At 46.3% G+C, this 267,792-nt stretch overlaps 1 protein-coding gene across 2 annotated transcripts; it reads right to left on the bottom strand.

The window, feature by feature from the left end:
• Positions 1 to 24,261: 24,261 nt before the first annotated feature.
• On the bottom strand, positions 24,262 to 217,917 carry PRRG4 (proline rich and Gla domain 4). 2 transcript variants are annotated; one of them, XM_075325596.1, is made up of 6 exons: positions 217,661 to 217,917; positions 161,226 to 161,332; positions 84,269 to 84,432; positions 81,805 to 81,847; positions 73,389 to 73,521; positions 24,262 to 24,956 (listed from the first exon to the last, which is right to left on the bottom strand). In XM_075325596.1, the coding sequence occupies exons 1-6, from the start codon at positions 217,699 to 217,701 to the stop codon at positions 24,725 to 24,727; spliced, it is 720 nt and encodes a 239-aa protein (XP_075181711.1). In that variant the 5' UTR covers positions 217,702 to 217,917; the 3' UTR covers positions 24,262 to 24,724. The 2 variants fall into 2 exon arrangements, with proteins under 2 accessions (XP_075181711.1, XP_075181712.1); XM_075325597.1 differs by lacking the exon at positions 161,226 to 161,332.
• Between the last annotated feature and the right edge of the window lie 49,875 nt (positions 217,918 to 267,792).

Raw genomic sequence — 267,792 nt, 5'->3', positions numbered from 1 at the left:
AGTGACCTGAGCTAACATCAATGGGTCAGCCCAGGTCACTGTAGGGCATGACAAGTGCTGCTGTCAGTGAGGTACAGTACATTACCTGCGCTGATCTCCTGCACTGCTGACAGCACCTGTCACTGCGTTCAATGACATTCACAGCCAAGTATCGCGAGCGGCCCGTGACATCACCGCTAGTCACAGTCTCGGGTCGGAAGCGAGAGAAGGTGATGTGACAAGCGGCGGCCATGGAGGACAGTGACAGCGCTGAGGTCGGGAGGGTGGGACTTCATCACCACAGGTAAGCCGAGCGGGGCCATGTGTGCGGAGTGCCAGGTGGGCGGAGCCTAGCGGGGTAATGTGTGCAGAGTGCCAGGTGGGCGGAGCCTAGCGGGACCATGTGTGCAGAGTGACAGGTGGGCGGAGCCTAGCGGGGTAATGTGTGCAGAGTGCCAGGTGGGCGGAGCCTAGCGGGGTAATGTGTGCAGAGTGCCAGGTGGGCGGAGCCTAGTGGGGTAATGTGTGCAGAGTGCCAGGTGGGCGGAGCCTAGCGGGACCATGTGTGCAGAGTGCCAGATGGGCGGAGCCTAGCGGGGCCATGTGTGCAGAGTGCCAGGTGGGCGGAGCCTAGCGGGGTAATGTGTGCAGAGTGCCAGGTGGGCGGAGCCTAGCGGGACCATGTGTGCAGAGTGACAGGTGGGCGGAGCCTAGCGGGGTAATGTGTGCAGAGTGCCAGGTGGGCGGAGCCTAGCGGGGTAATGTGTGCAGAGTGCCAGGTGGGCGGAGCCTAGTGGGGTAATGTGTGCAGAGTGCCAGGTGGGCGGAGCCTAGCGGGACCATGTGTGCAGAGTGCCAGATGGGCGGAGCCTAGCGGGGCCATGTGTGCAGAGTGCCAGGTGGGCGGAGCCTAGCGGGGCCATGTGTGCAGAGTGCCAGGTGGGCGGAGCCTAGCGGGGCCATGTGTGCAGAGTGCCAGGTGGGCGGAGCCTAGCGGGGCCATGTGTGCCGAGTGCGAGGTGGGCGTTGCCTAGCGGGGTAATGTGTGCAGAGTGCCAGGTGGGCGGGCTTAGCGGGACCATGTGTGCAGAGTGCAGTTGGGCGGGGCCATGTGTGCGGGCGGCGGAGTGCGCAGTGGGTGGAACCTAGCGGGGTCATGTGTGCGGGTGGCGGAGTGCAAAGTGGATGGAGCCTAGCGGGGCCATGTGGAGCTGAGGACGTCAGTGTCGTGGACTGCATGGCTGGGGACAGGTGAGTGTGAGTGTGTGTGTGTGTGTACATGCCGCGTGCAGGAGGGGGGCGGAGCGAGCTGAGCGGCATGCTGCACACGTAACTAGGATAAATATCGGGTTACTAACCAAAGCGCTTTGCTTGGATACCCGATGTTTATCTTGGTTACCAGCTTACCGCAGGCTGCCAGCGATGGCTCCCTGCACACTGTAGCTGTAAAAAGCCACGCTTTTGCTGCTAGAACCGTTCTCGAACGTAACTCGAACTATCGAGCTTTAGCAAAAAGCTCGAGTTCTAGTTCAATCTAGAACACCCCCCAAAATCACTCGAACTGCGAACTGGAGAACCGCGAACCGTGCTCAACTTTAGTTGTGATGCCACCTGTGGTATGCGACCAGGTATTTATCCGCCGCTGCAGGAATCCTCACTGGGGCTGGTGTTAATGCAGCTGAGATTTTGTCGCTCCCCACAGGCGATGGGGATGGCAGTCCCTGGGAGCGCCGAAGCGTGGGGCGATGGCGTCGGTAATCATAGTCTCAGTCAGCAGCTATAGTTCCAGGTTTCTTTACTCACTGATTGCATGCTGCACCCCGGGTACTGATCTCTGCCTTCACGGGCTCCGGTCAATCCCAGGCGAATCGGAAAGCCACCACCGGTGTTTGAGAGAGAGTGTGCTTTCTACAGGGTGTCCCCGTTAGAAGTGAGGAACCCGGGCTGATCTCCCGCTCCAAGCCTCAGGTCCCGTGAAGAAGAAGAGTCCTAAGTGGTTTGTGTTGACAGAACTGTGGTCCCGACTAGACTGATGTTTGTGTGATGGTTGCACCTACCTCTACCCCAAGTGGCACCCGACCCCCAGATGGCTGTCCTGATGACTGGAAAGTCCCATGTCTCCTGATGGCCACCCCCGTCTGCCCCAAGCCAACTCCCCGGAAGAAGGCACCTAACTGTATGTAAGATGAAATGTGACAAATCCGATAGTTAACCCCCTCCTCACCTGAGATGGGTACCGCACCTTAAATGAGGCGCAGTACCATCTGGCTACCGTAGCCTCAGGTGCCGCCCCTGCAGCGCTCGGATCCGGGGGTAGTGATTACTTGTGGCTCAAGGGTCTCCGGACCCGGGGGCTAGGGGCCGCACTCAAATGGAAAGGGGGTATTTACAGGGGATAGGTATATAGTTCATGACGCCACCCGTGCTTTACGGTAATTGGGAGTACCGCGGCAGCCGTTGGGAGTACCCGGGGTGTTGGAGTGGAGCAGCAAGATGATGTTACACTCCACGGGTAGGGGAAGGCCTCAGGACTCTGGATGGTGCTATGGGATGCAGGGGGGCGCAGGCTCGCTGGTTTCAGGGGTCAATCGGGTACTCACTCAGCAATAAAGCAGATGCTGACAACAGGCTAAACCAAGTCTCTGACTGCTGCTGCCTCTCGTGAGGAGCTCGTCCGGGTCCCGTCCCCTGGAGCATTGCCTGGTGGTCCGTGACCTGCCTCCTGGCACAGAATTTAGAGTGTCCTTTGTGGCCCATCAGCTTGGAGCTTTCTGGGCCCCGCTCCCCACTGTGGCTTAGTGAAGGAGCCTGCTCTCAGGGGCTCACGCTTAGGATTTCAGTGGGCCGCTTGTTTGGAAAGCCCTATCCCCCTCATTGCGCTAGTGTTCCCGATCTCTGAGCTGGATGGGACCAGTCCATATAAGCCCTGTCCTCCGCAGGTTAATTGCCGTGTCGCCTGAAGCTTCTCCCCGACCCAGTGTCCGTGTACCCCGTCGTGCCTTCGGTCCCGGACCGGTGATTAGGCCCAGGCTACTGACCGTCCTCCAAGAAAAGTCCCAGACACCTAGCCTGAATCCCCTGCGACCGGGGGTCCGATTTCTCTAGGTCCAGACCACCGTCTGTGACCTAGTCTGCTTCTCTCCTGGGAGCTACAACTCCCAGCTTCCTAAGAGCTCCTCCCAGCTCGAGGGCTACCACTGAACTGACTTGACACCTCACACCTCCCTGCCTGACCCCTAGGTGGGCGGCCCTATTCCTGCTCAAGCAGCCCACTGGTGTGCTCGACAGGTGTGGTGCAAAGTGTATCTAGGATTTGTGAACGCTGGTGGAGGCAGTAGTGCAGGATGGAGACCCAGAACCATGGGGGGTTGAAGCCTGCACTGAAGGGAAAGAGCGTGCAGTACCCTGTGACAACCTGAATAGTCCATTGGCGTCACATTCCCCCTTGGTTAAACGTAGCTCGTCCCTGAGCTACAGGACATCCAGAGGTTTATTTTGTAACTGAAAAAGAGGAAAATAACATTTTTATTAACACTTTCCATCCCTCACAGGGGAGGCACATTACTTAAATGTTTCAACTATAAAAACTCTTAAGGGTACTTTACACGCTGCGACATCGCTACCGATATATCGTTGGGGTTACGTCGTTAGTGACGCACATCTGGCGCCGGTAGCGACATCGCAGCGTGTAACACTAATGAGCAACGATCAACGATCTCAAAATCGTTCCAAAACAGTGATCGTTGACACGTCGTTCATTTCTTTAATATCGCTGAAGGGGGTCACTTTCGTACTTACTCAGTCCATAAAGCTGACACCGACAACTGGATAAACCAAAGTTCTGGATACCGCTGCCGCTGAGGGGAGCTAGTTCGGGTCCCATCCCCAATGGTGCTGCCTGGTGATCCGTGACCTGCCTCCTGGCAATAAGTTTACTTCTCTGTTGGTCCCGGTAGTATGGAACTAGTCGGGTCCCACTCCCCAGTATGGCTAACTGTGGGAGCTTGCTCTCAGGGTTCACGCTTGGGATTTTCTGAACCGTTTTAGTGGAAAGTCCTATCCCCCTCGTTGCGCTAGTACCCCGATTTTGGAGCGGGTGGAGAGTGGATCTTGAAGGCTCCGTTTTCGTCGGGTAAATTGTCAGGTTGCATGAAGCTACTCCCTGACCTAGGGTCCACGTTCCCCGTCGTGCCCTGGTCCCAGCCCGGTGATGGTGCAAGGCTGCCAGCTGTCCTCCTCGACAGTTCTGTGCCCCTTGCCACAATCCCCTGTGACTGGGAGTCCAGCTCCTCTAGGCCCAGACCACTGTCTGCTACCTAGACAGTTCCTAGGAGCCCTGTTCCTAACCTCCTCTCTCCTTCACTTCCAAACTACTTCTCCCTGACACTCCTGACCTCCTGACCTCCCCTAACCAACCCCAAGTGGTGACCCTATTCCACTCAGGCCGTCCACTGGTGTGTTTGGTGGGTGTGGTGCAGAGTGTACCTAGGATTTTATTAGCTGTTGTAGGCAACACCATATAGTTGGGGACCCATAACCAAGAAGGATGTGGATATTGCATGGGAGGGCAGATTGTACAATCTGTGACGACCTGATAGTCCAGGGGCGTCACATTTCCCCTTGGTTAAACAGGACATCAGAGGTTTTATTTATTTTTTTTTTTTCAAAACTGCAAAAGTGGAAAAAGGAACATTTTTATTTACAAGATACTTCCCACATTAGGGAGGCTGGGTACTTGAACGTTACATAATTCAGAGTTCATCATTCCAACGATGGAACGCTACCGGTTTAGCTAGTAGCAGAGGCTCAACCTGCTCCGTTGCAGCCTCTTCCTGCAACAGTCCAGTCCCAATGTCCCGGATCCCATTAACCTGCCACCCAAACAACCTGACCCGCTGCATACCTATTGTGGGTCCGGGACCAGGTTAAGGTCCCGGGTGTTGTAATAGACGACTCTATTAACAGTTAGTTAACAGAATTGTCCCAACTTTAAATCAAGGAGCATCACTCCACTTAAACAGCTTTAAACCTTATCTCATGATTATAGGATCCACGGTGGTGCAGACAATGCTGTGCAGATAACCACCACAGTCCGAATGAGCGTCATGGACCTGCATATCCACATGGGAGTTTTAAATAGCCCACATTATTCAGGACAGCTGAGGGCAATCAGAGCACCCGCTCGTCGCCGTCAGAGTCCCGAATGCGCATGCCCGATGTGGCGCGTGCAGTGCGCACGCGCTGAACGGAAGCCCATAAGGATCACATCTAATAGTGAAGGGCGACCGCTACCGCGCCTGCGCTAGGTCTCCACAAGTGCGGCGCCCAAACCAATAAGGGAGAACACATGCCGTGATGAAGAAAATGTAGGCACGCATGCGCAGTGCCATGTGAATGGGACTTAGATATATTCCTTATTTAAGATAGTCCAACGCAACCGCTGGTAAAGATCGCTAAAAAACCAGCGGTTTAAGATTAAATACATAGACGCCGCACTGATAGAGGCCTCTTCCCCAAAACACTGGGTACACATGTAAAGATAAGATATATATATATATATATAGTCAAGGGCAGTGCAACAAAGATATCATATAATGTATAAGGGTCCCGGCAGGAAACATAGATAATACTTGGAAATACAGCATATATAGACAACATATCCGTTCCATATTCCCAATAACAGATCCCTTATAGGCAAGTAGAGTATGATTAAAAGATAAAAATAGAATTGATATCCATCAATATGGATAAACCCCCTAAAGAAAAGGGGGATATTCTTCCAGATATGGCATAATGGATTTTCCAAAACAATTTTTTAAACCCTATTCAAGCTAAGTGGAGAGGAAACAGTTAAATGAAAGCTGTTCATTCAGCCCCCCCCCCGGGGTAAGGGAGCCCAATTTAAATATCCACCCTGACTCTTTCTGCTACAATAACCTATCAAAGTCTCCACCCCTAGGGCTAGGTTTAACCAGTTCTAGTACAGAGAAACGAATATGAGTTGCATCACCACAATGAATCGTGTTGATGTGACGGGAAATTGGTGTGTCCCGTCTATTCCGAATATCAGAAAGGTGTTCCCCCACCCTCCTCCGGAGTTCTCTCAGGGTCTTGCCAACGTAGTCCATAGGACATGTGCAAGATGCCCTATAGTCAACTCCGGAGGTCCTACAATTACTGAAATCGCGTAAGAAGAATGTTTTTCCCGTAGCCACGCTCGTGACCCCCTTACATTTTTCCATTGATCCACAGTACTTGCAACTACTCTCTAACGGCCTGGGTTTTATTCCTTCAAACCGTTTTGACTGTTTCGGCTGGGTTAAAGACCTGGAGTTATTCGGCAGAAAGCTGAGGTGGAAGCTCTTTTTTGAGCATAATACCCAGGAGCAGTGTAGGGCCTTGGGCATTCAAGAAGAGGACTATGAATGCTTCCAGTCCCTCACTGGTCTCCTTAAGGATGGTGCTAGGGGAAGGGGTGACGGTCCCTTCACCGATTTGAAGAGGCCGAGCAAAAAATCTCCACCAATCCACAACTGCACAAGTGTTGACATCTTTTTAAAGCTTGTGCAGGATGACCTTCTGAAAATTCCACAATCATCCTTTGGCCTGGGCTCCAACCTTACTAAGGGGGAAATCTCGACACTTGACCGGTTATCAAAAAATGATAACCTTATTATCAAACAGTCCGATAAGGGCGGTAACCTTGTGGTCTTAAGCCATTCGAAGTACCTCGATATGTGCCATTCTCTACTTAAGGATAGGGAGACTTACGAAAGGCTACCTAAGGATCCAACGAAGGCCTATGTTGATATTCTCCTCCCCATACTTGATCAAGCTAGACAATTTGACTTGATTTCAGAAAACGAATATGAGTTTCTAGTACCACGATGCCCAGTGATCCCCGTATTCTACGCACTCCCAAAGGTTCACAAGGGCCTAGAGCCCCTGAAGGGCAGGCCCATTGTGGCAGGGATCAGCTCTTTATCCCAAAATGTTGTTATATATGTGGATAAAGTCCTATGCCCTTTTGTTACCTCCCTCCCGTCTTATGTCCGGGACACCCCCCATCTACTACAAATCCTTGAGGACGTTAGTGTGAGTCCTGAAACTATCTTGGCCTCCATCGACGTCGAGGCACTCTTCAGCTCGATCCCCCACGATCTGGGAATACAGGCGGTCATTTTTTTCTAAAGACAAGAGCTGTTGAGTGTGCCAGGCACAGTAATTTCATTGAAGAATTGCTGTCCTTTACACTACATCACAACTATTTTTTGATACCAAGTACTTCCACCAACTCAGGGGTACAGCTATGGGGAGCCCTTGTGCCCCCAGCTATGCAAACTTATTCCTGGGTTGGTGGGAGAAAACGGTAGTTTTTGGGGGGGAGGATGGGGAATCTCATCAATGTATCAGACTTTGGGTCCGATACATTGATGACATCCTCATCCTCTGGACAGGGTCCATTTTTGAGTTTGAACAATTTGTTGGGGGCCTAAATAATAATACTTTGGGGCTTAGATTTACCCACACTTGTGACCGTGACTCTATTACTTTTTTGGACCTGGTAATATTAAAAGATGGGAAAGGTAAGATCCACACTCTTACACATCGCAAACCGACGGCGACTAATTCCCTTTTGAAATGGGATAGCCACCATCCTCTTCCTCTTAGAAGGGGCATCCCTAAGGGGCAGTTTCTGCGTATACGCAGAAATTGCTCCAGAGAGGATGACTTTAGGAGACAGGCATCAGATCTTTTTGATTGATTCCTAGACCGTGGTTATCCTAGACGGATTCTACAGCAGTCCTATGCCTATGCTAAAAGTACCAAAAGGCATACTCTTATGACTCCTAGGATAGGTGAGAACAACTCTAACATCACACGTATTATTGGTACATATGACATACAGTCCGATAGAGTCTTCTCGGTGATTAAAAAACACTGGGGGATTCTAAAGGGCTGACCCCGACCTGTCTAAACATATTACAAAATCTCCTTGTATTACTTACAGGCGGGGACGATCCCTGGGTGATAGACTCACACATAGCATGTATCAGGCACCTAGACCAGAAGGAACTTGGCTAGATAGACGAATTTGTGGTATGTTTCGATGTGGTAGTTGCAAGTACTGTGGATCAATGGAACAATGTAAGGGGGTCACGAGCGCGGCTACGGGAAAACCATTCTTCTTACACAATTTCAGTAATTGTAGGACCTCCGGAGTTGTCTAAAGGGCATCTTGCACGTGTCCTATGGACTACGTTGGCAAGACCCTGAGAGAACTCCGGAGGAGGGTGGGGGAACACCTTTCTGATATTCGGAATAGACGGGACACACCAATTTCCCGTCACATCAACACGATTCATCGTGGTGATGCAACTCATATTCGTTTCTCTGTACTAGAACTGGTTAAACCTAGCCCTAGGGGTGGAGACTTTGATAGGCTATTGTTGCAGAAAGAGTCAGCGTGGATATTTAAATTGGGCTCCCTTACCCCGGGGGGGGGGGGGGGGCTGAATGAACAGCTTTCATTTAACTGTTTCCTCCCCACTTAGCTTGAATAGGGTTTAAAAAATTGTTTTGGAAAATCCATTATGCCATATCTGGAAGAATATCCCCCTTTTCTTTAGGGGGTTTATCCATATTGATGGATATCATTTCTATTTTTATCTTTTAATCATACTCTACTTGCCTATAAGGGATCTGTTATTGGGAATATGGAACGGATATGTTGTCTATATATACTGTATTTCCAAGTATTATCTATGTTTCCTGCTGGGACCCTTATACATTATATGATATCTTTGTTGCACTGCCCTTGACTATATATATATTATCTTTACATGTGTACCCAGTGTTTTGGGGAAGAGGCCTCTATCAGTGCGGCGCCTATGTATTTAATCTTAAACCGCTGTTTTTTTAGCGATCTTTACCAGCGGTTGTGTTGGACTATCTTAAATAAGGAATATATCTAAGTCCCATTCACATGGCACTGCGCATGCGTGCCTACATTTTCTTCATCACGGCATGTGTTCTCCCTTATTGGTTTGGGCGCCGCACTTGTGGAGACCTAGCGCAGGCGCAGTAGCGGTCGCCCTTCAGTATTAGATGTGATCCTTATGGGCTTCCGTTCAGCGCGTGCGCACTGCACGCGCCACATCGGGCATTCGCATTCGGGACTCTGACGGCGACGAGCGGGTGCTCTGATTGCCCTCAGCTGTCCTGAATAATGTGGGCTATTTAAAACTCCCATGTGGATATGCAGGTCCATGACGCTCATTCGGACTGTGGTGGTTATCTGCCCAGCATTGTCTGCACCACCGTGGATCCCTGTATCTGACGCCATGGACCTGCATATCTGACATTTACATCGCTCTGGGCAAGTACTATGTATTTTATCTTTTCCTTGTTTTCTATTCTCATGCCATTGTGGTATTGTTCCAACACTCTGTACTCTGCACGTATCTCCATTTGTTGTTGATACAATGTATTTACCTCTTAGCCTCCTGATGAACCATACTCTCTGTGTGGGGAAACGCGTCGAGGTGGATTTCCTGAGGTGGAGTTCTCTTTTTGCTATCATGAAGGCCGATGATTCACCCTTGTTATAAAGGACATCTGAAGAGCAACAGCATATAACTGCTTGGACTTATATGGACTGTCATGCCCCTCATTTATGGTGCTGGAAAGAATTACTAGCTACAGCCTATAAGTTAAGTCCTATGCTCCAACACTATCATCTGTCTGTGAACCCTTGATATCCTCGTATATTTAATCTGTCAATTGACAATATTTGTATGTACATGACCTATATGGCCATACTTGTGTTTTACACTGTGGTGTGATTTTTTTATCATAATAAAATTTGTAAATTTGGAAATATCTGTATACCTTGCTAACAAGAGGGAACCTCCCAGCAGCCAAAGCATAACTGACATTCACAACAGTACCCCCCCTTTGAGGAGGGATCACCGAACCCTCACCAACGCCGCCGGGTCGCTCGGGATGAGCATGATGGAAGGCGCGAACCAACCTGTCCGCATGAATGTCAGAAGCCACAACCCAAGAGTTATCCTCCTGCCCATAACCCTTCCATTTCACAAGGTACTGAAGCTGACGGCTACTGTGACGGGAATCCAGAATTTTTTCAACCTCATACTCCAGATCCCCTTGTACCAAAACAGGCTCAGGAGGCGCGGCTGCAGGAACTGTTGGCTCCACATGTTTCTTCAACAAGGATTAATGGAAGACATTGTGAATATTAAATAACACAGGCAGAGTCAAACGGAAAGATACAGGGTTAATAATCTCCGAAATCTTATAAGGTCCAATAAATCTGTGCTTAAATTTAGGAGATGGAACTCTCATAGGAATATTTTTAGAGGACAACCACACCATGTCCCCCACTTTAAACCGAGGAACAACAGTCCGACGCCAGTTGGCAAACTTTTGGGCAGTTTCTTGGGACTGAAACAATTTATCCACTACCTGCCCCCAAATCTGCTGCATTCTGTTTACCACCGAATCCACCCCTGGACAGTCTGACGCCTCCAGCTGCGCTGAGGGGAACCTGTGGTGATACCCAAAATTGCAGAAAAAGGGGGACACCAATGTGGTAGAGCTAGCTCTATTGTTAAGGGCAAATTCAGCCAAAGGCAAAAACGAAACCCAGTCATCCTGATCCGCAGAAACAAACACCGTAAATAGGTCTCCAGGGTCTGGTTAGCCCGTTCAGTCTGACCGTTGGTCTGAGGATGAAACGCCGAGGAGAAAGACAGCTGAACACCCAATTTGGAGCAAAAAAGCCTCCAAAATCTGGATACAAACTGCACCCCTCTGTCAGAAACAATCTTTTCGGGAATACCATGCAAACGAACAACATGTTGGAAAAACAAATGCACCAACTCTGAAGAAGACGGCAACTTAGAGAGGGGAACCAAATGGACCATCTTGGAGAATCTATCACAGATCACTCAAATCACAGTCATTTTCTGAGAGACGGGAAGCTCTGAAATAAAATCCATAGAGATGTGCGTCCAAGGTTTCTTAGGTACCGGCAAAGGCAACAATAGTCCACTAGAACGTGAACAACAGGGCTTGGACCTAGAACAAACTCCACACGACTGCACAAAACGACGGACATCCCGGGACAGGGAAGGCCACCAAAAAGAGCGTCTCACAAGATCCCGAGTACCAAAAATGCCAGGACGACCCGCCAAAAAAGAAAAATGAACCTCAGAGACAACTCGGTTTCTCCATTGGTAAGGGACAAACAGTTTCCCTGTAGGACATCTCTCAGGTTTACCCCCTGAAATTCCGCCAGTGCCAACCGCAGATCAGGTGAAATGGCCGAGAAAACTACACCATACTATCATTCAAGATAGTAGACGGCTCGACAACCTCCAGAGAGTCAGCACAGAAACTCCTGGAAACGGCATCGGCCTTAACATTTTTGGTGCCCGGTAAAAAAGAGACCACAAAATTAAACCGGGTAAAAAACAAAGCCCACCTGGTCTGCCGAGGATTCAACCTCTTGGCCGATTCCAGATATGTAAGATTCTTATGGTCCGTAAGCACCACAACTTGATGTCTAGCCCCCTCCAACCAATGCCTCCACTCTTCAAATGCCCACTTCATAGCCAATAACTCCTGATTCCCCACATCATAATTCTGTTCAGAAGGAGCAAACTTCTGAGAGAAAAAGCCACAGGGCTTAAGTTTACCCGAAGTAGCGTCTCATTGAGACAGAACAGCTCCAGCTCCGATCTCTGAGGCATCGAACTCAACTTGAAATGGGAGAGACACATCAAGTTGCTGCATGACTGGGGCAGAGGTGAACCGCCTTTTAAGCTCCTGGAAGGTCATAATTGCCTCTGGAGTCCAATGCTCAGCATCAGCACCCTTCTTTGTCAAATCTGTCAGAGGTTTGATAATGGCAGAAAAATTGGCGATAAATTTACAGTAAAAATTAGCAAACCCCAAAAACTGCTGCAGGGATTTCAGAGAAGTCGGTTGCACCCAGTCGTAAATAGCCTGAACCTTAACCGGGTCCATTTCGATAGCGAAGGGAGACAAGATGAAGCCCAAAAAGGAAATCCTTTGCACCCCAATGAGGCACTTTGACCCCTTAACGTACAGTGCATGATCCTTAAGTATCTGAAAAACAGCCCGTACTTGTCCAACATGAGAGTCCCAATCATCAGAAAATATCAAGATGTCATCCAAATACACAATCAAAAATTTACCAATATGGTCCCAAATATTCTCATTCATGAAGGCCTGGAAGACGAAGGGTGCATTAGTGAGCCCAAAAGGCATCACTAGGTACTCAAAATGCCCCTCAGGAGTGTTAAAAGCCGTCTTCCATTCATCACTTTCCTTAATACGGATGAGATTATACGCACCCTTGAGATCCAGTTTCGTAAACCATTTGGTGCCTTTCACTCTAGAGAAAAGATCAGACATCAGAGGCAAAGGGTACTGATATTTGACCGTAATTTTATTAAGAAGATGGTAATCAATACAAGGCCTCAACGACCCGTCTTTCTTATCAACAAAGAAAAAGCCAGCACCCAAAGGAGAAGATGAGGGCCGAATGTGCCCCTTCTCCAATGATTCCCTGATGTATGACCGCATGGCATCATGTTCAGGCACAGACAAGTTGAAAATCCGCCCCTTGGGAAATTTACAACCCGGCACCAGCTCAATGGCACAGTCACAATCCCAGTGTGGGGGCAGAGAATCAGATTCCTGGACATCAAATACATCACGAAAATCAGACAAAAAGGCCGGAACATCACCTGCCTGAGCAGACGTGGACGACACGGAAAGGTCCTGATGCAAACCTTGACAACCCCAACTAGCTACCGACAAGGATCTCCAGTTAAGAACTGGATTATGAGTCTGCAACCACGGAAATCCCAGTACCAAGGTATCCTGTAGATTATGCAATACTAAAAATGTACAAGTTTCCTGATGCGCTGGTGCAACTCTCATAGGCACCTGGGTCCAAAATTGGGGTTTATTTTCTGCCAAAGGGGGAGCATCAATGCCCCTAAAAGGAATAGGAGTTTGCAAAGGAACCATGGAAAAACCACAATCCCTAGCAAACCCAAAATCCATCAAATTGAGCGCTGCCCCTGAATCCACAAAGGCCAATGCAGAAAAGGAAGACAACGAGCAAATCAATGTGACAGACAAAAGAAACTTTGGTTGCAAAGAACCCACAGTAACAGAAGTAGCCAATCTCCTTTCACGTTTAGGGCAGACAGAGATGTTATGAGAAGAGTCTCCACAATAGAAGCACAGTCTGTTTTTCCGTCTGAACCCCTGCCGACTAGCATTAGAAAGGACCCTATCACACTCCATAGGCTCCAAAGGCTGTTCCACAGGCACAAAACCAGCAGGTATCTTCCTGCGCTCACGTAACCGCCTATCAATCTGAATGGCCAAGGTCATAGAGGCATCAAGACCAGAAGGGACGAGAAATCCCACCATTACATCCTTCACAGTATCAGCAATACCCTTCCGAAAAAGAGCCGCAAGCGCATCATCATTCCATTTGGTAAGGACCGCCCACTTTCGAAATTTCTGACAAAACGTTTCTGCAGAATCCAAACCCTGAGTTAAGGACAACAAGACCTTTTCTGCTTGGTCCACAACATTGGGTTCGTCATATAATAAACCCAAGGCCTGAAAAAAGGAGTCCACATCCCTGAGAATTGGATCATCAGACGCTAAAGAGAAGGCCCAGTCCTGAGGATCACCACGCAGTAAGGAGATGACAATCTTAACCTGCTGATTACTTAGGGCGCAGGTCAAAAAATAATTTACAATTATTTTTGAAGCTCAAAAATCTCGACCTATCTCCCGCAGAAAATTCGGGAACGGGAATCTTAGGCTCTGCAAGGGGAGTCTGTGCAAGATAAGACTCTATACGACGAACCTTAGCATCAAGATGAGCAACACGCTCACCCAATTCATCCCTGCTAGAAAAGAGAATCTTCCACGGAACCCAAAGAAGAAGAGGAAAAACACCACAAAAAAAAATTTCAGCAGACTCTTTTTTTCCTTTTTTTTTTTTCCTTCTTAAGAGTACCCTTTAAATTTGAAGGCCGGATGTACTGTTATGATCCGGAACCATGGAAGACCACCAAAAATCATTGGCAAAAGGTGACAAGAGCATTGGCAACTAATCTGACCACCATCCCCTTACTAACCATCAACACTAGAAGTAGCCAAGGGGTGAACTAACATCCTATGCACCGCGAACCCAGCCGGAGAACTAGCTATCCTAAAGGAAGGAAAGATGAATAACTCTCTGCCTCAGAAAATAGACAAAGAATAGCAAGCCCCCCACATTCAAAGACTGCGGTGATATAGGAAAACACAATACACAGATAGATGATAGGATTAGCAAAAGGTGAGGCCCCCACTGACTAAAATAGGAAAGGACAGGAAAGGGGCTGATGGTGGCCAGAGAAAAACCCTGCAAAATTCCAAATTCCTGATAGTACAAAAAGGCCCTCAGATCACACGATCTGCTCTCCGACCTATACCAGGCGCTCTTGTCATACCAATCAACAGAAAACAAGAATCATTACAAAGTCAAAAAAGCCACAAACACATGGACATAAAGGAGCTATACTCCAAACATAACTGCAGGGAGTTTCCTAGCTAAGCAAGCTGAAAGGGAAGATCCCTGCATGTACATAAACTGAAAACAACCACAGCAAATGACTAACTCAGATAAGAGTAAAAGAACCAAACAACAAATAAAGAGCAAGCACTTATCTGAGGTAGATGTGGTGTGAAGCAGAATGAAGCAGGCTGGTGAACAAAGAACAACCGGCATAGCCTGCTATCAGACCAGGATTTAAATAAGCAGAGAGTTAGCAATGGAAACGCCCATTGCTCAACACACCTGGTCAATGTCCAAACCATTCCTGACCACAAGAGGGAGCCTCCCAGCAGCCAAAGCATAACTGACATTCACAACACACATACATGCATACATGCTTACATACATAGACAAACATATATACAAAGACAGACAAATGCATGCAGACAGGCACACAGACACATGTGTACAAATGCACACAGACGTGAACACTCATGCAGACAAGCACACACACTCATACATACATAAACACACGCATGAACACACAAAGACATGCACACAGACACGCATATGCAGACCTAGAGATGCGCACATACTCACATATACGCTTATATACGTAGACACACAGACAAATGTACAGACATGCTGACACACACACAAACAGGCACACGTACACATAGGCAGGCACACATATATGCACACATGCAGAAAAATTTACATACATGCAGACAGGTGCACGTTGACACACATGCACATATTCACATAGACATGCACATGAACACAGACATACACACATACATAATCATGCAAACAGACGCACGCACACAGACATGCACAAGAACGCAGCCAGTCACTTGCACGCACACGGATACAGACAAACATAAGTAGACATGCAGAAGGGCAAACACATGCAAAGACACGAACACATATGTAGACACAGGCACAAGCCTGCACACACTGTATGTGGTGTGTGTATGTGGAGTGTATGCGGTGTATATGTATGTTGACACACAAACGTAGGCACATACATGCACACAATACAGACAGGCACATGCACAGACAGGCACAAATACATAAACACAAAGGCATACACATACACACATGTACATACTCATTCATACAAAAAAGTCAAAAACAGACAAATATACACACACACTCATAAATATATATATATATATATATATATACACACACACACATGCACATACTGTACACTCATACATACATATGCACACTCATATATACATATATATACATATATATATATATATACACACACACACACATACTGTATATACACACACTCAAATATATTATATACATATATACCGTATTTTTCGCTTTATAAGACACACCTGATTATAAGACGCACCCCCAAATTTGGTGAAGGAAAAGAGAAGTTTTTTGTTTAATGTTAAATGGGGTTCATCTTATAATGCCAGTGTCCGTCTAACAAATCATATAGGGTATATGTCCCTCATAGCCCCCATCCTAAAATTAGCCCCCCTTAATCTGGATATGGCCCCCTTATATTGAATATAGCCCCCTTGTGCTGGGACACGTCCCCCTGTGCTGCCCATGGCCCCTATAGATGGCACACCTCCCCTGTGTTAGCTATGGCCCCCATGTGTGCTGCCCATGGCCACTATAGATGGCACATCTCCCCTGTGTTAGATATGCCCCCCATGTGTGCTGCCCATGGCCCCTATAGATGGCACACCTCCCCTGTGTTAGATATGGCCCCCATGTGTGCTGCCCATGGCCACTATAGGTGGCACATCTCCCCTGTGTTAGATATGCCCCCCATGTGTGCTGCCCATGGTCACTATAGAAGGCACACCTCCCCTGTGTTAGATATGGCCTCCATGTGTGCTGCCCATGGCCACTATAGATGGCACATCTCCCCTGTGTTAGATATGGCCCCCATGTGTGCTGCCCATGGCCACTATAGATGGCAAACCTCCCCTGTGTTAGCTATGCCCCCCATGTGTGCTGCCCATAGCCACTATAGATGGCACACCTCCCCTGTGTTAGATATGGCCCCCATGTGTGCTGCCCATGGCCACAATAGATGGCACATCTCCCCTGTGTTAGATATGGCCCCCATGTGTGCTTCCCATGGCCACTATAGATGGCACATCTCCCCTGTGTTAGATATTCCCCCCATGCTGCTGCCCATAATAAAATAAAACACTTTCCTTACCTTCTCAGCGCTGGCTGTAATCCCTGTGTCTCCCTCCTCGCAGTTGAGCTCCGAGTCCTCCCTCCTCCACTTCCTAGTTCTTGCTGCAGGTCATGTGATCGGCATGGCAGAGTGATATCATCTCTGCGAGCCTTATCACAGACAGCAGCAGCAGGAGACCGGAGATCAGTGCTGGAGGTAAGTAAAGCTTTTTTATTTTACTATGGGCAGCAGCACGGGGGCCATATCTAACACAGGGGGGATCATGTGCGATCAAAGGAGGGCGCAGGCAGATAAAATATGCACTGCTGCCCCAGCCCCTCAGCGTGATACAGTTTCAGTACCACGCTGCTGATGGACAGCGGCTGTGCATATTATATGAGCGGGAGCAGGAGATCAAACGCTGCCGCCTGCAGCTGTCACCTGCCCCCAGCAGCGCTCCAGAGCGGACCCTGCAGTATATATATATATATATATATATATATACACCCCCCCGTATATTCGGTTTATAAGACACACCCCCTACTTTCCCCCAAAATTTGGAGGAACAAAAGTGCGTCTTATAAAGCGAAAAATACTGTGTATATATACAGTATATATATATATGTATATATATATATATATACACTCATATATAATATACATACAGTACAGAACAAACGTTTGGACACACCTTCTCATTCAAAGAGTTTTCTTTATTTTCATGACTCTGAAAATTGTAGATTCACATTGAAGGCATCAAAACTATGAAATCACACATGTGGAAGGAAATACTTTACAAAAAATTGGGAAACAACTGAAAATATGTCTTATATTCTAGGTTCTTCAAAGTAGCCACCTTTTGCTTTCATTACTGCTTTGCACATGTGTCGCCCCGGCGTCAGCAGCCGTGCTGCTCGGATCCGGATCCGCGAGGGCTCGGAAGGGCTCCAGACCCGGGGGTCGTGTGGCTCCTCAAATAAAAGGGGGTTATGTACAGGGGATGGTGTGGAAAGTTTGTGACGCCACCCGTGGTGTGTGGTAAGGTGGAGTACCACCGCTGCGGCTGGGAGTACCCAGTGGTGATGGTGTAGGCAGCCAGATATTTAACCCCTCCACGGGTAGGAAGGATGCCCCGGGACTCGGTGGTGGTGACAGGGACGTGCTGTTGGGACGGTAAGGGTGACTTGCGTACTCACTCAGTCCAATAACGCTGACAGACAACTGTAGTAAACCAAAGTTCTGGACACCGCTGCCGCTGAGGGGGAGCATGCCTGGGTCCCGTTTCTGTTGGTGTTGCCTGTTAGTCTGTGACCTTTTCCATGGCACCTTATCAGTCTGAAATTAATCGGGCCCCGCTCCCCAGTATGGATAACTGAGGGAGCTTGCTCTCAGCGTTCACGGTTGGGATTTTCTGGACTGTGTAGTGGAAAGTCCTGTCCCCTCGTTGCGCTAGTACCCCAATTTTGGAGTGGGTGGAGAACGGATCTTGAAGGCTCCGTCCTCGTCGGGTAAATTGTCAGGATGCCTGAAGCTACTTCCTAACCTAGGGTCCACGTACCCCGTCGTGCCCTGGCCCCTGCTCGATGATGGCACAAGGCCACCGGCTGTCCTCTTCGACAGTCCATGCCCCTTGTCACGATTCCCTGCGACCGGGGTCCAGCTCCTACCAGGCCCAGACCAACGTCTGCTACCTAGTAGCACCAAGGAGCCCAGCTCCTGACCTCCTCTCACTTTCACCTCCAACTTCAACTGACTTTTGTGACCTCTCCTCTTGAGAGTCACTGCTCAACTGACTGTCTCCTGACACTCCGGACCCCCCCCCTTAACCAACCCCCCAAGTGGGCGATCCTATTCCACTCAGGCCATCCACTGGTGTGTCTGGTGGGTGTGGTGCAGAGTGTTCCTAGGATTTTCATTAGCTGTTCTTGGCAACACCAAAGGTTAGGGACCCATAACCAAGGAGGAGGTGGATATTGCACAGAAGGGCATATTGCACAATACCCTGTGACGACCTGAGGCCAGGGCGTCACACACACTCTTGGCATTCTCTTGATGAGCTTCAAGAGGTAGTCACCGGAAATGGTTTTCACTTCACAGGTGTGCCCTGTCAGGTTTAATAAGTGGGATTTCTTGCCTTATAAATGGGGTTGGGACCATCAGTTGTGTTGTGCAGAAGTCTGGTGGATACACAGCTGATAGTCCTACTGAATAGACTGTTAGAATTTGTATTATGGCAAGAAAAAAAGCAGCTAAGTAAAGAAAAACAAGTGGCCATCATTACTTTAAGAAATGAAGGTCAGTCAGTCCGAAAAATTGTGAAGACTTTGAAAGTGTCCCCAAGTGCAGTTGCAAAAACCATCAAACGCTACAAAGAAATTGGCTCACATGAGGACCGCCCCAGGAAAGGAAGACCAAGAGTCCCCTCTGCTGCTGAGGATAAGCTTATCCGAGTCACCAGCCTCAAAAATCACAGGTTAACAGCAGCTCAGATTAGAGACCAGGTCAATGCCACACAGAGTTCTAGCAGCAGACACATCTCTAGAACAACTGTTAAGAGGAGACTTTGTGCGGCAGGCCTACATGGTAAAATAGCTGCTAGAAAACCACTGCTAAGGATAGGCAACAAGCAGAAGAGACTTGTTTGGGCTAAAGCACACAAGGAATGGACATTAGACCAGTGGAAATTTGTACTTTGGTCTGATGAGTCCAAATTTGAGATCTTTGGATCCAACCACCGTGTCTTTGTGCGACGCAGAACAGGTAAACGCATGGACTCTACATGCCTGGTTCCCACCGGGGAACATGGAGGAGGAGGTGTGATGGTGTGAGGGTGCTTTGCTGGTGACGCTGTTGGGGATTTATTCAAAATTGAAGGCATACTGAACCAGCATGGCTACAACAGCATCTTGCAGCAGCATCCGGTTGGCATTTAGTTGGACCATCATTTATTTTTCAACAGGACAATGACCCCAAACACACCTCCAGGCTGTGTAAGGGCTTGTTGACTAAGAAGGAGAGTGATGGGGTGCTACGCCAGATGACCTGGCCTCCATAGTCATCAGACCTGAACCCAATCGAGATGGTTTGGGGTGAGCTGGACCGCAGAGTGAAGGCAAAAGGGCCAGCAAGTGCTAAGCAAGCATCTCTGAGAACTCCTTCAAGACTGTTGGAAGACCATTTCCGGTGACTACCTCTTGAAGCTTATCAAGAGAATGCCAAGAGTGTGCAAAGCAGTAATCAAAGCAAAAGGTGGCCACTTTGGAGATCCTAGAATATAAGACATATTTTCAGTTGTTTCACACTTTTTTGTTAAGTATTTCGTTCCACATGTGTTAATTCATAGTTTTGATGTCTTCAATGTGAATCTACAATTTTCAGACTCATGAAAATAAAGTAAACTCTTTGAATGAGAAGGTGTGTCCAAACTTTTGGTCTGTACTGTATATAGAGCGGTTTTGCAGGCATTTTTTTAACTGTGTATAGTGGGACTTTGAGGACATTATAATGTGTATAGGGGGCTTTTAGGGCCATTGTACGATGTATAAGGGAGCTGTAGGGACATCATAATATATGTAGGGGTGCCGTGGGCCTATCATACTTTGTATATAGGAGCAATGGGACACTATAATGTGTATATGGGAGATGTAGGGACAGTATACTGTGTATGAGGGAGCTGTGGATGCTATCATATTGTATACAAGGAAGTTGAAGGAATTTTCTAATGTATATGGGCATTCATGGGGACATTATATTGTAGGAGGCCTGTGGGGGCATAATATTGTACATAGAGAAGCTTTACGGATATTATACTGTGTAAATGGGAGCTCTGAGGGCATTATTCGATGTATAGGGGAGCTGTGGAGGTCATCACACTGTATATAGGGAGTTGTATGGGCATCATACTTGTAGGGGAACAGTGGGACAAAATATTATATATAGGGAAACTATACATGGAAATACTTGGGATATTATTACTTTATGTGGGAGGCCTCAGATATCATTATCACTGTCCATGGGGTATTGAAGGGATATCATTAAATATTTAGTTGACACTTAAGAAACATTATTGTTAACGGGGCACTCAGAGTATTGAGGGTCAAAGGTGCAGGGAGAATTACTTTCTAGGAGAAACATGTGGGCATTGTTTTATAGGGCACTTGCACAGTGCATTAAGATTTTGTACTGGAAAATTTTAGCAGGTGGGCACAAAGGAGACATTTTAGTTTGTAAGGGGCACAGAGGTGGGAATTATTTATGCAGTACTAAGAGAAGTACTGTTATTGTGCCACACGGCAGGTACACTAATATTGTACAAAGAAAAGAGAAAGGAATTTGTCTCAGGATGAGGAGTTTGTGTAGGTTGGTAATAGATGGGGATGAAGCTGGAAATGTGAGAAGTCAAATATGTCCTAGTTGTAAACTCTACTGATGAGTAGTGGTTTGAGAGGTTGTTACGTCTGTCTGGGACTGATGGGAAAGAGGAGAAAAAGTTAATAACTCCATCAGAAAGAACATCAGCTGTAAGTCACTATATGTCTATATATAACTGTATTGTAATATCTTATCCCCTTCACCAGCCTAGCTTCCCCCCCATCCCCCTGCCCAGCAATTTTCTGTTTTAATCTTGTCCTCCCCTTCTTCCAAAAGCCATTCCTTTTTGACTATTCCCTCAATATTGCCATACGAGGTCTTGTTTTTTGCGGTACAAGTTTTACTTTTGATTCAAACCATTAGTTTTACCATATTGTGTACTGATCAATGGGAAAAAATTCCAAGTGTGGTGAAATTGCCAAAAAAGTGCAATATGCACAATTGTTTTTTTGTATTTAGCATGTTGTCACGCTCCCCGGTCCCTGTGGCACGCTCCCCGGTCCCCGTGTCGCGCTCCCCGATCCCCGTGGCATGCTCCCCGGTTCCCGTGGCATGCTCCCCGGTTCCCGATGGTGCTCTCCGCTCACCACTCCTGTTCCCGGTCCTCCTGTTCCCTCGCCGGTGTCCCCCATGCGTCCCCGCTCCAGGCGCCCCTCTGCATCGCAGGATACTCTGCCCCGCACTCCTGCTTCTTCGGCGCCGCTTTCTTCCCTGGTCTCAGGCCTCGCGCATGCGAGTTAGGGCGCGCGCGTGGTCATTGACCCTCTCTTAAAAGGCCAGCGTCCAGAAACAGGATATTGGCTTGCAGGTACAGGGTAGAAGAGGATTCTCCTTCCAGGTGGGTGGGGCCTGTTCTACGTGTTTAGTAAGCTAGGAGTTCAGGTCCCCTTTTGCCTTGTCCAGTATTAACCCTTGTCTGTCTCGCAGAGCCCGTCCTGCCACGCCATCCGGTCCTAACCACGACTGCTGCTTAGCTCCTGTCGGGGGCTGTCGGCTGAGGACTCCACCATCTTCTTCAGTCCGACCCCGGCTCCGATCCCCAGCTCCATGTGGTGACCTCCGTCCTCTCGTCCAGCTGGATCCGGTTCCACCTGTCATCTCCACCCGGCACCCTTGTTATCAGGACTACCATCTGGAACCTTGTGACCTCAGGGACATCTTCCTTCCTCTTTCCGGAATGGACTATGCCTGTACAGCTAGTGCTTCGGCTACCGTGCATCAAGGCCCTCTGGCGGGTTGACCGGACAGTCCCTGTATAGGGGTTAGCTCCGGGTTGCTCTGCTGGAGGAGTCCGGTGCACGGCCCAGAGTTTCCACCACCAGGACCTTACACATGTGCACTATATGGTAAAACTGATCTGGCATTATGATTCCACAGGTTACCACAAGTTTGTAGATGCCTAAAATGTACGATTTTACTTTTATTTAGGTGGTGAAAAAAAATTCTGAAATTTAACCAAAAAAAGAATTGCGCTTTTGTCACTATTTTTCGGGATCTGGGGCTCAGTGGCAGCTTATTTTGTGAGTCTCTCTGTCTGTCTCTGTATCAGTCTCTCTGTTTGTCTCTCTATCTCTGTCTGTCTCTCCCTATCTCTGTGTCTGTCTGTCTCTATCTCTCTGTGTCTGTCTGTCTCTATCTCTGTGTCTGTCTGTCTCTATCTTTTTCACCCATCTGTTGCATTCCAGGTCTGTCTCTTTCCCCGTCTGTCTCTTTCCCCATCTGTGTCTTTCCTGTCTGTTTTTTTCCCATCTGTCTCTCTCTGTCTGTCTCTCTCCGTCTAGCTCTTTCCCCCCTCTGTCTCTGTCTCTTTCCCTGTCTTTGTCTCTTTCCCTGTCTTTGTCTCTTTCCCTGTATGCCTGCCTCTGTCTGTCTCTTTGACTGTCTCTGTCTCTCACTGTCTTTCCCTTTCTGTCAGTCTCTGTCTGTCTCTTTCCCTGTCTTCTCTTACTCTGTCTGTGCTTATGTCTGTCTGTCTCTTTCTGTCTCTCTCTAGCCGTCTCCCCACCGACATCTTGTTACCTCAAACATAAGCTTCTTATACTAACAATTTATTTTGTTCCTATAGCAACCAATCACAGCTACTATTAATAAGCTGTAGCTCCTATCTCCATTGACTTTAATGGAGGCAGGTTTTTTGAAGAGTAACTGTAAAGCACGGGGTTAAATTTTCCTGTCAAAACATAGTCTATGACATTCCCTGAGTCACATGAGGCGTCTGTGCAAAAGTTGGTGATTGTAAATGCGACGGTACGGATTCCTTTAGCGGACATACACACATACACACATACATAGATACATACTGTACCTACACACATACATACACTCAGCTTTATATATTAGATTAGGGTGCTTCATAGCTGTAAACATGGTTACCTAGGGCTCACTCAAATGTTTGGTCCCCTGTGCTGAACGCCTACCTATGCCTCTGTATTTATGTAAAAATTATGCCCTTCTTGCTTCTCACCTTATCTGCTCACAAATGCAGACACCAGCAGAATATCATAGGTATATATAATATCAATGGAAAAAACTGTGAGAACTGCTGCATTAACTAACCTTGGCCAAATACCGATATATTTGTTAATACATTTTTTTTAAAGCTGAAGCTCCATTTTCTCATACAGATCTGCAAATCTTCTGCATGTTCTGTACAAAGATATAAACTATAAAACACCAACTGCCTGCATTAGAGAGAGAACCAATAAGCAGCTTTATGACCTTCCAAACCAAGGAAAAGCTGCTGTAGTGGTAGGGAAGGTCAGAGAGCTGCTGTAGTGATCCCCGAGGAAGTCCGTGCACTGCAGTCCAGATATCACAAATTGGATGACTTTGAAAAGCGTAGACAATAAAACTGCAATTCATCTACATCATCTTTGTATCTCTTCTGTCAATCCATTGGCAGTATGGAAGAACAGCAAATCAATTCTTTCTTTGTATTGCTTTGGGCGGCTCCTGGAACCCAAGGATCTGCAGCAGCTGATATTCTATCCTACCAAACTTGCATTGTGTTTTTACACAAATTGGCCAGGTGAGCACATCCTTCTATATTCAACACATGGCTACCTGGATAAGACCCTATAACAATATAATAATTATTATTTAATGTTGTGTAATGATACAGTAATACTTCACAGGCAGGATCATTTATTTGCCGAGTTCTCTGCTTATTAAACAAAACATAAAAAGTACATGTGTATAAATATGTCCATAAGCATCTGTGTAAAACTCTCCTGGTCATGAAGCCAATACTCTGACAAGAGTCACGTAGATCTTGAATGTCTTCACGTTCCTGTTTATGCTCAGACTCTCTCAAGAAACCTTTTTATCATCTGAGTCTATAAAAAAAGGTCCAGAATCTATCAAGATATTCCCACACTTCCATTCTATTTTATTTTTAGGCCATCTTTTCAGAAATTCCTCCAGAATGTAGACTTTGAGACCATACAATAGAACCATTGTTGATGATGCCCTCTCCACTGTGACCCTTTACTCTTCCTTGTAGGATATTGAATCAGATATTTACTTATGTTCATCCTTTACTTCTTTTATAGTTACAGCTGTATCTCCAACAAAATAATGTCTCTATGCAATCAAAAAACTTGTGAAGCAGGAATTGAAAAGGACTTTCTATAGATTTTTGCGTCGATCTCAGTCCCAGGATAAGGTGGTGGTGGGACATCATGAACAGCGTCCATTGCCACAGCTTGCGCATAGGATGGAGGTCCATTCTCTTCTGAAGGTGATAAAGTATTCTGTAATGGAACCAACTCTTGTGTCCTGGATCGGATGGATGTAGATCTCAACTCATGGTCTTCTTCTGAACTATAAGTGACATAAAGCATATACCCAGTTAAGCACAAGTAGGTATTCATTCCTATCTCATATGCATTCAAATTAATTAAACATCTAGGCATAATTGACATATATAAGAATATTTATGTGGTGTCAAAGAGAAAATGATAACGAAGCAGAACTACCTATGTGTGTGTGTGGCACAACTTTTGACATATAGTTTTAGCCATTTTGTCCATCTGTCTACACAAGGGTACATTGCTAAGCAGGGGAAGGATCTGGTTTATGGAGAAAACGTGACATCATGTGCCAAAATATAAGCACAGAAATGATGATCACTGCAACCAGTAAGTGCTCAGCTGCTCTGTGATTCTAGTGAGTATGACTGGCTACAGTAGCCACAAGGACTGGCGAGGACGGCCAGAGTCTATTCTGGATTAGTTGGTTAAAAAGTTAAGTTTTATTTTATAGGTTCTTTGAAGCAATTACTGCTGTAGTTTTTTCAAGTAGTTGGAGAAGCCCTTTAACTAAAGCTTGTTATTTATGGCCACAAGCTTACATACTGTTGGTGAGACATCAATCTGGCCACAAAACCTCAAATGTGCCACTTTTTATCTTTACTTAAGTCAATGGGTGATAATACCATAAGAATTCCATAGGCATCGTCATAAAATGCTCTGTACATGGCTCATTTATGGATTCTGCGAATGTGGGGTTTTAACGTCTGGTCCTCAGTAACGTAAACATCTGGTTCCAATAGTAAGGGGTACTTTGCAAGTTGCGACATCGCAGGTGCGATGTCGGTGGGGTCATATCGAAAGTGACGCACATCCGGCGTCACTGTCGACATCGCAGTATGTGAATCCTTTTACATACGATTAACAAGCGCAAAAGCGTCGTTATCGTATGATCGGTGTAGAGTCCGACATTTCCATAAGTGCATGTGAAGCTGCCGTAGCGATAATGTTCGCTACGGCAGCAATCACAAGCTATCGCAGCTGCGACGGGGCGGGGACTATCGCGCTCGACATCGCAGCATCGGCTTGCGATGTCATAGTGTGCAAAGTACCCCTAAGACATAGCAGCAGCCAAAATCATGCAAAAATGTGATATGTCTTTTGTGGAAAACTTTATGTAGTCTATATTTTTTGGCTACCATTCTCTTCCAGCAGTTCATCGTTACTATGCTGCCTGACAAGAACCATTACCCATAAGTCTTCAGAATTACCATGTCATATTCTCTTCTCGTACTGATCTCTGAGGAAGGTTATTTGTCTGTGTGCAGTGGTCTTCACCTAAACTATTGCCAGAAAAAAGGCGTAGTCAGACGGCTGTACAACTTCTCCGAGGATCGCATCACAATGCTTGGAGTAGCCGGTGACTCTCCTAACCCGAGCGTGACAGGTGCATAGAAGCACATGCTGTCACACTGGGGTCAGGAGAGCCACCAACCAGTCCGAAAATTACAATGCAATCTTTGGATGACTCATACGGCTTTGTGACTGTGCCATTAATCTGTGCCTCAGGCCACACGCTGCACAGACTGGAATAGCGCACCAGGGATCGGGGCTAGGTCAGTAGTTTTTCTTTTGTTTACATTAGTCAGTACTTTTAGGAGCTATGTGGACTTCAAATTATGTGTTGGGAGCTATGGGACCCTTGAGATTAAGACATACTTGCTAACCATGATTGATAGCCTTCCAGCAGCCATCCCTATTTTACAGGATGCACCACAACTCCACATCCCTTTCACAAGATTGTTATTGCCTAGTATGGTGAGGACACAAGCAACAAACATACAGATAAAAAGCAGCAGAAAAAACACAGCAGTTATGAACGGGTTAGTCTGCTTTCACACTATGTTTTTTTTAACATGCGTCATGAACTTTTTTTTAACGCAAAAACGGATCCAGTGCAAATGCGTTTTCATTTCAATGCATTTGCAATGGACTCGCGTCAACATGCGTTCACATGCGTTTGTGTGCGTTATAGTGAGGATCCAGCGACTTGCAGTTTTTTAACTTCTTTCAAAAACGCTACTTGTAGCTTTTTTGAGCTGCATCCAAATACTGCAAATCGCTGGATCCTGACTAAACAGCACGCAAACGCAAGTGAACGCTGGCATGCTGATAGACAGGATCCTGCTTGCTCTACTGAGTATGCCCAGAAACCAGCCTGGCGTGATCAGTCTCTCTCCCCCTCCCTCTCTCCCCCTCCCTCTATCCCTCCCTCCCCCTCCCTCTTCTTCTCTACCCCTCCCTCTCTCCCCCTCCCTCTCCTTCTCTCCCCCTCCCTCCCTCCCTCTCTCCTCTCTCTCTCTCCCCCGCCTGAGAGCGGCGGACGCTTGTAAGCAAGGTAAATATCGGGTAACCAAGCAAAGCGCTTCTTAGTTACCCGATGTTTACCTTGGTTACGTGTGCAGGGAGCCGGCTCCTAGCAGCTGCGGACGCTCGTAACCAAGGTAAATATCGGGTATTCAAGCAAAGCACTTCACTTAGTTACCCGATGTTTACCTTGGTTACAGCTTACCGCAGCTGTCAGATGCCGGCTCCCAGTCTCACGTTCAGTTCCCCTCACTCCCGATCACATGACTCCAATGCCCGCCCATAAATTTCAAGTGACAGGATCCTGCAAAATAACACATGCGTTTGCATGCATTTTTCTTTGCAAAAACAGAATCCGCATTGGCAGCAAAAAAACGTTCATGACGCATGCTAAAAAAACGTAGTTTGAAAGCAGCCTTAAGCGTTATATTTTTATTCCATTTTTAAGGGTTCATTGGCAGTTAATGGCAGCATCTTAAAGGCAGTTTTTATACCAAGATTTTCCACAGGCATTTCCTTCTTTACAGAACCTGGTTCTTCAGCTACGGCCACCAAGGAGTGATTTATGCTTTCCTTCCTGACCCAATCATTAAGCATGATTGCTGGTCTGATTACTCGGCTCTTTAACAACGGAAGGACTCCTTCTGACTGGGCTACCGCTGTGCTAGTGACCCGCAGGCCACCTGTCTGTAACACTTACAGCTGCTGGCCTAAGGCCCTGTGTGCACACTGTGGTTTTTGCTGCGGATTTGCTGTGGTTTCTGCGGCAGAAAATGTGCGTTTTTTGTTCTTAACCTTGCTGCAGTCCTTCCCCAGCAAAACCTATGGGAAATAAAATGCTGTGCGCACACTGCGTTTTTTTACTTCTAAGTTTTGCTGCAGAATTTCTGCAGCAAAAAGAATGAGCATGTCACTTCTTTTCCACAGATACCTGCAGTTTTTGCCATAGAAATGATAAAGAAAAACGCATGTACGAACCCGCGAAAAAAACGCGGGTGCGTTATTACCACGGTTTTTGCTGTGGGTGCGGTATTTTGCCAGAGAGTGCGAATTTTTCTTAAGAAAAAGTTATTTACCTGTGCGCACAGGGCCTAAGAAAGAGACGCTCTCTTCCTTTTCTCTCTCTTTACTGGAATTACGCTTATTAGCTGAGGGGACTCACAATCCACTTCAGTCTCCTTTAGGCTGGAAACACACCTATGCGAGTAAAATCGGTCCAATTGGGCTGAAAAAAACTCGGCTGATTTTAGTTCACGTTTGGTCCGAGTGCAACGCAAGTGCGATGCTTTTTCTGAATAAATTAATGATTTTACTAGCGTGTGTAATGCGTGTGTAATGCGTGTGTAATGCGTATTTTTTACTATGTCATCTGCCATTCAGCTCTGCTACATGGCCGCTGACACCAGACACAGATAGCCATGTAGCAGAGCTGAATGGCAGATGACAGCAGACACAGACAGAGCCGCACGATCAGAATGAACTCGGGTGAACTTCACCTGTCTTCATTGTCATGCTGCGGCTCTGTCTGTGCCACGTCCTGATTAGCGGTCACCTGTGAAGGGCTCACCGGTGACCGCTAATCCCCTGAGTGACTGAAGTTAGCAGCCCTCTCTCTGTCGGTCCGTCACTATCTCTGTCCCTCTCTCACAGTCTGTCGGTCATTTTCCCCTCCTCTCTCATACTCATCGTTCCCCGATCCCCGGCGCGGCGCTGCACGGCATTCACACTGCTCCGGCGGCTTTTACTATTTTGAAAAAGCCGGCCGCTCATTAAACAATCTCGTATTCCCTGCTTTCCCCGCCCACAGGTGCCTATGATTGGTTGCAGTGAGACACGCCCCCACGCTGAGTGACAGGTGTCTCACTGCACCCAATCACAGCAGCCGGTGGGCGTGTCTATACTGTGCAGTGAAATAAATAATTAAAAAAAAAACGGTGTGCGGTCCCCCAAATTTTAATACCAGCCAGATAAAGCCATACGGCTGAAGGCTGGTATTCTCAGGATGGGGAGCTCCACGTTATGGGGAGCCCCCCAGCCTAACAATATCAGTCAGCAGCCGCACAGAATTGCCGCATACATTAGATGCGACAGTTCTGGGACTGTACCCGGCTCTTCCTGATTTGCCCTGGTGCGTTGGCAAATCAGGGTAATAAGGAGTTAATGGAAGCCCATATAGAGCACGGGGCAAGCAAACAGAGCACGGGGAAAACATGGGAGCACGGGGGAAACAAACAGAGCACGAGGGAAACATGGGAGCACGGGGGAAACAAACAGAGCACGGGGGAAACATGGGAGCACGGGGCAAGCAAACAGAGCACGGGGCAAACATGGGAGCACGGGGGAAACAAACAGAGCACAGGGGAAACAAACAGAGCACGGGGCAAACATACAGAGCATGGGGCAAACATACAGAGCATGGGGCAAACATACAGAGCACGGGGCAAACATACAGAGCACGGGGCAAGCATACAGAGGACGGGGAAAGCATACATAGGACGGGGCAAGCAAACAGAGCACGGGGCAAACAGAGCACGGGGCAAGCAAACAGAGCATGGGGCAAACAGAGCATGGGGAAACAGAGCATGGGGCAAACAGAGCATGGGGCAAGCAAACAGAGCGCGGGGCAAGCAAACAGAGCATGGGGCAAGCAAACAGAGCATGGGGTAAGCAAACAGAGCATGGGGCAAGCAAACAGAGCACAGGGCATACATGGCTGCAAGGATGGGGGAAACATGCAAAGATGGAGAGAAACGTGCAAAGATGGGGGAAACGTGCAAAGATGGGGTAAACATGGCTGCAAGGATGGCGGTAAACATGGCTGCAATGATCGGGGGAAACATGGCTGCAAGGATCGGGGGAAACATGACTGCAAGGATAGGGGGAAACATGGCAGCAAGGATGGGGGGAAACATGCCAGGATGGGGTACATTTAGCAGGAAGGGGAACATGCCAGTAAGGGGTACATTTACCAGGATGGGGGATACATTTACCAGGATGGGGATACATGAACATGCCAGGATGAGGACAAATGCCCGGATGGGGAACATTTAGCAGGAAGGGTGACATTTATCAGGATGGGGTACATTTACCAGGAAAGGGGACATTTACCAGGATAAGGGAACATGCCTGGATGAAGTACATTTACCAGGATGGGGTAATTTAACAGCATGGGGGAACATGCCAGGATGGGATACATTTACAATGATGGGGTACATTTACCAGGATAGGGTACATTTAGCAGAGTGGAGGACATTTACCAGGATGGGGCCATGATGGGGACAAATTTACCAGAATGTAGGAAATATATATCCGGATGGGGGACATATTTACCAGGAAGTGGCCAGGAAGGGGGACAGAACTACACAATGAAAGGGGAGGGGAGCAACTTGCACATCTTTATGAGATTTCAGGATGTTCAGACTTTGAAATGTAGATGTGGATTACAGGGTGATATCTGATTGCATTTCAGGCTAAACTCTCTGTCTAATATGCTGCAATTTTTTTCCAGAGGGATCAATCCAACTGCTGTGTCTGGAAAGGGCAGGGGCTCAGCTTCACTGTGTGGTAAGCATTAGCGTGATGCCCCCTGCTGAAGAGAAGACTGCAAAGGTAAGGTTACAATCAATTATTTACATAATAGGATTGGTTGGCACTTCGGAAAAAAAAATGGGTTTAGGGCTACAGTTTGGGCACTCGGCCTGTAAAAGGTTCGCCATGACTGCTCTATACTGTCTCCCCACACTATTCCCCTTAGTAGTTTTCTCACACATTTCCCCCTTCCTCATACTGTCTCCTCACACATCACTCCCTGCTCCTCATGCGGTTTCTGCAACAATTTCCCCTGACCTTGCTCCTCAAGCTGTTCACCCCGTTGCTCCATAAACTGTGTCCATACCCATTCTGCCCCCCCCGTTGGTCAATATACTGTCTATCCACACATCACCTCCCACTTCCCATGCTGTTTCTGCACCAACTTCGCACCACCATATTGACTGTTTCCACAAATCCCCACCCCATCCATCTAGTACAATAACTCTTCGGTGTCTTCAGCTCGATTGGAGTACTTACCACCCTAAGGAACGATCTTCGACCCATGACTTAGGAGGCAAACCCAGCTTTCTAACACTGGGCACTATATTACAACCCAATATGCTTTGGTAATCTTCAGATTTCATGATGGCTTGCACACAGTCAAGGCACCCAGTGCTAGAGGCAGCAGAACAACCCCAAAACATTTTTACACATCCACCATATTTGACAGTAGGTACTGTATCCTTTTCTTTGTAGGCTTCATTCCATTTTCGGTAAACAGTAGAATAATGTGCTTTACCAAAAGCTCTATCTTTGTCTCATCTGTCCACAGACACTTTCCCAGAAGGATTTTGGCTTATTCACGTACATTATGGCATACTTCAGTCTAGTTATTTATGTCTTTCTGTCAGTAGTGGGGTCCTCCTTGGTCTCCAGCCATTTTGTTTAATTTCCTTCAAAAGTTAACGAATAGTTCACGCTCACAATGATGAGCCCTGAGCCTGCAGTACAGCTTGAATTTATTTGGAACTTGATTGGGGCTGCTTATCCACTTTGGTTCTAAAGTCCTCAGAAAGTTCTTTTCTCCTTCTGTTCTCCATTATTAGTGTGGTACAAACAGACACACAATGCAAAGATTGGGTCAACTTCACCTCTTTTTATCTGGTTTCAGGTATGATTTTCATATTGCCCACACCTGTTACTTGCCACAGAAGAGTTTGAATGAGCATCACATGCTTGAAAAAAAAATTGTTTACCCTCAATTTTGGAAAAGTGCCAACAATTTTTTATAGCCCATTTTGAGGGAGAAATTATGTTAAGTTATGTTAAATTTGCTTTTATTCCTCTGGGGTTTTTTGTGTTGATCCAATACACACAAAGGAAATAACCATGTGCCTAACAAAACGTAAAATTGCAATCATTTTCTGGGAGAAATACTTCATTTTCTGGAACAATTTCAAGGGTTCCTACACTTTCAGCTGTGACTGTATATACCAGGATGGGGGACATATATACCAGGAAGAGAACATATATACCAGGATGGGGACATATATACCAAGGTGAGGGACATGTATGCCAAAATGGGCCCAGAATTAGGGCATATATACCAGGATGGGGACATATATATGAGGATGGGGACATTTATACCTGGATGAGGACATATATTCCAGGATGGGGACATATTTACCAGGAAGGAGATCAGGATGCGGGACATTACTACTTAATGAAGTGGAAAGGGTGGCAACTTGTATGGCTTTAAAGGATTTAGTACTCTAGAAGGGTTCATGCATCTGACCAACATGCGGGGAGGGGGCCCAGGTCCAAATTTTGCACCAGGGCCCATCAGACTTTAGATACAACACTGGACAGTATGGTGACTTGACGATTAGTGCCATGCAGTACTGGGGTCCCGTGTTCTAACCTAATCAAGGACATCTGCATAGCATTTGTATGTTCTTCTCATGCTTCCACAAGTAATTCCACAAGTAATTAGTAGTTACCTGAATTATAATCTGGTTTCATTTCAGAAAAAAATAACCCACATTGTCAGGTTACATGGCTTGATATCATATTGGTGCATGTATTCAACTCCTTTACGACCAATGACGTATGGGTACATCACTTGGTCAAGTCCCTTTGTTGATGTCGGCTAACACCCTGAGCCCACATCTTTCCCCGCACATGACGGCTGATCTGATCAGCTGCGTAACGGGTAAAAATGCCAAAATTAAGTTTGCCGCAACATTGTAATAAAATTTAATAGCAGACGGTCAAAACATCACATCTACAGTAAAATTGTATAGTTAAAAATTTCAGCTCAAGATGCAAAAAATTGGCCATCAAACAACCACGGATCCTGACACTTGAGAACACTATGGGTCTTGAAAACTGTCAACAAAAGCGCAATTCTTTTTTTTTCACAAATTGCTGATTTTTTTTCACCACTTAGATAAAAGTAAAACTATACATGTTTGGTGTCTACAAACTCATACTGACCTGAGGAATCATATTACCAGGTCAGTTTTACCATATAGTGAACATGGTAAAAAAACAAAACAAAACAAAAGTTCCACTTTTTTGACTATTTCACCACAGTTGAAATTTTTTTCCTGTTTTCCAGTACAATCTGTTTTAGAACGAATGGTATCATTCAAAAGAACAACTTGTGCCGCAAAAAACAAGCCCTCAGTTGGCTATATTGACACAAAAATAAAGAAGTTATGGCTCTTGGGAGGAGAGGAAAAAATGAAAACGAAAAACAGAAACTCGCCCTGGGGTGAATGGGTTAAAAAGAACATTTAGAGAGTGAAACTGCATTGGGGCTAGCCACTAATTGATATTGTAGGTTTTGACTATATCTTTACAGTACTGAAGAATATATTGACATCATATAAGCAAAAGAAACAAAATAGGTCCATATGGTATGACTGGCCGATGTATGAAGCGGGGTTTAGGGGATGTCAGCAAGCATTACTTGTCATGAACACACCGCTCAGAACTAATAGAGCCTGTAAATAATTGTACGTATTTGTTAGAACCAGAGTCATTGGTTTATATATGGGCTACATAAATAATTGATGACATGGAAGCAATATGCTGGCAGCATATATTGGGGGATTTTATTAGCATATATAGCAAAAAATGCTGCAAATCTACCTGTTCTCTAAATGCTGAGCTCTGTAAAACCACACCCACACCACCCACTGATTGGCAGCTTTCTCTGTACAATGTGCATAGGCAGAAAGCAGCCAATCAGTATTGGGAGTGTGGTTGTACAGAGTTCATTTACATGAAGGACTAACCTGGCAGCAGGATTACTAGTCTTCTGGTGAGAATCTCTTTCTGATAAAACAGTGATTTTATCACAACTATATCAAGCAGCCCAGTAAGGCTAGGTTCACATTTCCGTCAATTTGTATCAGTCACAATCCGCGGCTCTGGTAAACAACGGAATACGTTTGGCGGATTCCGTTGTTCCCATATACTTGTATTAGCGGCGGATTATGACTGATGACGCTGCGTTTCATCCTCCACCCGACTGATCAGTCATTGAACGACTGACCGCCGGGTGGCAGGAACACAGCATGTAGCGTTTTTTGAGCAGCGGAATCCTTTTGATTTCGCTGCGCATGCTCTCTCTCGGCGGCCAAACGATCAGCTGATCGTTCGGCCGCCGCCTTCTGTGAGCGATCAGCTGATCACCCGGCGGCCGGCTAATGAGAGCGATCAGCTGATCACCCGGGCGGCCGGCTAATGAGAGCGATCAGCTGATCACCCAGCGGCCTGCTAATGAGAGCGATCAGCTGATCACCCAGCAGCCAGCTAATGAGAGCGATCAGCTGATCGCTCTCATTAGCCGGCCGCCGGGTGATCATCTGTTCGCTCTCAAAAGCCGGCGGACGACTATTGTGAAAAATCAGCTGATCGCTCTTGTGACGCCCTGGCAAAACCAGGTAGTCACACATTAGGCCCCCACACAACACCATCCACCACAGAGTTACATACAGCCGACCTGAAACCCTAGTCACCCCCTCAGGGCAAGACAGGCACACCAGAGGGCGGCACCAGGCGGTTAGGGAACGCCCACCTAGGGGTCTAGACAGCCCGGGGCAGGAAAACAAGCAGTTCAAGTCTAGTAGATGAAGTTGTAGTTCAAGTTGAGAGGAGTGGAGGCTGGGGCTAGGTGTAGCTCCAGCAGAGAAGTAGCTCAAGTTGAACGGTGCCGGGGTTGGAGCCCTGGTACCTTGGCTAGGTGGCAGATGGTGGTCTCCGTCGGCAGGCGACGGGAAGATGGCAGCCGGAGATCCGAGGTGGACCGGGACAGGGTTGGAGCCCGCCGGTACCGACACCAGAGACCCGACCCGGAAACTGTGCACAGAGGGGGTACTCAGACCATGAAGCCAGGACCGAAAACAACGGCCTAGCTAATCAACCGATTGAGGGCAGGATTATAGGTCCTGTCCCAACCAAAGTCCCAAAAGCAGACAACCACCCACAGAGAGGGATAGGGCAATCGCCAGGGCCCATGGATCCCACGGGTCAGCGTCAGCGGGCACGGCTCCTCGGGTACACAACACGCCGGGAGCGGACTCCTGTGTTCCATACCGGGAAGTCCAACACAAGCAAACACAGTGCAGAGGAAAAAGACGGCGACCACCAGCCCGGGTGGGGGACCAGAGTACAACCGGCCGCAGCGGCTGGCCACCAGCACCTTGGTTTACCAAATGATTCGTGTGATTCATTTAATTGTGAGTAACCAAACATCCCCTGGTACGTCCGGGCGCGCAAGCCCCTGCCATCGCCATACCCTGCACAGAGACACTGGGTCCCGGGGCAACCATCCCTACCCACGGAGGGGTTAACATCCAGCTGCCACTACATCTCCCCCGGGTGTCCCACAACAGCAACGGTGGTGTCCCACCTCACCACACACCGTGGGTGGCGTCACAAACTGAATACGGCCAAGGCCGTACAACTACATCCCCCCTTTTCATTTGGCGTGTCCGCGTGACCCCGGGTCCGGATGATCCCTCGAGCCACACAGTGGGTCCGGATCCGAGCAGCCCGGCTGCTACAGGCATGGAGGTGGCACACCCCCATTAGCTGGCCGCCGGAAGATCATCTGTTCGCTTTCAAAAGCCGGCGGCTGGCTATTGTAAACGATCAGCTGATCGTTCTCTCTGTCTCTTGTTTTATAACGGAATCCACTTTCTCTTCCAATACTTGTCATCCGTTGTACAACGCATCAGTCACAAGCGTTAAGCAACGCATGTGACTGATGCAAAACAACGGAAATGTGAACCTAGCCTCAGTGACACATCACTGGAATCAGCATCTCTGCCCCCACATTATGCTGCTCTCAGATTAGGTTAGAAAAACCTGGTGACAGATTCTCTGTAAGGAAACAGTTGTCCTTAAGATACCAAGAAAAATAGTAGCGGAAAATATTAGATTTTTAGTGAGAAGTCCCAGGCCTGTAATTACAGAGGGATAATTGCACCCTTTATATGTTTTTCCAGGCAGGCAGAGCTATTATTTTTCTGTAATTACATGGTCTTGAATTGTCTTACTGCAGGAAAGACATCGGGAACGTCTTTGGTGAACTTCAGACATCTGGGTGTTATGTCTCTTGAAAACATGAAAATGGGACTCGATGCTCCACACATTTGACAGTTGCATGCATTTGTATATAAACTGAATGTCCCATTAAAGACTCACCAGGTTACTGCTATGTTTTCTGGGAAGAAAAGATTATAACATACTGTAGTTTGTCCACTAGGGGAGGTAAAGATCTCTCAGTATACACTAGTCCAGTCATGGTGAACCTTTTACAGGCCGAGTGCCCAAACTGTAGCCCTAAACCCATTTTTTTTTCCGAAGTGCCAACCAATCCTATAATGTAAATAATTGATTTTAATCCTATCTTTGCAGTCTTCTCTTCTCTTCAGCAGGGGGCATCACGCGCATGCATGCTCACCACACATTGAAGCTGAGCCCTTTCCAGGCACAGCAGTTGGATTGATCTTTCTGGAAAAAATTGCAGCATATTAGACAGAGATTTTAGCCTGGAATGCAATCAGATGTCACCCTGTAATCCACATCTACATTTCAAAGTCTGAACATCTTGAAATTCCATAAAGACGTACGAGTTGCTCCCCTCCCCTTTCATTGTGTAGTTATGTCCCCCTTCCTGGGCCACTTCTTGGTAAACATGTCCCCCATCCTGATATATATTTCCTACATTCTGGTATATTCGTCCCCATCATGGCCCCATCCTGGTAAATATACCTCATCCTGGTAAATGTCCTCCATCCTGGTAAATGTACCCCCTTCTGGCATGTTCCCCCATGTTGGTAAATGTACCCCATCCTGACATATTGCCCATCCTTGTAAATGTTCCCCCATCCCGGCATGTACCCCATTCCTGGTAAATGTCCTCCATCCTGGTAAATGTTTCCAATCCTGGTTAATGTACCCCCATCCAGGTAAATGTCCCCCTTCCTAGCATGTACCCCCATCCTGGTAAATGTCCACCTTCCTGGCATGTTCCCCTTCCTGGTAAATGTTCCCCTTCCTGGTAAATGTACCCTATCATGGCATGTTTTCCCCATCCTGACATGCATGTTTCCTCCATCCTGGCATGTATGTTTTCCCCATCCTGGCATGTATGTTTCCTCCATCCTGGTATGTATGTTTTCCCCATCCTGGCATGTATGTTTCCTCCATCTTGGCATGTATGTTTTCCCCATCCTGCCATGCATGTTTCCTCCATCTTGGCATGTATGTTTTCCCCATCCTGGCATGCATTGTTCCCCATTCTGGCATGTTTGTTTACCCATGCTGGCATGTATGCTTCCTCCTTCCTGGCATGTATGTTTTCTCCATCCTGGCATGCATGTTTCCTCAATCCTGGCATGCATGTTTCCTCCATCCTGGCATGCATGTTTCCTCCATCCAGGCATGCATGTTTCCTCCATCCTGGCATGCATGTTTTCCCCATGCTGTCATGCATGTTTCCTTCATCCTGGCATGCATGTTTCCTACATCCTGGCATGCATGTTTTCCCTATGCTGGTATGTATGTTCCCCCCCATGCTGACATGTATGTTCCCCCCCATGCTGGCATGTATGTTTTCTTCTCCCATGCTGGCATGTATGTTCCCCCCCATGCTTGAATGTGTGTTCCCCCCCATGCTGGCATGTGTGTTCCCCCCCCCCCCATGCTGGCATGTGTGTTCCTCCCCACCCCATGCTGGCATCTGTGTTCCCCCCCCCCCATGCTGGCATGTGTGTTTCCCCCCCCCCCATGCTGGCACTGGCCCCCTCATCCCCACCTTGGCAAAGCCGCACACAAGTTACATATATATAAAAAAAAAAAAAAAAGCAACACACAACTCACCTTTCTGCACACACTCCCCCGCTATGCACCGCTGAGTCCTCAGTTCCCACGCGGCCAGAAGACGTCAGTACGCCGGAGCCGCATACTGACGCTCCTCCGTCACCTAGGAAACAGACCTGCAGCCTGGGGGAGGAGGAGTGTCAGAGCAAGGAGAAATGTCTCCTCTGCTCCAACACAGCTTTGAACTGTTGGCAGCACCGCGCCAGCAGTGCAAAGTGGCAGGATTAGGCAACAGCACGCATGCCAGCAGAGTGGGCTCTGCGTGCCCCTGGTGGCACGCATGCCATAGGTTCGCCATCACTGCACTAGTCATACATCACTGTCACACCTTTGTCATTATGTAACTCTACTCATAAAATAGCTACACAAATATCGTTTGTATCTCTTCTGTGGTTTAGCGATATACCCCTGCTTGCTGCAACATGCAAACCTCATTAAGAAGCTCAGTTCCTGGCAACTACCCAAAAATACCTTCAAATTAAATTCTGGCCTTTATACATACATAGAAGTAATAGATAAAGAGACGTAGGCTCGCCTTATGGAATAATGAGATTGGTTCTAATTAAAGAGAACTTGTCAGAACTTTTAACCTCACCCACTAAAAAAAAATATTAATGTGACTGTGTAGCCCTTTTAACAGTCACATTTAACTATTAGGCTAAATTTCAAAATCTGATTTGATGCTCATTGGGGAAGATATGCAAATAAACTCTTTACTGGAAGGAAGCTAAACCATCCCAGTAGTGCCTACTTAGAATTCTCCTAATTTCTGACCTCTAAAAAAACCATGCACAAAGTATAGAATATCCATGCTACCAGCCATATTCCGACTAGAAAAGTGAATTGAGCATGGCTCAACATATCTAGCTGGAATACGGCTGGGAGTATACATGTCATATACTTTTATACACATAAATTTGCCCAATCAATATTATATTCCCCACATTAGTGGTGAAGCTTCAAATTAATAATTGTACATCAGGTTTGAAAAAGGTATATCAAACCAATAAAGCTACAGAAATAAATCAATATTAAAATTTTATTTTTTATTAAACAGTATTTATATTAAAAATTGTAAAAATTCATGTAAGATAATACCACATTATAACAACCAGAAACATGGACAAGAAGTATAAAGCATGGTGGTTTAAAGTAACAGTGATCCATAACATCAGGCAAAATACAACATTCAAATAAATAAACAAAAACCATGCAAAGTGCTTAGTGCTTGTATTAATAAATAGAATGTAATATATATGTATAAATTTATAATAAATATGGTGCTGATAACTTTCAGAATCCCAACTAGTAAATAATAAAGTGAATAGTGCTTGTAAGTATCAGCAGCATAAGTTGTCAGATCGCTGCAGCATAATGCAGAGAAAGTGCTAAGTGCCGTGTTAGGATCACTGACAGTCACCACATCAGTTAGATAGAAAGGTATGCCGATAATCTAGCTCAGCCCTAATAGTAATTAAATGACCCAGTCACATATAGTTACATGAATATGGCAGAAGCAAAGAAAGGCATATACCTATATAAGATTACTGCAGTCCACGTCCCGTCACCCCAACATGTTTCGCCACTGCCTCTTCGGGAGGCGCCTCTGACTGATGTGGTGACTGTCAGTGATCCTAACACGGCACTTAGCACTTTCTCTGCATTATGCTGCAGCGATCTGACAACTTATGCTGCTGTTACTTACAAACAGTATTCACTTTATAATTTATTAGTTGCGATTCTGAAAGTTATCAGCACCATATTTATTATATAGGTATATGCCCTTCTTTGCTTCTGCCATATTCATGTAACTATATATGACTGGGTCATTTAATTACTATCAGGGCTGAGCTAGATTATCGGCATACCTTTCTATTTAACTGATTTAGTGACTGTCAGTAATCCTAACACGGCACTTAGCACTTTCTCTGCATTATGCTGCAGTGATCTGACAACTTATCCTGCTGATACTTACAAGCACTATTCACTTTATAATTTACTAGTTGTGATTCTGAAAGTTGATTGTCAGTGATCCTAACTAGAGTTGAGCGCGGTTCGTGGTTCGTGGTTCTCCAGTTCTAGGCTCGAGTGATTTTGGGGCATGTTCTAGATCGAACTAGAACTCGAGCTTTTTGCAAAAGCTCGATAGTTCTAGAAACGTTCGAGAACGGTTCTAGCAGCCAAAAAACAGCTAAATCTTAGCTTGGTTTCTGCTGTAATAGTGTAAGTCACTCTGTGAATCAAACTATTATCACATTTCAGTGTATAGTGTGCGTGAACAGCGCCTTCAGATCACTGCTGTTTGTATAATGGCGATCGCCATTTTTTTTTTTTTTTTTCTTGTCTTCCTTCCCTAAGCGCGCGCGTCTTGTGGGGCTGGCCAGCATGTCAGCCAATCACAGACACACACACACCTAAGTGGACTTTGAGGCAGAGAAGCAACGGCATGTGTGATAGGATCTGCATGTCACATGTCCCTGCATTATAAAACCGGACATTTTCTTCACGATCGCCATTATCTGCCTTCTGCGTCTTTGGTGTCAGACATCACTGTCGCAGCTCCGTCCTCCTGAGTCCTATAGCCGATACAGCTGTATGCGCTGCATACACAGCGTTAGACAGCTTAGGGAGAGCACTTTCTAGCAGTCCTTTTAAGGGCTCGTACCGGCAGGGTCAGAGAGCCATAGGTGACAGGTCCTGCAAACAGCAACAGCGTCTGTGTAGCCCAGGTCAGGGATTTCCTCCCTGCATTTCACCATTAGGAGGGAATAGAAAGGCAGGCTTCCATTCCTCTACCCACAGCACCACAATCCTGCCACTGTACCCTCTTGTCCTCTGCACACTCCAACTCATTCTAAGTAAGCCATTATACTAGCAAACACTCAGTGTACCTAGTGGCATCCTATCTGTGGCTATTGGACTTTGCTATAGTCCCACTAGTGCAAAGACATTTGCAGAGCACATCTGCCTGCATTGCACACTCCAAGTTTTTTAAACTAAGCAATTTTACTAGCAAACACTCAGTGTACCTAGTGGCATCCTATACGTGGCTATTGGACTTTGCTATAGTCCCACTAGTGCAAAGACATTAGCAGAGCACATCTGCCTGCATTGCACACTCCAAGTTTTTTAAACTCAGCCATTATACTAGCAAACACTCAGTGTACCTAGTGGCATCCTATACGTGGCTATTGGACTTTGCTATAGTCCCACTAGGGCCAAGACATTTGCAGAGCGCATCTGCCTGCGTTGCACACTCCAACAAATTATAACGAAGCCATTATACTAGCAAACACTCAGTGTACCTAGTGGCATCCTATACGTGGCTATTGGACTTTGCTATAGTCCCACTAGTGCCAAGACATTTGCAGCACGTCTGCCTGCGTTGCACACTCCAACGAATTATAACTAAGCCATTATACTAGCACACACTCAGTGTACCTAGTGGCATCCTATACGTGGCTATTGGACTTTGCTATAGTCCCACTAGTGCAAAGACATTAGCAGAGCACATCTGCCTGCATTGCACACTCCAAGTTTTTTAAACTCAGCCATTATACTAGCAAACACACAGTGTACCTAGTGGCATCCTATACGTGGCTATTGGACTTTGCTATAGTCCCACTAGGGCCAAGACATTTGCAGAGCGCATCTGCCTGCGTTGCACACTCCAACTAATTATAACGAAGCCATTATACTAGCAAACACTCAGTGTACCTAGTGGCATCCTATACGTGGCTATTGGACTTTGCTATAGTCCCACTTGTGCCAAGACATTTGCAGAGCGCATCTGCCTGCGTTGCACACTCCAACAAATTATAACGAAGCCATTATACTAGCAAACACTCAGTGTACCTAGTGGCATCCTATACGTGGCTATTGGACTTTGCTATAGTCCCACTAGTGCCAAGACATTTGCAGAGCGCATCTGCCTGCGTTGCACACTCCAACTAATTATAACGAAGCCATTATACTAGCACACACTCAGTGTACCTAGTGGCATCCTATACGTGGCTATTGGACTTTGCTATAGTCCCACTAGTGCAAAGACATTTGCAGAGCACATCTGCCTGCATTGCACACTCCAACTTTTTTAAACTAAGCAATTATACTAGCAAACACTCAGTGTACCTAGTGGCATCCTATACGTGGCTATTGGACTTTGCTATAGTCCCACTAGTGCAAAGACATTAGCAGAGCACATCTGCCTGCATTGCACACTCCAAGTTTTTTAAACTCAGCCATTATACTAGCAAACACTCAGTGTACCTAGTGGCATCCTATACGTGGCTATTGGACTTTGCTATAGTCCCACTAGTGCCCAGACATTTGCAGAGCGCATCTGCCTGCGTTGCACACTCCAACAAATTATAACGAAGCCATTATACTAGCAAACACTCAGTGTACCTAGTGGCATCCTATACGTGGCTATTGGACTTTGCTATAGTCCCACTAGTGCCAAGACATTTGCAGAGCGCATCTGCCTGCGTTGCACACTCCAACTCATTATAACTAAGCCATTATACTAGCAAACACTCAGTGTACCTAGTGGCATCCTATACGTGGCTATTGGACTTTGCTATAGTCCCACTAGTGCCAAGACATTTGCAGAGCGCATCTGCCTGCGTTGCACACTCCAACTCATTATAACTAAGCCATTATACTAGCAAACACTCAGTGTACCTAGTGGCATCCTATACGTGGCTATTGGACTTTGCTATAGTCCCACTAGGGCCAAGACATTTGCAGAGCGCATCTGCCTGCGTTGCACACTCCAACTAATTATAACGAAGCCATTATACTAGCAAACACTCAGTGTACCTAGTGGCATCCTATACGTGGCTATTGGACTTTGCTATAGTCCCACTAGTGCCAAGACATTTGCAGAGCGCATCTGCCTGCGTTGCACACTCCAACTAATTATAACGAAGCCATTATACTAGCACACACTCAGTGTACCTAGTGGCATCCTATACGTGGCTATTGGACTTTGCTATAGTCCCACTAGTGCCAAGACATTTGCAGAGCACATCTGCCTGCATTGCACACTCCAAGTTTTTTAAACTCAGCCATTATACTAGCAAACAGTCAGTGTACCTAGTGGCATCCTAAACGTGGCTATTGTACTTTTGTCAATTCACAGTATTGGAACGTTATTTGCAGCACGTCTGCCTGCATTGCACACTCTAACTTTTTTAAACTCAGCCATTATACTAGCAAACAGTCAGTGTACCTAGTGGCATCCTAAACGTGGCTATTGTACTTTTGTCAATTCACAGTATTGGAACGTTATTTGCAGCACGTCTGCCTGCATTGCACACTCTAACTTTTTTAAACTCAGCCATTATACTAGCAAACACTCACTCTACCTAGTGGCATCCTAAACGTGGCTATTGTACTTTTGTCAATTCACAGTATTGGAACGTTATTTGCAGCACGTCTGCCTGCATTGCACACTCTATCTTTTTTAAACTCATCCATTATACTAGCAAACACACAGTGTACCTAGTGGCATCCTATACGTGGCTATTGGACTTTGCTATAGTCCCACTAGTGCCAAGACATTTGCAGAGCGCATCTGCCTGCGTTGCACACTCCAACTAATTATAACGAAGCCATTATACTAGCACACACTCAGTGTACCTAGTGGCATCCTATACGTGGCTATTGGACTTTGCTATAGTCCCACTAGTGCAAAGACATTTGCATAGCACGTCTGCCTGCATTGCACACTACAACTTTTTTAAACTAAGCAATTTTACTAGCAAACACTCACTGTACCTAGTTGTATCCTAAACGTGGCTATTGTACTTTTGTCAATTCACACTACTGCAAATCTATGTGCAGCACCTCTGCATGACAACCTCGTGCTCTGTTTTTAATAAGCTATAATGATAGCACAAAATACTGCCATTTTGTGGCATCATAGAACTGGCTGTTGTATTCCATTAGTGCCCCACTGGTGACAAGCTATTTCTAGCACCTCTACATCACACCCTCATGCACATTTTGCTACGCTAATGTTATAGCAAACTCATGGAATTCATTGCTGCATTTCATAATTCGGAGGGATAGAAAGTCAGGCTTCCTTTAGCTTTTCCTTCTGTTCATAGACAGCATCTCCAAGACAAATTTCCCCTCCACGTCTAAGTGTGGAGAGGCAGCTAGTGCGCATGCGTGTGCCGATGTACCCCAGCTGCAGCATAATTACAGTGTTTCGCCTAGTGAGTATGCTCAGCCTGACTGTGCCATTCCTGACGCTAAGTTTTCATTTCGGGATACAGCGCATGCTCCCACACTAAGTGTGAAAAGCCTCTTTGCACAGGTGCTTGCATTCCGTGCCGGGTCTAAGTCCTGTTTTGGGCATAGACACCATGCTAAAGCTGATAGTCTTTTTTCAGAGACTGTATTTCATGCTACTGAGCATGCTCAGGCACTTCCTGCATCAGAGACTAGGTCCGGTAATGAACTCTTTGGCCCTGGCCCTGATGTGGGGGTCCCATATAGACCACAGGGCATCAGGTGTCCTCCCAAATGGCTTGCAGAGGCCCACACCTATGACTTGTCACCGCATTATTGATGCTCAGACGATGACTGGTGAGGTGTTTGGGTCATGGCAGCCATGAGGTCATCATTGAAGTTGCGTTTCCAAATAGGACGCTAGTTATGCCACTCATGACGTGTCACTCTACTTTTGTCTCCAGGAGGTGCATTGTGGTTCACCCTGGTTTGGGGCGGACCCAGGTTATAAAAGGGGCTGGAGCCAACAAGGAGGTGCGCAGTCTTCTATTATGCTCCGAAAGAGCACACCTCCATGTGTTGAACCCATTGCGGCTTTAGGCCAGAGGTAGGCAGGGATCGGGTGGTGGATGCAGGCCACCACCACAGTTGGTAACGCAGAACGGTTAAGACCAGCTCCTGTCCTAACAGTCCTGCTTGTGCAGCCCAGTGGCATTAACAGGCCTGCTGCTGCTGATGCGCCTGCTGTCCACAGGTGTGGCCCCTACGCACACGGTCAGCGTACTCAATGGCCCCTGTGTTGTTAACAGGGAGTTCCTGGGCTGGGTGGGCATGTGGACCCTGTGACGCTAACAGGGCTCACAGTCTCCAGATCCGAATGGCGTCTAACTCGGTTCAGGCTACTATTAGTTTCATAGCCACACAGCTCTGTATCCTCCACCAAACCTTCAAGTTGCCAACCTCTCCTTTTCCAACTGGGAGCACGGTGGACACTGACTGCTGATGGGGATATATACCTTTCTCTTTCTTTTCTTATTAATTTTCGTTATATAGCGGTCACAGATTATATACCACTTTATCCAAATCTGCCAGTCCCACTGTAACAGATGTTGTTTCTTCAGCAAATGTTACAGTTGCTTAACCACCAAATCCACGGACCAAAACTTTTTTCCCCTTTCCAACACACCTGTTCCCCTTTCCAACAGCATCTGTCCTTTTTCAACTCATTTTGGGATATGACCAAAAGTGCAACTGTGCAGGGACACCGTACTCAACGCCATCTCAGCACAGCAGCCATCCCTCGGTCCCTCCGATGTGGACAAGTAAAAGACCATTTCCTCCTATCCATGACAAAGCGTTGAGATTCACTCTGTGCAGCACTGGTGTTTAGTGGACAAGTAGATCTAAGATTGCGTACCACATTCTGCAGATACTCCTGTATACGTGCGTCTATTTTTATGGCAGGAATTAGTTCGCCAAATTTTGTCTTGTACCGGGGATCTAACAGTGTGGCAACCCAGTATTCAGGATTAGTTCAAATTCATACAATCCGAGGGTCATGTAGGTAGTGCAGCAAGAAGGCGCTCATGTGTCTTGTGCATCCAGGAGGACCAAGTCCTTGGTGTGTTGGTGGCAGAGAGGTGAGAATCGTGCATCCTTCCTCTGCCCTCTACCCACAACCTCGCACAACCGAAATGTGAGCAAGCTCTCACTCATCTGCTGAGTCTTCCATGCCCATCGCCAGTTCGTCCTCCATTTCTTCATGGGCTCCTGCACTTTCATCAACACTTTTTGCTGATACTATGCGCCCTTGTTAATCCCTCTCCCTCACCATGAATGCCGCATAGGTGCCGCTGACCATCTGGACCTCGTAGATCTTGTTATCCCTTCCGCATATGACTCCTCCTGTACTTCCTCCCCTTCCTCTTGTCCCAACACCTGACTCAGAATAATAATTACAGTGTGCTCCATCATGTAGATGACCAGAATTGTCACGCTGAGAATGACATTGCCAGTGCTAAACATCTTCGTCGACATTTCAAAACTGTGTAGCAGGGTGCATAGGTCCTTGATCTGACACCACTCCAGCAGCGTGATCTGCACCACCTCTGGATCAAGTTATCCCAGGCTATATGTCTTACCGTATTTCAGCAGGGCTCTGCGGTGCTGCCACACACGCTGCAACATGTGCAGATTCCAATTCCTGCGTGTCGAAACATCGCATTTACGGCGTTTAACTGCCAGACCCTAAGACTTCCGGAGTGATGAAAGTTGTTGAGCTGCTGTGTGCGCACGATGGAAGTGAGCACATAGCGAGCGTGCCCACTGCACAAGGCCATGTAGGCCGTGATGGTGTTTTAAAAATTGCTGGCGAATTCGGTTCAACACGTGAGCCCTAAAAGGCACGTGTGTCACATTGCCCTGAGGATGGCCCGCAGCCAGGTTTGCATCATTGCCGCACACGGCTGTTAAGTCACCAACGTAGTCCGCTCCGTCAATTTGTACTCCGGTTGCCAGGTGACAACGTGTTCCTTTCATGAATAGTGCTGATGATGTGAGAGTAGTCGATGCCAGCGGCGCAGGTGGACGCAGGTTATGCTCACCCACTGGGCTGCATTACCTTGACAGATGCAGAATCTCTGGCTGAATGTAGCTGGTGGGTATCTCACAGATGAAATACCACCATTCAGCTACAACCAATGGGAAGACACCACACCCTTTTTTATGCCCATCCTGTCTGCAGACCACTGCCAGACATAGCTATGAACCTCTGGTTAATTTTACCCCCAGTTCAGTTTTATGATTTTGTGTGCTTGTTACCTGACTACTTTTCCTGCTTGCTGTTTATGTACCTTGTTGGCCGATACGCATTTCAACTCTGCTTGTTTTCTGATTCTTTCCTGGCCGTCCCATTCTGTTCCTGTTCCTCAATTAATGTTTTGACCCTGCCTGACTACTATTCTCTGTAATAGCGGTGTGACTCACATTTCCCATACATTTCAAAGTAAAGCTTTGACCGCCTGATGGCATTGAGCTCTGCTGCCAGCATAGTAAGGAGGTGTGTGGTAGTCCTTGTGCGCAGTTGCAAGGAAGGGTGGCCTGACCACACAGGGTTTGCGCCAAGGTAGAGGACCCACACGAGGTTGAAGAGGCAGAAGCAGTGTATTAACTTCTACATACAGAACAAGGATTGAAACAACTCGTGGGGACGGCAAGACTTGTACAGCAGACCCTTCTCCATCTCTCACCATAGTTTGCCAGTGCCCAGTCAGTGACATGTAATGACCCTGTCTATGCTTACTGGTCCAAGTATCTGTGTTGAAATGCACCCTGTCGCACACAGATTTTCTCAAGGAAGTGGTGATGTTGTGTGCGACATGCTGGTGTAGCGCGGGCATGCTTTTCTTGGAGAAGCAGTGGTGATTGGGCATGTGGTACTGGGGCACAGCGACAGACATAAGGTCTGTAAAATCCTGTGTGTCCACTACGCGTAAAGGCAGCATTTCGGTAGCCAACAGCTTACAGAGGGATAGAGTCAACCACTTAGCTTTGTCATGGGTCGCAGTAAGTGGCCTTTTATTTGACCACATCTGAGGGAAAGAGATCTGGCTGCTGTCTGTAGACGGTGTTGAGTAGGGTGTCCCTGGAAAAATGCAGGTTTGTGAGAAAAGTGCAGGCGGAGACATGATGTTGCCTTCATCTTGCCTTCAGATCTGTTCATCTTGTATCATTTTTAAAAAACACATCAAGCAAGGGTTACTCCAAGCGGAGTCTACCTTTTTTCCCAACATTGGGCACACAGACACCCCATCAGTGGCAGCACTTGTGCCCTAGTTGCAAACAGGATGTTTTGATTTGCATCAAGCACATTCCAAATCCACAAGCATTTACTCTCCCCAGGATGACACAGGGGTAGTAAATTCCTTCTGGATCCATGACTTGTTCATTTTGATGAACGTCAGTGTGTCCACATTGTCACTGGACAGACGCGTGCGCTTATCTGTCAGCACACACCCAGCAGCACTGAAGAAGACACGTTCAGAGACAACGCTGGCAGCTGCACACGACAAAATCTCCAAGGCGTAACTGGAGAGCTCTGTCAATTCTTCTAGATTTGAAGCCCAAAAGGAGCAAGGCTCCATTTGCAAAGTCATTGCATCGATGTTCATTTGGAGATACTCCTGTATCATCCTCTCCATCCGTTGACTATGTGTCAGACTTGTTGTCTCTGGTGGCCTTGCAAAGGAGGGTCTAAAAAAATTATGAAAATATTCCATAAAATTGCTGTTACCAGCACCAGATACGGTCCTACTGGTACGGGTAGACTGTTGAAGATGACGATGCCGTCCCATGTTTGTCAAGTTACAACTGGGAGAATCACTCCCTTCACCTGCACGGTTGTTTGGTGTAAAAGCCGAGCTAAGATCGAGTAACAGCTTATGCTGATACTCCAGCATACGTGCGTCCCTTTCTATGGGTGGAATTATGTCACAAAATTTGGACTTGTCCCGGGGATCTAATAGTGTGGCAAGCCAGTAGTCATCATCACTTCTAATTTTGACAATCCGAGGGTCATGTTGGAGGTAGTGCAACAAGAAGGCACTCATGTGTCTTGCGCAGCCATGCGGACCAAGTCCACGCTGTGTTTGTGGCATAGAGGTGCTAACCGTTCTTTCTTCCTCTGACATCTCCCCCCAACCTCTTTCAACTGAATTTTGACCAAGGTCTCCCTCATCCGCTGAGTCTTCCATGTCCATGGACAGTTCGTCCTCCATATCTTCATGTCCTCCTGCACCTTCCTCAACATCTCGCCTGCTACCATGCGCCCTTGTTGATCCCTGTCCCCCATGGTCCCATGCCTGCCGCGTTGGTGATGATGAACGTCTGGACCTTGGTGATGTTGTTGTGTCTTGCGCATATGAATCCTCCTGTAGTTCCTCCCCTTCCTGTTGTCCCACCCCCTGACTCCGAATAGTGTTTAGCGTGTGCTCCAGCATGTAAATGACTGTAATCGTCATGCTGATAATGGCATTGTCAGCGCTAAACATATTCGTCGCCATGTCGAAACTGTGCAGAACGGTGCATAGGTCCTTGATCTGAGATCACTCCATCAGGGTGATCTGCCCCACTTCTGCATCTCGTTGGCCCAGGCTATACATCATGACGTATTGCACCAGGGCTCGCCGGTGCTGCCACAGTCGCTGTAACATGTGGAGAGTTGAATTCCAGCGTGTCGCCACATCGCATTTCAGGCGATGAACCGGCAGGCCGAAAGACTTCTGGAGCGATGCAAGTCGCTCAGCTGCGGCGGTTGAACGGCGGAAGTGAGCACTGCAGACAGTTTACGTGCCCTGGTCAGAAGGCCATCTAGGCCGGGATAGTGTGTTAAAAATTGCTGGACAACAAGGTTCAACACGTGAGCCATACAAGGCACGTGTGTCACCTTGCCCAGGCGAAGGGCCGCACCCAGGTTTGCAGCATTGTCGCACACGGCCTTACCAGGCTGCAGGTTGAGTGGAGACAACCATTTATTAAACTCGGACCGCAGAGCTGACCACAACTCCTCAGCTGTGTGACTCTTATTCCCAAGACATGTCAAGCTAAAGACCGCCTGATGCCGTTGCGCTCTGCTGCCAGCATAGTAATGAGGGGTGCGTGATTCCTTCTGCGCAGTGAGAACGCTGGTGGCCTGACCAGGCAGGCTTGGGGCGGAGGTGGAGGACCCAGATGAGGTGGAGGATGCAGAAGCAGTGGCGGAACTTGGACAGACAGAGGATTGACACACAAGTCGTGGGGACGGCAAGACTTGTGCAGCAGACCCTTCACCATCTATCAACATAGTTACCCAGTGCCCAGTCAGCGACATGTAACGTCCCTGTCCATGCTTACTGGTCCAAGTATCGGTGGTGAAATGCACCCGTTCACACACAGAGTTTCTCAAGGAAGCGGTGATGTTGTGTGCGACATGCTGGTGTAGCGCGGGCACACCTTTCTTAGAGAAGTAGTGGCGACTAGGCATCTGGTACTGGGGCACAGCGACAGACATAAGGTCTCTAAAATCCTGTGTGTCCACTAGGCGGAAAGGCAGCATTTCGGTAGCCAACAGCTTACAGAGGGATAGAGTCAACCTCTTAGCTTTGTCATGGGTCGGAGGAAGTGGCCTTTTATTTGACCACATCTGAGGGACAGAGATCTGGCTGCTGTGTGTAGACGGTGTTGAGTAGGGTGTCCCTGGAAAAATGCAGGTTTGTGAGGAAAGTGCAGGCGGAGACATGATGTTGCCTTCATCCAACGTAGGTGCTATCGATGTCTGAGAGAGCTGTACACACTCACTTGTTTCCCCTTCCAAACCAACTGACGACCTACCAAGCAAACTGCCTGTTGCGGTTACAGTGGTGGAAGTTTTGCGTGGAAAAACAGGTGTGACAGCTGTCCCCACAGTCCTAGAAGATGAAGAGCGCGCGGATGCACTGGAAGGGGCGGGCGGTGGATGGTTCGCTCCGCTAGGCCGCATTGCAGCACAGTGAGCTTCCCACCGGGACCTATGATATTTATTCATGTGACGATTCATGGAAGAAGTTGTCAAACTGCTGAGGTTTTGACCTCTACTAAGAGAATCATGACAAATTTTACATATCACATGATTTGGGCGATCTTTTTCTATGTCAAAAAAGGAACAGGCTAGGCAAGGCTTAGAGGCCATGCGACCTGTTGATGCACCCCGAATAATGCTCATAGGCAGAGTGGTGGCTGAGGATGCAGTTGTAGACGTGCTACCAGTGCTCCGACTCTGTCCAGGAAGGCGCAAGGTAATTTCGTCGTCGGTTGCATCCTCCTCCACCGCCTCTTTTGACCTCCTCGAGTGCCTGACTGGGGGTTGACAGTAGGTGGGATCTAGAACTTCATCATCAATTGTTGTGTTTGCACTCCCCTCCCCCTCAGACCGAGCCTCTTCTTGCCCTGACCGAATATTTAAGTTGTCATCCCAATCGGGTATCTGCGTCTCATCTTCATCAGTATGTTCCTCATTGCCTATAACCACAGTTGTTGGAAAGGCAGCATTTTGGTAGCCAACAGTTTGCATTTTATGAAAGTCAACCTCCAAGCCATGTCATGCCCTTCTAAAAGCATGTATAACACAGCGAGGGGACTCCAACCACAGTCTCCCTCGTTTCCACTCACTGGGCCACACACACCCCACTTGACTGGCATCGGTTGAGCTCCCTTTTGAAAAAGAAAAAGATGCTTTGCATGAAGCACTCTCAAAAATACGCGTGCCTTTCCCGTCCCCTGGCTGACCCAGGGGAAGAAAAGTCCTCTGAGAGCCATGACTTGTTCATCTTGGTTCTTTTAGAGACACAGCGAGGGGACTCCAACCACAGTCTCCCTCGTTGCCACTCACTGGGCCACACACACCCCACTTGACTGGCATCGGTTGAGCTCCCTTTTGAAAAAGAAAAAGATGCTTTGCATGAAGCACTCTCAAAAATACGCGTGCCTTTCCCGTCCCCTGGCTGACCCAGGGGAAGAAAAGTCCTCTGAGAGCCATGACTTGTTCATCTTGGTTCTTTTAGAGACACAGCGAGGGGACTCCAACCACAGTCTCCCTGGTTGCCACTCACTGGGCCACACACACCCCACTTGACTGGCATCGGTTGAGCTCCCTTTTGAAAAAGAAAAAGATGCTTTGCATGAAGCACTCTCAAAAATACGCGTGCCTTTCCCGTCCCCTGGCTGACCCAGGGGAAGAAAAGTCCTCTGAGAGCCATGACTTGTTCATCTTGGTTCTTTTAGAGACACAGCGAGGGGACTCCAACCACAGTCTCCCTCGTTGCCACTCACTGGGCCACACACACCCCACTTGACTGGCATCGGTTGAGCTCCCTTTTGAAAAAGAAAAAGATGCTTTGCATGAAGCACTCTCAAAAATACGCGTGCCTTTCCCGTCCCCTGGCTGACCCAGGGGAAGAAAAGTCCTCTGAGAGCCATGACTTGTTCATCTTGGTTCTTTTAGAGACACAGCGAGGGGACTCCAACCACAGTCTCCCTCGTTTCCACTCACTGGGCCACACACACCCCACTTGACTGGCATCGGTTGAGCTCCCTTTTGAAAAAGAAAAAGATGCTTTGCATGAAGCACTCTCAAAAATACGCGTGCCTTTCCCGTCCCCTGGCTGACCCAGGGGAAGAAAAGTCCTCTGAGAGCCATGACTTGTTCATCTTGGTTCTTTTAGAGACACAGCGAGGGGACTCCAACCACAGTCTCCCTCGTTTCCACTCACTGGGCCACACACACCCCACTTGACTGGCATCGGTTGAGCTCCCTTTTGAAAAAGAAAAAGATGCTTTGCATGAAGCACTCTCAAAAATACGCGTGCCTTTCCCGTCCCCTGGCTGACCCAGGGGAAGAAAAGTCCTCTGAGAGCCATGACTTGTTCATCTTGGTTCTTTTAGAGACACAGCGAGGGGACTCCAACCACAGTCTCCCTGGTTGCCACTCACTGGGCCACACACACCCCACTTGACTGGCATCGGTTGAGCTCCCTTTTGAAAAAGAAAAAGATGCTTTGCATGAAGCACTCTCAAAAATACGCGTGCCTTTCCCGTCCCCTGGCTGACCCAGGGGAAGAAAAGTCCTCTGAGAGCCATGTCCACATTGTCAGTGGACAGACACGTGTGCTTATCTGCCAGCAGACCCACAGCAGCACTGAAGACAGGTTCCGAGAGAACGCTGGCTGCAGGACACGACAAGATCCCCAAGACGTACGTGGCGAGCTCAGGCAATTTATCAAGATTGGAAGCCAAGAATGAGCAGGGCTCAAGTTGCACATTAATGGAATCGATGTTTCCTTGCATATACTCATATATCTGTGTGTCCTCCTCTTTTTCCTTGTCCAGCTCTTTTGTTTTCGCATGAGTATATGTCCTTGTCACTTTCCCATGTGTTGTGAGTTGTTTGTGACCTTTTGGACACCTTTGAGGGTGTTTTCTAGGTGTTTTTCTGTGTTTGTGATTGCCTGCCATTGTTTCCTATGCAGTTCGAGTTCGGTTCGTCGAACGTTCGACGAACCGAACTCGAACGGGAGGTCCGTTCGGCGAACCAACCTCGAGCCGAACCGCGACCGGTTCGCTCATCTCTAATCCTAACACGGCACTTAGCACTTTCTCTGCATTATGCTGCAGCGATCTGACAACTTATGCTGCTGTTACTTACAAGCACTATTCACTTTATTATTTACTAGTTGGGATTCTGAAAGTTATCAGCACCATATTTATTATAAATTTATACATATATATTACATTCTATTTATTAATACAAGCACTAAGCACTTTGCATGGTTTTTGTTTATTTATTTGAATGTCGTATTTTGCCTGATGTTATGGATCACTGTTACTTTAAACCACCATGCTTTATACTTCTTGTCCATGTTTCTGGTTGTTATAATGTGGTATTATCTTACATGAATTTTTACAATTTTTAATATAAATACTGTTTAATAAAAAATAAAATTTTAATATTGATTTATTTCTGTAGCTTTATTGGTTTGATATACCTTTTTCAAACCTGATGTACAATGTCATATACTTGCAGTCACATGACTGCTCAGTCTTGCCGCCAGCACTTGTGCTCAATGTGAGAGTTCATAAGTCTGTGGCACATAGAGTGACCGCAGACTTTCATTTTGTGATAAATCTGGACAACCCCTTTAATTAAATGCCCATGATGCATCTTTGAGGATGAGAAGGACTGGTTCTCCTAAGGCCAGTTTCAAATGTGCATAGAAATAATAGTCAGACTTTCATCCAGAATTTTTTTTTCTCACTTGTCATCCATATGCGATCCATTTTCTTGCACCTATTAATCATTAATTGAAAGTGGAAGGAGTAAAGTGGCAGTTAAGCAGCCTGAAGTTGGTCCGGGTGTGTGGCCCGGACGGATCAGCAAGGTTGGCAGACAGTGGTGACCGTCTGCAGGAGTGGCCTATCGGAGTTTACCGTAAGGACCGTGCACGGGCGGTGGCCCGGCGGTACCGGACCGGTACACAAAGAGAAGTCCGCACCATCTGGCAGGGGCTTGCGGACGCCGGCAAGGCTAGGAGTCGCCGTGAATTTGCCAAATCCGTTAGCGAAGGGAACCTCCTGGGTTTCCCAGCAGCCAAGTCCCGACAGAAGGCAACCGTCCAACCGAGAGAGGGAAACACAGTCACCGCCAAGGCTAAAGTTCCCAGGGCCAGAGCCTGCGGGCAAAAGGGGCTCCTTCAGCACCCATCCAAGCTGGGGAGCGGGTTACCGGTGGTAACCCATTGGAACCGTTTACAGTACACAGATGCAGGGAAAGGCAGTCACCATCCACCTGCCAGGAGAAACAACACTGCAGCCGTCTGTGGGACCCATCCATCCAGCCGTGTGTTTTACCGAGAACCGTGTCCTCATCATTGGCTGAGTGAGTACCACCGTGCCATGCGGCACAGCGCTGCCCCCGCGACCCTGCACCTCACCAGGCTCCGTAACCCGCCTGCCATCCATCCCTACCCCATCACCGGGCCCCGGGACAACCAACCCCCTACCCACGGAGGGGAATACTAACATCCAGGCTGCTCCCTGTCATCGCTCCCGGGATCCCCGTCCAGAGCAGCGGTGGTGTCACCAGTATCACCACAACCGTGGGTGGCGTCACGGACAATAACCAAATCCCCACAATCCAATCCCCACCCTTTTCACTCATGGGCGAGGAGCGCCGCTCGAGTCCCCGGGATCCGGCCCACCGCTCGAGCCACCACTGAGCAGCAGCAGCAGCGGCCGGACCCAAGCAGTGGGAGAGCGCAGCGTCCCCTCCTCCGCCCGCGACAACTTGGCGTCACGAACAGGATCTTACCGCTCTGCCGTCTGGTAGAGGTGTGCCTTGTTACTGCCGGAGGTGTCCGGCTGAAAATTTGCCGAAGCCGCCATCTTGGGCGCGAAAAGTTCCCGCTCGAGCGTCTCCTCGAGCAGTGGAGGCGCGAAGGCCCAAACCCCGCCCCTATAGAGGAGGAGCCGGAAAGAGACTAAGGGGGACTGATGGCGTCTGGCCGCATGTAACCCGCGGCTATAAAAGCAGAGATGCCAGGACTATGCGGCGATACTGGGTTCCTGGAAGACCTCATTGCCAAGATGCACAGTCCGACTACCAACGATGACGCTCCCGCACCCGACACGGCGATGTGGCTGAGAGACCGGACCGCCCCGCTGAGTAACCGTCTGCAAGCCCACATGCAGCTCCTCCTGGAGGAGTGGGAGACCTACATGGCGGACGTGGTAGCTGCAATGCGGAGACGCGAGGTGGAAGAGGATTTGGAGGAGCGGGTAAGGGACCCATGCCCCTGTATTCCTGAGGGATCGGCCACTGCGGCTGAGGAGCCCGGCCTGCACCCGCTCACCCTGCCTCCCTCCCCGCTACCTGCGTTAGCTGCTGCCGCCCCGCCACTAGGCCCGCTACCTGTCCAACCGGTAGCGATACCCTGCCAACCCGCCCCGGCGGATCAGCCGGCTGCAGACGCTCAGGACCCCCCTGAACCGCTCCTGTGAGAGCCACTTGGACCGCAGCCCCTTAACGAAAATGTGCCAGAAGTCCCGGCAGTGATTGCGCCAGACCCCGAGCCCGGGACCGTGGCATGGATGAAGGCCCGAGTGATGGAGTTCCACCAACGCCAGCAAAGTCAGATATTCCTCATGATGGAGCAGTGGACCAATGAAGTGGAAACGCTGGTTGCAACTGCCCCAATGTATGGGAAGGGAGTAGATGTGACGGAGCCGATGGGTAGCCCACGTCCCCATGTCCTACCAGGACCGGCCACTGCGGCTGGGGGGCCCGGCCCTATCTCGGCCCTCGTATCGTCCTTACCATTATTCTTGGGGCGCCTCCGCGTTAACCAACCTGACCTACTACCGCGGCAACCCGCCTGACGCAGAGACAAGTGATAGTGACTCCAATGACTCCAGCTCCGGTGCTGAGCCCACCCCTGGAAGTGAGGTGGCAAGTGAGCGTCTCCGCTACGTGGGAGAACCGGTGGTTTATTACACCCCGTGCAATGGTGGAAACGGATACCGGGCACCCCTTTCACAGCAGGCCTGTCACTGCATGTTTGATATGCTGGTGGCGGAGGATGAGGCCGACTCAGAAGAATCAGAGTGATGGCAGCGGAGTCCCGTTGCAATTGTGCCCCGTTGGGACCACCAGTGTTAAAAGTACCGTTTAAAAGAATGATAAGTGAATGATTAACCGAAGATTTACCTGATTGTCAGCCTGATTGAGACCGGTCGTTGCCGACACCGTTGTCCCCGTGGGGACTGTTTACAAGTTTCGCATAAGGGACTCCTTATGGACAAGCCTGAGAACTAGCAAGGCAACCACGAACTTGTGGCTTGTAAATAAAAATGTTGTTTTATGGCTTTCACCGTTGCCGCCTCCGGAGAGGCAGATTGGAGGAAGGGCCCGCAGTGGAGCAGACTGGGGCCCAGCCACCACCGGAACCGGTGGCGATCCTCTGGGGGTTTCAGGGGTTCCCCATGGACGTGGGTCCCCTGAAAAGGACAGAACCCGCTCAGGCAACTTGTGCTGGACTGGGGTCAAGGGGTGCTGCCTGTTTGCTTAGGGGCAGCATCAGGGCCAGGCTAATTGGGTGGGAGAGAGCGGAAGCCGTAACCGTTTTGCAACGTTTTAAGTAAGAGTACATCTCGATGTGGGAAGATGTTATTTTAATTGTAATCTCTGTTTTACCGTTTATCTTTTCAGTTGTGAAAATAAAACCGGTGATGGATGGGCAGCCCGCGGACGGTCTGCATTTTACTAAGGGGGAATGTGGCGCCCTGGACAAGCCAGGGGCCACAGAGAACAACACCTACACACACCCCACACTCCCGGTCAGGCACACCAAAGTCAGATGAAAACCCTTGTTGCCTTCCTCCAGGGGCTGATGTTCACACCAGGGGGGTGGGCCAGGCGGTTGGCCCCGCCCACCGAGGAGTTCACAGTCCTGGAGGCGGGAAAAGCAGGCAGATGAGTTTTGGAGGTGAAAGTGGAAGGAGTAAAGTGGCAGTTAAGCAGCCTGAAGTTGGTCCGGGTGTGTGGCCCGGACGGATCAGCAAGGTTGGCAGACGGTGGTGACCGTCTGCAGGAGTGGCCTATCGGAGTTTACCGTAAGGACCGTGGACGGGCGGTGGCCCGGCGGTACCGGACCGGTACACAAAGAGAAGTCAGCACCATCTGGCAGGGGCTTGCGGACCCCGGCAAGGCTAGGCGTTGCCATGAATTTGCCAAATCCGTTAGCGAAGGGAACCTCCTGGGTTTCCCAGCAGCCAAGTCCCGACAGAAGGCAACCGTCCAACCGAGAGAAGGAAATACAGTCACCGCCAAGGCTAAAGTTCCCAGGGCCAGAGCCTGCGGGCAAAAGGGGCTCCTTCAGCACCCATCCAAGCTGGGGAGCGGGTTACCGGTGGGAACCCATTGGAACCGTTTACAGTACACAGGTGCAGGGAAAGGCAGTCACCATCAACCTGCCGGGAGAAACAACACTGCAGCCGTCTGTGGGACCCGTCCATCCAGCCGTGTGTTTTACCGAGAACCGTGTCCTCATCATTGGCTGAGTGAGTACCACCGTGCCGTGCGGCACAGCGCTGCCCCCGCGACCCTGCACCTCACCAGGCCCCATAACCCGCCTGCCATCCATCCCTACCCCATCACCGGGCCCCGGGACAACCAACCCCCTACCCATGGAGGGGAGAACTAACATCCAGGCTGCTCCCTGTCATCACTCCCGGGATCCCTGTCCAGAGCAGCGGTGGTGTCACCAATATCACCACAACCGTGGGTGGTGTCACGGACAATAACCAAATCCCCACAATCCAATCCCCACCCTTTTCACTCATGGGCGAGGAGCGCCGCTCGAGTCCCCGGGATCCGGCCCACCGCTCGAGCCACCACCGAGCAGCAGCAGCCGCAGCAGCCGGACCCGAGCAGTGGGAGAGCGCAGCGTCCCCTCCTCCGCCTGCGACATATATATATATATATATATATATATATATATACATATATATAAAAATGTACACATATACATACATACATACTTATACATACATATGCACATACACACATGCACACATGTATACATATTGCAGCAGTACGCATATCACCCTATTTGAGTGAGTTTGTTAACCGGTTAGAAGGAGAAGGACCTGGTCACCCGCACTGTCCTGCAGTAACGCCAAGAAGGGAAGGCCTGGGGTATCCAACCATGCCCCCCATATCTTATAAAACTTCTTCAATGCATTTCTTTTAAGGTATACTCCTCTCTCCAGTCGAAGTATAGCGTTTACTCTTTCCCTAAGATCCCCGATGACCGGAGGCACCGGGTCCAACCAGTGGTAGGCCAACAGTTTCCTAGCCTGGTACAAGAGACGTGCAATACCGACCATTACCGGCGAACTCAAGTCCAGCCCCCCTTCCAGTAGACCCAGGATACATATAATAGGTCTTGGCTGTAGACGGATATTGAAAACTTGTCTAACCAATTCTAGTACTGCCCTCCAGTAATCTTCAATATTCCCACAGGACCACATCATATGCACCGATTAGCACCCTCCTGCCCGCACCTAGGACACAGATCATCCATCCTAACTCCCATCTTATGCAATAGACTAGGTGTCCTATATACTCTATGTAACAGGAATAGCTGTGACAGTCGTTGGCCTTCAGATACAGCAAGGCTTGGAGTCTGAGACAGGACCTCACCCCATTAATCCTCTGTCATAGGGCCTAGGTCGCTCTCCGACTTCTCTCTAGCCTGCAAAGGGAATTTGTCGAGGTGTCTGGATAACATTACTGTATATAACCTAGAAATAATACCATAGGAGCGGTCATATGTCAACAAATCAGTAAGTGTGATTCCGCTCTATCCTAATGTCCATATGACGTGTCTGCGTCTCATAGGCGTGGCAGAGCTACAGGTATTGGTAAAAGGAACTGTGCGGTATCCCAAACTCAGCTTGAAGCTGGTCAAATCTTTTAAGTATATTATTCTGAAGAATCTGAGACACCTGATGCACCCCCCCACCCCCCTGCTCACCCACATTCTCCAACCCGGGAGTCTCTGCAGCTCCGCCAGTCCACGATTATGCCATAAGGGACAGTATTCAGTCATTCCTGATATTCCCAGCAACTCCTTCCCCCTATCCCACACCTTGTACATCAATGCTAATGTTGAATATAATTGTCCTCCTCTGGGAGAGTATCCTGCGTCCAAAAAAGCCACTGGGTGTCCCCATTCTGCAAGGCCCCTCACCAATTTGCCCCCAGCGTCATATGCCTCATCATTTTCCCACCCCCTAAAGTGCTGCATCTGTGCTGCATCATAATAAACCCGCGGGTTGGGGACTGCCAGACCCCCCTCCTCCTTCCCTCTCTGCAGGGTCTCAAGGCGGATTCTAGCCTGCTGCTTTTTCCACAAGAGTTCCCGAAACAAAGTGCTGATTTTACGGAAAAATTTCCAGTGGATCCATATTGGGGCGTTGTGGAGAAGATACAGATGTTTGGGCATCAGTACCATTTTTAGTAGATTAGCACGGCCAATAAGGGACAGTGGGAGTCGACACCAGGTATCTATCTTGTTCCTAAACTGAGCCAACACTGGTTCCAGATTTTGAGAGTAGTAATCACGCGGTTGGGCACTAACCACAATCCCCAGGTATTTCAATTTATCCACCGTCGGAATTGGCAGCCACAGAGTACTAAAATTAGATGGGAGTGGATCTATAGGGAGCAGGGCCGACTTATCCCAGTTTATTAGGAGTCCCGATCACCTACCAAATTCTTTAATAATATTAATTGCTGGGCTCACCGATGTCCCCACCTCCCTGAGATACGGCAGCAAATCGTCCGCATAGAGGGAGACCTTATGCTCCAGACCACCTATCTCAAACCCCCTTACGCCAACAGACGCACGAAGCATAGCCGCCAATAGTTCAATTGCTGCTGCAAATTGTAATGGAGAGAGAGGACAGCCCTGTTTCGTGCCCCTGGCCAAATTAAAAGACGAGGAGGTACAACGATTGACTCGAATCCTGGCCCGCGGAGAGGCATATAACAATTTGACCCAGCCAATAAACCTGGAGCCAAGACCCAATTTCTCCAAAACTACCCATAAGAAATTCCATTCAATACTGTCAAAGGCCTTGGCTGCATCTAATGACAGGACTGCCCTCTCCTTGTTTCTCCCCTCAGAACTTAGCTGTATCCCCAGGAATAAACGTCGCAAATTGATGGAAGTGGATTGGGGATGAATCCAGTCTGATCCTCGTGGATCACTGACGTGATCACCCAGGATAATCTGTTAGCTAGTATTTTAGCGATTAATTTAATATCTAATGTGAGCAGCGAGATGGGGTGGTAGGAGTCAGGCGCAGTCGGATCTTTCCCGGGTTTTAAAAACAGAACAATAATAGCTTCCCTCATGGATGCAGGGAGGGACCCCTGCTCCTCAGCATCTCTGAACACATCCAAGAGTCTTGGCAGCAGCAGATGGGTATATAATTTGTAGAATTCCCCTGGGAGTCCGTCCGCACCTGGGGCCTTTTCATTTTGGATTTGACCGAGCGCCTCCTCCAGCTCCTCCAGGCCTATATCTCTATTCAGGGATTCTCTCTCACTATCTGACAGACTGGGGAGAGTGATCTCCTCCACAAAGCCCCACAGTTCCTCATCCCCATAATGCGATTTAGAGTATAATTGGGTGTAATACTGTTGCATGACCTCCACAATCCTCCCGCTGTCCCTCACCACCTCTCCAGTGTCAAGTTTCAATTTGGTGATATAGGTCAATACCTCCTGTGCCCTAGCAATTGTAGCCAAGAGATGTCCCACACTCTCCCCCTCCGTAAAGTACCGCTGCGTAAAGAAAAAGCGTTTGTTAGTGGCCAAAGAAGTCATATGGTCTCTCAGAGCTCTCTGTGCCCTCTCTAAGTCCCACTTGGCATCATCTGTAGGATTAGATATAAGACGTCGCTCTGCATCATTTAAAGTTTCCGTCAGATACTTAGTGCGCTCCCTTTTCGCCTTTCGGGTGCGAATTTCCCTAATATATGTCCCACGAACATACGCCTTCATTGCGTCCCACACTATATGTTGAGATGCCGTACCGTCATTTGTCACAAAAAATTCCCGTATAGTGTCAGAGTGCCCCCTATCAGTTGTATCCAAAAGGGGTTGAGCCGCCACGGTATCCCCGCCAGCCGGTCTGGGTCCCCAAGCCTTAGATGGACCTGTAGTTGGGAGTGGTCCGACATCCCCCCCCCCCCCCTCGGCCAGGTACGTGACTGAAGCTACACAAGGCAGCAGCTGAGCATTTCCAATGGCCAGGTCAATCCGGGACAGTGAATGATAAGAACTAGAATAGCATGAGTACTACCGGACCTGCGGGTTTCTAATACGCCAAATATCTACATATCCCACCTCCTCCATCAGTCTGGCAAGGGATGGAGCTGCTGCCGCCGCCTCTGAGATATTCCCTGTGTGTAACTTATCCCAATACGGGTGCAAGTAATTATTATAGTCTCCTACTAATAGGGTGGGGACCTCAGGGAGGGAAGCAACAAAATTGAGAATACGTTTCAATGGTTCCCCTGTGTATGGCGGTGGAATATAAATTGCAGCTAGAACACAGCGCACATTATGAAGGACGCAGTAAAGACATACAAATCTACCCTCCTGATCCACAGAAGATTTAAGACACTCAAATGGCACTGTCCTGTGTACTAGGACACTCACCCCCCTGGAATGTGTGGTATATACAGAGTGGTACTCGTGGGCTATCCATTTTTTGTGCAGCAAGTGGAGCTGCTCCTTCACCAAGTGCATTTCTCATAAGAATATTATGTCTGGCTTAAGCTGCTGTAGAAACAGAAAAACTGCACATCTTTTAGTGGCTTCACCCAATCCTCGCACATTCCAGGCCACTATATTAACCTCCTTCACCGTAAGGGCGAGTGCACATATACAACAGCAGGGGGCAGCAAGCGGGGACCTCCGGACCTATCTGCAACAGTTCCCATAGATGAGCGTAGACCAAACAGGTGCATAAAACAAAAAGGTCAGACAACACAAAAACATACACAGTAAACCAGGACATTCCTCTCAAACAGAGGGAAGTGGGGCTAAACATAACCCAAAGAGCACCTAACGGTTTAAATTCCTGAACAGTCATCAACTGCATAGTAACCTATCTGGGTGGCTCCTGCCAACTGTCCATAAGTGTTCCAGTGGGAAACCTAGCAAGTTCACCTCAGCAAGTCCAACAGCAAGGAATTAGCAATAATTCTCAGCGGTGATTTCTGCGCAGTCCTTTTTCATTGGTATCGAGCCATGCGGCTGCATCCTTTGGAGTGTCAAAAAACTTTGTCCCACCATCTGCCACCACTCGCAGCCTGGTAGGGTATAACATTGAGTAAGAGATCTGCAGCTGCCTCAGGCATTTTTTGACGTCAATAAATTGCGCTCTCCTCTGCTGGATTTCGGTGGAAAAATCCGGGTACAGTGAGACCTCATGGCCGTCAATAGCCAGATCCTTAATCTCCCGGGCTCTGCGGAGCGCAGTGTCCCTGGCCCTGAAGTGCAGTAGCTTGAGGAGGATAGGACGAGGGGGTGCCCCTGGTGGTGGGGGTCTAGTGGGGACCCTATGTGCCTGCTCAATAGTGAAGAAAGGAGAAAACAGATCTATGCCTAAAGTCTTGGGGAGCCACATTTCAAAAAAAGCTACTGGGTTATTGCCTTCTTTTCTGGGACCCCAACCAGACAGAGATTGCTTCTGCGGGATCTGTTTTCTAGATCGTCCACCTTAGCCCTAAGCAATGAGATGTTATGAATTGCTCTGCAAAGGTCCCGGGTCAGAGGGGGAAGCTTATCCTCTGTGGCACTGACCCGGTCTTCCAGAGCCCCCACCCATACATTGACCCCCTGCAGCTCATGCCTGATAGATGAAATGTCCATTTTAATTCCTCCCATCTGTATGTTCAAAGTGGCTAGCATATTATTGCAGGTGTTTACTGCTGCAAGCACATCACTGAGGGTGGGCTCTGCTCTCCAAGGATCTGTGTCTTCATCTGCAGCTCCAAGGTTCTCACCCTGCTCCACATTACTGGCAGCAGCCAACATACTCACTAGTGATGGGCAGTCCGGCTCTTTTTGGTGATCCGGTTCCTATGGCTCCGTTCACCAAAAAGAGCCGGATCTTTCAGATCGTTCTCGGCTCCTTATTAAATGTGTGTTCACCCCAGGTGAACACATATTTAAGATTATAGAAGCGCTGACAAAGCCCCACCCACCCGTGGCTAAGCCCCGCACACTTACAAGCGGCCAATTAGATTACTGAGTAGGCAGAGTTTAGCCGCGGGTGGGCGGGGTTTTGACGGCAAAAAGAGCCATTTAGATATTTCAGCGGCTCACACTGGTGATCTGGCTCCTGTCGTAAACAGCAGGGAGCCGGATCTTTGTGTCGGATCGTTCGCGACCGTCACATCACTAATACTCACAGCCCCCTGCTGCTCTTCCTCCCCCAACAGTTCTTGTCCCGGGATCTGCAGCTCCTGCATGCTGAGGTCAGACTCCTTAACAGCTCCCGGTATCTCAGGCTGATCTCGTGCAAACTTGCTGAGGCGAGCTATTGCATCAGACGCCCTGCCCCCACATGAAGCTCCAGCGTCCATGAGTGTGGCCTGTGTCCCACGCGTCTTATCAGCCCGAGTTCTGGTCATGTCACTCAGGTCTTTGAAGCCCCCTCCTGAGTCTAGGAGAGGTCAGCACTCCAGGGAAGCAGTAAAAACAAAATTAACCCCAGCTGGACAGGATTATACAGGAGATTTTTGCAGGAGCTCTGCCTTCACACGTCTTCCTCACATGCTGCTCAGGCCACGCCCCGGCCAGGGAGGTTTCTGCTCCTGGCGCCGTTCCTCATGCAAGGCCCGCTTTTCTTGGGCCCGCACTTCCGCTACCATCCTCCGCATATCATCTCTCCAATCAGCCGCTTGACAGAGGAACTGGGCCCGCATCCGGATGTAGAATAGATCCAGTTCTTCCTCCAGGCAGGCAGCAGTCTCCACTTCTAGACGGCCTGGTGCTCTGTCCCCTGGGGCAGCCATGTTGTTGCTCTACATTCCCGGAAACTTTCTGCAGCAGGGTTCCGGTGTGCCTGCGTTGGTTTTATTTTACATGGTTCAGGTGTGATGCGCTGTCCTATCAGGTCGTCACAGGGTATTGTGCAATCTGCCCTTCTGTGCAATATCCACCTCCTTCTTGGTTATGGGTCCCTAACCAATGGTGCTTCCAAAACCAGCTAATTAAAATCCTAGGACCACTCTGCACCACATCCACCAGACACACCAGTGGACGGCCTGAGTGGAATAGGGTCGCCCACTTGGGGGGGGGGGTTGGTTAAGAGGAGGTCGGTTAAGGGGAGGTCAGGAGTGTCAGGAGTAGGCCAGAGTAGTGCTGGAAGTGAAGGAGAGAGGAGGTCAGGAGCTGGGCTCCTTGGAAGTACTAGGTAGCAGTTGGTGGTCTGGGCCTAGTAAGAGCTAGACCCCCGGTCGCAGGGGATCGTGACAAAGGGCACGGCATTGTCGTGGAGGACAGCCGGCGGCCTTGTACCATCACCGGACTGGGACCAAGGCACGACTGGGTACGTGGACCCTAGGTCAGGGAGTAGCTTCAGGCAACCTGACAATTTACCCAACGAGAACGGAGCCTTTAAGCTCCGCTCTCCACCCACTCCAAAATCGAGGTACTAGCGCAATGAGGGGGATAGGACTTTCCACTAAAACGGTCCAGGAAATCCATAGCGTGAACCATGAGAGCAAACTCCCTCAGTTAGCCACACTGGGGAGCGGGACCCAACTAGTTTCAAGCTATTGGGGTCAACTAAGAAGAGAACAAGGTGCCAAGGGAAAGGTCACAGATCATCGGGGACGGGATCCAAACTAGCTCCCCTCAGCGTCAGCGGTGTCCAGAACTTTGGTTTACTAAGTTGTCGGTGTCAGCATTATTGGACTGAGTGAGTACGCAAGTGACCCTTACCTCCCAACGGCACATCCCTGTCACTATCACTGAGTCCCGGGGCATTATCCCCTACCGGTGGAGGGGTTAAACACCTGGCTGCCCACTCCATCGCCACCGAGTACTCCCCAGCTGTAGCGGTGATACTCCACCTTACCACACAGCACGGGTGGCGTCATGAACTGTAAATACACCATCCCTTGTAAATACCCCCTTAATTCGAGTGGCCGTATGACCCCCGGGTCCGGACGCCCCTCGAGCCACCGTGGATCCGGATCCGAGCAGCCCGGCTGCTGACGTGGGGGCGGCACACAGGCACTCCCAGGGGACGGGGTCTCTGGTTTTCGCACTCTTTGCAGCTTGTGGCGCAGTTGTTTTTACTGTGCAAAATGGCGGCACTTTTGCAAACTTTAGTCACAGTTCAGTTTATAAGGCACGCTTGTCACCCGGTTTTACGGTCTAGACAGAATCCTGCCAAATACGCCACGTTTGGGGTGTGATGCCCCAGGGCTGTGGGGTACTCTGTGGTGTGTGGTGTGTGGTGTGGCGTGTGGTGAGCAGGGGGGATCAGTCGTGGTCGCGGCCAATGCCCGGTTCCGTGGCCCTGGGTGTCGGTTCGAATGAAAAGTGAATTAAAGAAAAGGGAGAAATAAAAATAAAGAGTTTTTCGACTACGCCACTTGCGGTATGCGGCCAGGTTATGGAAGCTGCCGCTGCAGGGTCCTGCTGGGCTGGTGGAGTAATGCTTACGTGTTTTGGGCCATCCGCAAGCAGGGCTAGGCCCCAGCAGTGGATGATGATAGTTGTAGTAATAAACAGTCAATGGATGTGTACGGAGGCGAGAATGAAACAGTCCACACCGTTATTGCAGTTTTAACTTGCCTTTTACGTAGGGCTTTGTACCTGGACCCACTGGTGCCAGTTGCAGGTTTTCCCGCTCCTCCTGTTCTCCGTGCCAGCTGTGACCTGGGCTCGCTGTCCTCCATGCACACTTGTTGTTGATGGACTCCTGTGGCCTAGAGATTTTTGGGAACCCCCCTCCCCCCCTCCCGTTTCTGTCTTGGTCCTATTGCAAGCAGCCTGGACTATTTAAAGGGTTCAATTCTTGGTCCCCTCTTTGCTGCTGATGCTTTAGACTCTTTGGGTGGTGATGGACCCTGGAGATCCCCTCACCTGGCAGATTTAATAGTTGACCATAAAGTGTCCCGCTATCCTAGGGTCTACTCCCTGCCTCGTGCTGAGTCCTCTGAGCCTAGGTACCAGACTTCCACAGGTGTCCCGCGGTTCCTGGAGTATTACACTTCCACAGGTGAGCCACGGTTCCTGGTGTCCTGGTTCCTTACTCCAGTCCCTCGCTCCTGTTACAGCACTCCGTTGTTACTTCAGGTCTTTACACTTTTCCTTTACTTCACTCTCTCACTCCTCTCTCCTTCACTCTCTCCGACTACTAACTCCACACACCACTCACTAAACACTTCCTCCCACCAACTTCCCAACTGACCACTAGCCCCTCCCCTTGCTGGGTCTCTCCCTACAGATTGGGAGGCAACTATCCAATCAGTGCCCATCCCTTTTTACCTGTTGCTAGGCAGTCTCCCAGTCTGGAATTGGGGTTATGTATGTGTCCTGAGGATGCTGGTGTGTTGCCTGGCACGGATATTCCGGGGTTTGGGTTTCCACGTTCACATTTTGTGGTACCTGATACCGCAGGGCTGCTACATTATGCTACAATTTTTTTTTTCCACACGCAGATTGTCGAACTGTGGGACATGCTGCCACAACAGTCTAGCAACCCAGCAGTCTGGTGACCAGAATTCAGACTTGGGGCTCCCTGCTGCCCTGAGTGAAAGTTGAACCTGCTGCTCTCAATAAAAGAGGAACCCATTGCCGGACTGTCTGATTGTGGGTCACGGCCATACAGCAATCCAGCAGGGGGTTTCACTTTTTCTAAGAGCAACGGGTTTAACTTTCACTGAGGGCAGAGCCCTGAGTGTGAACTCCTGTGACCTTATTGCCGGATTGCCATATTAGGCTACATGCAAATATTGAGTATTTGGTTGCAGACATTTGTGCACTAAATCGACATCTCCTGGCAGAAAACCACATCAAAACACAGATTTGGTCTGAACAAATTTCTGCACCAAATCTGCATTTTCTGGCAGAAAACCGAATTAAAAATGTGTTTTCCTGCCAGGAAATACAGATTTGGTGCAGATATGTTTGCAACAAATCTGCGGTTGTCTGCCAGGAGATGCAGATTTGGTGCAGAAATATGTTGTAAATGTTTCTGCACCAAATCTGCATTTTGTGGCAGAAAACCACATCAAAACCGCAGATATGGTCATCAACAAATTTCTGTACATTCTGGCAGAAAACGCACCAAAACCTCATCTTAAACGCATGCGTGTTTGGTGCGTTTTCTGCCAGGAGATGCCAATTTGGTGCAGAAATTTGTTGCAGGCCAAATCTGTGATTTTGATGCAGGTTTGACACAATTTTCAGCCAGGAGATGCAGATTTGGTGCAGAAATGTCTGCAACTACATACTCAATGTGCATTCATTGGCTAATCCGGTAATCCGTCATTGAGTTCCATGACTTCACCCAAAGTGAGGTCACTGAGTTCAGTGAGTTCACCAGAAATGAGGTCACTGAGTTCATTGAGCTCACCTCAGGTCATTTCACCTGAGCTCACATCTGGGGTACCATAAAAACCCCAGCTGTGATCTTTGGTGCAAAAATGTCTGCAACTAAATTCTTTATGTGCACACATTGCCTAATCCGGTAGTCCAGCATTGAGTTCAATGACTTCACCTACGGTGAGGTCACTGAGTTCAATAAGTTTACTTCAGGTTAGTTCACCTGCAGTCACAGTTGGGGTCCTGTTGGAATCGCCAGCTGTGACGTCAGGTGAACTCAGTAAGATCACCGATCACAGCTGTGGCTCTGTCAGCGTGTCCCTGATGCTGCAGGAGTCTAGCTGCCCAAACATGGAGGTTACTCCAAATAGTGGCATTTCAAGTTAGATTATTTAGTCTAGCTGCCCAGACACAGATATTTTTAACCTAGATAGTGGCATTTAAGTTAGATACTCGGATTATTGAGATTACCTTGCTGTTGGTTCCAGGCTTACATGCATTGGCCAATTCATAAACTAAAAATCTCATTTTTTCATATAGCAGTAATGCAGTACCTGAGTTCCCTTATACATTGTTGGCATTTCAGTGTGCAGCTGTATGCATCTTATATTTACAATGTTTTTTCAGCTAGCACCTATTCACACTTGTTGGATGTGCGGGTCAGATTTTTTAAAATACTTGATGCTGCAGTGACAGGTCACGTTTTCTAATGTGACTGCACACTGCGACTTCAGGTGCAGCAGAGCTGGGATCGTTGTGAGACCTCGTGTGGATTACGTTGGACCTGCAGGGGTATTTTTGGGGTTAAGAAATTGGTGAAGGAGGGTGTTTTTTTTTATTTAAAATATAGGATTTTTATGTGTTTATTTCTTTTTAATTACAGGGTTGGCAATGGGGGGGTCTCAGAGACCCCCTCCCCATTACTAACCTCGGGCTTGATGTCAGCTGTGATTTTTTGACAAATCACAGCTGTTATTAACCCCTTATATTACCTCGATTGCCACAGCACCAGGGCAATCAGGATGAGCCGGGTAAAGTGCCAGAATTGTCACGTCTAATGGATGGACAATTCCGGGGCAGATGTGGGCTGCTATTTTTATGCAGAGGGGGGCCAATAATCATAGGCCTCCCCAGCCTGAGATCATCAGGACCCACCTGTCTACGTTATCTTGGCTGGGTATAAAAACTGGGGAAGGCGCACACCATTTTTTAAAAATTATTTCTTTAAACAATTTTAAAAAAGCAGCATGGTGTCCCTAGTATTTTGATACACATTGAAGATAACATGCACAACTGGGGGCTGCAACCTGTAGCTGTCAGCTTTATCTGCGCTGGTTCAGTATATGGGGGACCCTACAACATTTTTTTTTAATTATTTATTTATATTTACACTTCCCATTCTGCCACAGACAGATACTGTGAGGGCAACTAATCAAGGTGCTGGCAATCTGATTGCAACCAATTGAGAACGCTGGTGGCCTGACCAGGCAGGCTTGGGGCGGAGGTGGAGGACCCAGATGAGGTGGAGGATGCAGAAGCAGTGGCGGAACTTGGACAGACAGAGGATTGACACACAAGTCGTGGGGACGGCAAGACTTGTGCAGCAGACCCTTCACCATCTATCACCATAGTTACCCAGTGCCCAGTCAGCGACATGTAACGTCTCGGTCCATGCTTACTGGTCCAAGTATCGGTGGTGAAATGCACCCGTTCACACACAGAGTTTCTCAAGGAAGCGGTGATGTTGTGTGCGACATGCTGGTGTAGCGCGGGCACACCTTTCTTAGAGAAGTAGTGGTGACTAGGCATCTGGTACTGGGGCACAGCAACAGACATAAGGTCTCTAAAATCCTGTGTGTCCACTAGGCGGAAAGGCAGCATTTCGGTAGCCAACAGCTTACAGAGGGATAGAGTCAACCTCTTCGCTTTGTCATGGGTCGCAGGAAGCGGCCTTTTATTTGACCACATCTGAGGGACAGAGATCTGGCTGCTGTGTGTAGACGGTGTTGAGTAGGGTGCCCCTGGAAAAATGCAGGTTTGTGAGGAAAGTGCTGGCGGAGACATGATGTTGCCTTCATCCAACGTTGGTGCTATCGATGTCTGAGAGAGCTGTACACACTCACTTGTTTCCCCTTCCAAACCAACTGACGACCTACCAAGCAAACTGCCTGTTGCGGTTACAGTGGTGGAAGTTGTGGGTGGAAAAACAGGTGTGACAGCTGTCCTCACAGTCCTAGAAGATGACGAGCGCGCGGATGCACTGGAAGGGGCAGGCGGTGGATGGTTCGCTCCGCTAGGCCACATTGCAGCACGGTGAGCTTCCCACCGGGCCATATGATATTTATTCATGTGACGATTCATGGAAGAAGTTGTCAAACTGCTGAGGTTTTGACCTCTACTAAGAGAACCATGACAAATTTTACAGATCACATAATTTGGGCGATCTTTTTCTATGTCAAAAAAGGACCAGGCTAGGCAAGGCTTAGAGGCCATGCGACCTGTTGATCCACCCCGAATAATGCTCAGAGGCAGAGTGGTGGCTGAGGATGCAGTTAAAGACGTGCTACCAGTACTCCGACTCTGTCCAGGAAGGCGCAAGGTAACTTCGTCATCAGTTGCATCCTCCTCCACCACCTCTGTTGACCTCCTCGAGTGCCTGACTGTGGGTTGACAGTAGGTGGGATCTAGAACTTCATCATCAATTGTTGTGTTTGCACTCCCCTCCCCCTCAGACCGAGCCTCTTCTTGCCCTGACCGAATATTTAAGTTGTCATCCCAATCGGGTATCTGCGTCTCATCTTCATCAGTATGTTCCTCATTGTCTATAACCACAGGTTTTACAGTTTGTGACAAAGAGTCAACATTATGCTCAGAAACTTGGTCCTCACGGCCTGAATCAGAGTCACAAAGGTTCTGGGCATCACTGCAGACCATTTCCTGTTCTGTACTCACTGTAGCTTGAGAGCAGACCTCTGATTCCCAGGCTATAGTGTGACTGAACAGCTCTGCAGACTCAGCCATCTCAGTTCCACCATACTGTGCAGGGCTGATGGAGACTTCAGAGCTGGGAGAAAGCAAGTTTGATTGGGATGACAACTCAGAGGACTGGTGTTTTTTGGATGCGGTACTTGAAGAGGCTGAGAGGGCACTTGTTGGACAACTTGAGATCCATTCAAGCATTTTCCTTTTTTGGCCATCATCTACCTTTGTTCCTGTTGTTCGTGTCCGTAAAAAAGGGAGCACATCGGATTGTCCACGGTAAGTAGTAGACATCTTACTTTTGCTGGTAGATGCTCTATCTTCAGCAGATGATAATGGAGCTTTGCCACCTTCCCCACGGACAAAACCTTTTTTGCCTTTTCCACCACGCCTCTTCCCCTTTCCACCAGCATCTGTCATTTTGCCACTCATGTTGATTGTGACAAGATTGTGCACTGAAAATGTGGTAGTAAAAATTGAGAGGTGGTGTAGATTGCAGTGGTGGTCTAGCTTTATTAACAGCAGAATAATAAAGAATAAATATCCCTGACAATGCAACAACGGCCCTTAAACTTGCAGCAAAAATTGCTAGTATAATGGCTTAGTTATAATGAGTTGGAGTGTGCAATGCAGGTAGAGGTGCTGCAAATGTCTTTGCACTAGTGTGACTAGACAACAGTCCAATAGCCACGTTTAGGATGCCACTAGGTACACTGAGTGTTTGCTAGTATAATGGCTTAGTTATAATGAGTTGGAGTGTGCAATGCAGGCAGAGGTGCTGCAAATGTCTTTGCACTAGTGTGACTAGACAACAGTCCAATAGCCACGTTTAGGATGCCACTAGGTACACTGAGTGTTTGCTAGTATAATGGCTTAGTTATAATGAGTTGGAGTGTGCAATGCAGGTAGAGGTGCTGCAAATGTCTTTGCACTAGTGTGACTAGACAACAGTCCAATAGCCACGTTTAGGATGCCACTAGGTATACTGAGTGTTTGCTAGTATAATGGCTTAGTTATAATGAGTTGGAGTGTGCAGAGGACAGGAGGGTACAGTGCCAGGATTGTGGGGCTCTGGGTAGAGGAAAGGAAGCCTGCCTTTCTATTCCCTCCTAATGGGGAAATGCAGGAAGGAAATCCCTGACCTTTGCTACACAGACGCTGTCGCTGTTTTCAGGACCTGTCACCTATGGCTCTGACCCTGCCGGTACGAGCCCTTAAAAGGACTGATGGAAAGTGCTATCCCTATGCTGTCCAGCGCTGTGTATGGAGCGCATACAGCTGTATCAGCGATAGGACTCAGGACGGAGCTGCCCAAGTGATGTCTGACACCAAGGACGCAGAAGAGATAATGGCGTCCTGGAGGAAAATGTCCGGTTTTATAATGCAGGGACATGTGACATGGACATCCTATCACACATGCCGTTGCTTCTCTGGCTAAAAGTCCACTTAGCTGTGTGTGTGTCTGGGATTGGCTGACATGCTGGCCCGCCCCACAAGACGCGCGCGCTTAGGGAAGGAAGACAAGGAAAAAAAAATGGCGATCGCCATTATACAAACAGCAGTGATCTGAAGGCGCTGTTCACGCACACTATACACTGAAATGTCATAATAGTGTGAGTCACAGAGTGACTTACACTATTACAGCGGAAAGCCAGCTGGGAATTAGCTGTTTTTTTGCTGCTAGAACCGTTCTCGAACGTTTCTAGAACTATTGAGGTTTTGCAAAAAGCTCGAGTTCTAGTTCGATCTAGAACAGACCCCAAAATCACTCGAGCCTAGAACTGGAGAACCTCGAACCGCGAACCGCGCTCAACTCTACTAATGAGTGGACCCGGAAGTAGTGTGGCAGTCGCGGGGTTCTCAGTAAGTATAATATTCCTGCTTTAATCCACGTAATACTCTGACAATATTATTTCAAGAAACCAAATGTGAGTCAGAAATGTATCCAGGAATCTTCCCCACCTTGTTCCCATTCAGTTTCAGCACTTTTCCATCCATTTCAGCATTTTTACAGACCTCCCAAACCTACTTCCAAGGCCCTCCAGAAAATTAGTCAAGTTTCCCATTGACTTGCATTGGGTTTGTTATTCGGCAGAAATTATTTGGCTCTAATAATCTTAACCTGAATATTTGACTATTCATGCATTTCTATCTAGGACTATAATGGAATATCCTATTTTTAATAGCTTTTCAATGTTCTTATCTCAGTTTTGGCCAAAACTGTAGGTAAATACATAAAATGTCTACTCTAAATCTGTACAACAACATGTCGTTACTTACATGTCATTGTGTCTTCTGGGGTCACAATAAATTGTGTACCAATAATAGCCAAGAAGTCCAAATATAACCAGGAATGTTCCAGCGCAAATTAGACCAGTGAGAAGCCCAATCACATCAATCTTTATTTCTTTACCTAAGTGAAGATGAATTATGAATAACATTTACATCATTATGTAAAAACATTAAAATTAATACATCTAGTTATCAAACATTTTATAATAGGATATATTATATATGTTCACAGTTTTGTCTATATTGGAAGGGCATAGCTTATTGATACCTTTATCTTAAATTAAGTACTGTTATCTGTATTGAATATATGTATCGAATCTAGGTAAATGCTGACATGGTATGATATATATATATATATCCTTCCATCTGGAAGGTTCTAGTGATTACATCATGTGTAAATGTGCTCAACAGAATAACCCTATATGGGTTTGGACAGCTGTATAAATATGACACGGAGGGAGGGGCTCGCTCTCTCACAGAAGCACATGTCAGGCTGTTGAGGGCCTGTTCAACGGATCCATGCAGCCCTGCTGTCAGGTCTCCAGAATAATTCCATTCAGGATCCAAGGAGAGATGGATGAAGATTTCTATTGATTAATATGGACTAATTGAATCTATTTTGCGTAAGCTAATGAAGTATATTATTTTTCCTTTCTGTAACTGAATCTGGCAATCATTTTTATCAGATATAAATTACATTTATTTTTTTACATTTTGAAGTCCATCATTCATGCGTCTTATCACGTTATTGAAGAAAAATATATTTAAGAGTATATTTTTAACATTTGGTGAGCTCAGCCATTCGTGTTTTTTTAAATTTTTTGTACTTGTTCCTTTACTTTGCACAACGGGGAACAGCAGTGATAAATATCTCCTGCAAAGTGTCAGGAATCGACAATTTATAAAAATCACGCGGGACCTAGGAAATACGGATAAGTTCAAGTCGCATGAATGTTTTTTAAATGAACTTTAAAGAGTTTACAAACCCACAGAGGATAATCTTTTGACGTGTCTTTGAACGAAGAAAAATAAGTCAGTCTATAAAGTATTGGACGTGCTGAACAAGGTGAATCAAGTCTCAGAGGATCATCCATCAGATCATCTGGTCATTCCAGGTAAGAAAATGGATTTTATCTCTTCTTTTTCTAAGCAAAGTAAAATACAGTTCACATACTCAGATATTTCTAATATAGAGGAGCTTTGGGTAAGCCTTTATGGGGAGTGTGAACTTGAGAATTCACGTGTAGAATGTCCAATGTCTTTTAATAGAGAGAAACAGAAAATCAGAAATGTCTGTCATTTAGTCTATGAATTTTACAAGTTAGTGTTAGAAAAATGTAAAAATGGTGGAAATGGACAACCTGAAAGGTCAGTCAGTGATATTGTGAATTCTGACTGTAATGTTGCAAATGAAAAGTCAGATTTTGACTGTAATTTTGCTAATCAAAATCCTCAAGATGGCTGCAGACATGTGCCGTCTATTAAAGGTGATCTTCACGACACTGGGAAAGAAGCAGGAAATGACATAGAGAAGCCAGAAGGGGGAGGAGCCAGAGCAAGAGACGTGCAAAAAGTTGTCAGAGAGCATGGCGACGATCAGTTTCTAAAAATAGAACATGCTAAGTTAGAACTTAAACTTAGGAAGAATCTTTTGGACTTATGCAAATTAATTCCCGCATATAATCCCAAAATACATGTGTGCAGAAATTCAAAAATATTTGAAAGTTCCGTTGAAAAATTAAATTTAACCGATAATGAGAAGACTCAGATTTTCCATGTATGGATACCCCAGCATTTTTTCAGACATCAAGCATTAAAAAAGTCTTCTGACAATGAGACATTTGATTGTCCAAATGATGATGACATCACAAGGCTGAGAAATCTCATTTTCTGTGCATGGAACGAATCTAATCCAAATTATGAGATGCTGAAGGAATTACAAATTGAACAGAATGAAAGTATGCTCTCATTTATGTCTGTTTTTGAACGTTTATATAGGGCGGTTATTCCAAATGTCAGACCGAATGAAATAGTACATTTGTTCGTCAAGAAATTTAATAAAATTCTTGATGCTAAAACCTGTGCTATAGCGTTAAAGAAACGGAATCTATTCGAAAGTACCCAATTTATCGATTTTGTTAGAAATTACCACAAGCAATCAAAACAGAAATTAATTAATTCCGAAAAACCAACACAAAAAAAGGAGAGATTCTGTGAAAAATCAACAGTGTCTCCCAGATCCAAATATTCCTGTGACAAAATGTATGAAATTCGTAGGAAATTGCATGTAAATTACAAATCATACAATCCATCACAATTATTATCTAAAAATATTTTTCCACAGGAAAAACCTTTGTTTCCCTTGTCTCCAGTGAAGGGATTGGTCACAGGATCAGATATTGATGAACCCAGACAAATGATGAGTAAAACCTCTTGAAAGACAGAGACAGCTGGGTGATCCTTCAGAGAGAGACATTCTTTCTCATTTTAAGGAAAAAAACTGAGTTACAGAATATTATCAGATATTCCAACAGGTTGAAAATGACTATAATAGATCGAATCTTTGAAGAAAAATTTAGGTTTGGTTTTCAGCTGGATAAAGGGGATTTCTGGATAAATTAATTTTGTTATTTGATATGTATTATTATTCATTTACAGTTTATCCATGTAATACCTTCTATGGATATATATATATATATATATATATATATATATATTAATATATATATATATATATATAAAATGTGTGTGTATAAATATATATATATATATATGTATATATATAATGTATGTGTGTGTATATATGTATATATATATAATATATGTGTGTATGTAGCGATAGTAGGTTCAAAGTCAACTATTTTATGATATTAAAAGGAAAAGGTTGGGTTTTAATTACATATTTATATTTGATTAATATGTGTCTACAGAATACTTTAATAGTCAATATTAATCAGGTACAAAGGAAAAATTGGGAATAAAAAAATTGAAGTATGGTAATCACAATGCATTTATATACTAAAGAAGAGTATTAACAAGGTTACATGACTTAATTATTTTTATAGGTTAATGATGTGACAGGTATGGAAATCATACAAGAGATTGGTGATATTAAGGTTATGTGTTATTAAGGACATAAGTGTCATATACATAGAAGGCCTTATTTTTATTCCGATTTTCATTTTTCCTTTTATTCCTATTTTATTTTTGATTATTTTTATTCAATATTCACATTTTTAATCAAAATTTTGATTCTACAATTTTATTTTTCTTTCTAATTTTTAATATCTCAATTGAGAAAACACTTTAATATTTAGTTAAGTAATATCTAATATAAGATTACTTTATTAAATATGAATCATAATAAAAGGGAAAGTTCCAAATTTTTGGAAGAAAAGAACACTTCATTCATCAATATATTCAATTTTTTACTTCCTAGTAATACATTATTTTTTTATTAGTATGTTAACACAAAAAGGACGAATATTGGTTATAGTTACATAGTTTCTTATATAGTAGGTTATTTAATAAATAATAGACAAATTAAATTACAGTAATAAAGATGGAAGATTGAGGTACATCTAGGTTTACCTTCCTGTCTTAAAATATATTATATATTTTTTTTAATCAATAATAATCATTTATAATGAGTAATATTGTGTTTTGATGGAAACATCCAGTCTTTTCTAAAAGGTTATTTGCTTTGGTTTATAATTTTACAAATGATCTAACTAAGTAAGCCACATTGTTGCCTTTCATATTTATAATATGGTACATGTTATAGGTACATATTATATTATTTTATATTACACTTTGGTTACATTCAACACATTGCCACCTATGGGTTTGGAAAGGTAATTACACCAATGACAAAAAAAGGTTATTACATGAAATACTATTGTCTGTACCATTATGCAGTATTATTTCATCATTCTAAGTATCAATTATATTAATAACTTCTACGATAATAACAATGACATGGTATTATAGTATTAGAGTTATGATACGCTGTGACATTTATTAGTGGTAGTATCATTGCCATATTTGGTATCTAGTTTAGGGAATGAAGTCTTCAATCAAGATTACAGAAAGATAAAAGACTTTTCTTAATATTTTAAAGTTAAAAGGAATTCCACAAAAAAAGTTGCAAAAGCTGATACTCAAAGGTCCAAAAGGTAATGTCTCAAATAAGACTGTACTAAATGTAAAACACTAAGGGTATGTGCGCACGTTGCTTTTTACCTGCTTTTTACCTGCTTTTTTGCTGCTTTTTCTTCTGCGCTGTTTAATGCCAAAATGGATGTGTTCTTCTATTCAAGCAAAGTCTATGGGAATTTGGGTTTCTTGTTCACACTATGTTGTTCAAAATGCTGCCTTTTTGTGGCAGAACTTTGGTCAAAAACTCAGCTTTGCAGTGCAAAACCCAAATGGCAAAACAATTGACATGTTGCTTCTTTGAAAAGCTGAGTTTTTGACCAAAGTTCTGCCTCAAAAAGGCAGCATTTTGAACAACATAGTGTGAACAAGAAACCCAAATTCCCATAGACTTTGCTTGAATAGAAGAACACATCCATTTTGGCATTAAACAGCGCAGAAGAAAAAGCAGCAAAAAAGCAGGTAAAAAGCAGGTAAAAAGCAACGTGCGCACATACCCTTACTGCGTCTGGACCTCAGCAAAGATGGTGATCTTACGGTGCCAGAATAGACAATGTTACAACACATGGTTTGTGCATTAAGGGTATGTGCACACGTTGCTTTTTTTTCCGCGCGGAAAAAAACGCACCCTCTGGCAGAGGGGAGAATAGTAAACAATGCTTTTTGAGAAACAACGCATCGAAAACGCATGCGTTTTTCATGCGTTTTTCATGCATTTTTCATGCGTTTTTTTAGGTGCGTTTTTTAAGACTTGGGTACCTATACGTCAGAAAACCCCCACAAGTGACCCCATTTTGGAATCTGCACCCCTCAAGGATTTTATTCAGGAGTATATTAATCATTTTGAATCCACAGCTACTTCCCCCAAAATGTAGCTGTAGCAACAATATTCTCACTGTTGGGCTATGTGGCCATGATCCAGCGACACGGCGTCTAGTACCCAGTGTCAGCCTTCCTGCAGAGATGTGAGTGTTTCCCACGGGAGAACGCAGCTGCCCATGCCCACGATTTGGGTTCAGGCTGCTGTGGAGCTCTATGCTACCTGCAGAGAACACTCATCTACGCAGCATAAATTGACAAGCTGCGCCACCGGTCGGTTTATGCTGCGGAGAAAAGAAGCACAGTGGGCATGAGATTTCTAAAAATCCTTCCACTGTGCTTCTACTGCACAACGCAGCGTCATGGAAAACAATCTGCGCCCAAAACGCTGCAAACCCCGATTGTGGGCATCCAGCCTAAAAAGCGTCAATGGAGGTCAAATATATATACAACGTCCCCCCCCCCTGCATATTCTAAGCTGGCACCTTTAGTACCTTTCATGTGGCACTAAAGGGTGCCTAGCCTAGTTTTTATCACAAAAACAAAAAAAAAATGGCGTGGGGTCCCCCCTATTTTTGATAGCCAGTCAGGGTAAAGCAGACAGCTGTAGCCTGCAAACCACAGCTGGCAGCTTCATCTTGTCTGGTGATCAATTTGGAGGGCTCCCCAGGTTTTTTTTTTTTATTTATAAATAAAAATAATAAAAAAAAAATAACATGGGGTCCCCCCAAATTAGATCACCAGCCAAGGTGAAGCTGACAGCTGAGGTCTGGTATTCTCAGGGTGGGAAGAGCCATGGTTATTGGACTCTTCCCAGCCTAAAAATAGCAGGCCACAGCCGCCCCAGAAGTGGCGCATCCATTAGATGCGCCAATCCTGGCGCTTCGCCCCAACTCATCCCGCGCCCTGGTGCGTTGGCTAACGGGGTAATAAATGGGGTTGATACCAGATGTGTAATGTCACCTGGCATCAAGCCCAGCAATTAGTGATGTCACGGCGTCTATCAGACACCCGACATAACTAATTGACAGTAAACAAAAGCAAAAAAAGACAACAAACATTTTTTTATTAGAAAAAACACTCCCCAAATCATTCCCTTGTTCTCCAATTTAATAAACAAATGGGTCCGCAGAAATCCATTTGGATGTCCCACGTCAGCTCTGGACCTTCTAGAATATGGGGGCACGTTCAGGGAACGTATCCCCCATTTTCTAGGAGGGCAGACCCTCCATTTGAGGAGAGTGGGTGCAAAAATCTGCACCCACTCTCCCCGGGTCACAGCTGCAGAGTGCCGAGCAGCCAGCACAGCTCACACTGAACACAGTGCTGGCTGTCAGCTGCTCGGAACATGTGACCGGCCGGCGTCTGCTGTGAAGGAGGAGGGAGCCGCGGGGGATCAGCGCTGCGACCGGACAGGTATGTATGACACCGGGGGGAATTGGGGTGAACGGGCAGGGCCTGGGTGCATTTTTCTGTCGCATGTCTCAAGGCACATGCGACAGATAACATAGAAGCAGGGCGGCCGGTGCGCTACTGTGCGCGCGGCCATGTTGGATTTTCGGGAGGGGGGTCGGGGGTCGGGGCGGGCACTTTGGCGACACCGGGGGCTTTGCCAGGAAGTGAGGTCAACAGGAAACCTCTTGACCTCACTTCCAGGTAAATGCCTGCGTTCTGGCGTGCCGACAAAGCCCGCGGACCGCAACAAAAAGCAGGTCAATGCGGTGTAACTGCGTTCTGACCCCACATCATTGATTTCAATGGGGGAGAGAACGCAGCCACAACGCACAAAAGAAGTGACATGCTGGTTTTCTTTCCGCACCGATTTTTGGCATCCAAAACGCTGCGAAAAGAAACGCAGCGTGTGCACTGATTTTTCAGCTTTCCCATACACTTTGCTGGGAAAGCTGAACGCATGCAATTTGCCACTGAAACGCTGCGGTTCAAAACGCAGCGTTTCCGCGGTAAAAAACGCAACGTGTGCACACAGCCTAAGACCTCACCACAGTTACCAAGGAGAGCAATAAAGTGTTAAAGTTAACCCGTGTTGTGCTGACCAAGAACGTCTCATCACCTGTTCAAGGAATGACAGCAGGCAGCACGGAGGATAAAGGTGAATAATGTAAATTACACTGCACAGATATCATATTCTTACACTCATGAACTGTGGTTTATCAACATTGATTATGGACTTTGATTAAATATATGGACTTTGCAATAAAGAATAAAGTTTAAGGACCTAACACTGATAAACAATATGGGACTGTATCAAATTGATAACCAATCATCTTTTATCAAAGGATCTATTTCAAAAGACTGTGTTTATGCCAGATTACATCGGAGAGAAGAAGACATAATCTCAGAGGACATCAGATGGTTGGATCTGTTTTGCATCTTTTTAGGTTTAGGAAAGTATAATTTTGTATTTTATTTGATTATCAGTCACGGCCTACCATAACATGAATCCACATTATTATATTGTTGAACATACAACATGAATAATGCAAATTGATTATTATTCATCATTATTATTGACATTAATCCATTATTGGAAATAAAAGGAAAGATCTGTTATTTTAATGATGTATTAATTAATTTTCGTGGTTTCATTAATAATAATAATAATAATAATTTACCCACCTCTAGTTATCAAACATTTTATAATAGGACATATTATATATGTTCACAGTTTTGTCTATATTGAAAGGGCATAGCTTATTGATAACAGTACTTAAATTAAGATAAAGGTATCTGTATTGAATATATGTATCGAATCTAGGTAAATGCTGACATGGTATGATATATATATATCTCCTTCCATCTGGAAGGTTCTAGTGATTACATCATGTGTAAATGTGCTCAACAGAATAACCCTATATGGGTTGGGACAGCTGTATAAATATGACACGGAGGGAGGGGCTCGCTCTCTCACAGAAGCACATGTCAGGCTATTGAGGGCCTGTTCAACGGATCCATGCAGCCCTGCTGTCAGGTCTCCAGAATAGTTCCATTCAGGATCCAAGGAGAGATGGATGAAGATTTCTATTGATTAATATGGACTCATTGAATCTATTTTACGTAAGCTAATGAAGTATATTATTTTTCCTTTTTGTAACTGAATCTGGCAACCATTTTTATCAGATATAAATTACATTTATTTTTTTACATTTTGAAGTTCATCATTCATGCGTCTTATCACGTATTTGAAAAAATATATATTTAAGAGTATATTTTTAACACATTATCATAGAAAAATTGTATAAAATAAGAATAGAGTGACAGAAAATGTTCCTATTCCCACTTTCATTGAAAATTGCATATACTCATCTGCTAATGTGCAAAAAATAACAAACAATATTACATCCAGGTGACATCCAATATAACTATAGAATGTTATATCGTAGTATATACAGTTAAAAACGTCTGTTTTCACCTTCATTTGAAAATCTTTTAGAGTAGTCCTTCCAGAATGTGGCCTAAAAATAATACAAAATGAATTTACATGCAGTTGTCAAAAAGTGTATTACAGGCATATTTCTATAAACAAACAAGGTCCCAGTGGCCAATTCACCAATAAGTAGGGTGAGGGGGGAGACCACTGGTAAAAGAGAGACCAAAACACGAGTATTTAGTGAAATACAAATTGTTTTAATAATTAACATGTGACATAAGAACAGACAGTGATGACGAGAAAGATCTTAAAGTCGTCAGGACACAAAGGTTGCACAGACGAAGCCACGCCCGGTGAAACGCCCGTCAAGGCTCCGCCCACCGCCACCTGTTCAGCCTGCTACTACTCCGACATGTCTCAAGGTAGTTACTATTATATGTTCATTTAGTGACATGTTCCCCTGGTATATATAGGGAGAGGTATACGTGGGAGACTATAACTTGTTTATTCATAATTTATTTGATCTCCCCATCCTCTGGTTTTCTGGGGTTCCTCTATATTAACCCTCTCACATCCAGCAGCTGGATTAGACCTGCAGATGGTCTGTGCAACCTTTGTGTCCTGACGACTTTAAGATCTTTCTCGTCATCACTGTCTGTCCTTATGTCACATGTTAATTATTAAAACAATTTGTATTTCACTAAATACTCGTGTTTTGGTCTCTTTTACTAGTGGTCTCCCTCCTCACCCTACTTATTGGTGAATTGGCCACTGGGACCTTGTTAGTTTTGCTGTTTCTAATGAGACCTTCCCTATAAGGGAAGTTGTAGGTTTACATATTTCTATAAACACTCTGCTCACTATTTTCTGGTTTACATATAAATATAATGTGTAAATCTGACTTTGAAAATGTTACTCTTTTGCACTGACTGAGAATTCTGGATGATTTTAAAAGAGTTCACATGTGGACAGATGTGATTAATTATTTTTACTGGCATGCCATGGTCAAAATCACTGTTATTGTGAACCGCTAAGCAAGTTGAAGATGAATGGCTCTCTAAAAGGCAAAGTTAAAGATGACACATTTCATTAGTGTTTAGGATATATATGTATGTATGTATGTATGTATGTATGTGTGTTTTTCCTCTGTTACATTTTGAAAATTACAAAAAAGGAAAATGGGCCGAAACAAAAGTTTGGACAACCTTGGAGATTTGTGAGCTGGGATAACTTTGGCCAAGATTTCAGACCGTAATTAGCCTGTTATAGCTTGTGCACTCTCATCATTAGAAGAGGCCCAGGTGATGTAAATTTCACAGCTTTATAAAAACGTCTCCTTCTCTAACCTTGTGTCAAATAACAGCAGCCATAAGTTCTTCAAATCAAGTCACAAATCAATAAAATATACCCTAGTTCATGGAAAATTAATTTTATTAAACATTTATCTTTATACAAACGGGATAAAAATCTTATCATACATTATTAGCCAAAAAACGGTAAAAACCAAAGTGCAATTGTGAGGATGGGGAGTATAATGTAGCCCAGAAGAGACATCCAGAAAAACATACAGAGTAAATAGCATACAGGGGTTAACTATAAGATGATTGTCCCCACAGTGGTATTGAAGTGCTGGGACCTCCCCGAGCATACCTCAATGTGGTTCCACTAAGTAATAATAAAATGGATAGGAAATGCACTACAGGAAGGCATAAAGGTAAGACATGTCCCCAAATAGTTGCTTACCCATTATTACGGTGCTCTGGATGCAACAATGCTCCCCAACGTGTGTTTCGCAATTGCTTTCATGGAGGGCCATAACACACTAAAAGGCCGGGGCCACACGGGAATCTACTGCGATCCTCGCATGACACTCGGCTCATGCTTGCAGTGTGCTGCCCCAGCAGCAGTCGAACTGCTCGGATCCGGGGTTGCTGTGGCTCGAGGGTCTCCGGACCCGGGGGCTTGTGGCAACTTCAAATGTAAGGGGATATATACAGGAGATGAATGTTCATGCCGCCACCTGCCCATTCTCCTTTTTGTTAATTTCAAAATGTAAAAGATGAATTTAAAAACATTTTTTTTTGCCTAAAAAACAAAGCAAGTGTGTAATTTTTAACTTTATGCCTTTTTAGAGATTATTTAATATTCAACTTGCTTCACTGTTCACAATAACAGTACTTTTGACCAGGGGTGCCCAAACGTTTTCATGCCACTGTATGTAGTGCATTATAAATTATCCCACCTCCCATCAGGGGCACAAAAAAGAGAGAAGGAGCCATGGACCTGACTGGTTCTTTCCCTTTGTTTGCTGACATTTCAGTGTGCTTCATAGAAGAGGAATTTGGCTGACGTTCCCAGCTCCCAGTGGAATTCTGGATGTAGACAACCTGCTATAACCCCTCTCACATTATTTATTGGGGTTATGTCAGCTGCCTGGGTTGTATTAATGGTCGTATCATACATAATATAAGTATAACATAACATATAGAATAGTTTATTCAATTACCACAGAACGGTCATCTTCAAAAATCTCCCTGGCTTCTTCATAGTTGCATTGCTCCTCATAGCATTCTCTTTCCAGATTTCCAAGGGTGAACATCTCAAAGTCAAACTGGTTGTAGTGCAGTCTGCGACCCAAGAAGCCGCTGGCATCCTCCCCATTTCTAAACACTAAAATACACAGAAGCATGTGTTCAGTAAATGTCACCCATATATATGTGAAACTCTAATTAAGTTAGACGTATCTGTGGCACCCTGGAGGCTTCAGGAGCCACAGGGTACTGCACCTGATCTAAGGTGCGGTGCTCATCCTGGATTCCTGGGAGATCAGTGCTGGTTCCACACAACACCACATACTTCACACTGCAGACTGTCCTACTCAATGGGGACTGGGACCAGTATGGGTCACAAAGGGGGTCACCATAGCGGTTGGGTCTATAGGATACTACTGCACCTAGGGACTCCCGATCCACTGGATCCGGGACTTAGGGTCGAGGAGGAGGAGTCACCGGAGAGTGGGAGGAGCTAAAGAACCGTTAGTGACAGTTGGAGTGGGGGGAGTCAGGAGGGACTTCGGTCGAGAGAGGAGCTCACCTAGTGACGTTGGTGGGACATAGGAGTTACGGTCACGTGGGATACGGAGTCAGTTTCCCCAGGACCAGCGCAGTCGGGGTGTAGAGCCCTAGGTTAGGGGACGCTTCAAGCTCGCATAATAAATCTACCGGGAGAGGAGATTCCCCGTTTTCTTCACCCACCACAGTGTCCGGGGCACAGCAGTACATAGAGCCTGGGAATTGAGACTTAGATCCAGCCCACTACAGGTTCGTGCTGCCTGTGAACGGACCAGGACTTTTACACACAAGAAGGGGACCCCATGTAGCTTTAAGCCACGGGGACCCGCCAATAACAGAGCGCATAGAGGAAGGGCCCACCAATCATAATGCCGGCACTGGGATCCGAAGAGTTTGGGATCGCCTGGTGGAGACCGATACCCCGCGGGCATAAAAGACAATCAGTGAGTAAACAACTTGAACCGCAGCACCTGTCATCTGTTTACTTGTCGTCGCCCTGTACCTCAGCGCCACCGTCACTACAACCACCATCATCCTCCCTGGCACCTAGCTCTGCTTGCGGAGAGCTGAAACATCCTAGCTGCATCACACCATCAGCCCCAGAAGTGAGAGAGACTACGCAGTGGTGGCTCCCTCTCATAGCCGCACACCGCAAGTGGCGTCACGAACTTTAATTATCTCTAAACTACAACTCCCATCATCATCCCCTTCATTTACTAAAAGACACCGCTAGGGTCACGGAGCCGGACCCTGCCACCGCTGACGTCCCCGGACTAGTCCGGCTCGGTTCCGAGTACCCCCGGCCCTGGAGTGGGCGAGTCATATCTGATGTCTAGGTTCTTCACACGTCAGTAAATTTACAAGTACCGGATATTCTACAGTTCAAGGGATTTTCTAACTGAATTATTGATGTCCGATAATTAGAATAATTCAGCAATACAAGTCCTTGACAGAAGTTCTGTTACTTATCCATGTTATGTAAATAAAAGCTTATAACCTGACTTTAAATTCATCCATTGGTTTCATAAATTACTCTTTTTTTGTAAGCTGAAACCCTCCCAAATTTGGTTTAGGTTATGAAAATATAGTTGCTGCAAAGCTGAAATATTGATCATTTAATGAACACAGAAAGGTCAGATTTTGGCAAGACAAAAGTTTTGTCGCCCACAGAAATTAATGTGAAATTCAAACAAATAGTTAACTTCTAATACAAAGATATGTTGCATAACATTGGTGAATGAAGTTGGCTATTAGAGCCATATTTAATATTTTGTGTGACTTCCATGACCTTGAAGGACTGCATCCATTGATTCATACAATGTATTGATGAAGTCATAAGGAATAGCAAAGAATGCAGTCTGACATGCCTTCCAGAGTTCATCTAGATTCTTTGGTTTTGTCTTCGAAGCTTCCTCTTTCATCCTACCGGAAACATGCTCAATGATGTTCATGTCTGGTGAGTGGGCTGGCCAGTCCTTGAGTACCTTGATCTTCTTTGCCAAGAGTAACTTTGTTGTAGAGATGGATGTATGAGATGGAGCACCATCCTGCTGCAGAATTTGACCCCTTTTATGATTGAGAATGTAACAGGTAGCTAATACTTCTTGATATTTTAGGCTATTGATATTGGCTTCCACCTTGCAAATGTTTTGCACACCCCCATACTAAATGTAACCCCAGACAATGATCTTTCCACCACCAAACGTAACTGTTTTCTGGCTCCATACAGGCTCCAGTAGGTCTCCTGCAGTATTTGCAGCAGCTGTGGTGTAATTCAACTGAAGATTCATCAGAGAAATCCACCTTCTGCGACTCTTCCAGCGTCCATCTGTTTAGCAGGCTGTGGGACTTGGCAAATGCCACACGGTTTTTGAATTGCCTTTTGTTTAGTGCTGGCTTCTTGGCACTGATTTGACCATGGAGGCCATTTTGAGACAGAATCCTACAAACTGTTCTAGTTGACACAGGGACTTGAGGTGACCAAGCCTGTTGGAGCTCTGCTGTAGTGGAAGAGGTCAAACAGCGCTGTGGAAAAAGAAAAGCGCAGATAGGGTTTTATCTGGTATACAGATGGGTATTAAAAGTAAGACAGGTACTCACTTTTTTGAGTTGTGACAGGCACAACTCCTTTGAAGGCATTCAGCAAAAAGCATTTTTCTACCACCTACCTAAATTACACAAAGATTTAGTCAATCCCCCAGGTCGCCCCATCATTTCGGGTATTAATTCCCTCACGGCTAATCTGGCAGCATATGTCGATCAACTAATGCAACCACATGTGTTGGGGCTCAGTAGCTATCTCAGGGATTCTTCTCACCTTATAGATATCATTAAAGATGTCCCCTGGAAACATTCCTACCTTTTTATAACTATTGATGTATCTGCTTTATATTCAAACATCGCGCATGATTTAGGTCTTTTTAGTTTTTTATATTACCTCAAGAAAGACAATAGGTTTCCAGACATACAGAAGAATTTCCTTTTTGAGGCAATGAGTTTTATACTACATAATAATTTCTTCACTTTTTCTGATAAATTATACCATCAGCACCTTGGCACAGCGATGGGATCAAAAGCAGCTTGTTCCTATGCCAATTTATTCATGGGGCTTTTTGAGACCCTCCATATATATGATGGGGATTATATTAATAACGTAGTCATCTATAAAAGATTTATAGATGACATGTTCTTTATTTGGGACAATGAGCACAATAATGTTGATTTTTTTCTTAGTTCACTCAAAAATAATTCTTGGGGACTAGATTTCACACCAACTATCCATGAAAAAACCATACATTTCCTGGATCTAAACATTTACCATCATGACAGTAAAATAATCACAAAGACTTTCTTCAAACAAGTTGATTCCAATAGCTATATCAATTTTAATAGTGAACATTATAGTAAGTGGCTACAAAATATTCCCATCAACCAGTACAAAAGAATTAGGAGGAATTGTACTACAGATGAAGATTTTAAAATCCAAGTAGATATTTTAAAAGACCGTTTCCTAGAGAAAAAATATCCTAGGAAGCTCCTAAAAGGAGCATATAAAGCCACTAGAACCCTAGAGCAAAAGGATCTGCTTGTTTCTAAAAAATCTGTCCAGCCAGCAAATAAGGCAGATAGTACGGATCATACGGAGAATATTTTTACCCTCAATTTTATCACCACTTTTAGCAGCGATAACTGCAGAATCAGAAATATTTTTGCAAAACATTGGAATGTGCTTTTAAATGACCCTGTCTTGAAAAACATTTTACCGTCCCAGCCTGGTATTACTTTCAGGAGAGCCCCGACCATAAAGAATATTTTAGCCCCCAGTAGGCTAAAAAGTACACAGATTTTTAGGACCAGAACTCCAGTGACAGGGTTTTTTAAATGTTACACCAGAAATTGTTTGTGCTGCAAAAGTATTTGCCACAATAGGACGTCTTTTTGTTCTTTTGGGGGGTCTGAAAATTTTCCCATCAAAGACCATTTGACATGCCAGACAGATCACGTCATTTACCTAATAGACTGTGTATGCGGCAAACAATACGTAGGGAGGACGAGTCAAGCACTTCACAATAGACTGAATTCACATAGATTTAATGTAAAGACCGGTTATATGCTGCATGGCTTGTCGAGACACTGTGCTTTATTTCACAATAAGTCAACATCCTTTAGAATTACTCCTATAGAGCTCATTTCACCTAACATACCCAATAGACTTAAACTCCTGAGCAAGAAGGAAACGTTTTGGATTCACAAGCTCGGCACTCTGAAACCCCATGGTCTAAATGAATTAACTGATCTTTTTTACTGAGCTGTCATTCATTAATTTTTATTGTTGTTTAGAGGCTTTGTTTTTACATTTTATCCTATTGTATTTCTGTATAAATCCGTTTATCATTACATTTTCCCTTTTTTTATATATTTTTATTAAGCTGATTGTCTTTTATTAAATGTCGTTTAAATATCATTATATATTCCCTAAAAAGTCTTCATTTTCATAGAATATGCACATATGGGTAAATGTATATGTATATATGGATATATATATTATATATCTATGTATTCGAGGACCCATTTCATCATATGTCATCAGTTTCTCCATATCATTACCAAATTCGATCATATGTCAGCAGTTTTTTTACACTATTCTCAAAAAAAGTTTTTTATTTTTATATATCGACATTTTAATTTTCATATGTTGGTTTTTATATATTTGTTTGTATCAGCATAAATATGTGTGGATTTTATATTACCTTACATACATTTTTTTCTTTTAATATCATATGGGTGACTATGTGGTTGTTCACATAGAGCTGTAAACATGTATGTAAGTTTTTTTAGGGTCTTCTATAACGCGTCTCATGTAATTGATTTTGCCATGTTTTGTTATGACTATTTACAACACAATTTTTTCTTTACAAATCTGCAGATATCTATTCTCCCTCTTTTCATTAGGATATAGGCATACGAGATATTATATCTAATCCTTTTCTCCTTACTATCAGAACTTACATTATCATTTTTTCTATATGTCTACCACTGAATATCCCCTTTTACATTTTCATCTATAGATCCCCTTTTCTCTTGAAATCCTTTTTTTCGACACTACATAACTGTTTTCTACACTTTTCTTGGATAGTTTTCAAGCGCTTGCGCTCTGATCTTTTTTCCCACGCTCTGAACCCATTTCACCCCTGGGAGCGGTTTCTTCTGAACAGCGAAGTTCTCGCTTGTCATCTTCTTAAGCGCATGCGCTTAGTTTCTTTCCCACGCTCTGAACTTATTTCACCCCTGTGAGCGGGTTCCCACGCTCTGAACTTATTTCACCCCTGTGAGCGGGTTCCCTTGTATAGCGAAGTATGCTCGTATTTGCACAAGCACACATTCTTGCACAACTTCAACCTCTTTGACTTACTGTCACTAGTAATGTTCCCAAACAGAGTTAAATACGGCTCTTTTTGCCCCGAAATATGCAAAGTCTTTTTTCTCAAAATAATTAAACATTTTATAGGACACATTTATTGTTTCACAAGACATCATTATTTTTATTGAATTTCATTAAATTAATTCCTTTTTGCCTTCTATACTTCACTGTAAAAATAAAATGAAATATTTTCTGCACATCTTCACTTCATATTGACACTATGAGGCTATAATCCTCTTTATATGTCCTAGGTATTTCATTAAACCCTTAACCGGTTACACCCCACACATTTTTTTCTTTTCCCCTTTTTTTTCTTTCTTCTTCTTTTTTCTTCTTTTTTTCTGTCTGTTCCACGTGGCGATTAGTCACTGGATTGCTGACGTCATTGTTGAAACTCGGCTACTCCTTCCACTGTTATATATGTATTACGTGGCAGTGGTATATGTTATTCTGTTTCTTTCTTTGTCCTGATGAAGAAGGCGGAGATGCCTTTGAAACGCGTTGACCTGTGTTAATAAAGGAAAGAATTCATCACATCTCCTGGATTTGTGGTTTCTAGCGCAGCATCTAACCCGACTTCTCTATCTACCCTGTGTAGTGGAAGAGGGGCTGGCTTTGGATTTTCTAACAAACAAACGTTCCTCCTGAGCAGTTGTCTTGCGGGGTCTTCCGGACCTGAGCTTGTCAAAAACATCTCCAGTCTCTTCAAATCTTTTTTTAATTCTTTGTACTTGACGCTGAGACACATTAAAGGAGCTAGCCACCTCTGCAGTGGATCTGGTCTTCAGAGTCTTGATAATCAAGGCTTTGGTTGCAGGGTGGATTTTTGGCAGGTTGTCAGAGGTCAAGTTGCAGTTCAAGTGAAGGTGTGGGAAGCTGGGTTTCTTTTTATAAACACCCACTAATTAACCGATCATTTAGTGAGCACAGGTGAGGATGTAAACTAGTGTGCCGCCCCGTGCCAGCAGCCGGCGCTGCTCAAGTCTGGGCCTTTAGGGGTGGTGGCTCGAGTGTCTCCGGACTCGGAGGGCCTCGCGGACACACCGAGTGAAAAGGGGGATGGACGTATATGTACGTTGGGAGTTCGTGATGCCACCCACGGTGTGTGGTGTGGGATACCACCGCTGCTGTTGCGGGACACCCGGGGGAGATGTTGTGCAGCAAGCTGTTAACCCCTCCGTGGGCAGGGATGGTGGCCTCGGGACCCGATGGCTTCAGTGCAGGGGGAATAATGACCGCAGGGGGTGTTGGTGTACTCACTGTTGGCAAATAACATGCGAGTCTCTGATAAACCAAGGTGGTGGTTGCTGGTGCCATGGCCGGATGTACTCAGGGTCCCACACCTGGCTGGTGGTCTCTATCCTTTCCCTGCACTGTTTTCTTGGTGTATGACTTCCCCGTATATAACGTAGGAGTCTGCTCCCGGCTGGATGTGGCCTAAGGAGCCGTGCCCACAGACGCTGGCCCGTGGGATCTATGGGCCTTGGTGGTGACCGCTTATCCCAATCTGTGGGCTGTTGTCTTCTATGAGGAGAAAAATTGTATGAAAAATACCCTGACTATAAATAAATAAATTGCAAGTGCTTAATAACAGGGTACTTAGTATATATATTTTTGCAAAAAGGTAAAAAGCTGTCTCACCTCGTCACGGTGTACCCATCTGAGACAGTCCCTAACCTACTAAAGTTAAAAACATTTTCTGTACCTGACTAGTGTCATATCAAAACTACAATGTGGATGATAACAAGTGGTCAGCTGGGTCCCAGATTAAATAAACAGTATATAAATACATGTATATACTAAGTACCCTGTTATTAAGCACTTGCAATTTATTTATTTAAAGTCAGGGTATTTTTCATACAATTTTTCTCCTTGGTTTCTTTCTAGTCTTAAGGCTGCAATTCACATGCTTGTAATGTCGCATGTTTATTGAACATTTGTTACAGCCCAGTTTTTTGGTGTTTTTTGTCGGTTATCTTGCTTTACTGCAAGTTGGGGGCGCAGCCCTCCTTTCACTGAGGCTGAACAACTAATTGCGTCTCACTTTGCTGTGTATTTAATCTGGGACCCAGCTGACCACTTGTTATCATCCACATTGTAGTTTTGATATGACACTAGTCAGGTACAGAAAATGTTTTTAACTTTAGTAGGTTAGGGACTGTCTCAGATGGGTACACCGTGATGAGGTGAGACAGCTTTTTACCTTTTTGCAAAAATGTATATACTAAGTACCCTGTTATAAAGCACTTGCAATTTATTTATTTATAGTCAGGGTATTTTTCATACAATTTTTCTCCTTGGTTTCTTTCTAGTCTTAAGGCTGCAATTCACATGCTTGTAATGTCGCATGTTTATTGAACATTTGTTACAGCCCAGTTTTTTGGTGTTTTTTGACTTCTATGAGGGACTTAGGGTGGGACAGAATCTCTAGTCCTGGCCTCAATCGGTTAATTAACCAGCTCCAGTCGATTCTGGCTTCAGGGTCCGAGTACCCCCCTTTGGGCTACGGTTTCCGGGTCGGTTCCCCGGGTCGGTACCGGCGGGCTACAACCCTGGCCCGGCACGCCTCGGTTACACCGAGCCATCTTCCCGTCTCCTACTGACGGAGACCACCGTCTGCCTCTTAGCCAGCGGTACCAGGGCTCCAACCCTGGCTCCTTCAAATTGAACTCTCTCTCCTCCTGCTGGGACTACACCTAGCCCCAGCTCCCCTCAACTTGAACTTCAACACTCATCTGACTCAACTGTCTACTTTCCCGCCCTGGGCTGTCTAAACCCCTGGGTGGGTGTGCACCAACTGCCTGGCCACGCCCACTGGTGTCTATCTGTCCCTAAGGGGGTGACTAGGGTTTAATGGTTGGCTGGTGTTTCCTAAGTGTGGGGAAGGTGTTATGCAGGGGCCTATCTGTGACTACCTCGATTCTCCAGGGCATCACACTAGGATTGGATGCATTTTATAACAAGGCGACAAAACATTTGTCTTGCCAAAATCTAACCTGTCTGTATTCATTAACACTAGAAGTCCCAGAGAGGGGTCATTTAACATTTCTACTTTTTGGAATGGGTTGAGCTCCAAATTTCTGGGACTTCTAGTGTTAAATTAATATTTCAGCTTATTTCATAATATTTCAGTTATTTTCATAACCTAAACCAAATTTGGAAGGGTTTCAGCTTTCATAAAAGTAATTTATGAAACCAATGGATGAATTTAAAGTCAGGTTATAAGGTTTTATTTACATAACATGGATAAGCAACAGAACTTCTGTCAGGGACTGTACATGTGGGGTCCAACTGAAATGAAGAGGCCACGAAACGTTCCTCAGTTGTTTAGAAGGCACAGCGCTGTACATTTGGATTTTGTAATGTCTGGTATTGCAGTTCAGTCACATACATGTGTATATTTGCTGCAGGACCAGGAACAGCTTAAAGCAGTCCCTGCAATACCCAACAGCTCAGTCCCATTCAATGGTCCTGAGCAGCAGTACCAGACAGAGCCACGAGCAAATGTACCATGCTATGCTGGTAAACAATGAGCGGAACTGTGTGGGTGCTCAGAGCTAGACACCCATCGCTCGAGTGTTGATAGCTTGTTCTAAGGCTTGAACAATAACATTACATACCAGGAAACCCCTGGTTTCTGAGCTTTCACTGTGTTTCAGTCCCAACCTGTGCACTACCCAGTGACCATGGCTGTACTGTGAGTTCAAAAAGAAAACCTGATTTACATCTTAAATTTAGAACATTAATCAGGAGGAGCAGGAATTCAGCAATGCTTGGCCCACAGTGCAGCCATCCACCCTAGCTAGAGAATAGCACAGATTCTGCGCATGGAAAGGCCTACTCTGCATGGTAGAATATCCAACCAGGACTATGGGAAGACGAAACGGAGAAAGGGGAGGAAAGAGTCATATCAATGGAAGAAAAAGCTGTGACTACAGTGAGGATTATTGGGTGATGGAAGTTAATTAGTAGAGTGTTATTAGATGTGATGTGTCAAGCAGTGGCGTAACTAGAGTTTGATGGGCCTCCACGTACACTGACACTTAGGGTACGGGATAATGACACTGACACTCGGGGTATAGGATAATGACGCTGACACTTGGCTCTTACCCTCAGCACCCAGGTTTCCCATGATCTGAAATCCCTCTATCAGAACACAGCTTTCCCATGTTCTGATATCCATCTTGTCCTCGGCATCCAGCTTTCCCATGCTCTGCTATACATCATTCCCTCGACAACCAGCTTTCCCATATCAAAGCATGGGAAAGCTGGGTCCTGAGAGATGTACAGCAGAGCATGGGAAAGCTGGATGCTGAGAGATGTACAGCAAAGCATGGGAAAGCTGGATGCTGAGGGAAAGAGCCTTTTTCCCTCAGCACAAAACATTCCCATCCCCTGCTTGTCTCTTTGTCCCACCTCGTATATAATTCTCCAAATACTATAATAGCCTCCACATAGCCTTCCATATAGTATAAAGGTCCCACATAACCCTTCATATATTAGAATGCACCTCCATAGTCCTCCATGTATTATAATGCATTTCCCATAGTCCTCCATGTATTATAATTCACCCATAGTTCTCCATATATTATACTGCACCACAGTCCTCCATGTTTTATTTCGCACCCCCATAGTCCTCCATGTATAAAGTAGCCTCCATAGTCCTCCATATATTATAATGTAGCCCCCATAGTCCTATATGTATTACAATGCAGCCCCATAAACCTTCATATTGTATTATGCAGCCCCATTATTCTGCCACCGATATATGAGGATGAGATGTGTCTAAGACATGTGGTCACAGATCTCTATATAAACAATGGCGGATAGTGTTACTCACTAATCTGTGCTCCTAGGCCTCAACAACTGCGCATGGTGGTAGGAAGGATGATGCAGTGATAAGTCAACAGTCTTTAGTTACAATACCTTGAAGAAGTGAGATGTCAGAGATGATCAAAGGATGAAGATGAGGTGGGAGTTAGCACTGAAGAATAAGGCTGTTATTGGCGCACCAGATTAAAGGTAACTAGAATCCTTTCTCCAGTCCTGAAGCATGAAGTTCCAACAGGCAAAGAAAGCCCCACACAGGAAGCCAGGCCAGAAAAGAGGAGGGCTTACCGCCCAAAGGTATTATGGGAAAATACAATAACATAAAATTACAGCGTAATACAAACAATGACCAGAAGATGGCAGCGAAGGATAGCAGATGCAAATGATGATACGAGTAATATAGAACATTACAAATGTCCATGTATGGCTAAAAATCAATAGATAGGCGGAAGCAGCACACCCATACTCCTCAATGTATAATGCACCCATATAGTCCATGTATAAGATGTCCTTCATGTTCATTATGCAGCCCCATAGACCTCCATGTTTCATGCAGCCAGCCCCCCCAGGGCCTCCATGTGTCATGCAGGCAGCCCCCCTCCAGGGCCTCCATGTGTCATGCAGCCAGCCCCCCCCAGGGCCTCCATGGGGCCTGGCTGCAGAACACATGGAGGCCCTGGGGAGGGGGAGGGCTGGCTGCAGGATACATGGAGTCCTTGGGCTGCAGGCCCCCCACCAAGGACTCCATGTGTCCTGCAGCCAGCCCCCCCCAGGGTCTCCATGTGTCCTGCAGCTAGCCCCCTCCCAGGGCCCTGCATGTGTCCTGCAGCCAGGGCCCCCCCGAAGGACTCCATGTGTGCTGCAGCCAGGCTCCCCCAAGGAGTCCATGTGTCCTGCAGCCAGCCCCCCCCGTCCCAGGGCCTCCATGTGTCCTGAAAAAACAAGTACTCACCTCTCTTCTCCTTCCACCGCAGTTCTGTCCTCACCTCTATTTGTTTCACCGCGGCCCATCCTCACTTCTGTCCTCATTCCCCCGTGGCTCCGGTCGCCGTCCAACTGTGCTCTGTGCTCTCACCACACACAGCAGTCGCACAGGAGTGACGTCACCGCGCAGGCACTGGGAAGACTGATGATGCATAGAACAGCACCGACCGCTCTATGCAATATCAAAGCAGTGTGTGGTGACGGGAGCGCGGTGAGTGACGGGAGCGCAGTGAGTGACGGGAGTACGGTGATGGGAGCACGGTGAGTGACGGGAGCGTGGTGACGAGAGCGCGGTGAGTGACGGGAGTGCGGTGACGTCACCGCTGACACCAGGCGGGGGGCCCGGTGTGAGCGACGGCGACCGGGTCATATTGCGGCAGCCGCGCCGCGTGGTCTGCGGCAGAACAGCGCAGCTTCCCTCACAGAAAGGAGTTGGCTGCTGATCTGCCAGGCGGCCGTGGGCCCCTAACCAATCGCGACCCCTGCGACCGCGGTAGTTACGCCCCTGGTGTCAAGTACTATGGGGTATTAGGTGGGGATGTCAAATACTGAGGGGTAATTTAATGGGTATCTCATGTAAATTGTTTTATGACATGTCATGTATTGGGTGTATATTCACTGACATGCACTCATGTTATTGAATAGGAGTAATTTCCTGACTGATATAAATAGGAAATGTCATTTAATAAATGTGTAATAGAGAGTGGATAACATGTACCTGGAGGCATGGCCGCCATCAGGGCATTACAACCATGACTGGTGTATGAGGCCCGGTGAAGAGGGGGGGACCCGTCCAAGCCTGTGGTAATTACTTAGCTTTATGAAGCCTCGGCCCCCCTCTCATGGGGCCACAGTCACAGCCACAGCAGAGGCTCCCGGCGGTGTCACTTCAGCCATTGCAAACAAGGCTAAATTGCAGGAAAAGCCCTTCTAAGGCTAAGGCGAGTGGAGTAGAACAGGGAGGTGGCGCGTCATCTCGCGGCCCACCGTGATGAGGTCATCACTCTGCGACCTCATCACAATGCAGCAGGCAATGCGGAGGTGGCAAGGACATGGCACCCAGCAAGGAATGGTAGGCGCTCCTTGAGCTGAAGATCCCGTGAGTGCTGCGGGTCCCATCCAGCTGAAATGCATTGCAGCTCAGAGAGGACTTCGCTCAAAATGGGAGCCAGGGAGGATGAGTAAAATGTTTTGTTTTTTTTTCTTTTTGTGGCAGACAAACATACAAGGAAAGACTCTGGAAGGGGATATATACAAAAAAAATTACATATACCAGGAAGGGGACAAATACTAGGAATACTAGGATGGGGATATTATACAAGAATGTGCCCAGGAGGGGGATATGTATACACCATGAGGGGCCCTGGAAGGGGACATATATTCAAGAAGGAGGTCACATATACAAGGAAGGGGACGAAAACCAGGTTGGGGTGATATATATATATATATATATATATAATATATATATTGTGAGGTATCAACCGGCTGTATTACAAAGGGCCGGTATGTTTTGCAGAAGCGTGGGTGCTCTGCAATGTGAAGCTGGCTGGGACCTGTGGTTCCACAGGATTGCATTACATGTAGAGCCATGGAAGGGTGTGTGATGCTGATTACACACTCCTTACCACCTGTGGGTGTGGCTCCAGGGGTTAAAGCAATCCTGTCTCTGAACCTGGGAGAAGTGTGTCTAGGGCAGTCTAGAGAGAGACTGGCTCTAGATTTCCAGTGTGTGGACTGGAAACAAGTGAGAGCAGAGCCGAGAGCTCTGGGTGTATCAGCCTGCATGGAGGCTGATCACAAGGCTCTGATATTGAGTCTGAGGTGAGTGCAGCCAGGCCAGGGCTGTAGGGCCGAATCCCTCCAGGAGGAGAGACAGACAGGGGTCTGCAGAGGGCCCTGGGTGCTGGAAGGAACCTTGGCTAGAGTTGTACGCTGGCAGGAGCCAGAGAGTGGGGAAGTTGCTAAACTTCCATTATGGACTTATTGTTTATGTTTGAGGGCAGTTTATGCTGAGTGTTTTTAATAAACTGCCAGAATTTCTATGAAGAGACTGTGTACGTGTGTTGCTGAAGCTACCTCACACCGCTGCAAGCGAGTGAAACCCCCACGTTGCAGGGCGCAACGTTACATATGGTGGAGAATGCGGGCATGCGGTCTGGTTGCTAGGGGCAACGCAGCCTGGTTGCTAGGGGCAACGGCCTAGGACATATTCCTGTGGATACGGACTGCTTGCGGTGGATCGGCGGGTCCACGAAAATTGTCTGCGCACTCAAGCAGCTGGCGGTGGATCGGCGGGTCCATGAACAGGGACAGCGCTCTCAAGCACCTGGCGGTGAATCAGCAGGTCGTTGGGGACCCGTGCTGCAGTGGCGAGAGTCCAGCGACTGGAGGTTCCAGGCCAGCCTGAATTGCAAGGCCTTGCTTGGTGAGCAGTGATACACCACAGGCTGGAGATCCTGGTTGTACGGGCGGTACAACCCGGAAAGGTTAGTGGTTCTCTAACCCCCCCCCTGTCTTTGACCACCGGGTATTACCCATTGGAGCGCCCCTCCTGTGCCTCTTTTTCGTTACAGCATGGAGGAGCTCCTGAACCAGCTGCTGCAGAGCCAGCAGCACCAACAGCATGTGCCTGGAGGTCCAGTGACAGCAGTGGGGGCTGAAAGCCAAAAAGAGGGAATGGTCCCTGCGGACATTGTGGAGGAGCTGTACCAGTTCCTGGTCCGGGGACAGCAGGAGCTGTCGGTGTGTAGCGATGTCACAGCCATGGACCAGTTTGAGCGTTCCCTTCAGGGGCCAGTATGGACACTGGGTGCCCAGGGAGACAAGGGCAAACGGTGTGAATTGGGGGCTAAGGACATTGCATGGAAACCGCAAAAGGGGGCGGAGTCCCAGAAGGGAATAGTTGCCCATAAGGGGGTGGAGTCCCATAAAGGGGTGGTTGCCCATAAGGGGGTGGAGTCCCATAAAGGGGTGGTTGCCCATAAGGGGGTGGAGTCCCATAAAGGGGTGGTTGCCCATAAGGGGGTGGAGTCCCATAAAGGGGTGGTTGCCCATAAGGGGGTGGAGTCCCAGAAAGCGGTGGTCCCCCAAAAGAGAGCGGAACATCCCAAATCCAAGGGTGAAGTGGTGCAGATGGACTGTAGCCAGGGACAACAGTGTTCATGTCTTAAGTGTCCTGTTTGCAATATAGACCACCCATCCGACGAGAAGCCACGTCTGTGTTCCGTGGAAGTGGATGGGGAATCTATAACAGGAGTCGTAGACTCAAGGAGCTTGGTGACTCTGGTGAGGGCCACCTCTGATGTCCACTTGATTCCTGGAAGGAAGATCCACGTCGGCTGCACCCACAGTAATGAGACAGAATACCCGGTCTCCAGAGTGGTCATTAAGACAGCCTGGGACAGTGGTTCTCATGATGTTGGTGTAGTCTCAGATTTACTGCACCCAATTATTATAGGTTGGGACTCTAAATTATTTGTGCACTTGTGGAAGCAGGGGGACGTATACGGTTGCTTGTGTAAGAGCCGGAACAGCCCAAAGGAAACCCCACCACATTGGGAGGTGAAAAGGGGTCCTTGTTGTGCAGTTATGTGTGGTAAGGAGGAGATAGCACCTCCTAAAATTGACTGTCCTAAGTTAGGGGTGACCAAAGAAAATGATGGACGGACCCAACTTAGTGACATAAGGACTAAGGGAATAACCGATAGTGTGACCGTTAAAAACGGGGTAGCTCCAGAAAGGGAGGCAGATATCTGGTTAAGTGGGGACATGATAGTCCAGGATACCAGGGGGAGTGATGATGACTCCAGTAAAGACACTGACTCTAGTAAGGTGACAAACGAGTACAGTGTGGTACAGATGGGCGAGAAGGGCAAAACTTCCTCCCGACGCCGAAGACGTAATAAGCGCCGAGAGGGGGCACAGTGTAGGCCGTCTGAGGGTGCAGAGAAAGTGATATGCCTGGTTAATGAAAACATGGTGCTAGTAACACCTGCTACGGAAGAGTCAGACAGTGATATCCTGCAAAAGAAAGAGGAATCAAAGACTGAACTGACACATTGTCACGACAGAAACCAGCAGGGTGAAATTGCAGGGGAGGAACCGACCAAAGACGTAATGGCGGTGTCTCCTATAATTTCCATGCATGAAGCTGGAGGTCTGTTGGATGATAGCGCTGTACGAGATGACATCCTACAGAACAATATAGGAGAAGGAATCCAGGGCAGTGTTGGTGGAGTACAAATCCACAAAGGTCATGGTGAGCAGACTGGTAAGCTACCCAGTGGTGAAGTGATGAATGTTGAAAATGGTGCCAAGGTTCTAAGAAGAACAGAGTACCGTGCTGAAGGGCGTAACACCCTGGTAGAAGGCGATGCTGTAAATGCCCAAGAGAAGGCAGAGGGTGACACTGCAGAGACCCAAGTGGAAGTTGGAGGGAATGCAGTGAAGTCCCAAGACACAGCAGGTGCTGTAAAAGCGGAAAGAGCCTCTGAGGAAGAGGTGAAGTCTGGACATGAGGTCTCATCAGAAGCTGAGAGCCTGACTGACTCAGTGGGTAAGACCAAGATCGCAGACAAGAAGATTGGCTCAGCTAAGAGCCTGAAACCCAAACGTTCTGAAGCTGAGTTGGAAGAAGCCTCAGAAATAGTGTGTCGTAGACCAGAGAGGTCCGCAAGTGAAGACTCATTCAAGAGGATGAGCAAAGACCATCTGCAACAAGAGATACTTCTTAGGCAGGCTACTGAGAGTCGAGTAAGGGAGCTGGAGAAAGAAGTGGCTGAGCTCCGAAGTCGCTTGGCAGAGTACCAGTCCAAGTCCCAGGGAGCCTTGGAGCAGATGGAGCAGCGAGTGTCAATCCTGACCAAACATGTTGAAGCAGGGGAGGCCCAAAGAGAGCTGACTCTGGAAGCTAAACTTGACAAGCATGTGGCAGGGATGAATGAGACTTCTGTAGTCAAGTGCATGGTGGATATACCTAAGGACTTAAGAGAAGCGTGTGCCACCGAGTGCATGCATGACGTATTTAAGAGAGCTGTGGAAGCGTGTGAGGTCTACTGTACCCCAGGGGCTGAACAGTTAGTGATATTGTCCACCAGTGAAATTACTGGGCAGCGGGTGGCTATTCTAAAGGACATGCACTTCAGATGTGTTCGTATGAAGTGGCAGGTCCAACTGCAAAAGGAAGAAGCCACTAGACAGCTAGAGTATAAAAGGAAAGCGCAGAGTCTGGCGGAAGATATTGTCCAAGTACCCCGGGCTCTGGTGGGGAGAGTCATTGGAAAAACCGGACGAGTCATGCAAGACATGGTGAATAAATCAGGATTGGTGAGATTAAGAATCCCTGCTGCTAATGAGAGCAAGATACCCAGGGAAGCTGGTATGGTTCCGTTTGTCTGTGTCGGGACTGTAGAGAGTCTTGGAAACATTCGAAGCCTTATTGAATATCGGGTACACCATGTACGTGACATGGAGCGGTTGTGGCAAGAAAACCTGAAAATTAAGGAGCAGCTTCGCCAACTGTGTGGGGGACAGCAGCCGTCTTCCACCCGTTGTTCAGGGGAAAGAAGTGGAAGATGGCGTGTCGGTCCAGTAGTTCAGACGCGCGATAAAAGGAATCGCCGACAGAGAGGTAACCTACGATGTACTGTAGATAGTGGCCGCTATGAGCTTAGAGTTCCCGACAGTAGCCTTGGGGGTACTCGAGAAAGCCTAGGTTCGGACAAGACTGTAGGTTTGACTGGGGACATGTCTCTCTACTACGGTGACCCTGGGAGGGGGTCAGGGAGAGAACGGTCTGGAAATGGGACGTCCTTTAACCCTAGGTTGACCAGACAGGGTTTGGTGACAGTGTCGGGCGATGCCTCAGGGACTACTGCTCTTGGACGGCCCTCTCAACTGGTGGGGCATGGCAGCGGGGATGCCCTGTCTCGCGGCCCCAGGTCATTGGCAAGTGTTCTCCCCTACGGGTTTGAACAGAGGGGGAGGGTATGTGAGGTATCAACCGGCTGTATTACAAAGGGCCGGTATGTTTTGCAGAAGCGTGGGTGCTCTGCAATGTGAAGCTGGCTGGGACCTGTGGTTCCACAGGATTGCATTACATGTAGAGCCATGGAAGGGTGTGTGATGCTGATTACACACTCCTTACCACCTGTGGGTGTGGCTCCAGGGGTTAAAGCAATCCTGTCTCTGAACCTGGGAGAAGTGTGTCTAGGGCAGTCTAGAGAGAGACTGGCTCTAGATTTCCAGTGTGTGGACTGGAAACAAGTGAGAGCAGAGCCGAGAGCTCTGGGTGTATCAGCCTGCATGGAGGCTGATCACAAGGCTCTGATATTGAGTCTGAGGTGAGTGCAGCCAGGCCAGGGCTGTAGGGCCGAATCCCTCCAGGAGGAGAGACAGACAGGGGTCTGCAGAGGGCCCTGGGTGCTGGAAGGAACCTTGGCTAGAGTTGTACGCTGGCAGGAGCCAGAGAGTGGGGAAGTTGCTAAACTTCCATTATGGACTTATTGTTTATGTTTGAGGGCAGTTTATGCTGAGTGTTTTTAATAAACTGCCAGAATTTCTATGAAGAGACTGTGTACGTGTGTTGCTGAAGCTACCTCACACCGCTGCAAGCGAGTGAAACCCCCACGTTGCAGGGCGCAACGTTACAATATATATATATATATTTTGGGATTAGTGGATAAGTGCAGGTATATCTTACCCCGGCATCGGTCCTATGTGACTTAGCCTGGTCAGGATCACCTGGCTACTAATGGATTAATGGGAGGTGAAGGACGGAGGTAAAAGGAGTCTGGGAAGTTGGGGGAGGCTGCTCCATCTGGGAACACAGAAAGCCTGTCTGTGTAGGAGACATTTTCTGAGTGGGAGCAGTGCTTGATGTTTGTAGGGTTTAGCTAGAAGGGGGAAGCCCTCCAGTTTGTAGTTAGGATATCATCCTGTATAGTTAGCGCCGGACAGGCAAGGATTTATTTTGTTGGTATTTTTTTTTTTTGTTTATGCTTCACTGCAATAAACCTGACCAAGCTCAGTTACACCTGGAATTCGGCTGTCTGCCTGAAGTGAATACGTGCCCTTTGAACCCAGCAAAAGCGATCCCCGAGCATGTTATCACATTGTGGTGGAGAATGCGGGCAGCACGTCTCATAATGGATGACGTGCTGAAAGCGCTGGTACAATCCACAGCTGTGCAGCAAGAAGCTAATCGCCTGATGTTAGCACAGTTGAAGGAACTGGTGGAAACGACTTTTAGAGACCGCCAACTTTTGCAGTAGGTGGCGCAGCGTCTGGCGACCGTACCTGAGGGTAATGCGGAGGCCGACCAGAGGGTGATCCATGTGATTCGGTACTGGCAGAAACTAACCACAGAGGACGATGTGGAATTTACCTGATCACGTTTGAACGGACGGCGGAGCGGGAAAAGTGGCCGAAGAAGCGATGGGCCGGCTTGCTTGCCCCGTTTCTGGCAGGTGAGGCCCAAAAAGCCTACTTTGATCTTGAGCCTGAAGCAGCGCATGACTTTGATAAACTAAAAGCCGAGATCCTGGCCCGGCTGGGAGTGACGACAGCCGTGCGAGCACAAAGAGTTCACCAATGGACTTATCAGCCCGATAAACCACCGCCGTCACAGATGTTCGACCTTATTCACTTGACCAAGAAATGGCTACAGCCCAAGGTTTTGACGGCACCAGAGATGATACAAAGAATCGTCCTCGATAAGTACCTAAGAGCTCTACTGCCAGCTCTGGGAAAATGGGTAAGCCATGGAAACCTCACGACAGCGGATCAGCTAGTGGATCTAGTGGAGCGTTATTCTTTGGCAGAAGGACTTATGGACAATGCTACACATCCTCCCGCTTCCCCTTCTCGCCGAGGATCTGGTATGACTGTTCCAGGGTCTAGAGGGGAGGAAAACAGGACTGCTGGCCCAGTGAGGCCTAAGTTGCCAAACTATGGTCTTACTGTGATAGGAGAGAAAAAGGCGCAATAGGGTCTTACCCGGTTTACAGGGTGAAACAAGAAAAAGGCAATGCACTCACCTGGCAGGGTTGTGCCAGTCACAACCCCTTTGCAGACGTGGATGAGAGCTTAGGTGGTTCAGCAGCGGCCCCGTTACAGAGCAAATTTTCAGCGTAAAAAAACTGGGGAAAACGGGTTTTATGCCGCGCTAAGAGACCACAAGCATAAATATAATAATTTGTTCTTTTATTTAGGTCATTCCAACACGTTTCGGAGACTCATCTGCCTCCTTCCTCAGGGAAAAGAATCTTACAGACAATGAGGATTTGCCCTTATGAAGCAGCATACAGAACTATAGAAACTATGGTCTTAGCAAGGGGCCTGTGAGGTGTTTCCGCTGCCGGGAGGTGGGCCACATTGTTGCAAACTGTCCAGTAACTACAGAACCGATGCAGTGCGATGTCACAGACTTTAAAAAACTCATGGCTATGGGTGTACGGGTAGTGTATATTGCTGCATGTCAAGGCGATAGGAAAAAACACCTGTGTGAAGTGTCCATTGATGGCAATACTGTTGTTGCGCTGTTGGACTCGGGGAGTGTGGTGACTCTGGTAAAGGCCAGTCTGGTAGCAGTCCCGAAGGGACCATCAGATACATTTTCTGTGACATGTGTGCATGGAGACACCTGCTCGTACTTCACAACGGTCTCCTGCATTACTTCGCCCTATGGGTCTGTGCATCATAAGGTGGGACTAATCCCAGCGTTATTACATGATGTCATTTTGGTCAGGGATTTTCCCCACTTTTGGCAGTTGTGGGAGAACCAATTAGTACCCCAGGGTAGCCGCACAGATGATCCTTCTCCCACACCTTGTGTGGGCCCGGAGCCACTGAATCCGCTGAAAACAACCTCCAGTTCCCATTTTCAGTTCTGGCGGGTGATTACGATGAACGCAGGGCAGATGCGGACACGGGCCGCTGTCCCCCTTCTTGTTGGCTGAATTCGGAAGTCCAGAAAGATGACTTCCAAAGTGAGCAAATGAGAGATCCTACCCTTTCTCAGGCTATAAAAAATGTTAAAATGATAAACTGGGTGCAGGTGGATGCAGGTACTAGGCTGGCTTACCCCTACATGGCCCTGGAGAATGACTTTCTCTATCAGATAGAGAAGAAGGGGGATGACACGGTACAATGATTGGTTGTGCCGAGGTCCTACAGGCAGAGAGTGCTGGACCTGGCACACGGACACGTGATGGGGGGACACTTGGGGGTCCAGAAAACTACCAAAAGGATATTACACTGTTTTGTTTGGCCAGGCATGCATCACGATATTCGCACCTATTGTGAGTCTTGTCCCGACTGCCAAATCTCTGCACCTAGACCCCGTTTCTGTAGCCCCTTAGTACCTCTGCCTGTCATCGAGATCCCGTTTGAGAGGATTGGGATGGATTTAGTTGGACCCCTCCCCAAGTCTGCACGAGGACACCAGCACATACTTGTCATCTTGGATTATGCCACTCGTTACCCCGAGGCCATCCCTTTGCATAACACTGCCACCAAGACCATTGCTAAGGAGCTGGTCCATGTGTTTAGTCGGGTTGGTGTCCCAAAACAAATACAGACCAAGGAACCCCCTTTATGTCCAAAGTAATGAAAGAGCTCTGCAGGCTGTTACAAATAGCACTGTTATGCACCTCCGTGTATCACCCTCAAACAGACGGACTGGTCGAACGGTTTAACAAAACCTTGAAATAGATGCTTCGTAAGGCGATAGACAAGGATGGGAAGAACTGGGACTACTTACTCCCGTATTTGCTTTTTCCATTTGGGAGGTGCTCCAATCTTCCACCGGGTTCTCTCCTTTCGAGCTTCTGTACACCCGACGTCCCCGTGGACTCTTAGATATCGCTAAAGAAACCTGGGAGGGACAGGTCACCCCGTTCAAAAGCGTAATAGACCATGTAACCCAAATGCAGGACCGTATTGCGGCGGTGATGCCCATCGTTAAAGAGCATATGATACAGACTCAAGGAGCACAGAAAAGGATTTATGATAGGGGAGCCAAGATCCGTACTTTTGCACCCGGAGATAGGGTGTTGATACTGGTCCCCACGGCAGAGAGCAAATTCCTGGCAAAGTGGCAAGGCCCCTTTGAAATTATGGAACGGGTGGGTGAGGTAAACTACAAAGTGTACCAGGCTAGTAAAAGGAAGCCTGAACAGATTTATCACGTGAATCTGATAAAACCCTGGAAGGACCATCCAGCTCTGTCTGCAGGTCTGCTCCTTCCGGTCTGCCAGCAGACCATACCGGAGGTCGGGATTGCGGAGACTATGTCAGAGCGGCAAAAGACAGACGTCAAGCAGTTTGTAATCAACAATCACGAGTTTTTCTCAGAAAAGCCCGGGCAGACCACTCTCATAAAACATGATATCATAACAGAGTCCGGGGTAACAGATCAGGTAAAGCCCTACAGAATACCGGAAGCTTGGCGGGAAGCTGTCTCCCGAGAAGTGAAGACCATGTTAGAGTTAGGTGTAATCGAGGAATCGCATAGTGCCTGGTCGACTCCGATTGTGTTAATACCGAAACCAGACGGCGCCATTCGATTCTGCAATGACTTCAGGAGACTAAATCTGGTCTCCAAATTTAATGCCTACTCTATGCCACGGGTCGATGAATTAATAGATCGGCTTGGAAAATCCTGGTATATCACGACCCTAGACTTAACGAAGGGCTATTGGCAGATCCCGCTAACGGAGGCCGCTAATGAGAAAACTGTGTTTTCTACGCCGGACGGTTTATACCAGTATGTGTATATGCCGTTTGGACTTCACGGGGCGCCGACAACCTTTCAAAGGTTGATGGACCGAGTCCTGAGGCCCCATAGGCAGTACGCTTCGGCGTATTTGGATGACATCGCCATATACAGCCTGAACTGGGAGACACACCTCCAGAAACTACAGGCCGTGATTGAGGACTTGCGGGAGGCAGGTCTAACAGCAAACCCCAAGAAATGTCATATCGGGCTGGAAGAAGCCCGGTATTTGGGATACGTGATTGGGAGGGGAATTGTAAAACCCCAGATTGACAAGATACAATCCATTCAGAACTGGCCGCAACCAGTCAACAAGAAGCAGGTGAGAGCTTTTTTGGGAATAGCCAGCTCATTCACAATTTTGCGGCTACCGCTGTTCCCCTGACCGATCTTACCAAACGGAAAGACTCGGTCATAATCAAATGGACCTCGGCAGCCGAAGAAGCCTTCCATAACTTAAAACTAGCTCTTTGCTCTCAACCTGTGCTAATGACTCCTGACTTCCGCAGTGAGTTTGTGGTCCAAACGGACGCTTCTGACACCGGTATAGGGGCCGTCTTGTCCCAACTGAAGGAAGGAGAGGAACATCCGGTCCTTTATCTTAGTCGGAAACTAAATAAGCATGAACGAAACTATGCAATAGTGGAAAAAGAATGCTTAGCCATTAAGTGGGCTCTAGAGTCCCTTAAATATTACTTGGTTGGAATAAAGTTCCGGCTGGTCACTGACCATGCCCCTCTCAAGTGGATGCACTTAAATAGGGAACGGAATGGCCAAGTGACCCGGTGGTTCCTTGCGCTTCAGGCCTACCGTTTTAGGGTGGAGCACCGCCCTGGGGTGCAGATGGGGAACGCTGACGACCTGTCTCGTGTGCACTGTTTTGTGGGTGCCGTTGCTCAGCCGGGGTGGTTTGAGGAGAGGGGGGGATATGTGAGATTCATGTGGGATTAGTGGATGAGTGCAGGTATATCTCACCCCGGTATCGGTCCTATGTGACTTAGCCTGGTCAGGATCACCTGGCTACTAATGGATTAATGGGAGGTGAAGGACGGAGGTAAAAGGAGTCTGGGAAGTTGGGGGGGGCTGCTCCATCTGGGAACACAGAAAGCCTGTCTGTGTAGGAGAGCAGTGAGTGGGAGCAGTGCTTGATGTTTGTAGGGTTTAGCTGGAAGGGGGAAGCCCTCCAGTTTCTAGTTAGGATATCATCCTGTATAGTTAGCGCCGGACAGGCAAGGATTTATTTTGTTGGTGTTTTTTTTATGTTTATGCTTCACTGCAATAAACCTAACCAAGCGTCAGTTAAACCTGGAATTCGGCTGTCTGCCAGAAGTGAACACGTGCCCTTTGAACCCAGCAAAGTCGATCCCTGAGCGTGTTATCACAATATAATATATATATATATATATATATACTAGAAGGTGGCCCGATTCTACGCATCGGGTATTCTAGAATTTACGTATTGTGTAGTTCATGTATGATTTTTGTTATATATATATATATATAGATGTTGTTGTGTGTAGTTACCAAGTGTTTGTGTAGGGCGCTGTACATGTTCTGAGTGTCGCGGGGGGTGAGAGCGGTGTTGTATGTGTGTTGCGTGTGTTGCGTTGTTTGTGGAGCGCTGTGTGTCTGTAGCGTTGTGTGTGTGTGTGTGTTGTGCGGTTTGTGTGTGTGTGGTGTGTTTTGGGGGGAGGTATGTTTTGAGCAATGTGTGTGTTGTGCAGTATGTGCGTATATTTGTGTGTGCAGCGTTGTCTGTGTGTGTGGGTGTCTGTGTAGGGCGTTGTTTGTGATTCCTAGTGTGTGTGTGTTGTGCAGTGCGCGTGCGTGTGTGTGTTGGGGGGAGGTGTGCACCTCCCATCGTGCTCTATCCCCCATGCTGCGCACCCCCCATCGTGCTGCATCCCCCATGCTGCGCACTCCCAAACGTGCTTCATCCGCCATGCTGCGCACTCCCAAACGTGGTCCATCCGCCATGCTGCGCACTCCCAAACGTGCTCCATCCGCCATACTGCGCACTCCCCATCGTGCTGCATCCCCCATGCTGCGCACTCCCAAACGTGCTCCATCCGCCATGCTGCGCACTCCCCATCGTGCTCTATCCGCCATGCTGCACACTCCCAAACGTGCTCCATCCGCCATGCTGCGCACTCCCAAACGTGCTCCATCCGCCATGCTGCGCACCCCCTATCATGCTCCATCCGCCATGCTGCGCACTCCCAAACGTGCTCCACCCGCCATGCTGCGCACTCCCAAACGTGCTCCATCCGCCATGCTGCGCACTCCCAAACATGCTCCATCCGCCATGCTGCGCACTCCCAAACGTGGTCCATCCGCCATGCTGCGCACTCCCAAACGTGCTCCATCCGCCATGCTGCGCACTCCCAAACGTGCTCCATCCGCCATACTGCGCACTCCCAAACGTGCTCCATCCGCCATGCTGCGCACTCCCAAACGTGCTCCATCCGCCATGCTGCGCACTCCCAAACGTGCTCCATCCGCCATGCTGCGCACTCCCAAACGTGCTCCATCCGCCATGCTGCGCACTCCCAAACGTGCTCCATCCGCCATGCTGCGCACTCCCAAACGTGGTCCATCTGCCATGCTGCGCACTCCCAAACGTGCTCCATCCGATATGCTGCGCACTCCCAAACGTGCTCCATCCGTCATGCTGCGCACTCCCAAACGTGCTCCATCCGTCATGCTGTGCACTCCCAAATGTGCTCCATCCGCCATGCTGCGCACTCCCAAACGTGCTCCATCCGCCATGCTGCGCACCCCCCATCATGCTCCATCCGCTTGGGAGTGCGCAGCATGCCGGATGGTGCACGATGGGGAGTGCGCAGTATGGCGGATGGAGCACGTTTGGGAGTGCGCAGTATGGCGGATGGAGCACGTTTGGGAGTGCGCAGCATGGCGGATGGACCACGTTTGGGAGTGCGCAGCATGGCGGATGGACCACGTTTGGGAGTGCGCAGCATGGCGGATGGACCACGTTTGGGAGTGCGCAGCATGGCGGATGGAGCACGTTTGGGAGTGCGCAGCATGGCGGATGGAGCACGTTTGGGAGTGCGCAGCATGGCGGATGGAGCATGATGGGGGGTGCGCAGCATGGCGGATGGAGCACGTTTGGGAGTGCGCAGCATGGCGGATGGACCACGTTTGGGAGTGCGCAGCATGGCGGATGGAGCACGTTTGGGAGTGCGCAGCATGGGGGATGGAGCACGTTTGGGAGTGTGCAGCATGGCGGATAGAGCACGATGGGGAGTGCGCAGCATGGCGGATGGAGCACGTTTGGGAGTGCGCAGCATGGGGGATGCAGCACGATGGGGAGTGCGCAGTATGGCGGATGGAGCACGTTTGCTCAGCCTCTCTCCTTCCAGCCTCCCTCAGCATCAGCCTCCCCCTCCCAGCCTTCCCCAAGATCAGCCTCTCTGCTCCCAGCCTCCTCCAGCACGCCGTGCTCCTCTGCCGACACTCACCCACACAACCGATCGCATCCACTCACCCACACAACCGATCGCATCCACTCACCCACACAACCGATCGCATCCACTCACACACACCCGATCGCATACACTCACACACACCCGATCGCATACACTCACACACACAGACACTGACGATATTGCACATACGCGCTGATACTCACAACATCCGGGGATATCACATGCTTCTGGCCATGTGATCCTCCGTCAGGTCCTGGAAGCTCACAGCACAATATCGCCGCCGAGAAGCAAGCGATATCCCAGGATGTTGTGAGTATTTGGATGCGATGTGATGTGTGAGGTGTGTGTGAGTGTGATCTGATTTGTGTGTGTGTATGTGTGTGTGCTGTTATGTGTTTGCTGTTATGTGTGTGCTGTTATGTGTCTGTATTTTCCGCCGCTGCAGGACCTTGATGTGTGGATGCGATGTGATGTGTGAGGTGTGTGTGAGTGTGATCTGATTTGTGTGTGTGTATGTGTGTGTGTGTGTGTGCTGTTATGTTATGTATGTTCCGCAGCTGCAGGACCTTGATGTGTGCATGCGATGTGATGTGTGTGTGAGGTGTGTGTGAGAGTGAGTGTGAGCCGGTGTACACTGGTAACTATGATACACATCGGGTAACTAAGGGACCTTAGTTACCCGATGTGTATAATGGTTACCAGCTTTCACGGCCTCCGTTAAGATCCCAGCATCGCAAGGTTATGTCTGGCGCTGCCGGGATCCTGACAGAGCCGTTGTAGAAGCAAGCGATATCCCAGCATGTTGTGATGTGTGAGGTGTGTGTGAGAGTGAGTGTGATCTGATGTGTGTGTGTACTCACCTGGGAATCGGAGCCTCGTGTCAGTTGGGCTAGAGCGAGCGTGCATTGCGTGAGGGGGGCGGGGCCTGCAGAGAGCCGGGGCGAGAGGCCAATCCGTGTGGGGGGGCGGGGCCATGGCGAGCCCAGCGGCCAATCAGCTTTGTGTCACCGTAAGGACACAATTTCGGAGCATGACAGACAGACAGATAGACAGACAGACAGACAGACAGACAGACAGAATAAGGCAATTATATATATAGATATATATATATATGGGGCGATCCAAAAGTAATGATAATCGGTTATTTCTATTGCACACAGAAACTAAAATAAAATGTTTTCTTCTCTCTTAGGTACCCACTAGTCCAGAGTTTTTAAGAAGAAAACTTATTTGTAATAGGTAGCAAGTTTCAAAATTTGTGACAGAAAATACCTAATATTTTGTTTATAAAAGTTACATTTTATTAATATGCATTAAAAAACAAACAAAAACACAAACACCATAAGTGAATAAAATTCTGTGGTGGTTGCTACAGATATAGCAATCAGTGAGACCACTCTATTGCAATAGAATTTGTCACTAGGTGATCATGATAGAAGGAGGGGGGGAGGGGTTCTCAAACCTTACTTACCCTAGTTACATATGTTTCTGCCTGCCAATGGAGTACATCCTAATTTAAACGATGCCCCCATTCCTCGGCGGCTCTCCCTTTTCCTTATCCTCACCTTCCCTCAACAAATTGGGTCAAATTGGGTCTCATACAAAGCTTGCACAACCAACCACTAAGGAACTCAGTGCATATTTATACCTAAACCTTTACCAGATAAGGATAAATTTATATCATATTTCATATGAAGGCAATCCAGGCTACAAATTTAATGTTTCACTGTCCCTAGATCCACTTACTCCTACCTAGCAATGGAGTGCATCCTTAGTTTCCTGATGCCCCCATTCCTCGGCGGCTTGCCCTTATAGGCCCTATAAATCCCTATACATTCAATCGGGATTTGAAAATATGAAACATCTAGTAGATTTCACTTATCTGTTATTAGTGAAGGATGCTCTGAGAAAATTCATTTTTCATGTAAAGAAAATATCATGGTCTCAACACGTTTCTCTCCGTCCTGATTATGGATGGAGTTCATCAGGAGATCTTAAACAAAGGGCATGATAGCCTCCTATAAGAGATTATGTCAGAGTAAGATTTTTATGGATAAATAACTTTTTATAGGTCATTCAGCAAAAACAAAAATACTCCATAAAGCACTTCCCCTGCCCATCCTTATGTACCAAAGTTCAAAAAATGCCCATACAAAAATGGTCTTAATATATACATAGAGAGCAGCCCTTACCTTGGATGTGTCACCCTTAGAGATCAATGCAGAATGATACTCTGCTGTCAGTCATCAGGGGTTTAAATAGTGTCAGTCCCTCCCCTTTTGTGCACGTGATCCAGTCCTGTCACTTTATTGGTGGACAGTTCATTTTTAATACATATCTCTTTATGCCCCCAGTGTAAGCTATGGATATCCCCCTCAAGTTCCTCTTATATATCGCTGCTCGTATGTCAGTGCAGCGTCTAGTGAATATCATTCAAACATTCAGAATAGCGCTAATCGCTACCCGGAAGTGTCACTGGAACGCAGGATGCGTTCCACGCCTCTGAATCAAGCTCACCTCGGGCTACAGCAGTGAGACGCTTGACATATCACGCATGCGCTTTCCTCCTTACTTGTGATATCGCTTCATGGGGCGTTCCTGAAGGCTGCGCATGCGTGTTTGTGTAAATTAGGGACTTCGTTTTTATTTAGTTCTCTCCTATAATATAATGCTGGTAACATTCGCGTCTGATTTAAATCTATTCAAAAACAAACCATGTGTATTTACCACAAGGTGTATGAAGAGTATTGTAGCCTCAAGCTAGGTTTTTGAATCAGAGCATTTATATTGAAAAAAATAACTAAATATAAATATGAAAATGAGGGATAACCTTTTATTTACTCGGGGCTGGCCATATGCACTATAGATGAGATCATCTCCTGGGCTAACTTGGATATTAGTCAGGAGTATCCAAGGATTAATATGGGGCATTCCCAGTGTGGAATGGGTCAGGAAGCATTTCAGGGGGCAGTTTTAGACCGCAAAGAAATTCAATTTAAATAGATGGGGTGATCTACTCCCGATCGATACATCCCAAGCAGGTAAGTTAAAGACCTCTTCCAATGGATATACTAGAAACCAAAGAGCCTCCCCTCTTGCACCAATCCATTCATAAGAAACAGTTGAAGGTCAGTTGTTCGTTTAATCCATCAGGATAAACTGATTTAAAGCGGTAAATCCACTTACACTCCTTTTGTAATAGGACTTTATTCCAATCCCCTTTTCTTGGTGACGGGGACACTTGTTCGATTACCCTGAAATTTATACTGTATAAGTCTCCTCCATGAGCTGTTCGTACATGTCTAGACACTGGGGTATCCCTGGCATTCCTAATGTCCCCTAAGTGTTCACCCATCCGTTTTCGTAACTCTCTTTTCGTCTTCCCTATATAGTTCAGCGGGCAACTGCACGTGATCAAATAAATTACTCCTTCAGAGCTGCAGTTAGAAAATTCACGTTTTTGGTAGGTTTTTCCAGTTCTTACACTTGTTACCTCTTTACTTTGTGTGATCCATCTACAAAATTTGCAATGTCCACATTTGTATGTCCCCATCACCTTCCTATCTAGCCATGTTCCCATGGCTTTTGGAGCCTGATAGAAACTATGAGTTAATCTATCCTTTAGTGCCCTACCTTTTCTAAACGTTACTGACGGTCTTGGCGAAATATAGTTTTGTAGACTTGGATCGGCCCTAAGGATACCCCAGTATTTCTCTAAGATAGATAGAATTTCCTGATTACAGCTATTAAATGTACCAATAAGACGTACTATTGAGTCTGATGTTTCTCTTTCACTAGGGACCAGTAGGTCTTGTCTATCTCTTTGCGTCGCTTCTTTATACGCCCTAGTCAAAATAGATGGAGGATAACCTCTCTCTGAAAACGTTTTTTGTAAGTCTTTTGCTTGACTATGAAAGACATCATTAGAAGAGCAATTTCTGCATAGTCTGAGGTATTGCCCTTTTGAAATTCCTCTTTTCAGAGGTCCTGGATGGTGACTAGTCCAGTGCAGTAGGTTATTGGATGCTGTCGGTTTCCGATGGACCCTAGTTTGTATAAGTCCATGTTTATCTTTACTCAGTACCACATCTAAGAAAGGCAATTCATCCTTCTGTATCTCCGATGTAAAAAACAGACCTATCGTGTTCTTATTAAGTTCACACACAAATTCTTCAAATAGTTCACTGGGGCCGGTCCACAGAATTAATATATCATCTATGAACCGACCCCAGAACATCAGATGGTCAGTCCATTTTGACAGCTGTTCTTGGAAGACAATGGTGTCTTCCCACCAGCCCAGGAATAGATTTGCGTACGATGGGGCGCAATAGCACCCCATCACAGTACCCCTGAGCTGGTGGTAATATTTCCTGTCAAATAAGAAGTTGTGGGTTAACACGTGTTCTAAGAGATCCAGAATGAATGAATTATGTTTTTCAAATTGTGTGCCTCTCATTTCAAGAAAATATTTTACTGCTCCTATTCCTTTGTCGTGTGGTATGGAACTATACAATGATTCCACGTCTATAGACGCAAAAAACGTTCCATTGTCCATAACGATTCCATCAATTTTACTTAGGAGATCGCTAGTATCTCTCAAATACGAGGACAGGGATGTCACAAATGGCCTTAAGATAGTGTCCAAGTACACACCCACATTCTGCGTCAATGAATTAATCCCGGCCACAATTGGACGCCCCTTTAATGGGGACGTCCCCTTGTGGATTTTCGGTAGTGCATAGAATGTGGGTGTTGTCGGGAACCTATGAATCATGAATTCCATTTCATTTTAGATATTATTTTTTGTTCAAAAGCTGTCTCAATGATCACATTTAGAGATTTGGTAAAGGTTTCTGTCGGATCTTTCTTTAGAACACAGTAATTATCTCTCTGTCCCAAAATGCTTGAGCACATTGATTGGTACTTATCATGATCCAACAACACAATATTCCCTCCTTTATCTGAAGGTTTCACTACCACACTGGTGTTATTAGTTAGAGAGATCAAAGCATCCATTTCACACTTAGTCATATTGATGGAACCGGCATGTTTTGATAGACATAGTTGTGAGAGGTCCTTGTTCACTACCTTCATGAATATATCTACACTATCCAAGTCACCCCTAGGTGGTGACTTGGTGCTTTTGTTTTTTAGTGTTGTGAACGGGCCTGTTCCTGGTTCCCTGATGTTTTCTTTCTGAAGGTCACAGAGTACATCAAAAATTTCCTTATCCTCTGGGGTGACTCCTAGGGCTTCCATTTTACTCTTATCAGTGTCATGAAAAAACGTTTTCCATTTTAATTTTCTCCCAAACAAAGCCACATATTTTGTCCATGAAAAGGCATCGTACCGTTCAGTAGGGACAAATGATAAGCCTCTACTTAAAACTTTCATATCTACCTCTGTTGGTGTGTTCGAAGAGAAGTTGATGATTTGATTCTTCATCTCCTTCTCGATCCCACCGGTGCGAATTTGGGTCTTAGATCGTACCGAGGGACCCCCTGCTCTAAAAAAGAGGAGGAGGCAGATGAGGAAGGTGATGCCCCTGAGTGCGTGGGTACATTTGTGCCTGACTGATAATCCTGCCATCGATTTTTATGATGTTTAAACTTTCTTCTCTGTGGTAGGCCTCTATTACTGTTTCTTTCTATGTCTGATGCCTCCAAATCAGACGATGACACATCTGTTGGGGGATTGTTTTTCTCTTTTAGAAAGGCATACGCTGTTTTATCTCTGAATTCAGCCAGGTCACGAATGAACTTTTGATGTTTCCTCTCTTTGAGTAAATTTTGGAAACGCTCTACTGAGTTTTGTAGTAATAATTCTTTTTTAAGAAAGTCTGGGTCGTTTTTGTGTTTCAGGGACAAGGCAATTTGTTCACTAAGTTTACTTGTTGTTTTATTTAATGCAATCCTCTCTTGAGTCAATAATAGCTGTAGGAATTTTATTGATGTAGCTCTAGACTCTTTTTCCCACTGCTCAAGTAGAGCCGGGCTCCTAGACCTTGCTGCTGGTACTAATGGTATTCTTAGACCCCTGGGTATTATACCCTGCTTTATATAATTCTCCAGGGACTGGACTTCCCAAAAGGATTTTAGATTTTCTTTATAACAGCTATATAAGTCATTAAAGACCATTTTTAGGGTAACCGTAGTTTCTATATTATATGGTGCCTTGTCAGAGAAGACGTTATTGGCCTCCAATAACCACTGATTGGTATTTACCGGTTCAGATAAAAAACCTGCCATAAGTACAGAAACAAATCAGAGTTTTTAAGAAGAAAAATTATTTGTAATAGGTAGCAAGTTTCAAAATTTGTGACAGAAAATACCTAATATTTTGTTTATAAAAATTACATTTTATTAATATGCATTAAAAACCAAACAAAAACACAAACACCATAAGTGAATAAAATTCTGTGGTGGTTGCTACAGATATAGCAATCAGTGAGACCACTCTATTGCAATAGAATTCGTCACTAGGTGATCAGGATAGAAGGAGGGGGGGAGGGGGGTTCTCAAACCTTACTTACCCTAGTTACATATGTTTCTGCCTGCCAATGGAGTACATCCTAATTTAAATGATGCCCCCATTCCTCGGCGGCTCTCCCTTTTCCTTATCCTCACCTTCCCTCAACAAGTTGGGTCAAATTGGGTCTCATACAAAGCTTGCACAACTAACCACTAAGGAACTCAGTGCATATTTATACTAAACCTTTACCAGATAAGGATAAATTTATGTCATATTTCATATGAAAGCAATCCAGGCTACAAATTTAATGTTTCACTGTCCCTAGATCCACTTACTCCTACCTAGCAATGGAGTGCATCCTTAGTTTCCTGATGCCCCCATTCCTCAGCGGATTGCCCTTATAGGCCCTATAAATCCCTATACATTCAATCAGGATTTGAAAATATGAAACATCTAGTAGATTTCACTTATCTGTTATTAGTGAAGGATGCTCTGAGAAAATTCATTTTTCATGTAAAGAAAATATCATGGTCTCGACGCGTTTCTCTCCGTCCTGATTATGGATGGAGTTCATCAGGAGATCTTAAACAAAGGGCATGATAGCCTCCTATAAGAGATTATGTCTGAGTAAGATTTTTATGGATAAATAACTTTTTATAGGTCATTACCTGCTTGGGATGTATCGATAGGGAGTAGATCACCCCATCTATTTAAATTGAATTTATTTGCGGTCTAAAACTGCCCCCTGGAATGCTTCCTGACCCATTCCACACTGGGAATGCCCCATATTAATCCTTGGATACTCCTGATTAATATCCAAGTTAGCCCAGGAGATGATCTCATCTATACTGCATATGGCCAGCCCCGAGTGACGAATTCTATTGCAATAGAGTGGTCTCACTGATTGCTATATCTGTAGCAACCACCACAGAATTTTATTCACTTATGGTGTTTGTGTTTTTGTTTGTTTTTTAATGCATATTAATAAAATGTAATTTTTATAAACAAAATATTAGGTAGTTTCTGTCACAAATTTCTGTTTGGTACCCACTAGTCCAGGAAAAAAAAATCACTTAAATAGGCCACGATTCCCAGGAGCTACATTCATTTGAATATGAACTGCCGAGGAGTGAACATCAAAATGGAAAAAAATGAGCTCAGAGCTGTCATCAAATACCTTTGCTTGATAAAAATGACTACCAAAGACATACACAGCGACTTGGTGTAAACATTGGGGAACTCTTCTCCTCCATATTCAACAGTTGCACGCTGGGCCAAGGAATTTAAGCTGGGAAGAACATCGACGCAAGATGAACATCGTGAAGGACGCCCATCCACGTCCCTCAGTGAAGAAAACGTGAAAAAAGTTGAAGTTGTATTGGCAGATGGAAGAGTGACTATCAGGCATGTAGCTGAGGTCACAGGGATCTCATATGGCAGTATTCAAAGAATCCTTGCAAAAGAATTGCATATGAGAAAGGTCTTTGCACGTTGGGTGCCAAAAATGTTAACCGACGAGCAAAAGAAGAAACGAGATGACATTTCAATAGCAAATCTCGAAAAGTTCCAAGCAGACAAGGAGAATTTTTTGTCATGTTTCTTGACCATGGACGAGACCTGGATCCACCACTTTGATCCCGAAACTAAACAACAATCGATAACATGGAAACGAGCCGATGAACCGACACCGAAGAAATTCAAAGTGTCAAGCTCAGCAGGGAAAGTTATGGCGTCCGATTTTTGGGACGCTGAAGGAATTATTATGGTGGAATATTTAGAGAAGGGAGCCACTATTACGGGCTCCTACTACGCTGTTACGGTTGCTGCGAGCACTGGAGACTATGTCCAGATTTCTTGCTACTGCACATGTGCGAGCGCTGGAGACTAAGTCCAGATTTCTTGCTACTGCACATGTGCGAGTGCTGGAGACTAAGTCCAGATTTCTTGCTACTGCACATGTGCGAGCGCCAGAGACTAAGTCCTATCTTGGAGCCACTGCACATGTGCGGGTGACATCATCACTGACACGAGGTCACATGTCTCTGACACCTTCTATGCCGATTGGTCGCTGGTCATGTGCTTGTGATGCCTTGCTCAGTGATAGGCCAGCATGACGTCACTCCTGTCATTCTGGCAGCGGATTGGCTCTGGTGTCCTCCATCTTGGATGAGGCACAGAGTCTATATAAGACCCTGACACACGCCGCATGGCGCTCAGTCCTCTTGGTTCATGCATAAGAGTAGACGCTCTGTGCGCGTTCCTCTAGGCATTCTTCTGTCTATGCTAGGTGAGCGCTACCGGCAGGGTAGCGTTCTTATACCTTACAGCTTCGGCTGCTGTCCGTATCCTTACCTCTTAGGGGAGCGGACATAGGCAGGTGCCTGAGGCACATGGTCTGGCTGGGCCTTGTGGTTCGACTCTTAGGTGGACGTTGCCGCTAGGGTAACGTTCCTTATACTGCATCTGGCAGTTGTTCGTATCCTCGCACACTAGGGGAGCGAACAGAGGTAGGAGCTTTGTGCGGCTTACGCTGCTGTTCGTCTCTTTTGCACCACTAGAAGAGCGGACCTAGGCAGGTGCCATATCTAGTGGTTCGTGTCCTCGCACACTAGTGGAGCGAACGCAGGTAGGAGCTTTGTGCAGCTTACGCTGCTGTTCGTCTCTTTTGCACCACTAGAAGAGCGGACCTAGGTAGGTGCCATTTCGCACACATTGCCTTTGTCTCTGTGATTATTAACACAGATCATTCCACACACCCTCCAAGTAAGGGAGGAATTGCTTTACTTACTTATTATATCCTTCTGTGAGTTAACAGAGGTATTGCACTCTGCCATAGTCTGCAGCAGAGTCTTTGCACGGTGGACCCTGACTGTCTGATACTCTTTTAGGTTATTATCAGACAGCCCCCCGTAACATTAGGACTGAGCTAAGGGTCTGGCAGTTATGGCAGAATATCAGCAGTTACACCGTTACATACAAGTACTTGAGTCACGGCTCAAGAGTATAGAGGATAAACCTCAGACCATGGTGACATCTGCACATGATCCTCGACTTGCTCTGCCAAACAGATATTCTGGCGATGCCAGATCATGTCGTGGTTTCATTAGTCAGTGTCAGATACACCTAGAGGTCAACTCTTCTCGCTTCTCTACGGAGAGGTCCAGAGTAGGCTTTATCATCTCCTTACTTCAGGACAAAGCCTTAGAATGGGCGACTCCCCTATGGGAGCGCTCTGATGTGGTTACTCTGAGACATCAAGACTTTCTTGATGCTCTTAAGGCGGTATTCATGGGTCCGCAGGTTACCCATGATGCGGCCCTGAGACTGTTAGATCTATCTCAGGGTTCGGTATCCACTAGTTCTTATGCCATTGCTTTTAGAACTCTGGTGGCAGAACTAGATTGGCCAGAAAAGGTGTTGATTCCTATCTTCTGGAGAGGGTTGGCAGGCTATGTCAAGGATGCTCTTGCTACTCGTGAGGTCCCTGCTTCTCTGGAGGACTTGATCACAGTAGCAACGAGGATCGATGTACGCCATAAGGAACGTAGACTCAAGGTCTCTTCCTCACGCCCTAAGCATCGGGCTATTCCAGTTGTTGAGGGTCCACTACCATCTTCCTCAGCATCTGAAACATCTCCCACTCCTATGGAGTTAGGTCATACGTCTTCCAGATTACGCAAGTCTGGTCCTCCTATATGTTACGTATGTCGTCAGGCTGGGCACTATGCCAACAAGTGTCCTAGTCGTCAGGGAAACTCCCTGGCCTAGTAACCATTAGAGGGGGGTTACTAGAGACGTCTTCTGCACCCTCTAAGTGTTGTATCCCAGGTCAGCTCTCATTATCTGAGAATACATGGCCTATTATGGCTTTTGTGGATTCCGGAGCTGACGGGACTTTTGTGTCCTCAGGATTTGTAAAGGGACACAATATTCCCTCTATCATATTAGAGGCGCCTATTCCTGTCCGTGTTGTTAATGGAACTATGTTGTCTGACTCCATTACATTGAGGACAGTTCCCTTGCGCCTTTCCCTGTCTCAGGGTCACATAGAGGAGATTTCTTTTCTTGTTTTGCCTGAGGGTATAGACGACGTCCTTCTGGGTCTCCCATGGCTTCGAACTCATGCTCCTCACATTGACTGGGAGTCTGACAGCATTATTAGTTGGGGTTCGAAATGTCAGTCCCGATGTCTTCCCTTACCACCTAAGGTCATTGCGGTTGCATCTACTGATCTCTCTCCCATACCTACACCCTATCTGGATTTCGCTGACGTGTTCTCCAAACAGGGTGCTGAGGTACTTCCACCCCATAGGCCGTATGACTGTGCCATAGACCTTATCCCAGGTTCGGTTCCACCTAAAGGCAGGGCTTACCCCCTGTCGATACCTGAGTCGGAGGCCATGTCGACCTATATAAGAGAGAGTTTAGAGAAGGGGTTCATTCGTAAGTCTGTCTCTCCCGCAGGAGCTGGGTTTTTCTTTGTTCGGAAGAAAGAGGGTGATTTGCGTCCCTGCATAGATTACAGGGGTCTCAACGCAATCACAATAAAGAACAAATACCCATTACCTTTCATTTCGGAGCTCTTTGACAGACTGAGAGGAGCTCAAGTTTTTACGAAGTTGGATCTGCGGGGTGCGTATAACTTGGTACGAATTCGAAAGGGTGACGAATGGAAGACCGCTTTTAACACCCGAGACGGTCACTATGAATACCTCGTCATGCCTTTTGGGTTATGTAATGCACCCGCAGTATTTCAGGACTTCGTAAACAATGTGTTCAGGGATTTACTGTTATCCTCAGTAGTGGTGTATCTGGACGACATCCTGATTTTTTCTCCTGATCTGGAGACTCATCGTCAGGATGTCGTTCGTGTCCTTTCCCGTTTAAGGGAGCACTCATTGTTTGCTAAACTCGAGAAATGTGTATTCGAGCAGTCCTCATTGCCTTTTTTGGGTTACATTATCTCACAAGAGGGCCTGGCTATGGATCCTGCGAAGCTCTCTGCTGTCCTGCAATGGTCCGAACCTCATTCCTTGAAGGCGGTGTAACGCTTCTTAGTATTCATAAATTATTACAGGCAGTTCATACCCCATTTTTCTACTTTGGTGGCCCCTTTGGTGGCCTTGACTAAGAAAGGTGCTAATCCCAAAGCCTGGTCTACTGAGACATCTCAGGCTTTTGAGGCAGTAAAAAGACACTTTTCAACTGCTCCCGTTCTTCAAAGACCCGATGAGAGTAAGCCCGTCCTCTTAGAGGTTGATGCCTCTTCAGTGGGTGCTGGTGCGGTCTTGTATCAAAAGAACGGTGCAGGTAGAAAAAGGCCGTGTTTCTTCTTTGCGAAAACCTTTTCACCGGCAGAGAGAAACTATACCATTGGGGATAGGGAACTGCTCGCCTTGAGATTAGCCTTGGAGGAGTAGCGTCACTTGCTGGAAGGAGCGAAACATCCTTTCCAGGTCTATACAGACCATAAGAATCTGACGTACTTACAAACCGCTCAGCGTCTGAATCCTCGCCAAGCCCGCTGGTCCTTGTTTTTCTCCCGCTTTCACTTCTCCATCAACTATCTGTCTGGGAGTAAGAATAATAAGGCAGACGCCCTGTCTCGCTCTATGCTTTCTACCCAGGAAGAGATTGACGAACCTCGTCTTATCCTTCCCTCCAGGGTTTTTCATACGCTCTCCCCTGTGACGTTAGACCAAATCCCACCAGGCAAGACCTTTGTTCCGCCTGATCGACAGAATGATATACTGTCATGGGCCCACACCTCAAAGGTGGGTGGGCATTTTGGTATTAGGCGGACACGAGAGTTACTGGAGAGGTGGTATTGGTGGCCACACTTAGCCAGCCACGTCAAGAGATATGTCGGTTCCTGCTACTCGTGTGCTCGCAACCGTCCATTACGGCAGAGACCGGCTGGGCTCTTGCATCCTTTACCAGTGCCAGATAGACCATGGGAGGTGGTAGGCATGGACTTTGTGGGGGATCTTCCATGTTCACAGGGACATAGATTTGTGTGGGTCATTACAGACCATTTCTCCCGGATGGTTCATCTCGTACCGTTATCGAGAATCCCATCTTCCAGGGTACTAGCCAAACTATTCCTCAAGCATGTCTTTAGGCTTCACGGGATGCCAGATCGTATCATTTGTGATAGAGGCCCTCAATTTACTTCCCGTTTCTGGCGAGATCTTTGTAGCCTTCTGCAAATTGAGTTGAATCTCTCTTCGGCGTACCATCCGGAGACCAATGGTTTGGTTGAGCGTACCGATCAATCTATGATTATATACCTTCGACACTTTGTTGCTGAGAACCACGATAACTGGTCCTCCCTCCTACCCTGGGCAGAATTTGCCCTTAACAATTCGCTGGCTGAGGCCACTGGGCAGACACCATTCGTACTCAATAATGGGCAACACCCTAGGGTACCGGTACCGTTTCCCGCTGCTGCACCTCCTCCTCTTGTGGCCGACTGGGCAACTAATGCCAGAGAGGTTTGGGATCGGACTCAAGAGTCGATCCAAGCAGCTAAGGACCGTATGAAGACGGTGTCCGATCGGTTTCGTCGCCCGGCTCCTGTCTTTTCTCCAGGGGACTTTGTGTGGCTCTCTGCAAAACACGTGAGACTTAGGCGGGCTTTGCACGCTGCGACATCAGTAACAATGTGTTACCGATGCTGCAGCGATAGTCCCGCCCCCGTCGCACGTTCGATATATAGTGAAAGTTGCCGTAGCGATTATTATCGCTACGGCAGCTCTACACGCACATACCTGCCGTGCGACGTCCCTCTGGCAGGCAACCCGCCTCCTTCCTTAGGGGGCGGGTCGTGCGGTGTCACAGTGACGTCACACGGCAGGCAGCCAATTGAAGCGGAGGGGCGGAGATGAGCAGGATGTAAACATCCCGCCCACCTCCGTCCTTCTCATTGCAGCCGGCGGCAGGTAAGGTGAAGTTCCTCGCTCCTGCGGCTTCATACACAGCGATGTGTGCTGCCGCAGGAGCGAGGAACAACATCGCATCTGTCGCTGCACCGGCATTATGGAAATGTCGGAGGCTGCAGCGATGATACGATAACGACGCTTTTGCGCTCGTTCATCGTATCAAAAAGGATTTGCACGTTGCGATATCGACTGCGACGCCGGATGTGCGTCACTTTCGATTTGACCCCACCGACATCGCACGTGCAATGTCGCAACGTGCAAAGCCGCCCTTAGAGTGAGCTCTGTCAAATTTTCTCCTCGCTTCCTGGGTCCTTATGAGGTTCTTCGACAGGTAAATCCTGTAGTCTACCAATTGAAGTTACCCGTCCATCTTAGGATTCATGACAAATTCCATGTCTCACTGCTAAAGCCGGCTATTTTACCTCACGCTCATGAAGTGCACTCTCCTGCCTCTGATTCCTCTCGCTCTAGCTATGAGGTACGAGCCATAGTTGGTTCTAAGATGGTTAGAGGGCGCAGGTTCTTCTTGATAGATTGGGAGGGTTACGGCCCGGAACATCGCTCTTGGGAGCCTGAGGAGGCTGTCCATGCTCCCGACTTACTTGCCGATTACCTGCGTCGCCGGGAGGGGGGCCCTTGAGGGGGAGGTACTGTTACGGTTGCTGCGAGCACTGGAGACTATGTCCAGATTTCTTGCTACTGCACATGTGCGAGCGCTGGAGACTAAGTCCAGATTTCTTGCTACTGCACATGTGCGAGCGCCAGAGACTAAGTCCTATCTTGGAGCCACTGCACATGTGCGGGTGACATCATCACTGACACGAGGTCACATGTCTCTGACACCTTCTATGCCGATTGGTCGCTGGTCATGTGCTTGTGATGCCTTGCTCAGTGATAGGCCAGCATGACGTCACTCCTGTCATTCTGGCAGCGGATTGGCTCTGGTGTCCTCCATCTTGGATGAGGCACAGAGTCTATATAAGACCCTGACACACGCCGCATGGCGCTCAGTCCTCTTGGTTCATGCATAAGAGTAGACGCTCTGTGCGCGTTCCTCTAGGCATTCCTCTGTCTATACTAGGTGAGCGCTACCGGCAGGGTAGCGTTCTTATACCTTACAGCTTCGGCTGCTGTCCGTATCCTTACCTCTTAGGGGAGCGGACATAGGCAGGTGCCTGAGGCACATGGTCTGGCTGGGCCTTGTGGTTCGACTCTTAGGTGGACGTTGCCGCTAGGGTAACGTTCCTTATACTGCATCTGGCAGTTGTTCGTATCCTCGCACACTAGGGGAGCGAACAGAGGTAGGAGCTTTGTGCGGCTTACGCTGCTGTTCGACTCTTTTGCACCACTAGAAGAGCGGACCTAGGCAGGTGCCATATCTAGTGGTTCGTGTCCTCGCACACTAGTGGAGCGAACGCAGGTAGGAGCTTTGTGCGGCTTACGCTGCTGTTCGTCTCTTTTGCACCACTAGAAGAGCGGACCTAGGTAGGTGCCATTTCGCACACATTGCCTTTGTCTCTGTGATTATTAACAGAGATCATTCCACACACCCTCCAAGTAAGGGAGGAATTGCTTTACTTACTTATTATATCCTTCTGTGAGTTAACAGAGGTATTGCACTCTGCCATAGTCTGCAGCAGAGTCTTTGCACGGTGGACCCTGACTGTCTGATACTCCTTTAGGTTATTATCAGACAGCCCCCCGTAACATACGCAGAACAAATAAGAAGATTGCGGGAGGCTATCAAGGAGAAAAGGTGCGGCAAACTACGGGCTGGAGTTCTGTTTCACCAAGATAACGCGTGTTATGCTTGCTGCGAGCACTGGAGACTATGTTCGGATTTCTTGCTACTGCACATGTGCGAGCGCTGAAGACTAAGTCCCATCTTGGAGCCATTGCACATGTGCGAGTGACATCATCACTGACACGAGGTCACATGTCTCTGACACCTTCTAAGCCGATTGGTCGCTGGTCATGTGCTTGTAACTCCTTGCTCAGTGATAGGCCAGCGTGACGTCATTGCTGTCATTCTGACAGCGGATTGGCTCTGGTGTCCTCCATCTTGGATGAGGCACAAAGTCTAAATAAGACCCTGACGCACGCTGCTCGGCGCTCAGTCCTCTTGGTTGATGCATGAGAGTAGACGCTCTGTGCACGTCCCTCTAGGCATCTCTCTGTCTATACTAGGTGAGCGCTACCGGCAGGGTAGTGTTCTTGTACCTTACAGCTTCGGCTGCGGTTCGTATCCTTACATCTTAGTGGAGCGGACATAGGCAGGTGCCTGAGGCACATGGTCAGACTGGGCCTTGTGATCCTACTCGTAGGTGGACGTTGCCGCTAGGGTAACGTTCCTTATACTGCGTCTGGCAGTTGTTCGTATCCTCGCACACTAGGGGAGCGAACATAGGTAGGAGCTTTGTGCGGCTTGTGCTGCTGTCCGTCTCTTTTGCACCACTAGTAGAGCGGACCTAGGCAGGTGCCATATCTGGTGGTTCGTTTCCTCGCACACTAGTGGAGCGAACGCAGGTAGGAGCTTTGTGCGGCTTACGTTGCTGTCCGTCTCCTGGCATTGCTAGAGGAACGGACCTAGGTAGGTGCCATTTCATACTCACTACTTGTGTCTCTGTGATCATTAACAGAGATCATACCACACACCCTCCGAGTAGGGAGGAATTGATTTATTTCCTAACTATATGCCTCTGTGAGTTTAACAGAGGTATTGCACTCTGCACTTGTGCTACTACTATTTACAGCGGCACACTTATATACACTTCCACTCTTTAACCTATCCCTTTTACGTTAAGGCTAAATACGTTAGTCGCTGTGACTTTAACAGTACACGCCGTGACTGGCTCCAGTGTCACTGAGACGTATCAGTGTCAGTACTGCTTTCATGGTACAAGATACCCCTTATCCTCTGCCATAGTCTGCAGCAGAGACTTTGCATGGTGGACCCTGACTGTCTGATATCTCTTTGGTTTTTATAATCAGACAGCCCACGTAACAACGCGCCGGCTCACAAAGCTGCAGTTACCATGGCAACCATTCAAGAAGCGGACTTTGAACTGGTGGAACACCCCCCCCCCCTATTCGCCAGATCTAGCCCCCAGTGACTTCTTTCGCTTTCTTCGCCTCAAGGAACACCTCCGGGGCAAGAAATTTGACAATAGCGATGTGATAACCGCTGTTGGGGATTTTTTTGAGGGTCAAGATCAAGAATTTTTTTCGAAGGGAATTCTAAGTTTAGAAAAGAGATGGACTAAATGTATAGACTTGTTCGTAGACATAGTACAGACCAAAAGTTTGGACATACCTTCTCATTCAAAGAGTTTTCTTTATTTTCAGGACTCTGAAAATGGTAGATTCCCATTTAAGGCATCAAAACTATGAATTAAAACATGTGGAATGAAATACTTAAAGTGTGAAACAACTGAAAATGTGTCTTATATTCTAGGTTCTTCAAAGTAGCCACCTTTTGCTTTCATTACTACTTTGCACACTCTTGCCATTCTCTTGATCAGCTTCAAGAGATAGTCACCGGAAATGGTTTTCCAACAGTCTTGAAGGAGTTCCCAGAGATGCTTAGCCCTTGCTGGCCCTTTTGCCTTCACTCTGCGGTCCAGCTCATCCCAAACCATCTCGACTGGGTTCAGGTCTGGTGACTGTGGAGACCAGGTCATCTGGCGTAGCACCCCATCACTCTCCTTCTCAGTAAAATAGCCCTTACACAGCCTGGAGGTGTGTTTGGGGTCAATGTCCTGTTGAAAAATAAATGATGGTCCAACTAAATGCAAACTGGATGGAATAGCACGCCACCGCAAGATGCTGTGGTAGCCATACTGGTTCAGTATGCCTTCAATTTTGAATAAATCCCCAACAGTGTCACCAGCAAAGCACCCCCACACCATCACACCTCCTCCTCCATGCTTCATGGTGGGAACCAGCCATGTACAGTCAGGGCCAAAAGTTTTGAGAATGCTACAAATATTAATTTTTACAAAGTCTACTGCTTCAGTTTTTCTAATGGCAATTTTCATATACTCCAGAATGTCATAAAGAGTGATCAGCTTAACAGCAATTACTTGCAAAGTCAATATTGGCTAAGAAAATGAACTTTAACCCCCAAAACACATTTCAACATCATTGCATTCCAGCCTTAGAAGGAGCAGCTAACATTGTTTTAGTGATTGTTCCATTAACACAGGTGTGGGTGTTGATGAGGACAGGGCTGGCGATCAATCAGTCATGATTAAGTAAAAATGACACCACTGGACACTTTAAAAGGAGGCTGGTGCTTGGTATCATTGTTTCTCTTCAGTTAACCATAGTTATCTCTAAAGAAACACGTGCAGCCATCATTGCTCTGCACAAAAATGGCCTAACAGGGAAGAGTAACGCAGCTACAAAGATTGCACCTCAGTCAACAATCTACCGCATCATCAAGAACTTCAAGGAGAGAGCTTCCATTATTGCCAAAAAGGCTCCAGGGCGCCCAAGAAGGACCAGCAAACGCCAGGACCGTATCTTAAAACTGTTTCAGCTGTGGGATCGGACTACCAGCAGTGCCGAGCTAGCTCAGCAATGGCAGCAGGCTGGTGTGAGTGCTTCTGCATGCACAGTGAGGCGGAGACTCTTTGAGCAAGGCCTGGTTTCAAGGAGGGCAGCAAAGAAGCCACTTCTCTCCAGAAAAAACATCAGGGACCGACTGATATTCTGCAAAAGGTACAGGGAGTGGACTGCTGAGGACTGGGGTCAAGTCATTTTTAGAGATAAGCGAACCGGTCGCGGTTCGGCTCGAGTTGGGTTCGCCGAACGGACGTCTCGTTTGAGTTCGGTTCGGCGAACGTTCAACGAACCAAACTCGAACCGCATAGGAAACAATAGCAGGCAATCACAAACACATAGAAAACCTAGAAAACACCCTCAAAGGTGTCCAAAAGGTGACAAACAACTCACAACACAACACAAACACATGGGAAAGTGACAAGGACATATACTCATGCGAAAACAAAGAGCAGGACAAGGAAAAAGAGAAGGAGACACAGATATAGGCATGGTTCGCCCTTCTAAAATCATGTAAAACACCGCAAGGTGACTCCAAGCGGAGTCTCCCTTTTTTCCAAAAATTGGGCCACACACACACCCACCCCTTCAGTGGCAGCACTTGTGCCCCAGTTGTTTGCTTCACAGCTAGATTTGCATCAAGCACATTCAAAAATATGCCATACTTAACCGTCCCCAGGATGACACCGGGGTAGGTAGCAAAGTCTTTCCTGATCCCAGCGCTGTGCATCTTGGATCATTTTTAAAAACAGTGTAAGCAAGGGTTACTCCAAGCGGAGTCTCCCTTTTTTCCAAAAATTGGGCCACACAGACACCCCATCAGGGGCAGCACTTGTGCCCTAGTTGTACACTTCACAGCTAGATTTGCATCAAGCACATTCAAAATACACAAGCATTTACTCTCCTCAGGATGACACAGGGGTAGTAAATTCCTTGTGGATCCATGACTTGTTCATTTTGATGAACGTTAGTCTGTCCACATTGTCACTGGACAGACACGTGCGCTTTTCTGTCAGCACACACCCAGCAACACTGAAGACACCTTCAGAGACAACGCTGGCAGCTGGACACGACAAAATCTCCAAGGCGTAAGTGGAGAGCTCTGGCCATTTTTCAAGATTTGAAGCCTAAAATGAGCAAGGCTCCATTTGCAAAGTAATGGCATCGATGTTCATTTGGAGGTACTTCTGTATCATCTTCTCCAGCCGTTGACTATGTGTCAGACTTGTTGTCTCTGATGGCCTTGCAAAGGAGGGTCTAAAAAAATTATGAAAAGATTCAATAAAATTGCTGTTACCAGCACCAGATACGGTGCTACTGGTACGGGTAGACTGTTGAAGATGACGAGACCGTCCCATGTTTGTCAAGTTACAACTGGGAGAATCACTCCCTGCACCTGCACGGTTGTTTGGTGGAAAAGCCGGGCTAAGATCGAGTAACAGCTTCTGCTGACACTCCTGCATGCGTGCGTCCCTTTCTATGGCTGGAATTATGTTACAAAATTTGGACTTGTACCGGGGATCTAATAGTGTGGCAAGCCAGTAGTCATCATCACTTCTAATTTTGACAATACGAGGGTCATGTTGGAGGTAGTGCAGCAAGAAGGCACTCATGTGTCTTGCGAAGCCATGCGGACCAAGTCCACGCTGTGTTTTTGGCATAGAGGTGCTAACCGTTCTTTCTTCCTCTGAAATCTCCCCCCAACCTCTTTCAACTGAAATTTGACCAAGGTCTCCCTCATCCGCTGAGTCTTCCATGTCCATGGACAGTTCGTCCTCCATTTCTTCATGTTCTCCTGCACCTTCCTCAACATTTCGCCTGCTACCATGCGCCCTTGTTGATCCCTGTCCCCCATGGTCCCATGCCTGCCGCGTTGGTGATGATAAATGTCTGGACCTTGGTGATGTTGTTGTGTCTTGCGCATATGAATCCTCCTGTAGTTCCTCCCCTTCCTGTTGTCCCACCCCCTGACTCCGAATAGCGTTTAGCGTGTGCTCCAGCATGTAAATGACTGTAATTGTCATGCTGATAATGGCATTGTCAGCGCTAAACATATTCGTCGCCATGTCGAAACTGTGCAGAAGGGTGCATAGGTCCTTGATCTGAGACCACTTCATCAGGGTGATCTGCCCCACCTCTGCATCTCGTTGGCCCAGGCTATACGTCATGACGTATTGCACCAGGGATCGGCGGTGCTGCCAGAGTCGCTGTAACATGTGGAGAGTCGAATTCCAGCGTGTCGCCATATCGCATTTCAGGCGATAAACCGGCAGGCCGAAAGACTTCTGGAGCGATGCAAGTCGCTCAGCAGCGGTGGTTGAATGGCAGAAGTGAGCAGACAATTTTCGTGCCCTGTTCAGAACGCCATCTAGGCGGGGATAGTGTGTTAAAAATTGCTGGACAACAAGGTTCAACACGTGAGCCATACAAGGCACGTGTGTCAGCTTGCCCAGGCGAAGGGCCGCACCCAGGTTTGCAGCATTGTCACACATGGCCTTACCAGGCTGCAGGTTGAGTGGAGACAACCATTTATTAAACTCAGTCTCCAGAGCTGCCCACAACTCATCCGCTGTGTGACTCCTATTTCCAAGACATGTCAAGCTAAAGACCGCCTGATGCCGTTGCGCTCTGCTGCCAGCATAGTAATGAGGGGTGCATGATTCCTTCTGCGCAGTTAGAACGCTGGTGGCCTGACCAGGCAGGTTTTGGGCGGAGGTGGAGGACCCAGATGAGGTGGAGGAGGCAGAAGCAGTGGCGGAACTTGGACAGACAGAGGATTGACACACAAGTCGTGGGGACGGCAAGACTTGTGCAGCAGACCCTTCACAATCTATCACCATAGTTACCCAGTGCCCAGTCAGCGACATGTAACGTCCCTGTCCATGCTTACTGGTCCAAGTATCGGTGGTGAAATGCACCCGTTCACACACAGAGTTTCTCAAGGAAGCGGTGATGTTGTGTGCGACATGCTGATGTAGCGCGGGCACACCTTTCTTAGAGAAGTAGTGGCGACTGGGCATCTGGTACTGGGGCACAGCGACAGACATAAGGTCTCTAAAATCCTGTGTGTCCACCAGGCGGAAAGGCAGCATTTCGGTAGCCAAGAGCTTACAGAGGGATAAAGTCAACCTCTTAGCTTTGTCATGGGTCGCAGGAAATGGCCTTTTATTTGTCCACATCTGAGGGACAGAGATCTGGCTGCTGTGTGTAGACGGTGTTGAGTAGGGTGTCCCTGGAAAAATGCAGGTTTGTGAGGAAAGTGCAGGCGTAGACATGATGTTGCCTTCATCCAACATTGGTGCTATCGATGTCTGAGAGAGCTGTACACACGCACTTGTTTCCCCTTCCAAACCAACTGACGACCTACCAAGCAAACTGCCTGTTGCGGTTACAGTGGTGGAAGTTGTGCGTGGAAAACCAGGTGTGACAGCTGTCCCCACAGTCCTAGAAGATGAAGAGCGCGCGGATGCACTGGAAGGGGCAGGCGGTGGATGGTTCGCTCCGCTAGGCCGCATTGCAGCACGGTGAGCTTCCCACTGGGACATATGATATTTATTCATGTGACGATTCATGGAAGAAGTTGTCAAACTGCTGAGGTTTTGCCCTCTACTAACAGAATCACGACAAATTTTGCAGATCACATAATTTGGGCGATCTTTTGCTTTGTCAAAAAAGGACCAGGCTAGGCAAGGCTTAGAGGGCATGCGACCTGCTGATCCACCGCGACTAGTGCTCAGAGGCACAGTGGTGGCTGAGGATGCAGTTGTGGACGTGCTACCAGTACTCCTCCTTTTGTCCAGGAAGGCGCAAGGTAACTTCGTCGTCAGTTGCATCCTCCTCCACCGTCTCTGTTGACCTCCTCGAGGGCCTGACTGTGGGTTGACAGTAGGTGGGATCTAGAACTTCCTCATCAATTGTTGTGTTTGCACTCCCTTCACCCTCAGACCGAGCCTCTTCTTGCCCTGACCGAATATTTAAGTTGTCATCCCAATCTGGTATCTGCAACTCATCGTCATCAGTATGTTCCTCATTGTCTATTACAACAGGTGTTTCAGTTTGTGAATAAGGGTCAACATTATGCTCAGAAACTTGGTCATCACGGCCTGAATCTGAGTCACAAAGGTTCTGGGCATCACTGCAGACCATTTCCTGGTCTGTACTCACTGTAGCTTGGGAGCAGACCTCTGATTTCCAGGCTATAGTGTGACTGAACAGCTCTGCAGACTCAGCCATCTCAGTTCCACCATACTGTGCAGGGCGGATGGAGACTTCAGAGCTGGGAGAAAGCAAGTGTGATTGGGATGACAACTCTGGTGTTTTTTGGATGCGGTAGTTGAGGTGGAGGAGAGGGCACTTGTTGGACCACTTGAGATCCATTCAAACATTTTCTTTTTTTGGCCATCATCTACCTTTGTTCCAGTTGTTCATGTCCGTAAAAAAGGGAGCACATCGGATTGTCCACGGTAAGTAGTAGACATCTTACTTTTGCTGGAAGATGGTCTATCTTCAGCAGATGTTAATGGAGCTTTGCCACCTTCCCCACGGACAAACCCTTTTTTTCCTTTTCCAACACGCCTCTTCCCCTTTCCACCAGCATCTGTCATTTTGCCACTCATTTTGATTGCGACAATATTGTGCACTTAAAATGTGGTAGTAAAAATTGAGAGGTGGTGTAGATTTCAGCGGTGGTCTATCTTTATTAACAGCAGAATAAACAACAATAACTATCCCTGACAATGCAACTACGGCCCTTAAACTGGCAGCATAGTTTGCTAGTATAATGGCTTAGTAACAATGAGTTTGAGTGTGCAATGCAGTGGTGCTGCAAATAGCTTTGCACCAGTGGGACACTAATGGAAGTCCAACAGCCACTTTTAGGATGCCACTAAGTTTACTCAGTGTTTGCTAGTATAATGGCTTAGTAACAATGAGTTTGAGTGTGCAATGCAGAGGTGCTGCACATAGGTTTGCACTAGTGGGACACTAATGGAAGTCCAACAGCCACTTTTAGGATGCCACTAAGTTTCCTCAGTGTTTGCTAGTATAATGGCTTAGTAACACTGAGTTTGAGTGTGCAAAGGGCAGGAGGGTACAGTGGCAGGGTTGTGGGTCTGGGTAGAGGAAAGGAAGCCTCCCTTTCTATCCCTCCTAATGGGGAAATGCAGCGAGGAAATCCCTGACCTTAGCTACACAGACGCTGTCATCTTGTGTAGCTGTTAAAATCTGTTTTCACGGACCTGACTGTCACCTATGGCTCTGACCCTGCCGGTATTAGCCCTTACAAGGACTAATAGAAACTTCTATCTCTATTCTGTATAGCGCTGTGTATAGAGCGTACACAGCAGTATCGGAGACAGGAGCTATGCCAGCGGTGACTGACACCAAGACGCAGAAGGCAGATAATGGCGTGCTGGAGGAAAATGTCCATTTTTATAATGCAGGGACATGTGACATGGACATCCTATCACACATGCCGTTGCTTCTCTGGCTAAAAGTCCACTTAGCTGTGTGTGTGTCTGGGATTGGCTAACATGCTGGCCTGCCCCACTACAAGCTCGCGCTTAGGAAAGGAAGACAAGGAAAAAAAAAAAAATGGTGCACACTATACGCTGAAATTTCATAATAGTGTGAGTCACAGAGTGACTTACACTATTACAGTGGAAAGCCAGCTAGTAATTAGCTTGTCTTTTTGCTGCTAGAACCGTTCTCGAACGTATCTAGAACTATCGAGCTTTAGCAAAAAGCTCGAGTTCTAGTTTCGATCTAGAACAGCCCCCAAAATCACTCGAGCCCCGAACTGGAGAACCGAGAACCGAGAACCGCGCTCAACTCTAGTCATTTTCTCAGATGAATCCCCTTTTCGATTGTTTGGGACATCTGGAAAACAGCTTATTAGGAGAAGAAGAGGTGAGCGCTACCACCAGTCTTGTCTCATGCCAACTGTTAAGCATCCTGAAACGATTCATGTGTGGGGTTACTTCTCAGCCAAGGAAATCGGCTCACTCAGTCTTGCCTAAAAACACAGCCATGAATAAAGAATGGTACCTGAATGTCCTCCAAGAGCAACTTCTCCCAACCGTCCAAGAGCAGTTTGGTACCCAGCAATGCCTTTTCCAGCATGATGGAGCACCTTGCCATAAAGCAAAGGTGATCACTAAATGGCTCATGGAACAAAACATAGAGATTTTGGGTCCATGGCCTGGAAACTCCCCAGATCTTAATCCCACTGAGAACTTGTGGGCAATCATCAAGAGATGGGTGGACAAACAAAAACCAACAAATTCTGGCAAAATGCAAGCATTGCTTATGCAAGAATGGACAGCTATCAGTCAGGATTTGGTCCAGAAGTTGATTGAGAGCATGCCAGGGAGAATTGCTGAGGTCCTGAATAAGAAGGGTCAACACTGCAAATATTGACTTGCTGCATTAACTCATTCTAACTGTCAATATAACCTTTTGGTACTCATAATATGATTGAAATTATATTTCTGTTTGTGATGTAAACATCAGACAAACACAAATAAAAACCAGAGGACAACAGATCATGTGAAAATATAATTTTGGTGTCATTCTCAAAACTTTTGGCCATGACTGTAGAGTCCATCTGTTCACCTTTTCTATAAAGACACAGTGGTTGGATCCAAAGATCTCACATTTGGACTCATCAGACCAAAGCACAGATTTCCACTGGTCTAATGTCCATTCCTTGTGTTCTTTAGCCCAAACAAGTCTCTTCTGCTTGCCTGTCCTTAACAGTGATTTCCTAGCAGCTATTTTACCATGAAGGCCTGCTGCACAAAGTCTCCTCTTAACAGTTGTTATAGAGATGAGAAGGTGTGTCCAAACTTTTGGTCTGTACTGTGTGTGTGTGTGTGTGTATATGTGTGTATATATGCATATATATATATATATATATATATATATATATATATATATATATATACAGTGCCTACAAGTACTATTCAACCCCCTGCAGATTTAGCAGGTTTAATAAGATGCAAATAAGTTAGAGCCTGCAAACTTCAAGCAAGAGCAGGATTTATTAACATATGCATAAATCTTACAAACCAACAAGTTATGTTGCTCAGTTAAATTTTAATAAATTTTCAACATAAAAGTGTGGGTCAATTATTATTCAACCCCTAGGTTTAATATTTTGTGGAATAACCCTTGTTTGCAATTACAGCTAATAATCGTCTTTTATAAGACCTGATCAGGCCGGCACAGGTCTCTGGAGTTATCTTGGCCCACTCCTCCATGCAGATCTTCTTCAAGTTATCTAGGTTCTTTGGGTGTCTCATGTGGACTTTTATCTTGAGCTCCTTCCACAAGTTTTCAATTGGGTTAAGGTCAGGAGACTGACTAGGCCACTGCAACACCTTGATTTTTTCCCTCTTGAACCAGGCCTTGGTTTTCTTGGCTGTGTGCTTTGGGTCGTTGTCTTGTTGGAAGATGAAATGACGACCCATCTTAAGATCCTTGATGGAGGAGCGGAGGTTTTTGGCCAAAATCTCCAGGTAGGCCGTGCTATCCATCTTCCCATGGATGCGGACCAGATGGCCAGGCCCCTTGGCTGAGAAACAGCCCCACAGCATGATGCTGCCACCACCATGCTTGACTGTAGGGATGGTATTCTTGAGTCGTATGCAGTGCCATCCAGTCTCCAAACGTCCCGTGTGTGGTTGGCACCAAAGATCTCGATCTTGGTCTCATCAGACCAGAGAACCTTGAACCAGTCTGTCTCAGAGTCCTCCAAGTGATCATGAGCAAACTGTAGACGAGCCTTGACATGACGCTTTGAAAGTAAAGGTACCTTACGGGCTCGTCTGGAACGGAGACCATTGCGGTGGAGTACGTTACTTATGGTATTGACTGAAACCAATGTCCCCACTGCCATGAGATCTTCCCGGAGCTCCTTCCTTGTTGTCCTTGGGTTAGCCTTGACTCTTCGGACAAGCCTGGCCTCGGCACGGGAGGAAACTTTCAAAGGCTGTCCAGGCCGTGGAAGGCTAACAGTAGTTCCATAAGCCTTCCACTTCCGGATGATGCTCCCAACAGTGGAGACAGGTAGGCCCAACTCCTTGGAAAGGGTTTTTTACCCCTTGCCAGCCTTGTGACCCTCCACGATCTTGTCTCTGATGGCCTTGGAATGCTCCTTTGTCTTTCCCATGTTGACCATGTATGAGTGCTGTTCACAAGTTTGGGGAGGGTCTTAATTAATCAGAAAAGGCTGGAAAAAGAGATAATTAATCCAAACATGTGAAGCTCATTGTTCTTTGTGCCTGAAATACTTTTTAATACTTTAGGGGAACCAAACAGAATTCTGGTGGTTTGAGGGGTTGAATAATAAATGACCCTCTGAATAAACTTTTCACAATTTAAAAAAAAAAAATAAAAAAAGAAATAACATTCTTTTTTGCTGCAGTGCATTTCACACTTCCAGGCTGATCTACAGTCCAAATGTCACAATGCCAAGTCAATTCCGAATGTGTAAACCTGCTAAATCTGCAGGGGGTTGAATACTACTTGTAGGCACTGTATATACATATATATATAATATATGTGTGTGTGTGTGTGTGTGTGTGTGTATATACCGTATTTTTCGGACTATAAGACGCACCGGACTATAAGACGCACCCTTGTTTTAGAGGAGGAAAAAATAGAAAAAAAAATAAAATTAAAGTAAAAGAATGAGGTCATGACACACTGTTATTTTACTGCTGACAGTGTTATTGAGGTAATAATATCCCCAAGTTCTGTCCTCATATTCCCCATTCTGGGTACCTTCCAGATAGATATGGCCCCCATCGTGGAATATGTATGTTCCCCATCATTATATGTGTGATCCTCCAATCCGGTGTGTGTGTGTGTGTATAGTTATATTGTGTGTGTGTTTTTTTAGTTATATTGTGTGTGTGTGTGTGTGTGTGTATATATATAGAGTTATATACTGTGTGTGTGTGTGTGTGTGACAAATGAATGATTCAAACACAAGCAGAATGTCTTTCAGGGGTTTTACTCACTGTTGATGGCAGGGTGAGTAACCTGGGCGTAGCTGGGATGAACCAAGCTGGAACCAGACGTCCTTCAGGCTGACTTGTGAGGGTGGCTACTGACTCGCCTTCCTTAGCCCTTTGGTGGTTTGTGGTAACCCTGACTTGCAGTCCCTATGGGGGTCACCCAGGGAAGTTGCTGCTCCCCTCGTTTTGGCCCGTTTGCTTGTAGCCTGGACCAGGTCGCTCCGGCTGCTTTCCTCCTGTGAGCTATGGGCCCTCACTTTGCTACGTGGCTGCGGACTCTGTGGTGTTGTCTTGGCGGTTTGAAGTGCCCCCTCAGGCAGGTTTGGCAGAAGAAAGCTGGATCTATCCCTGTACTGGGACCTGTTACCCGTTTGGGCCTGGTTACTCCCTGTCAGTCCTCTTACTCTCCACTCCGTTGCTCTCTCTTTAGCCTTGGGTGGATTTCGAGTGGCACTACTAGGTGACCGTTCTCCCCCGTCAGTAGTCACTGCGCGGTCGCTGTTAGACTGCAACAGCTCCAGGGTCTGCTTCTGCTCTCCCTGAGCTGCACACTAAACCGGCTCACTTGTGGGTTCTGCACTTCTGCTCCTGTCTGAGCTCCACTTCCATGCTCCTCACTACTCAACTCTTTGCTCCAGACTGCCTAACTCCTCCTCCTCTTTACTTCCTTTCCCACTGTGCCTGCCTACGCCACCTAGCAACCAGGCTCTCTACCACACCCCTTGAGTGGACATGGAGGCCACGCCCCCTCCTGGAAGCTCTCAGGAGTCCTCCCAAAGGTACATGTGTGAGACCTGATAACTATGCGCCTGTGTAGTCACACCTCGGTCAGCCTTCTGGATTACCTGTATTGTACTGCCCCCAGCATGGGTGCGGTACTCAGTGGTGCCTGACCAGGTTATATATATATATATATATATATATATATAATATATATATGTGTGTGTGTATGTGTATATATATATATATATATATATATATATATATATAAAACGTTGCACCTTGCAGCATGGGGGGTACTCACTCAGCACGAGGGCTTCAGGTAAACACGGGAGGCACTTCCTTATTCTCAGGCTGCTTTATTTAGACTTTATACAGCATACTGCCAGGACTGCATACAACAACGGCATTCCAAACAGGAGACAGGCACGTTCCCAAACACCAGGTCTCCAGGTTCAGTCCAGCACATACAGTTAGGTCCAGAAATATTTGGACAGTGACACAAGTTTTGTTATTTTAGCTGTTTACAAAAACATGTTCAGAAATACAATTATATATATAATATGGGCTGAAAGTGCACACTCCCAGCTGCAATATGAGAGTTTTCACATCCAAATCGGAGAAAGGGTTTAGGAATCATAGCTCTGTAATGCATAGCCTCCTCTTTTTCAAGGGACCAAAAGTAATTGGACAAGGGACTCTAAGGGCTGCAATTAACTCTGAAGGCGTCTCCCTCGTTAACCTGTAATCAATGAAGTAGTTAAAAGGTCTGGGGTTGATTACAGGTGTGTGGTTTTGCATTTGGAAGCTGTTGCTGTGACCAGACAACATGCGGTCTAAGGAACTCTCAATTGAGGTGAAGCAGAACATCCTGAGGCTGAAAAAAAAGAAAAAATCCATCAGAGAGATAGCAGACATGCTTGGAGTAGCAAAATCAACAGTCGGGTACATTCTGAGAAAAAAGGAATTGACTGGTGAGCTTGGGAACTCAAAAAGGCCTGGGCGTCCACGGATGACAACAGTGGTGGATGATCGCCGCATACTTTCTTTGGTGAAGAAGAACCCGTTCACATCAACTGAAGTCCAGAACACTCTCAGTGAAGAAGGTGTATCTGTCTCTAAGTCAACAGTAAAGAGAAGACTCCATGAAAGTAAATACAAAGGGTTCACATCTAGATGCAAACCATTCATCAATTCCAAAAATGGACAGGCCAGAGTTAAATTTGCTGAAAAACATCTCATGAAGCCAGCTCAGTTTTGGAAAAGTATTCTATGGACAGATGAGACAAAGATCAACCTGTACCCGAATGATGGGAAGAAAAAAATTTGGAGAAGAAAGGGAACGGCACATGATCCAAGGCACACCACATCCTCTGTAAAACATGGTGGAGGCAACGTGATGGCATGGGCATGCATGGCTTTCAATGGCACTGGGTCACTTGTGTTTATTGATGACATAACAGCAGACAAGAGTAGCTGGATGAATTCTGAAGTGTACCGGGATATACTTTCAGCCCAGATTCAGCCAAATGCCGCAAAGTTGATCGGACGGCGCTTCATAGTACAGATGGACAATGACCCCAAGCATACAGCCAAAGCTACCCAGGAGTTCATGAGTGCAAAAAAGTGGAACATTCTGCAATAGCCAAGTCAATCACCAGATCTTAACCCAATTGAGCATGCATTTCACTTGCTCAAATCCAGACTTAAGACGGAAAGACCCACAAACAAGCAAGACCTGAAGGCTGCGGCTGTAAAGGCCTGGCAAAGCATTAAGAAGGAGGAAACCCAGCATTTGGTGATGTCCATGGGTTCCAGACTTAAGGCAGTGATTGCCTCCAAAGGATTCTCAACAAAATATTGAAAATAAAAATATTTTGTTTGGGTTTGGTTTATTTGTCCAATTACTTTTGACCTCCTAAAATGTGGAGTGTTTGTAAAGAAATGTGTACAATTCCTCCAATTTCTATCAGATATTTTTGTTCAAACCTTCAAATTAAACGTTACAATCTGCACTTGAATTCTGTTGTAGAGATTTCATTTCAAATCCAATGTGGTGGCATGCAGAGCCCAACTCGCGAAAATTGTGTCACTGTCCAAATATTTCTGGACCTAACTGTAAGTCCCAGCCTAGCCTTCACAGCCAGCAGGTTTCCTCACCATCACATACAGGCAAACCCGGCTACTTCCTCCACCACAGGAAGTTCAGAGCAGGGCCATGGGTGTGTCCAGAGGCCTGACTTTTACCTCTCGGACCACACCCCGAGGTGGAGATATGGTGAACAGCCGTCTCACCCATCTCATTAGTAGTCCACAAGAAACCCGGCCCAGGTAACACACATTAACCCTCTCAGCACAGTACCAGTGATCATATCACATATCCTCCCCCTCTGCCAAAAGCCGGGGGCCTTGGCACTTTGACATAGCGGACAAGAGCACCCGCTCTGTCCGCCCCGGACTACAGCCGTTGACGTACCATCCGTCACAGTCACCAGACCCTTCCCAGCGAACTCGCTCAGACGTCCCCAGGTCAAACCCATCTTTCCAAGGCTGCCACCCATGGTCAGAGTAGGAGGGGGACTCTCCCTTAGTCGGCACTACCGTCCTGTCAGTCCCTGAGCTAACCTGACCACTAGAGGGGTCACTATCGAGGGGCATCCGCAGGGAGCTGACAGAAGAGGTGCCATAACTAGGTCCTCCGCATGATCTGTTCACAGATCCCTCGTGGGCTATTCTTCCCGGGCGTCTTCGTCTGTGTCTCAGATAGTGTACTCTCTTGTCAGCGTCTTTGGCTAACGACGCAGCACTCCTTTCATTCAGTCCTTCGGATTGTGTCTCACAGGACGGAGACCCTTCAGAGTCCGTACTATAGCTTAACAAATACCCGGGTCCTCTTTGACCCTGGCACATTGTACCATCGGACTTGCTTTTGCCCTATTAGGCAACACATTCATCGAGCGGGCTACCTTTCTCTTCTGTGCCATAACCCCTACATGGTCGCCATCCCACACCAACTAGGCGGAGTTGGTTCGCAAGTCTCTGTCTTTCTAGATTCAACTGTTTTAAGTCCTCCAAGTATCCCAGGCGGTATTCTAGGAGGACTCGTATATCTGCAAAACACTCCGTCGTTCCCGCAATGGCACAGGGAACCATACCGACTTCACAGGGTATCCTGGCTTCATTATGGATATCAATTCTTACTCTCGTCACACCGGTATTATCAACCATCTCCTGCATGGCTCTTTCATGTCTTCCAATAAGCCTCATGACCATCTCTCTGGGCACTTGAATGGTCTCTTCCACAAACTCTAACAACCGTCGAGCTGTCTTTACTGCATCTGCAGTTTTCCCATAGATACGGAATGTTCCACTGTCTTTTTCTAGATGCACGGCTGTAACACCTGGAACCTTCCTGGCTTGCTTAATATTACTTCTTAGGGCTCTCAATGCCAGCCCAATTAATGCTGTCTTCACAACCACCATTTCTTCAAACCCTGCGGTCAGCTGCTCCAAGCGTCTGGTGTCTTCATCCTTCTTTGCCGTGATGAGCCACTTCGTACGAAGACACCGTAGGTGCATGTCCCTCAGGATGGCCACTCGCTTCTTTGTGACGTCACTAAAAGAGCACACCACCAACCGATTAATCTCTGCAGCCCAGTACACTTTACAGGCTCCTACTGCCTTCTGGAACCTCTCATGCACCTTCTCACTGGCACAGGCTTCTCTTAAGTCTTCCGGCACGTCTATCCGGCACTCGAAGACTGGTCTGCTTCCTTTACTTTCAAGGACACTAGACAATTCCTAAGGTCTCTTACCTCCTTCCATATTCTTTACCAAAGGCTTCATCTTTTGAGTCCCACCCTCCTTGGGTTCAACCCCGGCATCAGAGCCTTTGGGTTTCAGGCTCTTAAGCTGAGTCATTCTTCTTGTCTGCGATCTTGGTCTTACCCACTGAATCAGTCAGGCTCTCAGTTCCTGATGAGACCTCGGGTCCAGACTTCACCTCTTCCTCCGAGGTTCTTTCCACTTTTACAGCACCAGCTGTGTCTTGGGACTTCACTGCATTCCCTCCAACTTCCTCTTGGGTCTCTGCAGTGTCACCCTCTGACTTCTCTTAGGAGTTTGCAGCATCGCTCTCTACCAGGGTGTCACGCCTTTCAGCACGGTACTCTGTTCTTCTTAGAACCTTGGCACTATTTTCAACATTCATCACTTCCACACTGGGTAGCTTACTGGTCTGCTCACCAGGACCTTTGTGGATTTGTACTCCACCAACACTGTCCAGGATTTCTTCTCCTATATTACTCTGTAGGATGTCATCTCCTACAGCGCTTTCATCGAACAGGCCACCAGCTTCATGCTCAGAAATTATAGGAGACACTGCCATTACTTCTTTGGTCGGTTCCTTCCCTGCAATTTCAGTCTTTGATTCCTCTTTCTTTTGCAGGATATCACTGTCTGACTCAACCGTAGCAGTTGCTACTGGCAACGTGTTTTCATTACCCAGGTATGTCACTTTCTCTGCACCCTCAGACGCCATACCCTGTGCCACCTCTCGGCACTTAGTACGTCTTCGGCGTCGGGAGGTAGTTTTACTCTTCTGTACCTCACTGTACTCGTTTGTCACCTTTCTTGAATCAGTATCTTTACTGGAGTCATCATCACTCCCCCTGGTGTCCTGGACTAACACGTCCCCACTTAACCAGGTGTCAGCCCCTCTGTCTGGAGCTCTCCCGTTTTGAACGGTCACACTATCATTTGCTACTTTACAGATCATGTCACTAAGTTGGGCATGTCCCCCATTTTCTTTGGTCACCCCTAACTTAGGACTGTTGCCTCTAGGAGGCGCTCTCTCCTCCTTCTTACCTAAAAACATACAACAATGTACCCCTTCAGCTTCCAGCTGGGGTGGGGCTTCCTTAGTACCACTCCGATTTTTGCATGAGCACATGGGCCCTTTCCCCAGCTCCCACAAGTCCTCAAAATATTCACAGTCCCGGCCTAATATAATGGGATGTGATAAGTCAGGCACTACACCAACATGAACGGATCCAAACACCCCATCCATCTCAATGATCACTCGGGACCGTGGATACTTTCCCATGGTTCCAAGTCTGCAGCTGGCTTCCATCTTTCCAGGAATCAGGTAGGTATTGAGCGAGGCCCTCACCAGGGACACCAAGCTCAGTCTATCAGCCCAGTCACACATTCACCATCAACTTCCACGGAACACAGACGTGACTTCTCGTTAGCCGGGCAGTCTGTACCGCAGACTGGACACGCATAGCATGAGCAGCATTGTCCTTGGCTACTGTCCATCGGTGCCACTACACCTTCGGATTTGGGATGCTCCGCCCCTTTTTGTGCCACCACCATTTTCTGGGACCCCGCCCTTTTTTGGGTAACCACCCCTTTCTGGGACTCCGCCCCCTTTTGGGCAACTACCCCTTTCCGGGCCTCTGTCCCCTTTTGGATAACCACCCCTTTCTGGGACTCCGCCCCCTTTTGGGCGACCACCCCTTTATGGGACACCACCCCCTTTTGGGGTTTCTGCGGCTTCCTTGCAGCATCTGTAAACCCCAGTTCACACTGTTCCCCGATATCTCCCTGGGCACCCTGTGTCCATACTGGCCCCAGAAGGGAACGCTCAAACTGGTCTATTGCTGCCACATTGCTGCGCACTGACAGCTCCTGCTGTCCACGCACCAAGACCTGGTACAGCTTCTCCATAACGTCCGTATGAACAATTCCCCCTTTTTGGCTTTCAGCCCCCACGGCTGTCGCTGGACCTCCTGGCACATACTGTTGGTACTGCTGGGTCTGCAGCAGGTGTTTCAGGAGCCCATCCATGCTGCAATGAGAAGAGGAACAGGAGGGGCGCTCCAATGGGTAATACCCGGTGGTCAAAGACAGGGGGTGGTTAGAGAACCACTAACCTTTCCGGGTTGTACCGCCTGTACAACCAGGATCTCCAGCCTGTGGTGTGTCACTGCTCACCAAGCAGGGCCCCGCAATCCCGGGTTGGCCTGGAACCTCCAGTCACTGGTCACTCGCCACTGCAGCACGGAACTCCGCAGACCCGCTGATTCACCGCCAGCAGCTGGAGTGCGCTGTCCCTGTTCGTAGACCCGCCGATCCACCGCAAACCCCTGCAGGAGTATGCCGAAAAACTTCGTGGACCCGGCTGATCCACAGGTGCGGAAATCCAACCCGTGCTCCTGGAAACGCTGCCCGTATTCTCCACCATATGTAACCTATATGTTGCACCTTGCAACATGGGGGGTACTCACTCAGCATGAGGGCTTCAGGTAAACACGGGAGGCACTTCCTTATTCTCAGGCTGCTTTATTTAGACTTTATACAGCATACTGCCAGGACTGCACACAACAACGGCATTCCAAACAGGAGACAGGCACATTCCCAAACACCAGGTCTCCAGGTTCAGTCCAGCACATAAGTCCCAGCCTAGCCTTCACAGCCAGCAGGTTTCCTCACCACCACATACAGGCAAACCCGGCTACTTCCTCCACCACAGGAAGTTCAGAGCAGGACCATGGGTGTGTCCAGAGGCCTGACTTTTACCTCTCGGACCACACCCCGAGGTGGAGATATGGTGAACAGCCGTCCCACCCATCTCATTAGTAGTCCACAAGAAACCCGGCCCAGGTAACACACAGTAACCCTCTCAGCACAGTATCAGTGATCATATCACAATATATATATATATATATATATATATAGTGAGGTAGCACCAATGTTGTGGATGGTCGTTGTGTGTCGCAGTGAAGGATCCCCTGCGATATTGAACTTAAGGTGTGACTGTGGGACCTGTAGTTCCACAGAACTTGGGTTCTAATTAAGGGTTAGGTTCCCTTTAAACTATGACCGGAGTGATGGACAGGGCTGGGGAATCACATACCTCCACCTGTGGGTGTATCCAGTGGGGTTTAAGAGACTGTTTGGTTTTAGAGACAGGGAGAGGTCTGAGAGTGTGCTGCACATGGAGGATGTGTGCTGGAGGTCTCAGTTTTTGTGAAGACTGGAGACAGACTTCTGGAAATCAGTCCAGGTGAGGACTGGGGAAAAGACTGCAGCCTGGCTGGAGAGTGCTGGAGGTTGCAGGAAGCAACCACAGTGAGTGTGAAGCAGTGTGTTTAGCAGTCCTGCATGAGGAGCAGCCTCCGGCAGGTAAAGAGGCTGCTATTCTCAGAGAGGTTGGAGCCTCTGGAAGGAACCTGCCTAAGGAAGCGTGGGTTGCCTTCAACCACCTGGAACTGAGTGTGTGGAGGCTGAGGGAGCTCCACTCTGACACTTGTAGTGTCCAAACCTGAGCGGGCGGTCCGCTACAAAGACTGACCAGAAATCCGTGTCTCCTGGGGAGACAGCCATACCTTCACTATGGACATTTAAATGGACTTGAAGCCCACGGTATGTGAAGGTGTTTAGTTTACCTTTTCCTTTAAGCCAGGAGAGGCTTCATTGGGTTTTGGAAGTGCAGTTTATGTTGGTTACTAATAAACTGCTGCATTTTTGAGAAAGACTGTGTTGCCTGTTATGATTCGGAACCATGGAAGACCACCACAAATCATTGGCAAAAGGTGACAAGAGCATTGGCAACTAATCTGGCCGCCATCCCCTTACTAACCATCACAACTAGAAGTAGCCAAGGGGTGAACTAACATCCTGTGCACCGTGAACCCAGCCGGAGAACTAACTATCCTAAAGGTAGGAAAGATGAATAACTCTCTGCCTCAGAAAATAGACAAGAATAGCTAGCCCCCCACATTCAAAGACTGCGGTGATATAGGAAAAACACAATACACAGGTAGATGACAGGATTAGCAAAAGGTGAGGCCCCCGCTGACTAAAATAGGAAAGGACCGGAAAGGGACTGATGGTGGCCAGAGAAAAACCCTGCAAAATACCAACTTCCTGATAGTACAAAAAGGCCCTCAGATCGCACGATCTGAACTCCGTCCTATACCAGGTGCCCTTGTCATACCAATGAACAGAAAACAAGAATCATAACAAAGTCAACAAGCCACAAACACATGGACCCAAAGGAGCTATACTCCATACAGAACTGCAGGGAGTTCCTCAACAATCCACTAAGGGGGAAAATCCCTGCAAGCAAATAAACTGAAACCAACCACAGCAAATGACAAACCCAGATAAACAAAAGAACCAGACAATAAATAAAGATCAAGCACTTATCTGGGGAAGATGTGGTGTAGAGCAGGATTAAGCAGGCTGGAGATACAAAGAACAACTGACATCCGGCAACAGCCTGCAATCAGACCAGGATTTAAATAAGCAGAGAGTTAGCAAAGGAAACACCCACTGCACAACACACCTGGTCCAAGTCCAAACCATTCCTGGCCACCAGAGAGAGCCTCCCAGCAGCCAAAACATAACTAACATTCACAACAGTACCCCCCTTCTTGAGGAGGGGTCACCGAACCCTCACCCACGCCACCGGGTCGCTCGGGATGAGCATGATGGAAGGCGCGAACCAACCTGTCCGCATGAATGTCAGAAGCCACAACCCAAGAGTTATCCTCCTGCCCATAACCCTTCCATTTCACAAGGTACTGAAGCTGACGCCTACTGCGACGGGAATCCAGAATTTTTTCAACCTCATACTCCAGATACCCTTGTACCAAAACAGGGTCAGGAGGCGCTGCTGCAGGAACTGCTGGCTCCACATGTTTCTTCATCAAGGACTTATGGAAGACATTGTGAATCTGAAATGACGCAGGCAGAGTCAAACGGAAAGATACAGGGTTAATAATCTCCGAAATCTTATAAGGTCCAATAAATCTGGGCTTAAATTTAGGAGACGGAACTCTCATAGGAATATGTTTAGAGGACAACCACACCATGTCCCTTACTTTAAACCGGGGACCAACAGTCCGACGCCGGTTGGCAAACGTTTGGGCAGTTTCTTGGGACTGAAACAATGTATCCACTACCTGCCCCCAAATCTGCTGCATTCTGTTGACCACCAAATCCACCCCCGGACAATCAGACGCCTCAAGCTGCCCTGAGAGGAACCTAGGGTGATACCCAAAATTGCAGAAAAAGGGGGACACCAACGTGGTAGAGCTGGCTCTATTGTTAAGGGCAAATTCAGCCAAAGGCAAAAACGAAACCCAGTCATCCTGATCCGCAGAAACAAAACACCGTAAATAGGTCTCAAGGGTCTTGTTAGCCCATTCAGTCTGACCGTTGGTCTGAGGATGAAACGCCGAGGAGAAAGACAGCTGAACACCCAATTTGGAGCAAAAAATCCTCCAAAACCTGGATACAAACTGCACCCCTCTGTCAGAAACAATGTTTTCGGGAATACCATGCAAATGAACAACATGTTGGAAAAACAAAGGCACCAACTCTGATGAAGACGGCAACTTAGATAGGGGAACCAAGTGGACCATCTTGGAGAATCTGTCACAGATCACCCAAATCACAGTCATTTTCTGAGAGACGGGAAGCTCTGAAATAAAATCCATAGAGATGTGCGTCCAACTTTCTTAGGTACAGGCAAAGGCAATAATAGCCCACTAGAACGTGAACAACAGGGCTTGGACCTAGAACAAACTCCACACGACTGCACAAAATGACGGACATCTCGGGACAGGGAAGGCCACCAAAAAGAGCGTCTCACAAGATCTCGAGTACCAAAAATGCCAGGATAACCCGCCAAAACAGAGCAATGAACCTCAGAGACAACTCTGTCTCTCCATTGGTCTGTGACAAACAGTTTCCCTGTAGGACATCTCTCAGGTTTATCCCCCTGAAATTCCGCCAGTGCCAACCGCAGATCAGGCGAAATAGCCGAGAAAACTACACCATCATTCAGGATAGTAGACGGTTCGACAACCTCCAAAGAGTCAGCGCAGAAACTCCTGGAAAGGGCATTGGCCTTAACATTCTTGGTGCCCGGCAAAAAAGAGACCACAAAATTAAACCGGGTAAAAAACAAAGCCCACCTGGCCTGCCAAGGATTCAACCTCTTGGCCGATTCCAGATAGATGAGATTCTTGTGGTCCGTAAGCACCACAACTGGATGCCTAGCCCCCTCCAAGCAATGCCTCCATTCTTCAAATGCCCACTTCATAGCCAATAATTCCCAGTTCCCCACATCATAATTCCGTTCAGAAGGAGCAAACTTCCGAGAGAAAAAGGCACAGGGCTTAAGTTTACCCGAAGTAGCGTCTCGTTGAGACAGAACAGCACCTGCTCCGATCTCCGAGGCATCGATCTCAACTTGAAATGGGCGAGACACATCAGGCTGCTGCAGAACTGGGGCAGAAGTGAATCGCCTTTTAAGCTCCTGGAAGGCCACAATAGCCTCAGCAGTCCAATGCTCAGCATCAGCTCCCTTCTTTGTCAAATCTGTCAGAGGTTTGACAATGGCAGAAAAATTGGCTATAAATTTACGGTAAAAATTAGCAAACCCCAAAAACCGCTGCAGGGATTTTAGAGAAGTCGGTTGCACTTAGTCGTAAATAGCCTGAACCTTAACCGGGTCCATTTCGATAGCGGAGGGAGACAGGATGAAGCCCAAAAAGGATATCCTTTGCACCCCAAAGAGGCACTTTGACCCCTTAACGTACAGTGCATTATCCTTAAGTATCTGAAAAACATCCCGTACTTGCCCAACATGAGAGTCCCAATCATCAGAAAAAATCAAGATGTCATCCAAATACACAATCAAAAATGTACCAATAAGGTCCCGAAAAATATCATTCATGAAGGCCTGGAAGACGGAGGGTGCATTAGTGAGGCCAAAAGGCATCACTAGGTACTCAAAATGCCCCTCAGGAGTATTAAAAGCTGTCTTCCATTCATCACCCTCCTTAATACGGATGAGATTATATGCACCCTTGAGATCCAGTTTCGTAAACCATTTGGCACTCTTCACTCTAGAGAACAGATCAGACATCAGAGGCAAAGGGTACTGATATTTGACCGTAATTTTATTAAGAAGACGATAATCAATACAAGGCCTCAACGAACCATGTTTCTTAGCAACAAAGAAGAAGCCGGCACCCAAAGGAGAAGATGAGGGCCGAATGTGCCCCTTCTCCAATGATTCCCTGATGTATGACCGCATGGCATCATGTTCGGGCACAGACAAGTTGAAAATCCGCCCCTTGGGAAATTTACAACCGGGCACCAACTCAATGGCACAGTCACAGTCCCGGTGTGGGGGCAGAGAATCAGATTCCTGGTCAATTAAATACATCACGGAAAGGAGAAGATGAGGGCCGAATGTGCCCCTTCTCCAATGATTCCCTGATGTATGACCGCATGGCATCATGTTCGGGCACAGACAAGTTGAAAATCCGCCCCTTGGGAAATTTACAACCGGGCACCAACTCAATGGCACAGTCACAGTCCCGGTGTGGGGGCAGAGAATCAGATTCCTGGTCAATTAAATACATCACGGAAATCAGACAAGAAGGCCGGAACATCAACTGCCTGAGCAGACGTGGAGGACATGGAAAGGTACTGATGCACACTTTGACAACCCCAACTAGCTACCGACAAGGATCTCCAGTCAAGAACCGGATTATGGGTCTGCAACCACGGAAATCCCAGTACCAAGGTATCCTGTAGATTATGCAATACTAAAAATGTACAAGTTTCCTGATGCGCTGGTGAAACTCTCATAGGCACCTGGGTCCAAAATTGGGGTTTATGTTCTGCCAAAGGGGTAGCATCAATGCCCCTTAAAGGAATAGGAGTATGCAAAGGAACCATGGGAAAACCCCAATCCCTAGCAAACCCAAAATCCATCAAACTGAGCGCTGCCCCTGAGTCCACAAAGGCAAATGCAGAAAAGGAAGACAATGAGCAAATCAATCTGACAGACAAAAGAAACTTTGGTTGCAAAGAACCCACAGTAACAGAAGTAGCCAATCTCTTTTCATGTTTAGGGCAGACAGAGATGTTATGAGAAGCGTCTCCACAATAGAAGCACAGTCTATTCTTCCATCTGAACCCCTGCCGACTAGCATTAGAAAGGACCCTATCACACTCCATAGGCTCCAAAGGCTGTTCCACAGGCACAAAACCAGCAGGTATCTTCCCGCGCTCACGTAAACGCCTATCAATCTGAATGGCCAAGGTCATAGAGGCATCAAGACCAGAAGGGACGGGAAATTCTACCATTACATCCTTCACTGCATGAGCAATACCCTTCCGAAAAAGAGCCGCAAGCGAGTCATCATTCCATTTGGTAAGGACCGCCCACTTTCGAAATTTCTGACAAAACGTTTCTGCAGAATCCAAACCCTGAGTTAAGGACAACAAGACCTTTTCTGCTTGGTCCACAATATTGGGTTTGTCATATAATAAACCCAAGGCCTGAAAAAAGGAGTCCACATCACTGATCATCAGACGCTAAAGAGAAGACCCAGTCCTGAGGGTCACCACGCAGCAAGGAGATGACAATCTTAACCTGCTGTACGGGATTCCCTGAGGACTTAGGCTATGTGCGCACTTACCGGATTTTGCCGCGGATTTTCCGCGGATTTGCTGCATGTTTCGCTGCAGAAAATGTTCATAACATCTCTGCAGTGAATCACCAGCAAATCCTATGGAGAAAAAAAATCCTGTGCGCACTGGGCGGAATTTGACAGCTGCATGTTTTGCTGCGGGAATCCCGCAGCAAAAACAAGTGCATGTCACTTCTTTTCCGCACATCGCTGCGGGATTTCACTCCATTGACTCAATGTTAATCATGAAATCCCGCAGGGAATAACGCAGGCAGCAAATTCGGTGCGGTTCACTGCGTTTTCCTGCGTTATTCCCTGCGGTATTTCGCAGTTTACCTCCGGTAATGTACATCGCTTGTCTGCGGTTTTGCAGGGAAGTGATGTCATTACAGGAAGAGGAAGCCGTGCAGAGAGTAAACACACACAGATCACACACACACACACACATCACAGACATAGAACACATAGATACAGACACACAGAACACACATAGAAAGAAAACGGAAATATAGAAAAAAAAGAACGTGGGCTCCGCTGCATATTTACCTTCCAGCCGAGGTAAGCACACAGCGGCGGGCCGGTATTCTCAGGCTGGGGAGGGAGAGGGGCAGGGTTAATGTCCCCCGCCTCACTCCCCCTCCGGCAGCCGAGAATATCAGCCGCAGCTGCTCCGGCACTGTCGCATGCATTATGCGGCACTACCGGCGTGTCCTCGGCTCTTCTTGCCACCGTGTAGCAGTGGTGGCAAGGTAATACAAGGGGTTAATGGTGATGGGGGACCACCACCATTAACCCCAGGCTTGATCATGGCAGCGTCTATGTGACAGCTGACATGATCAACCCGTAAGTAAAGTGAAAAAAACACAGACACCGAAAAATCCTTTATTTTAAATAAAACCAACAAGCCTCGTTCACCCTTTTATTAACCCCCCCCAAACAAAGCTCCGGCGTAATCCACAGCTCCGGCTCCTGCGTACTGCACTGCTGACATCCAGCCGCGACTGTCACAGACACAGGCTGAATGAATGCAGCAGACAGCAGAGGTAATTACCGGTCATTTCCCACGGCCGGTAATGTGAACTCACTGCCGACCGTGGGAAATGCAGCGATCTGTCCTCTATCTATCCCTCTATCTATCTGTCTGTCTATCTATCTATCTATTCTTCTGTCTATCTACTATCAGAATTAAAAAATTTTTTTTTCTTCAATGTGCTTTATTGCATTGAATGCAATAAAGCACATCCCAACCCGCACGCGGCAAAACCGCGGCAATACCGCGAACAATACCGCGGTAAAACCGCAGCAAACCGCGGCAAACCGCATGCGGTTTCCCGCGGTTTTTTACCGCGGGTGCGGTAATCTTTGAGAGCATGCGGAATTTACGCAAGGAAATTTCATTTCCCAGTGCGCACAGAGCCTTAGGGCGCAGGTCAAAAAATAATTTACAATTATTTTTGAAGCTCAAAAATCTCGACCTATCTCCCGAAAAAAATTCAGGAACAGGAATCTTAGACTCTGCAAGGGGAGTCTGTGCAAGATAAGACTCTATACGACGAACCTTAGCATCAAGATGAGCAACACGCTCACCCAATTCATCCATGCTAGAAAAAGAAATCTTCCACAGAACCCAAAGAAGAAGAGGAAAAATACCAAAAAAAAAAAAAAATGTTTTCTCAGCAGCTTTATTTTTTTTTTTTTTTTTTCCTTCTTAAGAGTACCCTTTAAATTTGTTGGCCGGATGTACTGTTATGATCCGGAACCATGGAAGACCACCACAAATCATTGGCAAAAGGTGACAAGAGCATTGGCAACTAATCTGGCCGCCATCCCCTTACTAACCATCACAACTAGAAGTAGCCGAGGGGTGAACTAACATCCTGTGCACCGCGAACCCAGCCGGAGAACTAACTATCCTAAAGGTAGGAAAGATGAATAACTCTCTGCCTCAGAAAATAGACAAGAATAGCTAGCCCCCCACATTCAAAGACTGCGGTGATATAGGAAAAACACAATACACAGGTAGATGACAGGATTAGCAAAAGGTGAGGCCCCCGCTGACTAAAATAGGAATGGACAGGAAAGGGACTGATGGTGGCCAGAGAAAAACCCTGCAAAATACCAACTTCCTGATAGTACAAAAAGGCCCTCAGATCGCACGATCTGAACTCCGTCCTATACCAGGTGCCCTTGTCATACCAATGAACAGAAAACAAGAATCATAACAAAGTCAACAAGCCACAAACACATGGACCCAAAGAAGCTATACTCCACACAGAACTGCAGGGAGTTCCTCAACAATCCACTAAGGGGGAAAATCCCTGCAAGTAAATAAACGGAAACCAACCACAGCAAATGACAAACCCAGATAAACAAAAGAACCAGACAATAAATAAAGAGCAAGCACTTATCTGGGGAAGATGTGGTGTAGAGCAGGATTAAGCAGGCTGGAGATACAAAGAAAAACTGACATCCGGCAACAGCCTGCAATCAGACCAGGATTTAAATAAGCAGAGAGTTAGCAAAGGAAACACCCACTGCACAACACACCTGGTCCAAGTCCAAACCATTCCTGGCCACCAGAGGGAGCCTCCCATCAGCCAAAACATAACTAACATTCACAACAGTTGCCTGTGTATGCCTAAGCTACCCTGCACCGCTGCAAGTGAGTGGAACCCCCCAGGTTGCGGGGTGCAACCTTACATATGGTGGAGAATGCGGGCAGCAATCCAGGCAGCACGTCTAGCAACTGCAGAGGTGTTGTTCCTGTGGATCAGTCGGGTTCACAAAGGTTTTTTTTTTCTCTGCTGTCTACACACTGCAAGGAAGTGTTGCCTGTGGATCGGCGGGTCCACGAAAATCGTGTCGGCGCACTCAAGCAGCTGGCGGTGAATCAGCGGGTCTGCGGGGTTCCGTGCTGCAGTGGCGAGAGACCAGTGACTGGAGGTTCCAGGCCAACCCGGAATTGCGGGGCCCTGTTTGGTGAGCAGTGATACACCACAGCCTGGAGATCCTGGTTGTACAGGCGGTACAACCTGGAAAGGTTAGTGGTTCTCTAACCCCCCCTCTTTAGACACCGGGTATTACTCATTGGAGCGCCCCTCCTGTTTGTTTTCTTGCTTCAGCATGGAGGGTGCGCAAATGGATGCTATAGAGGAGCTGTACCAGTTGTGCGTGGACAGCAGGAGCCGTCAGTGCGCACCGATGTGGCAGCAGTGGACCAGTTGATGAACTCCCTTCTGGGGCCAGTACGAACACAGGGTGCCCAGCGAGATAAAGGGGAACTGTGTGAACTAGGGTCTAAAGACACTGCAAGGAAGCCACAAAAACCCCAAAATGGGGCAGTGTCCCATAAAGGGGTGGTCGCTCAAAAGGGGGCGGAGTCCCAGAAAACGGTGGTGGCACAAAAAGGGGTGGAGCATCCCAAATCCGAAGGTGTAGTGGCACCAATGGGCAGTAGCCAAGGACAATGGTGTTCATGCTATCCGTGTCCGGTCTGCGGTACAGACTGCCCGGCTGACAAGAAGTCACGTCTGTGTTCTGTGGAAGTTGATGGCAAATGTGTGACTGGGCTGGTAGACTCGGTGAGTTTGGTGTCCCTGGTGAGGGCCTCGCTCGATACCTACCCGATTCTTGGAAGGATGGAAGCCAGCTGTAGACATGGGAACATTGGAGAGTATCCACGGTCCTGAGTGGTCGTTGAGACGGATGGGGTGTTTGGACCCGTTAATGTTGGGGTAGTGCCTGACTTACCGCATCCCATTATAATAGGCCGGGACTTTAATTTTTTTGAGGACTTGTGGTCGATGGCGGAAATGGCCAGCTGCTTGTGTAAAAGCCGGAAAGGCTCAAAAGAAGCCCTATCATAGCGGGAGGCTGAAAGTGTTTCTAGTAGTATGATATTATGTAATAAGGGGAAGACCGTGCCTACTAGAGGTGACCGTACTAAGTTAGGGGTGACCAAAGAAAGAGATGGACGTGCCCCCCCTTAGGGATATGATGTTTACAGTAACAAAGGATAGTGTGACCGTTAAAAATGGGAGAGCTCCAGACAGGGGGTTCAACACGTGGTTAAGTGGGGGCTTGTTAGTCCAGGACACCAGGGGGAGTGACGATGACTCTAGTAAAGACACTGACTCTAGTAATCTGACGAGCGAGTACAGTGAGGTACAGACAGTTGAGAAAGATGTAATCTCCTCTTGACGCCGAAGACGTAATAAGCGCCGAGGGGTAGGGCAATGTATATCGTCTGAGTGGGCAGAGAAGGTTGAGGAAGGCATGTTGCCAGTAGCAACCGCTAATGTAGAGTCAGACAGTGAAATCCTGAAAGAGAGAGAGTCAGAAACTGAACTGACACACTGTAATGACAGAAATCAGAAAGGTGAAATCACAGAAAAGGAGCCAACTAAGGAAATAGTAGTGGTGTCCCCTATGATTTCCTGGTGTGAAGCTAATAGTCTGTTGAGTGAGAGCACTATAGGAGAAGAAATCCTGGAGGCTGTTGGTGGAGAAAAAATCCACAAAGGTCATGGTGAGCAGACCGGTGAACTATCTAGTGCTAGGGTGGATAACAGTGAATACAGCCCCAAAGCTCTAAGAGGAACAGAGTACTGTGGTGAAGGGTGTGACACCTTGGTAGAAGGCGATGTTGTGAACTCCCAAGTGAGGGCAGAGGGTGACACTGCAGAGACCCAAGAGGAAGTTAGAGGGAATGCAGTGAAGTCCCAAGACACAGCTGGTGCTGTAAAAGTGGAAAGAGCCTCTGAAGAAGAGGTGAGGTCTGGACGTGAGGTCTCATCAGAAGCTGAGAGCCTGACTGACTCAGTGGGTAAGACCAAGACCGCAGACAATAAGATTGACTCAGCTAAGAGCCTGAAACCCAAAGGCTCTGAGGCTGGGGCTGAGCCCGAGGAGGGTGTAACTCAAAAGGTGAAGCCTTTGGTGAAGAATATGGAAGGAGGCAAGAGACCTCAGGAACAGTCTAGTGTCCTTGAAAGTAAAGGAAGCAGACCAGTCTTCAAGTACCTGATAGATGTGCCGGAAGACTTAAGAGAAGCCTGTCCCAGTAAGAAGGTGCATGAGAGATTTTCAAAAGGCAGTAGGAGCCTGTAAAGCGGGTGGCTATCCTGAGTGGCATGCACCTACAGTGTCTTCGCACGAAGTGGCTCATCTCTACAAAGATGGAAGAAGACACCAGACAATTGGAGCATATGAAGCAGCTCACCGCAGCGTTTCAGGAAATGGTGGTTGTGAAGAAACCATTAATTGGGCTTGCAGTAAGAGCACTGAGAAGCAACATTCAGCAAGCCAGGAAGGTTCCAGGTATTACAGCTATTGAAGTGGAAGAAAACATTCCGAATCTATAGGAAAACTGCAGAAGCAGTCAAGACAGCTCGAAGGTTGTGGAGTTTGTGGAGGAGGTCACACAAGTGCCCAGAGAACTGGTCAAGAAGCTGATTGGAAGAAATGGAAGAGTCATGCAGGAGATGGTTGATAAGTCCGGTGTGACAAGAGTAAAGGCCGCTTTACACGCTGCAATATCGGTACCAATATCACTAGCGTGGGTACCCGCCCACATCTGTTGTGCGACACGGGCAAATCGGTGCCCGTGCCGCACAACATCGCCCAGACCCGTCACACGTACTTACCAGCCCAGCGACGTCGCTGTGACCGGAGAACCGCATCCTTTCTAAGGGGGCGGTTCGTTTAGCGTCACAGCGACGTCACTGAACCGCCGCCTAATAGAAGCGGAGGGGAGGAGATGAGCGGGACGTAACATCCCGCCCACCTCCTTCCTTCCGCATAGCGGCCGGGAGGCAGGTAAGGTGAAGTTCCTCATTCCTGCGGTGTCACACGGAGTGATGTGTGCTGCCGCAGGAACGAGGAACAACTTCGTTACTGCTGCAGTAATGATAATTGAGAATGGACCCCCATGTCACTGATGAGCGATTTTGCACGTTTTTGCGACGATGCAAAAATCGCTCATCGGTGTCACACGCAACAACATCGCTAATGCGGCCAGGTGTGCGTCACAAATTCCGTGACCCCAACGACTCCGCATTAGCGATGTCGTAGCGTGTAAAGCCCCCTTTAGAATTGATATTTATAATGAAGCCAAGATACTCTGTGAATTCGGTATGGTTCCATGTGTCATTGTGGGAACAAAGGAGTGTGTTGAAAATGTACAAGTCCTCCTAGACTACCACCTGGGTTACCTTGAAGAACTAAGGCTAAAAAAGCAGAATATTGCAGAACAACTCCGTCAAGTTGGTATGAGGTGGAGACCACTTTCAGGCTGGGGCCAGGAGAAGGGTTGCCCACCTGATAAAGGTGTTGCTTCAGTTGGCACAGGAAGTAGGTCCTATAATGAAAGGAAGCAAGGTCATGGAAGACCTAACTACACTCTGGGCTATAGCATAGACTCTGAATGGTCCAAGCCCTCTACTCTAAAGTCCAAAGGAAAGGATGAAGGTAAAGATATCTCTACAGTGAAGGATGGTCTTGAGAAAACACACCAACAGAGCGATGACAACCGAAGACACCTGTAATCCTATTGTATGAACTGAGGATTTCGATTGCGTTAGGGCAATGACAACCAGAGACGGGTTCTTGGTGCAAAGAAGTTTTATAATATGCAACCAACAATATGTACACGGGAAAGAACATAAACACAGTAGAACATAAACACAGTAAATACCTGCCAGGTTCGGAGCAAAGGGGAATTCCCGGGACCGCGCACCGGACTCCCCCAGGGAGGCCACCAGGAGCGAACCCCTATACAGGGGCTGTCTGGCGATCACCCCAGAAGGCCTAAATGCGCAGCAGCCGGGACACGAAAGGGCAACAGGTTATAGTCCAAAAATGTCCGTACTGGATGTGCAACAAGGGTCCTAGGGTGGATATGTACCGGAAGGGACCAGGCACAAACGCCAACCGGAGACGGCAGACAGAGTCCGGGACCAGCGAGGGCACAGCTCGATGAGACCAGGTGGAGTCCAGGACCGGTGTCAGGTGATTCACCAGGATCCAAAATAGCAACCAGGAAATGAGAGCAGCAGGGCAGGAGTAGACAGGAAGCAATATACTCAAGCAACTAGATTAAGCTTAGGGGCGGGCTTTTAAACAGATGAACAGGAAGTAGGGCAACAGAACAGAAAACTGCATGTTAACAAAGGGCAAGATCCTTCAGAATCAAGCTGGAAATCCCGGAACACTGACAACGCCATGGAAGAACAAGCCATAGTATATCTGCAAAAAGAGAATGCAGATGGTCTAGATATAGCAGATCGTCTCAGTGCTGAGGTGCCCAGACAGTAGCCCTTCTAGTGGATTAGATAGCTCGGAGTCAGACCAGACAGTAGTGTCGACTGGAAGAGAGTTTCGCTACCACACTGGCCGTTGGAGACAGTCATGGAGAGATAGGTATGACCAGGGGGCGTGTTTGAGAAGGGGGTTGACTGAGACGAGTCTGGTGACAATGACCGACTTTGTCAGGAGCTAAAGATCAAATTTATCAGAGAGGGCCCTCTCGACTGGTAGGGCAAGCTAACACTAATGCCCTGTCTCAGGGCCCCTGTGGGTTATCAAATGTTCAACCCTACAAGTTTGAACAGAGGGGGGGGATATGTGAGGTAGCACCAATGTTGTGGATGGTCGTTGTGTGTCGCAGTGAAGGATCCCCTGCGTTATTGAACTTAAGGTGTGACTGTGGGACCTGTAGTTCCACAGAACTTGGGTTGTAATTAAGGGTTAGGTTCCCTTTAAACTATGACCGGTGTGATGGACAGGGCTGGAGAATCACATACCTCCACCTGTGGGTGTATCCAGTGGGGTTTAAGAGACTGTTTGGTTTTAGAGACAGGGAGAGGTCTGAGAGTGTGCTGCACATGGAGGATGTGTGCTGGAAGTCTGAGTCTGTGTGAAGACTGGAGACAGACTTCTGGAAATTAGTCCAGGTGAGGACTGGGGAAAAGACTGCAGCCTGGCTGGAGAGTGCTTGAGGCTGCAGGAAGCAACCACAGTGAGTGTGAAGCAGTGTGTGGAGCAGCCCTGCATGAGGAGCAGCCTCCGGCAGGTAAAGAGGCTGCTATTCTCAGAGAGGTTGGAGCCTCTGGAAGGAACCTGCCTAAGGAAGCGTGGGTTGTCTTCAACCATCTGGAACTGAGTGTGTGGAGGCTGAGGAAGCTCCACTCTGACACTTGTAGTGTCCAAACCTGAGCGGGCGGTCCGCTACAAAGACTGACCAGAAATCCGTGACAGCCATACCTTCACTATGGACATTTAAATGGACTTGAAGCCCACGGTATGTGACGGTGTTTAGTTTACTTTTTCCTTCAAGCAAGGAGAGGCTTCATTGTGTTTTGGAAGTGCAGTTTATGTTGGTTACTAATAAACTGCTGCATTTTTGAGAAAGACTGTGTTGCCTGTGTATGCCTAAGCTACCCTGCACCGCTGCAAGTGAGTGGAACCCCCCAGGTTGCACGGTGCAACCTTACTATATATATATATATATATATATATATATATATATATAAATATAGCTAGGGTGGCTCCAGCAGTCAAGTCCAAGTTGAACGGTGCCAGGGTAGGAGTCCTGGTGCCTTGGCTAGGAGGCAGACGGTGGTCTTCATCAGCAGGAGATGGGAAGACTGCTCGGTAGAACCAAGGTGGACCGGGCCAGGGTTGTAGCCCGGTCCACCTTGTATACGGGGAACAGACCCGGAAACCGTAGCACAAAGGGGGGTACTCGGACCCTGAAGCCAGGAGCCAGGAACAAGTGGCACTGGTTAATTAACCGATTGAGGCCAGGACTAGAGGTTCTGTCCCACCCAAAGTCCCTCATAGAAGACAACAGCCCACCGATTAGGGATAAGAGGTCACCGCCAGGGCCCATAGATCCCACAGGCCAGCGTCTGCGGGCATGGCTCCGTAGGCCACATCCAGCCGGGAGCGGACACCTACGTTTCAAACTGGGAAGTCCCTTCTACTTAAACAGTGCAGGAAAAGGATAGAGACCACCAGCCGGGTGAGGGATCCCGAACAGCATCGGCCACCACCACCTTGGTTTACCAGAGACTTGTGTGTTTTACTGAAAGTGAGTACACCAACACCCCCTGCGGTCATTCCCCCTGCACCAGAGCCATCGGGTCCCGGGGCCACCATCCCTGCCCACAGAGGGGTTAACATCTTGCTGCACAACATCTCTCCTGGGTGCCCCGTAACAGCAGCGGTGGTGTCCCACCTCACCACACACCGTGGGTGGCGTCACGAACCTATTACGGCCTAGCCCGCCCATCTGCGTCCCCCATTTTATTCGGCATGTCCGGAGACCCTCGAGCCACCACCCCTGAAGGTCCAGATCCGAGCAGCGACCGGCTGCTGGCACGGGGGCGGCACACACAGAAGTATTACATAGGGATATCATGTATCTGGAGGTATTACATGAATGATGTCATGTAGCTGGAGGTATTACATAAGGGACATAAGGGATGTCATGGCTTGGACAATATTACATGGGGGATGTCATGTACATCGAGTTATGGCATGAGGGATGAAATGTACTTGGAGGTATTATAGGAGGATGTCCTGTATCTGGGTGTTTTTAGATAGTAGATATCATGTATCTGGGTCTATGACATGGGCCAGGTCATGTACTTGGAATTTATTGTGACATCACAATTTTTGACTGCTACTGCTTCTATTTTACTTCCTAAAGGAATGTCCAGTCTTATCACAAAAGTTTGCAGTCTCTCTATGAGGCTCAAGATTTGTGAATCCTCACATCGCATAGTGTGAGAATTCTCCGATACTGGCGGTGGGACTGAGCGGTTATGCCTGTAAAATTGAGTCTGAACTGGGGTCTATATCGAGCATTGTGGTCTGGGGTCTGAAACAATGTATTCTGCCTGTAATTGATACTACAACAGAGCAGTAGCTGGATGGCAAATATTGCGAAAACCTTGTGACCATATAAATAATAATTGACTGTTAAATGATGAATGTTAATGATCACCCGGTTTTGTAGGTTTACCCAGATAATCCTGTGCCGCTATCATTCACTTGTCTTCATGTGCCATGCCATCTAATGCACAGCAAACATCATGCACAAGTCCTGTTGATTGGAATTCCTCACGTGAACAATACTTTCTGGGCATTGAGCGGTTGCCCACCGATGCATTTTACCAACCTCTAATGGAACATTGCTCAAATCCCTAACCATTCAGCTGCTAAGACGCTGGAAAGAGAACATTAGTCTCAATGCAAAACCTGAGGACTGTGTAATAGTGCTGGGGCCATGCGATCTGTACAGGGCCCTCACCTGCCCTAAAGGCCACGTCACACTAAGCAACATCGCTAGCAACATCGCTGCTGAGGCACGACTTTTGTGACGTAACAGCGATATTGCTAGCGATGTTGCTGTGTGTGACATCCAGCAACAACCTGGCCCCTGCTGTGAGGTCGCTGGTTGTTGCTGAATGTCCTGGTCCATTTTTTAGTTGTTGCTCTCCCACTGTGAAGCACACATCACTGTGTGTGACAGCGAGAGAGCAACAACTGAATGTGCAGGAGCAGGAGCCGGCTTCTGCGGACGCTGGTAACCAACGTAAACATTAGGTAACCAAGAAGCCCTTTCCTTGGTTACCCGATATTTACCTTCGTTACCAGCCTCCGCCGCTCTCACGCTGTCAGTGCCGGCTCCCTGCTCTCTGCACACCTAGCTGCAGTACACATCGGGTAATTAACCCGATGTGTACTGTGGCTACAAGTGCAGGGAGCCAGCGCTAAGCGGCGTGCGCTGGTAACTAATGTAAATATCGGGTAACCAAAAACTTGGTTACCCGATGTTTAGTTATCAAGCGCAGCGTAGCTGCTGGCTGGGGGCTGGTTACTGGTTGCTGGTGAGATCTGTCAGCTCACCAGCAACCCGTGTAGCGATGCTCCAGCGATCCCTGCCAGGTCAGGTTGCTGGTGGGATCGTTGGAGCGTCGCTAGTGTGACATCTCACCAGCGACCTCCTAGCAACTTACCAGCGATCCCTATCAGGTTGTATCGTTGTTGGGATCGCTGGTAAGTTGTTTAGTGTGACGGTACCTTTATAGTGTCTTCTTATTTGGCAAAGGTTTCTTTGGATTCCCTTAGGCATCAGGATCGGGCTGCGACTGTTAACTTTGCACCCTCCATAACTACAATACTGATATAATTAAAATCTCTTTTTATACCTTCCTGGTCCCTGGATCCCAGTAAATTTCTTGCACAGGGTGGAAATCCAAACACTTCAGTTAGCAACTGGTAGATGAGAAGCAATTGCAGAGAGAAGCATTGATGTCTGCAAAACAGAATGTTCTGTATTAATATACATGTTTGTAAACACTTTTATATAAAAAAAAGGATTCTATAACTGATACCATTATTGGCTAGCCCAGAGTTGGAGCACCGAGGCCCCTTCATCAGGTAGTTAGATGAATGGGTGAGAGAAGACTTCAACATAATAATGGAAGATACCTCAAAGTACAGAACATTCTAATGTACAATATGCTAATTCTGGGAACTCTGGGCTGCGGAGAGAGTAATACTTCTGCTTTTATGTTATACTTGTCCTTTTACTGTATAATAATGTTGTAGGTTTAGCGCCATAGGCAAGATGTTCAGGGAGGGATGGCCAAGGTCTTCACCTGTCAGGCTCTCACTGAAACAGTTCAAGTTATGGGGAATTGCATCCAGATTTTAGAATTGTGAAGGAGCTGCCGGAGATTTCGAGGCCAGCATGAGTAGTCGCGCCCCCAACCGTCTCTCTCCATGAAACAGGAATGGATTGAGTACTGACTTTAGCATGGGGCCTGATCTCAGATACTGTGTTCTTGTTACCTTCAGTGTAGCTCCTTGTCCCACTAAAGCAAAGACAGACTCTCGGTGTTCATCCAACATTTGGTCTTTAATCACTTTAAATATATCTTCTTTTCCAGAGGAAAGGCACAATTTCTTCACCAGGCGAGTCATACATTCCCTTATGATTCCCACTACTACGGCTGCCAGAGACCCCCCAACCAATTTCCTGGATCACCGGCCCTTCTCCCTGCGGGTTTGGACATCTTAGCCATGCTGATCCCCACTTCAGGAGTTCCTCAGCAAACACTATACGGTGGCGGTCTCTAGGATTTATCCCCACGCTTTGTGTCTGTGCTTTTCCACGCCAGTCCACAAGCCACAGGAGTGGCTATTGTGAATGTCATCAGAGTGGGTGTTGGCTTGGAGCTCAATCTGGTGGCCAGTAATGGTAATGAAGCTGATTCTGAATCTGTGACTCAAACAGGTGTTGGTATTAATTGGGAATCCAGTAAGTCCTATTGCTGACCAGCCTGGTGTATTTAGGAGAGCAGTTTTTGCTTAGCTGCTGCCGGTGATAAATGTTTTTTTCTGCCTCTGAAGATGGCTTAGAGTTTGTCCTTCAGTTTCCTCAATTTACTGCGCAAGAATTCACCCCAGATAAGTCTGCAGGTTTTTTTTGCTTAATTGCTAGTTTAGCCCCTATGGGTGTTTGTGTTTTTTTTTCTCTATTTTGTTCTGTATCTTTTTGCTCTGTATCTGTTTTCTTGTATGTGAGGATCTAGCTCTCTGCTATTTTGGGAGGGCAGTTCCTTCAGCAAAAAAGTGAGTTTCTCACTGTTCTGATTTGGATTATTTGCACTTTAGAAATGTATTTGTTCTGTGATTTTGATTCTTCACATTATATCTGCAGTTCTATTCAAAGTGTCTGGCACAAGAGTACCTGATATAGCAGGGAAAAGACCGTGCGGTCTTAGGGCCTTTTTCTATCAGGAGCTTGGTATTTTTTGCAGGGTATTTTGCTGGCCGCAATCAGTTATCTTTCCTGTCCTGTTGTATCTAGTAAGTCAGGCCTCACCTTTGCTAATCTATATTGCTAATTTATATTTTCTATCTGTGTGTTGTATTTTCTTACATCACTGTCGTTACATGTTGGGGGTTTGCTATTCCTTTGGGGACTGCTGCGAGGCAAGTTAGGATTCTTCATTTCTATCTTTGAGGTGTAGCAAGTTTCTCCGGCAGTGACAAGGTGTCTAGGTATGTTAGGAACATCCCACTGCTACTTCTAGTGTTGTCTGATAGACAGGGGATTGCGGTCAGCTTAGTTTCTAACTACTCTTGTGGTTTTTGTTTTTTACTGATTAATGGGATTTTTTTGTGATTGTCCACGATTACCACTTCATAACAGTATCACCAGCCACACAAAAAAGAGGTACTCAAAAGGACATTTTTTTTTTATTCTGTATGGTTTTTCCTCTTATTCTTTGGGTTCTGTGGAAGATCTTTTGCTGGCATGGATATTAACCAGTTGTCTGATCGTGTTGAGCATCTTGCTTCTGAGGTTCAGGGTATATCACCTTATCTTAGACAGATTCCTGTTGTAGAACCTAAAATTATCGTTCTTGAATTGTTCTCGGGGGATAGGTCTACATTCTTGAACTTTAAAATAATTGTAAATTATTTTTTGCCTTAAGACCTAAGGCTATGTGCCCACGGGAGCTTGCTTCTGCGGACTTTGCAGTGGAAAACCTGCGGATTTGTGGCGCCCTGGACAAGCCAGGACGTCACAGGTGCTGCAACAACACACCCCACACCCCGGCTAGGTACATCAAGGTCAGACAAAAATCCTTGTTGCCTCCCTCCAGGGGCTGATGTCCACACCAGGGGGTGGAGCCAGGCGGTTGGCCCCACCCACCGAGGAGTTCACAGTCCTGGAGGCGGGAAAAGGAAGTCAGAGTAGTGGAGAGTAGTGGAGAGGACAGTTGAGTTTGGAGAGTTGAGGAGTGAAGTGGTAGTGGAGCAGACTGACCGTGTCCGGGTGCGTGGCCCGGGCACATACAGCAAGGTTGGCAGACGGTGGTGACCGTCTGCAGGAGGGGCTGATTGACGTGAACCGTAAGGACCTGGGACGGGCGGTGGCCCGCCGGTACCGGATCGGGGAGCGAAGAGAAGCCAGCACCATTCGGCAGGGCCTACGGACCCCGACCAGGCTTGGAGTTGCCGTAAAACCGGTCAAATCTGTTAGCGAAGGGAACCTCCGGGGTTTCCCAGCAGTCAAGACCCGATTGAAGGCAACCGCTCAAACTGTGAAGGTAAATACAGCCACCGCCAAGGCTACAGTTCCCAGGGCCAGAGCCTGCGGGCAAAAGGGGCTCCCTCAGCATCCATCCAAGCTGGGGAGTGGGTTACCGGTGGGAAGCCTCCAGAACCGAGAACATAACATAGGTGCAGGGAAAGACAGTCACCACCAACCTACCGGGAGAAGAACCACCGCAGCCGTCTGTGGGACCCGTCCATCCAGCCGCTTGTTTTACCGGAGACTTTGCATTCATCATTGGCTGAGTGAGTACCACCGTGCCGTGTGGCACCGCGCTGCCCCCGCGACCCTGCGCCTCACCAGGCCCCGTAACCCACCTGCCATTCCTCCCTCACTGGGCCCCGGGACAACCAACCCCCCTACCCACGGAGGGGAAAAACAACATCCTAGCTGCTCTCTGTCATCGCTCCCGGGATCCCCGTCCAGAGCAGCGGTGGTGTCACAACCTCACTACAACCGTGGGTGGCGTCACGGACAATAAATCCCCAAAACCATTCCCATTTTCACTCACGGGCGAGGAGCGCCGCTCGAGTCCCCGGATCCGGCCCACCGCTTGAGCCACCGATCAGCAAGCGAAGCAGCAGCAGCGCCGGATCCGAGCATGGTGAGCGCAGCGTCCCCTCCCCGCCCGCGACAGATTTATCTGGATTTTCCAGATAAATCTTCAGGTTTCAGCAAGTAGAGACATTCCACATGTTATCCTGTGCGGCTGCGGAATATGCTGCGGATGTCCCGCAGCCGCACATAAATGCATGTCAATTATTCCTGCAGAAATCCCGGCCCTCCACTATGGAGATAGAGGCCGGGACTTCCGCAGGTAAATCACATGAAAGTCTGCAGGTTTACCGCAGCTATTCCGCTGTACTGCCGCAGCTAAAAATAGCTGTGGATGCCAGCAGGCAGCTGCCGGAAACCTGCGGCCCTACCTGCGGATACAGCTGCAGGTACAAGCTCCCGCAGGCACATAGCCTAAGTCCTCAGGGAATCTCGTGCAGCAGGTTAGGATTGTCATCTTTGTTGCGCAGTGAGCCTCAGGACTGGGCCTTTTCCTTGGTACCTGGTGATCCGATTCTTGCTGATGTGGATTCCTTTTTTCAGGCCCTGGGATTGTTGTATGACGAACCTAATATTGTGGCTCAAGCTGAGAAAGCCTTGATGGCATTTATTCAGAGTCAGGATGCCACTGAAATTTTTTGCCAGAGATTTAGAAACTGGGCGGTCCTTACCAAATGGAATGATGACGCACTTGCGGCCCTTTTTCGGAAGAGTCTTGCGGAGGGATTTCCTATCCCTTCTGGTCTCGATGCCTCTATGACTTTAGCTATTCAGATTGATAGACGTTTATGCGAGCTCAAAATGATACGTGATGATGTATTGCTTGCGGAACAGTCTTCAGAGCCTATACAGTGTGATAGGGTTCTTTCTAATACTGAGCGGCAGGGTTTTAGACGGAGAAGCAAGTTGTATTTCTATTGTAGAGATGCTTCTCACACTATCTCTGTCTGCCCTAAACGAGAAAAGAGATTTACTCATTCATTTACTGTGGGTACTGTGCAACCTAAATTTCTTTTGTCAGTCTCTTTAATTTGCTCATTATCCTTGTTTTCCCCTCACCCATGACAGCACCACGTGAGAGAGAGGGATCCGCCCAGCGAGGACAGGAAACCATTCTTCATCAGTTGGTTTCCTGTCCTTGATGGGAGGCCTTCTTCTGAAATATGGCGGTGGAAGAAAGAAGTTTGAAAAGAAGCTGTATTTACCCAGCCCCGTCTGGTGTCCAGAAAAGCAGGGTGAGTCCTGTGGCACCGATCTTCGGGGCTGGAAGCGGCGTCCACCAGCCCTTAAGGAACCTGGTGTTCGTGCGGGGGGTGTGCGGCAGGGCCCATCAGGGGTTCCGGACCGACGCTCCGTCCTCCCCCCTTTCGCTCCCCTGCTGGCAAGGACTTCCGGATACGGTACGCTCTGTGATGCACGCAAGGCATGCAGGGTAACGGAGGAGTGCTTGCGTGACGTCACCAGACGAAGATGGCGGCTCCCACGCAGCAGTGGCGGTGGGGTTTCAGGGTGCAACAGTGGCACTGGCACCCACCGTCTAGACACCGCTGGGCGCATGGAAGCGGGGAGGAGGCGCCATGTGGGACCGGAAGGCGGAGGATCGCTGTTTACATTGGGCACTTACCGGCAGCATGGGTGCTTCTGCCTCCATCCAAAGACTGGATTCAGATAGGCAGCAGCACTCTCCGGAGCGTCGGCAGCGGGCACATAAGAACAGTGAGTGTTCTAGCAACACAGACCGACCGGGCCACAGCAGCCAGAAGGGCAGATCCTCTTGCAGCTCCACAACTTTTGCAAGACCTGTGGATGTTCCGACGAAGCCTCCAGAACCGGTACCCTTAATCTCCTGTGGTAGGTGAGTGATCTTCGTGAATGTCACCTTACCAATTGGTACCTTGTGGTTTTCACCTTTGTTTCTGCATTATTAGGTGGCTCCTAAAAACCCATAAGGAGTGTCCCTTGTGCAGACAGCCAATATGGCCTGTGGGCCTAGTGTTGGAGATCCCCTAGGTGGGGTGTATATGACAATGTTCTGCTTCAACCTTGGATTGACACATGAGAGTTCAATATGTGTATACATATGAGATATGGATGACAGAAGTCGTTTTTACCATGCAGCCCTTTCCTTGTGGTACATCAGTAGCAGCAGCAGCCTCCACAGTTGGCAACGAAACCCCGATGACATACGGGGCATGCTGTGAGTTGAGGTCCATTCTTACAGAATGACATGTACACAGGGACTGCTCTGTGTGGACAGCTATCACCGACAGAGGGTCGATGGCCATGCTGTACTCGTTACGCCTGCCATTGTTTGGTCGCAGACGCTACGTAGTTTCAGGCCTGGTAGGTACCAGTGTGGGAGACTCGTTGGGTAGGCTGGTTACTGGCAGTTATGGCTCTCAGATGGCTTTTTATTGGTTAGTAGCTCTGGCTGATTAACCCTTAGATGAGAGCAACATGACAGTCAAAAAAAACAAAAACAAAGAGAAAAGTGGGCAGCATGTATCCATACCACAATTGCGGAAGAATTCCCAGGGTTTTCAGCGGACCTTAGGTCAGTTATCAGATCTGAGGTGCAAGATTCCATGAAAGTTTCTTGGAAAAAAAAACAAAAAAAACCCAAACAAACCAAAAGCGGTAGTCACTGACTCCGTTTTTTCCGCCTCGTCCGGTGCTTCTTCACACTCAGACTCCTCATCCTCAGATAGTGATATGGGGGGCAAGCGTGCTTCTCCATCGATGATGTCGGGACTCTGGTTAATGCAGTCGGGGTGTCTATGGGCCTCACAGATGAGATATCTAACAAGTTCCCTGAAGATTTATGTTGGAGGAGACAAGGAAGCAATTCTTACCTGTACACGTTGCAATAGAAGCGCTTATTCAGAAGGAGTGGGAGCGTCCTGCAAAGCAGGAACTCTCCCTTCCTCCTCAAACAGAAGTATCCCTTTGATGGAAAAAAAAACAACAGCATTATGGGAAATGCCCCAAATGTCGATGCGGATGTTGCAGAATCCTCTAGAATTGCTGAATGACCCCCTTGACAAAAAAGCAGACGGCCGTCTTAAGCACTTGTGGGACACCTCAGCAGGAATTCTGAAGCCGGCTATTGCCAAATACCTGCACAGCCCGTACTTTTGTGATCTGGCTGAAAAATGTTGTAGCTCGGCTGAAGGATAAACTCCTGGAGAGAAATTCCTTTCTACATTACTACTGCTGCAAGGAGCTGCGACTTTTCTTACCGAGTTATCAGCCGATGCTATCAGACTGGGAGCCCGTTCGGCAGGATTGTCTACTCTGCCCGGAAGGGCATTGTGGTTGAAGGGCTGTCCAGTAGCCTGCACACTAAGACGTTATGTTCAGGGCCTTGTGACGGTCAGCTCCTTTTTCGTAAACGGCTGGAATGTGCGTTGAGGACTGCATCCGATTCCAAGAAATCCTCCCGAGGTTATGCCATTTTTCCAGCAGAGCAGATAATCAAGGTGTCTGAATTGGCCCTGGGGGCAATTTGCCTTCCCAACATGTCTGAGTCGAACTCTGTCCCTGCGGGGCACTATGACATCCTGCTTCCCAATGGGGCCAGATCCACTCCAGGGCAAATCCTGTCTGCCCAAATAGCATTAGGAGGTTATTAGAAGGGGACGTCATTCTCTCCTTAATGGTCAAGGCTTCCCTGCTTGGTGGATGTCCATAGGCAACCTGTCTGTGGGGATTCCTGGCTACCACAGCATCGAAAGGTGGTTACTACCAATGCCGGCCAGTCCGACTGGGGAAGCTCACCTTCATGAGCAGATATCCTGGTGCTGGTGGTCAGCACAAGACGCAGCACAGCCCTCTAACCTCCGGGAGCTATAGGCAGTGGAACGAGCGCTGAAATCCCCCCTCCAGGGTCGGGATGTTCGGTATTATCGGACAATCAGTCTGCAGTCTCCTACATAAACCACCAAGGGGGGGGACACGATCCCCATCCCTCATTCAGGCATCTTAGAGTCTTTCACTGGGCGGAACAGAACCCCCCTCGGCTCTACACTTAACAGGTTTTTTCGAATGCCAAGGCAGATTACCTCAGTCGCCATCAACTGCGACAAGGGGACAAATCCCTGAATCCATGGATCTTTCAACAGATAGTGACTCTGTGGGTAATATGTTGCAGATAGCCCTGTTTTCCTCCAGGCTAAACAGGCAGATTGACCAATTCTGTTCCATGAACCTGGCAGACCAGCCCTTTGCAGTGGTTGCACTTCAGGTTCCATGGACCTTCAAACTAGCCTCTGCCCTTCCCCCTGTTGTCCTGCTATCAACGGTTATACAAAAGATCGTGGAGGATTGGGCGAGGGTCCTTCTCATCACCCCTCCTGCCCAAGGAGCCAAGATTCTCTCTCCTGAGGACAATGTCGGTCACGGATCCTTGGGTTCTACCGGGGATTCCAGGCCTGTTAGTGCAGGACCCTGTATTCCACGCACGGGAGAAGAGGTTCCATTTAACAGCTTATAACTGACGAGGTCCCTGCTGATGTTCAAAGGGTTCTCCTCTGAACTAGTCTCTTCATTGCTGGATTGCCATAAACAGGCTATCACAAAAATTATGGGAGAGTATGGCAAAGTTCCCCTTGTTACATTAGTCCCTTGGGTCAGAGGTTCCTATTCCATACAAATTAAAATTCTTGTAGAGGGGTTGCCCTAGGGTTAGTAGTGAACACTCTGAGGGTTCCTGTTCTACCTTAGGAACCTTATGCGTTGGTACCCTGGCAGCAGTCCGGTGGGTTAAAAGGTTATTACAGCTTGTGATGGGACTGCATCAATAGTCAAAAAAAAAAATCAAATCTTTATTTTTATATAGTGCTAACATATTCCGCAGTGCTTCACATACATCATGAACACTGTCCCCATTGGGGCTCACAATCTAAAGTACCACGCAAACACTGGGAGAACATACAAACTCCTTGCAGATGGTGTCCTTGGTGGGATATGAACACAGGACCCCAGCGCTGCAAGACTTTAGTGCTAATCACTGAGCCACCGTGCCGCCCCAGTCATGCCTGAAGTTCCACGGTGGGATCTCAATTAATTTGGATGCCCTCACGGGTCCTCCCCTTGAACCTATTGCCGAAATATCCCTGATGTTGCTAACATTACATACGATTTTGCTAGTGGCCTTGACGTTCGCACGCAGGGTAAGTGATTACAAGCCTTATCGGTAGTACAGCCCTACATTCGGGTATTCGATGATAGGCCGGATCGGGTGTTCCTAGGACTCTATCTCCCTAGGTTTGCCTCTCAGTTCCATTACACGCAGGAGATAGTTCTTCCCTCCTTTTGCAGCCACCCTGCAGATACAGGAGTGAACAGTTTCACACGTTAGATGTTCATAGGGCCCTACTTCTATTCATCTCAGTGACACATAGTGTGAGGAAAACATAGCCCTTATTCATAGCCTTCAAGGTAGTAGGAAAGATCTGGGGGTATCATACAGCACTATCTCTAGGTGGATTAGGGAGGCCGTTGCTTTAGCCTACTCCTCTAGTGGGGCTTCCATCCCTGAGGGCATGTAGGCCCATTCCACCAGTGCGGTATCGACCTCCGGGGCAGAGAAGATGCAGGTATCTAATGACCGTTTTTTTGTAGGACCGCTCCCTGGTCTTCACGATCTACTGTTTTCCGTCACTATCGGTTGGATCTATCCTCCTCGGCTGACCTAGTTTTGTAGAAGGGTACTTGAGACGATGGTCCCTCCCTAATACGTTAGTCTCTGAAAATCTCTCACGTGGTACTGTCATGGGTGAGGGGAAAACACCGAGGTTACTTACCGGTAGCCGGTTTTTCCAGAACCCATGACAGCACCCATATAATCCCTCCCTTCTCACCCTTGGTGTGCACTATTCTGGGTGTGCATGTGTGTATTATAGTTGGTGATGGAGCTAAGTTCTAACAATTGCTGAAGGTCCTCTCATTCTCGGTAAGCCAACTGATGAAGAGGAGAGGTACCGCCCTTTTATTCAGAATGGTTTCTTGTCCTTGCTGGGCAGATCCCTCTCTCTCACGTGGTGCTGTCATGGGTTCTGGAAAAAACGGCTACCGGTAAGTAACCTCGGTGTTTTCTGCTATGGCTTTTTTTGATTCAGGGGCCGCCCTGAACTTAATGGATTTTAGGTTTGCTAAAAGTTGTGGCTTTACCATGGTACCTTTGCAAACTCCTATTCCTTTAAGGGGCATTGATGCTACTCCCTTAGCTGAGAATAAACCCCAAATTTGGACCCAGGTGACTATGAGGGTTGCACCAGCTCTTCAGGACAATTATAAATTTTTGGTACTACACAACTTGCATGATATCTTGGTACTGGGATTCCCTTAGCTTCAGACCCAAAATCCAGTTCTAGATTGGAGATCCTTGTCTATGGTTAGTTGGGTTTGTCAGTGTGTGCATGATGACCTTTCTGTGTTGTCTATTTCTGCTCAGACACATGATGTACCTGAATACAGTATTTGTCGGACTTCCTTGATGTGTTTAATGAGACTGGATCTGATTCCTTGCCTCCTCATAGGGAGTGTGATTGTGCCATTGCATTGGTGCCAGGTCGCAAATTCCCTAAGGGATGAATTTTCATTGTGTCTGTGCCCGAACACGATGCTATACAAACTTATATTAAGGAGTCATTGGAAAAAGGTCATATTAGACAGTCATCTTCACCCCTGGGTGCCGGGGGGGGGGTTTGTATCCAAGAAGGATGGGTCATTGAGACCTTGTATTAACTATCACCTCCTTAATAAAATCACTGTTAAATGTCAGTATCCTTTTCCCCTGATGTCAGATCTGTTTTCTAGAGTTAAGAGGGCTAAATGGTTTACTAAACTTGATTTTAAGGGGACATACAATCTCATTCGAATTAAGACGGGTGATGAATGGAAGGCAGCTTTTAATACCCCTGAGGGGCATTTTGAGTACCTAGTGATGCTTTTTGAGCTCACTAATGCTCCCTCCCTGTTCCAGTCATTCATGAATGATATTTTCCAGGAACTAATTGGTAAATTTCTGATTGTCTATTTGGATGATATTTTGATTTTTTCTGATGATTGGGACTCTCATGTTGACTGTTTTTGAGGTACTTAAGAACATTTCATTGTATGTTAAGGGGTCAAAATGTCTCTTCGGCGTACAAAAAAAATTTCCTTTTTGAGATTTGTTTTGTCCTCGTCTTCTATTGAAATGGATCCGGTCAAGGTTCAGGCCATTCATGACTGGGTTCAGCCTACTTCTTTGAAATCCCTTCAGAAATTTTTGGGTTTTGCAAATTTCTACCAAAAATTTATAGGCAATTTCTCTAGTATTGTTAAGCCTTTGACAGATTTGACCAACAAGGAAGCTGATGTTGAGAATTGGACGCCAGAGGCCATTATGGCCTTTCAGGAGCTTAAAAAGAGATTCACTTCTGCCCCAGTCCTGCAGCAACCTGATGTTTCTCTTCCGTTTCAAGTGGAGATAGATGCCTCAGAGATTGGAGCAGGAGCTGTTTTGTCTTAAAGAGGTCCTATAACTTTCAAACTGAAGCCTTGTGCCTTCTTCTCTTGGAAATATTCCCCATCTGAACGAAACTATGATGTGGGAATTATTGGCTATGAAGTTGGCTTTGAAGAATGGAGACATTGGTTGGAGGGAGCTAGTCATCAAATTATGGTGCTCACTGATCATAAGAATCTGACCTACCTTGAATCTGCCAAGCCAGGTGGGCTCTACAGGATATTTTATGGGTTTTGATTTTGTAGTCTCTTTTCTACTGGGCACCAAGAATATTAAAGCTGATGCCCTCTCTGGAAGTTTCTTTGCTGATTCTCTGGATGTTGCGGAGCAGTCTACCATACTGAATGAAGGTGTGGTCCTCTCTGCCATTTCGCCCGATTTTAAGGTTAGCACTTGAGAGATTTCAGGGAGACAAACCTGAGAGATGCCCTTTGGGGAAACTGTATGTTCCTGATCAATGAAGGAGTAGAGTAATGTCCGAGATTCATTGTTCCGTCTTGGCTGGTCATCCTGGGATTTTTGGTACTAGGGATCTAGTGAGTAGGTTTGTTCTAGATTCAATCCTTGTTGTTCACATTCTAGTGGATTGTTATTGCCATTGCCTGTACCTAAGAGACCTTAGACTCATATCGCTATGGATTTTATTTTGGATCTTCTGGTCTCTCAGAGGATGACGGTTATTTGGGTTATTTGTGATAGATTTTCTAAGATGGTCCATTTGGTACCATTGCCTAAGTTGCCGTCTTCATAAGAGTTGGTGCACTTGTTTTTTCAATAGGTGGTTCGTTTACATGGTATTCCTGAGAATAATGTGTCAGACAGAGTTCAGTTTGTGTACAGATTTTGGAGATCATTTTCTTCTAAATTAGGAATTGGGCTGTTTTTTTCTTCTGCATTTCATCCTCAGACCAATGGTCAGACTGAGAGAGCAAATCAGACCTTGAAAACCTATTTGAGGTCTTTTGCATCTGCGGATCAGGATCACTGGGTTTTGTTTTTGCCATTGGCAGAGTTTGCTCTCAATAATAGAGCTAGCCCTGGTACTTTGATGTCTCCTTTTTTCTGTAGTTCTGGGTTTCATCCCAGGTTTTCTTCAGGGCAGGTTGAGTTTTCTGCCTGTCCAGGGGTTGATTCTGTGATGGAGAGAATGCAGCAGATTTGGGGTCAAGTAGTGGACAAATTATTTCCGTCGCAGGAGAATGTCCAAAGGATTGCCAACCAGCGTAGGACTGTTAGTTCCCGGTTTAAAATGGGGGACATGGTTTGGTTGTCCTCCAAAATTATTCCTATGAGAGTTTCTTCTCCTAAATTTAAGCCAAGATTTATTGAATTTATATAGGATTTCGGAGATGATTAATCCCATATCTTTTCATTTGGCTCTTCATGAGTCTTTTAAAATTCACAATGTGTTTCATAAGTCTTTGTTAAAGAAACAGGTGGAAACAGCAGTTCCCACGGCGGCACCTCCTGATCCTGTCTTGGTAGAAGGGGATCTAGAGTATGAAGTAGAGAAAATTTTGGATTCCCGTCTTAATAGATGAAAGCTTCAGTACCTTTGTTAAGTGGAAGGGTTATAGTCAGGAGGACAATTTTTGGGTTTTTGCTTCTGACATTCACGCTGACAGATTGGTTCGTGCCTTCCATCATGCCCACCCTAACAGACCCGGTGGCTCTGGTGAGGGTTCAGTGACCCCTCCTCAAGGAGGGGTACTGTTGTGAATGTCATCCGAGTGGGTGCTTGCTTGGAGCTCCCTCTGGTGGCCAGGAATGGTAATGAAGCTGATTCTGAATCTGTGACTCAAACAGGTGTTGGTATTAATTGAGAATCCATGAAGTCCTATTGCTGACCAGCCTGGTGTATTTAGGAGAGCAGTTTTTTTTTAGCTGTTGCCGGTGATAAATCTTTTCTTCTGCCTCTGAAGATGGCTTAGAGTTTGTCCTTCAGTTTCCTCAATTTATCCTGCGCAAGAATTCACTCCAGATAAGTCTGCAGGTTTTCTTTACTTAATTGCTGGTTTTGCACCTACGGGTGTTTGTGTTTTTGTTTCCATTTTGTTCTGTGTTTATTTTCTTGTATGTGAGGATCTGGCTCTCTGCTATTTGGGAGGGCAGTTCCTTCAGCAAGAAATGGCATTTCTCCCTGTTCTGATTTAGATTATTTGCACTTTAGAAATGTATTTTTTATGTGATTTTGTTTCTTCCCATTATATCTGCAGTTCTGTTCAAAGTTTCTGGCACAAGAGTACCTGATATAGCGGGGAAAGATCGTGTGGTCTTAGAAAAAAGGCCCTATCAGAAGTTTGGTATTTTTTGCAGGGTTTTTTGCTATCATCAATCCGTTATCTTTCCTGTCCTGTTGTATCTAGCAAGTCGGGCCTCACTTTTGCTAATCTATACTTTCTATCTCTGTATTGTGTTTTCTTACATCATCGTTGTTACATGTTGGGGGCTTGCTATTCCTTTGGGGACTGCTCCGAGGCAAGTTAGGATTCCTCATTTCTATCTTTGAGGTGTAGCAAGTTTCTCAACAGTGACGAGGTGTCTAGGTGTGTTAGGAACATCCCACTGCTACTTCTAGTGTTGTCCGATAGATAGGGGATTGCGGTCAGCTTAGTTTCCAACTTCTCATGTGGTTTTTGTTTTTTCCTGATTAATGGGATTTTTTGTGATCGTCCATGGTTACCAGTTCATAACAAGCGGCCTTCTATTCCTCAAGAACCGGTGCCTCGCCAATCAGTCTGCACAGCCTTTCTCTACCTTCGTCTTCTTCAGTACTCTCTCCTAAACTACCCCTCCTCCTCTTTCTACTCTTTGCTGGGCTCATCCACTTCTCCCCAACCGAACTATGGGGGTACTGTGTCACCTTGTGGTGGATGGCAAAATTACACCCCAACCCAGCCATTGCATCCTGTTAATTATCCGGTGCCCTAGATGTCCCTTACATCACCGAGGCTTTCTTTTTCCTTGTTTGATATGCATGGGTTTATATGCTTATGATATGTTTGTCTTGAATATAGCACGATTTCCAACTTCTGCGGTGAACCTCGGAATATAATTCTGTTTGAATAATCATAAAAATAATAAAATATTATATCATATAACACACAATAGATAAATAAATTAAACATAGTATAGACCAAAAGTTTGGACACACCTTCTCATCTCTAGAACAACTATTAAGAGGAAACTGTGCAGCAGGCCTTCATGGTAAAATAGCTGCTAGGAAACCACTGCTAAGGACAGGCAACAAGCAGAAGAAACTTGTTTGGGCTAAAGAACACAAGGAATGGACATTAGACCAGTGAAAATCTGTGCTTTGATCTGATGAGTCCAAATTTGAGATCTTTGGATCCACCACCGTGTCTTTGTAGAAAAGGTAAACGGATAGACTCTACATGCCTGGTTCCCACCGTGAAGCATGGAGGAGGAAGTGTGATGGTCTGGGGGTGCTTTGCTGCTGACACTGTTGGAGATTTATTCAAAATTGAAAGCATACAGAACCAGCATGCCTACCACAGCATCTTGCAGCGGTGTGCTATTCCATCCGGTTTGCGTTTAGTTGGACCATAATTTATTTTTCAACAGGACATTGACCCCAAACACACCTCCAGGCTGTGTAAGGGCTGTTTGACTAAGAAGGAGAGTGATGGGGTGTTACGCCAGATGACCTGGCCTCCACAGTCACCAGACCTGAACCCAATTGAGATGGTTTGGGGTGAGCTGGACCGCAGAATGAAGGCAAAAGGGCCAACAAGTGCTAAGCATCTCTGGGAACTCCTTCAAGACTGTTGGAAAACCATTTCCGGGGACTACCTCTTGAAGCTCATCAAGAGAATGCCAAGAGTGTGCAAAGCAGTAATCAAAGCAAAAGGTGGCTACTTTGAAGAACCTAGAATATAAGACATATTTTCAGTTGTTTCAAACTTTTTTAAGTATTTCATTGCACATGTTTTAATTCATAGTTTTGATGACTTCAATGGGAATCTACAATTTTTAGAGTCATGAAAATAAAGAAAATTCTTTGAATGAGGAGGTGTGTCCAAACTTTTGATCTGTTCTGTATATGTCGCGGGCGGAGGGGACGCGTTCAAAACCCTCGGGTCCGGTGCTGCTGCTGCTCGGTGGCTCAAGCGGTGGGCCGGATCCGAGGACTCGAGCGGCGCTCCTCGCCCGTGAGTGAAAAGAGGGTGGTTTGTTTGGGGAATTAGTCCGTGACGCCACCCACGGGTTGTGGTGAAGATGGGCACCACCGCTGCTGGTGACGGGGATCCCGGGAGCGATGGTAGGGAGCAGCTAGTATGTTGTTTTCCCCCTCCGTGGGTAGGGGTTGGTGGTCCCGGGGCCCGGTGGTGTGACGGGGAGGCAGGGTTGGTGAGGTGCAGGGTTGCAGGGACAGCGCGGCGCGGTGCCGGATGGCACCGGTGTACTCACTCAGCAATAGATGCACAATGTCTCCGGTAAACCAAACGGCTGGATGGACGGGTCCCGCAGCCGGCTGCAGTGGTGTTGTTGCGCTCTCCCCGGACGACTGATGGTGGCTGTCTTTCCCTGCACCTGTTAGTTTGTTCTGACTCCTGTGGTTGCCCACCGGTAGTCCACTCCCCGGCATATAGGTGCCGTAGGAGCCCATGTTGCCCGCAGGCGCTGGCCCTTGGATCTCTAGCCTGTGGCGGTGGCTGTATATCCTCTCGGTGTGGACTGTTGTCTTCTAACGGGACTTGGTTGTTGGGAAACCCCTGGGGTTCCTGTCACAACCGGATTTGACTATTAACGGTGGCTCCGAGCCTGGTCGGGGTCCGATGGCCCTGCCTGTGTGCTTAGCTTCACTCCGTTCCCCGGTCCGGTACCGGCAGGCCGACGCCCGACCCCGGTCCTTTCGGCTCTGCGGAGTTCCACAACTCATCTGTCTGTTTTCCCGCCTCCAGGCCTGTGAACTCCTCGGTGGGTGGGGCCAACCGCCTGGCTCCGCCCCACCTGGTGTGGACATCAGACCCTGGAGGGAGGCAACAAGGGTTTTTGTCTGACTGTTGCAACTGTCTAGGGTGGGGTGTGTGTGTGTGGTGTTATGTATGTGACTACCTGGCTAGTCCAGGGTGTCACATATTTATATATATATATATATATATATATATATATATATATATATATATATATTATATGTTTGATGTACTGTATGTATATATATGTATATATATATATATATATATATATATATATAAACAATACATCAAACATACATTGATTTATTGAGAGATTTTATAACGGAGTTCTAAGTTGAGGTTCATTGCATAAGATTGCTATAATGATGAATCCTTCTCAGTGTAGAAAGAAAAAAAAAATTGTTTCTTGTGTCTTTGAGTTAAGTATATGAGAATCAGCTGTTTGTCCTCTCCACCCTCACGTATTTATATGGGATAAGCAATAGTTCTTGGTAGATTGAGTTTCAGAAAGGTCATTTTGTTCATGACCGAAACGCGTCACTCTACATTATTGTACATTTGTTTGCACATTTGATGGCGTGAAATAAAGCAAAAATAAAACGCAAATTCTACGAGTGCCGATCATCTTTCTATGACTATCAACAATTCCCATGTGATAAGTTTGTTGAAAATGACAGCAATGCAGACACAAGCAAAAGTGACTTCAAAATGCCCCCCATTAAAAATGTCCTCTTCCCTCAACAGAGGTGGACAAATCCTGAAGAGTGGAACTGTGCAGGAACATGGGCCCCTTTGTCTGTAACAGATGCCGATTCCTGCTTTGGAAGTGGATTTGATCTCCTTTACCTCTCTTTATGTCTTGTATCTCTGCCCCAGTCCCTCAAGTGTTTAGTAAAAATGTACTGAGAATTTCTGCTCTGGATGAAAGTAACAGTTCAATATTAAACTTTCTGTATGATCGCTACTAATGGCTACAACTACATTGCCTACAGAGTCTATAGTCCAACCTTCCAAGGACCCATATAAACTTCCAATAATGCAGATATTCCTGCTGCTTTTCTCCTGTGGGCGCTTTCACACATCAGTTTCTTTGGCACTTGTGCTATCTGTTATTCTTACTGTTATATAATGGAAAACCCATATTTCTATGCACATCAAAGAACAGAGAAAGAAAAATTCAGCTCACCCGTATATGTGTCCGCTCAGTTCAGATGGGATGCAGGATGTCCACCGGACAGGCAGGTCCGTAGAGGCAATAGCAAGGAGAAAGGACGGGACTCAGCACCAATTCCAGGATAGGAAAAATGTAAATCCAACGAAAAATATATAAAAAAATGTAGAAACTTTATTCAACGATTAAAAATCCAAGAAAAACATCATGGCTTGACGCATTTCGGACAGTTGGAATGTAGATAAGTCCTTAATCATAAGAAGCTTATGATTAAGGACTTATCTACATTCCAACTGTCCGAAACGCGTCAAGCCATGATGTTTTTCTTGGATTTTTAATCGTTGAATAAAGTTTCTACATTTTTTTATATATTTTTCGTTGCATTTACATTTTTCCTATCCTGAAATTGGTGCTGAGTCCCGTCCTTTCTCCTTGCTATTGCATCAAAGAACAGGCCTGCATGACAAAAGAATTGCTGCACGCACTAGTCTGGTCTGGTTTAAAGACAAGTCCATGTTAATACCCGGCAGCTCCTGTGCCCGTCTGCTATGCGAACTGCACACGGAGCCAGCCAATTCCGTGATTTGCATTTGTGACTGGCCCAAGTTCACTACTTCTCTTGGAACCTGGCCTGAAGGGTAGGAGAAGCTACAAATTTTCTTTCTTCATTTGAAAAGAACGGCTGCAACAAGAATTGTAAAAACTGACATGTAGACCAAAAATGGATCAAGCACACTTAAAAAACAAAGTCTGTTTTTGACATAGCAGAATATAAAATGATTAGTGATTGGTGAACCCACAGATATTTGGGATCGGTGGGTCCAACCGGATTTAAAAAAACAAACAAAAAAAAACAACTCGGTTCGGGACCAGATTTAATCCCGATTATATCTGCCTGGATGCCGATCCCCATAGACGTCTATGAGGAAATGAAAATTGTGCTTTAAAATAGTGGTCGAAAGGGATAGGGGTGTTAGAGCAGAAGCGTTATACTTACTGAGTCTCCCGTGCGGCTCTAACACTATTTCAGGCAGTCCCGGCGTCTCTGGTTGCAGTCAGACCTTGCTTCCCACCCTGTGTGACAACATGTGTTGTGAATGTCAGTTATGCTTTTGCTGCTGTAAAGCTCCCTCTTGTGGCCAGGAATTGTTTGGACAGAGACCAGGTGTGTTGAGCAATGGGCGTTTCCATTGCTAACTCTCTGCTTATTTAAACCATGGTCTGCTAGCAGGCTTTGCCGGATGTCAGATTGTTCACCAGCCTGCTTCATCCTGCTCCAGACCACATCTACCCCAGATGAGTGCTATGCTCTTTATTTGTTGTTTGGTTCTTTTTGCTCTTATCTGAGTTTGTCAGTTTATTTGCATGTAGGGATCTTCCCTCTCAGTTGCTTAGCTGGGAAGCTCCCTGCAGCTATGTTTGGAGTATTGCTCCATGTGTTTGTTGCTTCTTGAATTTGTAATTGTTCCTGCTTTTTGTTCATTGGTTTGACAAGAGCGAACAAAGAAAAATTCAGCTCACCCGTATATGTATCCGCTCAGTTCAGATGGGATGCAGGATGTCCACCGGACAGGCAGGTCCGTAGAGGCAATAGCAAGGAGAAAGGACAGGACTCAGCACCAATTCCAGGATAGGAAAAATATAAATCCAACGAAAAATATATAAAAGTGTAGAAACTTTATTCAACGATTAAAAATGCAAGAAAAACATCATCGGTTCCATGAAAACATCATGGCTTGACGCGTTTCGGACAGTTGGAATGTAGATAAGTCCTTAATCATAAGCAGCTTATGATTAAGGACTTATCTACATTCCAACTGTCCGAAACGCGTCAAGCAATGATGTTTTCATGGAACCGATGATGTTTTTCTTGGATTTTTAATCGTTGAATAAAGTTTCTACACTTTTATATATTTTTCGTTGGATTTATATTTTTCCTATCCTGGAATTGGTGCTGAGTCCCGTCCTTTCTCCTTGTTTGACAAGAGCGCCTGGTATAGGACGGAGTTCAGATCTAGTGATCTGAGGGCCTTTTTGTACTATCAGGTTTTTGGATTTTTGCAGGGTTTTTCTCTGGCCACCATCAGTCCCTTTCCTATCCTGTCCTATTTAGTCTGTAGGGCCTCACCTTTTGTTAATCCTATCATCTATCTGTGTATTGTGTTTTCCTATATCACCGCAGTCTTTGAATGTGGGGGGCTTGCTATTCTTTATCTATTTTCTGAGGCAGAGAGTTATTCATCTTTCCTTCCTTTAGGATAGCTAGTTCTCCGGCTGCGTTCGCGGTGCACAGGATGTTAGTTCACCCCTCGGCTACTTCTAATGTTGATGGTTAGTAAGGGGATGGCGGCCAGATTAGTTGCCAATGCTTTTGTCACCTTTTACCAATGATTTATGGTGGTCTTCTATGGTTTCTGATCATAACAAACATGTCTGATTGGTTGTAATCATGCATGTTGCCTGCGTATCTATAGTGGTGTTAAAATAAATAAAATGGTGTAGGGTCCCCCTATATTATGATATCCATCTCAGATAAAGCATATGGCTACAGGCTGCAGTGCCCCCCGTGTGCTTATCTTGGCTGTGTATCAAAATAAGAGGGACCCCATGCATTTGTTTTTTAAATTATTTAAATAAATAATTAAAAAAAAGGGCTTGCAGCCCCTCCCAATTTTGATACCCAGCCAAGATAAAGCCGACAGCTGGGGCCTGGTATTCTCAGGCTGGGGAAACACATGGTTATTGGGCCCCCCAACCTAAAAATAGCAGCATGCAGCTGCCCAGAATTGTTACATCCAATAGATGTGAAAATCCCGAAGCTTTACCCGGCTCATCCCGACTTCCTTGGTGTGATGGCAACGAGGTACTATAAGGTGTTAATCACAGCTCACAGCTGCCACTAAGCCATAGATTAGTAATGGGAGGCGTCCATGAGACCCCCATTGCTAATCTGTACATAAAAGGAAATAAACACAAACAATGAAAAAATTCTTTATTTGAAATCAAATACAAAAAAACAACCTCTTTCTCCAATTTATTAACCCCAAACACCCAGTTCCAACATAATCCACACATTTCCCACAATGATTCTCACTCTGCTACATACTGAAGTCCCAGTGTGCAGGCACAGAACATGTCCACACACCGTGACTTCCAGCAGAGACAGGCTGAGCCACAGCTGTGAACTGTGACATCACTCAGTTTATCTATGGTACCCCACTTATGACCGCAGATAAACTGACCTCAGTTGACCTCATTGAACTCTGTGACCTCACGTCAGGTGAACTAACTTCACAGACTTGTTTTTCCTGGTAGAAAACTGTTTTTTGCCAATAGATGCAGATAATCTGCATGAAACCCTCATCAAAACATGATGAAGTTTTGATGCAGTATTGATGCGATTTTTTTTGCCAGTAGGTGTAGATTTGGTGCAGGAATATGGTGTATAAATTTCAGCACCAAATCTGCAACTCTTATCAAAAACCGCATCAAATTGGTTTTGGTGCAGTTTTCTGCCAGAAGGTGCAAATTTGGTGCTAAATTGTTTGCACCCGATTTCTGCACCAAAGTTGCTGTGACTTCAATATATAGCAGAGCCGGAATCATCGTGGGACCTCTTATGGGTTACGTTTGAACTGGTTGTTTGAGGTTAATAAATTGAAGAAAGAGGGTGTTTTTTGTATTTTATTTCAAATAAAGAATTTTTTCAGTGTTTGTGTTTATTTATTTTCACTTACAGATTAGTAATGAGGGGGTCTTATAGGCTCCTCCCTTTACTAATCTAGGGCTTAGTGGCAGGAGCGAGCTGTCATTGACCCCTTATATTACCCCGATTGCCATCGCAGAAGGGCAATCGGGATGAGCAGGGTAAGGTTCCAGGATTGCCGCATCTGATGCATACAACAATTCGGAGTGACTGCAGACTGCTATTTTTAGGATGGGAGAGCCCAAAAGCCATGGGCCTCCCTAGCCTAAGAATACCAGCCCGCAGTTGTCAGCTTTATCATGGCTGGGTATCAAAATTGTTGGGACCGCTGTTTTTAAAAATATTTAATCTAAAAAAAAAAAGCTGCATGGGGTTCCTCTTAAGGTCACTTTACACGCTGCGATATCGGTACCGATATCGCTAGCGTGGATACCTGCCCCCATCGGTTGTGCGACACGGGCAAATCGCTGCCCGTGGTGCACAACATCGCCCGGACCCGTCACACTACTTACCTGCCCTGCGACGTTGCTGTGACCGGCGAACCGCCTCCTTTCTAAGGGGGCGGTCCGTGCGGCGTCACAGCGCCGTCACTAAGCGGCCACCCAATCAAAGCGGAGGGGCGGAGATGAGTGGGACGTAACATCCCGCCCACCTCCGTCCTTCCGTATTGCGGGTGGCGGCAGGTAAGGTGAGGTTCCTCATTCCTGCGGCATCACACGGAGCGATTTGTGCTGCCGCAGTAGCGCCGATCTACATCGTACACGCTGCAGCAGCGATATTTGAGAAGGGACCCCCATGTCACCGATGAGCGATTTCAAACGTTTTTGCGACGATTAAAAATCGCTCATAGGTGTCACATGCAACGACATCGCTAATGCGGCCGGATGTGCGTCACAAATTCCGTGACCCCAACGACATCGCTAATGCGTGTAAAGCGGCCTTTAGGCTATGTACGCATGTTGCCTTGTTTTGTGACCACAAAGATGCAGCATTTTTGTGCTTTTTTTGGCCGCAAAAAAAACACAAAAACGCACCCGTGGTAAAAAACACATAAAAAACGCATGTGTTTTTGCGTGTTTTTGTTGCTGTGTTTTTTCCAATGCATTGCATGGATGAAAAACGCTGGCAAAAACGCTGAAATAATTCAGATGTTGCATCTTTGTGGTCACCACAAAAATGCACCTAAAACAAAACTGCACTGTGCGGACAGCAAAAATGAAAACTCATAGACTTTGCTGGGGAAGCAAAGTCACTCAGTTTTTAGACCAAAAACAGACCCGAAAAATGCACCATGTGCACATAGCCTTATTTTGATAAACAGCCAAGATAAGCGCACGGTTGGAGGCTGCAGTTTGTCGCCGTATGTGTGACGCCCTGGACTATTCAGGACGTCACAGGGTTCTGCACAGTCTTTCCCTACCCGTGCAGGATTCAACCCCCCATGGTTCTGGGTCTCCATCCTGCAGTACTGCCTCCACCAGAATTCACAAGTCCTAGATACACCTTGTACCACACCTGTCAGGCACACCAGTGAGCTGCTTAAGCAGGAATAGGGCCGTCCACCTAGGGGTCAGGCAGGGAGGTGGGAGGTGTCAAGGCAGAAGGAGAGTAGCCCTCGAGCTGTGAGGAGCTCTGAGGAAGCTGGGAGTTGTAGCTCCCAAGGGAGAAGCAGACTAGGTCACAGACGGTCGGACCCCGGGTGCAGGGGATTGAGGCTAGGTACCTGTGACCTGTCTTGGAGGACGGTCAGCAGCCTGGTCCTATCACCGGTCCGGGATCGAAGGCACGGCGGGGTACACGGACCCTAGGTCAGGGAGAAGCTTAAGGCGACCTGGCAATTAACCTGTGGAGGACAGGGCCTTTCTGGACTGTTCCCACAAAGGTCAGAGATCGGGGGCACTGGCGCAACGAGGGGGATAGGGCTTTCTAAACAAGCGTCCCACTGAAATCCCAAGCGTGAGCTCCTGAGAGCAGACTCCTTCACTTAGCCATAGTGGGAAGCGGGGCCCGGAAAGCTCCAAGCTAACGGGCCACAAAAGACACTCTAAATTTGTGCCAGAAGGCAGGTTACGAACCACCAGGCAGTGCTGCAGGGCAAGGGACCCGGACGAGCTCCCTGCGGGAGACAGCGGTAGTCAGAGACTTGGTTTACCCTGTTGTCAGCGTCTGCTTCATTGCTGAGTGAGTACCCGATTGACCCCTGCAACCAGCGAGCCTGCGTTCCCCTTGCATCCCACTCCCCCATCCAGAGTCCCGGGGCCATTCCCTACCCATGGAGGGTACCGTCATCTTGCTGCCCCACTCCATCACCCCAGGTACTGCCAACAGCAGCGGCGGTACTCCCAATTACCGTACACCATGGGTGGCGTCACGAACTATACCCCCCCTGTAAATAATCCCCTTCTTCATTTGAGTGTGGCCCCTAGTCCCGGTGTCCAGAGACCCTCGAGCCACGAGTAATCATACCCCGAATCCAAGTGGTTCAATCCGCTGTAGGGGTGGCACATATGCTTTATCTGTGCTGGGTATCATAACTAGAGATGAGTGAACCGGTCGTGGTTCGGCTCGAGTTCGGTTCGTCGAACGGAGGTCCCGTTCGAGTTCAGTTCGTCGAACGTTCAACGAACCGAACTCGAACCGCATAGGAAACAATGGCAGGCATTCACAAACACATAAAAACACCTAGAAAACACCCTCAAAGGTGTCCAAAAGGTGACAAACAACTCACAACACAACACAAACACATGGGAAAGTGACAAGGACATATACTCATGCGAAAACAAAAGAGCTGGACAAGGAAAAAGAGGAGGAGACACAGATATAGGCATGGCACGCCCTTCTAAAATCATGTAAAACACCGCAAGGTGACTCCAAGCGGAGTCTCCCTTTTTTCCAAAAATTGGGCCACACAGACACCCACCCCTTCAGTGGCAGCACTTGTGCCCCAGTTGTACACTTCACAGCTAGATTTGCATCAAGCACATTAAAAAATACGCCATCCTTAACCGTCCCCAGGATGACACCGGGGTAGGTAGCTAAGTCTTTCCTGATCCCAGCTCTGTTCATCTTGGCTCCTTTTAAAAAACACAGCAAGCAATGGCTACTCCAAGCGGAGTCTCCCTTTTTTTCCAAAAATTGGGCCACACAGACACCCACCCCTTCAGTGGCAGCACTTGTGCCCCAGTTGTACACTTCACAGCTAGATTTGCATCAAGCACATTCAAAAATACGCCATCCTTAACCGTCCCCAGGATGACACCGGGGTAGGTAGCAAAGTCTTTGCTGAACCATGACTTGTTCATCTTGGATCATTTTTAAAAACAATGTAAGCAAGGGTTACTCCAAGCAGAGTCTCCCTTTTTTCCAAAAATTGGGCCACACAGACACCCCATCAGTGGCAGCACTTGTGCCCTAGTTGCAAACAGGATGTTTTGATTTGCATCAAGCACATTCCAAATCCACAAGCATTTACTCTCCCCAGGATGACACAGGGGTATTAAATTCCTTGTGGATCCATGACTTGTTCATTTTGATGAACGTTAGTCTGTCCACATTGTCACTGGACAGACGCGTGCGCTTATCTGTCAGCACACACCCAGCAGCACTGAAGACACGTTCAGAGACATCGCTGGCAGCTGGACACGACAAAATCTCCAAGGCGTAACTGGAGAGCTCTGGCCATTTTTCAAGATTTGAAGCCCAAAATGAGCAAGGCTCCATTTGCAAAGTCATGGCATCAATGTTCATTTGGAGATACTCCTGTATCATCCTCTCCAGACGTTGACTATGTGTCAGACTTGTTGTCTCTGGTGGCCTTGCAAAGGACGGTCTAAAAAAATTATGAAAAGATTCCATAAAATTGCTGTTACCAGCACCAGATACGGTGCTACTGGTACGGGTAGACTGTTGAAGATGACGAGACCGTCCCATGTTTGTCAAGTTACAACTGGGAGATTCACTTCCTGCACCTGCACGGTTGTTTGGTGGAAAAGCCGAGCTAAGATCGAGTAACAGCTTCTGCTGATACTCCTGCATACGTGCGTCCCTTTCTATGGCTGGAATTATGTCACAAAATTTGGACTTGTACCGGGGATCTAATAGTGTGGCAAGCCAGTAGTCATCATCACTTCTAATTTTGACAATACGAGGGTCATGTTGGAGGTAGTGCAGCAAGAAGGCGCTCATGTGTCTTGCGCAGCCATGCGGACCAAGTCCACTATACAAACCAGAGAAATAGGAGTCCACTAGTGAGGCCAAATGTGGCCAAATAATCACAAAGAGTAAAAAACCTCTTATAATAACCACAAAAAGTCTTTATTAATGGAAATTTACAGCCATAAGAGGAAATCATTTAAATTACATAATAATAACAATTTTGGGGATCAGGTAAAGCTGGAAAAAATCCGATACCAGTCACACCAAGCAGTCAGGGAATGGGATAGTGGAGCAATATTAATTATCTCACAAGGCCCTAATAGGTAAATAGAAGGAGAGAGTAATAAACCTGACAAAACCCACACAAATGCTGTGAATAGGGGTGCCGACAATAACGATAATATATGTAAATATAATAGGGTTGCACAAAATAGTCACAAGGCATCAAACGGTTAATGCTATGCTTATGCAAAGCAGGCAATAGTCAGAGAGGCACACCCACTCAGTTGTCAGCAAACCGAAACACACCATGGGGGGTTACACAGGTTCAGCAGGAAAAGTTACGTAATAGAAAGACAAGACCTCAGATAACAGGTATAAGTGATGCAATAATATTAGTGCACCACAGTCTCCAGCCCAAACAAGGGCAGTATGGAGGAAACAATAAGGAGCCCAAATCACTTACCCATTAGACCTGACTGCTCAGCGTGGCGTGCTCCGACGCGCACGTTTCGTGACCTTCCTCGGGGAGCCGCGCTGTGTTTGTGGCACAGAGGTGCTAACCGTTCTTTCTTCCTCTGACATCTCCCCCCAACCTCTTTCAACTGAAATTTGACCAAGGTCTCCCTCATCCGCTGAGTCTTCCATGTCCATGGACAGTTCGTCCTCCATTTCTTCATGTTCTCCTGCCCCTTCCTCAACATTTCGCCTGCTACCATGCGCCCTTGTTGATCCCTGTCCCCCATGGTCCCATGCCTGCCGCGTTGGTGATGATGAACGTCTGGACCTTGGTGATGTTGTTGTGTCTTGCATATATGAATCCTCCTGTAGTTCCTCCCCTTCCTGTTGTCTCACCCCCCTGACTCCGAATAGTGTTGAGCGTGTGCTCCAGCATGTAAATGACTGGAATTGTCATGCTGATAAAGGCATTGTCAGCGCTAAACATATTCGTCGCCATGTCAAAACTGTGCAGAAGGGTGCATAGGTCCTTGATCTGAGACCACTCCATCAGGGTGATCTGCCCCACCTCTGCATCTCGTTGGCCCAGGCTATACATCATGATGTATTGCACCAGGGCTCGGCGGTGCTGCCACAGTCGCTGTAACATGTGGAGAGTCGAATTCCAGCGTGTCGGCACATCGCATTTCAGGCGATGAACCAGCAGGCCGAAAGACTTCTGGAGAGATGCAAGTCACTCAGCTGCGGCGGTTGAACGGCGGAAGTGAGCAGACAGTTTTCGTGCCCTGGTCAGAAGGCCATCTGGGCCGGGATAGTGTGTTAAAAATTGCTGGAAAACAAGGTTCAACACGTGAGCCATACAAGGCACGTGTGTCACCTTGCCCAGGCGAAGGGCCGCACCCAGGTTTTCAGCATTGTCGCACACGGCCTTACCAGGCTGCAGGTTGAGTGGAGACAGCCATTTATTAAACTCGGACCGCAGAGCTGACCACAACTCCTCAGCTGTGTGACTCCTATTCCCAAGACATGTCAAGCTAAAGACCGCCTGATGCCGTTGCGCTCTGCTGCCAGCATAGTAATGAGGGGTGCGTGATTCCTTCTGCGCAGTTAGAACGCTGGTGGCCTGACCAGGCAGGCTTGGGGCGGAGGTGGAGGACCCAGATGAGGTGGAGGAGGCAGAAGCAGTGGCGGAACTTGAACAGACAGAGGATTGACACACAAGTCATGGGGACGGCAAGACTTGTGCAGCAGACCCTTCACCATCTATCACCATAGTTACCCAGTGCCCAGTCAGCGACATGTAACGTCCCTGTCCATGCTTACTGGTCCAAGTATCGGTGGTGAAATGCACCCGTTGACAGACACACAGAGTTTCTCAAGGAAGCGGTGATGTTGTGTGCGACATGCTGGTGTAGCGTGGGCACACCTTTCTTAGAGAAGTAGTGGCGACTGGGCATCTGGTACTGGGGCACAGCGACAGACATAAGGTCTCTAAAATCCTGTGTGTCCACCAGGCGGAAAGGCAGCATTTCGGTAGCCAAGAGCTTACAGAGGGATAAAGTCAACCTCTTAGCTTTGTCATGGGTTGCAGGAAATGGCCTTTTATTTGTCCACATCTGAGGGACAGAGATCTGACTGCTGTGTGTAGACGGTGTTGAATAGGGTGTCCCTGGAAAAATGCAGCTTTGTGAGGAAAGTACAGGCATAGACATGATGTCGCCTTCATCCAACGTTGGTGCTATCGATGTCTGAGAGAGCTGTACACACGTACTTGTTTCCCCTTCCAAACCAACTGACAACCTACCAAGCAAACTGCCTGTTGCGGTTACAGTGGTGGAAGTTGTGCGTGGAAATCCAGGTGTGACAGCTGTCCCCACAGTCCTAGAAGATGAAGAGCGCGCGGATGCACTAGAAGGGGCAGTCGGTGGATGGTTCACTCTGCTAGGCCGCATTGCAGCACGGTGAGCTTCTCACCGGGACATATGATATTTATTCATGTGACGATTCATGGAAGAAGTTGTCAAACTGCTGAGGTTTTGACCTCTACTAACAGAATCATGACAAATTTTACAGATCACATAATTTGGGCGATCTTTTGCTATGTCAAAAAAGGACCAGGCTAGGCAAGGCTTAGAGGGCATGCGACCTGCTGATCCACCCCGACTAGTGCTCAGAGGCACAGTGGTGGCTGAGGATGCAGTTGTAGACGTGCTACCAATACTCCTACTCTGTCCAGGAAGGCGAAAGGTAACTTCGTCGTCAGTTGCATCCTCCTCCACCGCCTCTGTTGACCTCCTCGAGTGCCTGACTGTGGGTTGACAGTAGGTGGGATCTTGAACTTCCTCATCAATTGTTGTGTTTGCACTCCCCTCACCCTCAGACCAAGCCTCTTCTTGCTCTGACCGAATATTTAAGTTGTCATCCCAATCTGGTATCTGCATCTCATCGTCATCAGTATGTTCCTCATTGTCTATAACAACACGTGTTACAGGTAGTGAAAAAGGGTCAACATTATGCTCAGAAACTTGAATCAGAGTCACAAAGGTTCTGGGCATCACTGCAGACCATTTCCTGGTCTGTACTCACTGTAGCTTGGGAGCAGACCTCTGATTCCCAGGCTATAGTGTGACTGAACAGCTCTGCAGACTCAGCCATCTCAGTTCCACCATACTGTGCAGGGCGGATGGAGACTTCAGAGCTGGGAGAAAGCAAGTTTGATTGGGATGACAACTCAGAGGACTGGTGTTTTTTGGATGCGGTAGTTGAGGTGGCGGAGAGGGCACTTGTTGGATCACTTGAGATCCATTCAAGCATTTTCCTTTTTTGGCCATCATCTACCTTTGTTCCAGTTGTTCGTGTCCGTAAAAACGGGAGCACATCGGATTGTCCACGGTAAGTAGTACACATCTTACTTTTGCTGGAAGATGATCTATCTTCAGAAGATGTTAATGGAGCTTTGCCACCTTCCCCACGGACAAACCCTTTTTTTCCTTTTCCCACACGCCTCTTCCCCTTTCCACCAGCATCTGTCATTTTGCCACTCATTTTGATAGCGACAAGATTGTGCACTTAAAATGTGGTAGTAAAAATTGAGAGGTGGTGTAGATTTCAGCGGTGGTCTAACTTTATTAACAGCAGAATAAACAACAATAATTATCCCTGACAATGCAACTACGGCCCTTAATCTGGCAGCAATGTTTGCTAGTATAATGGCTTAGTAACAATGAGTTTGAGTGTGCAATGCAGGCAGACGTGCTGCAAATATCTTTGCACTAGTGGGACAATACAGAAGTCCAACAGCCACGTTTAGGATGCCACTAAGTTCACTCAGTGTTTGCTAGTATAATGGCTTAGTAACAATGAGTTTGAGTGTGCAATGCAGGCAGACGTGCTGCAAATATCTTTGCACTAGTGGGACAATACAGAAGTCCAACAGCCACGTTTAGGATGCCACTAAGTTCACTCAGTGCTTGCTAGTATAATGGCTTAGTAACAATGAGTTTGAGTGTGCAATGCAGGCAGACGTGCTGCAAATATCTTTGCACTAGTGGGACAATACAGAAGTCCAACAGCCACGTTTAGGATGCCACTAAGTTCACTCAGTGCTTGCTAGTATAATGGCTTAGTAACAATGAGTTTGAGTGTGCAATGCAGGCAGACGTGCTGCAAATATCTTTGCACTAGTGGGACAATACAGAAGTCCAACAGCCACGTTTAGGATGCCACTAAGTTCACTCAGTGTTTGCTAGTATAATGGCTTAGTAACAATGAGTTTGAGTGTGCAATACAGGCAGACGTGCTGCAAATATCTTTGCACTAGTGGGACAATACTGAAGTCCAACAGCCACGTTTAGGATGCCACTAAGTTCACTCAGTGTTTGCTAGTATAATGGCTTAGTAACAATGAGTTTGAGTGTGCAATGCAGGCAGACGTGCTGCAAATATCTTTGCACTTGTGGGACAATACAGAAGTCCAACAGCCATGTTTATGATGCCACTAAGTTCACTCAGTGTTTGCTAGTATAATGGCTTAGTAACAATGAGTTTGAGTGTGCAATGCAGGCAGACGTGCTGCAAATATCTTTGCACTAGTGTGACAATACAGAAGTCCAACAGCAATGTTTAGGATGCCACTAAGTTCACTCAGTGTTTGCTAGTATAATGGCTTAGTAACAATGAGTTTGAGTGTGCAATGCAGGCAGACGTGCTGCAAATATCTTTGCACTTGTGGGACAATACAGAAGTCCAACAGCCATGTTTAGGATGCCACTAAGTTCACTCAGTGCTTGCTAGTATAATGGCTTAGTAACAATGAGTTTGAGTGTGCAATGCAGGCAGACATGCTGCAAATATCTTTGCACTTGTGGGACAATACAGAAGTCCAACAGCCACGTTTAGGATGCCACTAAGTTCACTCAGTGTTTGCTAGTATAATGGCTTAGTAACAATGAGTTTGAGTGTGCAATACAGGCAGACGTGCTGCAAATATCTTTGCACTAGTGGGACAATACAGAAGTCCAACAGCCACGTTTAGGATGCCACTAAGTTCACTCAGTGTTTGCTAGTATAATGGCTTAGTAACAATGAGTTTGAGTGTGCAATGCAGGCAGACGTGCTGCAAATATCTTTGCACTAGTGTGACAATACAGAAGTCCAACAGCCACGTTTAGGATGCCACTAAGTTCACTCAGTGTTTGCTAGTATAATGGCTTAGTAACAATGAGTTTGAGTGTGCAATGCAGGCAGACGTGCTGCAAATATCTTTGCACTTGTGGGACAATACAGAAGTCCAACAGCCACGTTTAGGATGCCACTAAGTTCACTCAGTGTTTGCTAGTATAATGGCTTAGTAACAATGAGTTTGAGTGTGCAATGCAGGCAGACGTGTTGCAAATATCTTTGCACTTGTGGGACAATACAGAAGTCCAACAGCCACGTTTAGGATGCCACTAAGTTCACTCAGTGTTTGCTAGTATAATGGCTTAGTAACAATGAGTTTGAGTGTGCAATACAGGCAGACGTGCTGCAAATATCTTTGCACTAGTGGGACAATACAGAAGTCCAACAGCCACGTTTAGGATGCCACTAAGTTCACTCAGTGCTTGCTAGTATAATGGCTTAGTAACAATGAGTTTGAGTGTGCAATGCAGGCAGACGTGCTGCAAATATCTTTGCACTAGTGGGACAATACAGAAGTCCAACAGCCACGTTTAGGATGCCACTAAGTTCACTCAGTGTTTGCTAGTATAATGGCTTAGTAACAATGAGTTTGAGTGTGCAATACAGGCAGACGTGCTGCAAATATCTTTGCACTAGTGGGACAATACTGAAGTCCAACAGCCACGTTTAGGATGCCACTAAGTTCACTCAGTGTTTGCTAGTATAATGGCTTAGTAACAATGAGTTTGAGTGTGCAATGCAGGCAGACGTGCTGCAAATATCTTTGCACTTGTGGGACAATACAGAAGTCCAACAGCCATGTTTATGATGCCACTAAGTTCACTCAGTGTTTGCTAGTATAATGGCTTAGTAACAATGAGTTTGAGTGTGCAATGCAGGCAGACGTGCTGCAAATATCTTTGCACTAGTGTGACAATACAGAAGTCCAACAGCAATGTTTAGGATGCCACTAAGTTCACTCAGTGTTTGCTAGTATAATGGCTTAGTAACAATGAGTTTGAGTGTGCAATGCAGGCAGACGTGCTGCAAATATCTTTGCACTTGTGGGACAATACAGAAGTCCAACAGCCATGTTTAGGATGCCACTAAGTTCACTCAGTGCTTGCTAGTATAATGGCTTAGTAACAATGAGTTTGAGTGTGCAATGCAGGCAGACATGCTGCAAATATCTTTGCACTTGTGGGACAATACAGAAGTCCAACAGCCACGTTTAGGATGCCACTAAGTTCACTCAGTGTTTGCTAGTATAATGGCTTAGTAACAATGAGTTTGAGTGTGCAATACAGGCAGACGTGCTGCAAATATCTTTGCACTAGTGGGACAATACAGAAGTCCAACAGCCACGTTTAGGATGCCACTAAGTTCACTCAGTGTTTGCTAGTATAATGGCTTAGTAACAATGAGTTTGAGTGTGCAATGCAGGCAGACGTGCTGCAAATATCTTTGCACTAGTGTGACAATACAGAAGTCCAACAGCCACGTTTAGGATGCCACTAAGTTCACTCAGTGTTTGCTAGTATAATGGCTTAGTAACAATGAGTTTGAGTGTGCAATGCAGGCAGACGTGCTGAAAATATCTTTGCACTTGTGGGACAATACAGAAGTCCAACAGCCACGTTTAGGATGCCACTAAGTTCACTCAGTGTTTGCTAGTATAATGGCTTAGTAACAATGAGTTTGAGTGTGCAATGCAGGCAGACGTGTTGCAAATATCTTTGCACTTGTGGGACAATACAGAAGTCCAACAGCCACGTTTAGGATGCCACTAAGTTCACTCAGTGTTTGCTAGTATAATGGCTTAGTAACAATGAGTTTGAGTGTGCAATACAGGCAGACGTGCTGCAAATTTCTTTGCACTAGTGGGACAATACAGAAGTCCAACAGCCACGTTTAGGATGCCACTAAGTTCACTCAGTGTTTGCTAGTATAATGGCTTAGTAACAATGAGTTTGAGTGTGCAATGCAGGCAGACGTGCTGCAAATATCTTTGCACTAGTGTGACAATACAGAAGTCCAACAGCCACGTTTAGGATGCCACTAAGTTCACTCAGTGTTTGCTAGTATAATGGCTTAGTAACAATGAGTTTGAGTGTGCAATGCAGGCAGACGTGCTGCAAATATCTTTGCACTTGTGGGACAATACAGAAGTGCAACAGCCACGTTTAGGATGCCACTAAGTTCACTCAGTGTTTGCTAGTATAATGGCTTAGTAACAATGAGTTTGAGTGTGCAATACAGGCAGACGTGCTGCAAATATCTTTGCACTAGTGGGACAATACAGAAGTCCAACAGCCACGTTTAGGATGCCACTAAGTTCACTCAGTGTTTGCTAGTATAATGGCTTAGTAACAATGAGTTTGAGTGTGCAATGCAGGCAGACGTGCTGCAAATATCTTTGCACTTGTGGGACAATACAGAAGTCCAACAGCCATGTTTATGATGCCACTAAGTTCACTCAGTGTTTGCTAGTATAATGGCTTAGTAACAATGAGTTTGAGTGTGCAATGCAGGCAGACGTGCTGCAAATATCTTTGCACTAGTGTGACAATACAGAAGTCCAACAGCAATGTTTAGGATGCCACTAAGTTCACTCAGTGTTTGCTAGTATAATGGCTTAGTAACAATGAGTTTGAGTGTGCAATGCAGGCAGACATGCTGCAAATATCTTTGCACTTGTGGGACAATACAGAAGTCCAACATCCACGTTTAGGATGCCACTAAGTTAACTCAGTGTTTGCTAGTATAATGGCTTAATAACAATGAGTTTCAGTGTGCAATGCAGGCAGACGTGCTGCAAATATCTTTGCACTTGTGGGACAATACAGAAGTCCAACAGCCACGTTTAGGATGCCACTAAGTTCACTCAGTGTTTGCTAGTATAATGGCTTAGTAACAATGAGTTTGAGTGTGCAATGCAGGCAGACGTGTTGCAAATATCTTTGCACTTGTGGGACAATACAGAAGTCCAACAGCCACATTTAGGATGCCACTAAGTTCACTCAGTGTTTGCAAGTATAATGGCTTAGTAACAATGAGTTTGAGTGTACAATGCAGGCAGACGTGATGCAAATATCTTTGCACTAGTGGGACAATACAGAAGTCCAACAGCCACGTTTAGGATGCCACTAAGTTCACTCAGTGTTTGCTAGTATAGTGGCTTTGTAACAATGAGTTTGAGTGTGCAAAGGGCAGGAGGGTACAGTGCCAGGGTTGTGGGTCTCTGGGTAGAGGAAAGGAAACCTGCCTTTCTATCCCTCCTAATGGGGAAATGCAGCGAGGAAATCCCTGACCTTAGCTACACAGACGCTGTCATCTTGTGTAGCTGTTAAACTCTCTTTTCACGGACCTGTCACCTATGGCTCTGACCCTGCCGGTATTAGCCCTTAAAAGGACTGATAGAAAGTGCTATCCCTATGCTGTACAGCACTGTGTATAGAGCGTACACAGCAGTATCGGAGCTAGGCGCTGCGCCAGCGCTGACTGACACCAAGGACGCAGAAGAGATAATGGCGTGCTGGAGGAAAATGTCCGTTTTTATAATGCAGGGACATGTGACATGGACATCCTATCACACATGCCGTTGCTTCTCTGGCTAAAAGTCCACTTAGCTGTGTGTGTGTCTGGGATTGGCTGACATGCTGGCCCGCCCCACTACACGCGCGCGCTTAGGGAAGGAAGACAAGGGAAAAAAAAAAAATGGCGATCGCCATTATCCATACAGCAGTGATCTGAATGCGCTGTTCCCACACACTATACACTGAAATTTCATAATAGTGTGAGTCACAGAGTGACTTACACTATTACAGTATTACAGCGGAAAGCCAGCTAGTAATTAGCTGGTCTTTTTGCTGCTAGAACCGTTCTCGAACGTATCTAGAACTATCGAGCTTTAGCAAAAAGCTCGAGTTCTAGTTCTATCTAGAACAGCCCCCAAATTCACTCGAGCCGCGAACTGGAGAACCTCGAACCGCGAACCGCGCTCAACTCTAATCATAACATGGGTGGACCCTATGCCAATTTTTATTTTTTTTTTTTGCACCACTATAAATACCTAGGCAATGTGCATGATTCCAAGCAATCAGACACGCTGTCACACAGGTTGGGGGCACGATTTGACTGTAACTAATCAGAGACGGTGAGGGAAGCAGTGAATATGTATGAGGGTAATGAGTGGCCCCGGATGTAGTGTTACAGTTATGCGAGAGACTCGGTAAGTATAATGCTCCTACTTTAGTCATTATTTTCTTTCTTTTTCCTTTAATTTTGTTTTAATTACCCAGATGGCTGAATCCGGATAGTTACGAGGAGTTCCCTGAGAAGTTTGTGTCCGGAGTTGGTGCATGGATCCCGAATTTTACAGTCCAGGTCCGCTCATCTCTAAAACGGACCTAAGACTTGTGTGGTCTATATGTGTAGGTGTTAGAGTATTGTTACAGTTTATAAACATTGTATTCATGAACCAGGAGGTTCAAGATGAGCATGTTTTCAGGTGTACATAGCAATGTACTCGAAAGCATTAACGGGAACCTGATAGCTGATATATGATGCCCGACCCACAGGGACACTGGCTGTATGAGCTTAGCCAGACATGTCTGACTCTATTATATTGCAATCTTTCAGAGAAAAAACATATAGTTTAAATGACGACGATTGCAAGGAAAACATATGCAAGTCTGATTTCCGCTGACTCACAGAATGGAGTTGATGGAGACATTTTGTTCTCCATCTTCTCCTCACAATATATAAAGGATTTAGATACTCTTTAATCAAAAAGATTGAAATATAAAAAGTGAGAACAGCTGACATAATAGGCAATGTTCGCCCTAATACATTCAGGATTTTGTCAATCACGCAGTAAATGCCTGACTTTAAGCTCGGCTGACAACTCTGATTATAATTGTCTCTCTGCAGATAATTGGCATACACATTCCCATTACATATGCATTGCAGACCTCCTCCTTGACGTGGATTGAGGGAATATTCCTGACAGGGACAGACAGTATTATATAAGCATTTTGTTTTCATTCAGGAACTGGTGACTCATATCTCTGTCTCACCAGTGTCTTACACCTGGGAATGTAAATAAGTCAGTCCAATATTAACACTCACGAAAGGAGTATTTCTTCATGATAGACACCTTATAACAATGCCTTCTTGGCAATCGAGGGAAAATGAAGCAATTGGCACAAATGCTGGAGTTGATCCAAGGATTGCACCACACGCCCATCTGCATCAGCCAAGGACATGAGCACTCTGTGTCTGCCTACCCAGAATACTGAAGCATGTACTTAGAAGCAATTTATAAAGCCAAAAAACTGTAAGATTCACCTAAGGTAAATGGCTTTGGGTATGTAGGAACAGAGAGCTATATAGCTCCCTAATATTCAGGCTAAAGACCAAGGGGGAAGTCATTTTGAATTGCGATGCAGTTGGGGAACTACTAGTGTCACCATGCACTGAGCCTAGAACATTAACTCAAGAGTGCATGTGAATAGTATCGGCCTGGATATAATCACTCTTGTGCTGCCTCAATATATTGAGAATAACAATACAAACATGTGCATGATACAAAATGCCATTGTGAATGCCAGGAGGACACAACCCTTCCCATCTCAGGGCCAAATTGTCCCATTGCATAACTTTTAGGAGTGGCAATGTATTTTTAACAAAATCTATGTTGCAAAAATAAAACCCATTTATTACTCAGTATGAATCTTAATTGTAGAAAACAAAAAAACATTTAATGTCTGTTAACTCTATTTTAGAGATTACAGAAACATGATAGCAAACAAGTGCCACAAAGAAATGTGAAATTATAATTGTCCAGCCTGTTGAAACTACACAGAAAGGTATCAAGGCTTTTGTTACACTAGTAATCGTGTATACCATTCCTGCCCGCTGTACTGGATAAACCACATGTTTAATGAATTAAAGGGAATGTGTTATGAGACTATAAGTCCCTCAATCAAACAAGTTTTTTTATGTCAAATAATATTTTAGATATTAATACCAAAAGAAATGTAGCGTGTCTTAGGCCTTGTGCGCACGCTGCGGATTTTGCCGTGGTTTTGCTGCAGAAAATGTTCATAACCTGTCTACAGTCATTCCCCAGCAAAACCTATGATAAAAAAAAATAATGTAGGCACATTGCGTTTTTTTTCCCCTACAGCTTTTGCTGCAGAATTTCTGCAGCAAAAAGTATTTGCATATCACTTCTTTTCCGCAGGTACCTGCGGTTTTTGCCATAGATAGTAGTAAGAAAATGCAGGGAACAACCTGCGGAAAATTTGCGGCAATACCACTGCAAAACCACACCAAAACCGCGGCAAACCGTGGTAAAACTGCATGCGGTTTTCGGGTGCGGTTTGCTGCAGCTTTTTACTGCAAGTGCGGTAATCTTTCAGAGGGTGCGGAATTTTCTTAAGAAAGTTCCATTTTCTAGTGTGCACAGGGCCTTAAAGAGGTTGCACACTACTTTAGCATTGATGACCTATCCTTAGGATTGCTCATCAATGTCTGATCTGCCGGAGTCCAACACACTGCACCCCCGCTGATCTGCTACTCTCAGTGTTGGCGGCTGCAGCAGGTGGCTACAGTTAGGTCCAGAAATATTTGGACAGTGACACAATTTTGGCGAGTTGGGCTTTGCATGCCACCACATTGGATTTGAAATGAAACCTCTACAACAGAATTCAAGTGCAGATTGTAACGTTTAATTTGAAGGTTTGAACAAAAATATCTGATAGAAATTGTAGGAATTGTACACATTTCTTTACAAACACTCCACATTTTAGGAGGTCAAAAGTAATTGGACAAATAAACCAAACCCAAACAAAATATTTTTATTTTCAATATTTTGTTGCGAATCCTTTGGAGGCAATCACTGCCTTAAGTCTGGAACCCATGGACATCACCAAACGCTGGGTTTCCTCCTTCTTAATGCTTTGCCAGGCCTTTACAGCCGCAGCCTTCAGGTCTTGCTTGTTTGTGGGTCTTTCCGTCTTAAGTCTGAATTTGAGCAAGTGAAATGCATGCTCAATTGGGTTAAGATCTGGTGATTGACTTGGCCATTGCAGAATGTTCCACTTTTTTGCACTTATGAACTCCTGGGTATCTTTGGCTGTATGCTTGGGGTCATTGTCCATCTGTACTATGAAGCGCCGTCTGATCAACTTTGCGGCATTTGGCTGAATCTGGGCTGAAAGTATATCCCGGTACACTTCAGAATTCATCCGGCTACTCTTGTCTGCTGTTATGTCATCAATAAACACAAGTGACCCAGTGCCATTGAAAGCCATGCATGCCCATGCCATCACGTTGCCTCCACCATGTTTTACAGAGGATGGGGTGTGCCTTGGATCATGTGCCGTTCCCTTTCTTCTCCAAACTTTTTTCTTCCCATCATTCTGGTACAGGTTGATCTTTGTCTCATCTGTCCATAGAATACTTTTCCAGAACTGAGCTGGCTTCATGAGGTGTTTTTCAGCAAATTTAACTCTGGCCTGTCTATTTTTGGAATTGATGAATGGTTTGCATCTAGATGTGAACCCTTTGTATTTACTTTCATGGAGTCTTCTCTTTACTGTTGACTTAGAGAAAGATACACCTACTTCACTGAGAGTGTTCTGGACTTCAGTTGATGTTGTGAACGGGTTCTTCTTCACCAAAGAAAGCATGCGGCGATCATCCACCACTGTTGTCATCCGTGGACGCCCAGGCCTTTTTGAGTTCCCAAGCTCACCAGTCAATTCCTTTTTTCTCAGAATGTACCCGACTGTTGATTTTGCTACTCCAAGCATGTCTGCTATCTCTCTGATGGATTTTTTCTTTTTTTTCAGCCTCAGGATGTTCTGCTTCACCTCAATTGAGAGTTCCTTAGACCCATGTTCTCTGGTCACAGCAACAGCTTCCAAATGCAAAACCACACACCTGTAATCAACCCCAGACCTTTTAACTACTTCATTGATTACAGGATAACGAGGGAGACGCCTTCAGAGTTAATTGCAGCCCTTAGAGTCCCTTGTCCAATTACTTTTGGTCCCTTTAAAAAGAGGAGGCTATGCATGACAGAGCTATGATTCCTAAACCCTTTCTCCGATTTGGATGTGAAAACTCTCATATTGCAGCTGGGAGTGTGCACTTTCAGCCCATATTATATATATATATAATTGTATTTCTGAACATGTTTTTGTAAACAGCTAAAATAACAAAACTTGTGTCAGTGTCCAAATATTTCTGGACCTAACTGTAGAAATGCTCAGTTCCAGAGCTTCTGTGGCGCCCCAGGATCGTTGCCACAACGGCATTGCCCCCTCAAAAGGGTTAATGCTGAACCTGGAGGTAATTGGGGAAATCATTGGCCAGTAGGTACCAACATCCAACGCAGTTCCTCTCTCAGGCCAGCAGAGGGAGCTCTGAACCTGGAGTTCCAGGGAGCATTCCTCAAGTCTGACCTGAGGGAGGAGTTAGTGTTCAGTCTGTTAGGGAAGTTGGAGAGTGAAGACGCAGAGTAGTGCTGTCCTGTGGACTGGGGCCTGGAGCTGGAATAGCTTGGCCCAGTAAAGCAGGATTGGCAGAGAGGCAAAGAAGCAGAAGTGGACATCGGAGTCTGTGGCCGCCAGGGCCTAAAATCTTCCCTGGTAGCCAAATCCGAAGGGCCGGAGAGCTGCAAGCCCCTGGCCCATAAGCAATAAGCAACCTGAAGATACAGCTGCATCACCAGGGCCCGATGTGGACTCCAGCAGAGAAGCACCAGAGAGGGCCTGCGCAGCCTACCACACAGGGAGAGGGACGTACCGCCGGTCCCAGCAGCAAGAGGGCCATTGCTACTTCAGAGTGCAGGGTCCTATGAAAGCAAAGGAAGAATAGGGAGTAGGCCTCATACTCAGCTGGCCAAAAAGAGCACCCCAGTTACTTCCAGGCCGGCCGGAGCCTTCTACCACCTGTAACGGTCTCGCAGGACTGGACTGTTGTGCCAAGTAAAAGAAAAGAAGGTAAAAAGACTAATGTTTGTGCCTGTTTCTTTCACTGCCCTGTCGGCCCTGCACCGTATCATTCACATAAAATCATTGCATAGACTTCCATCACTGCATAGACACTTACAAGCACCAACTGTGCCCCGGGGTACCGCTCGACCTGTGGGTAGCAGGACCATTCAAGCTGCCATTCCATCACCCCCGGAGGCCCCATACAGCAGCGGCGGCTTAATAGCCGCAAACCACAGGTGGCATCAAGAATATAAACTTTAACAATCACCCCCACTGAAGCCATATTAATTGACACCCGCCAGGGTCACGGAGTCAGGCCCTGCCACCACTGACGACCCCTGGACTAGTCCGGCCCGGCACCTGGTGTCCCATAGCCCTGGGGTGGGCGAGTCACTTCCCCTTCTTCTAATAGCAGGTGCGGCCATATACTGCACATCCGTCTCCGACTGATTTGAATAGGAGGCAGATGGTGCAGTTGTAGCACCCACGGGGCAAGGGGTTAACTGTTTACTCATCACCAGGCCTGGTGATGTCAGGTCTGGGGATATCATGGGTGGCCCTATTCGGCTTCGTGGCCCTGAGGCGTACTATAGAAGGGAGGAAGATGATGGGGATAGTTTGTCTTGTGACGCCACCTGCAGTACGCGGTCAGGGATTAGCCGCCACTGCTGTCGCTGTCCTCTGGGGCAGATGGTTGTAGCAGCCAAGATGGTTCTGCTCCCCTCAGGTGGAGTGTGCCCCGGGTAGGATGATGAGGGGAGTAGTGGCTGTTGGCGCCGAAGCGCGGGGTGCCGGCAAAAACAGGTAGACACAGTCTCTGCAGTTTCAAGGTTTCTTTACTCACATTCCCAGTTGCCACTCCCAGAGTACCGCTCTCCACTGTACTGGGCCGCAGTCGATCCTGAGTAATTTGAGGTCACCAACGGTGTTCCCACTGTTAGTCCTTTCTGGTCTGGGTCCCTCCAATCCTGGTGTGTGTGGAATGTGGAACGGGCTGCAGGTGTTTCCTGATCTCTCCTTAGACCCTGGAATCCCGTGTAGCTGTAGAGAACCCAGGCTGAGCTACATGCTCCAAGCTGCGGGTCCTATGGCGTTCCCAGAAGTGTGAGGTAAAAGAAGATTGTGTTCCTCAGCCCAAGCTGTGCCCGGAGTTTACTGACCAATTGTGAGATGCTCCTTTCTTTTTCCCCAAGTGGTGCCCGCCCCCCAGGTGGTTGTATTAGTGACCGGGAAAGTACCATGCTTCGTGATGGCCACCCCCCTATCTACGCCAGGCCATCCCCCTACTGGGGAAGCACCTAACTGTGTGTGGTTTGTGAATGTGAGAAACACCAGCGATTAACCTCTCCTTACCCGGGATGAGTACCGCACCTTAAGTGAGGTGCAGTACCCTGTGGCGACTGAAGCCTCAGGGGCGCCACACAGTACCCGACTGCAGCCGCTATCAGAAAACAGAGCAGATCTGGAACTGAGCATTTCATTGCACTTGCTGCCACCACTGGCACCGAAAATGGCTGATCGGCGGAGGTTCCCGGTGTCGGACACCAGCAGATCAGACATTGCTGATTTATCCTAAGGATAGGCCATCAATGTTAAAGAAGTGGATAGCCTCTAATACCATTTTAGAAAGGACTCATCTAGTTGCTAAACTATTATTCAAGATATATTAGATATACTGTATAACAAAGTAACTGCTCCTCCCCACCTAAAAACCAATATTTCTACTCTATTAGGAAAAAGAATTATAAATAGCATTTTTGAGAAACAGACAGCACGTTAATATGTGCCCCCTCACATGATTTCTATAGATGCATTTTGTTCTGCAGGAGGTATGAACGCCTCAGCTACTTCATCAGCTCAGTTCTACTGGATCTCATATTCTCATGTTCTCTCATTGTCTGGCCCTGTTCCTGTTAGGCCTCTTTCACACGTACATACCTCCGGTACCTGTTTGGCAGTTTTCTCACGTACCGGAGACACGTACACACGTAGACCTATGTATTCCTATGATTTTAATATCAATTTAATTATTTTATATATATATTATATATATTTTATATATTTATATATATTTTTTATACATTCAAAAAAATTTTTTATATATACAAATTTTTGATTAAAAAACTTTTTTACTGTCATTGCCCTTTGTGGGCCTCGGCCCATGTGCTCTATATATGGGCTTTATTATAGTGTGTATATATGACATGTAATTATATGGTTATATATGTTTTTACACTACTGTGGTTTTATATAGTTTTTCATATATACAATTGGATGTGTATATGTATTTGTCCCGTTGTTCATCTGTGTTCTTTATGTGTATGGTACACGGTTGTGGGGTATGCTTTGATTAGATCCCTCTTATTCACATCTATGTTTTTTCTTGGTTGACTGGCTTTGCTTGTTGGTCCACCCGTGATTCTTATAACATTACAGGATGTTTTGGTGTTCTTCTGTTCCCCCTTTTTCTCCAATTCTTCACTTCTTTATATCACTTCTGTTCTTTGTATTGTTGGTGTCCCTGGGATCCTTCCGTATAACAGCAGTAACCTGCAACCAGGTAGATAATGCCCAATAGTCCAATATATACAAGATAATAGCAGGGACTAAAACTTAACTTTTAATAATCCAGATAAAAATTGTCAATATTACAAAAGTGCAGTAAAATTGCCAAATGGCTATAAATTGAAGTGGTCTCACCCAGACGTTCTCCAGGGACAAAAGGACACACCGATCCAGGGTTGATCAGAAGCGGAAAAAACCAGGGTAAAGCATTGGGAGATGGTAAGATATAAACCCTGTCGTGCCCTGTGCCAATGCTTCCGCCCTGACAAGGGCAGCGCCCAAGTGAGCTGTCTGCCCCACAACCAAACAAAGAAGCGTTCTCCCAACGCGTTTCCCTCTAAGTGAGAAGAGTTCTTCAGGGGAGATTAAAGAACCAATTGAACAGCCTGCAGTGGCAGGGTTCAAGAAACTGATCAACCTGCAGTGGCAGGGATCAAAGATACAGGCTATGTGTCCAAGTATAAGGTGGTGCATGGACATTAATGCCTGAGATCGCTATATACCCATTTATTAATGATTATTACCTTCAGCTGTGCAGGGAAACCACCCTGCATAATACTCCGTTCGTGCTTACACTGCCGGCGTCTGAGATCACTTCCGGTCATGTGACCAGCAGACTCCTGCGCTCCAGTCTGGAACGCATGAGAAACCATTGGATGGGGGAAACATCAATCAATGAGGTCACATCCGGTTTAGCGATTACAATATTATAACCAACCAAAGCTTTCCCATCTCAACGCCCTGCACAGGGGGCATGTCGCCAACATACAGGGCAGACTCCCTGCATAATATTCAGTTCATGCTACAATTGCTGGCGTCGAACATCACATATAGTCATGTGACTAACAAACTTCCGCGCTCCAATGTGGAACGCATAGAAAATGATTGGATATGGGAGACGTCAATCAACAAGGTCATGTCCGGTTTGGCAGACCTCACTGTTATATATCACACAAGCTATCCCATCCAATCATCTTGCAATAGGGGTGTGTCGTCACAAATCATGTGACGTATGTTGTCCATATACAGTTAGTATCACCCTCAAATCGCAAATTAGTGCTAATAAGCAAAAACCTCTGATTTAATAAATGAATGATGACTCAAATATATACAGGGCACTGATGACCAGCAGATGGAGAACCTGAGGTGTCCCTGGGATCCTTCCCCTCTCCTTTATCTACACATCTTGGCATCTGCTTTAATTTTCGGCTGCCTCGCATGCGCTGTAGATTGGTTCCCACGGTCCTGAACTTGTTTGACCTGTCGGTTCCAGATACTTATCCAGGGCGCATGCTCAGACTGTTTCTTTCCCACGCTCTTGCCCTATAATACACTGCTGTCATGGGTCTTTGCCCATGAGCTATTGTTGTCGGGGTTTCTATGATCCCATGTTTTACACACTTAACTACACTTGCTCCTACTGGAGTCTCAATCCACATCGGTTCTGACCTGAGTTTCATTCCCCTGTAGTGGTGACAGAGACTTATGCTGACGATCTTCCTTCTCTGTTTGAGCACAACATGCACTTGATGGTTCTATGCGCCCTTACCTCTTCGGGTTCTACACTGGTTTACCTCATGTTCATCTTTTCATATTATGTGGACATGTTATGCATATACACGTTGGTGTCCCTGGGATCCTTCCCCTCTCCTTTATCTACACATCTTGGCATCTGCTTTAATTTTCGGCTGCCTCGCATGCGCTGTAGATTGGTTCCCACGGTCTTGAACTTGTTTGACGTGTCGGTTCCAGATACTTATCCTGGGCGCATGCTCAGACTGTTTCTTTCCCACGCTCTTGCCCTATAATACACTGCTGTCATGGGTCTTTGCCCATAAGCTATTGCTGTCGGGGTTTCTATGATCCCATGTTTTACACACTTAACTACACTTGCTCCTACTGGAGTCTCAATCCACATCGGTTCTGACCTGGGTTTCATTCCCCTGTAGTGGCGACAGAGACTTATGCTGACGATCTTCCTTCTCTGTTTGAGCACAACATGCACTTGATGGTTCTATGCGCCCGTACCTCTTCGGGTTCTACACTGTTTTACCTCATGTTCATCTTTTCATATTATGTGGACATGTTATGCATATACACGTTTTATTTATTATCGTCATGGATTTCATTTTTTACACATATCCTGTTTTTCATGCAACATGTATTTTGAGTGATTCACAATTTAGAGAGGTGTTTTTTGACATTATGTGTTTGATGTTTTTTCTATTGTGTCTATGTAAACGTCATAGCTGACAACTTGGCACCCTTTTCCCGCCTGTTTTTTTCTGAAGAGGGATGTTCCTATGACGTCATTTTCACTATTTATGATGTGTCTGATCCCTGTGGGACAGATTTGATGTTATTTTTAACCTGACGGTCCTGAGGAAGGGAGCAGGTGCTCCTGAAACGCGTAGACCTGTATGCAAATAAAGTGACATTGGTCTTCATCATCTGAACGAGTGATCTGTTGGCGCGGCAATTGAACACCCTTCTCTATTGCTTTCTGATGTCTGCCACTGGGTGGCTGCAGCCGTGGATCTTGTTGTACATGCACATATAGTAGTTGTGACTGTCACAACTACATCAGGTGAGTGAGTTTACTCCCCCTTTCCCACCCCACACATATCGGAGTAAGACCCTATTTTGCGCTTTTTTGTCCACAGCCTCCTTCTATTCCTATGATTTTGGACACACTTAAGTATTTTCGCACGGAACGTGTGTCCGTTCTGTACTTACGTGTGTCCGTGTGTTTCTCACGGCAACATGTCAGTTTTCTCTCTGGCATCACGGGTGTCACACGGAATGCAAACGTGACACACGTTATGCAAACGGACCACACTGATGTGTTCCGTGTGTCACGCACCGGAGAAAAGACATGTCTGTGAGAAAAAAAAAAACCTTTACTCACCTTCTCCTGCCCTGCTGTCTCTGCAGCTGTTGTCACTTGCTGCCGACCACCGCTCATTATGCTCATTGAATATTCACTTCACTGGGGGTGGAAGCAACAGCAGCGGGGAGTCGGCAGGAAGGGAGAACGAAGATCAGCACCACGGACAGCGACGCCAGGGACAGGTGAGTAGAAAGTTCCCATTCTCTGTGTGTTATCACAGATAACACACTGAGAACACACGTGTGCCATACACACGGCACACTGAGGGCAATACGCACCTTTGACATGTCCGTGAAAAACGTGCGTGATTTTCATGGACGTGTGAAAGAGGCCTTATGGAGGGACGCAGAACGATCACTGTTTGTGACCAATGGGTATTCAGACTTCCCTTTCACAGCACATGGGATTTATTTTCTAGGTCTTCACATAAATATATCTCTAAGCATTAATTACAATCCTTTTTGGTGCAGCAGATGAGGTCTGTGATTCCTTTCTACCCAACTACTTTCATGGTACAGCACCAACCTTTCTACCTAGAACAAGGAGAATTGTGGTAAACCGTTCGGTAAATTTCTTGTCATACTTCTCTTTTCCTGTGTTTGCAGTTTTTATAGTACTTTGGCTTGTTTGCTTTCAATACACTGTATTTTGTTGCTTTCTTTATAATGGTCAATACCATGGGTCACTCATACAGCCCCATCTGGGGACAAGTGCTGTTTAAAAATCAAAAATAAAGAACTCCAGAAATACAAAACCAGCACTATAGATATCACTAATGCCTGCTTTATACGCTTCAATAAATCTTTCAATCCGTCGTCGGAGTCAAGTTGTAATCCTGCATCGTTCGTGACGTATTTGCGTGTGACACCTACGTGCAATCAAGATTGAACGAAAATACGGTGATCGCATACACGTCGTTTATTCCTCATACATTGGACGTTTTGTTGTATGAACCTAGTGAATTGTAATGTGTGACATCCCTCATACGATTTTGGTGTCTGATGCTATGTGCGCAGGTGTGCGCTCTGCACCGCAGCTTAAAAAAGGTCTGCTTCAGAGCGCAGCTGAAAAGCTGCGTTCTGAAGCGCCTCACAATGTCTGTCATGCACTAATCTCTGTCAGTCCGTCACTATCTCTGTCCCTCTCTCTCTGTCCATGTCAGTCTATCCCTCTTACCCCCTCTCTCATACTTACCGTTCCCCGATCCCCGGCCCGGCGCTGCACGGCATTCACACTGCTCCGGCGGCTTTTACTGTTTTGAAAAAGCCGGCCGCCCATTAAACAATCTCGTATTCCCTGCTTTCCCCGCCCACCGGCGCCTATGATTGGTTACAGTGAGACACGCCCCCACGCTGAGTGACAGGTGTCACACTGCACCCAATCACAGCAGCCGGTGGGCGTGTCTATACTGTGCAGTGAAATAAATAATTAAATAATTAAAAAAACGGCGTGCGGTCCCCCCCAATTTTAAAACGGCGATCAGCTGAGCTGTCACTGAGGTTACCCGCTGTCACTGGATCCAGCGGTGGATGCAGCGGTGGCCGCGGGTAACCTCAGTGACAGCTCAGCTGATCGCGCGGCTGTCTTCATTAGCTGCGTGGAGGTGACCGGAGCGGCGGTGTATTCTGCAGCTCCGGTCACCTCCATGCAGCAGCGCTGGAAGCGACGCTGGACCATCCTGGAGTACGCCGGACAAGGAGGGCTTTTTGGGGCTGATTAAAGTGGTGAACCAGGGTATATGTTTGTGTTTTTTATTTCTAATAAAGGATTTTTTCGGGTGTGTGTGTGTTTATTTACTGTAATTTACAGATTAATCATGGAGGGTGTCTCATAGATGCCTGACATGATTAATCTAGGACTTATTGGCAGCTATGGGCTGCCAATAACTTTTTATTACCCCGATTTGCCAACGCACCAGGGCAAATCGGGAAGAGCCGGGTACAGTCCCAGAACTGTCGCATATAATGTATGCGGCAATTCTGGGCGGCTGTTGGCTGATATTGTTAGGCTGGGGAGCTCCCCATAACGTGGAGCTCCCCATCCTGAGAATACCAGCCTTCAGCCGTATGGCTTTATCTGGCTGGTTTTAAAATTGGGGGGGACCGCACGCCGTTTTTTTTAATTATTTAATTATTTATTTCACTGCACAGTATAGACACGCCCACCGGCTGCTGTGATTGGGTGCAGTGTGACACCTGTCACTCAGCGTGGGGGGTGTCTCACTGTAACCAATCATAGGCGCCGGTGGGCGGGGAAAGCAGGGAATACGAGATTGTTTAATGGGCGGCCGGCTTTTTCAAAATAGTAAAAGCCGCCGGAGCAGTGTGAATGCCGTGCAGCGCCGGGGATCGGTGAGTATATGAGAGAGGGCTGCTCAATTCACTTACTCAGGGGATTAGCGGTCACCGGTGAGCCATTCACAGGTGACCGCTAATCAGGACGCGACACAGACAGAGCCGCAGCATGACAATGAAGTCGGGTGAGGTTCACCCGAGTTCATTCTGACAGTGCGGCTCTGTCTGTGTCTGCTGTCATCTGCCATTCAGCTCTGCTACATGGCTGTCTGTGTCTGCTGTCAGCGGCCATGTAGCAGAGCTGAATGGCAGATGACATAGTAAAACCGCATCCCTACACATCACACACGCTTGGCAAGTCAATAAATAAAAAAAAAGGGTGCCCAATGCATACGTCACAGAACACATGATCTAAAGGATCGCACACAAAATTGATCAATTTAACATAGACTACTAACGCTCGTGTGACAGCAAATGAACGACCTACGTGCAATCTCATTCAATCGCATATGCGACCTGGGCGTGTCACATCGCATACGAGATCGCATACCTAATTGTAAGGTGTAAAGCTGGCTTTACACGCTTCAATAAATCTTTCAATCCGTCGTCGGGGTCAAGTTGTAAGTGACGCACATCCTGCATCGTTCGTGACGTATTTGCGTGTGAAACCTACGTGCGATCAAGATTGACCGAAAATACAGTGATCGCATACACGTCGTTTATTCCTCATACATTGGACGTTTTGTTGCACGAACCTAGTCAATTGTAACGTGTGACATCCCTCATACGATTTTGGTGTCTGATGCTATATGTGCAGGTGTGCGCTCTGCACCGCAGCTTAAAAAAGCTCTGCTTCAGAGCGCAGCTGAAAAGCTGCGTTCTGAAGCGCCTCACAATGTCTGTCATTCACTAATCTCTGTCAGTCGGTCACTATCTCTGTCCCTCTCTCTCTGTCCATGTCAGTCTATCCCCCTCTCTCATATACTCACCGATCCCCGATCCCCGGCGCTGCACGGCATTCACACTGCTCCGGCGGCTTTTACTGTTTTGAAAAAGCCGGCCACCCATTAAACAATCTCGCATTCCCTGCTTTCCCCGCCCACCGGCGCCTATGATTGGTTACAGTGAGACACGCCCCCACGCTGAGTGACAGGTGTCACACTGCACCCAATCACAGCAGCCGGTGGGCGTGTCTATACTGTGTAGTGAAATAAATAATTAAATAATTAAAAAAAACGGCGTGCGGTCCCCCCCAATTTTAAAACCAGCCAGATAAAGCCATACGGCTGAAGGCTGGTATTCTCAGGATGGGGAGCTCCACGTTATGGGGAGCCCCCCAGCCTAACAATATCAGCCAACAGCCGCCCAGAATTGCCGCATACATTATATGCGACAGTTCTGGGGCTGTATCCGGCTCTTCCCGATTTGCCCTGGTGTGTTGGCAAATCGGGGTAATAAGGACTTATTGGCAGCCCATAGCTGCCAATAAGTCCTAGATTAATCATGTCAGGCGTCTATGAGACACCCTCCATGATTAATCTGTAAGTTACAGTAAATAAACACACACACACCTGAAAAAATCCTTTATTAGAAATAAAAAACACACACATATACCCTGGTTCATCACTTTAATCAGCCCCAAAAAGCCCTCCATGTCCGGCGTACTCCAGGATGGTCCAGCGTCGCATCCAGCGCTGCTGCATGGAGGTGACCGGAGCTGCAGCAGACACCGCCGCTCCGGTCACCTCCACGCAGGTAATGAACACAGCCGCGCGATCAGCTGAGCTGTCACTGAGGTTACCCGCTGTCACTGGATCCAGCGGTGGCCGCGGGTAACCTCACTGACAGCTCAGCTGATCGCACGGCTGTCTTCATTAGCTGCGTGGAGGTGACCGGAGCGGCTGTGTCTGCTGCAGCTCCAGTCACCTCCATGCAGCAGCGCTGGAAGCGACGCTGGAGCATCCTGGATTACGCCGGACATGGAGGGCTTTTTGGGGCTGATTAAAGTGGTTAACCAGGGTATATGTGTGTGTTTTTTATTTCTAATAAAGGATTTTTTCGGGCGTGTGTGTGTTTATTTACTGTAATTTACAGATTAATCATGGAGGGTGTCTCATAGACGCCTGACATGATTAATCTAGGACTTATTGGCAGCTATGGGCTGCCAATAACTCTTTATTACCCCGATTTGCCAATGCACCAGGGCAAATCGGGAAGAGCCGGGTACAGTCCCAGAACTGTCGCATCTAATGTATGCGGCAATTCTGGGCGGCTGTTGGCTGATATTGTTAGGCTGGGGGGCTCCCCATAACGTGGAGCTCCCCATCCTGAGAATACCAGCCTTCAGCCGTATGGCTTTATCTGGCTGGTTTTAAAATTGGGGGGGACCGCACGCCGTTTTTTTTAATTATTTAATTATTTATTTCACTACACAGTATAGACACGCCCACCGGCTGCTGTGATTGGGTGCAGTGTGACACCTGTCACTCAGCGTGGGGGCGTGTCTCACTGTAACCAATCATAGGCGCCGGTGGGCGGGGAAAGCAGGGAATACGAGATTGTTTAATGGGCGGCCGGCTTTTTCAAAATAGTAAAAGCCGCCGGAGCAGTGTGAATGCCGTGCAGCGCCGGGGATCGGTGAGTATGAGAGAGGGCTGCTCAATTCAGTTACTCAGGAGTTTAGCGGTCACCGGTGAATCCTTCACAGGTGACCGCTAATCAGGACGAGACACAGACAGAGCCGCAGCATGACAATGAAGTCGGGTGAGGTTCACCCGAGTTCATTCTGACAGTGCGGCTCTGTCTGTGTCTGCTGTGAACTACCATTCAGCTCTGCTACATGGCTGTCTGTGTCTGCTGTCAGCGGCCATGTAGCAGAGCTGAATGGCAGATGACATAGTAAAAACGCATCCCTACCCATTACACACGCTTGGCAAGTCAATAAATAAAGAAAAAAAAAAGGTGCCCAATGCATACGTCACAGAACACATGATCTAAAGGATCGCACACAAAATTGATCAATTTAACATAGACTACTAACGCACGTGTGACAGCAAATGAACGACCTACGTGCAATCTCATTCAATCGCATATGCGACCTGCGCATGTCACATCGCATACGAGATCGCATACCTAATTGTAAGGTGTAAAGCTGGCTTTAGACCCGCAACACACATTCGTTTAATTTGTACGTGTGCGGTACGTATTTGCACGTACCGGAGACACGTACACACGGAGACCCATGTTATTCAATGGAAGATGTCACACACACGTAAAATCACACGGAACGTGTGACCGTGTGGTAAGTACGTGTGTGAGTTTTTCTACACGGACGACATGTCCGTTTTTGGCCGGCGGCACGCAGGCACGGGCCCACTTTAGTCTATGGGTCCGTGCCTGCACGTACCGCACACGGAGTATGTCCGTGTTCAGCACGTTTCGTGCGTGTGCGTTTTTACACTAGCGATCTTATTTTTTATTTTTTTTAAATTAACCCCTTAACGACCCATAACGTACTGGGTACGTCATGGATCGTGTGCCGGTAAGCCCCGCCCCCTGCCGCCGGCAGGCGGCGGCGATCCGCGCACATATCAGCTGTTATCAACAGCTGACATGTGTGCCTGCTAGCCGCGGGTGGAATCGCTTCCACCCGCGGCCATTAACCCCTTACATTTCGCTGCCAAAATCTTGACAGCGATATGTATATGGGCGCCACCATGACAGTCACTTACCCCGCCCCCACCGGAAGTCACGTGACATGATCACGTGACTTTTCGGCGGTTGCCATGGTAGCACAGGGTCATGTGATAACGCCTGTAGCTAACATGACTCACTTCCTCTCAATGCTGGAATACAGCCGGCATTGAAAGTGAAGCAGCAAATCTGCAGTTCTCAGCTCTGTAGCTGAGATCTGAAGATAGTGCAGAGCGATCGGATTGCTGATCGCTATAGCCCCCTAGGGGGACTAGTAGAATAAAAAAAAAGTAAAAAAAAGTTTTAAAAAATTAAAAAAAATAAAAAAACCTAAAAGTTCAAATCACCCCCCTTTCACCCCATTGAAAATAAAGGGTTAAAAAAATAAAAAATACACACATATTTGGTATCGCCACGTTCAGAAATGCCCGCTCTATCAAAATATAAAATCAAAGAATCTGATCAGTAAACGGCATAGCGGCAAAAAAATTCCAAACGCCAAAATTACGTTTTTTGGTCGCCACAAATTTTGCGCAAAATGCAATAACAGGCGATCAAAACGTAGCATCAGCGCAAAAATGGTACCGTTAAAAACGTCAGGTCGAGACGCAAAAAATAAGCCATCACTGAGCCTCAGATCCTGAAAAATGAGAACGCTACGGGTTTTGGAAAATGGTGCAAAACGTGCGCCACGTTTTTTGGACAAGCTTGTGAATTTTTTTTAACCCCTTAGATACAAGGAAACCTATACATGTTTGGTGTCTACAAACTCACACCAACCTGAGGCATCCCATAGATCCCTGAGTTTTACCATATAGTGAACACAGTGAATAAAATATCCCAAAAACTATTGTACGATCACACTATTTTTGCAATTTTTCTGCACTTGGAATTTTTTTGCCGTTTTCCAGTACACTATATGGTAAAACTTAAGGTTTCATTTAAAAGTACAACTCGTCCCGCAAAAAATAAGCCCTCATATGGCAAGATTGATGGAAAAATAAAAAAGCTACGCCTCTCGGAAGAAGAGGAGCAAAAAACAAAAACGCAAAAACGGAAAGTGCCCGGGGGCTGAAGGGGTTAAAGTCAGTATACTTACCTTTTTTTCTGCTGTTCTCAGTCATACTTACATTGGCGCTCGGTTTTTTTCTTCCCCCGGCTCATACCGCTCCCCGATCACCAGCGCGGCGAGGAACAGCTGTGCAGAGAATACGCGGCAACAATTACTTTGAATATGCCGGCCGCTCATTAATCAATCTCGTATTCCCTGCTTTCCCCACCCACAGACGCTTGTGATTGGTTGCAGTCAGACACGCCCCCCACGCTTAGTGACAGCTGTCTCACTGCACCCAATCACAGCAGCCGGTGGGCGTGTCTATACTCTGCAGGAAAATAAATAAATAAATAATTAAAAAAAACGGCGTGCGGTCCCCCCCAATTTTAATACCAGCCAGATAAAGCCATACGGCTGAAGGCTGGTATTCTCAGGATGGGGAGCCCCACTGTTGTGAATGTTAGTTATGTTTTAGCTGCTGGGAAGCTCCCTCTGGTGGCCAGGAATGGTTTGGACAGAGACCAGGTGTGTTGTGCAGTGGGTGTTTCCTTTGCTAACTCTCTGCTTATTTAAGTCCTGGTCTGATTGCAGGCTGTTGCCGGATGTCAGTTGTTCTTTGTATTTTCAGCCTGCTTAATCCTGCTCTACACCATATCTACTCCAGATAAGTGCTTGCTCTTTATTTATTGTCTGGTTCTTTTGCTTATCTGGGTTTGTCATTTGTTGTGGTTGGTTTCAGTTTATTTCCTTCCAGGGATTTTCCCCCTCAGTGGATTGTTGAGGAACTCCCTGCAGTTCTGTGTGGAGTATAGCTCCTTTGGGTTCATGTGTTTGTGGCTTGTTGAATTTGTTATAATTCTTGTTTTCTGTTCATTGGTATGACAAGGGCACCTGGTATAGGACAGAGTTCAGATCGAGCGTTCTGAGGGCCTTTTTGTACTATCAGGAAGTTGGTATTTTGCAGGGTTTTTCTCTGGCCACCATCAGTCCCTTTCCTGTCCTTTCCTATTTTAGTCAGCGGGGGCCTCACCTTTTGCTAATCCTGTCATCTACCTGTGTATTGTGTTTTTCCTATATCACTGCAGTCTTTGAATGTGGAGGGCTTGCTATTCTTGTCTATTTTCTGAGGCAGAGAGTTATTCATCTTTCCTACCTTTAGGATAGTTAGTTCTCCGGCTGGGTTCGCGGTGCACAGGATGTTAGTTCACCCCTCGGCTACTTCTAGTTGTGATGGTTAGTAAGGGGATGGCGGCCAGATTAGTTGCCAATTCTCTTGTCACCTTTTTGTTAATGATTTGTGGTGGTCTTCCATGGTTCCGGATCATAACACCCCACGTTATGGGGAGCCCCCCAGCCTAACAATATCAGTCAGCAGCCACCCAGAATTGCCGCATACATTATATGCGACAGTTCTGGGACTGTACCCGGCTTTTCCCGATTTGCCCTGGTGCGTTGGCAAATCGGGGTAATAAGGAGTTTTTGGCAGCCCATAGCTGCCAATAAGTCCTTGATTAATCATGTCAGGCGTCTCCCCGAGATACCTTCCATGATTAATCTGTAAATTACAATAAATAAACACACACACACCTGAACAATCCTTTATTAGAAAAAAAAAACACTAACAAATTGCCTTGTTCACCAATTTAATAAGCCCGAAAAAGCCCTCTATGTCCGGCGTACTCCAGGATGGTCCAGCGTCGCTTCCAGCTGTGCTGTATGAAGGTGACAGGAGCTGCAGAAGACACAGCTGCTCCTGTCAGCTCCACGCAGCTAATGAAGACAGCCGCGCAATCAGCTGAGCTGTCACTGAGGTTACTCGCGGCCAACGCTGAATACAGCTGATCGCGCTATTCCCTTCATTAGCTGCGTGGAGCTGACAGGAGCGGCGGTGTCTTCTGCAGCTCCGGTCACCTTCATGCAGCACAGCTGGAAGCGACGCTGGAGCATCCTGGAGTACGCCGGACATGGAGGGCTTTTTCGGGCTTATTAAATTGGTGAACAAGGCAATTTGTTAGTGTTTTTTTTTCTAATAAAGGATTGTTCGGGTGTGTGTGTTTATTTACTGTAATTTACAGATTAATCATGGAAAGTATCTTGGGGAGACGCCTGACATGATTAATCTAGGACTTATTAGCAGCTATGGGCTTCCAATAACTCCTTATTACCTCGATTTGCCAACGCACCAGGGCAAATCGGGAAGAGCCGGGTACAGTCCGAGAACTGTCGCATATAATGTATGCAGCAATTCTGGGCGGCTGCTGACTGATATTGTTAGGCTGGGGGGCTCCCCATAACGTGGGGCTCCCCATCCTGAGAATACCAGCCTTCAGCCGTATGGCTTTATCTGGCTGGTATTAAAATTGGGGGGGAGCGCACGCTGTTTTTTTTAATTATTTATTTATTTACTTTCCTGCACAGTATAGGCACGCCCACCGGCTGCTGTGATTGGGTGCAGTGAGACAGCTGTCACTCAGCGTGGGGGGCGTGTCTGACTGCAACCAATCACAGCCGTCTGTGGGTGGGGAAAGCAGGGAATACGAGATTGATTAATGAGCGGCCGGCATATTCAAAGTAATTGTTGCCGCGTATTCTCTGCACAGCTGTTCCTCGCCGCGCTGGTGATCGGGGAGCGGTAAGTATGAGAGAGGGCCGCTCACTTCAGTCACTCGGGGGATTAGCGGTCACTGGTGAATCTTTCACAGGTGACCGCTAATCAGTATGCGGCACACAGACAGAGCCGCGGCATGACAATGAAGTCGGGTGAAGTTCACCCGAGTTCATTCTCATCGCGCAACTCTGTCTGCTGTCAGCCGACATGTATCAACGACATTGTGCAACACACAAACGGACATTCCACATGGACATTCCACGTACACATACACGGGCATTTTACACACAAACACGGACATTTTACACGTACACACGGCTCGCATACGCCATCACACGGATGCCATACGTACCGGAGAAACGCCCCAAAAATACGGAACACGGACCCGAAAAACGGACCGTGTCATACGGACTTTTTTTTGCGGAAGTGTGTTTTAGGCCTTAGAACTATTGATTAGACTTCCATTGGGATATTATATGCCCCCTTCATCCTGAGAGTGTAGACCACATTCACATTTAATCTCAGGGTTATTGTACATTAGGACCATGTCTTTATATACATTCCCATGATAAGTATTTGTGAGATTTTGAAACTGCAGAATTTCTGCATTGTTTCTGTTCCTTAGTTTATTTGCATTTTTCACTGTATTTTTGTGTGTATTTATGTAAATCAAGCTGCTTTGTGTTTCAAACTTCCTTTTATTGACATTCTTAGGTGCAGATTAAATGTGTTTTTGTTGCGTGTATGATGTGGAAACGCACTAAAAACGCATGTCTATTCTTTCACCTGTGGAGTTTCCGCATCTAATACAAGTCTATGGGGAAATTCCACACAGAAGGCTCAGTATACCAAGAAAAATTGACATGGGTCAGATTGGAAAAATGCATCACAGGTCAGTTTACATAGAAGAAGCACCGTGGGCATGAGATTTCTATAAATCCCATCCACTTACCTGTACTATAAAACGCTGTGTTTTGATGCGGTGAAAATATGCAGTGTCAAAAACACAATAAAAACTCATCATGGGCACATACAAATATTCAACTTCACATTGGGCAGTCAATTCCTGGCTTCGTAATGGTATCACAACCTGACCCAACTGTTGGAACCGTTGGTTGGAATCTCAGACAAGAAAATAGACGTTTTGATAGAAAAGTAGCTAATAGCATCTGTGTTAAAGTGAGAGACATTCTTTTATTTTTCCTGACTTCCACAGGTACCCTTTAGTGATGTTAGATCTATAGAGCGAGGGTAGTGGTAGTGGAAAGGCCAGTGTTAGTACATAAGTGATGTCCAAGTAATGATATACGAGCTTGTGGTTGGATAACACCTTTGTGTAGTCCACCGAAGTAATTACAGCTAATCTCAAGTCCAGACGAAACTACAATTAATGGGGACAGACCAAGCTAATTTTTTCTCTTTCCTTGCTATAGTTATTAAATATATATTTTTGGTAGCAACTTCTAGACGAGGGTCAAACAGCCCATCTGCTCTAGTAATCCTACTGTCCAGGTCATTCACATGCTGGCAGGACACGGTCAGATACTACAAACTCTTCATCATTAGTAAAAAACATTCTATGTACAATAAGAAAACAGCTACCTCTACCTGCATCAGACATTGGGAGCAGGTAAATGTACAATGTAAAGTTACTCACCTGGTGTATATATGTAGGTATGAATATCCTGCACATGCATTAGATGCTACCCACCAACCAGGAGACCCTATTCTGGGACCGTTTTATAGAAAACATAATTTCTAGGCAATTTTTATCAAACTCAAAAGTTGCAGAATACAGTATATAAAGCATGGGTGTCCATTTTATATTTTCTAAGCCAGCCTCGTTTTTTGTTTGCACACAACCCTTTGCTGATTACTTTGTTAATATCAATCTGCATACACAAGCTAAAGAAAAGATAGGAAACACAAATTCTCATTTTAGTCATATTTCTATAAAGCAAAACACCGCATTCCATTAACAATTCCGATATAAGCTCAGGAGACGTATAAATGTCACCGACTTACCTGAATATAGGAGCCCTATTTCCATAGATGAACAGAGTCATCAGTACCTAGAATCCTGTGCTTTTAGGTGAGCACTTCTTCTCTCTAACCTTACCACTTCTGAAAAGGTCAAAAACCAAAGTCCAAGCAATAAAGTCACAACAATTCCAAAGCATGGACTCTTCTGGCTACAATATTCTCAGGACAAGCCCATTGAAATCTTTATCACCTTATGTAGCCGGGGCTAGACAAAGTCCCATCTAGTGTTCCACCAGGAAGTCATGAGGCAGGTAAAGGTAACTCCTCCTTCAGGTACCTGCCTTGTCTTGTGAGACTATTGTGTCATTGAACAGGTATCCACCTAATATGATTAGGACAGGCACTTCTGACTCATTATTCCCAGCTATGACTCTATTAGGAGTAATAATTAAACAACGCATTAATGAATATTAATATCATAAAAGAAAAGCAAATAAGAAAGATAAATACTAACACTAGAATAGAATTCTGCTGCTCTACCAGGCAAAGTGTAAAAAAAGATTTACTCCATTCATGTCATTGACCCAGTTCTCTAGCCTACTGATTAGCAAATCTATACTCTTCCTATTAGAATAACTCCTTTAAATATGTCCCATTATGCAAGCTGTGCACTGACTACTTTACATTGTACCAGTGTCATAGCTTCACTGTTGTCCCATGAAAAGATAAAATATTTACAAAAATGTAAGCGCTGTACTCACGTTTTGTGATATTTCTGTATTAATTATGTTTTTAATCTTTCTTAAATATAAATTAAGTACATGTAGGGGTGCAATTATGTTTTTAATCTTTCATAAATATAAATTAAGTACATGTAGGGGTGCAATGTTAGTCCGCCTCCACGTGGTGCACCCTGGGTAACGCTAAAGGACTAACGATCTTGATGACCAAACAATCAAGTTATATCTAGATTTCCTGGTTAGTATATGTTACATCATACCTGAAAATCAACAGAGGAACAAAGGAACAACTTTGACAATGCCTAAAAAGTATAATGGTATTGTCACAAATGTCACTCCTCAAATGAAAGATCTTGGACCCATGGTGAATATCTGCCAAATTAATATTGAAGGTATCAGCCGCCTAAAATGTGTTTTCCTCCACAAGTTCCTCACTGATAACAAAATAGATGTACTTGTTCTTCAGGAAACGCATGTTGAAACTGAAGATCAATTCCTAGTTCGTGGCTCCATCTATAGCCTGCTTTACACGTTGCAATTAGTTGTACAATCGCATTTGCGATGTGACACGCCCAGGTTGCATATGGGATCTTATGAGATTGCACGTAGGTCGTTCATTTGCTGTCACACGAGCGTTAGTAGTCTATGTTAAATTGATCAATTTTATGTGCGATCCTTTAGATCATGTGTTCTGTGACGTATGCATTGGGCACCTTTTTTTTTTTTAATTTATTGACTTGACAAGCATGTGTAATGTGTAGGGATGCGTTTTTACTATGTCATCTGCCATTCAGCTCTGCTACATGGCCGCTGACAGCAGACACAGACAGCCATGTAGCAGAGCTGAATGGCAGATGACAGCAGACACAGACAGAGCCGCACTGTCAGAATGAACTCGGGTGAACTTCCCCCGACTTCATTTTCATGCTGCGGCTCTGTCTGTGTCGCATCCTGATTAGCGGTCACCCGTGAAGGACTCACCGGTGACCGCTAATCCCCTGAGTAACTGAAGTTAGCAGCCCGCTCTCATACTCACCGATCCCCGATCCCCGGCGCGGCGCTGCACGGCATTCACACTGCTCCGGCGGCTTTTACTATTTTGAAAAAGCCGGCCGCCCATTAAACAATCTCGTATTCCCTGCTTTCCCCGCCCACCGGCACCTATGATTGGTTACAGTGAGACACGCCCCCACGCTGAGTGACAGGTGTCACTCTGCACCCAATCACAGCAGCCGGTGGGCGTGTTTATACTGTGTAGTGAAATAAATAATTAAATAATTAAAAAAAACGGCGTGCGGTCCCCCCCAATTTTAATACCAGCCAGATAAAGCCATACGGCTGAAGGCTGGTATTCTCAGGATGGGGAGCTCCACGTTATGGGGAGCCCCCCAGCCTAACAATATCAGCCAACAGCCGCCCAGAATTGCCGCATACATTAGATGCGACTGTTCTGGGACTATACCCGGCTCTTCCCGATTTGCCCTGGTGTGTTGGAAAATCGGGGTAATAAGGAGTTATTGGCAGCCCATAGCTGCCAATAAATCCTAGATTAATCATGTCAGGCGTCTCCTCGAGAAACCTTCCATGATTAATCTGTAAGTGACAGTAAATAAATACACACACCCGAAAAAATCCTTTATTAGAAATAAAAAACACAAACATATACCCTGGTTAACCACTTTAATCAGCCCAAAACAGCCCTCCATGTCCGGCGGAATCCAGGATGCTCCAGCGTCGCTTCCAGCGCTGCTGCATGGAGGTGACCAGAGCTGCAGCAGACACCGCCGCTCCTGTCACCTCCACACAGCAACTGAAGACAGCCGCGCGATCAGCTGAGCTGTCACTGAGGTTACCCGCTGTCATTGGATACAGCGGTGGCCGCGGGTAACCTCAGTGACAGCTCAGCTGATCGCGCTACTCACCTCAGTTGCTGCGTGGAGGTGAGTGGAGCGGCGGTGAGTGGCGCGATCAGCTGAGCTGTCACTGAGGTTACCCGCGGCCACCACTGTATCCAGTGACAGCGGGTAACCTCAGTGACAGCTCAGCTGATCGCGCGGCTGTCTTCAGTTGCTGTGTGGAGGTGACAGGAGCGGCGGTTTCTTCTGCTGCTCCGGGCACCTCCATGCAGCAGAGCTGGATGCGACGCTCCAGCATCCTGGATTCCGCCAGACATGGAGGGCTTTCTTGGGCTGATTAAAGTGGTTACCCAGGGTATATGTTTGTGTTTTTTATTTCTAATAAAGGATTTTTTCGGGTGTGTGTGTTTATTTACTATAATTTACAGATTAATCATGGAAGGTGTCTCATAGACGCCTGACATGATTAATCTAGGATTTAGTGTCAGCTATGGGCTGCTAATAACTCCTTATTACCCCGATTTGCCAACGCACCAGGGCAAAACGGGAAGAGCCGGGTACAGTCCCAGAACTGTCGCATCTAATGTATGCGGCAATTCTGGGTGGCTGTTGGCTGATATTGTTAGGCTGGGGGGCTCCCCATAACGTGGAGCTCCCCATCCTGAGAATACCAGCCTTCAGCTGTATGGCTTTATCTGGCTGGTATTAAAATTGGGGGGAACCGCACGCCGTTTTTTTTAATTATTTAATTATTTATTTCACTACACAGTATAAACACGCCCACCGGCTGCTGTGATTGGGTGCAGTGTGACACCTGTCACTCAGCGTGGGGGCGTGTCTCACTGTAACCAATCATAGGCGCCGGTGGGCGGGGAAAGCAGGGAATACGAGATTGTTTAATGGGCGGCCGGCTTTTTCAAAACAGTAAAAGCCGCCGAAGCAGTATGAATGCTGTGCAGCGCCGGGGATCGGGGATCGGTGAGTATATGAGAGAGGAGGATAGACTGACATGGACAGAGAGTGAGGGACAGAGATAGTGACCGACTGACAGAGATTAGTGAATGACAGACATTGTGAGGCGCTTCAGAACGCAGCTTTTCAGCTGCGCTCTGAAGCGGACCTTTTTTAAGCTGCGGTGCAGAGCGCACACCTGCGCACATAGCATCAGACACCAAAATCGTATGAGGGATGTCACACGTTACAATTGACTAGGTTCGTGCAACAAAACGCTCAATTCTAGACAAAGATACGATGTGTTTGCGATCAACGGTTTTGCGTTCAATCCTGATCGCACGTAGATGTCACACGCAGATACCTCACAAACGATGCCGGATGTGCGTCACTTACAACTTGACCCCAACGACGGATTGTGAGATTCATTGAAGCGTGTGTTGGGGGCTTATGGCTTTGATCTAATTGGTGCTACATATGACTCTCATTACAGTGTAGCCACATATGTGAAAGGTAACATTGAAAACGCAATGGTTGTATCTACATCTGTTGAAAATGACATCCATGAAGTTGTGAGCAAAGTTGGTGATATAACAATTGTTAATATTTACAAGCCTCCTGCGGTACAATGGCCCATAGAAGTCATTCATGTTCACCCACACCCTACTGTATACATAGGAGATTTTAATAGCCACCACGAGCTTTGGCAATATGCTAGCAACGATGACAATGGCGAGCATCTGGTAAACTGGTCTGAAGCGCATAATATATTCCTCATTTTTGATGCAAAAGACTTTCCAACTTTCCAGTCAGCAGCCTGGCAGAGAGGATACAATCCTGACTTATGTTTTGTCTCACGTAATAGAAACAATCAACCTTTGTCTATATCTCGATGTGTTGTCAAACATTTCCTTCGTAGCCAGCATCGCCCTGTCATCATCACCATTGGAGTATCTATTGCTCTTGTAACGTTGTATCCGCGTCCTCGATGGAACCTTGCCAAAGCCAACTGGAAGAAGTTTGCAGATCACCTTGATAAGTGTATCGGCTGGATACCTCCAATCAGTAAAAACTATGAACGGTTTTGTAAAGCAGTTATTACAGCTGCAAAGAAATCAATACCACATGGCTTTCGCAAAGAATATATCCCAGGATGGTCTGATGAATGTGAACAACTGTACAGACATTTCTTGAGAGTGAAGATGGTGAAATCGGTGAGGAATTGTTGAATAAACTGAATGCAGCACGTTGTACTAAATGGATGGAAACAGTTGAGAATTTGGACTTTAAAAGGTCCAGTAGAAAAGCATGGTCTCTTTTAAGAAAACTAGAAGGAAATCGTAAAGTAAAGCAGAAAACAAATCAAATTGCAGCACACATTGTGAACATCTCAAGAAGCCCAAAAGACCAAGCTCACACCATAGAAGTTAAAAATAAGTTTAAGCTACTAAAATCATCCGTGCAATATTTCTTAGGAGTTTTTCTTGCTTTCAGCATGTTATTAAAAATCTCCCCTTTTTTCTGCACTTTAATCTGAAGTGAATATCAGTGTTTTTCTGGGTTACACACATATGTAAAGTGAAACAGTGATTGGAAGGTTGTTTATTGGCAAACATCCCCCCTCTTCTATTTTTTCATAAAAATGTTGTTTTTATATATATAAAAAATGTCTTTTTTAATAATGTCTTCAATAAAATAATTTTATTTATTGCTATCTACTCTAGTCACTTTATTGGTATTCAAGGAAAACATGGGTTACTCTAAATCGTATCAGAACAAACTTTGGCATCTGTGCAGATTTTATGTGTAAGTGGGGAAAATATGACTCTCCGACCTATGACTGAGCAGATCGTCAAACTATCTAGCACATTGTTGAGGAGTGCCCCCTGAGATCCTACCATGGTGACAAGAATGATTTCTATATTGTAAATGATAACGCTATTGCATATATAGAAAATCTTGATTTTTAATTTTGATTTTTATCCTTTTGATATTTTTCAATCACTGTCTATTGTCTGGTGTTTATTTTTATATGATGGTAAGGTATACATTCATATGATTAAATAAAGTACATGTATATTATTTACACTCCTGTACAGATACAGAAGAAAGAGGTTATCCAATCATAGGTGATAACTTGATGATCTGTGGAGGTCTGACTGCTGGAACCCACACTGATCTGAATCTTTTATCCTTAGAATGCAGTGGTAGTGCACATGCTCCATTCAATGTCTATGGGGCTGCTGAGAGCCATGCTCAGCTTTCTCTGGCATCTCCATATAGAGTGAATGGACCAACAATTAGGCTTCTGACTTGACGTGTCATTTTGTAACTAGGATAAAAGTTCTTGTTTGTCGGTAAAGTCCTGATCTTCTGTTCAAGTGTGAGTCCATCCAGAGGCGTAACTAAAGTCCGATGGGCCCAATGCAAAATTTGGACCTGTTGGTCAGATGTATGGGCCCTTGTAGTGTTCTAAATCCTATAGAACATACAGTATGACTTGACCATCATATATCCCCATTATGTAGTAATATCCTGCATCCTGTACTAATGACCCTCATCCTATGTCCTAATAATAATAGATACGAGGCACTCCCAGATTGAGTGAAATGTGATTACTTTTATTTTATATTCAGTTCAGTTAGACATTGCGGCCCAAACATAGCCTTCATCAGTAGCTGAAATTAACAACAGTGCAAAATTACATAAAAAAATGAATATATAGAAAAACTTAAAATATAGATTAGTATGTAATACCTCATCCTAGATCCATCCTGGTATTTATGGGGCCCTTCCTGGTATATGTTATCTATCCAAGAATATATATATTCCACATCCCGTGACCATTCTGACATATATGTTTCTCATCCTGGGCTTATTCTGGTATATACTGTATGTTCTCTATTCTGGTAGATATGTTTCTCATCCTAAGCCCATCCTAGTATATATGTCCTCCATCCTGGAATATATGTCCTCCCCATCGTGGTATATAAGTTCTTCATCTTGGTGTATAAGTTCCAAATCCTGGAGCCATCCTAGTATATACATTCCCTATCCTGGAGTATACAGTATGTGCCTCATCCTGGTATATATACCCTCCATCCTGGGCCCATCTTGTAATTTATGTTCCCCATAATGGTGCATATGTTCCCTATCCTTGTCCCTTCTTGGTATGTGTGTACACCATCCAGGGCCCATCCTGGTACATATATGGACCTCATCCCGGGACCATCCTGGTATATATGTCCCTCATTCTGGTATATATGTGGCCCATCCTGGTATATGTGTTCCCTCTCCTGGGCCCATCCTGGTATATTTGCCCTCCATCCTGTGCCTATCTTGACATATTTGTCCCTCATCCTGGTATATATGTTCCCCTTTGTGAAGACGCGAGAATCAATGGGTGCTCTCATCCACTAGCTTGGCTGTCTTCAGAAAGACTGCATGGATCAGGGCCCATCCCACTGAATGCTTGAACTCCTTCCCCATGAGCAAAACACTACTCAGACCACACAGGGTGAGTGAACCACACATTGGTAAAACTTTATTGGTTCACCAACAGGCAAAAACATATTTTACATTCCCAGTAAGAACATAAAATGGTCCAAGCAACACAGGGGCGGACACTGACAGCTTGGAGCCTCTGTGCAAGAAATTGTGCCTGGGCCCTGTAAAATACTGAGTTTATTATGAATATTTTCATCATAATATAACTCTACTTACAGGCCATTAGTTTGTAAGTATAGATAGGTCCCTTAGACATGTGTTTGAGTGTTTGAAGATTCTTCTGGTCAAAGCACCTGTCCTGATGATCAATCAGTGACTGGCTGACAACTTAATGCTATATTCATCTGGCTTCTTAGCAGAAGATCTGAAATTTTCCATAAGGAATGTATATGTATTACACTTAGGCCAAAGGTCAACTAGCCGAGTTCTGGAATTCATGTTCTGCGCAAGACATATTCTGTAGTAAGCGACCACGGGAAATGACTTAATGTAAACTTCAGAAAAGGAGATATGAGTTCTGTAACTCATTTCAAAGCCATTTAAAGTCATAAAGGGTAATCTGAGGGTTGGGGAAAGGTATATGTCACGCTCCCCGTGTCCCAGCACCACTCCTTACCCACTGATCCACTCCATGTGTCCACCAGTCATGGCTGCCGCTCCCGCTCCTGCTCCCCTGAGTCCTGCTCTTGGTCTCAGGAGTCTGACTCTGAGTATTGGCCTCATGGTTCTGTATAGGACCAGGCCGCGCCCACTCTCCTGGTTTTATAGGCCCAGCACACCTGAAGCAGGAAATGACATAGGGCTGTGCTGGGTATATAAGACTTGCCTTTCCATGTGGGCAGGGCCTGATCAACATGTCCGGAAGCTTGTCTTTTGAGCTAGGTGCTCAGGTCCCCTTGTGCTGTGCCCTGTTACTGTTTGTCCTTTGCTACCGGGTACCTGTGCCTGTTTCCAGTATTATCCTTAAGAACTCCGTGACCCTGGTTACACCCATCCCGGCCACGCCAGTGCTCCGGCTGCCGTGTACCCTGCCCTCCGGTGGGGTGCATGGTCCAGTGGATCCACCTCCTGGGCCCACCAGTCCTCCCGGCCCTGACAGTATATAAATGAACCACAATTCATACAGAAGTAGAATGCCGACCATTCTCAACCAGATGGAAGACTACCACGACATCACAGCTATGTAAGATATAATGGACTCTTTTTCTTATAGTTTTTAAGGTTGAAGGGAGACTCTAAGTCCATCTAGTTCAACCCGTAGCCTAACATGTTGATCCAGAGGAAGGCAAAAAAACCCCAATGTGTCAAATAAGCTCCAATGGGGAAAAAAATTCCTTCCTGACTCCACATACGGCAATCAGACTAGTTCCCTGGATCAACACCCTGTCATAAAATCCAATATACATAACTGGCAATATTATATTTTTCAATTAATGCGATCAGGCTCTGCTTAAATTTTACTTGTGAATCCCTCAATACAACATCATACGGCAGAGAGCTCCATAGTCTCACTGCTCGTACAGTAAAGAGTCCTCATCTGTGATTATGATTAAACATTCTTTCCTCAAGACGTAGCGGATGCCCCCGTGTTCCAGTCGCAGGCCTAGGTGTAAAGAGATCTTTGGAAAGGTCTCTGTACTGTCCCCTCATATATTTATACATTGTGATTAGATCCCCCTAAGCCTTTGTTTTTCCTAACTAACTAACCCCAAGTTTAATAACCTGTCTTGGTATTGCAGCCCACCCATTCCTCTAATAATCTTGGTCGCTCTTCTATCTACCTGTAAGATTATGCTATTTATAACCTTCTATACTTTTGCTAACAAGAAATGCATCCATTCCTCTCTTAAATTCATTCAGTGAGTTGGCCATCACCACTTCCTCAGGAAGAGAGTTCCAGAGCCTCACTGCTCTTACCGTGAAGAACCCTCTTCTATGCTGATGTAGGAATTTTCTTTCCTCCAATCGAAAAGAATGCCCCCTTGTTCTTGTCATAGTCCTTGGTACAAACAGATCATGGGAGAGATCTCTATATGGCCCTCTGATATATTTGTACATATTTATTAGGTCTCCCCTAAGTCTTCTCTTTTCTAGAGTAAATAGACCTAATTTTGATAACCTTTCCGTGTATTGTAATGCACCCATTCCATTTATTATTTTAGTAGCCCGCCTCTGAACCCTTTCAAGTTCAGTAATGTCTTTCTTCAACACCGGCGCCCAAAATTGCACACAATACTCCAAGTGTGGTCTGACTACTGATTTGTACTATCTTTCTATCTTTTTTTTCTCTCTTAACTCAATTCTAATTAAGCCAAGCATTATTTTTCTGTAATGATTTTTAACCTTTATTGAATAAACCCACATATGGTTTGCACCTCTATTTCTCTTCAATCATTATATACTGGCTAAGCATATTATACGTCAATCCTATTTTTAACACTTGGCGAGCTTCAGCTTGATTGATTTACAGGCACAAGTGTGCGTGGTGCATTTTCACACTTCTTGCTGTTTTTGGTATGGGACTTTTTTCTGTTACACTTCCCTGACCTTTTGTCCACAAAGGGGGGCAGTGGGGAATAGTGATGTGTTTGTCCAAAAGACTGCAGGAAAGACCACACTGTGTCTAAATCAAACGGAACCTTAGAAGAGGATTGACGCAATTCCACTTGAAGGAGGTCGTGCCCTAACGGACATCTGAGGATCCATCCAGGACTATTGATCCACAGACGGGTGGACCCATTCCAGGATCAACACATCACATCACATATAGGTCAGAAATGGATTTTAATTAATGATTATTCCAAGAAAAGTAATGTGGAGTATACATTTGATCATAAGCATAGTGATACTCAATTATGGTCAAATCTGTATTGGCAATGGGAACTTGAGAATAATAAGTTAGATAAGAAGTTTTTTACTGTAAAAAAATTGCAGAAAAAGATACAGAATGTATTGGGCATGGTCTATACTTATAACTCCATGGTGGGTGGGGCACAGCCAACACACACCATCTGCATGGTGACAGACACATCCAATACAACAGACACACACATAGCAGATGCAGAAACAACAGATTGTCCAAATTGTTCAATATTGGCTGAACATATTGAACATTTGGAAGATCAATTGGAAGTTAGAGCAGACTTGATATCAAAATTACGTAAAGATGTAAAACATGTGTCTGCCCATACAAGACAAAATAAAAAGGATGCCTCAGCATCACCTGCCCCAGGTTCAGATGTTCATGAACAGTTGGACACAACTGTCGACGAGGGTCTGAACGAGGAGGAATTCCGAAAAAAGAAATTACATGAAAAAGCAGCCCATCTTAATATTAAGATCCATGACCAATTAATGAAAATCAATAAAGACATACCCAAATATGATGATAAAATGGACGCCTTCCATAATGTGGACATTTTTGAATCAAACTCAGATAAATACAATCTGACGGACGATCAAAGAAATAAAATATTTAGGGTATGGCTTCCCTCCCACATGACAAAAAGGTTACAAGCCACACCTAGGATAGACGAACACGATGACCTGATCCGTGATACAAAGGAAGATAGGCTGAAACAGTTAATTTTATTTACAAAAGGAGAGTGTACCCCAACTGTTGAGATTTTAGAAAATCTTAAAACACACATACAGGAGGATCCTTTTGTCTTTTTGGTCAAATTCGAACAAGCCTACCGAATGATAATGGCAATCGGATCTGATCAAGAACCGATTGCCATGGTCAAAGCCTTTGTTAACAAATTTAAATATCTGGACCCTGCTTCATTTGAAATTGCTTCTAGGATAGACAATCTACAGGAAGCCACGTCATTTATTGATAGAATACGTAGACGAATGAAGCAAAATCAGGTAACGTCAAAAATTGCCATGGTTGAGGAGACAAATAAATCAGTATCACAGGAAAAACAAAATAACAAGAACAAGAGACCCATACTGAATTCTAAGAACAAGAATTCTAGGGGGGCAAGCAAAAGAAGTAATAATCACTGCTTCTTCTGTGGAATTCCTGGTCACCTGAAGTGGGAATGTAAGAAATTCCTAAGGGCGGGAGCTGAGGAAAGGCTGGGTAAAAAGAATGGACTTATGCCAAATACATCATGCGCACCTCCCCCATCTTCAGCATCTCCACCTTCATACACGTCCACTCATACTGACAACAGGAATAACCAATCACCATATGCATCACTGACCAAACAAATTAGGGAAATGACCATAAAGGAGTTGGATGGAAGGAACAAGACACCTGCTGCTCTACTTCCCGCTCCATCTTCTTTATGACTGGCAAAGCCGGTCCCTAGGCAACATCCACTGGAATTTGTCACTCGAGTTTCAATGGATAGCTGTGGTCGACCATTTTTAAAGGTACATCTTAACGGCCAGGAAGTAACGTTTCTTCTTGATACAGGTGGTGCGCAATTGAGCGTAACAAATGTTGATTTACATTTAAATCCAGATTCCCCTGTATGTACAATTGTTGGTTTCAGTGTCAAAAATGGAACAAAGGTAACTTTAGCTCAGGATGTTTTTCTGAAAATACCTGGTTCTTTGAAAACAAAAATGGATATTTGGTGTTGTCAGGATACTGAGAACATAATTGCCACTGATTTTATGGAAAAGCATGGCTGGATTATTGATTTGGGTAACAAAACAATTTGGAAAGACTCTAATGGTTGTAAGGCGGTAGTTATTGATCCAAATGAATATAGTCATGTCGGAACCATTTGTTTGAACGATGTAGCATCATCAGATCATTTGTGGCCTGAAACTGGTGGTAATGCAGTATTGACTGAGATAGTACAAAGGTTTCCATCTTTATGGGCTCAGTACAGGAATCAAGTAGGAACCATGAAGGACGTGGTAGTTAAAATGGAAGGCCGGGATCCGCCTCCACAGCGTCAGTATAAGTTGCCTCCAGAGTCAATTGCTCCGATGTCTAAAATTATTCAGGAATTGTTGGATCAAGGTGTCATACGTAAGGCAAATTCTGTTTGTAACAATCCATTGTGGTGTGTTCTGAAAAGTGATGGTAGCTATCGGATGATATTGGACTTACGAATGTTCAATAAGTTTACTCCCAATGTTGCACCGATCGTAGCTGATACACATGACATAATGTCGAGATTGAATGCAAAGGCAAAGTATTTCTCAGTATTGGATATCAGTAATGGTTTCTTCAGTATACCGATTGAGAAAAGTTGTCAGTATAAGCTTGCATTCAACCATCTGGATCAACAATACGTGTGTTGTCGACTACCTCAGGGGGGCCCATATGTCGCCAAGCATTTTTCATCAGGCGGTAGCAAACGTTTTGTCGAAATTTTCTCGTCTGGAATGTTTATTGCAATATGTGGATGACATATTGCTGTGTACAGAAGATGAGGATTTACACGAGTCTCGACTTGCTGAGTTGTTTGAGCTTCTGCATGATGCAGGATTGAAACTGAATACCAAAAAGGTCAAGCTGATGCAGACTGAGGTCAGATTCTTAGGAGTTCTGCTAAGTCCAGGTTAAAGGCGACCCCCTACAGGACAGAATAGAGGCAATAGCATCCCTTACAACTCCAACATCACACAAGGCACTAAGACATTTTTTAGGACTTGTAAATTATTCACGGGATTTCATTGAAAATTTTGCTGACAAAGCCAGACCTTTGTATGATCTTTTAAAAGGTGATAATGACGATTATTTTGGTCCCTGGGGTGTCGAACAGGAAAAAGCCTTCACACAATTGAAACATGATCTACAACACGCACCTGCGTTAAGTATGGTGGAAAAGAATGCACCTTTTGCACTCCAAGCACACACTTCAGAGACAAGCATCTCTGTGGTTTTGCTGCAGCTGCAAGGGGTAAAATGGAGAATCTTGGGTTACTTCTCTAAGCTTCTCTCACCTGTTGAGAGGGGGTTCGAGGTGTGCGCAAGACACCTGGTGGGAGTGTATTTTGCAATAAAAATAACCCAACATATAATCGGGTTCGAAAAGGTCATTCTACAAACGCTGCATAATACACTAAAGCTTCTCTCTGAGAAACATATTCTAGGTGTGTCACATCAGAGATTATCCCATTGGTTACTCTCATTGTCTCCAAATCAAATTGAGGTAGATTATAAGACCAAATATATTCTTCCTCAATTGATGCAATATGAAGGACAAACCCATGATTGCCTACAAACGTTCCAAGAACCAAGTCCATCTCTCTTCAGACGTCAGTCGGAAGACACAGATGAACCTGTGTTTGTAGACAGTTCTAGATTTTTTCTAGAAGGACATTTTTACACAGGATATGGAATTTTCTATTCCAAAAGAGAACAAGTGGTAAAGCACAAATTACCAAGTCATTTCTCAGCTCAAAGGGCAGAGATAGAAGCAGTAAGAATGGTCCTACAGCTGAATGAAGCTGATGACCAGATTCCAATGGTAATTTACAGTGATAGCTCCTATAATGTCAGGTCCCTAACCGATTATCTGCCTATCTGGGAGAGAAGAGGTTATGTGGATTCTTCCAACAAGACCTTGGTGCACAGCGACACTCTAAAAACAATTTTTGAAATAGCATCAAGGGCCCCAAATAGGTTTGCTATAGTGAAAGTCGCTGCACATAAAAAATCTGATGATGAGTTATCTGTAGGAAATGCAACCGCAGATGCTCTAGCCAAAGAAGCTGCCCTGACTGGGGAGGAAGTGTTTGACTCTGAACCTTTTGAGATTTCAGCGGTTCAAAGAACAGATACATACATACCTCCATTTGCAGAAGAACAGAGAAAAGATCCTTCTCTTGTTACTTCTCAGGATGATCCAAAGCCTCCTTTTATCTGTGAAAATGGGGTTTTGTGTCACAATTCAAATGGAGAATTTCGTCCCGTTGTACCAAAACATCTACAGGTAGAATTCACTTGATATACCCATGACAGTTTAGGTCACTTGGGCCAACAAAAATTGTTAGTCATTCTCAAAGAGAAATTTTATTGGGAAAAAATGGACGAAACAGTTCAAAGTGTTGTACTATCATGTCTCATTTGTGCCCAAATAAAGCCAAGACCTAAAGGACTGAAGCCACCACCTCTACGAATCGAACCTGCAGATGGCCCATGGTCTACATTACAAATAGACTACATTGGTCCTTTACCCTCAGGTAAACATGGTCTCAGGTATGCATTGATTGTGGTAGATGTGTTCTCAAAATGGGTAGAAATTTTACCTGTTAGGAAAGATGATGCTTTGTCCACAGCAAGGGAATTGGTACAATATGTCTTTTGTACTTGGGGGATCCCAAGGATGATTACCTCTGATCGAGGAAGCCATTTCACAGGTAAAATCATGCAAACTGCTTGTGCTATTCTAGGGGCACGACAACAATTTCATGTCCCCTATCATCCACAATCTGCGGGAATTGTGGAAAGAATGAATAGGACAATCAAATCCAGAATTGCAAAGATGCTTTTGGATTAAGGTAACACCTGGGTTGATAAGATACCCTTCATACTAATGAGTATAAGAGGTTCATTCTCCTCTACAACTCAATTCACTCTTTTTGAGTCGATAATAGGAAGAAAAATGCCATTGTGGTTTCCACATGAGCCATTTTTATCCACTCCGCAAAAAGATGCCATCTCGAGGTCCCAATGGTTGAGATCACTACAGGAGAACCTGAAAGCGATTCTGCTATATTCGGCATCGAGAATGCAGAAAATGGAGCCACCCTATGAGTCCAAATTCAAGAAAGGTGCTCTAGTGATGATCAAAACCTTTCGCAAGAGTGGTCCATGGGAGTGTAATTGGGAAGGTCCCTTTGAAGTCCTTAAGACTATGGGACAAGTCATGATTCTTGTGCAACGAGCATCTAATGTGGTAAAAAATACCCGCAGACAGCAGAAAGTGTGGGTTCACATTGACCAGTGCAAGTTGTTTGTAACACATTAATGATACTGCATTTCTTTACAGGAAGAAATGGATTCTGATAAGAACTGGAATAAGAAACATAAAGACTTTGAAGGAAAGATGACATCAAGCCTTCAAGAAAAAGAACATTTTCCCAAGCTCAAGAAAAGCTTCTATGTGATGGGAACTACTTTCCTGCTGTTATGTCTTATTTCAATCATTATCTACAAGGAAGACATGATACATCAAGGAACAATCTCCAATGATGTGGATGAGCGGACCAGAGAAATTCAACATTCACGAAGACCAAGAGGATCAGAGACACTGAACTTACTGACAAAGAACATCACGGATGATTCTGTGGAGATAACAGGAAATATCTGCATGGGATATGGAACAAAATGTTGCATTGAATTACATTTTATACACAACACAGACATAATATTACATGCTATTGCAGGACCTATAACTAAATTCACACAATTACAAGGAGAAAATGTACATAATAATAAGACAGGTACATGGGAATGTTCTCCTACTGATGTACTATACTGGAACATAGAGATCAGAGGTGATGAACCTGCTGTATGGTCCAGTGATATTACAAATGATATGATTGCTAGGGGAAAGTTTGGAAGATCCAAAACAGAAATTTTGTTAAAAACTCAGGTTTTTGGGAAAATTCTGGATCCTTCATTACTCTCCATTACAGAAGGAGATAAAGATTGGGTAAAAACATGGAATTTCCAGAGAACACGGGAACCTGTACAAGTTCAGGTATCTGTAGAGTTTACCGTTACCAACACTATAACCCCAGAAATAAGGGTTACACCACAGACAGTACATAATAAAGAAAATACATCTATAATGTTAAAATGCAGTACAAGGTTGACATTGCCTTCTGAGCCTCTGTTGACATGGACCAAAAATTCATAATTATTGGGAAGTTTTTTAAATAGTCCAACTAATGTCATTCACAGAGGTCAGATTGGTAATATCAGATGGATGGATGATAACTTCATTTTTTCCATAGAAAATCCATCTTCCAAGGACTCTTGAATTTACCAGTGTTGCGTTGTAACAAGGACTCATTACAGACAATGTAAAGATGTTAATGTTAATATTTGGTCAGGAGCAGATAATGCATGCACAAACACAAGATTCATGCCATCTACTCCTTTCCAAATCAATCAGTTTCAGTCTAAGCCTTTATTAAGGGATGGAGAATTTATGACAATGGTATGGACTTTCAATATGTCTCATTGGAAAATCTCTACCAGGTTTCCTCAGTGTCAATCACATCTCACTAACATGGAGATGGGGATAGAACAATGGTTTGGGAGAAGAACAACTCAGACTAGAAGTAAGAGGGGAGTATTGGAAGGAATTATGGGAGGAATAGGGACAGTGGGAAGTTTGACTAATGCCATGAATATACAGACACTTAAGTCACATTTGGATAATATTGGTTTTATTGGAGGAAAAGGAGTAAAGATTCAGAAAAGTTTCAATCAACTCCTTGAAATGATGGTTATGAATACAGCTGCTGTACTAGGGTCTTCCGTGTCACATCTACAAAATGCTACACTAGCTCTCGTGGAAAGTACTCAAGAAACACAAGTAGCTAAAGCATTCCTGGAGATACAAATCGAGTATTCCACCAATCTGAAAATGATTGTTCAGGCTTTACAGAGTGGAATTACTCCACTGGGAATACTGCGAAATTTACCTGCAGAGTATAATTTTGCATTGAATCATACGGATTTGTGGGTAAATAAGTGGTTAGGATGTGAACAAAACATTTGTGTTGGCACATCACTAATCCCGGTGATCGGAAGAGAAGGAACTATTGTTCCTGTAACAGTTTTGGGGATACCTGTGAGTAACACACAACAAGTGTTCTATCAACTGCAATACACAGATTTTGCATTTGATGGTGTAAACACTGAACAATTAGACATTTCTTCATGTTTACATTTTGTTTCTAAGGTGATGTGTTTACCTGGGCAGGATAAGGTAATCCATCATTCATGTTTCCATAATCATTCCTCTTGTCATGCCAGAATAGAGACTGTACAGACAATACATGATCTGGTGACCCCAGTAAGTCCAAATAAGATTTGTTTCCAGGTCATGTCTGTGACAGACATGGTTTCTGCTTTTTATTCTACTTGTGTACATAAGTCAAAGTTACCTATGGGTTTGTATTGTAAGGAAGGAAATGTGAGATCTCTTTCAAAGAAGGAAGGAAATTTTAATATCACTTCTATAGGAAAGAGAAACTTAACGGCATTTCCAATGCAATTCAATTTATCACAAATTAATGATTTCCCTTGGGATATGTGGACAAGTGAAATAAAGAAAGATAAGGGTTTGTTAGATTTATTAATGAAACAGTTAAAGGAAGCAGAAATTATATTTAGGCATGAACAAGGTGAATTGAGCGATATCGAACATAAATGGAATGAGATGTCAGGTAAAACTTGGTGGAAAAGTTTTGGTAAGTCAGTACATACCTGGTCTCAGTTATCATTCCAAACTGCGGTAAGAAATGTTTTATTTAACCCCATTATAATCATAATTTTATTAGTTTTGGTTTGCATTATTTATCAAGTTTTTGTAATGTGTAGAATTCAGAAGATATATAAGAATATAAAAATAACAATGAAGAGGAAAGAAACTATTCTTAGAGAAATGTTAAGACGTAAGACTATGACTTTTTTGAATTTGAACGAAATGTATTGCTTATTTTAAACTTTTTTAAAGACTATGACTTTTTGAAAGAAAGCTTCAGATTGGTTTGTCAAGTCAGGTATTGGCCTAGAATCTTCAAAGAAAAGGAATGCATGTGATACGAATGATGAGAGAATGTGTTACGGGGGGGGGGGGCTGGCTGATAATAAAACCTAAAGGAATGTCAGACAGTCAGGATTCACCGTGCAAAGACTCTGCTGCAGACTATGGCAGAGGATAAGGGGTATATAAGTGTGCCACTGTAAATAATGATAGCACAAGTGCAGAGTGCAATACCTCTGTTATACTCACAGAGGAATATAATTAGAAAATAAAGCAATTCCTCCCTTACTTGGAGGGTGTGTGGAATGGTCTCTGTTAAAGATCACAGAGACAAAAGCAGTGAGTGTGAAATGGCACCTACCTAGGTCCGTTCCTCTAGTGGTGCCAGGAGACGGACAGCAGTGTAAGCCGCACAAAGCTCCTACCTGCGTTCGCTCCCCTAGTGTGCGAGGATATGAACCACTAGATATGGCACCTGCCTAGGTCCGCTCTTCTAGTGGTGCAAAAGAGACGGACAGCAGCATAAGCCGCACAAAGCTCCTACCTCTGTTCGCTCCCCTAGTGTGCGAGGATACGAACAACTGCCAGACGCAGTATAAGGAACGTTACCCTAGCGGCAACGTCCACCTACGAGTAGAATCACAAGGCCCAGCCGGACCATGTGCCTCAGGCACCTGCCTATTTCCCTCCACTAAGAGGTAAGGATACGGACTGCAGCCAAAGCTGTAAGGTATAAGAACGCTACCCTGCTGGTAGCGCTCACCTAACATAGACAGAGAGATGCCTAGAGGAACGTGCACAGAGCGTCTACTCGCATGCATGATCCAAGAGGACTGAGCGCCGGGCGGCGTGCGTCAGGGTCTTATATAGACTCTGTGCCTCATCCAAGATGGAGGACACCAGAGCCAATCCGCTGCCAGAATGACAGCAATGACGTCACGCTGGCCTTTCATCGAGCAAAGCGTCACAAGCACATGACCAGCGACCAATCAGCATAGAAGATGTCAGAGACATGTGACCACGTGTCACAAGCACATGACCAGTGGCCAATCAGCTTAGAAGGTGTCAGAGACATGTGACCTCGTGTCAGCGATGTCACCCGCACATGTGCAATGGCTCCAAGATAGGACTTAGTCTCCAGTGCTTGCACATGTGCAGTAGCAAGAAATCCAGACATAGTCTCCAGGACCACAGCAACCGTAACAGTACCTCCCCCTCAAGGGCCCCCCTCCCGGTGACGCAGGTAATCGGCAACTAAGTCGGGAGCATGAACAGCCTCCTCAGGCTCCCAAGAGCGATGTTCCGGGCCATAGCCCTCCCAATCTATCAAGAAGAACCTGCGCCCTCTAACCATCTTAGAAACAATTATAGCTCATACCTCATAGCTAGAGCGAGAGGAATCAGAGGCAGGAGAGTGCACCTCACGAGCGTGAGGTAAAATAGCCGGCTTTAGCAGTGAAACATGGAATTTGTCATGGATCCTAAGATGGACGGGTAACTTCAATTGGTAGACTACAGGATTTACCTGTCGAAAAACATCATAAGGACCCAGTAAGCGAGGAGCAAATTTGACAGAGCTCACTCTAAGTTTCACGTGTTTTGCAGAGAGCCACACAAAATCCCCTGGAGAAAAGACAGGAGCCGGGCGACGAAACCGATCGGACACCGTAATCATACGGTCCTTAGCTGCTTGGATTGACTCTTGAGTCCGATCCCAAACCTCTCTGGCATTAGTTGCCCAGTCGGCCACAAGAGGAGAAGGTGCAGCAGCGGTTAACGGTACCGGTACCCTAGGGTGTTGCCCATTATTGAGTACGAATGGTGTCTGCCCAGTGGCCTCAGCCAGCGAATTGTTAAGGGCAAATTCTGCCCAGGGTAGGAGGGAGGACCAGTTATCGTGGTTCTCAGCAACAAAGTGTCGAAGGTATATAATCATGGATTGATTGGTACGCTCAACCAAACCATTGGTCTCCGGGTGGTATGCCAAAGAGAGATTCAACTCAATTTGCAGAAGGCTACAAAGATCTCGCCAGAAACGGGAAGTAATTTGCGGGCCTCTATCACAAATGATACGATCTGGCATCCTGTGAAGCCTAAAGACATGCTTGAGGAATAGTTTGGCTAGTACCCTGGAAGACGGGATTCTCGATAACGGTACGAGATGAACAATCCGGGAGAAATGGTCCGTAATGACCCACACAAATCTATGTCCCTGTGAACACGGAAGATCACCCACAAAGTCCATGCCTACCACCTCCCATGGTCTATCTGGCACTGGTAAAGGATGCAAGAGCCCAGCCGGTCTCTGCCGTAATGGACGGTTGCGAGCACACGAGTAGCAGGAACCGACATATCTCTTGACGTGGCTGGCTAAGTGTGGCCACCAATACCACCTCTCCAGTAACTCTCGTGTCCGCCTAATACCAAAATGCCCACCCACCTTTGAGGTGTGGGCCCACGACAGTATATCATTCTGTCGATCAGGTGGCACAAAGGTCTTGCCCGGTGGGATTTGGTCTAACGTCACAGGGGAGAGCGTATGAAAAACCCTGGAGGGAAGGATAAGACGAGGTTCGTCAATCTCTTCCTGGGTAGAAACCATAGAGCGAGACAGGGCGTCTGCCTTGTTATTCTTACTCCCAGACAGATAGTTGATGGAGAAGTGAAAGCGGGAGAAAAACAAGGACCAGCGGGCTTGGCGAGGATTCAGACGCTGAGCGGTTTGTAAGTACGTCAGATTCTTATGGTCTGTATAGACCTGGAAAGGATGTTTCGCTCCTTCCAGCAAGTGATGCCACTCCTCCAAGGCTAATCGCAGGGCGAGCAGTTCCCTATCCCCAATGGTATAGTTTCTCTCTGCCGGTGAAAAGGTTTTAGCAAAGAAGAAACACGGCCTTTTTCTACCTGCACCGTTCTTTTGATACAAGACCGCACCAGCACCCACTGAAGGGGCATCAACCTCCAAGGGGAAGGGCTTATTCTCATAGGGTCTTTGAAGAACGGGAGTAGTTGAAAAGTGTCTTTTTACTGCCTCAAAAGCCTGAGATGTCTCAGTAGACCAAACGTTTGGATTAGCACCTTTCTTAGTCAAGGCCACCAAAGGGGCCACCAAAGTAGAGAAATGGGGTATGAACTGCCTGTAATAATTTATGAATCCTAAGAAGCGTTGCACCGCCTTCAAGGAATGAGGTTCGGACCATTCCAGGACAGCAGAGAGCTTTGCAGGATCCATAGCCAGACCCTCTTGTGAGATAATGTAGCCCAAAAAAGGCAAGGATGACTGCTCGAATACACATTTTTCGAGTTTAGCAAACAATGAGTGCTCCCTTAAATGGGAAAGGACACGAACGACATCCTGACGATGAGTCTCCAGATCAGGAGAAAAAATCAGGATGTCGTCCAGATACACCACGAAGGAGGATAACAGTAAATCCCTGAACACATCGTTTACGAAGTCCTGAAATACTGTGGGTGCATTACATAACCCAAAAGGCATGACGAGGTATTCATAGTGACCGTCTCGGGTGTTAAAAGCGGACTTCCATTCGTCAACCTCTCGAATTCGTATCAAGCTATACGCACCCCGCAGAGCCAACTTCGTAAAAACCTGAGCTCCCCTCAGTCTGTCAAAGAGCTCCGAAATTAAAGATAACGGGTATTTGTTCTTTATTGTGATTGCGTTGAGACCCCTGAAATCTATGCAGGGACGCAAATCACCCTCTTTCTTCCGAACAAAGAAAAACCCAGCTCCCGCGGGAGAGACAGACTTACGAATGAACCCCTTCTCTAAACTCTCTCTTATATAGATCGACATGGCCTCCGACTCAGGTATCGACAGGGGGTAAACCCTGCTCTTACGTGGAACCGAACCTGGGATAAGGTCTATGGCACAGTCATACGGCCTATGGGGTGGAAGAACCTCAGCACCCTGTTTGGAGAACACGTCAGCGAAATCCAAATAGGGTGTAGGTATGGGAGAGAGATCAGTTGATGCAACAGCAACGATCTTAGGTGGAAAGGGAAGACATCGGGACTGACATTTCGAACCCCAACTAATAATGCTGTCGGACTCCCAGTCAATGTGAGGAGCATGAGTCCGAAGCCATGGGATACCCAGAAGGACGTCGTCTATACCCTCAGGCAAAACAATAAAAGAAATCTCCTCTATGTGACCCTGAGACAGGGAAAGGCGCAAGGGAACTGTCCTCAATGTAATGGAGTCAGACAACATAGTCCCATTAACAACACGGACAGGAATAGGTGCCTCTAACATGATAGAGGGAATATTGTGTCTCTTTACAAATCCTGAGGACACAAAAGTCCCGTCAGCTCCGGAATCCACAAAAGCCATAATAGGCCATGTATTCTCAGAGAATGAGAGCTGACCTGGGATACTACACTTAGAGGGTGCAGAAGACGTCTCTAGTAACCCCCCTCTAATGGTTACTAGGCCTGGGAGTTTCCCTGACGACTAGAACACTTGTTGGCATAGTGCCCAGCCTGACGACATACGTAACATACAGGAGGACCAGACTTGCGTAGTCTGGAGGACATATGACCTAACTCCATAGGAGTGGGAGATGTTTCAGATGCTGAGGAAGATGGTAGTGGACCCTCAACAACTGGAATAGCCCGATGCTTAGGGCGTGAGGAAGAGACCTCGAGTCTACGTTCCCTATGGCGTACATCGATCCTCGTTGCTACTGTGATCAAGTCCTCCAGAGAAGCAGGGACCTCACGAGTAGCAAGGGCATCCTTGACATAGCCTGCCAACCCTCTCCAGAGGATAGGAATCAACACCTTCTCTGGCCAATCTAGTTCTGCCACCAGAGTTCTAAAAGTAATGGCATAAGAACTAGTGGATAACGAACCCTGAGATAGATCTAAGAGTCTCAGAGCCGCATCATGGGTAACCTGCGGACCCATGAATACCGCTTTAAGAGCATCTTGATGTCTCAGAGTAACCACATCAGATCGCTCCCATAAGGGAGTCGCCCATTCTAAGGCTTTGTCCTGAAGTAAGGAGATGATAAAGCCTACTCTGGACCTCTCCGTAGAGAAGCGAGAAGAATTGACCTCTAGGTGTATCTGACACTGAATAATGAAACCATGACTTGATCTGGCATCGCCAGAATATCTGTTTGGCAGAGCAAGTCGAGGATCATGTGCAGATGTCACCATTGTCTGAGGTTTATCCTCTATACTCTTGAGCCGCGACTCAAGTACTTGTATGTAAAGGTGTAACTGCTGATATTCTGCCATAGCTGCCAGACCCTTAGCTCAGTTCTAATGTTACGGGGGGCTGTCTGATAATAAAACCTAAAGGAATGTCAGACAGTCAGGGTCCACCGTGCAAAGACTCTGCTGCAGACTATGGCAGAGGATAAGGGGTATATAAGTGTGCCACTGTAAATAATGATAGCACAAGTGCAGAGTGCAATACCTCTGTTATACTCACAGAGGAATATAATTAGAAAATAAAGCAATTTCTCCCTTACTTGGAGGGTGTGTGGAATGGTCTCTGTTAAAGATCACAGAGACAAAAGCAGTGAGTGTGAAATGGCACCTACCTAGGTCCGTTCCTCTAGTGGTGTCAGGAGACGGACAGCAGCGTAAGCCGCACAAAGCTCCTACCTGCGTTCGCTCCACTAGTGTGCGAGGACACGAACCACTAGATATGGCACCTGCCTAGGTCCACTCTTCTAGTGGTGCAAAAGAGACGGACAGCAGCATAAGCCGCACAAAGCTCCTACCTCTGTTCGCTCCCCTAGTGTGCGAGGATACGAACAACTGCCAGACGCAGTATAAGGAACGTTACCCTAGCGGCAACGTCCACCTACAAGTAGAATCACAAGGCCCAGCCGGACCATGTGCCTCAGGCACCTGCCTATGTCTGCTCCACTAAGAGGTAAGGATACGGACTGCAGCCGAAGCTGTAAGGTATAAGAACGCTACCCTGCCGGTAGCGCTCACCTAACATAGACAGAGAGATGCCTAAAGGAACGTGCACAGAGCATCCACTCGCATGCATGAACCAAGAGGACTAAGCGCCGGGCGGTGTGCGTCAGGGTCTTGTATAAACTCTGTGCCTCATCCAAGATGGAGGACACCAGAGCCAATCCGCTGCCAGAATGACAGCAATGACGTCACGCTGGCCTATCACCGAGCAAAGTGTCACAAGCACATGACCAGCGACCAATCGGCATAGAAGGTGTCAGAGACATGTGACCATGTGTCACAAGCACATGACCAGTGGCCAATCAGCTCAGAAGGTGTCAGACACATGTGACCTCATGTCAGCGATGATGTCACCTGCACCTTTGCAATGGCTCCAAGATAGGACTTAGTCTCCAGCGCTTGCACATGTGGAGTAGCAAGAAATCCGGACATAGTCTCCAGGACCACAGCAACCGTAACAGAATGAGTTAGGGGTTTCCAGGGATTCCTCAAATCTTCATAGGGGGGATTGTAAAATACTGAGTTTATTATGAATATTTTCATCATAATATAACTCTACTTACAGGCCATTAGTTTGTAAGTATAGATAGGTCCCTTAGACGTGTGTTTGAGTGTTTGAAGATTCTTCTGGTCAAAGCACCTGTCCTGATGATCAATCACTGACTGGCTGACAACGTAATGCTATATTCATCTGGTTTCTTAGCAGAAGGTCTGAAATTATCCATAAGGAATGTATATGCATTACACTTAGGCCAAAGGTCAACTAGCCGAGTTCTGGAATTCATGTTCTGCGCAAGACATATTCTGTAGTAAGCGACCACGGGAAATGACTTAATGTAAACTTCAGAAAAGGAGATATGAGTTCTGTAACTCATTTCAAAACCATTTAAAGTCATAAAGGGTAATCTGAGGGTTGGGGAAAGGTATATAAATGAACCACAGTTCATACAGAAGTAGAATGCCGACCATTCTCAACCAGATGGAAGACTACCATGACATCACAGATATGTAAGATATAATGGACTCTTTTTCTATCTTTTTTTTCTCTCTTAACTCAATTCTAATTAAGCCAAGCATTATTTTTCTGTAATGATTTTTAACCTTTATTGCATAAACCCACATATGGTTTGCACCTCTATTTCTCTTCAATCATTATATACTGGCTAAGCATATTATACGTCAATCCTATTTTTAACACTTGGCGAGCTTCAGCTTGATTGATTGACCGGCACAGGTGTGCGTGGTGCATTTTCACACTTCTTGCTGTTTGTGGTACGGGACTTTTTTTCTGTTACACTTCCCTGACCTTTTGTCCACAAAGGGGAGGGCAGTGGGGAATAGTGATGTGTTTGTCCAAAAGACTGCAGGAAAGACCACACTGTGTCTAAATCAAACGGAACCTTAGAAGAAGATTGACGTAATTCCACTGCAAGGAGGTCGTGCCCTAACGGACATCTGAGGATCCATCCAGGACCATCGATCCACAGACGGGTGGACCCATTCCAGGATCAACACATCACATCACATATAGGTCAGAAATGGATTTTATTAATGATTATTCCAAGAAAAGTAATGTGGAGTATACATTTGATCATAAGCATAGTGATGCTCAATTATGGTCAAATCTGTACCGGCAATGTGAATTTGAGAATAATAAGTTAGATAAGAAGTTTTTTAATGTAAAAAAATTGCAGAAAAAGATATAGAAAGTATTGGGCATGGTCTATACTTATAACTCCATGGTGGGTGGGGCACAGCCAACACACACCATCTGCATGGTGACAGACACATCCAATACAACAGACACACACATAGCAGATGCAGAAACAACAGATTGTCCAAATTGTTCAATATTGGCTGAACATATTGAACATTTGGAAGATCAATTGGAAGTTAGAGCAGACTTGATATCAAAATTACGTAAAGATGTAAAACATGTGTCTGCCCATACAAGACAAAATAAAAAGGATGCCTCAGCATCACCTGCCTCAGGTTCAGATGTTCCTGAACAGTTGGACACAACTGTCGACGAGGGTCTGAACGAGGAGGAATTCCGAAAAAAGAAATTACATGAAAAAGCAGCCCATCTTAATATTAAGATCCATGACCAATTAATGAAAATCGTTAAAGACATATCCAAATATGATGATAAAATGGACACCTTCCATAATGTGGACATTTTTGAATCAAACTCAGATAAATACAATCTGACGGACGATCAAAGAAATAAAATATTTAGGGTATGGCTTTCCTCCCACATGACAAAAAGGTTACAAGCCACACCTAGGATAGACGAACACGATGGCCTGATCCGTGATACAAAGGAAGATAGGCTGAAACAGTTAATTATATTTACAACAGGAGAGTGTACCCCAACTGTTGAGATTTTAGAAAATCTTAAAACACACATACAGGAGGATCCTTTTGTCTTTTTGGTCAAATTCGAACAAGCCTACCGAATGATAATGGCAATAGGATCTGATCAAGAACCGATTTCCATGGTCAAAGCCTTTGTTAACAAATTTAAATATCTGGACCCTGCTTCATTTGAAATTGCTTCTAGGATAGACAATCTACAGGAAGCCACGTCATTTATTGATAGAATACGTAGACGAATGAAGCAAAATCAGTTAACGTCAAAAATAGCCATGGTAGAGGAGACAAATGACAAATCAGTATCACAGGAAAAACAAAATAACAAGAACAAGAGACCCATACTGAATTCTAAGAACAAGAATTCAGGGGGGGGCAAGCAAAAGAAGCAATAATCACTGCTTCTTCTGTGGAATTCCTGGTCACCTGAAGTGGGAATGTAAGAAATTCCTAAGGACGGGAGCTGAGGAAAGGCTGGGTAAAGAGAATGGACTGATGCCAAATACATCAAGCGCACCTCCACCATCTTCAGCACCTCCACCTTCATACACGCCCACTCATACTGACAACAGGAATAACCAATCACCATATGCATCACTGACCAAACAAATTAGGGAAATGACCATAAAGGAGTTGGATGGAAGGAACAAGACACCTGCTGCTCTACTTCCCGCTCCATCTTCTTTATGACTGGCAAAGCCGGTCCCTAGGCTACATCCACTGGAATTTGTCACTCGAGTGTCAATGGATAGCTGTGGTCGACCATTTTTAAAGGTACATCTTAACGACCAGGAAGTAACGTTTCTCCTTGATACAGGTGCGCAACTGAGCGTAACAAATGTTGATTTACATTTAAATCCAGATTCCCCTGTATGTACAATTGTTGGTTTCAGTGGCAAAAATGGAACAAAGGTAACTTTAGCTCAGGATGTTTTTCTGGAAATACCTGGTTCTTTGAAAACAAAAATGGATATTTGGTGTTGTCAGGATACTGAGAACATAATTGCCACTGATTTTATGGAAAAGCATGGCTGGATTATTGATTTGGGTAACAAAACAATTTGGAAAGACTCTAATGGTTGTAAGGCGGTAGTTATTGATCCAAATGAATACAGTCATGTCGGAACCATTTGTTTGAACGATGTAGCGTCATCAGATCATTTGTGGCCTGAAACTGGTGGTAATGAAGTATTGACTGAGATAGTACAAAGGTTTCCATCTTTATGGGCTCAGTACAGGAATCAAGTAGGAACCATGAAGGACGTGGTAGTTAAAATGGAAGGCCGGGATCCGCCTCCACCGCGTCAGTATAAGTTGCCTCCAGAGTCAATTGCTCCGATGTCTAAAATTATTCAGGAATTGTTGGATCAAGGTGTCATACGTAAGGCAAATTCTGTTTGTAACAATCCATTGTGGTGTGTTCTGAAAAGTGATGGTAGCTATCGGATGATATTGGACTTACGAATGTTCAATAAGTTTACTCCCAATGTTGCACCGATCGTAGCTGATACACATGACATGATGTCGAGATTGAATGCAAAGGCAAAGTATTTCTCAGTATTGGATATCAGTAATGGTTTCTTCAGTATAACGATTGAAAAAAGTTGTCAGTATAAGCTTGCATTCAACCATCTGGATCAACAATACATGTGTTGTCGGCTACCTCAGGGGGCCCATATGTCGCCAAGCATTTTTCATCAGGTGCTAGCAAACGTTTTGTTGAAATTTTCTCGTCTGGAATGTTTATTGCAATATGTGGATGACATCTTGCTGTGTACAGAAGATGAGGATTTACACGAGTCTCTACTTGCTGAGTTGTTTGAGCTTCTGCATGATGCAGGATTGAAACTGAATACCAAAAAGGTCAAGCTGATGCAGACTGAGGTCAGATTCTTAGGAGTTCTGCTAAGTCCAGGTAAAAGGCGACCCCCTACAGGACAGAATAGAGGCAATAGCATCCCTTACAACTCCAACATCACACAAGGCACTAAGACATTTTTTAGGACTTGTAAATTATTCACGGGATTTCATTGAAAATTTTGCTGACAAAGCCAGACCTTTGAATGATCTTTTAAAAGGTGATAATGGTGATTATTTTGGTCCCTGGGGTGTCGAACAGGAAAAAGCCTTCACACAATTGAAACATGATCTACAACACGCACCTGCGTTAAGTATGGTGGAAAAGAATGCACCTTTTGCACTCCAAGCACACACTTCAGAGACAAGCTCTCTGTGGTTTTGCTGCAGCTGCAAGGGGGGAAATGGAGAATCTTGGGTTACTTCTATAAGCTTCTCTCACCTGTTGAGAGGGGGTTCGAGGTGTGCACAAAACACCTGGTGGGAGTGTATTTCGCAATAAAAATAACCCAACATATAATCGGGTTCGAAAAGGTCATTCTCCAAATGCTGCATAATACACTAAAGCTTCTCTTTGAGAAAAATATTCCAGGTGTGTCAAATCAGAGATTTGCCCATTGGTTACTCTCATTGTCTCCAAATCAAATTGAGGTAGATTATAAGGCCAAATATATTCTTCCTCAATTGATGCAATATGAAGGACAAACCCATGATTGCCTACAAACGTTCCAAGAACCAAGTCCATCTCTCTTCAGACGCCAGTCGGAAGACACAGATGAACCTGTGTTTGTAGACGGTTCTAGATTTTTTCTAGAAGGACATTTTTACACAGGATATGGAATTTTCTATTCCAAAAGAGGACAATTGGTAAAGCACAAATTACCAAGTCATTTCTCAGCTCAAAGGGCAGAGATAGAAGCAGTAAGAATGGTCCTACAGCTGAATGAAGCTGATGACCAGATTCCAATGGTAATTTACAGTGATAGCTCCTATGTTGTCAGGTCCCTAACTGATTATCTGCCTATCTGGGAGAGAAGAGGTTATGTGGATTCTTCCAACAAGACCTTGGTGCACAGCGACACTCTAAAAACAATTTTTGAAATAGCATCAAGGGCCCCAAATAGGTTTGCTATAGTGAAAATCGCTGCACATAAAAAATCTGATGATGAGTTATCTGTAGGAAATGCAACCGCAGATGCTCTAGCCAACGAAGCTGCCCTGACTGGGGAGGAAGTGTTTGACTCTGAACCTTTTGAGATTTCAGCTGTTCAAAGAACAGATACATACATACCTCCATTTGCAGAAGAACAGAGAAAAGATCCTTCTCTTGTTACTTCTCAGGATGATCCAAAGCCTCCTTTTATCTGTGAAAATGGGGTTTTGTGTCACAATTCAAATGGAGAATTTCGTCCCGTTGTACCAAAACATCTACAGGTAGAATTCACTCGATATAACGATGAGAGTTTAGGTCACTTGGGCCAACAAAAATTGTTAGTCATTCTCAAAGAGAAATTTTATTGGGGAAAAATGGACAAAACAGTTCAAAGTGTCGTACTATCATGTCTCATTTGTGCCCAAATAAAGCCAAGACCTAAAGGACTGAAGCCACCACCTCTACGAATCGCACCTGCAGATGGCCCATGGTCTACATTACAAATAGACTACATTGGTCCTTTACCCTCAGGTAAACATGGTCTCAGGTATGCATTGATTGAGGTAGATGTGTTCTCAAAATGGGTAGAAATTTTACCTGTTAGGAAAGATGATGCTTTGTCCACAGCAAGGGAATTGGTACAACATATCTTTTGCACTTGGGGGATCCCAAGGACGATTACCTCTGATCGAGGAAGCCATTTCCCAGGTACAATCATGCAAACTGCTTGTGCTATTCTAGGGGCACGACAACAATTTCATGTCCCCTATCATCCACAATCTGCGGGAATTGTGGAAAGAATGAATAGGACAATCAAATCCAGAATTGCAAAGATGCTTTTGGATAAAGGTAACACCTGGGTTGATAAGATACCCTTCATACTAATGAGTATAAGAGGTTCATTCTCCTCTACAACTCAATTCACTCTTTTTGAGTCGATAATAGGAAGAAAAATGCCATTGTGGTTTCCACATGAGCCATTTTTATCCACTCCGCAAAAAGATGCCATCTCGAGGTCCCAATGGTTGAGATCGCTACAGGAGAACCTAAAAGCGATTCTGCCATATGCGGCAACGAGAATGCAGAAAATGGAGCCACCCTATGAGTCCAAATTCAAGAAAGGTGCTCTAGTGATGATCAAAACCTTTCGCAAGAGTGGTCCATGGGAGTGTAATTGGGAAGGTCCCTTTGAAGTCCTTAAGACTATGGGACAAGTCATGATTCTTGTGCAACGAGCATCTAATGTGGTAAAAAATACCCGCAGACAGCAGAAAGTGTGGGTTCACATTGACCAGTGCAAGTTGTTTGTAACACAATAATAATACTGCATTTCTTTACAGGAAGAAATGGATTCCGATAAGAACTGGAATAAGAAACATAAAGACTTTGAAGGAAAGATGACATCAAGCCTTCCGGAAAAAGAACATTTTCCCAAGCTCAAGAAAAGCTTCTATGTGATGGGAACTACTTTCCTGCTGTTATGTCTTATTTCAATCATTATCTACAAGGAAGACATGATACATCAAGGAACAATCTCCAATGATGTGGATGAGCGGACCAGAGAAATTCAACATTCACGAAGACCAAGAGGATCAGAGACACTGAACTTACTGACAGAGAATATCACGAATGATTCTGTGGAGATAACAGGAAATATCTGCATGGGATATGGAACAAAATGTTGCATTGAATTACATTTTATACACAACACAAACATAATATTACATGCGATTGCTGGACCTATAACTAAATTCACACAATTACAAGGAGAAAATGTACATAATAATAAGACAGGTACATGGGAATGTTCTCCTACTGATGTACTATACTGGAACATAGAGATCAGAGGTGATGAACCTGCTGTATGGTCCGGTGATATTACAAATGATATGATTGCTAGGGGAAAGTTTGGAAGATCCAAAACAGAAATTTTGTTAAAAACTCAGGTTTTTGGGAAAATTCTGGATCCTTCATTACTCTCCATTACAGAAGGAGATAAAGATTGGGTAAAAACATGGAATTTCCAGAGAACACGGGAACCTGTACAAGTTCAGGTATCTGTAGAGTTTACCGTTATTAACACTATAACCCCAGAAATAAGAATTACACCACAGACAGTACATAATAAAGAAAATACATCTCCTATAATGTTAAAATGCAGTACAAGGTTGACATTGCCTTCTGAGCCTCTGTTAACATGGACCAAAAATTCATAATTTTTGGGAAGTTTTTTAAATAGTCCAACTAATGTCATTCACAGAGGTCAGATTGGTAATATCAGATGGATGGATGATAACTTCATTTTTTCCATAGAAAATCCATCTTCCAAGGACTCTGGAATGTGTTGCGTTGTAACAAGGACTCATTACAGACAATGTAAAGATGTTAATGTTAATATTTGGTCAGGAGCAGATAATGCATGCACAAACACAAGATTCATGCCATCTACTCCTTTCCAAATCAATCAGTTTCAGTCTAAGCCTTTATTAAGGGATGGAGAATTTATGACAATGGTATGGACTTTCAATATGTCTCATTAAAAAATCTCTACCAGGTTTCCTCAGTGTCAATCACATCTCACTAACATGGAGATGGGGATAGAATAATGGTTTGGGAGAAGAACAACTCAGACTAGAAGTAAGAGGGGAGTATTGGAAGGAATTCTGGGAGGAATTGTTACGGGGGGCTGTCTGATAATAACTTAAAGGAGTATCAGACAGTCAGGGTCCACCGTGCAAAGACTCTGCTGCAGACTATGCAGAGTGCAATACCTCTGTTAACTCACAGAAGGATATAATAAGTAAGTAAAGCAATTCCTCCCTTACTTGGAGGGTGTGTGGAATGATCTCTGTTAATAATCACAGAGACAAAGGCAATGTGTGCGAAATGGCACCTACCTAGGTCCGCTCTTCTAGTGGTGCAAAAGAGACGAACAGCAGCGTAAGCCGCACAAAGCTCCTACCTGTATTCGCTCCACTAGTGTGCGAGGACACGAACCACTAGATATGGCACCTGCCTAGGTCCGCTCTTCTAGTGGTGCAAAAGAGACGAACAGCAGCGTAAGCCGCACAAAGCTCCTACCTCTGTTCGCTCCCCTAGTGTGCGAGGATACGAACAACTGCCAGACGCAGTATAAGGAACGTTACCCTAGCGGCAACGTCCACCTACGAGTCGAACCACAAGGCCCAGCCAGACCATGTGCCTCAGGCACCTGCCTATGTCCGCTCCCCTAAGAGGTAAAGATACGGACAGCAGCCGAAGCTGTAAGGTATAAGAACGCTACCCTGCCGGTAGCGCTCACCTAGCATAGACAGAGGAATGCCTAGAGGAACGCGCACAGAGCGTCTACTCTTATGCATGAACCAAGAGGACTGAGCGCCATGCGGCGTGTGTCAGGGTCTTATATAGACTCTGTGCCTCATCCAAGATGGAGGACACCAGAGCCAATCCGCTGCCAGAACGACAGGAGTGACGTCATGCTGGCCTATCACCGAGCAAGGCATCACAAGCACATGACCAGCGACCAATCGGCATAGAAGGTGTCAGAGACATGTGACCTCGTGTCAGCGATGATGTCACCCGCACATGTGCAATGGCTCCAAGATAGGACTTAGTCTCCAGCGCTCGCACATGTGCAGTAGCAAGAAATCTGGACTTAGTCTCCAGCGCTCGCACATGTGCAGTAGCAAAAAATCTGGACATAGTCTCCAGTGCTCGCAGCAACCGTAACAGTACCTCCCCCTCAAGGGCCCCCCTCCCGGCGACGCAGGTAATCGGCAACTAAGTCGGGAGCATGGACAGCATCCTCAGGCTCCCAAGAGCGATGTTCCGGGCCGTAACCCTCCCAATCTATCAGGAAGAACCTGCGCCCTCTAACCATCTTAGAACCAACTATGGCTCGTACCTCATAGCTAGAGCGAGAGGAATCAGAGGCAGGAGAGTGCACTTCACGAGCGTGAGGTAAAATAGCCGGCTTTAGCAGTGAGACATGGAATTTGTCATGAATCCTAAGATGGACGGGTAACTTCAATTGGTAGACTACAGGATTTACCTGTCGAAGAACCTCATAAGGACCCAGGAAGCGAGGAGCAAATTTGACAGAGCTCACTCTAAGTCTCACGTGTTTTGCAGAGAGCCACACAAAGTCCCCTGGAGAAAAGACAGGAGCCGGGCGACGAAACCGATCGGACACCGTCTTCATACGGTCCTTAGCTGCTTGGATCGACTCTTGAGTCCGATCCCAGACCTCTCTGGCATTAGTTGCCCAGTCGGCCACAAGAGAAGGAGGTGCAGCAGCGGGAAACGGTACCGGTACCCTAGGGTGTTGCCCATTATTGAGTATGAACGGTGTCTGCCCAGTGGCCTCAGCCAGCGAATTGTTAAGGGCAAATTCTGCCCAGGGTAGGAGGGAGGACCAGTTATCGTGGTTCTCAGCAACAAAGTGTCGAAGGTATATAATCATAGATTGATTGGTACGTTCAACCAAACCATTGGTCTCCGGATGGTATGCCGAAGAGAGATTCAACTCAATTTGCAGAAGGCTACAAAGATCTCGCCAGAAACGGGAAGTAAATTGCGGGCCTCTATCACAAATGATACGATCTGGCATCCCGTGAAGCCTAAAGACATGCTTGAGGAATAGTTTGGCTAGTACCCTGGAAGATGGGATTCTCGATAACGGTACGAGATGAACCATCCGGGAGAAATGGTCCGTAATGACCCACACAAATCTATGTCCCTGTGAACATGGAAGATCACCCACAAAGTCCATGCCTACCACCTCCCATGGTCTATCTGGCACTGGTAAAGGATGCAAGAGCCCAGCCGGTCTCTGCCGTAATGGACGGTTGCGAGCACACGAGTAGCAGGAACTGACATATCTCTTGACGTGGCTGGCTAAGTGTGGCCACCAATACCACCTCTCCAGTAACTCTCGTGTCCGCCTAATACCAAAATGCCCACCCACCTTTGAGGTGTGGGCCCATGACAGTATATCATTCTGTCGATCAGGCGGAACAAAGGTCTTGCCCGGTGGGATTTGGTCTATCGTCACAGGGGAGAGCGTATGAAAAACCCTGGAGGGAAGGATAAGACGAGGTTCGTCAATCTCTTCCTGGGTAGAAAGCATAGAGCGAGACAGGGTGTCTGCCTTGTTATTCTTACTCCCAGACAGATAGTTGATGGAGAAGTGAAAGCGGGAGAAAAACAAGGACCAGCGGGCTTGGCGAGGATTCAGACGCTGAGCGGTTTGTAAGTACGTCAGATTCTTATGGTCTGTATAGACCTGGAAAGGATGTTTCGCTCCTTCCAGCATGTGACTCCACTCCTCCAAGGCTAATCTCAAGGCGAGCAGTTCCCTATCCCCAATGGTATAGTTTCTCTCTGCCGGTGAAAAGGTTTTCGCAAAGAAGAAACACGGCCTTTTTCTACCTGCACCGTTCTTTTGATACAAGACCGCACCAGCACCCACTGAAGAGGCATCAACCTCTAAGAGGAAGGGCTTACTCTCATCGGGTCTTTGAAGAACGGGTGCAGTTGAAAAGTGTCTTTTTACTGCCTCAAAAGCCTGAGATGTCTAAGTAGACCAGGCTTTGGGATTAGCACCTTTCTTAGTCAAGGCCACCAAAGGGGCCACCAAAGTAGAAAAATGGGGTATGAACTGCCTGTAATAATTTATGAATCCTAAGAAGCATTGCACCGCCTTCAAGGAATGAGGTTCGGACCATTGCAGGACAGCAGAGAGCTTCGCAGGATCCATAGCCAGGCCCTCTTGTGAGATAATGTAACCCAAAAAAGGCAATGAGGACTGCTCGAATACACATTTCTCGAGTTTAGCAAACAATGAGTGCTCCCTTAAACGGGAAAGGACACGAACGACATCCTGACGATGAGTCTCCAGATCAGGAGAAAAAATCAGGATGTCGTCCAGATACACCACTACTGAGGATAACAGTAAATCCCTGAACACATCGTTTACGATGTCCTGAAATACTGCGGGTGCATTCCATAACCCAAAAGGCATGACGAGGTATTCATAGTGACCGTCTCGGGTGTTAAAAGCGGTCTTCCATTCGTCACCCTTTCGAATTCGTACCAAGTTATACGCACCCCGCAGATCCAACTTCGTAAAAATTTGAGCTCCTCTCAGTCTGTCAAAGAGCTCCGAAATTAAAGGTAATGGGTATTTGTTCTTTATTGTGATTGCGTTGAGACCCCTGTAATCTATGCAGGGACGCAAATCACCCTCTTTCTTTCGAACAAAGAAAAACCCAGCTCCTGCGGGAGAGACAGACTTACGAATGAACCCCTTCTCTAAACTCTCTCTTATATAGGTCGACATGGCCTCCGACTCAGGTATCGACAGGGGGTAAACCCTGCCTTTAGGTGGAACCGAAGCTGGGATAAGGTCTATGGCACAGTCATGCGGCCTATGGGGTGGAAGAACCTCAGCACCCTGTTTGGAGAACACGTCAGCGAAATCCAGATAGGGTGTAGGTATGGGAGAGAGATCAGTAGATGCAACCGCAATGACCTTAGGTGGTAAGGGAAGACATCTGGACTGACATTTCGAACCCCAACTAATAATGCTGTCAGACTCCCAGTCAATGTGAGGAGCATGAGTCCGAAGCCATGGGAGACCCAGAAGGACGTCGTCTATACCCTCAGGCAAAACAAGAAAAGAAATCTCCTCTATGTGACCCTGAGACAGGGAAAGGCGCAAGGTAACTGTCCTCAATGTAATGGAGTCAGACAACATAGTTCCATTAACAACACGGACAGGAATAGGCGCCTCTAACATGATAGAGGGAATATTGTGTCCCTTTACAAATCCTGAGGACACAAAAGTCCCGTCAGCTCCGGAATCCACAAAAGCCATAATAGGCCATGTACTCTCAGATAACGAGAGCTGACCTGGGATACAACACTTAGAGGGTGCAGAAGACGTCTCTAGTAACCCCCCTCTAATGGTTACTAGGCCAGGGAGTTTCCCTGACGACTAGGACACTTGTTGGCATAGTGCCCAGCCTGACGACATACGTAACATATAGGAGGACCAGTCTTGCGTAGTCTGGAAGACGTATGACCTAACTCCATAGGAGTGGGAGATGTTTCAGATGCTGAGGAAGATGGTAGTGGACCCTCAACAACTGGAATAGCCCGATGCTTAGGGCGTGAGGAAGAGACCTCGAGTCTACGTTCCTTATGGCGTACATCGATCCTCGTTGCTACTGTGATCAAGTCCTCCAGAGAAGCAGAGACCTCACGAGTAGCAAGAGCATCCTTGACATAGCCTGCCAACCCTCTCCAGAAGATAGGAATCAACACCTTCTCTGGCCAATCTAGTTCTGCCACCAGAGTTCTAAAAGCAATGGCATAAGAACTAGTGGATAACGAACCCTGAGATAGATCTAACAGTCTCAGGGCCGCATCATGGGTAACCTGCGGACCCATGAATACCGCCTTAAGAGCATCAAGAAAGTCTTGATGTCTCAGAGTAACCACATCAGAGTGCTCTCATAGGGGAGTCGCCCATTCTAAGGCTTTGTCCTGAAGTAAGGAGATGATAAAGCCTACTCTGGACCTCTCCGTAGAGAAGCGAGAAGAGTTGACCTCTAGGTGTATCTGACACTGACTAATGAAACCACGACATGATCTGGCATCGCCAGAATATCTGTTTGGCAGAGCAAGTCGAGGATCATGTGCAGATGTCACCATGGTCTGAGGTTTATCCTCTATACTCTTGAGCCGTGACTCAAGTACTTGTATGTAACGGTGTAACTGCTGATATTCTGCCATAACTGCCAGACCCTTGGCTCAGTCCTAATGTTACGGGGGGCTGTCTGATAATAACTTAAAGGAGTATCAGACAGTCAGGGTCCACCGTGCTAAAACTCTGCTGCAGACTATGGCAGAGTGCAATACCTCTGTTAACTCACAGAAGGATATAATAAGTAAGTAAAGCAATTCCTCCCTTACTTGGAGGGTGTGTGAAATGATCTCTGTTAATAATCACAGAGACAAAGGCAATGTGTGCGAAATGGCACCTACCTAGGTCCGCTCTTCTAGTGGTGCAAAAGAGACGAACAGCAGCGTAAGCCGCACAAAGCTCCTACCTGCGTTCGCTCCACTAGTGTGCGAGGACACGAACCACTAGATATGGCACCTGCCTAGGTCCGCTCTTCTAGTGGTGCAAAAGAGACGAACAGCAGCGTAAGCCGCACAAAGCTCCTACCTCTGTTCGCTCCCCTAGTGTGCGAGGATACGAACAACTGCCAGACGCAGTATAAGGAACGTTACCCTAGCGGCAACGTCCACCTACGAGTCGAACCACAAGGCCCAGCCAGACCATGTGCCTCAGGCACCTGCCTATGTCCGCTCCCCTAAGAGGTAAGGATACGGACAGCAGCCGAAGCTGTAAGGTATAAGAACGCTACCCTGCCGGTAGCGCTCACCTAGCATAGACAGAGGAATGCCTAGAGGAACGCGCACAGAGCGTCTACTCTTATGCATGAACCAAGAGGACTGAGCGCCATGCGGCGTGTGTCAGGGTCTTATATAGACTCTGTGCCTCATCCAAGATGGAGGACACCAGAGCCAATCCGCTGCCAGAACGACAGGAGTGACGTCATGCTGGCCTATCACCGAGCAAGGCATCACAAGCACATGACCAGCGACCAATCGGCATAGAAGGTGTCAGAGACATGTGACCTCGTGTCAGCGATGATGTCACCCGCACATGTGCAATGGCTCCAAGATAGGACTTAGTCTCCGGCGCTCGCACATGTGCAGTAGCAAGAAATCTGGACTTAGTCTCCAGCGCTCGCACATGTGCAGTAGCAAGAAATCTGGACTTAGTCTCCAGCGCTCGCACATGTGCAGTAGCAAAAAATCTGGACATAGTCTCCAGTGCTCGCAGCAACCGTAACAGGAATAGGGACAGTGGGAAGTTTGACTAATGCCATGAATATACAGACACTTAAGTCACATTTGGATAATATTGGTTTTATTGGAGGAAAAGGAGTAAAGATTCAGAAATGTTTCAATCAACTCCTTGAAAAGATTGTTATGAATACAGCTGCTGTACTAGGGTCTTCCATGTCACATCTACAAGATGCTGCACTAGCTCTCGTGGAAAGTACTCAAGAAACACAAGTAGCTAAAGCGTTCCTGGAGATACAGATCGAGTATTCCACCAATCTGAAAATGATTGCTCAGGCTTCACAGAGTGGAATTACTCCACTGGGAATACTGCGAAATTTACCTGCAGAGCATAATTTTGCATTGAATCATACGGATTTGTGGGTAAATAAGTGGTTAGGATGTGAACAAAACATTTGTGTTGGCACATCACTAATCCCGGTGATCGGAAGAGAAGGAACTATTGTTCCTGTAACAGTTTTGGGGATACCTGTGAGTAACACACAACAAGTGTTCTATCAACTGCAATACACAGATTTTGCATTTGATGGTGTAAACACTGAACAATTAGACATTTCTTCATGTTTACATTTTGTTTCTAAGGTGATGTGTTTACCTGGACAGGATAAGGTAATCCATCATTCATGTTTCCATAATCATTCCTCTTGTCATGCCAGAATAGAGACTGTACAGACAATACATGATCTGGTGACCCCAGTAAGTCCAAATAAGATTTGTTTCCAGGTCATGTCTGTGACAGACATGGTTTCTGCTTTTTATTCTACTTGTGTACATTAGTCAAAGTTACCTATGGGTTTGTATTGTAAGGAAGGAAATGTGAGATCTCTTTCAAAGAAGGAAGGAAATTTTAATATCACTTCTATAGGAAAGAAAAACTTAACGGCATTTCCAATACAATTCAATTTATCACAAATTAATGATTTCCCTTGGGATATGTGGACAAGTGAAATAAAGAAAGATAAGGGTTTGTTAGATTTATTAACGAAACAGTTAAAGGAAGCAGAAATTATATTTAGGCATGAACAAGGTGAACTGAACGATATCGAACATAAATGTAATGAGATGTCAGGTAAAACTTGGTGGAAAAGATTTGGGAAGTACATACCTGGTCTCAGTTATCATTCCTAACTGCGGTAAGAAAAGTTTTATTTAACCCCATTATAATCATAATTTTATTAGTTTTGGTTTGCATTATTTATCACGTTTTTGTGATGTGTAGAATTCAGAAGATATATAAGAATATAAAAATAGAAATGAAGAGGGAAGATACTATTCTTAGAGAAATGTTAAGACGTAAGACTATGACTTTTTTGAATTTGAATGAAATGTATTGCTTATTTTAAACTTTTTTAAAGACTATGACTTTTTGACAGAAAGCTTCACATTGGTTTGTCAAGTCAGGTATTGGCCTAGAATCTTCAAAGAAAAGGAATGCATGTGATACGAATGATGAGAGAATGAGTTAGGGGTTTCCAGGGATTCCTCAAATCTTCATAGGGGGGATTGTAAAATACTGAGTTTATTATGAATATTTTCATCATAATATAACTCTACTTACAGGCCATTAGTTTGTAAGTATATATAGGTCCCTTAGACGTGTGTTTGAGTGTTTGAAGATTCTTCTGGTCAACGCACCTGTCCTGATGATCAATCACTGACTGGCTGATAACTTAATGCTATATTCATCTGGTTTCTTAGCAGAAGGTCTGAAATTATCCATAAGGAATGTATATGCATTACACTTAGGCCAAAGGTCAACTAGCCGAGTTCTGGAATTCATGTTCTGCGCAAGACATATTCTATAGTAAGCGACCACGTGAAATGACTTAATGTAAACTTCAGAAAAGGAGATATGAGTTCTGTAACTCATTTCAAAACCATTTAAAGTCATGAAGGGTAATCTGAGGGTTGGGGAAAGGTATATAAATGAACCACAGTTCATACAGAAGTAGAATGCCAACCATTCTCAACCAGATGGAAGACTACCATGACATCACAGCTATGTAAGATATAATGGACTCTTTTTCTATCTTTTTTTTCTCTCTTAACTCAATTCTAATTAAGCCAAGCATTATTTTTCTGTAATGATTTTTAACCTTTATTGAATAAACCCACATATGGTTTGCAACTCTATTTCTCTTCAATCATTATATACTGGCTAAGCATATTATACGTCAATCCTATTTTTAACAGACCCCACCTACTTCTATGGTGATAAAGCTGAAGATATATATATATATATATATATATATATATATATATAATCTCTAATATGCACCGGAATATAAGATGCACCCCAAAAATGGGGTCAGTCTTATACTCCTGTGATGTCGTACTGTAGGAGGGCGGCAGCGGTGGTGGAGTGGGGTTACAGGAGGCAGTGCTGGAGTAGGGCAATGCTGGCTGCTGTGTGGCTGGCTGTGCTGGCTGCTGCGTGGCTGGCTGTGCAGGCTGCTCCATTGTTGGATGTGCTGGCTGCTGTGTGGCCGGTTGTCCTGGCTGCTGCGTGGCCGTCTGTGCTGGCTGCAGTGTGGCTCCGGAAGCTGTCCTTGCAATGTGAAGAAGGGCGGTGTGGCTGCTGTTCCAGATACTGGTGGTGTTGGCTTCAAAGAAATGCTCCCCCCCGGAATTGGCGCCTGCGCAGATTGAGCCCTTGGCTCAATGACAATCCGAAATCTCATCTGCGCATGCGCCGACTCCTGGCGGCATTATTTGAAGATCACACAACACCAAAAGAGCATCTCATCTGCCGCACCGCCCTGCTACACACCGCTGACAGAGCATATTACACGCCGCACCACCCTGCTTCACACAGCCTCTCCCGCAGCCAGCACAGCCCCGCTGACAGAACATCTCACCCTACGCAGCCAGCATAGCCCCACACCGCCACCAGACCATCACACCGGTCGCAGCCAGCACAGCCCTGCACCACCAACAAAGCATCTCACCCGCCACAGTAAGCAAAGCCCCGCACCGCCGACAAAGCATCTCACCCGCCAGAGCCAACACAGCCCCCCACTGCCCTGCTCCACACACCCCCAACCAGCACAGCGCCCATTCTCCACCTCCCGGTAAGCTACATTCGGGCTTTAAGACACACCCCTCATTTTCCTCCCAAATTTTTGGGAGGAAAAGTGCATCTTTTAATCCCAAAATTATGGTGATGGTGTGTGTATATGTATATATGTATATGTATACAGTTAGGTCCAGAAATATTTGGACAGTGACACAATTTTGGCGAGTTGGGCTCTGCATGCCACCACATTGGATTTGAAATGAAACCTCTACAACAGAATTCAAGTGCAGATTGTAACGTTTAATTTGAAGGTTTGAACAAAAATATCTGATAGAAATTGTAGGAATTGTACACATTTCTTTACAAACACTCCACATTTTAGGAGGTCAAAAGTAATTGGACAAATAAACCAAACCCAAACAAAATATTTTTATTTTCAATATTATGTTGCGAATCCTTTGGAGGCAATCACTGCCTTAAGTCTGGAACCCATGGACATCACCAAACGCTGGGTTTCCTCCTTCTTAATGCTTTGCCAGGCCTTTACAGCCGCAGCCTTCAGGTCTTGCTTGTTTGTGGGTCTTTCCGTCTTAAGTTTGGATTTGAGCAAGTGAAATGCATGCTCAATTGGGTTAAGATCTGGTGATTGACTTGGCCATTGCAGAATGTTCCACTTTTTTGCACTCATGAACTCCTGGGTAGCTTTGGCTGTATGCTTGGGGTCATTGTCCATCTGTACTATGAAGCACCGTCCGATCAACTTTGCGGCATTTGGCTGAATCTGGGCTGCAAGTATATCCCTGTACACTTCAGAATTCATCCGGCTACTCTTGTCTGCTGTTATGTCATCAATAAACACGAGTGACCCAGTGCCATTGAAAGCCATGCATGCCCATGCCATCACGTTGCCTCCACCATGTTTTACAGAGGATGTGGTGTGCCTTGGATCATGTGCCGTTCCCTTTCTTCTCCAAACTTTTTTCTTCCCATCATTCTGGTACAGGTTGATCGTTGTCTCATCTGTCCATAGAATACTTTTCCAGAACTGAGCTGGCTTCATGAGGTGTTTTTCAGCAAATTTAACTCTGGCCTGTCTATTTTTGGAATTGATGAATGGTTTGCATCTAGATGTGAACCCTTTGTATTTACTTTCATGGAGTCTTCTCTTTACTGTTGACTTAGAGACAGATACACCTACTTCACTGAGAGTGTTCTGGACTTCAGTTGATGTTGTGAACGGGTTCTTCTTCACCAAAGAAAGTATGTGGCGATCATCCACCACTGTTGTCATCCGTGGACGCCCAGGCCTTTTTGAGTTCCCAAGCTTACCAGTCAATTCCTTTTTTCTCAGAATGTACCCGACTGTTGATTTTGCTACTCCAAGCATGTCTGCTATCTCTCTGATGGATTTTTTCTTTTTTTTCAGCCTCAGGATGTTCTGCTTCACCTCAATTGAGAGTTCCTTAGACCGCATGTTGTCTGGTCACAGCAACAGCTTCCAAATGCAAAACCACACATCTGTAATCAACCCCAGACCTTTTAACTACTTCATTGACTACAGGTTAACGAGGGAGACGCCTTCAGAGTTAATTGCAGCCCTTAGAGTCCCTTTTCCAATTACTTTTGGTCCCTTGAAAAAGAGGAGGCTATGCATTACAGAGCTATGATTCCTAAACCCTTTCTCCGATTTGGATGTGAAAACTCTCATATTGCAGCTGGGAGTGTGCACTTTCAGCCCATATTATATATATAATTGTATTTCTGAACATGTTTTTGTAAACAGCTAATATAACAAAACTTGTGTCACTGTCCAAATATTTCTGGCCCTGACTGTATATATATATATATATATATATATATATATATATATATATAATATAAATAAATATATGTATATGTGACGACCTGGCAAAACCAGGTTGTCACAGAGCCTGCACAAATCCACCAAAATGCAGGCCATTCTTCTCTTTGGCACCAACACAGTCACCACACATAGGTATACACCAGCCAATGAGGCCTAGTCACTCTCCCCCCCGGACAAGGGGAGGGATCGAAAAGAGCTTAGGAAGTGACAGAGCACAGTTTAGTTTCAGTTTGAGCTGTAGTCAGTGGAGAGCTGACAGGAGGGACTTGGAGCTCCCTGGAGAGGGTGGTAGTCGGGGTTGGAGCTCCGGACCACTGGACGACTGAACTAGCCACACTGACTAGGTGGCAGTGAGGGCCACAGGCAACAGAGATCCGGTTGCGGGGAGCCTGAGGCCGAACGGGGCAGGGTTGTAGCCCACCGGTGCCGAGAGAGGGGATCCAGTCCAGAGGCCGTTCAAGATAGTCCAGACAAGAGAGAGACAGACAGAAAGTGCAGGAGAAAGGGCCCCTGGCTGTATATCTGTGTGTGGGACCCGAATGCAACCGCTAAAGGCTACCGGTCACTGGCAACTGGTTTACAATACAGACTGTGTGTGGTAACTGACCCTCCAAATCATCATCAGCTCATCCAGCACCACGACAACTGAACTGTGAGTTTCATGCTTCCTGCAGTCCCTCACCGTTCCCTGGGCCCCAGGACTACACCTCCCCTACTCGTGGAGGGGATCCCACTTTGCTGCTCCGCTCCATCAGCCTTGGGCACCCCCATATCTAGGCAGTGGCGGTGTCACCATCCATCACTGCAACCCACGGGTAGCGTCACTGACAAAGACTATCCCCTGTAAATTATTCCTTTTCACTCGTGGGCGACGGACGGCTGCGTGAGCCCCAGATCCGGCTGCCACTCGAACCACAGCAACCGCTAGCATCCAAGCGCCTCGAGCGGTCCCCCTTTTGTGGTCTGTCCCCCGCCCGCGACATATTATGTTGCTGAAACGGCCATCGGGTGGGTCGCGGTTCCCTCTCCTTCCTTTGACATCCAGCGTCTGTCTCGTGGGCATTATTATTGGTAAATATATGGACTGTTGTGTTCATTGTTTGAATCCTCTTGCTCATGTTATATTCCATATGCACGCAGGGTTATGCCACTAGGTGTTCCAGTGACATCTAGTGGACCCTTTTGATATATCTCTGGTGAAGGTGTCAACTTATTGCATGCTTAGCACTAATGTATATGAGGGCTCTGTGACCTCTTTTTGGGGCCTTTAAGTCCTGCACTGTTTCTGCTCCACTCATTGCATGTGCACTTTACAACAATAAATTAATCTATTATAAATTATCTGGGCGTTTGATCGTTTCTTCCTTCCTTGTTGTTTTATATATATATATATATATATATATATATGTATATATATATATATATATATATATATATATATATATATATATATATATAAGCAGTACAGAGCAAATGTTTGGACACACCTCATTCAAAGAGTTTTATTTATTTTCATGACTCTAAAAATTGTAGATTCACATTGAAGACATCAAAACTATGAATGAAAACATGTGGAATGAAATACTTAAAAAAGTGTGAAACAATTGAAAATATGTCTTGTATTCTAGGTTCTTCAAAGTAGCCACCTTTTGCTTTGATTACTGCTTTGCACACTCTTGGCATTCTCTTGATGAGCTTCAAGAGGTAGTTACCGGAAATAGTTTACACTTCACAGGTGTGCCCTGTCAGGTTTAATAAGTGGGATTTCTGGCCTTATAAATGGGGTTGGGACCATCAGTTGTGTTGTGCAGAAGTGTGGTGGATACACAGCTGATAGTCCTACTGAATAGACTGTTAGCTGCTTTTTTCTAGCCATAATACAAATTCTAAGTAAAGAAATACGAGTGGCCATCATTACTTTAAGAAATGAAGGTCAGTCAGTCCAAAAAATTGGAAAGACTTTGAAAGTGTCCTCAAGTGCAGTGGCAAAAACCATCAAACGCTACAAAGAAACTGTCTCACATGAGGACCACCCCAGGAAAGGAAGACCAGGAGTCACCTCTACTGCGGAGGATAAGTTCATCCGAGTCACCAGCCTCAGAAATCGCAGGTTAATAGTAGCTCAGATTAGAGACCAGGTCAATGCCACACAGAGTTCTAGCAGCAGACACATCTCTAGAACAACTGTTAAGAGGAGACTTTGTGCAGCAGGCCTTCATAGTAAAATAGCTGCTAGGAAACCACTGTTAAGGACAGGCAACAAGCAGAAGAGACTTGTTTGGGCTAAAGAACACAAGGAATGGACATTAGACCAGTGGAAATTTGTGATTTGGTCTGATGAGTCCAAATTTGAGATCTTTGGATCCAAGCACCGTGTCTTTGTGTGATGCAGAAAAGGTGAACGGATGGACTCTACATGCCTGATTCCCATCATGAAGCATGGAGGAGGAGGTGTGATGGTGCGGGGGTGCTTCGCTGGTGACACTGTTGGGGATTTATTCAAAATTGAAGGCATACAGAACCAGCATGGCTACCACAGCATCTTGCAGCGGCATGCTATTCCATCTGGTTTGCGTTTAGTTGGACCATCATTTATTTTTCAACAGGACAATGACCTCAAACACACCTCCAGGCTGTGTAAGGGCTATTTGACTAAGAAGGAGAGTGATGGGGTGTTACGCCAGATGACCTGGCCTCCACAGTGACCAGACCTGAACCCAATCAAGATGGTTTGCGGTGAGCTGGACCGCAGAGTGAAGGCAAAAGGGTCAACAAGTGCTAAGGATTTCTGGGAACTCCTTCAAGACTGGTGGAAGACCATTTCCGGTGACTACCTCTTGAAGCTCATCAAGAGAATGCCAAGAATGTGCAAAGCAGTAATCAAAGCAAAAGGTGGCTACTTTGAAGAACCTAGAATATAAGACATATTTTCAGTTGTTTCACACTTTTTTGTTGAGTATTTCATTCCACATGTGTTAATTCATAGTTTTGATGCCTTCAATGTGAATCTACAATTTTCAGATAAAAAGCAAATTATCCAGCTGGTCACAGGTCTGTGACCAGCTGGATAATTTGCTTTTTACATGGATTGTGGATGTTCTTACCTGGGATAATCCGTGCTGGAAGAAGTGTTTCAGTCCTACCTGCATTGAGGGCAGTGAGCCGGCACATGTTTCTGTCTACAATTTTCAGAGTTATGAAAATAAAGAAACCTCTTTGAATGAGAAGGTGTGTCCAAACTTTTGGTCTGTACTGTATATCTCACGAAATCCCCATACACTACACCTGTAATATTCTACATCATTACACCCTCCATGTACTACACCTGTAATATGCTACATCACTACACACCCATATACTACACATGTAATATACTACATCCCCCTATAACACACCTGTAATATACTACATCCCCATATAATACACCTGTAATATACTACACCCTCCCAAGTACTAGAGCTGTAATATACTACACCACTACACCCCCCATGTACTACACCTGTAATAACTACATCACTACACCCCCATATACTACACCTGTAATATACTGTACTACATCACTACACCCCCATATACTACACCTGTACTATACTACATCATTACACCCCCCCATATACTACACCTGTAATATACATCACTACACTCCCATATACTACACCTGTAATATACTACATCTCCCCATATACTATACCTGCAATATACTACATCACTACACCCCTATATATTACATCTGCAATATACATCACTACACCCCCTATATTCTATATCTACAATATACATCACTACACCCCCTATATACTACACCTGCACTATACATCAATACACCCCCTATATACTACATCTACAATATACATCACAACACCCCCTATATACTACACATGCAATATACATCACAACACCCCCTATATACTAGACATGCAATATACATCACTACACCCCCTATATACTACACATGCAATATACATCTCTACACCCCCTATATACTACATCTGCAATATCCATCACTACACCCCCTATATACTACACTTGCAATATACATCATTACACCCTCTATATACTACATCTGCAATGTACATAACTACACCTCCAACATTAGTCACCACTCACTTCTCCCTCCCACCACTGCCACTCTTGTAGGGGCCCCCGCCACTGCTCTTCTAGGGGCCGCCACTGCTACTTCTCCTGTTCGGGACACCGCTGCCTCTGCTCTTGTAGGGGCCCCCACCACTGCTGCTTCTTGTACAGGTTCCGGCTGCGCTGCTTCTTCTGCTGGGAACTTTTCAAATGACACAAGTGCGCCGTACTGATGACATCAGGGTGTGCGTGTGTCACAGAGGAAGTGCTGGCAGGGAACAAAGGACAGATTCCTGCGTTCCGCTGCCTGCACTGACTGCGCGGAGCTGTGGGATCGCTCCTTGCCTGGCACGCTGCTTGTGATGAGGGCAATCTGACCAAGGGCCTCCCAGAGCCTGGAGCTCAGGATAAGAGTTCAGATTGCTCTCATTTGTAACCGGCCAGTAAGGTCCCCATGAACCTTTGGGCCCCTGTGCGACTGCACCGGCTGCACATGTGATATGTCCGCCAGTGAAGAAACAGAGTCTCACCTTTCAGCTGGCCCACCAGGGATTAAAGTCTTTATGACTCTGGGGCTTCCAGGGTCAACTATCCCAGTACAGCAGCACCCTGCTTTTGATGGGCACTCACTGAAAAGCGATAGCGGCAAGCTTAGGAAGCAGTTATTTGAACCTTCAGCTGGAGCCATGGATCCTAAGCTGAAATCTTGTAGAATATCCGAAGTGAAGCAGTTCTGTGTTTCCTCAGTCGGAATCAAAGCTCCTCAGCTAAGATATGTAAAATCCTTCTTTTTTTGGTGACAGGAGTAGGGCCTTTGTATATCTCTCAGTTCTCAATTCAGGGTATTGGGTCTTACAGGATTGGTTGGAGATGGCTGCTTTCTCTTTGGTCGCAAGTTCAATCCAACTGCATAATTTTCCTCTGAACTAAGTAATCAGAGAGTCTGTGACAATACATATTTACAGACAATAAGGCTCCGATCAGTCTGGGAAGAAATAAAGGTTAACTTCCACTGATTTAACAAACAATAGGACCCATATATATGGTCTAATTAAGAACAGTTCACTCCCAACACAGGTTGCCAAACTCTAAGTCATCACACCAATCATAATGTATATGTTTCCCATCCTGGCATATGTTTTCCATCCTGGGCCCATCTTGTTACATATGTCTCCCATCCTTTTATATATGCTCCCCATCCTGGTGTTTGTTCCTCATCCTGGGCCCATCCTGATATATATGTTCCCCTTCCTGAGCCCATTCTGGCATACAGTATATGTTCCTCTTCCTTGTATGTATGGCCCCTATTATTGCATTCATCTTGGTATATAGGTTCTGCATCCTAGTATATACTGTATGTGGCCCACACTGTTATATGTGTTCCTCATCCCGGGCCCATCCTGGTAAATATATTTCCCATCCTGGTTGTTCTGCCTTCTTTCATGTAATGCTGTGAATCTCTGGCATACAGCTAAACCCTCTTTCACATTTCCAATAAACAGACTGTGGAGTTCCTTAGTCTTGATTTATTAGCTGGTAACATGAAGTTGATTGCACGATATACAGAGTATACGGTGCATACAGAATATTCAGGATACAAGGTGAATACGAGTAAAAACTATAACAAGAAATTGTACAGTCAGTACAGAGCAATGTGAGGTGTTAACATAGCATAACATTAACATAAGATGCAGTTGTATTGAGAATCTAGGGCAAAGGTCACTTGCAGCTACCTCACACAGACAAAGGCCCAGTCACACACAACGACTTACCAGTGATCCCGAAAATGATGCGACCTGATAGGGATCGCTGGTAAGTCACTGGGAGGTTGCTGGTGAGATGTCACACAGTCAGACCTTACCAACGATGCAGGAACGATACAGGTCACAGTAGCGACCTATATAACGATCTCAGCAGTCACTGTGACCCTGTCACACAGTGTCAAACACAGAGATGTGTCCTGCCCAGCAGGACATCGCTTTTGAAGAAAATGGCCTTGACCATTCTGCAAAGACTAGCAATCTCACAGCAGGGGCCTGATCGCTGGTAAATGTCACACATAACGAGATTGCTAACGGGATCGCTACTGTGTCACAGAAACCGTGACTCAGCAGCGATCTCACTAGCGATCTCGTTATGTGTGATGGTACCTTAAGGTATAGAATTACAATGCATAATGTATTGAATACACAGTCTTCTATCTAAGATTATAACACAATAGCACATGTGATTTGCCTCTGACTCACCAGGTTACACAAGGCAGGGGGTGAATGTACAGATAAGAGAACAATGCAACAGGTCTTCTCCTAACAGATCTAAGAAGAAAATGGCTGTAGGCTTCTTCTCAGAGTACAAGGGGCATTTTTTTTATCCAGAATACACTTAAAGAGAAACTCAACAATACAAAGGGTAACAACGAACTCCAGGGGTTGTAACAGAAATTGCAATGAATGAGATGATCAGGTTGCCATACACGGCAGAACACTCCCCGCTTGGCGTCAACGGATGCCACTATTTGGTTCTTTCCGGGAAAACAGTAGCACGAGTTCGGTTACAGGCCTGAGGAAAAGTTTGTTCTCCCCAAGCTTGCACACTCTGACCTCTACCTTACGTGCTATCCTTGCTGGGAAGAGGTTTGGTGACTAGGCCGAGTGGCCACTCATTCCGATGTGCTTAACTGTCCTTCACAAGTGCAACATTGCCAGGTTTGAGGTTTGGGTGGTCTTTCTGCCACTTCGCCCTCGTTTGCAGAGTGGAGAGGTACTGCCTTTTCCATCTGTCCCAAAAGACATTGGCTACACTTTGCACTTGCCTTCATTGCCGTCTATAGAGGTCCTTGTCATTAAATTCTGCATGTGGAGCATTTGGAACACGAGTCCTTTGCGTGAGTAGCAGAGCAGGAGTAACGACGGTCGGGTCTCCAGAATCACCAGGAAGAGTTGTCAGCGGTCTAGCATTCATGATAGCTGAAACTTCGGCCAGGAACGTAGTCAAACTTTCGTGTGTAAGTCTGGTGTCTGCTTGTAAGAATATAGAGTCTAGTATTTTGTGTGCTACCCCATCATTCTTTCCCATGCTCCCCCCATGTGTGAAGAATGTGTCGGATTGAAAGTCCAGGTGCACCCTTGCTCACCCTTTCTACATTACCAATGTCCAGGTTGGAAGGGATTTGGAGTTCTCTTGCCGCT

The sequence above is a fragment of the Anomaloglossus baeobatrachus genome, chromosome 10 (genome assembly GCF_048569485.1).
Source record: "Anomaloglossus baeobatrachus isolate aAnoBae1 chromosome 10, aAnoBae1.hap1, whole genome shotgun sequence".
Taxonomy (NCBI): Eukaryota; Metazoa; Chordata; class Amphibia; order Anura; family Aromobatidae; genus Anomaloglossus; species Anomaloglossus baeobatrachus.
The sequence above is the reverse complement of the archived record's forward strand: the minus strand, read 5'-3'. Positions and strand labels throughout refer to the sequence as shown.

Coding starts and splice junctions, on each gene's coding strand:
- PRRG4 (XM_075325596.1), bottom strand. CDS start 217,701: ATGACTCTGTTCATCTATGGAAATAGGGCTCCTATATTCAG. Junction 84,433..161,225: donor GGGATCCAGGGACCAGGAAG/GTATAAAAAGAG, acceptor TGTGTATTTTAG/TGTTTAGAAATGGGGAGGAT. Junction 73,522..81,804: donor TAAAAGATTTTCAAATGAAG/GTGAAAACAGAC, acceptor ATCTTCACTTAG/GTAAAGAAATAAAGATTGAT.